Source organism: Trichosurus vulpecula, chromosome 8, assembly GCF_011100635.1.
Source record: "Trichosurus vulpecula isolate mTriVul1 chromosome 8, mTriVul1.pri, whole genome shotgun sequence".
Lineage (NCBI taxonomy): Eukaryota > Metazoa > Chordata > Mammalia > Diprotodontia > Phalangeridae > Trichosurus > Trichosurus vulpecula.
This window is the reverse complement of record NC_050580.1, coordinates 194747200-195034609: the sequence shown is the minus strand read 5'-3', so window position 1 is coordinate 195034609 and position 287410 is coordinate 194747200. Positions and strand designations below refer to the sequence as shown.

Here is a 287410-nt window from a genome sequence, read left to right as displayed (position 1 = left end):
GATGACTAACTTTGATAGACTTAGCTCTTCTCAGCAATGCAGGGATCTAAGAGAACTCCAAAAGACTCATGATATAAAATGCTCTCTACATCCAGAAAAAGAAATATGGAGTCTGAATGCAGATTGAAGCATACTATTTGCTCTCTTTTTTTGGTTTGCTTTGTTTTTTCTTTCTCATGGTTCCTCCCATTAGTTCTAATTCTTCTTTACAACATGACTAATGTGAAAATATGTTTAATATGAATGTATATGTAGAGCCTATATCAGATTGCATGCCATCTTAAGGAGGGAAAGGGAGAAAACTTAGAACTCAAAATCTTTTGGAAGTGAATGTTGAAAACTAAAAAAAGATGTAGATTTGGTAAAGTTGGTTTCATAACATACCCAAAGGAAATAAGGAACTTCATTTCATGAGATACTTACTTGGTTGCTTTGCAAAAAACATAAAGAAGAGTACCATGAAAGTAATTACATCTTATGTGCCAATATTCAATATGGAGGAGGAAGTTCAAGTATTCTAGGAAAAACTTGACAAGATTGTCCAAATTAAATCAACATATAATTTGATACTTGGCAATACAAGAGTAAGGGAAGGATGGTGAGAATTACGTTGAAAATGAAGATCATCCTATATCTGATTACATGCTGTCTTGGGAGGAGAGGGAGGGAAAGAAAATTTGGAACTCAAAAACTTGTGGAATTGAGTGTTGTAAACTAAAAATTTTTAAAAAAACTATAAAAAAAAGAAAATTAAGATCAGCATAAAAAAATGAAAGACTAATAGCTTCTGGACCACTCAGAATTCTCATGACTCAAAATATCATGAATATTTTTATATTTAAAAATGTTTTATTGACATCTTGCATTTTTATATTAAATTCATTTCTGAATATATCCCTCCTGCTTCTTTCACTCAAAGAACCTTCCCTTGAGCAAAGATTAAAGTCAAAACTGTCTAAAAGTATGACAAAAACACCATAAAAATTGACCATATCTTACAGAATATGCAGCATTCTGTCCCCGTAGTCTCCCACCTCTCCAACAAAAAGAGAGTACATTTTATCATCTCTTTGCCAAGGTGTAGATTGCTTATTATAATTAAAGAGCATTCAGTCTTGTCTTATTTTTCTTTTAGCTTGATCGATGTAGTCATTGTAAATATCACTTTCCTGGTTCTGCTCACTTCACTCTGTATCAGACTATAAAAGTCTCCCTGAGTCTCTGATAATATTCAATTTGATTGAATATTGATTGTGGTAATTAGCTTGATTGTAATAATATTCGACTTGATTCACATCACAATTCGTGATATTTATTATGTGCCCGGCACATAGTAGGCACTTTAATAATTGCACTCTCTCTTGCCCCTTCTCCTTTCCCTTCTTTGCAACCACAGAAAGAGCTGCTATGAATATTTTCTTTCTATCTTTGACCAGAGCTGGGACAACATATTTGGGTGCACTGAGCAAGGTTTGAACATTTTTTCCTCCTCTATGTAACCATCCATGAAAAGTTTTAAGACTTTACGGTAACAAACTTAACTTGATGTGCCACAAAATAAATACCTACATGTCATACAGAGCATTTCTGGCATTTAAAATATGCCTCTTTAGAAAAAACAATATTTAAAGGCCAGTGCTGTACACTGGATAGGTATTCAGGCTCAGAGTAAGAAAGGTATGGGCTCAAGTCCCATCTCTGACATTTTGTGTGACCCTAGGCAAGTTACCTTTGAATGCCTCTCCAGGCATCTCTCTAAGACTATAATTTATAGAACAGTTGCTGATCTACATTGGTAGAAGGAATTTCCTCATCATAGTTTCTTACGCTAATTACATCATAGATTCAGACCAAAAAAATTTTTTAAAGTGTCCTTGGTTTCATTTCCTCGTGTGCTGTAACCCAGGTAGCTGCCTACCCTTAGTCTGAGCATTACTTAGGGAGAGAGTATAGGTAGGAAAAGGAAAGAAGGGTGCCAGGACAGAGCTACTGAGGACACCTACATAAAAAAGAAAAACCAATGAATGAGACCAAGAAGCAGAGATCAGATATTTAGGAGGAAAGTCAGAAGAAGCCTAGGAATGAGGGTATGTTGATAAGGAGTATGGTCAACAGTGGCAAAAGTGGTAGCAATACCAAGGAGGATGACGATTAAGGGCATCATAAAATCTGTCAATTACAAGAACAACGGTGATCTTGAATAGTAGATTCAATAGTGATGGGAATGGAAGCCAAACAAGGAACTAAGGAATGAGTGAGTGAAAGATGAGGAAATAGACACGGAGTGCAGAATACTCTTCCAAGTTTGTCAGTGAATGGGAGAAAAAAGATAGGAAGATGGGTAGAAGAGGTAACAGGATCAAGTGAAGGTTTTTTTAGGCTAGGGGAAATGTGAGCACGTTTAAAGGAAGGAGGCAATTGAGAGGAAGATATGGAAGATGCATGAGAGAGTTGCTGATTAATAGTATCGGGTCCTGAAGAAAGCAGAGAGGGATGGGATCAAGAACACAGGTGGAAGGAAAAGCCTCAGAAAGGTGGGCCACCTCTTCTCCGAAGACAAGAAGAAGGGAGGAAAGAATGAAAGAAGACACAGAGAGATTTTAAGGTGTGGGTGCTGTTTGTCCTTTCTTTTTTTGAAAAAAACAATTAATTAATTAATTAATTTTTAGTTTTCAACATTTGCTTCCATAAGCTTTTGAGTTTTCAATTTTCTCGCTCCTCCCCACCCAAGATGGTGTGTAATCTAATATAGGTTCTATGTATACATCCACATTAAATATATTTTCACATTACTCATGGTATAAAGAAGTATTAGAATCAATGGGAGGAACCATGAGAAAGAAGAAACAAAACAAAACAATAACAAAAAAAACCAAGATCAAATAGTATGCTTTGATCTGCGTTGACGCTATCATTCTTTCCATCATGAGTCTTTTGGAGTTGTCTTAGATCCTTGCATTGCTGAGAAGTCTATCAAAGTCAGTCATTGCACAATGTGGCTGTTACTGAGTACAATGTTCTCCTGGTTCTGCTCACTTCACTCAGCATCAGTTTATATAAGTCTTTCCAGGTTTTTCTGAAGTCTGCCTGTTCATCATTTCTTATAGTATTCCATTACACTCATATACCAAAACTTGTTCAGTCATTCTGACTTTCATTCTTGAAAAGGACCGTGATATCAGGGAGGAGATACTATGATTTGCAAGTGAATTGGATTTAAGTGAAAGAGGGCTGTGCAAAGTCACCGGCCTCACTTCTCCTCTGGAGTCATCTGGGCCAGGTATAGATCAGGATAACTGTAGTTGTCCCCGGATGCAGTGGTGGGACCTTGGCCTTTTCAAGCTAAGGTCTTTAACAGGTCCCAGAACAAAGGTTTTCTTCATAAGGTGTGGTAGAATGGAGATGAGAGAGTTCACTTAGAAGACCTCGGTCATGTAGAAGGCAAGATCATCTACTTGGAGAGAGTGGGCCTTGAGGAAAGAGAAAGTTCAGGAGAGCATCTGGGAAAATTGCTAGGGAGTCAATAAAAGAGAAATAAAAACATTTTGTTCAATTAAAAATGAAGAAGTAGTCTGAATTTGGGAGAACGAAGGTGAGGGAAGAGGTGGGGCAGGAAATTATTGTTAGAAAGGGGAATTTCAAAGATCAGTCTCTTGGAGACTGGGCAGATGGTGAGATTTAAGGTATTACCACCCTAGGGGATAACTGATATAGAGTAGAGATAGAAGTCATAAGAGTTAAAGAGGTTGGGGTTAGGGAACTGAGAAGTTTGAGTGAGCTAGAGTTAGAATGGTTAGCAACATGACTATTGATACCAGGAGGAAGGGGAAGAGAAGAAGACGGCATGTCAGCTACCTATATAAAGGGTTGGGGGAGGAGCAGAGAGGGGGAGTTGGAGTAGGAAGTAGCAAATTCTTCCCAATGCCTTCCTTTATAAAGGGCAGAAACTGAACTTTTTGTCTCACTCCACTCTTCATCTGTTGGAGGTGTTCAGGGAGGACTAGCATCTCTAGTGTGAGGGCTATGGAGCCTTTTTCAGAGCTGCTCATCCACCTTGGTGTCCACCTGCCACCTAACTTTCACCTGTGGTTCCAAGAAGCCACACCCCAGTAAAACTGTCTGGGCAGATGGGCTAAATAAGTCCTCAAACTCATTGGTGAGTTAGGAGGTTGTCTACCCCAAGCACGTGAAGACTTTCCTGGCCCGAAGGGGCAGGGAAGAACAATTTGTTCCAATGTTCATGAAGGTGGCTGAAGCAGGAGCTGTGGACCACTTAGAGCTTGGTCAGATATCAAAGATGCTAAGGTCATCCACTGGATCCCAGTCCATTGCCAGTTGTCCTGACTTTAATCTTGCCATTGGTCTTCAGTGACTCTGGAAGAGAGAGTAAGGTTGAGGAGTGTGTGACTGTCTCACTTAAATCCAATTTGCTCGCAAATCAAGATATCACCCTTTAACACCATAGGTCCTCTTCAAAAATGAAGGATGAACAACAGCTGCTTTGCCTAGTTTCAACTCTATGAACAAGATGCCCACAATCTGGTAACCCCTCATCTCTCTCTGCTCTACCTTTTCCTCTTCCTTTTGTGTGTTATCTCTCCTCTTTAGATTATAAACTCCTTGAGGGCAGGGACTGTTTTTCTTTCTATTAATTGTATCCCCAGGATTTAGCTCAGAGCCTGGCACTTAGTAGGCACTTAATCTGATTGGATTGGAAAGTAGGAATGTCCTGGAAGTCTATAGTTGTCAATAACAAGAATCAGGACAGAGTTATAGAATCAGACAGATGCTACAGAAGTTCAAAGGGGGAAAAGTTTGTTGAATGTTATTGGCAGAGAAAGGTTTTGCATGTATCAGTTGGGAGTAAGACAAAGGTTGACTCTTGCTATTAGAGAAGTTGAATGGGATGGCGCTGAGTAAGAGAAGAAACAACGTCCTTTAGGGACAAGGGATCCTCAAGGAAAAGCTAGGTTTCAGTTATTCCTAGAAGGTGGGGAGGAGTCTAAGAAGGAGAGATTGAAGATGAAAAGACTAGACCTTAGTACCCATGGGGTCGAATGCCTGAATAGACTTGTAGGAATATGATCCTATTCTCCACCCATCCTTAGGAGGGCACTTTCCCAGCAGCTGGATTTGTAGTTCAGCTGATAAATAGGTGATTCATTCGCCTGGGTAGGTCTAGTGGTTTGGTGATTTGTTTCTCTCTCTTGCTTGTAGTGAGGACCTTCCCTATATCAGCAGGAAGAAAGGGATGGGAAGGTGAAAAACTTCTAGAGAATCGGTCTCCACAAGCTTTCTTCCACATACAAATGGAATGATATTTCACCGCATAGTTATGGCAGATTTTATGCCAAAATTTTTTTTTGCAAAAAAGCATGGTACGACCATTATGTGCAGTTTTTTTTAACTGTGCCAGTATTACTTAAAAAATCATTTATTACTAAACTGTATCACTGGCAGACAAACTGTATAGGTTAGCTTGTGTAGGAAGATGCAAGTCTTACCGTATCACGTGACTTACTCAGGGCAGCTTTGCCTTCCTGCCCACTCACCTTGCCCCTACAGCTCTTCACTGGGTTGAGTGATAATACAGTTAGTACTGTAGTGCTCTAAAGGAACCACACAAGTGTGCTTTCAGAAATATACTGACAATGGGCATGTGCTGAGAATTCTGGGCTCTGTCTCACAAAGTGCAAGAGAGAAATGCATATCCATATGCTTACTGGTGCTATCCTGTTTATCTTTTAAGCAGTGTGAGGAACAGAATGATACCATACAAAGATTATGCGACGAAAGGTTATAAACCAATTTTTGGACTGAAAAAAAAGGGTGTGATTATTATGCAGCGGTGAAAATTATGCGATGAAATATCTGTGTATGACCCAGACTTCTATGGACTACTATGTTCTCCATAGCCAATAGCTTCACATCCCTCCCTGCACAGTCAGACCTTCTCTGGTCACCTTTTCAGCTATGCACTCTTTTTTCCCCTCAAATCTCTGCCTCTTCTCCTTTCTGACCTCCTCCAGATAAGCCACTCCACTCCTGGATAATTTCCACCTTCGATCTTTATCCACCTTTCTTTTGGCAGTATGATTTAGTGAAATGAATGAGAGATCCCTCCCTCTCCTCCTCTTCCTCCTTCTTCTCTTCCTCATCTCTCTCTCTCTCCACCACTACTTCCCAAGGACTTTGGGCAAGTCTCTTAACTCCTCCAACCCTCAGTTTCCTCATCTGTAGAATGGAGCTAATAACACTTTCATAATCTACCCAACAGGGTTGTTGGGAAAAAATTTTTGTCAACTATAAAGTAACCTATTAGTACTATAACTATTACATCATGATGATGATGATGATGGTGATGATGGTGATGGTGATGATGATGATTATGATAATGGTGATGATGATGATGATGGTGATGGTGATGATGATGGTGATGGTGATGATGATGATGATGATGGTGATGATGATGATGATGGTGATGATGATGATGGTGATGATGGTGATGGTGATGATGATGATGATGGTGATGGTGATGATGGTGATGATGGTGATGATGATGATGGTGATGATGGTGATGATGGTGATGGTGATGATGATGGTGATGGTGATGATGATGATGATGGTGATGGTGATGATGATGGTGATGATGGTGATGATGATGATGATGGTGATGATGGTGATGGTGATGATGATGGTGATGGTGATGATGATGATGGTGGTGATGATCATGATGATGATGGTGATGGTGATGATGATGGTGATGGTGATGATGATGGTGATGGTGATGATGATGATGATGATGATGGTGATGATGATGATGGTGATGATGGTGGTGATGATGATGATGATGGTGATGGTGATGATGATGGTGATGATGATGATGATGGTGATGATGATGATGGTGATGGTGATGATGGTGATGATGATGATGATGATGATGGTGATGGTGATGATGATGCAGCATGGCCAGGTAGATACAGTGCTGGCCTTGGAGTCAGGAATACTTCTGTTCAAGCACGCCTCTGGTATATCTGGGCTGTGTGAACCTGGACAAGTCACCTAACTTCTCAGTGCCCTAGTCATTCTCTAAGACAATAAACTACAGAAGTATCAGATGTTCATTGGAGCTCCCTATACTAATAAAATCACAGCTCTCATAAAAATTATGATTATTTCTCAAAAGTACTGTTGGATGAATTGAGTGGATGAGGTCTTCTACAAATCTATGTACTAGAATTTCAACTAAACTCTTATTACTACAGCCCTCAAGTTTTGCTACCAAGCTGCTGGTGGGTCTGTTTTCTGTAGGACAAGTATACAGAACAGTTTTGGGGCCCAACCTCTTAATAATTTGACGAATTAAAAAAAAATACCTCACATGACCAACAACAAAAGTCAAACCTGAACGCTCTGAGATTACGATAAACAAGTCCCAAAGAGGAAATATGACAGCAGAGATAGTGTCTATGGATATGGAACACTGCAGGTAATATCAGACTTTTTTTAATGTTAAGTGGTTTTGCTAAACTATTTTCTTTCCTCTTTTTTCTTTGTTATAAAGGATGATTCTCTAGAAGGGACAGGGATGATAGATCCATTGGAAAAATGTGAGAGAGATAAAGATAAAAATATCAATAAAATTATATATATATTTTTAAAAAACACAGGTTGATCTCATAGTTTTCTGGTTCACAAAAAGCTCTAAAATATGAGCCTGAAGCAGGGGTTTTTAAACCTTTTTGTGTCAAAGATCCCTTTGACAGTCTTATGGATCTCTTCTCAGAAAGATTTAAATGCAGAAAATAAAGTACATAAGTACATAACATTGCAAAAAAATAAATTATATTTAAATACAATTGTCAAAATAGAAAAAAAAAATTACTGACCTCCCCTCCCCCCTTTGACGGACCCAGGTAAAGAACCTCTGCTCTCGAGATTCAGACAATGGGATTGATTGGGATATATGAATGAAGCTTGGAGGATCATTCAGTCTCTGTTACCTTCAGGACAATTGTTCTTAAATCAGCTGGTGAGTATTTTCTAGCTGTGATTTCTGTTACTTTAAGGATGCATCATTTCATCTTTCTAGGTTCTCTCTCCACTGCTGTAGTTCATGACCCTTACTTGCTTTAGTGGACTGTCTTCATGAGTTGTTGAGGCTGAGCCTCTCCAAGCATAGCTAAGGTGGTCCTTAGCTGATAAACATGCTGTATTTCAGTGATCAGTTCAACAACTCTGATCCCCCAAGTATCCTCCCAAAAAATTTACCTTGGAATTATTTTTGTATATGTCCTGTTTATGCTTTCTTATGCTTACTTATGTATATATTGCTTCTCCTAATGGAATATAAGCTTTTCCAAGGCAAGAATTGCTTTGTTGGTTTTTAAAAATCCTTTGGCATTGTTGCAGTAATTAAGGTGGGACTTTTTTACTGTTTTCTCTTTTGAAACGCTTGTTTAATCAAGTGCCCTTGATGAATCTGGCCTTTGTTTTTTTTTTTTAATTAAATCAGGAGTCTTTGATGACCTGCTTACCTCAAGAGAGAGCCTAGTTTACATGCGTGTGAGTCGCATGTTTGTGACGCCAGAAGCTTTTAGGTCATGTGGGTTTGAATCACACGTTGTGATGCCCTTTGACCTTGAACAGGGTATATAAATTCAGAGGTTGGCATTTTGCCTTTGGGGCTCACTGATAGAAGGAGTGTTGAGACTCTGGACAAGCCATTGTAACTGTGTGCCCCGCCCCCCCCAGCTTTGCTAACCCAGACCCATTGCTTCTTCTGTGGTAACTATTGTGATTTGGTCAGACAGATAAGATTTGTGTTTATTTGCTCTGTTTATAAAATGTATATTTGTAATTTGTTTGTATTTGCTCTGAAGTTCAGGGTACTGGCTTTTTCCCCTGAACTAAGTGAATTATATGTGTATGTTTGATTAAAATGAGATCATTAACCCCTTAAAGTTGCTTTCCTTAGAAAAGTGGATCAAAGAACCTGTGCGGGCAGCTTTTGTTGCTGGTCTTGTTGGGTCTTAACACCTCAACAGCTGCTGCTAGCCATTATTGTTGTTACAGGCATATAGTAGGTGCATAATAAATGCTTGCCGATTGATTGATTCGCTAAAACTTTTCTAGCTTTATAGAATCTCCTGACATATGCATATCTGGCATCACCTTTAAGAACCAAGTCCATTTTCCTAATGTGACAAGGTACCAGAGTAGAACTTTAATGGAGATTTGATAGTTTTCAGATTAACCGAAAAAGTTGTTCCCTGTAATAACTAGGGGGGAAAAAGTCAGATATAGGAGACTGTTCAAAATTCTGCTTTCCTCCATCAGTCCTTTCCTTTCCATTTTCCAACTCTGCTTCCTCTACCTCAAAAAACATGTGAAATTTTGGTGGTCTTCAATCTTCCATTGGAGTCACAGGCTAATAGATTATTAGGTTGTAAGGTCTTTGAGAAATGAACCTGTGCCTTTCCTTTAATATGTATATAAAATCTGGGCTGGATTTGAGAGTCACCAATGCAGACCTCAACTTAATAGATAAGTCTGAGGTTAAGAGAGGATAAGTAATTTGCCCAGTCTCACAGCTAGTGTCAGAAGCAGAATGGGAACTCAGGTCTTCCGTTCCAAGTACAGATCTCCATTCTCTCTGCCACACTGCTGGGATGCTCTCCATATGTTGTTTTGCCATTTTTGGACTAGACCTGCAATTCCATCTACTTGGGAGCTCCCAATGTGAGCCTATATGTGTCAGAGGTAGGATTTGAGCCCAGTTTTTCCTGAACCCCCTCCCCCTTCCCATGCTCTTTTCCTTAATGTGGACTCCTTAAATGCCAGCTACTCTGTCTAAAATGGCTCAGGAATGAATGATTATTTGTAAAAGAGGTTTCGCAGTATTGGTGAATGGAAAGTTTCCCAAGCCATTAGAGCCTGAACTACCAGTTTCTAGATACCTGCTGTCCCTGAGTGTCATCACACAAAGTTGATTGGATGAATGGACCTGTTTAGGAAGGAGAGGGTATGTTGTAGTGGAAAGAATATTGGATTTGGAGTCAGAGTTTGATTCTTGTCTCTGACCCTGAGAAAACCACATGAAAGCAAATTAAATACATCCTGCCCTGCCCTAGTTTACAGCCTAAAAAAACCTCTCACCCAGAGTACAAGGAAGGTCACCAAAAGTGAAGGAGCATTCATTATAATAACTAATGTTTATACATTGCTTTAAGGTTCACAAAGCCCCTTACATACATTTATCTCATTTTTTTTCTTCACAACAAACCTGTAATGCACTATTACAGATGGAAGAAACTTTGCCTCAGAAGTTTCGGACTTAGGGGCATGCAGGTAAGTGGGAGGGCTAAGATTTGAACCCTAGAGTCTTTGATACCAAGATGGTTCAGAATAATAGTTTACAATTTACATAATATTTTCCTGACAACAATCTTGCTGATGAGTGCAAATATTTAAAATAGTAAAAATATTATTGCCCTCGTTTTATAGATGAGAAAACTGAGACTCAGAGATTAAATGATTTCCCAAGATTGTATTGTCAGTTAGTGATAGAATTGAGGATCCCAGTCTCCTGTCTTTTGGTCCCAATGTACCATACTTCTCTGTACTCTGGGTAAAGTGTCTTAGATTATAAACTCCTCCCAGGACAAGGGCAATGTCTATTTAATTTGCTTTGTTTTATTCCCAGAATAGATTGCTTAGTGGCTTTGATAGACCCATGATCTCATCCTCGTCCCTTCACTAAGACAGATTGCAACTCCTCCCAGCCTTTCTATTCTGATGAAATTCTGGCCCCTATCTTTTTATAAAGAGCCATGAAGGATCCACTCAGCACACTGGAGACCTTCCTTTGGATCTTTCAATAGCACCCTACTTGGACTTCTTAATCAATCTACATGCATTTATTAAGTTCCTATTACACATGTGCCAGGAACTGTCCTGGGCACGGGGTGGAGGTAGGGGTAGGCGGATACAAGGAAAAAAATTAAACAACCCCTGCTTGTTAACTTCTTTTCTGGTGACCCATGGCCTCTCTAGGAAATTAGAAGAGAAAAGAGCTCGGTGGTGTCAAAAGCAGAAAAAAACTAGATTAAAGGGGAAGAACTTTCCATTCTAAATCCTGTGATCCCATGAATTGGCAGGGTTAGGACAGACAGTGGCTTTCCCTTCTCTGTGTTCAGCATTTCTGTAGGAAGGTGGCCGGCCCCTTTCTTTCCTTAGGTGAATGTCTGTTTCTTTTTCTTTTTCAATTTTTTTTTTTTTGCTCTTGGGGTGTCTCCCAGTTTCTTTGTTTATGCTTGTCTCTTTGTCTCCTTACTGGGTGTTTCTGTGCCTGGGTAACGTAAATTTCTGCCAGTCGATCTTTTTTCCGTGTATGTCTTTCCTGGATCCTTTCCAGTAGGGAAATCACTAAGGGGGTGGGAAGGAGGTGGACCGGTGGGCAGGGCCGGCGTTCGGCCAGGTAGAATATGCAAAGGAGGAGGGCGGACCTATGCTAATGAACCAAGGGTAGGGAGGGCCGGGCCAGCTCGGCTTTTCCAGAGGGAGATCTCAGAGCTGTGAGGCTACCCAGGAGCGGAGCCTGTCTGAAAGGAGAGGGCTTAAGGCTAGCGGACTGAGGCCCCCTATCCAGAGCCGGCGCCCCTGCCATACCGGGGAGCCGGCCATGCCTCCGCGGGAGCTGGCTGAGCCGGAGCCGCCTCCGGTCCGGGCCCCGACCCCTCCCCCGCGGCGGGGCAGCGCGCCCCCGGAGCTGGGCATCAAGTGCGTGCTGGTGGGCGACGGGGCGGTGGGCAAGAGCAGCCTCATCGTCAGCTACACCTGCAATGGGTACCCCGCCTGCTATCGGCCCACGGCGCTGGACACCTTCTCCGGTACTGTTAGGTCCGGGCGTGGGGGGTGGGGCTGGGACTGGACTGGACTGGATCAATTCAGAGGCCCAGGACCACTCACTGGCGATATAGGCTCCTCTCCTCCCCCTGGATGTGGGTGGCTGGGGGGGGGGGCGGTAAGGAGGCACCCACAGAGCCAAGGAAATAGATCTGCTGTGCGGCAAAGAGCCCTGGACACAAAATCCATGAGTATAGACTGGGCTCTCCCATTCTCACGTTTCCCTGGGCTTCAGTTTCTGAAGGATCTGGGCCTTAAGGTCCCTTCCATTTCAAACCTGTTTTGATTCTTGGGACCCTACAGTGGTGAGGGGGGTGGAGGTCTAGGACAGGAACACTTGGGGATGGAGAAGGGAGTATTGGTTTGAAGGAAAGGATTTCCTGATGGTTCTGAGACTTTCTCTCAATGCAGTACAAGTCTTGGTGGATGGAGCCCCAGTCCGGATTGAGCTCTGGGACACAGCTGGACAGGTAAGAAGAACGATAACCCCCTGGCTTGGCATCAGGACTCTAGAAGGGGTGGAGGGAGGAGAGTCTCCAGCCTCCTCATTCATCAGCTTTTTAAGATGTTCAAAAAAAGATCTTACTCTCACTTTCCATTAACTTCTCTCCCCATCCCCCAGTCAGTCCACAAGTATTTATTAAGTCCTTGCTAAGTACTAGGCACTTCTGTAAGTGCTGGGAATACACATTGAAGCAATATAGGCCCTTCCATTCTAATGGGGGAAAACAACTCATAAAAACAACCTGGAATGGGGGAGGGTGAAGAAGGGGAAAATATCACCATAGAACAAAGAAATGTCTAAGCGAAACACCCATCCGCTGATCATGTCTGCAAATGTATGCTTCATTCTGTACCTGTACACCACCACCTCTCTGCCCAGGTGAGGAAGGTGTGCATCCCTATCAACTCTTCATTAATCTTTTATTACCTAAATTTTTTTGGTGAGAGATGGGCTAGAAAGGGGCAACATTGAGCATAAGGCACAAAGGAGGCAATGTTAGCTCCCTCCAGTCTCAATTGAGGGTGTTAATATTTCCTAACCATCCCTTCGACTTATCGCCACCATTCTTTTGCTGATTTTAATTTATTTCCTGCTCTAGGAGGACTTCGACCGCCTTAGATCCCTCTGTTACCCAGACACAGATGTCTTCCTGGCCTGCTTCAGTGTCGTGCAGCCTGGCTCCTTCCAAAACATCACAGAGAAGTGGCTGCCTGAGATTCGAACCCACAACCCCCAGGCTCCTGTTTTGCTAGTGGGCACTCAGGCTGATTTGCGGGATGATGTTAATGTACTGATCCAGTTGGACCAAGGGGGTCGGGAAACACCTGTGCCTCATCCGCAGGCTCAGGGCTTGGCTGAAAAGATCCGAGCCCGGGGGTACCTGGAATGCTCTGCTCTGACTCAAAAGAACTTGAAGGAGGTGTTCGATGCAGCTATTCTCAGTGCCATCGAGCACAAGGCCAGACTGGAGAAGAAGCTCAATGCCAAGGGCGTCCGGACGCTCTCCCGGTGCAGATGGAAGAAATTCTTCTGCTTTGTTTGAGCCCCTGTAGTGGGGAGGGGAGCAGGAGGCTAGAAATGCCTGGAACCGTGGGGCTGTGGGAGACCTTGGAGCTGCTGGCAGGAGCAGAGCCTAGGTCACCTTCAGGTGTTGTGGACCTTTCCTGGTAATTGTAGGAACAGAGAGCCGTTAACTGCTCACTTTATCGTACCTATTTGGGACTAAGACCTGTAGGAGGGAAGGTGCCTGGAGTCTGCTTCTGAGGACCAGTTCACCCTTTAGAAAGCAGCCTATTCCTTCAGGTGACTAACATAGCCAATAGCCCTAATTCAATGGGGTTTTCCAGCATGGGCCTGCAAGCCAATACAATTCTGAACAAGGAAGAGTCCTTGCTTGGGTTCCCTCCAGGAAAATGTCAGAGTCCCTTGTGGCCCACAGATTCTGGCACAAGGAAGGAAGAACATCTTAGCACCCTGAACTCATCCAAGAGGGCAGCTAGCTGAAAATAAGAAGTGTTTACCATAGGAGAAGGCTCTGAGGAACCTTGGGCAAGGTTTTGTAGCGGAGGAGAGAGCTTTAGAAAAGAGACTGGAAGGAAGGTACTAGAATGATGGGACAAGGCAGGCATGGTAGGAGTAAGGAGAAAGAGATCTGAGAAGAACAGGCTGGTAGAGAATGAGAAGATGGGAAATTGGGAGAGATCCTACAATGGAACAGAGATCTTTGGGAACAAGACCTTCTGGGATGAGAGATAAGGAAGCTAGGAGCAGAGAGGTGGGGGACGGGGGGAGGGGGAGAAGGAAAAGACTGTTGCTGAGGGGAGATAGGAGGGACCTGTCAAGGGCTCCTCCCTGGGCCTGCCCTCAGCCCCATCTCTGCCTAAGGCCAGGGAGGGAGGGGCTGCCTGGGGCCCTGATGGGAAGAGCTCTCTCAATCCTTATACTCAGTACTGCCCAAACTGGCCGGACAAGAGAGAGTCGAGGAGTGAGGGCTGATTCTCAGAGAAGGGGGTTCCTGGAGGGGAGGGGCCACAGCAGCAATAGGGAGAAGCAGAGAAGAGGGCTTTGAAGACTGCACCCCAATCTTCTTCACTGAGGGTTCAGTCCCTAATAGGGCAATGCTGAAGGGATTCTGTGGAGCAGTGTCTACCAATAAAAGTCTCAAGTGTCTGAAATTGATGTTTTGGTCTGTCATTTCCCAGTTCTGGCTTGGGCTGGGGCTGCATATAAGACTCCTTGACCTTTACCAGCTCTATTCCATACTCAGGGTCCTATAGCTTGGGTGCGAATATGATGGGCACCCATGGGGTTATCTAGGGTCAGAGCCTGTAGACTCCTAGAAGTAGAAAGGTAGGGCCTGGAGTTTGCTGAAATAACGTCATGGGAACTTATGGGAGGCATAGAGTTAGACTTAAGGTCATTAAATCCCATTCTTTCATTTTATAGATGAGGAAACAGAGGCCCAGAGAAATTAAATGACTTCACATGCCAGTTAAATGTCTGAGGTAGGATTCAAACCCAACTCCTTTCTGAAGTCAAGTCCAGAGCTCTATCCACTTCACTAAACTGGGAGAGCATTAAAACCCTGAGCCAAGGTTCAGTGCCCCCAAGTCACAGCCAATCCTCCCATCCTCTCTTGGCTCTCTGGCCCCTCCTCCAGCCCTCTCAACATCCCTTCCTGTTTCAGCTGGGAGCAGTGGCTGCTACTGGGGTGTGGGGCTCCTGGGATGGGCTTAGTTGGTTCCCAAGGAGCAAGCGTGGGAAGCTGGCCTGAGAACGGGTTTCCCCAGGTGTCAGCACCAGTGCTGCTTTCCCATGACCTCACCTGTTGGGCGGGGCCCCTTCTTTCCCTTCCTGCCCGCCCCCCCCCCCCAACTCCAAGCATAGCAGCAGCTCAAAACTGGGACTCTGGGGTAACCTGGAGCCTTTTCACCTTATTGCTCAGACTCAAGGTGAAAGCTGGTTCCCTTACTGAGATCCCAGGTAGCTTAGGAAGCGAGTGAGCTCTTAGAGTTTGGGTATAGGGTACAGGATGAAACCCCACAGAGCCTGGTCCTCTCCTCTCTAGAGAAAGGGGTGGTAGCATCAGGAGAGACCTAGGCATCACTCAGAATTTAGGACAATGAGTGGACCGGCCACTGTGATTTCATTAGTGTTTACTTGAACATCCTAAGTGAAGCCTTTCCTAACCTTTCCAGCCACTAATGCTTCCTCTCCCCATTATTTTCTATATAACTATCTTTGAAGTTTCAACTTTAAGTCATTTGGACTTCAGTTAGTTCCAGGCTGGGGTAATCCTAGGAAACCCATATAGATCATCCCTGAAAAATATCTCAGGCAGATGACCTGGGCTTGCCCTAGAAGATTGGCTCACTGTTAGAATCTGGGTTATAGGATCACAGATTTATTTAGAGCAAGTAAGGATCTTGGATCATCTTGTCCAACCCCCTCATTTTATAGATGACGAAACTGAAACCTAGAGAGGGGTATAGAGTTTGGTCAGGTGCCCTGAGGTCACATCTGGACCTGCTGAACAGGACCATAACTTGGGTGGAATTGGAGAAGGGTGACTAAGGAAGGGTGTAGAATGAACCTGGCCCGGGAGGATTTGGTGAGCTGAGTATACTGTTTGATTCTTTGTCCTAGAGATTTGGAGATAAAGGGCACTCTCAAGGATTCTGGGGTCCATAGACTATTTGGAGCTAAAGAGACCTAAGAGATCTTCTGATCCCTCATTATAAAGGTTCAAATCAACAAAGAGATGCTGAATTTTAAGAATTGAGATCCGGAGAGATTGTATGATTTGTCCAAGATATTACAATAATAAAAATAGGTAGCATTTATATAGGTTTGCAAAGCCCTTTACATTTTGCTATTACCTTCATTTTGCTCATGAGAAAACTCAAACTCAGAGAAATTAAATGACTTGCCCAAGGTCATTGACCTAATAATTATCTGAGGTAGGATTTGAACACAGGTCTTTCTGACTCCAGGTCCAATACTCTACCCACTATCCAAGTGGGTTAATGATAATGGCATCAGTGTCTCCCTATGAAGGCATAACTTGTAGCTAACAGAAAATTGGAGGTCCCTAATAGGAATTTAATCAATACTTATTGGTTGACTGACAATACATCAATTCTCAAGATCCTGGTTTGAAGTCAGAGGATTGGATGCAAATCCTAGCTCTGCCAATCCTATTTTCTATCTGTGTGACCTTGGGTAATTTGCTTAGCCTTCCTGGGCCATGGTTTACTCCTCTGTAAAATAAGGGGGTTCAGTAGATCTCTATGATCCCTTTTAGTCTCATGATCCCCTATCTGGGCCAATCCTTCTGTTTATGAGGGTTGTGCTGGTATGTGCTAGAGAATGACTGAAGGATTAAGAAACAGTAAACAAATGAAAGAAAGACAGGAAAGATCCTTCCCTGTTGGTGTGGTACTCTTTGGCTTTCAAAGTTATTTCAACATAAATATTATTATCTCAATTTCATTCTCGGGGCAATGTTTTAAAGTTGAAAAATTGACATTGCTTCTCTTTTCTCAGATGAGAAAATTGAGGCTTAGACTTTAGGCTTAGCATTATCAGACATATAGCTACATAAGTACCAGACAAGGCAAGGAGACCAACCGGAGGGTCATTGCAATAGATCCAACCAATACAGTCCAACATTGCAGTACAGTCCAACCAAGCTGGTCTTGACGTTCTTCACATATGACATTCCTAGTGTCCTCTCTGTGCCTTGGCACCTGGGCCTTCTGGTTGGTCTCCCTGACACAAGTCTCTCCTTACTCCAAATGGATCCTCCACTCTGCTGCCAAAGTGACTTTCCTTTTAAAGCACAGGTCTGACAGAGTCTCGCACCACTCTGCCACCTCAGTAAACTCCAGTGGCTCCAATTGCACAGGGTCCCCTATGTCTCCTTCTTCCCCTCCACCTCTCTTAAACCCTGCTTTGCTTTAAAGTTCAACATCCTCTCCTAAGTGAAGCCTTTCCTAATTTCTCCAGCCACTAATGCTCCCCCTCCCCATTACTTTCTATGTGACTATCTTTGTAGGTGCTCTCTTCCTCCAGTCCCCCTCACTATAATGTAAGCTCCCTAAGAGCAGGCACGGATTCTTTTCTAAAAAAATCTTTGTATCTCCAGAACCCAAGCATAGCACAGGGGCTCAATAAATGCTTAATGATTGATTGATTGGCTTGGCTATTGCAGCATTCATTAGTCTCTTTAAAATCATCTTTCCCACAAAACCAGTTCCTCCCTCTGAGGTTTTTAGGAGACATCCTCTATTGTCTCTTCTGGAAATAGATGCATTAAAAACAAAAACAATTAAAAAGAAACCTAGAGAGGGTAAAGCTACACCAGAGAAGTGAATGGCTCATGGGATTTGATTCTGGCGGGTGAGATAATGAGAGAATTTTTATATTTTATGATCCTCATCCATGAAATAAGGGAGAACCCTTGATCAGCTCATCTGGTAAATGTTGTCGTGAGAATCTAGTTGAGAGAGTTGTGAGAATCTAATTTTTGTGAGGACACCTAGAGAAATGTAACCAGTTGACTAATTCCTCACTCTTTCCCCATATCTGAAAAGTAATCCAGTTCAGTCTTGTTCAGTCATGTCCAACTCTTCATGACCCCATTTGGGATTTTCTTGGCAAAGATACTGGAGTGGTTTGCCATATCTTGTGGCTTGTCCAGCTCATTTTACAGATGAGGAAACTAAGGCAGAGTTAAGTGACTTGCCCAGGGTCACACAGCTAGTAAGTGTCTAAGGCCAGATCTGAACTCAGAAAAATGAGTCTTCTTGACCTGTACTGTCTACTTGACAGTACTATCTCCACTTCACCCCCTAGCTGCTAGTTCAGTCTTTGTTGTTGGTCAGTTTGATCTCAAATCTCTTGAATTTGAAAGGTAGGTGTGGTGCAGAGTCCGGGATTTAGATTTGAAGTTAGACACCAGAGTTAGAATGCTGACCTCTGACTCTTATCAGTTGTGTGACCTTGGGCAAGTCTTACTTTTCTGGGCTCCTTCAGCTTAAAATGAGGAGTCTGGAGCGGGTGATCTCCTGACCTTCCATTAGTTGGGTGATCTCGAGAATATCACTTTACTGGTCTCTTTTGTTTTGTTGGAGTGGTTGATCTTTAAGATTCCTTCCAGTTTTAAATCTCTTCTGACCTTTTCCGTTCCTCTCCCTATCTTTCTATGTTCAGGTCCTTGTCACCTGCATTTCTACCATACCCACTTAACTACAGTCCCTTTCTCTACTCTTTCCATTGTCCAGTCTTGCCTCTGCCCGGTTGCTGCCTTCAGATTTATCTTCTTAAATGTTAAGATGCTATATAAAATGTGAGTTATTTCTAATACTATGAATGATAATATTAATTAATCATAATGAAACACCGCTTAGTTCTCCCATTCAAAAACTTTCAGTGTTTTTTTTTTTTCATTTGCAGGATAAAATCCAGGTTTTTAAACCAGGCTTTCAAGATTTCCTATGCATGAGAACATCCTCAATTTATTTTGTATGTACATTGCTGTTTACATGTTGTATGTCCATCACTGTTTACATGTTGTATGTCCATTAGATTGTGAGCTCCTTGAGAGGAGCTGTTTTTTGCACTTAGCACAGTGCCTGGCACACAGTAAGCCCTTACATGGTTATTGAGAGACTCAATAGAGTGCAGGGAGGAGGAGACTATAGTAAAGAAGTCATTAAAAATAGTCTGGGCCAGAATATGAAAGACTTTAAATGACTAGCTGGAAAATTTGTATTTTATCCTAAAGAAATAGGGAGACACTGAAGACTGTATAGGAGAGTAAGGTGGTCGGATGTGCTTTAGGTGAATTATTTTGGAAGCCGTCTATATCTATATAGAGGATTGATTGGAGAAGTGAGAAACTGGAAGCTGCTAACGCAAATAGAAGGTTATTATAATGGTCTGGGGGAGAAAGAGGAATTAGAGTAGTGGTCATAGAGCAAGAGATGCTAAGTTAGAACCCACAAGACTTGGTAAGTGACCAGCTATGGGGTAGAGGGGAGAGAAGGAGCCTTAGTTTTCTCATCTGTAAGATGAGGATGATGATGATAGTACCTGACTCACTAGATTGTTGAGAAGTAATGTATGAAGAGTACCTATAAACCTCAAAATTCTATTTAAACGTCAACTTGTTTGTTTTTTTTTACTTTAAAAAGACCTTTTACAATCTGGCACAGCAGAAACAATGATGGATTTAGAATTAGAAGAAGGAAGGAAACACCTATGTATTAAGTATGCCTTATGTCCTATGTGTATGTTATGTACTGTATATTATGTATATATTACGCAGCCAGGCACCGTGCTAAGTGCTTTATGATTGTTAGCTCATTTTATCCTCATAGGAACTCTGCGAGACAGGAGCTATCACTGTCACCACTTTATAGTTGGGGAAACTGAGGCAAATAGTTAAATGACTTGCCCAGGCTCACACAGGTAGTAAATGTCTCTGAGACCAGATTGGAATTCAGGACTTCCTAACAATAGGCCCAATGCTCTCTCCACTGCTTAGTTGCCTCAATCAGAGAACCTGGGCTCTGCAACATGAGTTAGTTTGATGTCTTCTACAGTCTCTTCCGACTAGAGATTTATGATCCAAAGATTCTCCCAGAAAGAGATTCTGCAATGGCTCTCAGGAATTTATCTGTCCAGCTTTGTTTCCCACTACTATCCTAATTGTCCCCAGTGGTACAGTGAAATGGGGCTACTTATTGTCCCTCTGACTTTCTTGGGATTTTCTACCTTAGAGGTTTTGCCCATCCTTTCCTTCCCTTCCCTTCTCTTCATGCCCTGCCATGAATTCTCTCCCTGTAGTAGCTGTAAGGGGCATCTTCTGCACCAACTGAAATACCCAAGAGCCCTGAACTCTCAAACTCATGCGGTTGTCACCAAACTTGGGAAGGTGCGTTTCAGGATCATTGTTCTGTCACCTATGATCAGGGCAAAAATTGCATCAGAAAAGGCAACCAGAGGCCCAAGGACTAGGCTCAAGCTTTGCCTAGCGGGATCCTTGCTGTCAGATAGAAGCTGTCACATTTCTGCAAGGATGGGGAAGGGCACCCCTCTTCCACCCCCATGGGAAGTATGAGAGAGGAAGGGAGACAGAATGCCATAGGGTAGAATTCCCAACTTCTTTGATACAGCCTTTCTCCCTGGATGTTGTCAAGGAGACCAAAAGAATTTCTGCATCATCCCTAAGTTCCAGATCTTTCAGCACCATGCTAGCACCAGAAAGGGCTGGCAGGGCAAATATGTCACTGGAAAGGATCAGGTCCAAGGCATGATTCATGGTGAGAGCCAGTAAGTTGTAGGGGAATCCTTTGATTATGTCCATCACATATATGAAAGGTAAGATCCCAGGGAAATTATTCCCCCTTCCTGGAAAGGACACTAGAAACTGGGGAGCTCAGGATTAGGGAGGAGATAGATGGGGGACGGCGGAAGAAAAGAGAATGGCCACAGAGGCAAGGACACCCTCTGGGCCAAGTCTCTTCCTGCCAGAACCATCTTCCCCCACACCCTCTCCTGATGCTCAGCTTCTGGGAATCAATATGACAGCGCCCATAGGAGACTGAAGTCTCCCACTTGCTAAATTAGACTTTGATGCAGTTGCATTCCTATAGTTCTGTGAAACTTCATCCCTTCTGGGCTGGAAAAACAGCTGTGGTGGAATCCTGAAGACTCACAGGCCTAGTGGCAAGAAGGAATGATGACCCAGACATCCAGAAAGAGTACCTTTAATGATCATCAGATGGCCCAGTGGTTTGCCCCTCTAGCTTGAGTACCAAAAGGATGGCAATAAGGTGGGATGAGGACAGGCTGGACCTAGTGGGAATTTTTATTTCCAAAAGTTAGGGGGATATTTGGGAAACAGGTGGGGAAAGTCTTTGCTGTTTCATTGTATTTTCCTGATTATCTACCCTGAAGTTTTAAATAATTTTAATGAATTTATTAAATAAAATAAATACATTTAAATAAATTGTTCTCTTATTACTGCAAAATGAGGGAGTTGGATTTGAGGGCTTCAGCCATCCTTTCTAGTTTCTAGGTCCTTTCAGGTTTCTAGGTCCTCAAGTGCAACCCTTTGACCGAATCCAAACTTCACAGAATAAATCCGAAACAGGTTCCCCACCCCTGGCCTCAAAGAGCTCACATTTTAATGGGGGAAATGGTGGTTGTTGTTTGTCCTTCATTCTCAAGGAGGACCGTGATATCTGGGAGGTGGTGTGGTGACTTGCAAGTGAATTGAATTTCAGTGAGGGAGGGCTGTGCAAAATCACCAGCCTCACTTTCTCCTTTAGAGCTGTCTGGGTCCAGTGGCCAGGTATTGATCAGGATGATGCAGTGGGAGACCTTGGCCTTTTAGCAAGTGTTAGTTTGCCTGAGGCAATGCCCAATCTATGTTTAAGGCTAGGTAAGAAAAGAGACAGAGAATGGCCACTAAAAAGCTTGGAGGAGAAGACCCTCAGGGTTTCTGGCCAAAACAGAAACAACTGAGCCAATCAGGGCCCAAACAATGACCAAGTCAGGGTTGGCCTGGGACCTATGGTTGGCCAATCAATGACAGCCAGAGTGATTTGGGTTTAAGGCATGGACCTTAAGAAAGAAACCCCAAGATATCTTGGGAGGTTTTAGCAATCAAGGTTTATATTGCTTTGGGTAGAGCACCCAGAGGTAAGGGTATGGTACCCTATGTGGACAGAGGAAAGGGAAGGACAGGGGGAAACCATACACATAGAGGAATGGCAGCCAGAGAGGAGCAGTTTGGTTCTGGAAATTTACAGGGACTGTGAGTAGGGCCAAAGGGGAGTATATTGACACACCCCATTCAGGAACAATGGCAGAGTTGATTTGATCTTGGGTTTTGGTTCCAGAAGTGGGGTGGGTGGAGAAGGAAAGGGTATGTGTCTGCATGGCTGGGGCTTTCCTGAAACAGTGTTCCCAGGGTGCGCGCCCAGGGTAGAAGTTCCTGCAGGCTATGGTTTCAGGCATGAATGTCAAGAAGGTCCAAAAAGAGCGAATATAGTGAAGGTTGGGGTTTTCCTGAAGTAATGATCTGGGAGAGGCAATCACAAATCTAGGATCCTATTGCAATATATACATTCTGGTCTATGAGGAATTCAGAGAGGGGCTCAGAGCAGCAGTTGAATAGATGGTGATCCCGGAACCAAGTTTTGGGGAATAATGTGACAATTGGGTTACATGCCCATTTCATAGATAAACTAACACTCCAAGAGATAAAGTATCTTGCCCACTGTCACACATAACTGGTATCAAAGCTAGCATTTGAATTATTATTATTATTATTTGGTAGGGGGGGAGGCAGGGCAATTGGGGTTAAGTGACTTGCCTGAGGTCACAGAGCTAGTAAGTGTGTCAAGTGTCCCAGGCCAAATTTGAATTCAGGGCCTCCTGACTCCAGGACTGCTCCACCTGCACTGGCCCCCAAAGGCCAGCATTTGAAATCAGACTTCCTGATTCAATGCCTACAGATTTATCCACTCTATCAAAGGGCAACAATCAGAGATTTCTGAGAGCCCACAACCCAAGTGAACCTAAGGCTAGTCTTTCACTAAGCCTCTCTGCCTTTTTCTTTCTCTTCTTTCTTTCCTTCTCTTTAATTCTCTGTTTTGCTCTCCCTCTGACACTCTCTGTGTCATCTTTATCTCCCCATTTCTGGGACTGTTCTTTTTTTTCCTGTTTTTTCCTTCCCTGCTATTTTTCTCCTCCTATCAGTAATAACACAGAATTAAAGATTGATTTAAGAGATCTGTTATACCAATCCATCAAAGTTAATGTTCTCTACTCAAGTTAAAAATAAGATAATACTCACTTTTGATAAATCTCTTTAAAAAACTAAGTTAAGTTGCTTTGTACGGGACTCTCAATTTTTGTTTTTTGAGGCCATTGGGGTTAAGTGACTTGCCCAGAGTCACACAGCTAGTACGTATAGGAGGTCAAATTTAAACTCAGGTCCTCCTGACTCCAGGACCAATGCTCCATCCACTGCACCACCTAACTGCCTGCCCAGATTTTTTTTTTCAATAGGTCAGCAGCCCTCAGTAGAACTTCATTCTTGGTCTGGATACTCAGCACCAGAATTAATAATAATAATAATAATAATTAATAATGCCGATCATACGTAAGTAGGATTACACTTCTATAATACCAATGGTTGTATCTAGGTTTGGTGTGCCTGTGTGGATAAGTGTGTACAGAGTCTTAGTTCGCAGTGGACTTGGAGTAGGAGGACCTGAGTTCAAATTCCATCTTGTGACTCTGGGCAAGTCACTCATCCCCTCTCAGCCTCGGTCCCCTCATCTGGAAAATGGGAATAATGGTAGCACGTATTTCATGGATCGTGAGCATCCCGTAAGATAACATATGTGCCGTGCTTCACAAGCCTTAAAGTGCCATAGAAGCGCCAACTGTTTTATTTTTATTATTATTATTATTAATTAGTGGGAGTTCAATAAAGAGTACATCAGACAGATCTGCTTTTCCCCTCTTAACATTCTTTGTCACAAGGAATGGCTTTCAGGGTGGGGGCGGGGAGGATGTTTCTGGAAAGGAAAGGAATGCAAAAAACCAAGAGAATCAGCAATTTTTTAAAAACGTAGTTCAGAACATTGTTCGATGACCAACTTTGATAGACTTGGCTCCTCCCAGCAATATGGTGATCTAAGACAATTCCAAAAGTCTCATGGTGGAAAATACCGTCCACACCGGGAAAAAAGAACTATGGAGTCTGAATGCGGATCGAACGTACTGTTTTCTCCTTTTTTTTCTTTTTCGTGGCTTTTTCCTTTGGTTCTGATTTGGTTCTGAAACATGACTAATGTAGAAACATGTTTAATATGATTGTCCGTGTATAGCCTGTATCGGATTGCTGACCCTCTTGGGGAGGGGGGGTGGGGAGGGGAGGGAGAGAGGAGGGAAAGAGGGCAAAAAATATGGAACTCAAAATCTTATAAAAGTGAATGTTGAAAACTATAGTTTTCATTTTCACTTTCATTTTCACCATTCACTTTTATAAGATTTTGAGTAAATCGTAATTGGAAATTGTAAAAATTTCCATGTAATTGGAAAAAATAAAATAATTATGAATAATAAAAAAAAGAAGAAAAGTAGTTCAGAGAAAACAAGAGAATGAATCGAAAGCACTTGGTAAACATTCAAGGGTGATATAAATATGAAATGCAATCGATTCATATTTAATTGTTGAGATGACAACGTGTCCACGTTTCTTAGCATGCATGTTTCTTTTAATCTGTGTTGCTGTATGCATTCCTCTGTGTATATATATTTACGTGTGTGTGTCTCTCTGTATGTCTAGATTGGTGTGTTATGTCTATTGAATGTCTCTGTTTATATGTCTTTGAGTGTATGCAGCTAGGTGTGTGACTGCACCCATGTATGTAAATGTTTGTAAATCTAGGTTTTGTCTATGTAAGTTTAGATCTGTGTCCGTGGGAGTCTTCCCCTGTGTTCTGTTTCTCTGTGCCTGCGTGTATATCCGTAAATGAAGGTGTGTACCCCTTAAAGAGGTTGTGTCCCCGCTTTCTCCCTGAGAGCCAAGAGCTGCCCAGGGCAGGAGTGACGCATACTCTTCTGAGTTCACCTTTCTCTTGGGAACCTGCTCCCGAGAGCGGCCAGACTAGACCGAGAGGAGGCTGTGTCAGGATCCTGGCTGGGCCCTTTCGAAACAGGCCCTAGGCAATAGTTCAAGCTGCTCACAGGTCAGACCTGCCCGTCATTGCCAGGAAAGCAGCACTCTCTGGGGAGTGGCTGCATTGTCAGCCTTCTCCGCTGGTACCAGGCCAGGCCCCCTTCACTGGCCAGTGCCAGCTGATTCTCCAACTGACTGCTGGGAACTTCCTAATTCTGGGAAGCACTGAACGGCCCCTGGCTGCATGAGGAATCTGTTGCTTTCAGCTTGCCATGAGAAAGAGGCATGCAATGAGAAAAGAATAAGGGAGGGAGCACGGGCAAGTGATGCTGGATTGGAGGTAGAGGACTCGGCTATAAACCTAGGCTTTACCGCTGCCTGTGTGACCTTGGAAGATCAGAATTCAAATCTGGCCTCAGACACTTACTAGCTGTGTGACCTTAGGCAAGTCATTTAACTCTGTCTCAGTTTCCTTATCTGTGAGATGGGGATCATAGTAGCACCTACCTCCCATTATTAACGAGATAATCGTTGTAAAGCTCTTAGCAAAGGATAGCACATAGTAGGCACCTCACAAATATTAGCTACGGTGACTATGTCATTTTTCTGAGCCTCACTTTCCTAACCTGATAGATGATCTCTAATATCCCTTCCAGTTCTAAACAGAAGATCCCGAGACACAAGAATAACAAATAGAAAATTTCACATTTACATTAGATTCAATTTAATGCTTAAATTTTCCCCACTATTGAAAAGGCACGAGGAGGAGAGACGGTATGGCAGAGTAGAGAGCTGGCATAGTAGAGGGGGTATTCAAGTTAGGAGAGTCCTGCCTATGAAACATGCTGGCTGCGTGCCCCTGGGCCAATCATTTAACTTCTCCTTGTCCCAAGCAGCTCTCTCATACTGCCTTTTGTATGGGAGCAGCGGCAGATCTCCCCAGAAGAGGGTAGATGCCAATGAAATCCCAGATCAGGTCCCAAAAAATGACATCCCTGGCTGTACAGAGATAAAAAAAATGACACAGGCTCTGCTCTCGAGGAGCTTACACACCTATAGTACTTTCCTGCCCCTTGTGTCATTTAATCTTCACATTAGCCCAGCAAGGCAGTCGCTGCTCCCATTTTACAGTGAAAGAAACTGAGGCATAGAGAGATTAAAATGGTTTACCACACATCACACGTTTACTTAGTGGTAGAGCTAGGCCTACATAGAGCAGGTGTCTCCTGAAGTCCAGCCTGATTTTCTTTCCACTTTACCGTAATGACCAGGGCTGCTAGATGGTGAAGTGGCAGCGGATAGAGCCCCAGGCCAGGCATCAGGATGACTCATCTTCCTGAGTTCAAATCTCACCTCAGACGTTTGCTAGCTGTGTGATCCTGACCAAGTCACTTCGCCTTGTTTGACTCAGTTTCCTCATCTGTAAAGTGAGTTGGAGAAGGAAATGGCAAACTAGTAACTTTGCCAAGAAAACCCCGAAAGGGTTCACGAAGAATGAGACATGACTTGACAACAAATAATGGCTAGGATCTGCCTCTAGCAATTACCTTTAGGAGCATGGCACGGGGACTCCCAGCTCCAAGGACTTGGTGATTCCTTTTCTGGGCTAGTCAGGGTTGTGGTCTTCACGCTTTTCTTTCCCCTGGCTGAGGAAGAGGGTCTATCATAGTGAAATGATGTTGGAATGGGAGGGGAGCCCAGAAGTCATTTCATTCTCCACTTACTCTCTATCAATGGGCGAGGAAATGGAAACCCAAATAGAGAAGGTCAGACTTTGGAGGGACGGGTGCTCACCACACTCACTGGCCCCATCCTCTTCCTTGCAGCTCAGTAGCCAGAAATCTCTCTCTCTCTCTCCCTTTTCAGGTGTCTAGCTGACACAGGCCAGTATGGCAGCTGGACAAGTCTCTGAGCCCAGATGTGCTCATGGGGGATATTGCCTCCAATTCCCATAGTCAAAACGATGCCAAGAAAGAGAGGCTGAACCGAGGATTTCCTGCTCCTTGTGGGCTGTTTTCTCCCACAGCAGGCCTGTCCCTTATGCCTGTGACCCACAGCGCTTCTTTCTTTCTCTTCTCCTCCCCTATTCATTGTCCTGCCTGAGGCTATGGAGCAGGCTCTCAGCCAGGGAACTAGGGAGTTGGGTTCATGAGAAACCTGCTGTGATGTGAGTCATGCTTCTGTCTTAGTCTCCTTAGTCTCAAGGGACCTCTCGAGCACCCCCTGTTGTCCCATAGGCCTAGATTCAGCCTAGGTCCCAGAAGGCCAGACAGATGGGAGGAGACAGTGGGAAGCCTTATGGATTATCTTTGTATTTCTAGACAAGGCCCAGGTAGGTAACATGATGTGGGGCTCAGGAATCTCGGGTTCTATCCTATCTTTGATCCTGACTTGCTGGGTGACTCTGGGCAAGTTATACCCCTCTACTTGCTATATCTGAAGTATCTCCCCATCTATAAAAAGAGGGTAATGATCCTGCTCCTCCCTAGCTTACTCAGATTCTCTGAGGATAAGGAAAATAATAGATGGGAACAGGCTTTGGAGGAAGCTGGGGAGACTTTAGTTATTAGCATATACATTTCCATAGAATGAGATAATATTTGTTAAGCACAATGTCTGGCACACAGTAGGCTCTTAATAAATGCTTGTTCCCTTCTTTGGGTCTCCTTCCCTTGTCCTCCCACCCCTGGGTATGTGTGTATGGCTTTTGATCATTGGGAGTGAATATTCATTTTGTCATCTAGGTAGTGCAGTAGACAGAGTGGCGAACTTGGTGTTAGAAAACTCATGTTCCCGAGTTCAAATCCAGCCTCAGACATGTATTAGTTGTGTGACCCTGGGCAAGTCACTTAACCCTGTTTGCCTTAGTTTCCTTATCTGTAAAATGAGCTGGAGAAGGAAACTCCAAAGACTTTGCCAAGAAAATGCCAAATGGGGTCATAGAGTGTCTGCCACAACTGAACAATAGGACTCCCAGAGTAGATGAGCCCTTTGCTGTCTCATTCTAAAGAATCCTCCCTTCTCAGATGACAACTAAACTGATCAGTAGTGAACTGCTCTGGAATGTCAGGTTACCTCTCTGGCAATCCCAAGTTCATTTCCCTTCCAAGAGGAGTCCAAACCATAGGGTGACAATTCTGAAGGACTGTATAGAGCTCTTGCAGGGGGAGGGAAGAGTGAGATTCACTGGATAACATATTTAGAGCTAGAAAGGACATCTAGTCCAACCTCCTTTTACAAATAAGGAAACTGAGTCTCATAGAGGCTAAGTGACTTGCCCAAAGTCATACAGGTGCTAAGTGACAGAGCTAGGATTAAATACAGATTCTTTGACTCTAAATCCAGCCCTCTTTCCACTCTACCTGAGCTGGAGGAGAACTATGGGAATTAAAAAAAAATAGCTAATTAATTTATTTTTAGTTTTTAACACTCACTTCCATAAGATTTTGAGTTTAGAATTTTCTCCTCCACCACCTCCTCCCCCTTCCCCAAGATGGCATGCAATCTGATATAGGCTCTACATATACATTCATATTAAACACAGTTTCACATTAGTCATGATGTAAAGAAGAATCAGAACCAATGGGAGGAACCATGAGAAAGAAGAAACAAAACAAAACAACAACGAAAGAAAAGGAGAGCAAATAGTCTGCTTCCATCTGCATTCAGACTCCATAGTTCTTTCTCTGGATGTGGATAGCATTTTCCATCATGAGTCTTCTGGAGTCGTCTGAGATCGTGGCATTGCTCAGAAGAGCTAAGTCTACCAAAGTCAGTCATTGCACTACATGGCTGTTACTGTGTACAGTGTTCTCCTGGTTCTGCTTATTTCACTCAGCATCAGTTCATGTAAGTCTTTCCAGGTTTTTCTGTAGTCTGCCTGCTCATCATTTCTTACAGCACAATAGCATTCCATTACATTCCTATACCACAACTTGCTCAGTCATTCCCCAATCGATTTCCAGTTCTTTGCCACCACAAAAAGAGCTGCTATAAATATAGGAATTTTTTTTAGGGACTATTGTGAGTCCCTTATTTTCTATGGGGTGAACTAAGGTGTTTACATGGGATCTGGGGACTCTTTTCCCTACATGTTTGGAAACCAGATATAATAGGGTATAGTCTTAGAGAGAACTCTGGGTGGAGGCAAAGTGAGAAGGAAGCAAAGTTGGTACCTATCAATTGGAGAATGGCTGAACGAATTGCAGTATGTGAATCCATAGATGAATATTTGTTATTGTTCAGTCATGTCTGACTTTTTTTTTTTGTCTGACTCTTCATGACCCCCTTTGGGGTGTTTGTGGCCAAGATACTGGAGCATTTGCTATTTCCTTCTCCAGCCCACTTAACAGATGAAGAACTGAGGCAAACAAGGTTAAGTGACTTGACCAGGGTCACACAGCTAGTAAGCATCTGAGGCCAGATTTGAACTCAGTAAGATTTGTCTTCCCGATTCCCAGCTCAGAACTCCATCCACCGCACCACCTAGCCGTCCTAAAGGAGTACTACTGCACCATAACAAGTGACGAATGGGAGAACCAGGAAGACTCACACGGCTGGTAAAGAGTAAAGAAAGGAGGACCAGGAGAACAATATACGCAATGACAAAGATCATAAAGTTAAAAATAACACAAAATGGAAGCAGACTCCAATTAAGTGCAATCGGCAATATTGATTCTGAGCAGATGATCAAACACTCTTTCCTCCTCTTGGAGGTTGGGGTTGAGAGTGGGCTGTGGACGCCAAATAGGGCAAAGATAAACAAGGTGCTGTGTTGGTTGGCTTGATTTGATTTTTTTTTGGAGGGGGGGAGGCAAGGCAATCAGGGTTAAGTGACTTGCCCAAGGTCACACAGCTAGTAAGTGTCAAGTGTCTGAAGCTGGATTTGAACTCAGGTGCGCGCTATCCACTGCACCACCTAGCTGCTCCTGATTTCTTTTCTTTATTATGAGAGTTCGGGGTTGGGGTTTAGGAGGATACATCGGGGAATGAGACATAGACTGTTGGACATGTTTAAGGCAGGGGTGGGGAACCTGCAGACTCAACTTGGACTCAGTCAAAAGGCTGTACCCAACAACCTAGAAAGCCACAGGTGGCCCCAAGTCTGCAGGTTCCCCACCCTTGGTTTAGGGTGTCAGTTTGTTTACTTTAATGTCTCGTTACAAGGGAAGGGCCTATGGTGATAGTACATACGGGAAGTGAGAGAAATGTGGTTTTTTTTTTGAGCACCAATAAAACCCTTTAAAAATAACTCGGAGTTAGGTTAGGGTTCAAAGGCCACCTCAAGCATTACCAGCCGTGCGGCCACAGGCAAATCACATAAGTCAAGAGCCTCGGTTTTCTCATCTGTATCAAAGGTTATAGTATACCAATGTAGGTACTCTATGTGGTGAATGAAGAAAAGGTTAGCATGAGACGTTATGCAGTTGCTAGCTACTGACCATAAGGGGAGCACATTAGATAAATCTGTGCAAACCCATCCTCCTGCTGGAAAAATTACTCAAAGTACGTATGGTAAACAGAGGTGGAGGGACTCAGGATGGAGGTCTTTTCTAATTGCACAAGGCTCGAGAGATAAAGGGTGGCACAGGAAGCATGGTGCAGTGGACATCCCTCCACCACCCCAGCTACGGATCTCCTTGACTTCCTTTAAATCTCAACCAAAATGCCACCTCCTACAGGAAGCCTTCCCTGACCTCTCTTAATTCCAGCGCTTTCCCGTTGTTAATTATTTCCCATTTATCTCGCCTTGTATATTTGTCTGCATGTTGTCTCCCCCATTAGATTGTAAGCGACTGGAGGGCAGGGACCGTCTTTTGCCTCTTTTTGGTATCCCCGGGGTGGGCACGGTGCCCTGCGCATTGTCATTGTTCAGTCATTTAGGGGTGTCTGACATTTGGTGGCCACACAGATCGTAGTTCATGAGGTTTTCTTGGCAAAGATACTGGAGTGGTTTGCCATTCCCTTCTTCAGCTCACTTTACAGATGAGGAAACTGAGTCAAACAGGGTGAAGTGACTTGCCCAGGGTCACACAGCTAGTGTGTGAAGCCAGCTTTAAATCGGGTCTTCCTAACTCCAAGCCCAGTGTTCTCTCTATCCACTGAGCCACCTCGCCTTTAGCCAGGCACATAGTAGGCACTTACTAGATATTGACTGAAGTATTGAAAAGCTGCTGGATTAACAATCAGAAATCCTTGTTCAAACTTCACCCCTTCCACTTAATATGAGTAGCATCAGGCAAGTCACTCAACCTCCCTGGCCTCAGTTTCCCCATCTGTAAAATGGGTGGGTCGGACTAATGACACCCCCGGCCCCCAAGCCCTTTCCAGCTCTAAATCTACGATGCTCCTCGCTGAAGGTCTTCAGTTAGGGGCTCTTGCCACTTCAGTTTAGACTGAGCCATGGGGTGGGTGAACTGGCCAGAGTACTGGAATTAGAGCATGGAAATTCAGACCCCAGTTCTGCCGCTTTCTACCTGTGTGACCGGGGCACGTGCCTTTACATCTCTAGATTTCATTTTCCTCACCTGTAAAATGACAGGGCTGGACTAGAAGGCTTCTGGGGGCTTTTCTTTTTTTAGACTTTGGATCCATCGCTCTATGATCCACCCTACTTGTAACTGCCCTTTGCCATTTTGATGCTCCATGACCCTGAGGACTCTTGTTTGAAGGATGGTAATAATGCCCCCTCCTGGCCCAAAGTTAAATTACAGCTCCTATACCTTACTCAAATCAGCTCATTGACCATCTACCAAGGAGAAATTTTTCTAGGCTGACTGAGTGCTTTCCTCAGATTCTCATTTCAAGTTCACAACCTGTGGGACAGGTACTCTATTTTCCAATCTCTCACCACCAGGTAGCTGTCACATTGGATAGGGGTGCTTAGATTCAGGAAGATCAGAATTCAAATCCTGCCCAACACACACCGACTGTGTGACCTTGGGCAAGTCACTTAAGCTGTTTGCTTGTTTCCTCATCTCTAAAATGAGCTGAAGAGGCAAACCCAAGAAAACCCCAAATACGGTCAGATATGACTGAACCAAAATGGGGGAAATGGTTGGACCTAGTGATCTCTAAGGTCCTTTCCAACATTAAAATCTATGATCCCCAACAAGGGGACACAAACCAAGTGGGGGGGAGGGGCGTGTGGTTTCCCCTTTTCCCAAGGAGCATCTGAAGCAAGTCCTAGGGACAATGGTAAAACATGTTATCTTCTGACAGAGAGGTGGAGTCTGGGTGCAAAGTAAGATACAAATTTTTGGATGTGGCCAACATAGGAAATTCTTTACTACACAGATTTGTTATGAGGTCTTTTTTTAAAATGGTTTTTGGGGAAGTGGTAGGAGGGACAGAAAATAACTCCTGTTAATTGAAAAAACATTTTAAAATAGATGATAGACCACAAAAAATAAGTAAATAAAGACCCCAAGACAATAAAAGCTACTAGACTCCCACTGGGTGGAGGTACCCTCCTCATGTTAGCTTGTGTCAGACTAAGACCTCTTGGTATCTATGTCTTGGCCACAAAAAGAGTAAACCAAAGAACCCGCTTTCTGCTGACGCCAACAATCCCCCCTTTCCCTTCCTACACCTTCCCATCCCCCACCCCTTCCCCTGGGGTGGTCAAACTTGGCACTTCTCTCCTCCCACGTGGGCTGGGGCAGTTTCGGGAGAGGCAGGGGAACCTGCTGAACAGGGTAGCCTGAGTCTAAACCGGTCAGACAGGAGAGGTCCCCATTGAGGCATCGGCTCTCATCCCTCCCTCAACCCCTTTCCCACTCCAGCCCAGATCCCAGACAACCAGTAGAAAGAGGCACCTCGGACCCAAAGATTTTTATTACAAGGAGGAAGAGGTGGCAAAGACCGGGCAGTGGGGGATGATGACTCCCCTGGGGGAGTCATCCCTTCATGGAGGAAGAGACTAATGGAAGGTGGAGGCAACTTTTAACATCCTCACCCCCTCAGCCCTTCTACGTCGTCACGCTCAAGTCCAGCCCTTCAGGTACAAAAGTTACCACCCCTGTTCAGGCCCAGAAGAGAAGAAGCAGGGCTACAGAGAGGGACATAGAGACATAGTCTCCAGTCTCTACTCGTTAAATAAACAAAAACAAACTTTATAGCACAAATGTACAGGCCCCAGAAGGGTGGTGCCCAGTCTCTTTGACTGGGAGGGGGTGGGGGAAGGGAACTTAAGCATAATGAGGTAATGAGGAAGGAAGGGACAGACCCAGGGGTGGGGGCAGCTCTTGCCCCACCTTGATGTCACAGTGCCACTTCCCCTCCTCTACCCTTCGGTGAGCCGAAAGCTCTGGGGAAGTACGGAGAAAGGGTAGAATCACAGACCGTTTTGAAAAGGAAAGAGAATTCAACTTTCTCTAGTCCCAAGCAGTTGATAGGACCTTCTGAACAGGGGCATGCTGTCTCCTCTTGCCTACTCAAGTCTCTTGCAGCGCCAGCTGTGTTTCTAGACCCAGGGCCAAGGCAACTCTGCCAAGGCAGGGCAGGAGATTTGCGCTCCAAGGCAGAATGGAGATAGGGAACAGAGGGGGAAGGACCCTAAGCCCAATCTTTCTCTGCCCCGCCCTCCATTCTGATTGGGAATAGAAACTAAGGATGGGGGCTAGGTCATGTTAGAGCTGGCCAGAACTCGTGGTCCACAATACCCAGTGAAGCCTCTGGCTCAGAGGGGTCTCGTAGTGTGGTTGTAGACCAAGTACTCCATGTCCTCAGTGGTGGAGATTGTGGAGTTGTCTGGCTCTCCATTCTTAATGGGGACAGAAACTAAGTAGGGGGGATAAGGTTGTTAGAGCTGGCCAGAACTCGTGGCCCACAGTACCCAGGGAAGCCCCTGGCTCAGAGGGGTCTGGTGGTGTGGTTGTAGACCAAGTGCTCCGTGTCCTCAGTGGTGGAGATTGTGGAGCTGCCTGGTGTAGGGGGAGGATGGTGGTGATGGAGGGGGTGATGGCGTCGGAGGCTTCTGTTCAAATGGTTTTTGAAGAAGCAATAGCCTAGGATGGCCACTACAATCACGATACAGGTCCCCAGGAGCACGGCCACAGCCACCTCCACAGAACCTAGCAGAGAGACATAATACGGAGGAGGGCAGAGGTGTAGGTTATTCATGTTGCATGCCTTCTGTCCCCAAAGAAGATAGAGAATGGAACAGTAAGCCTGGAGACACAGACCTAGACCAGAGACAGATGATCTCAAAACCCTGGGCAAATGAGGAAGATTTTATCTCCAAGGCTTCAGGGCACCAGGCTAGGAGGGAGTCTAAGGGAATTACCCCATATAAGAGTAAGGCTCACCTGTGTGTGGATTCGGGGATTCTCGCCGCAAGCCAAACACATCTTTCTCTGCAAAGATGGGGGGGAAGGAATTGTGATTTTATTTTTTTTTAATTTTATTTTTCCCCAAATTACATGTAAAACAATTTTTAACATTTATTTTAAAGTTTTGAGTTCCAAATTCTATCCCCTCCCCTCCCTGAGACGGTAAGCAACCTGATATAGGTTATAGGAAATTGTGATCTTAAGGGACCAACAGCAAAACGTGCTTCCTAACTCTAGGGGTGGTCTATAAGCATAGAATGAAGCATTCATTTCCAGACAGGGCCAATACATTAAGGTGTTAGCAGCAGCTAAGTTACTACTTTTAACTACTTGTTACAAGGGAGGATGTATCACTGGAAAGTAAAAATGACTTTTTAAAAAAATATATCAGTCAGGGTAGCGCAGGCCTGTAATCTGGGGGAGGCTAAGGCCGGTGGATCAACTGAGTGCAGGAGTTCCAACCTGGAGTAAGATTAAAGCCTGTTGTGTGTCCACACCCTATCCACCGCTAATAAGGTAAGCGCCCACAATGGTCACAAGAATTCGGAAAGAGGGGTAAACAGGTATGAGTAGGAAAAATTGAGCAGATGAAAACTTGTGTAATCAGTATTGGTATCTGGCCCGTGATCCCAACAAACAAAAAGAATATTAATTTTTAAAAACTGTAATAGGGGAAGAGACATGTCTAATGGACTGTTTTTGAAATATAATCTGCTGCTCTCCCCTATTTCCTTTCTCAAACCCAAGTCATCCCTTTAAGGGAACAGTGAGGCTTTGAGTGGGGGTGGGGACAGAATAGTGAGGCCTGACAGTCTCTTAAGATGATAGACTTAGAGCTGGAAGAGACCTTAGATCATTAAATTCAAACTGCCTCATTTTATAGTCGAGGAAACTGAGGCCTAAAGAGACCAAAGTTAGTTAACCGCAGGGCCAGGATTTAAAAGCAGGCCTTCTGACTCCCGTATCAACTCACTCCTCCCTTCCATCCTCCCTTTCTTCCTTCTCTCTTTCCTCCCTCCCTTCCTCAACTTTTCCCACTCTGAACTAGATAACTAATCCAAAAATAAACATGAAAAATTTTAAAAGATGAATAAAGTTTTAGAAAAGTTAGATATGATAGACCTCTGGAAAAAGCGAATGGGAATAGAAGGGCTATACCTTTATCTCACTGGTACATGGCACCTACACAAAAACTGACCTTGCATTTCTTCCCTCCCTCCCTTCCCTCCCTCCCCTCTTCCTTCCTCCTTGCATCATAGTCCCGGCCTAAGTCCCTTTTCCCAACTGATCCCTCAGCCTGTTCCACCTCCCCCAACCTCCTGCTCACTGGAGATGCCTTCACAGGACTTGAGGCACGTTTCCTGATCCAGGAAGTTATTTTTGTTGCCTTCACAACCTCCATAAGTGAAGAGATCACAGCGCTCACTGAAGGGGTTATAGTACCATCGAGGTATACTTTCTGTGCACAGCCCTGTGTCTGGCAAATCTACACAGTGTTCTGCAGAAGGAAGAGAAGAGAGGGTCAGCCAAGTCCCTAGGGCCTTCCTAGAGTCCATCCTGAGTATCCCTTATCAGAATAAGGGACTGGATCTGTGATTTCTTTGCTATAGGGAACTCCCAGAAATTCACCTGGCTAGTGTAGATGTTAGAGGGTTGCCCAGAGCACTGAGGGGTTCTTGCTTGCTCAGGGTCACACAGTCAATAGGTGTCAGAGGTGGGATCTGAAACCAGATCTTCCTGGTTCCAAGGCTTGCTCTCTATCTGCTACCCCAGGACGCCCTCTCACAGCTCAGAATGTGAAACTGGTACAAAGACCTGGGGCACTTGTCCCATCTTCCACCTCATCCTGGGACTGGGTCACAACCTGAGTGCACAGGAAGGGGCAGAAGGGCTGATGTGGTTCTGGGAATTTATATGAGGACATCTGGCTCTGGGAGGGTCCTCCCAGGAATAGGACATGTTCTTGAAAAGGAAGGGACCCAGTTCTTTCCTGCCTATGACTGATCATAGGTGGTAAGTCTGGCTGATAGGTTTGGGGTCTTTTGGAGAAGGGCTGGGAAAAGTTAACCCTGGGGTAGCTAGGAGGCATAGTGGATAGAGCACCAACCCTGGAGTCCAGAGGACCTGAGTTCAAATTTAACCTCAGATATTTAGCAGTGTGACCCTGGGCAAGTCACTTAACCCGATTGCCTCTGAGAAAAAAAAAAAGGATAACCCAAAGCCCCCCAAATCTTGTAACTTACCTTTGTTACTGGGAAAGTGGGTGTTTTGGAGCTCATCAAAGCCTGCAGTATCTGTATAAGGAGAAAGGCTCATAAACCCAGACCCAGTTACAAAGCTTAGCCAAGGGAGACAAAGAAACACAGGCCAGCACAATCCCATCTGTTTCTGAACTTGTCATACCTACTCTCCACCCCTTCCTTCCTTTTAGTCCCCAACTCAGTTCTTTCAGGGACCCCGACCCATGAGATTTACTCAGTTTAGAGGATCATAGCTCTCATGGTGCCCACCCTGAGGATACATGGTCTTCTGGGGGGCACCACCAAGAAGATACCAGAGACCTCCCTTCCCAGAACCTCACACTTGTCACAAGCAGCCTCATCTGAAGCATCCAGGCAGTCAGGCAGGTCATCACACTCCATGAAGCCATCAATGCAACAACCATCATGACAGCGGAACTGGAAAGGCTGGCAGTGCCCGGGGCACACTTATTGGGAGGAGAGAAGGAGCATGGGTCAGGTGGGCTCCACAAGTACCTGGTGAGCAGCTGACATTGGAATAGGAGGGAAATGGCGTTGGGGGACCCCACCCAAAGAGTTGGCGTCAGACACGGGGCCTCAGAAACTAGGAACTAATCTGACCTTGTTACTAAGGAATCTAGAGAAGGGGAAGGATGGGGGATTGGAGGAAACCACACGGTACGGAGAAAGGAACCTACCTGGCTGATGCCTTTGGATCGAAGGACCTGAAAGAGAACCAAAAGAACATGATGGAGGCCTGGAATCTGGAGGAAATCTACCACCTTCTTCTTTTCTTAGTCTGGTCTACCAGTAGCTCTTTCAGAATATCCTATATTTCATATTTGATGAAATACAATGGAGATAAACGTGAGGCCTTATACCTGGGATTCAAAAAAGGGAAGACCTGGTGACTACCCCAGGTGACTTGTATTTCCAATTAGAATGTAATGTAATGTAAACTCCTGGAAAATGAGTTTCTCGGTGCTTGTCAAATTGAGACGTTATCTTAAACAACGTTTTGTTTGTATTGATAAATTTTGTTTTTAAAACATCTCATAGTTCAAATGCTCAAACCACAAAGTATACTCTTTCCCACCCCAAACCTGATGGGACTTTTGGATGCTTTGGGATTTGTACTACCCCTCCCCTGCCCCCTCCTTGCTTAGCAAGGTGCTTTGAACATGCATATTCATTCATTCATTCATTCATTCATCAGCAACGGGATGTGGCAGCCAAAAAAATTAATTCAAACTTTGCCTGCATTAACAGAGATATAATTTCTAGGAATAAGGGGCAGTTAGGTGGCACGGTGGATAAGACCACTGGGCCTGGGAGTCGGGAAGACTAGAGTTTGAATCCCGTCTCAAACACTTACTAGCTGTGTGGCCCTGGACAACTCACTTAACTTCTGTTTGTCTCAGTTTCCTTATCTGTAAAATGAGGAAAATAAAAAAAAAATCTACCTTCCAGTACTATTGAGAGGACCAAATAAGATACTAATTGTCAAGAGCTTAGAGCAGTGCTTGGCACATAGTAGGCATTATATTACACTGACAATACTCTGCCCTCATCATGCCAGATGTGAATTATCATTTGGTTCTGGGTGCCACCATCCAAGGACATTTAAAAGCCAAACAGCATCTAAAGGAGGTTAAACAGAATGGTCAAGTAGATGTCGAAAAAGGATCAATCAAAGGACATTCAGCAAAGGAAAGGTTCAGGGTGTGGGGGATAAGATGGCCCCCTTCAAGTATGTGAAGGGCTGTAATGTGATGAAGAGATTGGGCTTGTTTTACCTGGTCCCAGAGTCTAAGAGCAAAGGGTAGAGGCAGTGCGATCCAGGGGAAGGAAGGCTAGATTTGGACTCAGAGGACCTGAGTTCAAATCTTGGCTCTGTCACTTACTATGTGGCTCTAGGCAAGCCACTCAACATACCCCGGCCTATAATTCCTGGGTTTTTTGTTTGTTTTGGGAGGCAATTAGGGTCAAGTGACTTGCTCAGGGTCACACAGCTAGTAAGTGTCTGAGGCCAGATTTGAACTCAGGTTCTCCTGACTCCAGGGCCAGCACTCTATGCACTGTGTCACCTAGCTGCCTTGGCCTATAGTTTCTGTAAAAATGAGAGGGTTGGATTGGATGATCTCTAAGGTCTAAATCTGTGATTCTGTGACAGAGTAAAAAAGAGGAAGACTAAGGTTTGACATCAGAAAAAAACCCCAGCAACTTCCCTAACAATTAAAGCTGACTGAAAAGGGGAATGGGGTGCCTCCAGATGCGCCATTTGACAAGCACAGAATGATCGGGGATTCCTCATGGGCATGGATCGAACCAGACGGTTACTGAGGCACCCCTCGAAATGGTGGGATTCTACATTGTAGGTGTTGAAGGAAGCCCATTTTAACTCTCTAGTTCTAATCAACTACTCTCTTTTGTTGTTCAGTTGTTTCAGTTGTGTCTGACTCTCTGTAACCCCATTTTGGGGTTTTCTTGGCAAAGATACTGGGGTGGTTTGCCATTTCCTACTCCAGCTCATTTTACAGATGAGGAAACTGAGGCAAACAGGGTAAAGTGACTTGCCCAGGGTCACACAGATAGTGTCTGAGGCCACTCTACCACTGTACCACTTAGCTCTCTTTCCTTTACTTATTTATTCATTCATTCATTCATTTATTTGTTTATTTTTGGTGCAAAGGATTTGTTTTTGTGTTCCCACTCTTTCATAGGTCAGCTCCCTTAGCCTTGATGTTTTAGGGGAGGAGATAAGACAAGAGGCAGGTTGTGCTGGGCAGGCTGCCCAGCAGGACTGAGCAGAACACTTACCCAGACACCCTCCCCCCGCCCCCACACACCTGCCCAGGTCACCTGTCAACCAGCCCAGACGGGTTTGTGGATCAAGAACACTGCATACCCTGCACTCCATAGAGCAAAAGGCAGTTTGTGAGCTTTGTCAGAAGCCCTGCAGGTCACAGGGCACACCAGATTCCAGAAACAGGGACCCAGGAGACAATGCCACTACCCTGGGCGGTCCTCATGCTCGGCTCAGTTGTCATCACTAGGCCCTTCGAGGGCTAGCTCTCTTTTTTAAAAATGTTATTGATGCTTCGTTTTTTTCATATCACTATCACTTCTTTCCCTCTAGGCACCTTCTCTTCCCCTCGGACTCTCCCTATTCCCTAGCCCAGTCACTTTCCCAACTTCTTCCCACTCTTTTCTTTCCCAACCCAACACTCCCACCAGCTTACCTTGCACATCTCTGCAGGCCATCTTGCACTCCTCTTCCCGAAGGTAGTTATTCTTGTTGCCAAGGCAACCACCATAGACAAAACTTTTGCAGAGCTGCTCAGTGGGGTCATAGTACCATCGGGGGAAAGAGCCTCGGCAACGGCCCACCTTCTTAGGTGCCAGGCAGTGTTCTGGGAAAAGGAGCGACAAGCCTGACATAACCATTCAAGGGGGTTATTGGGGTACCTGGGGCTCTATACCCCCATCCTTTTTTTTTAAAGGGGGAAAGACAGGGCAATTGGGGTTAAGTGACTTGCCCAAGGTCACACAGCTAGTAAGTGTGTCAAGTGTCTGAAGCTGGATTTGAGCTCTGGTCCTCCTGACTCCAGGGCCGGTGCTCTATTCACTGCGCCACCTACCTGCAATCCCCCACCCCCCCATCCTTTTGGTCCCTGCCCCTTCTTCTTACCTTCTGTCTGCTTAGGTGACAGGACAATGATAGTTAAGTTGGCAGTATCCTGCTTTTGGTCAGGCTCCTTCAGAGTCAACTGAAAGACGTACATCCCCTCTTTTAGCTGTGAGAGCTCTACCTCATCCGGCTCCTTTTTCTATAGAAAAAAAAAGGGGGTGGGAGGCTTCAGATCTACTCCCCATCTCCCTCTTTAATAGGTCCCTGTAGATCTGAAGATATCTTTTATCTCTGTCTCCGACAATCACTATAAAAATCTTGTGATACCAGAGTAGGGGAATCATAGACGGAGAACAGGTGAGGGGCAGGGCTGTCTGCAGGAATTTTTAATTAATGAGGTTATAGAAATTATTTTAGGCAGTGGTATGCTGGTAAATCTTTAGTAATTGACTCTCCATATATATGTATATATGTGTGTGTATATATATATATACACACACACATATATACATACAGACATACACATATATGTACACACAATATACGTTTAGGTTTGTTCTGCATTAATATTTTTCCATCACTTACTTAAGTCTAGACAATCAAAAATCCAGCCCTGATTTGTAGTGTTTGCAGATTTCCAAGGTGTAAATGCTCATACTGAAAATTTAACCGTCAGTTCTCTTGAGCTGATTCCAGCACAACCACACTCTTGGTTTTAGGGCACCCAAAAGCATTTGTGCCTGGGACTCAGGCACCTCCCAAATGGGACCCCAAGGAGATAGGGATAAAAACTGGGAGGTTTGAGGGATGCTCCCAAAGTCCTGCCATCCTCGACCCCACTTCAGCTCCTCACCTCCACCTTCACATTGGTATCTCCCCGGACAAGGTGCCACTCAGTGGATTCTGTGTCCCGGAGCACCAGGGGCTCCTGAGGTTGCACCTTCAATTCCATGCCAATCCGAAGTCGAGCTCCTAGGGGAAGAAAGAGGAATGGTTAGGGTGAACTGTATCCACAAGGAATGAGTCTCCTTTATCACATGTATGATGTCTAGACATGCAAATGAACTTAGAAAAGACATCAAATCAATCAAGAAGCATTTATTAATTTTGTATTAGATGCCACGAACTATTCTGGGCACTGAGGATTCAAAAATAAAAATGTAATAATCCCTACCCTCCAGGAGATTACATTCTATGAGGGGACAATAGGAAATACTAGGAACGGGTCCTCTCCGAAAGTCATTCAGGTGACAAGGCAGAAACTGATTGGCGGTGGGGTAGGGAAACTTTCAGCTTTACCAAGTAGTGCCAAGGGCGAGAACTGGTAGGAAAAGGGGTATCCACTGTTACCCCTTCTATAGTTCTTGCCTTTTTTACTTGACAGAGAATCTATCTACCATCCCCAAATTTTTGTGGCAGCTCTCTCTACCTGAAATATCATTCATTCAACAAATATTTACCGAGACCAACTATGGGCTTAGTACTGCAGAGAATGCCAAAAAAAAAAAAAAAAAAAAAGAAAGAAAGAAAGACTAGGAATCCCAGATCCTCAGAATTGGAAGAGACCTCAGAGGCTATCAAATCTAATTCATGTGAAAAAGAACTCATTACTTCCAGAGGCAGCTTTTTCAACCTTTGAAGTTTATAATTAAGTATATGTACATATGCGTTGATGGGATAGTTCATCCCTGGCTTATGGGTGGAATATTATAGTATTATTCTTGCTTTGTCTTCTTTTAAGTGTTTCTGATTAAGATGTAATGGAGCTCAGCTGAGAGATTTGCTGAATAAGAAGTATACCAGTGGGGGCTTGGGCTAAGGTATATAGTAGTAGTAGCATATTCTTGTCACCAAGATTACTCCTGGTATCTGAAAAAATAATTTGCAGTTGTGTGGTTACCTCTATCTAGGAACCAACAAGTGTGCAAGTGCAGGTTGGGGTGATCAAGTCAACCCAGAGAGAGATAAGAGCAAGATTAGGTGGTGCCAAGTCTAACTCTATATACACACATATCTTTCCCCAACTACAGGGTAACATATACTAAATGCCAAGTGAGTTTCACAGATATGTTATTGCTGTTCTAAGAAAGAAGGGAGAGGTCACAGGAGCCTGGAGTGGGCTCGGAAATTTTCCTGGGGAGTTGAACCTTGTGTTGAGCCATGGACTTGATTTGAACCTTACAACGATACCACTGTTACCACTAAAATAGACCTTAAAGTTCACTTCCATTGGATTCAGGAACAGGCCTATAGAAATTAAGTGAATTGCCCAAGGTCACACAGTTAATATGAGGCAGATCCAGAGGAAAGAATCCTACTCACCCTACATACCCTACTGGATCGGGAGTCAGAAGACCTGGGTCCATGTTTAAGCCAAACTCACCCACTTGCTATTCAGGGTATGTGACATTCCACCTCCCATCTCTGTGACTTTGTATCCCCTGTCTTCATAATAGATTCCCTCCTATCCTTTCCCTTTTAGAATTCCTAGCTCTTTAAGGCTCAGCTCAAATACTATTTGGGACAGGTGGGTGGCAAAATGGATAGAACACCTGAGGCTGGAGTCAAGAAGACTCATCGTCCTAAGTTCAAAGCTGGCCTCAGACACTTACTAGCTGTGTGACCCTGAGCAAGTCATTTAGCCCTGTTTGCCTCAGTTTCCTCATTTGCAAAATGAGCCGGAGAAGAAAATAGCAAACCATTACCAAGAAAACCCCAGATGGGGTCATGAAGAGTCAAACACAACTCAGCAAGTACTATCTCCTGCAGGAAGCCTTTTCTGATCCCCCTTGATGTTAAGTATCCTTCTCCCAATTCTAAAATTTTTTCATATATGTACTATGTCAAGTCATATGTGCACATATGGTTCCCTCCAGTTCCCCCCTTCCTAAAGGGCAGAGATTATTTTCCCTTTGCCTTTGGATCCCCAGCAAAGGGGAAAGGAAAGAGCTGTGCAAGAAATGTACAACTGACAGTAGGTAGACCCGTTTGGCTGGAGCAGAAAGTTCATGTAGCAGAATAATGAAAGATGAGTTTGGTACCAAGTTAAGAAGTTCAGATTTTATCATTGTAGGTAAAGGAAAATTGTTGTAGGCATGGAAAATTTTTGAGCAGCGGTGACACAAAGTAATATATCAAGAACTATATTGTATTAACATTAGTATTGTTTATATTAATATATTAAGAAAATTATAACTTGGAGCAGGGGAAAGGCGAGAGATCAGTTAGGTGGCTGTTGACGCAGCCCAGATTTGAGGTACTAATTTTCTGAATGGGAGTAGCAGCAGAAGCAATTGAAAGGAAGAGTAGGGAGTTATGTGTGATTAATGTAGAAATTATAGACAGTGATGGGAGGAGTTCGAGACACCAGGTGTTGAGAGTAGTGCTGCTGGGGAACTTTTTTGGGGAGACAATGGGCAGAGAGGGATGGAAGGTAACTTAAGGCAATGGTGGAAATTTCACTGTTCGGAGTCATGGTTCTGTATGTGTGGTGTAGACATTTTGGTTTTGAGGTCACTGATGACAATGGCAAGGCATCATGGTTCAGATTTAGAGTCAGAGGATCTGAGTTAAAATTCTGGACTTCCTACCTGTGTGACCTTGGGCAAGTCACTTACCCTCTCTGGCCCTCAGTTTCCCTACTTATAAAATGAGGAGGGTTAGACTCTGAGGTCCTTTTCAACCCTAGATCTATAATCCCATGATCCAAATAGAAAAATTCAGTAGGTAGTTGGATGCTTAGGACTACAGATCAGCTGAGAACCCAGCTAGTGGAAGGATGGTCCCATCTCATCTCAATTCAATGAGAGACTCAGGGTCAGAATTCTAATCTCAGAAAATGCCACTATTTTATGTGGATATATACAGGGTGTTCCTAAAGTCTGGACACATACGCAAAAATGCATATTTTGAAATATTTGGAATATCAACAGACCTTAGCCCCCTTGACTTCTTTTTCTGGGATATGCTAAAGGAGAAGGTGTACTCAATGAAAATCACAGATGCAACACACTTGATTGAATGCATAAGAGTGAATGTGATAAATTGATAGCAACGTGGAGTTATTACATCGAATTCGTGTGAATCTTGCAAAGCGCCATCAATCTTTGTGTCACAAATGATGGAATCATATTGAAGACATTATTTGTTAATATTCCAACTAAATAAAATGTTGTTGAAAATTTCATTCATTTCATTTCTTGAAAATATGCATTTTTGCCTATGTGTCCAGACTTTAGGAACACCCTGTAGTGTGTATAGCACTCGGTAGTCACGTAGGGGTGAGATTTGAAGTGTGGGAGTAGATGAGATGGAAGGATAGAGAAGGTGGAGGGCAGAAAGATTGAAATTCTGACTACACCCACATTTGTAGGACAGGAAGAAGATCCAGCAAAAGTGGTGATTACAGAGAAGGGAAAAACTAGGGTGGTGTCAGGAAAATTGAAGGAGGAAAAAATTAATGAGAAATGGTTAACATAGTCAGTTGCTACAGCAAGGTCAGAAAGAGTGAGGATAGGAGAAATAAATTGCACAGGAAAGGGAGCATAAGAAAGAGGAGAATGCATCTCATTTTGGTATCACTCTCAAATATCCCTTCCTTTCTATTCCCACTATCTGGTACCATCCTAGATAGCAGAGTTATCACCCCAAAATTACTATAATAATAGTCTTCAAACCTCTAGTTTTACTTTCCTCCTTTGCACATTTTATACCTTTGTATATTTTTTATTTGCACACGTCTGATCATGTTCTTCCTCCTCCCAAAGTCTACAATGGCACCCTACTGTCTAGGAAATAAGAGCCAAATATCTTTGACTAGCATTTCATGCCCTCCACAGTCTGGTACTCAGACAACAAGCATTTGGTTAAGCATCTACCAGCAAATGAGATAATATTTATAAAGCACATAGTATGGTGCCTGAAATACAGTAGGTGCTTAATAAATGCTTGTTTCCTTTCTCCTCACCATCCCATGCACTAGAGATACCAAGAAAGGCAAACATACTGTCCCTGCCCTGGAGGAGTTCAATTCTAATGGAGGAAACAATGCAAACAAATATGGACATGCAAAACATATGCCAGGTTAACTGGAGGTCATCTCTGGGGGAAGACCTGAGCAGTGGCACCAGCTGGTCTCTTAGGTTTCTCTTATTCACTCTCTGCCCCAGATGGACAGCTTTATTGCACACACCTTTGGATGAAGACCATGAATGGAGCAAAGTCTCAGTGATCCTGTAGGAGCTGGGTGCTAGGACACCAGGGTTATTTTCTACTGTGACCCCAAAAGCATCCTTGCAGGCATCCCACCCCCATTACCTACACATACCCTACTACCCCACTAACAAAGCATTCCAACAGAAGAACAGAAGGCTGGGTATTGCACAGGTAAGAAAAACTTAAGGGAAAGGGAACTACATCTCAGATTCAGAATAATTTCCCTCCCGGTCAGGGACCCCCTGGAAGGCAGAAGCAACATCAGAGAGGGGCATTGTGGCACATAACCTAAAGGACCCTCCAGGTTGGCCTTTATCACAATATTTGCAGGCGGCTGAGAAAACTCCCAGTCCTTCCACTCTCTGTTCCCATTCCCCCTCCCCTTCCCCACCCAGAGAGCAAAAGGGCTAAATAGCCCGACAATAAATGAGTCCCTCCCCCAAGAAGCTCAGGCCCCAGGATGTCCCCATAGCAACCATAGGCCCCACCTCCCAACTCCACTCACCAGAAAGGCAAGAGCTGGAATGGCAGAAAAGAAAGAAAAGGGGAGAGGGTGAGAAGGGAGGAGGCACAATACAAACCCCTCCCTTTACTTTCTGAAAACTGGGCTGGCCCCAGGCAGGGAAAAGGAAGAAAACTTTATAAACCTGCTAGGAGAGGGAATTTTCCTCCCCATCTTGGGGAATGAAGAGATGTTTCCTCATGCTTAGAGCTAGGTTCTTCCCACACAACAGCTCTTATACCTTACAGAAGGATGCTACAATCACTTAACTCAGCTCAGCCCATCAGATACACAATAACCAGATTCTCTCTCAGTTCATTCTGCTCTATTGCCCTCGAATACACCAAAGAATCTTCCTCCAGGCTCCAGTATTCCTGCCTGGATGGAAGAGGAGGGTTCTGAGATTTTACCACAGAGGAAGGATCCCAAGGGTCTATTCATATCTGCTGATTCCCTAGCTCAGGTCAGTCAGTCCTAGGATCCATCTGGATCCTGGGGGTTTCCTATGATAGTCAAATGGCTCCTGCTGGAAAATCTGCAACCAGGGACAGGAAGTGCAGTCAGTGGTGGGGCCAATTACAGTCAATTACCACCTACCTGACCTGCCACTTCCTTGTGGAACAGGCTTAGTCTCTAGTCCAACGGGACCTGGTGAGTTAGCCTGGCTCCAGAAGAGAGGCATCCATCCTTCACCTTTCCTCTGAACCTCAGAGGGTCTTCAGGAATGGCAGAAAAGGAGGAGCAGGGGAAGGCAAGGGGGTCAACCAACAACTTTGAAAACTAGAAGAACTCGGATCAACAAAATAAACAACCATGATTTCAGAGGACCAGCTATGAACATGTACCCAGTAGACTCAGGGTACAGACTGAGATATGAGTGTATGTGTATATATACACATACACATATACATACACACACATATATATATTTTGTGTATATATACATATGTATATGTGTGTGTATATATGTGCGTGTATGTATGCATATGTGTGTATTTAGACCAATACAGGAATTTGTGTTCTTGACTAAGAATATTCATTACAAAGCTTTTGTTTTTCTTTTCTTTATTATTATTTTTTTTAATCTAAGGAGGATTGTGAGAGAGGGAGATTTTTTAATTGAAAAAATTTAGAAAAAAAAAGAAACATAAGGGGCCTAGTTTGGGAAGGAGAAAAATGTCAATGAGAATTTATAAGGTGCACATTATGTGGCAGGGGCCACACTAGCTCTTCTAATCAGCCTCCAGTCTCTCTCATCTCCAATTCACAGTCCAAGGGATATGCTAAAGCACAGGTCTGACCATGTTACTCTCCTATTCAAGAAACTCTAGTCAATTAACTTTAGCCTAAACGATCAAAACAAAACTCTTCTGTTTGTTAATCAAAGCTCTTCAGAATTAGGCCGTAGCCTACCTTTCCAGATTTATTACGAATCGCTTCACTTCACGAATTCTATGTTGTAGACCAGTTGGCCTCCTGGCCGTCTCTCACTCGGGACATTTTACTCCTTTTCTCTTTGACTCTGCACAGGCCTGGGATTCAATCTCTCTTCAACCCTTACAAGATGTATCTTAAAATTCCTAACTCTCCTTCAGGGTTGAGCTCAAATATCACCACCTCCTCGATTCCTTTCAGATTAAGTCCAATTACTTTGTATGTATTCTGTTTACTCATAAGGTCTAGAAATCTGACCTGTGACTTGATTGGTACAGAGAATTCCTAGAAGAAGAAAGTCTATTCAGAGGTTAAGTGACTCACCTAGGGTCACACAGTCGGCATGTATCAAAGATCCAGGAATTGAGCCGAAGTCTTCCTGGCTTGGGGGGGTGGGGGTCAGCTCTCTACTACACCTGCCTCTCATCTGCTCATTTGTATACATGTTTCTCCCTTCCTCCCCTTCACTTCACATAAGCTACTTGAGGGTAGGGACTCTTATATTCCACCAGCAGGAAACAAGTATACTGATACAGAAATACAAGCTACAGACAAAATAAACAAAGTCATTTTTGGGGGGGAAGAATATCTCACAGGAAGTAGCACTTAAGTTGAATCTTGAAGAGAATTAAGAGTTCCAAGAGACAGAGGTCAGAAAAGAAAACATCCTAAGCATGGAAGACAGAATTAATAGAAGAGACTTTTCTCCAACTCCAGATTGGTGGCATCACCTGAAGACTCAGCCTCTGGTCCAATTACTGTATGATTGCTATTTCTAGACTTGCCAGTTCCTGGATAGTCTAGTTATGCTGGATGTGATATTAAGATTGTGGAAGAGGGAGGCAGGAGAGAGAAGGTAGATAAGTAGGTAGATGCTGGGTTCTCTTTCCACAGATGTCCAAGAAGCAGGGTGGGGTTGACAATGAACCAGAAATCAATGGAGGGCCCATAATCCCCAGACTGGTTCCCCTGCTGCCAGCTCAGAGCTGGGAGGGGAGGTGGGCTGGATCTATGGGCCTGACTTCATCCCCAGAAATAAACAAAGGTTAACCAGGGGCTCAGTCAGGTTCATTCTGGAAAACTTAGCCAGCATACACACACACACACACACACACCCCTAAACAGCTGACAACCTTTCCTGACCAGGTATACCATATCAGTTGGCTGACTCATTCACCAATCCTCCTCTCCCCCAACTCCAACAAGCTCAAGGCCAGTATGTTTCTATCTCTTGTCTCTATCTTCCTCTCCTCTCTTCCCTTCCTCTCCCTCGATCTCTCTCTCTCTCTCTCTCTCTCTCCATTGAAGCATCAAGCTTAGTCCAGTTCCAGCTTGAACCCTTTGGATTTGGGTCAACTTCAGCTTAGGCAGAAGATTCCTTTGGTGAGTCTGCTATCACCAGTAGTAGCCTGGGAGAGATTCCTTATTGTCACAGATCCCAGAAGACCCTGATCAGTTCTGCTCCCATCAGAAGTATTTGGAATGCTATTTACACGGTCCTGAGGTCCACATTGGTTAAGGTCCCCTGGGAGTTTTCCTAAGCCACCGTAAAGAAACCATGGCAATCAAGTATGGGGATCTCATCTCTGATACTCCTTTTGTGATTCTGAGCATTTAATCTCTCTGGGCCTGTTTTCTCATCTGGTAAAATTAGAGATTGGACTAGATGGCTTCGTCAGTCTTTTCAGCTCCATTTCTTTGATTCTATAATCCTACGACCTTTCAGTATCTAAATCTAGTTGGCTATGGGGAACAGCGCCTCTCCATGAGTTATATACAGGACAGAACCAGATCCCACATAGAAAACACTCAGGCAAGAATACCATGAAGCTGACAGCATTTGGCTCCAGGCTTATAGGACCTGGCTTAGGGCACTCCCCTAGCCAGCTGTTTCTGGGAGAATGTGCTGGGACACCACTGGGGAAGTCACTTACACTCACTGGACTTCAGTTTCCTCATCTACAAAATGAAATCAGCTGGATTAGGTGGCCTTGGAGGAACGCTCCAGGTCTGGAGCAATGACCTTATACAGATATGGCGCCAGTACCATTTACTGCATGACATCAGCAAAACATAAACTCTCTGAGTACAGGGGCTGTTTCTCTGTCTTTTTCAACTTTGCATACTGCAGATGCTTAATAAATGTTTGTTAGATTGGCCCAAATCAGGCTATTCCAGTGTTTTAACTCAACATACAATGATCCTTTCACTTTATAAAAGCTGGACTGGGGGGAACTCATTTAAACTCAAGGAAAGGGCTGGCCCGAAAATCATTTCAACTCAGTAAAAGGGGCACCTGGGACTCACGGGTAATGCTATATTACACAACTATAGTATATGCAGCACTTTAGAATTTACAAAACGCTTTCACGCCCATTATCACATTTCATCCTTACAACACCCTGGTGAGGTAAGTACAGGTATTATCCTCTCCATTTGACAAAAGAAGAAACTGAGGCCCGGTTTGGTTAACCGCCTTGCCCAAGGTAATATATTGCTACTAAGTGGTGGAGCCAAAACTAAAACCCTTCTCTTCCCACTCTCTCAAGGCAAGTGTCTCGTCTTTGAACGCCAGCCTATGGACCAGCCTCCTATCTGGTTCCCCACCCCCACCCCCCCCCGTGGAATCTCCCTTCCTTACCCTGGATTCCCTGCCCTCGAGAATTCTCCACTTTCTCTTCTGAACTTTGCTTCTGCTCCCCGATTCAAAGTTTTTCTGTCCTCCCACCTCCAACAATTCGGTCCTCACAAATACTCTCCCTCTATTTCTGGGGAGTGGGGTGGGGGTGGGATGCTTCCATCTAGGTCTTCCCCATCCCTCCCTTTCTTCCTGATTTACCTCCGAAGCCTTGCTTCCTCAGCTCTCGATAGGACTTGTATAAATCCTGGGTAAGGTAGTTAATGAAACCCTCCTTTCTGGAGAATTTGCAGACGAACGTGTGCTCGTACAGGCAGTTGAGAAGAAAGCAGGCATTGATGGCGTCCTCGCCCCCATCTGGCTGCTGTTCCACCAGGGCCAGGTTGCAGAATGGGGTGGTGCAGCAGGCACGGACACAATCCCAACCCCTACGCACCACGGGAGAGCCCAAGAAAGTAGCCCCATTGCTAACGGATGCGTCTGTGTCCAGTACAAAGTCTGGTACCCCAACTGTAAACTGTTCCAAACAGAAAGGGCCACCCGGTTTCCCAGGGGGCACAGGTGGCTGCCCAGTCACTGTATCTGGAAGGCTGGACGTCACCAACAGCCACAGGGTAGTAGTGATCCAGGCCTCGGGGCAGCAGCTGGGGGTCATCTTCCTCCTGGGGAGGATCACCTTCCTCCCAAGGAGGTTCACCTTTCTAGCGTAGCTCTGTGTTCCGAAGGTGTTTGGACCTGTAGGGCGGGGAAAGGAGGGGAGGAGAAAAGGTGACATACCTGATCAGCAAGCCAGGGAGAGGACCTTAGAGGGAGGGCGGAAGTGAAAGGGGGGAGGATGTGGGACAAATGGGGGTACACAGAGATGTGCATGGGGCGGGGGTTCCCGGATACATCGGGTCAGTAGGGGAACACAGAAACTCCCCCTCCTCGGCGAAAAAGTCAAACTAAGAAGATTGAGCACGCCACTAGACGGGGAAAGCTGGGCTGAACAAAGCGCCAGACTTCTTCCTGCTGCCCCGCCTTGGCTCCCTCTCTGGGTGGCCAACCTCCCTTAGTTACCTGCGCAGGTGAATGGCGCGGGGTTGGGCCGTTCCCGGTGCCCCTGGAGAGACCCTGATGGCCGCCTAATCCTTCCCAAACCCTGAGCCCTTCGGACCGAGGCCGCCGCCTCCCGCAGAGTTTCAGGTGAAACTGAGTCAGCGGCCACCAGGTCGGGGCGGGGCCGGACATTAACTCTTGCGCCGCTGGCCCCGCCTCTGCCACTTCTCCTAGGCTCCCCAGCCCAGCCGGTTCCCCCTCCCTCCATCTCTCCAGGCCAGCTTCCGGGCTCTTCCGCGTCGATCTCATTGTCCCAGACCCCCTCACCCCCGCGCAGACTGGCCGGGGTGGGGCGCTCCTGGGACTTCGGGGATTGTCCACCCTCAAGTCGTGCCACAGCCCCGCGCTCCCTCGTGTCTTCCTCTACACTCATTCAACAGCCGCTCCCAAGGGCGTCCCACCTTTCTCCTTGAGGTCCTGGAGGGAAAGCTGATTCCTTGGACTTTGCGGGAGCCGGATCCATGAACCACCCCCACCCCTACCACCCGCCATACACACACCCTAGTACTTGTACCTCCTGAAGTTCCCATGGACGGTGAAACAGAGAACTAAGGAGGAAGAGGCGTGAAAACCCTAATCACAGCGGGTCCAGGTGTGATTCTCCACAACCCCCACTCGGCATTCCTAACTCTATACTGGAAATCCTGTTTGGAGAAAAGAGGGAGAAAAAGGGAAATCACAAGGGGTCTCTAGCTGCCAAAGACTGCAAATTGGACATTATGTTAGGTTCTCATAGGAAGTTATTTCCGGGTCCATTTATTAGTAGGGAAAGCAAAAGTTGTGGACTTCTCTATTTCATCACCGGACATCACGCGGATGCGTATCCCAGAGCGTTCACTGCCAGTCACCTTGCCCACCCCATTCCCCACTCCCAGAGCTATTCTCGCTATTGCTTTGGGTGGGGAAACTGAGGTTAGGGAAGGAACTTTGTTGTAACCTCACTACCTACTGGAACTCCAACCTTCTTTTTCTTCCCTCTTGCCTGGAGCATTTCCTCATCATGCTGTATTAATGTTTATATCAGTGTCTGACATCTAGGAGCCTAGCCTTCTGTGGTTGAGTCTTTGGTTCCTCTCACTCCCACAGTGCCCCCTCTACCTTTCAGGAAGTCAGGTCGGATCCTGGTCAAGACAGCTGTTTGCTCCTCCTAAATTATGTTCTCTAAACATCCCCAGTTTCTTCCATGGAATTTTATGTGGCAAGATCTCAAGAACCTATACTGGTTGCCCCTCTATGAACTCTTCTAGCTTATCAATGGCCTTCCTAAACTATGGTTCGTAGAATAGAATGTAATACTTCAGACATCAAAATCTAGAGTGATTATCACTTCTTTATTGCTAGAAGCTATGTACTTCACTTACTACAGCTCGAGGTTAAATTAAGCTTTTTTGTTCATCATCCCGCACTGCCGATCCATATTGAGCTTGTAATCGGCTACGAAATTAGATTTTTTTTCCCCGCAGATCTTTTTGCACCTAGTCACACTTCCATTTTTTTTTTTTTACTTTGAAGTTGATTTTTTTGAAGCATTAAATCTTATTAGATTCAGCCCAACATTTCTAGTCTGTTGAGATCTTTTTGGCTCTGACATCCATTTAGTGTATTAGCTATTCTTGATGTGTTTGGTCTTCTGCAGGTTTGGTAAGCACGCCCACTGTGCCTTTATGTAAGTCACTGATAAAAAGGTAAAACACCATTGGCCCAAGCACAGATCTTTGGAACACTCCACTACAGACCACCTTCCAAGTCGATATTGAACCATTTAATAATATTGTCGGAAAATAATTTTTTATTATACTTTGTGTTTTAAGCACAAGTCTGCCAGAAACAATTTTAGTTTATCATTATTCTCTATCCAAGCCTCTGTAGATAGAGTGCAGCCCAGCTGATTCCTTATCTTCAGTGCCTTAGAAATAGAAACTCATCCCATCATTTAGGAAAGTATCCTTGACTTAGCCTCTAAAGGGAAGGACAGCTCCTAGGTAAGAAGGGAGGCTGCTGCACAGTCTGCTTCCTCCTGTCTGTACAAACAGCTTCCTTCCCTGCCTTCATTAAAGAGTTCCATTTGACTGACAAAAAAAAAAAAAACAACAAAAAACCTGAGCCATTTCTAGCTTAGAAAGAGAAATGGACACACTGGCATAGTCTTCCCACTTTATGCTCTTGGATATGACTCTCCCTTCCCCAGATGATTCGAGGTGACAATTGCAACAATCTTGAACAAAGGAAAAAAATCATCATATGCTAAAATACAATTTGGGGTTAACATTCCAGAATAGTCACTACAGAATTCCTCCCTTGACCACTGTCATCAAGGATTTCAAGGATCTCTCTCCTATGATCAATATCAGTATTGTCAGTCTTTTCTGAATGGGGAAGGGTGGGGTTATAGTGGCTCGGGTTCAGAGGATGGGGAGGCAATGATCTCATCTAAACAAGAGTTAAAGGTTATCACCCTTGATCCATTTCCTGGAACCTTACCTTTTGTTCCAACCACCTTTCTAAAGGGCAAAAAGTCTGCAAAGGGCTTCTAACTAGAGAAAGCATTATTTCTTTATATTTTCAGTTGAACTAAAATTTTTTTAATATACTTCCATAATTCCCCCATTTGTGCATCTTATACAGTTATTTTAAGCATAATCTATGTTTATTAATTCTAGGATCTCAACTTTATACCTTCTAATCAGTAGCAAGATATATTTCCCTAGTTGGTTCAAAATATAGAGTTCTCTGTGGTTTGCTTTTAATGTAGCAAATACAGCAAGACAGTGAAATGACAAAAATTATTCTGCATATTATTATAGTAAACCAAGCAACATAATGGGGTTGAAAGCATTGCCTCGAATTGGGGTACAGAAAACAATTCCGTGGGTGGAGACAAAACCCAGTGTTCAAACATACTTCAGTTTACTGCTAGCCCTTTAATCTTCTAAACATTAGTCAGAAGTCTATGAAGATTAGCAAAGCCCTCTGGGATCAAAGTAGATCACTTTAAAGGCATTTGGAATTTTACTCAGCTGCCCAGTAGATAATCTAGTCCTTTAGATATAGTTGTTTCAGAACATAAATTCTGAATCCATATACTAATTCTTCACATATCGTTATAACTCTCATCTAGAGATGGAGAGTCTTTTGTTGTTGTTCAGTCACTTCAGTCATGTCTGACTTTGTCATTTGATTCCAACAACACAGGGCTGGGGTAGGTGCTATTATTATCCCCATTTGGGATTTCCTTGGCAAAGATGCTGGCATGGTTTACCATTTCCTTCTCCAGATCATTTTGCAGATGAGGAAACTGAGGCAAACAGGGTAAAGTGACTTGCTCAAGTTTTCACAGCTAGTGTCTGAGCCCAGATTTGAGCTCAGGTCTTCCTGATTCCAGGTCCTGCACTTTATCCACTTCACCACCTACCTGCCCATGGAGAATCTACTTACTATTATCTGTTGAATCCCACAAATCTTGTCATATACTCCAATGACATCCTCTTCTAAAATTTTGTGCCTAGTGCATCTTTATGGTTGAAAAGGTTTGAAAAATCTACTAATTCCCTATTCCATACCCAATATCTGGCATTGTTCTAAGAGGACTTACTTAGAACAGAAGAGGCTCTCCTGGGCATCTGAGCTCCCACACATCATGCTAGATTACTCAGTCCCAAATGCAAACTTCCCAAGACTTCTGAGCCAGGACCCAGACTCTCTTCACTGGGCCAAAATTCCTGGAAAGCAAGCCATGAATAGCTGCTCTTCTAACTTGAGAACCTCTGGAGAATAACTCCATGGCCATAGGTCAGAAAGGATTTTTGACTCCTGGAATTGTCCAATCAACGCTGATGACTGAGGCCATCATTTGTGTCCCACAGCTGACCGTTCAAAAAGTTATGGACTTCAGAGCATCACTTAGTTGTAATGGAGTGACTCAGCTTGTTAGACAATCTCCTTTATTATAGAGGTCAGGAGAATTCTCATGTGGTTACAGTTTTGGAAGTGGCAGTATGACTGATGTACCGACTCGCAGCGCCTGGAGGGCTCTGGCTTTTGTCTGGACCACAGGAAGGAGGGATTCCTTGTTGCTGAGGCACGTGGTTCACATCTGGTCCTGATAGCAGCAGCTGTGGTCCTAGTCACAGCCTTGATCAGCTCCCATAGGTCTGAGGGGAAAACCAGCCAGTTCCATATTGCTGAGACACAAGGTTGAGATCCCTGGCCCTTGCTTTCATGTTCAAGTCCTGAATCACAGGGCTATATTCATCAGGTGTGGTTGTCAAAGGTCTTAATCCCAGCCTTGGTCAGCAGTTTATGGATCTAGTGGGAGGGGTCATACAGTTAGTAGGTGTCTATATTAGGAACTCAGGTCTCCCTGACTCTAAACTCAGTATTCTATCCATTATACTACCTAGCTGTCACTTTTTCTTGCTTTCTCAACATTATATGCCTGAAAAGGAGCTAGGTTATGAGGATGGCAGTTCCTGGGCAACTGGGGAGGAGGGGTGGATCAATGGATAGAGCGCCATGCCTGGAGCTAAGAAGACCTGGGTTCAAATCTAGACTCAGACAATAACCAACCATGTGATGCTGGACTTAACATCTTTTTGCCTCAGTTTTCTTAGCAGTAAAATGGGGATGATACTAGCACCTACCCTGATGAGGGTACAGTCTCTGGGAACCCCCTTGAACCTGATGGGATACAGTCTCTGGGAGCCCCCTTGAACTCTCCTTGAATCTTCCCATTAGATCTGGCCTTCCCCTAATGCCATAAGCTTTTCATGCCCTAATAGCCTAGCCTAGCCTTGCATTGTTTGGTTACCTCTGGATGGCTTTCTGGCTGTTTCCCACCCTTGATCCTGATCAAAATGTCTATGCCCTAGTTCTGTTACCCTAGCTCTCTTACAGTCTGTCATTTCCAGGTAGCCTTTAGCTACTTCCCACCCTTAATCCCACTCTCTAGGTTCCTGGTGTCTGACCTCATTCCAGTCCCATCAAGCTCCTCCTCAAGACCTTCCCTAAACCCCTCCTCCCATCAGCCCAGGACCACCCTAAATCCCTCCCACGATCTTTGTGTATATAAGTTCCATCTTGCCTCCATGAAGGGGCTCAGATTCAATCTAGCTCAGGAGATTGAATTCTGACCCACTTGTGAAAACAAGCATCACAAAGGGTGGGATTTCTTAAGACAAACCCTTAATAAACTTTGTCTTTTTCCTTGGCTGAGAAGGCTTGGGTCGAATTCATTCGGCAGGACCCGGCGTGTTGGTATTTTGGTGTCTGGAGCACCCCTCAACCCCAAACCTCATCAGCTCCAGTGCATTATGCTCCAGTGCCCTGGAGCAAAGTAAGGATTATTTTAGGCAAAAACAAGCCTTGCAGAAGAAAACAAGGTCTTGTAGCCTGACTAATAGATGCTGAAAAGAAATAAAATTAAACCATAATTGTTCTGCCTGATGGATGTGTAGATTACCTCAGTTTAGACCTTTTTTAAAATTGCCTCACCATTGCCAGGATGGCATTGGACTATACTTCTGAAAAATCTCTTTGCAAAGGGTCCCATGTGTTATACCAGCAGCGAGCAAGACGCATCACAGAGTATAAGTTTTAATTGGAGAATTTATTAGCCGGCAGCCGTCTGGAGCACAAGCAACCCAAATCAGAGTGGCCCTGAACAGAGCTCAGGGGGGAAGCTTTTATACAGAAGCAGAGGTTCAGCGGTTGGATATTTTAACTGTATGGGTGTTGCACAAGGTTTTTGGGCACAAGAGTCAAGAACAGGGATGTTAGCAAATGTCCGTCTTTGCATAACCTTATCCTTTTTAGCTGACAGGAACAGGCCTCGAGGGGCCCCTTGAGGCCTAACTGCATTCGTGTTGCCTTATTATTTTACTGTTTCAGGGAAGGGATGTTGAGGGACATATCCATAACAGGACTTGTTTGTTCACTTTGGGTGTAGGTCAGTTCCTTGTTCCTAAAGCCTGAGTCTTAAGGTAGGGTCTTGTGCTAATACAGGTTGAAGCAAGAGGGTAGGGGTCCCTTGGGGGATTACAGGAATGTGTGGTAAGCATTTTCTTCTTGATACACGGGTGTGTGCAGTAATGCAGGGAGGGGTCAACAACTGTCCTAACACAGGGTTCTTTGTTATAGAGCTAAACTGCAATCTTAATTCCAAGTATCACACATGCAGTCTACAAAAACAAAGGTTTCAAATTTTATTCATGATTTGAATTGTCTTTCTTTAAAAAATTCTGTTGTTCTTTTATTTTTATTTTATTTTTTTAAATAATATTTTATTTCTCCCCTTCCCCCAATGTCTGGATTTTCCTGTTTAACTTTTTCACTGTCCTCCTGAACCAGTCTCCTGGTCATTCATGTTCATATCCAGTCTTAGAGGGGTTTTCTCAGCTCTTCACACATTGGAGAGTTTCACATTTCTCTCATATGCCCCACCACCCTGGGTTCTCATCACCTCACCCCTGGAATATTGCAATACTCTTCTGGTAGAGTTTCCTGTCTCAGGTGTCTCCCCACACCAATCCATCCTCCACTCAACTCTCAAATGGATCTTCCTAAAGTCCAAGTCTGACTGCATTCTCCATTGTCAAAAAAAATTCAATGGCTCCTTATTATCTCCCAGATCAAATATAAACTCCTTTGGCTTTTAAAGTCCTCCATTACTTGACTCTCTACTACCTTTCCAATCTTCTTGTAACTTGCTCCCTTTTCTCCTGCCATCCAGAAACTGGCTTCTTTATAGCTCGTCAAAGAACACCACTCCATCTCCCAACTCCATGAATTTTTTTTTCTGAAAATATTAAGGTTTCATTGATGTATTTTACTTTTGCATTACAAACATGGCTTTGTGAGAGGTCTTGTGTAACAAATTTAAAACAATTAAGATAGACTAACAGGCTTCCTCCCCACCTCTCTACTTTTAAAAGTATTTCATTTATTGACAGAAATCTATTTTCTATCCATTTTCTCCCCCACTTAAAAAAAGATGAGAAAAACCAAACTCCTTGTAATATATATGCATATTCAAGCACAACAAATTCCCTCATTGGCTGTTTAAAAAAATTATCTCTCATTCCTCAGCAGGAGTCTATTTAAAAAAAATTTTTTTTCTTGCCCAATCATTTATTTTTCAATATTGTTGACAGTTCTTTCACACATACATGTGCACACACATACACACACACTTTTAATCTAAAAATGTCATTCTTACAAAAAGAAATAAAATATGGGGGATATACACACTTTAAAATTCCACCTAGAATTAATTACCTTTCAGTTCAGCAGTGTGCCATTTCAACATAGGTCTAATAAATTCAGCATGAGTCTATCGCCTCTCTGTCAGGAGGTGGATAATATGTTTCATCATCAGTCCTCATGGATAGTCATTGCATTGAACACAGTTCTTATAGCTTTCAAAATTGTCTTTGCAATTTTGTTGTTACTGTATAAATTATTCTCCTGATTCTGCTCATTTCATTATCAGTTTTATAAAGTTCTTCGATGCTCACTTAAGAAATATTGATATCATAGTATAAATTTTCCTGGTTATGGTTTACTTTATTCTGCATCAGTTCATTCAGATCTTTTGATGTCCCTTTGAAATCTTCTTTCTCCATTTTTTATAGCACGCATCGCATAAATAAAATTTATTCAGCCATTCTTCAATCGACAGGCATCCTTTTAATTTCCGATTTTTTTGTCACCACAAAAAGAGGTGCTATAAATAATTTTGTCCGTATAGGATTTTTTCCTATTACTTTATTAATTTATGTATATAGGCCTAAGAGTGATATAGCTGGGTAAAAGGGCATGCACTGTTTATAATAATTTTTTTGTGTATTAATTCCAAATTGCTTTTCAGAACGTTTGTTCCCATTCGTAAGTCCACCACACTAATATGCCTATTTTCCCCCATCCCTTCCAACATTTATCATTTTAATTTTTGTCATTTATGCATTTTCACTGGCTTTCCCCCATGCCTGAAACTCTCTTTTCTCTTCTCTGTCTTTTGGCTTCTCTGGGTTCCTTCAAATTTCAGTTAAAATTTAATCTTCTGCCAGAAACTTTTCTCAATCCTCCTTAAAACAAATGCCTTTGCCCTGGGTTTTTATTTTTATCTTTTTGGATCTCCAATTTATCTCACACACACACACACACACACACACGTATAATTGTATATACATACATGTGTATATATGTCTATCTATATATTTGTCTTGTTTGTATATAGATGTTTGCCTGTTGCCTCCACCATTAAACTGTGAGTTCCTTGAGAGGAGGGACTGGTTTTTTCCTTTCTTTGTTTCTTTAGCTAGCAGTTAGCATGGTGTTTGGCACAGATTAGGTGCTTTAATAAATACATGCTTGTTGACTTGACATAATAGAGAAGTGATCTGCAAACAAATTGGCTGGGGTTCTAAATTTACGGATCACCAACATTCATTAATACAAATTTAACTTTCTCAACAAAATGTCATGGAATAGACTTCTGAAGTGGGATTTTAATTTCTATGGAATGATCACCAAATTTATCACTTAAATAAAGCATAAACATGCTATTTCACATTTTGACAACATTCCAGATATTCCCAGCTCTTTCAAACATTTACCATTTTTGAATTCTACTTTCTGATAGCATTTCCAGCTTCCCAACATCTGCTCTACTGTTTACTCAACACAAATTAATTCTTTGATAAACTGAATACTCAAGATAATCATTAACCAGAAAAGCCCTGTAGTTAGGTGTCATAATGGATAGACCATTGGTTTTGGAGTCAGAAAAGACCTGAGTGTGACCCTGGTTAAATCTCTTAACCTTTCCGGGCCTCAGTTTCCTTATCTGTAAAGTGATAATAATAATGCCACCTAACCCTAACCCTAATCCTATATCTCAAGACTGTTGTGAGAACCAAATAAGATAATATTTTTATGTAATTTTAAAAAATTTTATTTTCATTTTCAGTTCCAAGTTCTCTCCCTCCCTCCACCCTTGCCCCACCCATTGAGAAATCAAGAAATAAGATACCCATTGATACATATGAAGTCATGCAAAACATATTTCCACATTAATTAGCTATGTTGAGATAATATTTGTAATGCACTTCGCAAACCTCACAGCATTATATAATTATTATTCCAGACAAAAGTTTCTATTATGTAGTAATCCTAATTCATAAATCAATCAACATTCAAAACAAAGGCCACCTAATTTCTCAATGTTACAACTGCATCTCACTTGGTGAAGCAGTGGATAGAGCACCGGGCCTGAGGTCAGGAAAGCTCATCATCTTGAGTTCAAATCTGACCTCAGACACTTACTAGCTATGTGACCCTGGGCAAGTTACTTAACCCTATTTTCCTCAGTTTCCTCATCTGTAAAATAAACTGGAGAAGAAAATAAAAACCACTCCAGTATCTTTGCCAAGAAAGCCCCAAATGGGGTCGTGAAGAGTCGGACATGACTTAAAAAACAACTCAACAATGACAACAAACACCATTCTCCAAATCAACAGGACTTTTATATAGAAATTTCCAAAATCACAATCCAAGAAAAGATCAATGCGGCACCAAAATAAAACATAGACTTCAAACATAAACATTAAGCAAAACTTATCGTCGGTCTAATACTTAAATGGAATGCACCTCCAAATCGATCATACAGAAAAACCACTTCAATAATCCATCCATTTTGGCATTCAATATTTGTTGCATTCAGAAACCGGGATAGGATAATTATCACTTTTGCTCACTTCTACAAAGATGTAGCACCAGATGTTATTTATTATTCAGAGCCCAGAGTAAACATGCTAGGAATAATAATTGCTTCCAATTAATTTATCAAAACCCAATATAAATTCAAATTGTAAATTGCTCAATTTTATAGGTTGCTATATGATTTAAGCTAGTTTTCCAAAACCACAAGAATACCAGCATTTCTTTTTAAGCTTGGAAATCACAAGAAATTTCAACCCCAACTCCATAAGAAAGGAATAAGCATTTCTCCAAGTGGCATCCACAGGCAAGACAATTTCTCTGCCTTGATATACATGGTCTAAAAACTTCCTTAAACTATCTGCCAGCAATACTTTCTAAAATCTTGAGTTTTTCTTTTTCTCTGCCTTGGTACACCCCCTGCCCCCATCAACTTACCCTAGCTGAAGATTCTGATAAGTGTTAGGGAATCAGAAATGGAAGCCACTCAACTGGGTTCTATGTGAGTTAATACCACTGTATGCAAAATTGAATTTTAAAAATTTTTTGTTTTCAAAAGTAACCTTGTAAATTTCTCTTACTTAACTTCCAAACAAATTGTATATTTAATTTCCTCCTAGATGATTTTGTTTCTAATTTCTAGGCAATTTAAATTTTGCCAAATCATTCAGAAGCCAGTGTGGTCAGGTATACCACTCTTAAAATGAAATTTTGCCTTTTTTTCTCAAAATATTTTACTCATTTTCTCCCCTGAGGTAATTCCTTCTTTCCTAGTTGGAGTGAAAAATTGAGAGAACAATATCTTCAGAGCCAAAACCATAAGGAGAAAATGTCTTTTGAGGCTCTTTTTCCTCTCTCTGTTGTTGCTTTTTAATCACTTGAAGGAAAAAAAAAACATTTAAACTGGCTTTAATTCTTTGGAAAGTCTTAAGGCCAGGATGTAACTTAAGCCTACAATCAGTTCAGTACCTGAGCAGCAGCTGATGAAATTTTTCACAAAGATCAAAGATTGACCAGAGTGATGGTAATCAAGTTGAATTTAATAAGAAGCAGCAATAATTTGTTTATCTTTTAAATAGTCTGTTATTTTTTTATTTTTCCAAATTACATGGAAAGACAATTTTTCACATTCATTTTTAAAAAAATTTTGAGTTCCAAATTTTCTTTCCCTCCTTTACCTCGCCCTTCTCTAAGACAGTAAGCAATTTGATATAGGTTGTATATATGTGCATTAATATAAAACATATTTCTGTATTGGCCACGTAGAAACATAACAATATTTTAAAAAAATTGAATGATTAGTCTTTCAAATTTTTTATAAGTTTATAGCATTTATGTGTTTGAAATTATTAAAGCTTAATAAACTACACTAAACTTTGGGATACCCAGTACTTATTTGTTAAAAGAGAGAGTCTTTTCGGTTTATTTGTTTGTTTGTTTGAAAGGGAGGAAAATGTGCTTCTGGAGGAAGGAGTGAAGTCATAGTGAAGCAAAAAAGAAGAAAAGAAAAAATGTGCTAATGAAGAATTTTTTAAATACCTAGAAGAAAGCAGAAAGAAATTCAGAAAAACAGAAAAGCAGGAGAGATAATATTGAGATTACAGACTACATGGTTGAGATTCATGAATTCATGCACAATTCTCTTTTTCAATTCTTTGTCTATGGGAAGTAATCACATCTGTTGATGTCAAGCTCATAATTAAAAAAACACCAATGCTATAAAGTGCTTTACTCTCATATCTGTGTCCAGATTGCACATCTTTGTAAAGGCTGTTCCCTATGCTTAGAATGGACTCCTTTCTTACCTCACCTCTAAGAATCCCTGGTTTCCTTCAAAGATTAATTTGTGTCATTTCCTCTCTACCCCAGCCCCCAACTTTCAGATTGTATTGGATTTGTCTATTTTTGTCTTTACTTACAAATGTTCATTTTAGTTCTCCCAACAGAATGTGAGCTCCTTGAGGGCAGGGACTGTTTTGTCTCAGAATCCTCACTGCTAAGCAGCCCATCACAGGTGCTTAAATTCTTGTTGAATGACGGAATGTGAATGGCAGCTATTATACTAAAAGATGAGAGAAAACTGTCTAGGTTAATTAACTCAGTTGCTCAAGCATGGTGCCAGAAAGAGCAACATCTAGATTCTGTCTATTTCAGTCCCTTTACAAGCCACTGAACTTTGCATAAAGAAAAACTTCATTTTATGGCTTAAGAGTTAATAGGTTATGTATGTGGAATCATGTAAAACCTATTTCCCTATGGGTCATGTTGTGAAAGAAGAAACAGGCTAAAAGAGCAGAACCACAATAAAATAAAGAAAACAAAAATAGTATGTCTTGATCTGCCTTCAGATTCTGGTGTTTTTTCTCTGGATGTGGATAGCATTTTCCATCATGAGTCCTTTGGAATTGTCTTGGATCATTGTATTGCTGAGAAGAGCTAATCAGTCATAGCTGATCTTCACACAATGTTGCTGATACTGTGTGCAATGTTCTCCTGATTCTGCTAACTTCACTTTGTAACAGTTCATGCAAGCCTTTCCAGGTTTTTCTGAAATCTGCCTGCTTGTCATTTCTTTTTTTTTTTTTTACTTAATAGTATTTTATTTTTTCCAATTACATGTAAAGAAAGTTTTCAACATTTACTTTTATAAGATTTGGGTTCCAAATTTTTTTCCCTCCTTCCTTCCCCTCCCCCTCCCCAAGACAGCAAGCAATCTGACACAGGCTATACATGTACAATCATATTAAACATATTTCCACAGTAGTCATGTTGTAAAAGAAGAATCAGAACGAAAGGGAAAAACCATAAGAAAGAAAAACCAAAACAACAACAAAAAGAGAGAAAATAGTATGCCTTGATCTGCATTCAGACTCCATAGTTCTTCCTCTGGATGTGGATAGCATTTTCCATCATGGATCTTTTGGAATTGTTTTAGATCATTGTATTGCTGAGAAGCTGCTCATCATTGCTTATAGGATAATAATATTCCATTACATTCATATACCACAACTTGTTCAGGCATTCCCAATTGATGGGCATCCCCTCAGTTTCCAATTCTTTGACACCACAGAAAGAGCCGCCATAAGTATTTTTGCACCTGTAAGTCCTTTCCCCCTTTCTCTGATCTCTTTGGTGTATAGACCCAGTAGTGGTACTGCTGGATCAAAGGTTGTGAACAATTTAATTGTTATATGCCTTTTGGACACAGTTCCAAATTGCTCTCCAGAATCATTGGATCAGTTCACAACTCCACCAACAGTGAGTTAGTTTCCCCATTTTCTCACGTCCTATCCAATATTTATCATTTTCTTTTTCAGTCATATCAGCCAATCTGCTAAGTATGAGGTGGTACCTCAGAGTTGCTTTAATTTGCATTTTTCTAATCAATAGTGATTTAGAGCATTTTTTCATATGACTATAGATAGCTTGATTTCTTTATCTGAAAACTGCCTGCTTGTATCCTTTGACCATTTATCAATTGGGGAATGGTTTGAAATGCTTACCTTCATTAACCTAGATATATTAATTTTGTTTGTGCAGAAGTGGGTAGGCTTTTAGTAGAAGTCCAGTGACAGGCTGTACATATGAATCAGCCTAGCCAAGTTTAGGGAGACTCATTATCATGTTGACCATAACATAATTATTTGATGATACAACTCTTTTTAAAAAAAAAGTTTTATGAGTGTTTTGGATTTCTTGATATATTCCTTCTTGCATCATACACAAACCCTCTCTTGCAATAAAAACCAACAAAGCAATCTCATCAGGAAGCATATGTGATACTACCCTGTGTAATGTCCCATATCTCTATGAAAGGAAGGAAGTATATTTCATCATCAGTCTTTTAGAACCAAGATTGATCATTGCAATAAATCTGGGATGTGCTTATAGCATTCATAGCAACTCTTGAAAACCATTTTCAAGAGGGTAAAAAGCCTGTAATCTGTGTCAATGGAAGGAATAATCACATCAATGAAATCATGAATCCTTGTAGTATTGAAGCATTTACTGATGCATTCATTTGACAAATATTTATTAGGTGCCTACTAAGTGCAAGGCACTATTCTAGTTGCTGGGGTTAAGAAGATGTAATAAAACACATTTCTTGCCCTTAATTTACATTCTCTTAGGGGAAATACAATTTGCTACAAAAATAATTATAATTTTGTAAGGGATAATGTTAGAGAGTTGTCTTTGGTTATATAAAAAATTTTTTATAAGAGGTTTTATACAAGTAAAATAAATGCAGATAAGATAAAAAGAAAAGAAATGAACTTGGAAAAAAAATCTTTGCATAAAGCATCTCTGATAAAGGTCTGACATCTAAACTTTACAAGTAGTTTACATAAATCCATAAGACTAAAAGCTATTTCCTAATTGGTAAGTGGACCAAAAAAAATTAACAGTTCTTAGAAATGAAAACTATTGAGAGCCATCTAAAAATGCTCAAAATTGCTTATAATCAGAGAAATACAATTTAAAACAATTCAAGAAATACAATTTAAAACAAATTTAAAACAATTTAAAACAGCATTTCTTCACACCTCTCAAACTGGCAATATTATAAAAAGTTCAGTGTTGTCAAGTACACAAAAAAAATTAAGTACCTGCTGGTAGAACTATGAATTAATCCAACCATTTTGGAAAACAGAACCATGGGGGGTGGAGCCAAGATGGCGGCTGGTAAGCAGGGAATAATGTGAGCTCCCTACAGAGACCCTCCAAAAACTTATAAAAAATGGCTCTGAACCAATTATAGAATGGCTGAACCCACAAAACAGCAGAGGGAAGTAGGGCTCCAGCCCAGGACAGCCTGGATGGTCTCTGGGTGAGGTCTATCCCACACGGAGCTCGGAGCTGGGAGCTGGGAGCTGGGAACAGAGCGGAACAGAGCCCAGCCTGAGCGGTGTGGACCATCCAGACCAGAAGCCGGGCGGAGGGGGCCCTAGCGCCCTGATTCAGTGAGCTGTGGCAGTTAGGAGACTTCTCAACCCACAAACACCAAAGACTGCGGAGAAGGTTAGTGGGAAAAGCTGCGGGAGTGGAAGGAGTTCGTGGTTCGGCTTCCAGCCCCAGGGGCAGCGGAGGTGGGGCAGCTACAGCTGTTGTTACTTCCTGCTCCAGGCCCACCTGGTGGGAGGAATTAAGTGGCGGATCAGAGCAGGGGTGCACAGCCTGCCGAAGATCTAAGCCCAGTTCGGGTTGGGGGTTGGGGAAGGAGCAGTGCTGGTGTGGCAGAGCTGGCACCTCCCCCCCAAACGTGGAACATAGAACTCTGTAATCTACAAGCAGTCCTACCCCACTGAAAAACTCAAGGGTCAAGTTAGTTGGCTGGGAATATGGCCAGGCAGCGAAAACGCACCGAGATTCAGTCTCAGACTTTGCATTCTTTCTTTGCTGACAAAGAAGACCAAAACATACAGACAGAAGAAATCAATAAAGTCAAAGAGCCTACAACAGAAACCTCCAAGAAAAACAGGAACTGGTCCCAGGCCATGGAAGAGCTCAAAAAGGAGTTGGAAAAGCAAGTTAGAGAAGTAGAGGAAAAATTGGGAAGAGAAATGAGAAGGATGAGAGAAAACCATGAAAAACAAGTCAATAACTTGCTAAAGGAGACCCCAAAAAATACTGAAAAACACACTGAAGAAAACAACACCTTAAAAAACAGACTAACTCAAATGGCAAAAGAGCTCCAAAAAGCCAATGAGGAGAAGAATGCCTTGAAAGGCAGAATTAGCCAAATGGAAAAGGAGGTCCAAAAGACCACTGAAGAAAATACTACTTTAAAAATTAGTTTGGAGCAAGTGGAAGCTAGTGACTTTATGAGAAATCAGGATATTATAAAACAGAACCAAAGGAATGAAAAAATGGAAGACAATGTGAAATATCTCCTTGGAAAAGCCACTGACCTGGAAAATAGATCCAGGAGAGATAATTTAAAAATTATTGGACTACCTGAAAGCCATGATCAAAAAAAGAGTCTAGATACCATCTTTCAAGAAATTATCAAGGAGAACTTCCCTGATATTCTAGAGCCACAGGTGCCTATATATAAATATAAATTGAAAGAATCCATCAATCACCTCCTCAAATAGATCCCAAAAAGAAATCTCCTAGGAATATTGTCGCCAAATTTCAGAGCTCCCAGATCAAGGAGAAAATACTGCAAGCAGCTAGAAAGAAACAATTTGAGTATTGTGGAAACCCAATCAGAATAACCCAAGATCTGGCAGCTTCTACATTAAGAGATCGAAGGGCTTGGAATGCGATATTCCGGAGGTCAATGGAGCTAGGATTAAAACCTAGAATCACCTACCCAGCAAAACTGAGTATCATGTTCCAAGGCAAAATATGGACTTTCAATAAAATAGAGGACTTTCAAGCTTTCTCAGTGAAAAGACCAGAACTGAATAGAAAATTTGACTTTTAAACACAAGAATCAAGAGAAGCATGAAAAGGTAATCAAGAAACGGAAATTGCGAGGGACTTACTAAAGTTGAACTGTTTTGTTTACATTCCTACATGGAAAGATGATGTGTATGATTCATGAGACCTCAGTATTAGGGTAGTTGAAGGGAATATGCATATGTATATGTTTATGTATATATATAGGTGAATGTGTATGTATGTATCTATGTGTATATGTATGCATGTGTATGTAGGTATGTATATATATATACATATATATATGTAAAAGAGAGAGAACAGACACAGGGTGAGTTGAAGATGAAGGGAAGATATGTAAAAGAAATAAAATGAAATTAAGGGATGAGAGAGCAACATACTGAGAGAGGGCGATAGGGAGAGATAGAATGGGGTGGATTATCTCGCATAAAGGTGGCAAGAGGAAGCAGTTCTGTGGGAGGAGGTGAGAGGGCAGGTGAGGGGGGAATGAGTGAACCTTGGTCTCATCAGATTCGGCCTGAGGAGGGAATACCATACATTCTCACTTGGGTATCTTACCCCACAGGAAAGAAGAGGGAGGAAGATAAAAAAATAAATAAATAAAAGGGGGGGGGATGATGGAGGGGAGGGCAGATGGGGGTGTAGGTAATCAAAACAAACACTTTGGAAAGGGGACAGGGTCAAGGGAGAAAATTCAATAAAGCGGGATGGGTTGGGAAGGAGCAAAATGTAGTTAGCCTTTCACAACATGAGTATTGTGGAAGGGTTATACATAATGATACATGTGTGGCCTAGGTTGAAGTGCTCGACTTCTTAGGGAGGGTGAGTGGGAACGGAAGAGGGAAGAGAATTTGGAACTCAAAGTTTTAAAAACAGATGTTCAAAAACAAAAAAAAAGTTTTTGCATGCAATTAAAAAATAAGATACACAGGCAATGGGGCATAGAAATTTATCTTGCCCTACAAGAAAGGAAGGGAAAAGGGGATGAGAGGGGAGGGGGGTGATAGAGGGGAGGGCTGATTGGGGAACAGGGCAACCAGAATATATGCCATCTTGGAGTGGGGGGGAGGGTAGAAATGGGGAGAAAATTTGTAATTCAAACTGTTGTGAAAATCAATGCTGAAAACCAAATATGTTAAATAAATAAATTAAAAAAAAAAAAGAAAATAGAACCATGAAAGAGAAGGCACAAAACTGTTCATGCCTGTTGACCCAGTAGTGGTACAACTTATTGCTAAGAAGAAAAGATCTCTCTGTACAAAGATATTCAGTTCAATTTGTAACAGAAAAAATTGGAAACAAACTGTATATTCAACAACAAATTAAACAAATTGTGGTATAAGAGTGCAATGGGATGTTGTACCACAAGAAATGACAAATACGAAAAATTCTAAGAAACTCCAGAAGACACAGAGCCTGGACAACAATTTACATAATGACCATAATAATGTAAACAAAAACAACATTGAAAGACTTCAAAACTATGATTTATGCATTCCCTGAGAAGTGATAGACAATAGGTACAGAATGATGCAAGCATTTTCAGGTAAGACCAATGTGTTGATTTTACTTGACCATGCTTATTCATTGAAAGGAAAATTCTGTTGTGCACTGAGGGGAATCCTCGGTAAATAGCAGTAATATTTTTTAAAAAGGCATCAATAAAACTTTTTTCTTTTATTTATTTCATTAAATATTTCCCAATTACGTGTAAAAAATTTTTAACAATCATTTTTAAAATTTTGAGTTCCAAATTCTCTATTTCCCTCCTGCGCCTCCTCCCTCCTTGAGAAGGCAAAAATTTGATATCTATTATACATGTGAAGTCATGAAAAACATATTTCCATATTACCCATATTGCAAAATAAAATACAAACAAAATAAAATAATAAAAACGAAGGAAATTTTAAAAGTATGCTTCAATCTGCACTCATCAGTTGTCCCTGGAAGTAGATAGCATTTTTTATCATGAGTCCTTTGGATTTGTCTTGGGTCATTAACATAATCATTGTAGCTAAGTCTTTCACAGTTGATCATCATTACAAAATTGCTGTTACTATGTACTATTTTCTCCTGGTTCTGCTCACTTCACTTTGCATCAGTTCATATAAATCTTCCCAGGTTTTTCTGAGAGCATCATGCTCATCATTTCCTATAGCACAGTAGTATTCCATCATAATCATATATCACAACTTGTTCAGAACAAAGAGAACAATTTACACAGCTGCAATGATAGAAAGGAAAGTAACATTGTATGACATTAGAACTCTGGCCAATGCAATGACCAATCTTGATTGTAGAAGATTGATGGTAAAGCATACTTCCCTCCTTTCAGCAGACAGGTGGTGAATTGTAAGTGTGGAATGAGTCACACATCATCAGATGTAACCAGTGTATTCGTTGATTTTGCCTAATTATCTTTCTGCTAAAAGAGAAGGTTTTATGGTGGGTGGCTAGGGGAAGGGAAAAGGTCAAAAGGAAGTGACAGAAATGAAAAAAAAAAGCTGTCAATAAAACATTTATTTTAAATTTGTAAAGAGAAAACCAGTTCAAAACATATTGTCTTAGAGTGGTGGTGTCAAACACAACTGTAAATGAGGATCCATATATAAGAATGGCCCACATATTAACTTAGTTTTAAAATGTAATATTATTTGTTCTATCATATTTTTATTTATTTCATTAAGCATTTCCCAATTACATTTTAATCTGGTTTGGGCTGCTTGGGAGTGTTGCAGGAAGCATGGGCCCCTGTTTGACGCTTCTATCTTAAAGGATGAGTTGAATGGAAAAGACAAACTCTCCAGGTTTTAGTCATGGGTTTCCAGCTGCCAGTTAGACACATCCACTAGGATGTCCCACTGGCAGTTTAAATACAACATGTGCAAAATTAAATTCATGATTGTTCCCTCCTTGCTACATTACTTTTCTAATGGAGAGCATATTTCCCATAGTCACCCAGGCTCTTCACTGTGTCATCTTTGTCTATTGCCTCGCCCTCCCCCTCCTATCTAATCAGTTTGCCGAGCCTTGAAGTTTCTATCTCCATGACATATAATATTACGCATGGTCTCCTAGTCCCTTTAAAAGGCCACCCTTACTAGTTCAGGCCCTTATCTCTAAGATTATTGTTGGGTTGGGTGTTTTCAGGTGTTGTTCCCTCACAGATAGAACCTATGTTCTGGCAATAGTGGCATCTCCCTGTTTAGGATATGGAGGACCCTGTGCCTTTGCTGGTGGGAACTTGTTCTGGTGTTCACGGTGGCTCCTTGGTAGGGTATGGAGTTACCTGGTGGCACTACCTCCTGGGTGAACTATGAGATCCTTGCCTTGTCCTTAGTGCCTGGTGCATCATTGGCACCGCATTATTGAAGGTTTGTTACAGCCAATTCATGTATCTGTCTTATACTCTTTTTTTTTAAATTTGCCCAGGGTCACACCTAGTAAGCGCCATATTGCAATAATCCAAGTGAGAGGTGACTGGCTAGGACAGTGGCCATGTGATTAGGGAGAAGTATATGAAAAATGTTATAGAAGTACAATCAATAGCTTAGCAACTCAAAAACCTTCAACAGTTACTCCAATACACGCTAATAAAAATTTTCTCCATTGTCTCTGATCTCATTCTTTCTTGTATCATGATTCTTTCTGTACTTATCCTTCTCTGTTAGACCATGAGCTCCTTGAAAGCAGGACCTTGAAATCATATGAAATCATGCAAATCATGGTCTAACACAGGATGCATAGTAGATGCTTGAGAAATATGAGAAATACGATGTAGGGAATTATAAGGGAGTATCAAAAGTAGCAGTGGGGTCTCTGTTATTGATAGCTTGTCGACCCCCTCAATACGGCGGAAACATTTTTGATGAGGATGTCCGTTAAAAGGGTGGAATAGTTTTCTATGTTCAAACTTTGACTTTTTTTCAACCCATTTTTAGAAATGCCTCAGTAGTACAGATTTAATTTTCCACTCAGGGCCTGTAGCTGCTGTTCACCCTCCTTTACTCTCTCTTTATCTTGGGTCCCTGACCTCCCTTATCTTGGGCAAACTCATTGATGAATGGAGACTCGTGTAAGCCTGCAGAAGGGCACATATGTGAGTTGTATGGAAATGTATACAACTATGCAAAGGCTTTGTGGTGTATTCTTGTACAAATATATGTATTTATGCATGTAGCCCAGATCTTGAAGCTCTGCCAAAAGACTTGGATTTGGAACAAGACAAAACAGGGATAGGATTGCCCATTGGCACAAGAGGTTTCCTTCCGAGCATTCTCTCAACTTCACTGGAATTCAGATTTGACTTGAGAGTAGACTACCCAGAGTGCCACTGACTCTCACCTTAGGGAGGGGCTTGTTGGTAAGAGAAGTAGAAACCAGGCCGAGCATGTAAGATGGGAAGAAGCAAGCAGGAAAGAGAAGGTATGTGTCATGGTAAACAGCTCATGGATGATAAGTACAGCTGCAGGAAGTCTTGAGGCAGGGTGCTAAGGATATTACAAACACAAACTGTCTGGGGCAAAGTCTGCATTGTTGATCTAGTCCAGGCTAGAGACAAAAATGGGTGGCCCTTGCACCCCAGCACTTTCCTTTTATCTGTTGTTGTTGTTCAGTCATTTCGGACTCTTCATGCTGCCATTTGGGGTTTTCTTGGCAAAGATACTGGAGTGATCTGCCATTTCCTCCCCCAGCTCATTTTACAGATGAGGAAACTGAGGCAAACAGGGTAAAGTGACTTGCCTTGGGTCACACAGCTAGGAAGTGTCAGAGGTCAGATTTGAACTCAGGAAGATGAGTCTTCCTGACTCCAGGTCTGGCACTCTATCCACTGGGCCACCTAACTACCACAGTGAGTCATTCTATGACATCTCATTTATGCATTCTCAACCTGATACTTTCTCAGGACTTCAGAGGCATTTACTTTATATATTAAAAACAACAAATAGAATAAAGCTGTTGCTCAGCAGAAACGCTAAGTCATGTGTATATTTTATTTAAAGTTTACCAATGAAAAGGGGGAAAGAGAACATATTTCTGGGGGTTTAGGAACTAATTTAGGACAGGTGGACAAAATAGGAATGTGTTAGCGATCTATATACATTTGGGATTCATATACCTCTAGGTTGGGGGGTGGTAATCTTTTTTCAGTGTCCTGCATTCCTTTGGCGATCTACGGACTTTTCCAAAGAACAGCATTTTTCTTTTTTTTTTTTAATTATTTATTTTTAACATTCTTTAAAAAAAATTTTTGAGTTCCAAATCCTTTCCCTCCCACTCTTCCCTTACTTGATGAGGAGGTGAACATCATGCTATCAATTGTACATGTGAAGTCATGTAAAACATAACAGAATAACAATAATATGAATATAATAATTTTAATAATAATATAATAATTTAACTCCTTAAGTAAAACACATTGTATTACAAAGGAAACCAATTATATTGAAATACAGTTATCAAAATATTTTTAAAGAGTTCATTGTGTGATCATCTTTTTTAAATTATACTATGTTATGGAAATGTTCGTTTTATTCCATAAATTAAAAAAGGATGGAAGGAAGGAAGGAAGGAAGGAAGGAGGGAAGGAAAAAAGAACATTGGGCTTTAGGGGTAGAGATTTGGCTTTCAATATTTGTTTTTAGCCATTTGATAGCTAAGACACTGAATCTATCTGAGTCTCAGTTTCCTTTCTTATTAAATGTGAATTTAAAAAAAACCCACCAAATTCATGGATCTCAGGTTAAGAACCTCTGCTCTAGATTGCATGCACACTGGCATAAAAACAGGTGGTAAAAGGAGCACACCAAAGTTATTTTCATTTTCCTTTTCTTGACTGTGGCCATTTTCTCAGCTGTACATTGATAATTTTATTTTATTTACTTTAACATTAGTTTTTTAAAAAAATTTTGAACTCTACATTTTCTCCCTCCCTCCCACCTCTCCCCCTCCCCATTGAGAAAGCAAGCAACATAATATCAATTAGACATGTGAAATCCTGCAAAACATATTTCCCTATTAGCCATGTCACCAAAAAAAGCAAAAAAAAAAATAAAGTGAAACAAGCAAGCTTCAGTCTGCACTCAGAGTTCATCGGTTCTCTCTCTCATCATGAGTCCTTTGGAATTGTCTTGGATCATCGTCTTGATGAGAGTAGCTAAGTCTTTCACAGTCGATCCTTGTTACAATATTGCCGTTATCGTGTACGATATTCTTCCGGTTCTGTTCATATAATAAATCCTAAATGTTACTTGCAAGACCATCCCGTTTGTCTGCATTTCACCTACCAGGAAGGATGTAATAATTACAACTGATATCTTGTGTGATTTTAAAGTCTGTCAAGTACCTTCTATGCATCCTTTCATTTCAGCCTCGCAACAACTCTGTGAAGACAGATGCTGTGGGCATCGCCTCCGTTTTACAGATGAGGAAATTCAGACCCGGAGAATTTAAGTGTCTTACCCTGGGTCACAGAGCTAGGGTGAGGGATGTAATGTGAACCCAGATCTTACTGACTGTAAGTCTAGCGCTCGATCCACGATGCCATGCCAACATGGACACATTAATTTTTATGGTTCATTCCCCCCATTAGAACCAACTTCTCTCCTTCCAAGGAAATAGGACATAAACTAAGAAGAGAATTCCTAAATCTATTAGTGTGATTATCTCTGACATGTTCCTCTGCCTCCAAGGAGGAAAGAGAAGAGGGAGAGGTCCAGAAAATGTCAGCATTACAGCTTACAGGCCAGGAAGGCTAAGAAGGCCCCCAGCCTCAAAATATCTCTCCTACCCAGATGTCACAATACCTAAAATTCCCCCTTTAGAAGTTTATTTGTTGGTTCTGAATCTTTTAAAAAGGCAAATATCCCTCAGCTGGTTTGGGTAAGCTAACAATTCCCAAGTGAACATTCACTACAAATGAGGGCTTGATTTATTGTTTGGTTGATTATCTAGACTTAAGAAAGTTTTTATAATGCAGACCAAACTTAAAAGTGCATGTGCATATATTCCTCTCCCCAGTTGTGTTAAACATTTACCAGCATGCCCCTGTATTGCTCTATAAACATTGTTGGAGCTCAGCGGGAGTTTAGTAGAAAATTCAAGGAACGAAACCATTGGCGACTGTAAGCTAATAGTCACAAAAATGACAGTAATAATTAGACATTTATATAGTACTTTCGGGCTAGCAAGTGCTTTTACATCCATCACCTGACTTGAGCTCAGAACACCCATCTGGGTCCCTTAGTTTGGGACCTTAGTAAGAATTTGGTCCGATTAGTGGGCTAGGTGGATCTGAGGGATCTGAGAATGGGGAAAGGATTAAGGAAAGATTATCATTTTTTGGCAGCAGCCAGCTTTAGTTGGAAGAGTCAGAATGCATTTTGGCTCAGCATTAGGAAGACTTCCAGAACTAAGGTAATTCTTTCTCCCCAAGGTCAGATCGCATAGGAAGCTAATTCAATTGAACAAATTCAATTTACCAAACCTTTATCCATCCCCTACTGGGTTTAAGGCTTTGCACTGGGCACCGGATGCAAAGCTGACAAATGGTATTGTTTTTGCACTCAAGGAATTTACAGTTTATGGGATTGGGGGGTGGAAATAGGACCTGTAAAAATGGTTGGTTAGTTGCTGTCCTTTGTTCTTGAAGAGGACCAAGATGACATCACTAGGCTAGAGTCAAGTACAGTGTGTCCGACTGTGGCTGATCAGACAAATAAGCATGATACAAAGGTGAGGCATGAAAGGGTCTATGAGAAATTTGAAACGAGAGTACTTTTACCCAGGATTGTGCCAGGAGGGGCAGCTAGGTGGTGCGGTGAGTAGAGCACCGGCCCTGGAGTCAGGAGGACCTGAGTTCAAATCCAGTCTCAGATATTTGACACACTAGCTGTGTGACCTTGGGCAAGTCACTTAATCCCAATTGCCCTACCTTCCTCCCTCAAAAAAAGAAAAAAAAAACAACCAGGGTCATGCCGGGGAAAACTATATGGAAGAGGTGGCTTCTGTGTTGGACCTTGAAGTAAGAGAGGATGTCAACCACCATGGGGAAAAGAATCTGGCAGCAGATCTACCAAGTAATGCTGAGAGATCCAATCTAATTCAATAAACACTTGTCTGGTGTCTGCTAGGTGGCTCAGTAGATAATGTACCAGCCCTGGAATCAGGAGGACCTGAGTTCCATTCCAGTCTCAGATACTTACTAACTGTTTGACCCTGGGCAAGTCACTTAACCCTGATTGTCTCCAAAAAAAAAAGTCAATCAACAAATATTTTTAAGAGTCTACTATGTCCCAGACATAGTGCTAAGCAGTGGGGATACAAGTATTAGAAAGAAGGATAGTCCCTGTTCTCAAGTACTTATAATCTAGTGTGTGTGTGTGTGTGTGTGTGTGTGTGTGTGTGTGTGTGTGTGTGTGTAAATGAACACATAAAAGGTAGCTAAAAACAGAGGGGGTGGGAGAGTACCCAGGGGCATGATGGAGAAGTCTATAGGAATGCCAACTGTGGGAAATGCAAAGATGGCTGGCCTGGGTGGACCCTTTAAATGGAGGTTTTCGGAGGAGCTCTCCAATCAGAGGAGCCTCAGGAGCAGAGGCTGTATCTATGAGGTGAGCATATGGAAAATACTGTGCTAGTCCCTGGGATACAAAGTAATGGTCCTTGTCCTCAGGAAGTGGGAGTAGGGTCAAACAGATCTATTGCCTGTTATCCAGGACCCACCATGAGGAGCTCCTGCTCAGGACTCACCTGAGTCAAGTTCAATGCTGGGAGAACTGACCGGAAAGGGAAGGAATCAGGCCTGTCTCAGCTTCTGTAGATCATTGTGCCCTCACCTTGGAGTTCCAGGAAATCTTTACAACAAAGCCTGATTATGGATCTCCTCTAAAAGGGATTAACAAGGTTTCTTTTAGAAAGTACCCAATGTACAAAGTAGATATTAGATATAGATCAGGTATGTTTATCTTGACTATCACAAAATAAATCTTTAAAATACAAAGCACACATTAACAAACATTTAAAAACATAAAATGATAATGCATCATATGTATTATACTCTCTTGGGAGGTAAAGACAATTTTAGGACTGCTGAACAGAGAGTATTTATATGTTTGTGTATATACACATGTATGAGTGCAGATAAATGTGTATATATACATGTATGTATATATGCCTTGGATCTAATACTGTATGAGAAACTCAACAAGTCCACATTTTCTGGCCAACCAAGCATAGTTTTAATCTTTTTGATAATTTCCCCCTCTGAGAAGTGGTTACAAGAAGCACCTCCCACGGGGTAGTTTGTACTGACTCCAGGAATTTTGAACCCATGTGGCAGTTGCGAAGGCTGGAAAACCCCAATCTCCAGGGGCCACTGTTGAGGAATCTGTGCTCAGGGAAAGAAAGAGAAAGTAGAAGAGGCAGCCAAGGACTTAAGATCCAGTTTTTGGCTTACCAAGGTAAATACATGTTCTTATGGCCACATGCGTGTAGTCCTCACTGCTCACTAGAAGGTCTATGGAGAGCCCCATGTCCAAATGAGAGGGGTGGAGCCTTTCTATAGCTTTTATATTCTCCTATAGCTCTTCCTGGCTCAGTCACCAATGATCTTCAATGAAAGCTCCCAGTCATGGGGCCCAAGGCACCAATCAAGAGTTGGCTAGTCCCTCAGGAAGAGGCTAATATATGCAGTACTTCCATCTGGACAAAGCCAGAGTGTCTGCTCCTTGGGATCAATCTTGTTGCTTGTACGATAAAATGGATCAATAAATATATATACAGAATAACAAAAAGGCGTTTCAGGGGAAAGAGAGCACTAACATTGGGGGACGTCAGACAATGCGTCTTGAAGGGGGTCATGCCTGAGATGTGCTTTGAAGGAAGGTGGGTCTTCCACAAAGAAGAGGTGAGGAGAGAGAGCATTCTAGACCTGGGGAAAAACCTGTGCATAGTAGAGGTGGCAAATGAAGCATCAGGAATGGATGAATGGCATCCAAGCAAGTATGACTGGAAGAGAAAGTATATGAAGATGTAGCGTGAATATCATATTTCTTGCTTTCTCAATGAGTGGTGGAGGGGTGGAGGGAAGGAGAAAATTTGGAACTGGATATAAAAATTAATGAAATAAACACCAGAAAAAGAAAGCAGATGAAGGCAGATAATTGGAATGAAGACTGGAAAATGATAGAGAATCAAATGAAGCAGTTACATAGGAAATACAGAAGAAAAACAACCCTCTGCATTGTGTTTAAGATGACATCCATGGGGCAGCTAGGTGGCACCATGAGTAGAGCATTGGCCCTGGAGTCAGGAGGACCTGAGCTCAAATCTGGCCTCAGACACTTGACACACTAGCTGTGTGACCTTGGGCAAGTCACTTAAGCCCAATTGCCTTTCATTCTGCCCTCCAAAAAAAAAAAAATAAAGATAAAGTCTATTCAGGTCACATGTATAATTATATTCCATGCAATTGCAAAGAAAGTGCTTTCCCAGATTCTGTGGTCAAAAAGAATGCTGAGTAGACATGGCCTAGTAAGCTGCAATACATTAAGAGCAATATAGATGGCTATTTCTGGTTTAGCATCTACATATAAAAGGTTATAAACTAAGGTAGAATTGTTTATCTTGAGAAAGCAAGCTCAAAGTGCAAACAAGATAGGAGATAAGGTAGAATCTAAAGGATTTTTAGATGTGGCACCTTTATAATTTCAAAAAAAATTCTAAATAAACAGCATTATTCTCTTGTTTTTCCATTCTCAGAACAAACAGCTTGTGGTTCCTGTTTACTGGACTCTCTCCAGAGGTGTGCTAGCAAATATTTAACAACTGGCTCTCCAACAAAAACAATTTGCAGAAGTCATACTTTTATGTTTAGTCTGTATTATTAACATTTTCTTCATCACTTTCTTAAGTCTGGACAATCAACAAAACTCAAACTCTGATTTGTAGGATTTGCCTCATTCTGTTTGCTTGTTTCCAAGGTATAAGTGCTCACACTGAAAATTTAACACTCAGTTCCTGAACTATAAATGTTGACTCCAGCATTCCCCAGTCTCTTGCCCACTGCACCCACTAATAGAGTTTACTAAATAGAGTTTAACTAATAGAATCTACTAAATAAAATTTAGCTTTAATTTCTTAGTTTCTATAGTAAGCTGGTCTTTTCTTTGCAGTCCTCTGTTTCCCTGTGGACTAGCACATTCTGGAGACCAAAAAGGCAAGAAGCTGGCAGTTGAATTGCCTAGAGCACCGATGGGCATCCCTCAGTCAGAGTTAGCAGCTGACGTATGTTGCCTGGATAGAAAACAGCCTGTTTTACAACAGGGGTTTACATTGTGAGTTTGGGGGACCTTCGATCAATCAATTTCCTTTCTCCTTGAGACCTTGTCTGTAGGGTACACAGGTGGTTACTTAGGGAAAGCAGTTGGGCTCCAGTGATTGCAGACCCTTCAGACCAGGGTCTTCTTCAAGAAGGAAGGACAAACACAACCTCTGCCTCTGTTTCTGTCTAAGTCCCTGACTTTGCCCATGCCCATGCGCAGGCCCTGCCTCTGCCTCTGCCTTTGCCTCTGCCTCTACTGGCTAGATTTCTTTCTCAAAAACCAAGCCTTAAACCCCATTCACTCTGGAGCTCATAGATTGGACAATAGGTCCCTGCCCTTCAACCATAGAGTGAATGTAAATACCAAGTAGTATAGTAAGTGTTTCTCTTTTGGACAGACACCCTAGGTCTTTCCCTCCCAGTTTATTTTTTTTTGTTTTGATTAAAGGGGCCATCCCTTGATTGACTTAGTAGAGGCCCTTTCACCGAATGGGTGTTACCTCTCTCAAAGTGAGAACCTGAAAAGGCTTTAGCCTGAAAGGGCCAGAGTCTTGCAGTGCATCCTGGGCCATCTCCAGTTGTCCTGCTGAATATCTGGTCACTGGACCCAGATGGTTCTGGAGGAGAAAGTGAGACTGGTGACTTTGCATAGCCCTCCCTTACTCAAATCAAAGTCACCTGCAGGTCATATCATCACTTCCCTGATGTCATGATCCTCTTTGAGAACAAAGGACAAAATACAACCTATGAGGGTAGAGAAATTATAAATTGAACTTATTATGCAGACAGCTTCTATCATTGGTGATGAAGGTAGCTGTCCCTTTTATGTGAGCTTTGGGTCTTTTGTTTTTGAATTAGTAAGTTTTTATTTTCTATTTATTTCTATATTTTATTCTATATTATTTCTATATATTTCTATTTATTACCTTACCCAATAGAAAAAGAAAGACAAAACCAGAAATATGAAGAAATACCTGTAGTAAAACAAAACAAATTCCCATGCTGGCCATATAAAAATGTATGCCTCATTCTGAACTGTGGGTCCATCACCTCTCTGTCAGAAGGTGGATAGCATGCTTCATCATGGAATCATGGATGCTTATTGCATTCATCGAAGTTTTTAAGACTTTCAGATTTATTTGCCTACATAATGTCATTGGTGTGTCCATTGTTCTGGTTCTTGAGTTGAGTTTTAAAACTACATCCATTTAGTTCAATTTTATACAATAACTGCACTCTCATCTATAATGCGAGCATGTTTTCCTTTTGGGTCATTTAGAATTGGAAGGCAATAATCTTTTTTTTTTTTAATTTTACAGGTGGGGAAGGCAGGGCAATTGGGCTTAAGTGACTTGCCCACGGTCACACAGCTAGTACATGTGTCAAGTGTCTGAGGTCGGATTTGAACTCAGGTCCTCCTGAATCCAGGGCCGGTGCTCTACTCATGGCGCCACCTAGCTGCCCCTGGAAGGCAATAATCTTAATGGGAAATAAGACCTGAGTTGTATTTGGAGATTTTCCAGGAGTTCTGGGTGGGGACACAATGGGTCAATTTTGTGATAAATTCAGAAACATTATATATGAAAGGTTTTACATTTTAAAACCTAGGCTAAGCTGGGAGGAAATTGGGCCAAGGAGGGTGGGGGAGAGAGACAAGTGATTCTGCCTCAGTATGTAGGTATGGAATTTCCTGTACCTGGGGCATACACATATCAATTCTTTTCTGGTAAAGGGTACTTAGCCAATCCCTTATTCTCTACATATGGGGACTCATTTTTTAAAAATTGTTTTTATTCATGTCTTTTGTTATTTTTACATCACCATAGTATTTCCCAATATCCTTCACTTTCCCTCTCCAAGAAAGCTGGCCCCCTATAACAAATAGTAAATCAACTTAATTGATCAACATGTTAAAAAAAGTTTTAAAATAAATACAATGTACCTTAATTCTGAACATCCCACTCAAGGGAATACTGGAGTCAGCTTGAACCCACTCAAATGAGCTCAGTTTTCAGTGTGAGCATCTATATATTGGAAATTGGCAAGCCTACAACTTAAGAGCTTGATTTATAGTTTTATCAATTTTCTAGACTTCAGAAAATGAGTCAGAAAATGCAGATTAAATTTAAAAATATGTGTGTGTGTGAGGGTTATATTTCACCACCTGGAGATCTAGTGGTTAAACTTTTACCAGCACACCCTTTGGTCTGCAAATGGGTAGGGTGGAAGTGTCTTTTCCTATTCCTCCTTCAAGCCACGCTTGCTGGAGATTCCTTTTTAAAATGGGATTATAAATGTGGGACGTGCAAATTTAGAGACATCTCCTTCCCAAATATTCATACTGACTCTTTGTGCCCAACCTGGGGTGGTAGAGCCTTCCAAGCTCATGTTGGGTCTGATCAGCCACCGTTGGACACACTGTACATTAACCTCTTGGAGCACAAAGGACAAGGAACAGCAAATGAACACACACACATATACATACATGTGTATGTATATACACATATAATGACCTTATATAACCTTAGAGATCAACTGACCTAATTCTTTCATTTTGCAGGTCAGGAAACTGAGGGTTAACTGGAATAACCAGACTTACTTCGCAGGTAGAAAATAGTAGAATCAGGATTTAATTCTAGGTCCTCTGACTTCAAACCCTGCGCTTGTTCAGTGGCTATTGAAGGTAGGCTGTGTGTAGGAGTTTGCTTTCTTGTAATCCTGACCATGGTTTTTCTGTACTTTGCACCATCTCATCCCTCTATACACTTGGCAGAGCAAAGCAAATGGGGTTAATTGTCAAGGGCTAGAGTTGTAGATTAAGATTGTACCTAGGAATTCTTGGGCTTGGGCTAAGATTGCTTTGGTTTGTTCATTCTCTTCCTGGTGACCTTCCTTGGGGAGTGGAGAGAAATTCTGTTCATTTTCTGTCTCTTACCTCTTCCTGTTTTTCCTAGTGATAGATGTAGCTGGGGAGATCATCAGCAACCTTACTCATCCCCTAAGATCATAGAGCTGAGCGGCAGCTAGGTGGCGCAATGAGTAGAGCACCAGCCCTGGAGTCAGGAGGATCTGAGTTCAAATGTGACCTCAGACACTTGGCACGCTTTAATAGCTGTGTGGCCTTGGGCAAGTCATTTAACACCAATTGCCTTGCCATCCCCCCTCTAAAAAATTAATTAAAAAAAGATTATAGAGCTGAAAGGACAGTTTTTTTCAGTCATGTCCAACTCTTCATGGCAAGGTCACTGGAGTGGTTTGCCGTTTCCCTCTCCAGTCCATTTTACAGATGAGGAAACTCAGGCAAGCAGGGTTGAGTGACTTGCCTAGTGTCACATAGCTGGTAAGTGTGTGAGGTCAGATTTGAACTCAGTGCTCTATCCACTATACTACCTAGTAGTTCTAAGAGCTTATCAAATCCAACTCCTTTATTTTATAGATAAAAAAACCTAAGGGCCAGAGAAGGAAAGTTATCTAAAGTCTCCCAAGTAGTAAATTATAGAGTCAGGATCCAAATCTAGGACTTCTGATTCCAGATTCAATTTAATCAACTAATATTAAATTTTATTCTTTATTCTTTTGTGAGCTAAGGATGTGTATAGTCAGGATTCTCTCCAGCTACACCCGTAGATCTTTGAGGGCAATTAAGAGAAGGAATAGGAGGTAGTGGAGGATGAATGCCTCCATATAATCATGTCTGATCTAATTTCCTTTTTCACCTTACTCTACAAACAATAAACTGTGTACTCACAGCATGCTAAGTCTTTGAATCTATGAATGTAAAAGAATATGAATTGAGAAAGAGCAGTCCATAAGTGGAGTGGGGGCTCTGAGCTATGACAGATCTAGACTGCAAATTTCAAATTTTAATAATTTTAGAGGTAGCTAGGTGGTATAGTGGATAGAGGGCTGGACTTGGAGTCAGGAAGACCTGAGTTCAAATCTGACCTTAGTCACTTACTAACTGTGTGACCCTGGGCAAGTGATTTAACCCCTATTTGTCTCAGTTTCTCTATCTGGAAAATGGGAATAATAGTAGCTCCAACTTCCTAGGGTTGTTGTGAGGATAAAAAACGATAATATTTGCAAAGTGGTTTGTAAACTTTAAAGTACTATATAAATGCTAGCTATTATTATTATTGGAGTGGGGGTTTGTTTTTGGCAAGATATATTTCATTCCCTATATTAACTCTAAACCTGGTACCCTCTGCTGGACAGTAGGAAATGCTGTGGCCTCTTATGAAAGGGCTATCCTGTTCTTGCCTGGAGAAAGTAACTTACAAGTCTGGTCTGGTGTTAAGTAGAATGCCACCTGGTGGACAATATTGCACTCCCTTGCTGGATAATTAATACAGTGACATACTATTTTTCTGTAGGCTTAAAGGAGACGGCACTTCAGCCATACAAACAAAAGACTTCATGTGGAGGCTAGTGTCACATAGATTTAGGGAGTCATCTGTTCTTGTATGTAAAGATGGCACTCGAACCCATGGAAAGTGGTGAGATTTCCAAAAGAGGGTGTAGAAAGAGAAGAGAAGATAGCTGAGAATAGAATCTTGGGGGAAATCCATGATAATGGTGTGGAAGATGAATAATGATCCAGCAAATGAAACCGAGGAACAATCAGACCAGTAAGAGAACCAGGAAAACAAAGGAGTATTTCTATTATAGCATGTGGGCTTTATGCCAAAGTTTTTCTGGTTTGGAAAAAAGCATTATTTGTTTTTCTTTAAAGCTTTTCAAGCCCAACATTCTGAAAAGACAGAAGGGAGAAAACTAAGCGGCTTGTCTTTTATGGTACTGATTTTTAAAGTGTTTTAAATCTGATGATACACACTATCGCTGAAACATGGCAGTGGAATAAAAACCAGAGTGGGTAAAACCAAACCCCCAAATCAGAATGTATGCATAGGTTTTGCTTCCTTAGAGAATTATACTGAGCCAATAACTACTTGAATGGAAATTTATTATATTTTCAACCATGTGACTCCTAGAGTTCCATTTTTTCAGCTACAAGCTGTAAACTGGATTGGGTCCTTCACTGGCACAGTGCTCAGCTCAAATCTATGACGTTAATTCATTAAATGGCTGCCAATTAAGCTTCCAAGGGCTGATAAGAAGCTCCTTATTGATCATAAATTTCAAGTTGAAGTACCTTTAAGTTGAGCAGTGCTAGATTCCAGCACCATATACACACTAGTAAGAATAAGAATAACTGATATTTATACAACATTTAAAAGTTTGCCAAGTACCATATTACCTCATTCAAGGCTCTGAGTATTAATTATCCTCTTCATTTTATGGGGTGAACAAACAAGGGCTCTGAGACATTAAATGAGTTGCTCCAGGTCACACAACTAGTAAGCATCAAAGGCAAGATTTGAACCCAAGTCTTTTTGATTCTAAGGCTGGCCCCCTCCCCATTAAGCTAGCTGGTCTCTTGGGATCTTAGATTTTAAAGCTGATAGAGACCTTAGGGACCATATAGGATGTAATCCATGAGTTTAATTTCATTTGCATAGCACTCTCCTCATTGGTGGAGATCGATTCCTGAATGTTTGTATCTGTGGGAGGAGTAGAGTTTGTGAGAGCTTGGGCGGAGAAAGATCCTGGTTTTTTGGCTTCCAACTTTGAGAGAAGACACGTGGTTCCATATTCTCAACAGGTCCCTGAAGGTAAAGATTGACTTTTAGAAAAGCTGACAGGGAGAGGAACTGGAATCTCCATCATGTCCCTGTCCCCAGCTTGCTACTATGTTAGAGACATTTCCCTTTGGGAAGTCCCCTCTGGGACTCTCTTGGTTGAGTTAGCTCTCTCCTAGAGTTCACTCTGTATTTTCTGGTATATTCTCATCTGTATACTTTCTTGGATTTCCATTTGCTTAGATAAATGGGTCTATTTGCTATTTGCTATGTATGTTCATTCTGGAACCAACACTTGGGGAAGAGAGTCAGGAATTGGATATATAGCTTGGGGCGCTTCTTCCCCATTAGGGGACTGAAACTAAAAATTACCTCCCCTAGACTAACGTAGTCCGACCCCCTCATTTTACTGATGAGGAAACTGAAGTCTAGGAGCTTGTGACTTGCTCAAGGTCTCTTCGCTAATAAGTGTCAGAGGCAAGATTTGAACTAAGGTCCCTTGACTCCAAATCCATGGCTCTTCTCTGCCTCAAAGAAGTCTGAAAGCAACTCTTGAATGTTTAAAGGAGGTAAGTATTGGAGATTGCAAACGTACAATGCAATGTTCCATATTCTGAGCAGCACACATGCAGATACCCAGCTATGAACTCATCCTCTGTTAAGATGAACTCAACACAGAAATCACCAAAATGAAGGCTAGAAGACCACCACACAGAGAAACGGATACACTCCATCCTTTATGCCTTGACTATGCCCAGTGATACCTAGCTGTTTGACTCCACTGAAGACATTGATAGTGATAAATGCTACCTCCAATCCTCATCCACCAGCCCTGAGCCCCCTAATTCTCTAGCTCTTTTCTAGGCTTCATAGAGCAGTGGTAGTGTGAGAAGTTAACCCATTCAGGCTCAGGAGGGGTGAAGATAAAAAAAAAATTTATTACATGACTCATAGGATAGACACACCCTATAGAAACAAAAGCAAGCCTAAATATCCATGCCTGACCACAAAGTCTCTCCCCTGCTTCCCCATTGGCTGGGTACTACAGGGGGTGCAACTTCCTGATATGCCTAGTACACAGTTCCCCTTGATATGCCCCCTACCCCATGCATCACATGACCATTAAAATGAACCCTTGGTCTTCCCAGAGGAGGAGAAGTTAATATTCATGAGCTTATTGCCAGTATTCCAAGCAAGACTGAACTTTTACTCTACTTAACTGACTTCTAGCCTCAAAAACCAGTTGGATCCTGCTTTGCCTGTTATCTTCTGTGTGAGACATAGCTCCTTCCTTATGTCTCTCATTCTGCTGACTGTTATTCTGAATTTATGGAAACAAATTTCTCTATCATATCCCTCAATTCCCCCTTCTTCCACTAGAAGATAATCTAGTACTAATCTATATTGACAGTGTCCCTGTTTAAATATCTCATCCTTAATAGCCACAAGCAGAGAAAATCTCTCAACTTCATCTGGCCCTTACTGTTGATGAAAGAGAGGTAATTCCTGGGTTTCATAAGTCAGGTATTACGTGATTCTATGTAAACAAAAGTTTTCATCATTCCTTACAGTAGTATGCTAGCTATAGTAAAAAGAGAATAGATTGGGAGTCAGTAGGCTTGGGCACAATAGAACAAGTTACATCCCCTCTCTGGGCCCCAGTTTACTTATCTGCATAATAAGTAAATTAAATTAGATGATGATCTTTAAAGATCCTTCCAGCTCTAAATCCTTGACATCACTTGAACTCAGGGCCTTAGGTGGGAGGCCTCATTGGTTCTGGCTAGACTTCAGTACAGAACTCAAGTAGCAACACGGTTCCTTTAGGCAGTGAGGTGGTGTAACAACAACGTTGCTAGCAGCTGCTGAGTAGGTGAAAGACCAACACAAGACCAACAACAAAAGCACACAGGAAGGCTGCTAGCACAGGTATTTGATCTGCTTTTCTAACTTTAAGGGGTTAACAATCTCACTTTAACTGAACATACATATATCATTTACTTAGTTCGGGGGGAAAAGCCAGCATCCTGAACTTCAGAGAGAACACAAACAGAAACTACAAGCATAAATTATATAAACGGAGCAAATAACACAAGCCAGCAGGCAGGCTTCTAGCTGTCCGTCCAACATCTCAACACACAGTTACCAGAGAAGCACCAATATATGGGTTTTTCAAAACCAGGGGGCTGCTTCTACGGCTACCCAGAGTCTCATCACCAACACTCTTTCAATGAATGTGCCCCCAAAGGCAAAACTCTAACCTCTGAGTTTATATACACTTCTTCAGGGTCAGAGGGAGTCACAACCATACAACTCAAATCCTTGTGAACTAGGCCTTCCCTTGAGGTAAGCAGGTCATCAAAGACTCCCATTCAATCAAAGATTCCTCAGTGCTGAGAAGCACTTCAAAACAAAGACAACAAAAAGTCCCCTTTGCTTGCCATTACATTTGAAAAGCAAAACTCATCAAAGGTACTTGATTACCTCAGCATTCCAGAAGAGAAAACAGTAAAAAAAAAAGTCCCACCATAATTACCATAACAGGTGGTACAGGGGATAGAGAGCTGGGCTAATCTGGCCTCAGACACTTATTAGCAGTGTGCCCTTAGCCAAGTCACTTAACCTCAGTTTCCTCAACGATAAAATGGGGATCATAATAGCACCTCCCTATTATCTCAAATGAGATAATGTTTGTAAATCTCTTAGCACAGTACCTGGCGCATAGAAACACTGAGTACATGCTTTTTTCCTTCCCTCCTACTTGGATCCCAGAGGTAGTCAATTTTCAAGAGAGCAGAAAGTGCACAGGACCAGAAGGCAGGTTCTAGTCAGACTTAGTGACTAGGTCTAATTCATATTGCAGTTCTGTTTGCCTTTTGGGGCCTATACCTCCTCATTCATAAAAAAAGAAAGGAGGGGGTTGGGCTAAGTGACCTTGGAACGTTTAACTTTCTAGGCCTCAGATTTACCCGTGAGATAGTAAGTCCCTCGAGGGATGGAATTGTCAATTTTTTCATCCTGTGTCCCTGGTGCCTAGATCAGCACCCTGCACATGGTAGATGCTCAATAAATTACATAGAATATGTAAGATCATAGGATTGGGAGTGGACCTGTGATTTTATTAGCACAGTGAATTCCCAGGTCAATCAATCAACCAATAAACACATATTAAGCACCTATATATGCCAGGCACTGAGTTAAGCATTGGGTTTACAAAAAGAGGTAAAAGACAGCCCCTGCCCTCAAGGAGCTTACGGTCTAATGAAGGAGAGAATAAATAAATATATGCAAATATGCTGTCTATAAGATAAATAGGAAATAATTAACAGAAGGAAGTCACTAGAATTAAGAGGGGTTGGGAAAGGCTTCCTATAGAAGAGGGGAATTTGGTTGGGACTTAAACAAAGCCAGGACTTCATAACAAACTGCAAAAACCTACACGATATAATGCTGAGCCAGTGGAGCAGAACCAGGAGAACATTATACACAACCACAGATATATGGATTCTGTGATGACTAACCCTGATAGACTTTGCTCTTCTCAGCAATACGAGGTGCAAAGACAACTCCAAAGAACTCACAATGGAGAATGCTATCTACAACCAGAGAAAGAACTATGGAGTGTGGAGTGTGAATGCAGATTGAGGCACACTTTATGCTCGCCTTTTTTTTGCCTTTGTTTTTTTTTCCTCATTTTTTTTTTGTTTTGGGTTTTTTTTTTTTTGGTTCTGTTTCTCCTTTCTCATGATTCATTCCATTGGTCATAATTCTTTACAGCTTGACTATTGTGTAAATAAGTTCAATGCAAAGTTATATGTAGAAGATATAGTGGATTCCATGCCATCTTGGGGAGGGATGGGGAGAGGGAGGGGAAAGAAAATCTGGAACTCAAAATTATGTAGAACCGAGTGTTGTAAACTAAAAATAAAAAAAAAAATTTAAAAAAGCCAGGGAGGCCAGTAGGTAGAGATGAAGAGGGAGAGCATGGAATGGCATGGGGGACAGCCAAAGAAAATGCCCAGAGCCAAGAGATAGAGTATTTTGTTCTGTTTGCAGAATAGCAAGGAAGCCAGCATTACTGGATCAAACAGTACATGACAGTTAGTAAGGCATAAGAAGACTTGTGTTTGTCCTTTGTTCTCAAAGAGAACCATGATATCAGGGAGATGATGACATGACTCGCAGTTGACTTTGATTTGAGGGAGGGAGGGAGGGCTGTGCAAGGTCACCAGCCTCACTTCTCCTCCAGAGCCATCTGGGTCTAGTAGCCTGATATTCACCAGGATGACTGGAGTTGGCCCAGGATGCAATGGGAGACCCATAAGAAGACTAGAAAAGTAGGAGAGGGATAGGCTATGAAGGCTTTGAACAAGTAGAGGATTTTGTATTTGATCCTGGAGATGAGAAGGAGCCACCGGAGTTCATTGGGTAGAGGAAGTGAGGTGGTTGGAAAATTGCTTTAGTGGTTAAATTGAGGATAGATTGGAGTGGGGAGAGAACTGCAGGTGGGTCCACCAGCAGGCTGTTGAAATAGTCCAGATGCGAAGTGAGGAGTGTCTGTACCAGAGCTGTGTCAGTGCTGACAGGAAAGAAGGAAGTGTATTCAAGAGACGTGGCAAAGGCACAATCTACAGGCCTTGACAACAGATTGGATATGGTAGGTGAGAGATAGGAAGGAGAGGAGGATGACTCTTATGTTCCGAGTCTGAGGGACTGAGAGGATGGTGATGTCCTCTACTTTAATAGGGGAATTTAGGGGGAAAATAATTAGTTCTACTTTGAACATGTTGAGTTTAAGATGTCTATTGGACATCCACTTGAAGGTGTTTGATAGCTGGAAATATGAGATCAGAGGTTACCAGAGAGGTTAGGGGACGATAGGTAAATCTGGGAACCATCTGCGTAGAGATGGTAATGAAATCCATTGGAGCTAATGAGATCACCAAGTGAAGTAGTGTAATGGGAGAAGAGAAGAGGGCCCACGACAAAACCCTAAGGGACACTTAGAGTCAGAGGGCATGATCTGGATGAGGAGACAGCAAAGGAGTCTGGGGAGGAGTGGTCAGATAGGTAGGAAGAGAAGCATGAAAGGGTTGTGTCCTGAAAACCTAGAGACCAGAAAATATCAAGGAGGAGAGGGAGATCAGCAGCATCAAAGACTGCAGAGAAGTCAAGGAGAATGAGGATTGAGAGAAGGCCATTGGGTGGAGAGGAAATCGTCGGACATTTGAGAAGAGATAAAATTTTGAAGAGCCGTTGTGAAAAATGGTATAGTGAGTTGATAAAGTAGGTATAGAAGAATCCCCTAGCAGTAGTGAGAGCCCAGTTGAGGTCGTTTAACATAAATTTGGGGGCAGCTAGGTGGCCTAGTGGATAGGATACTGGACCTATAGTCAGAAAGACTCATCTTCCTGACTTCAGGTCTGACCTCAGAGACTTATTAGCTGTATGACCCTGGGCAAGTCACTTAACCCTGTTTGCCTCAGTTTCCTCATTTGTAAAATGAGCTGGAGAAGGAAATGACAAACCGCTCCAGTATCTTTGCCAAGAAAATCCCAAATGGGGTCATGAAAAGTCACACATGACTGAAAATGACTGAACAACAACCAAAAAAACAAAATATAAATTTGTAGTAGACACGGTCAAAATGGTTTCATGATTTTCTCCACTTCTATTCAGTTCCAGTCTAGGAGCAAAGGTAGGGAGGTGGAAATGATGCAAGGCTCAGGCTTCACTGGACATAATTGATGATACGATAAGAGAGGATGGTATAGAGTTGAATTGGTTCACCGTGGAGTCAAAATGGGGAGAAGAGGAGAGAGTGGCTAGTGTAGGATAGAGAACTGAGAAGTCAAAGGATTGGGAGTCATGGTGTGGACAAAGAGTAGGGCTTAGTAGGGGAAGGCAGAGAGGTGAAAAGCCAACAGATTATGACCAGATAAGGGGATTTGGGGATTTCTTGTATGTAGAGATAGTACATTTGTTGGTGATGGCAAGACCAAGATTAAAACTATCTTTATATGTGGTTGGCGTGGGATGGAGGAGTAGGTAGTCCATAGTGAATAGGTTGAGAAACCAAGTGGTTAGGGTGTGTGATGGAGAGTAGATATGTATATTGAAGGATTTTATATATATATATATATATATATATTTTTTTTTATAAATTTCTTTATTTATTTTTAGTTTACCACACACGGTTCTACATAGTCTTGAGTTCCAGTTTTTCTTCCCTCCCTCCCCCCTCCCTCCCCAAGACGGCATGAAGTCTCATATAACTGTCATGTATAACTTCGCATTGAATTAATTTATGCACTAGTCAAGTCTTGGAGAAGAACCTGGACCAATGGAATGAATCATGAGAAAGAAGAAACAGAACAAAAAAAAAAAAAACAAAAACAAAAACAAAAGAGAAGCAGAAAAGGCGAGCATGCAGTGTGCCTCAGTCTGTATTCAAACTTCACAGTTCTTTGTCTCGATGAAGATAGCATTCTCCATCGTGAGTCCCCTGGAGTTGTCCTTGTCCCTTAGGTTGCTGAGAAAAGCGCAATATGTCAGGGTTGGTCCTCACGGAATCCATATATCTGTGGCTGTGCACAACGTTCTCCTGGCTCTGCTCCGCTCACTCAGCATTATGTCGTGTAGGTTTTTCCAGGTTGTTATGAAGTCTGCATCATCCCCATTTCTTATGGCACAATAGTATTCCATCACCTTCATATACCACAGCTTGTTCAGCCATTACCCAATTGATGGGCATCCCTTTGATTTCCAATTCTTGGCTACCACAAAGAGAGCTGCTATAAATATTCTTGTACATATGGGTCCTTTTCCTGCTTGCGTGATTTCTTTGGGATACAACCCTAGAAGTGGTATTACTGGGTCAAAGGGTATGAACATTTCTATAGCCCTTTGGGCATAGTTCCAAACCACCCTCCAAAATGGCTGGATCAGCTCACAACTCCACCAGCAATGTAACAATGTTCCAATTTCCCCAAGGATTATTTATATATTGAAGAATATTAGGATGAGAGCAGGAGATAGGAGAGAAAAGTTGTGAGCCAGATGATGAAATCGTTGAGGAAGGAAGGGGAATACCTTGGAGGTCTATAGATGCCACCTACCAGGATTCTGATAGGGTGGTAGATATGAAGAGCATGAACCTCAAAGGAGATGTTACTGAGGAATGGAGATGGGGGAGAACCTGGAAGTATCCCAATTCCCCTACCTCAACCAGTGAGTCAAAGTGAATGGAGATGGGGGAGAACCTGGAAGTATCCCAATTCCCCTACCTCAACCAGTGAGTCAAAGTGAAGAAATGACTTTTGCCAAGGCATAGCAGCACCTCCTCTATTATAGTCCTATAGAGAGGTGTTCTTTGTTGTTTTTTTGAAGGGGAGAAAGCAAAGCAATTGGGGTTAAGTGACTTGCCCAAGGTCAGTCTGAGGCTGGATTTGAACTCAGGTCCTCCTGACTCCAGGGCTGGTGCAGTTTCCAATGTGCCACCTAGCTGCCCCCTTTATAGAGAGTTATTTAGGGTTAAGTCATTTAGCCAGGGTCACACACTCCTTATGTGTCAGAAAGAAGACTTGAACCCAGATCTTCCTTACTTTGAGGCCTCTATCCACTGTGTCACGTTGACCCTCATAATCATAACATATGCTTAATAATGATGAATGTTTGTTGAAGTGAATTGATTTTGCTCTTGGCTCAGGTCGTGGACTCGGCCTCAGGCTCATCACCCAGCCTGGCTCAGCTTCAGCCCACTTCAGTGGAGTCTAGAGCCCCCAGCTCAGAACCTAAGTTGCTTCTATTTGTCCGGGCTCTAGATGTTGCTGGCATGGGACCTTGCTTCTCCAGGGGCCCTGAGGCTGCTTGCTCTTTGCACTCTCTACTATTATTTTCACTTTTATCCTGGCACAATAAACTAATCTCTGAAGCAGCACCTATTGGAGAGCAGGAGCCATGTCCCTTGGCCCCTCCCAGCACCTAAGAGCAGCCTCTCTGTTGCTCCCTTCCTTCCTCTTGTTCTTTGCTACTGTACTGTCTCTGTCAGTCCCTGAGCAGTCATTCCCAGCTCCTTGCCTAGACCTGGACATCCATGCTTCCCTCTCGCCCTTCCTCATGCAGCTCAGTGCCCCAAGGGGACCCAGAGAACCACGATAAGCAGGTCCAGTGGGCTTCTGTTACTGACAGAAAGACATCCCAGAAGGAACACTCAAGGCCCCGGTTGGGTTCTTCCAAAGGCTCAAGTCCAAAGGCCCGAAGATCAAGCCGGTTGACAGTGAAGTATGACCGGGGACAGCTACAGACGTGGCTAGAGACAGAGCAGTGGGTGGATTCCCAGCTTCAGGAGCTGTACCAGGTCTGGACAGAGGGGATTTGGGGATGCCTGGGAGAAGTGGGCAATAAGGGGGTGGCCAGAGGGACAGAGAGAATATAGATAAAGGAGCTGGAGATCAGAACGACCAGGTGACTGGCTGCAGGAACAAGCTGTTCAAGCCCTTGGGAAAAATGGGACTTATTCTTTACACCTTCTATCAAAGGTCCACTGGGGCTGCTCCTCAGGGAATGAAATGTTCTCAGCAGTTAGGTATAATGGAAAGAGAACTGAGAAGGAGTAAAAGTAAGAAGAGCAAGAGTCAAGAAATGTGGATTCTAGTTCCAGCTATGACAATAACAGCAATAATAGACAGCATTTAGATAGTGCTTTAAAGTTTGCAAAGTGCTTTATTACAGGGTGTCCCAAAAGTCTTAGTGTGGTTTTGATAGCTTAATTTTAATACCATAAAACTGCACTAAGACTTTTGGGACACCATGTCTTTGCTCTCATTTGATCCTCATAACTATGTGAGGCAGGTATCATTACTATCTTCACTTTATGGTTGGAGAAATGGAGGCTGAGAAAAGTCAAGCAACTTACCCAAGGTCACACAGCTGGGTTAAAACTGAAGTCTTCCTGACTTCAGATCAAGAGCTCTATCCTCTCCACCATTTAGGTCTCCCTCTGAGTTGCTGTGGGATCTTGGGCAAAATTTCTCTGGGTCTTAGTTTCATCATCTGTAAAGTGGGGATCTTACTTGCCTTAGTAATTTGATTCAATTCAACTAATGATTATTAAATGTTTACCCCGTGGTAAGGAGTACAGGAGGGAAATCTAGGTGGTGTAAAAACAAAACCAAATCTCTTTAAAATAGAAAGCTAAAAACTTTTGACTATCTACAGACCTTTATTCTAGTCCTGACTCTGCTACTATCTTGATGTATGACCTTGGGTTGATGATTTTACCCCTCTTGGTTTCATTTTCTTCATCTATAAGATTAGGGGGGGTGTTGAACCAGATCGATCAATTTATCAATGAATCAATTAATAAGTTTTTAATAAGGGACTACTATATGCTAGACCGTGCGCCAGGCACTGGCGATCTGAGAATTCAGAAGCAAAATCAAAATTTTTCCCGCCCTCAGGGACCTTACAGTCTGTGGGGAAGATAACATATAGATGGATAAATCCAGGAACTCAGAGGTTCCTTCCCAGGTTTGATATTCTAGAGACTGGCGGTGGAGGGTCGCTAACCCCACGGAGTTAGGGTGGTCATGATGAATAAACATAAAAGTGATTTGAAGAGCGTGAAGTGGTATAGATCTTAATTTAATTTCACACACATGGTCCCAAGAGAGGCTGCTGCTGGTCAGAACTGGTACTAGTCTGCTGGTCTAGACTTTGTTTCATAACTAGTTTGGCTCTCGCCCTGGTTCTGCAGAAGCAGCCGGTGGCACAGTGGATGTAACGCCGAGCCTGGTCTCAGAAAGGCGCTAGTTCAGCCTTAGATGTTTACTAGCTGTGTGACCTTGGGTGAGTCTGCTGCATGCATCACTTTCCTCATATGTAAAATGGGAAGATGTCAAATGATTTAGCGCAGCGCCTGGCACATACTAGGTGCTTCACAAACATGTATTCCTTCTTCCTGGTCCTTTGTTTCCCAGAAAGGGCAAAGATATGTTTTAGTCTTCATTACTAGAAGCTGTCACTTTTTTTACTCAGCCAGGTCTGTGTTCAAATAGATGCCCTTGGGGGCAGCTAGGTGGCACAGGGAATAGAGCACCGGCCCTGGAGTCAGGAGGACCTGAGCTCAAATGTGGCCTCAGATACTTGACACACTTACTAGCTGTGTGACCTTGGGCAAGTCACTTAACCCTAATTGCCCTGCCTTCTCCCCTCCAAAAAAAAAATCAAATAGATGTCCTTGGACTCTGTGTTTTCTGACCTGTGCTTTTGCTCTTCTCTTTTAACTTGTGACTCTAACCCTTTCCCTCCAAGACGAATAATGATTTTGACCTTGCTTTTTCAAGAGATTTTTATTGATAGTTTTTTAAAAACATATCACCTCCATTTCCCTCTGTGTCTCCACACCCAGAGCCATACTTCATAACAAAATTTTTATAGCATTTTATTTTTTTCCAATTATATGTAAAGAAAGTTTTCAGCACTCACTTTTATGAGATTTTGAGTTCCAAGCTTTTTTCTCCCTCCCTTTCCTCCTCCCTCCCCAAGATGGCAAGCAATCTGATGTAGGTTATACATGTACAATTGTATTAAACATATTTCCACATTACTCATGTTGTGAAAAGAGAAACAGAACAAAAGGGAAAACCCAAGAGAGAGAAAAAACAAAATAAAAAAAGATGAAAAGAGTATGCTTCGATCTGCATTCACACTCCATAGTTCTTTCTCTGGAAAGTATTTTCCGTCATGAGTCTTTTGGAACTGTCTTGGATCATTGAATTGCTGAGAAGAGCTGAGTCTAACAAAGTTGATCATCGCACAATGTCGCCATTACTGTGTACAATGTTCTCCTGGTTCTGCTCGCTTCACTCAGCATCAGTTTGTGTAAGTCTTTCCAGCATAACAAATTTTTTAAAAGGAGAAGAGGAAAAAAAATTCACATAAAAAAATCTGACATAATACGAAGGGGTCTACACCCACAGATCCCACCTCTTTAAAGGAATTAGGGCAGGTGTCTTCTCATATTTCCTCCTTGAGACTGTTTGGTTTTTTTCAATATCACAATGTTCAGGTTCAATTGTTTTGAGCGTAACTGTGTGATTTATAACTAGACTGTAAGCTCCAATCTCCCAGAGAGAGTATTTGGGATTCGATTCAACTCAGCAAGCATTTACTGAACCCATGCTTTGTGCCCATGTCTAGTATTGTCCTAGGCACTGGGGAGTAGAGGACTAGAAGAGTCCCTGCCCTCAGGGAGCTTTCACTATACTAAGAGAGAAAAAAACAACCTGTGTACACCCTAAGTAAATGCAAAATTCCTACGAATACAAGATAAACCTAGGAAGAGGAGAGCACTAGTTAAGAGAATTTTCAGGAAATGCCTCCTTTAGGGGGTGATCCCTGAGCTATGCTTTCCAGGAAGCTCGAGATTCTACATGTGGCAATTACGTCAGCCCCCCGGATTCAATTATTTTCTATGAGGATGATTCTCAAATCTACTTATCCGACTCTGACCTTTCCACTGACCTCTAGTCTGGCTTCTCCAATAGCCTACTGGACATCTTGAACTCCATGCTGCTCAGACTCAAAATATCCAAAAATTAGGTCATTATTGTTATCCCAAAACCATCCTCACTTCCCAGCTTCCTTATTTATTGACGAAGTTGTCATCATTTGTTGTTGTTCAGTTGTGTCCAACTCTTCGAGACTCCATTTGGGGTTTTCTATGGCAAAGATACAGGAGTGGTTTGCCTTTTCCTTCTCCAGCTCATTTTACAGATGATGAAACCGAGGCAAACAGGGTTAAGCAATTTGCCCAGGGTCACACAGCTAGTAAGTGTCTGATGCTTCATTTGAACTCAGGTCTTCCCAACTCCAGGCCTGGCTCTCTGTTTGCTGAGCCACCTGACTGCATCCACTCTTCCAGCAACCTCAACTCCAAACCTGTGTGTCTTCAGCCACCCTTCATTCCCTCACTCTCTCCTTATGTCCAATTTGTTACCAAGTACTGTTGAGTTTACCTTCAGGACTTCTCTTTAATACTCCCCCTTCTCACCTCTGACACTGCTGTCACTGGTGCAGGCCCTTATCCCTCACCTGTGGGCTGCTGCAATGGCCAGCTTGTTGTTCTGCCTTCTACAAACAAGTCTCTCCTCATTCCATTCTACCCTCTGTTTAGCCACCAAAGTAATCTTCCTAAAATGCAGGTTTGGCTATGTCATGCCCCCTACTCAATCTCTAGTGGCTCCTTATTGCCTCCAGGATCAAATAGAAAATCCTTTGCTTGGCGTTCAAAGCCCTTCATCATCTCTCTTCCTTCCACCTTTCCAGTCTTATATGTTAGGTTCCAGCCTCCAAGTATTCTTGAATCTAGTGATAGCATCTTCCTTGCTATTCCTTACACAGGACTCTCCATCTCCTGGCTCTGGGAATTTTCTTTTTATCACTTAATTTTTATTTTATTTTCTTTCTCAATTACATGTAAACAAAAAAATTAATCTTCATTTTTTAAGATTTTGAGTTCCACATGCTCTGAGCATTTTCATTGGCTGTCTGTCCCTCATCCCTAGAACTCTCTCTCTCTTCATCTCGGGCCTCCTGGCTCCCCTGATTTCCTTCAAATTTTAGCTAAAATCCCACCTTCTACAGGAAGCTTTTCCTGCTCCCCCTAGAGCCTTCCCTCTGTGGATTATACCTCCAATTCATCCTGAGTGTGGCTCATCTGTACATAGTTGTTTGCACATTGTCCCCCATTAGTCTGAGCCCTTGAGAACTAGGGACTACTTTTTGCCTTTCTTTATCTCTTTAGGCACTTAGCCCAGTGCCTAGCATATGGCAGATGCTTAATAAAGATGGAAGTTAAGAGGGAGAGCATGCCAGGCGTGGGCAACAGCATATGCAAAGACACAAGAAAGGAGATGACAGTGTCATGTATGGGGAGCAGCAAATAGGTCAATCTGGCTGAAATGTAGAGTGGATGTCGGGGAGTGATTTATAACTGGTCCAGAAAGCACAGTTGGAGGCGGATTGTGAAGGCCTTTAAATGCCAGACCTAAGAGTTGGTATTTTACCCTAGAGACTGCTGGGCGCCATTAGAGCTTCCTCTGCTGGGGAATGACACAATTAAACACAAATATATGTTAAGAATGTCACTTTGGCAGCTGTGTGGAGGATGGATTGGAGAGGGCAAGACACTTGGAGGCAGGGAGATAATTGAGGACGTTTTTGTAATGGAGATGACCAGGGCTCAAATGATGGGAGTGGTCTTGTGAGTTTGTGAGTGGAGAGGAGCAGACAGATGCAGCAGCTGTGAAAGCAGAATTGACAGGACTTGTCCACTGATTAGTTCTGGGATGGTGAGAGAGAGCCAAGAGTCAAGGAAGACTCTGAGTCAAATACCTGAGTGATGGCATCATACCTGGGTGACTGGGTGATGGCCCCCTCAACAAAAGACAGAAATTAGGAAATGGAGTGGGTTTGGGTGGGGGAAGATAATGAGCTCTAGTTGGGACATGTTGAGTGACTTCAAACGAGGTTTGTGTAGTTGTTTCTTGTTATTTGGGATAGAGAAGAACAAAGGAAACCTAATCAAATGGCATCATTCAAAAGACGGTCTACTTTTCAACTCAACAAATACTCAAAGACCTACTACATTCCAGGCACTTTGTTAGTGCCTTTCCAGGATGGAGATAGAGAGAGGAAAAACACCAATCTCTTGCTCAGCTAGTCCACATCCCTCTTTTTACAAATGAGGAAACTGAGGCCCAAGAAGTGAAGTAATCTGTCTAAGTAACAGTGATTGGAGATGGACTTGGCAGAGTGGAAGATGGCAGTGGCAGTGATGGACTTGGATCTGCAGCTTCTGGCTTCAAAATCAAGAACATTTCCACCATGCCAGCCTAATGGGCAACAAATACACACCCGAGCCGATACCAAGTAGAAAGATAAAGACAAAGGAAAGACCCAAAGTGCTCCAAGAAAATCCATCAGTTGAGGTGGAGTGATAGATTGTTGTCTTTCTTGTTGTTGTCGGTCCTTCCTTTTTGAAGAGGACCGTGACATCAGGGAGGTGATGCTATGACCTGCAAGTGAATTGTGTTTAAGGGAGGGAGGGCTGTGCAAAGTCACCAGCCTCACTCTCTCCTCCGGAGCCATCTGGGTCCAGTGGTCAGATAGAGATCAGGGTGACTGGAGATGGCCCGGTAGCATGGTAGATCAGGGAAGGCTCAAAGGAAGAGGTGGCACCTGAGCTGGGCTTTGGAGGAAGAGGATTGTCAGAGAGGTAGACAGAGTGTTGTTCAGGAATGAGGGAATGCTTGGATGCGCGGAGATGCCAGAGGGCAGGATGAAATTCAGCAGCATCTGTCAATCTAGTCTGGCTGGTTGGTAGAATGAGTGAAGGGGAGTCTGTCTGGAGTCAAACTGTGCCAATAAGGGGTTTGTTCTTTCTTGATGTCAACTAATCATAATTGCTTAAGCAAAATCATGATAATAATAATATCAGCTCACATTTGTAGAGTGGTTTATGTCTATTATCTCATTTTATCCTCACAACAACCCTGGGAGGTAGGTGCTATGATGACACCCATTTCACAGGTGAGGAAGCTGAAACAGAAGTTGAGTTGCTCAGGGCCACACAGCTGGTAAGTGTCTGAGGTGTAGCACCTTCATTGGTATTAGAAGGTGTTGTATTGTAAGAGGAGGGTGGGAATTTGTTACTTAGAGTCTCTTCTCTCTCTCTCTTTCTCTCTCTCTTCCTTTTTCTTTGTCTCTTTCTCTCCTCTCTCCTTTTCCTCTTCTCTCTCTCTCTCTCTCTCTCTCTGTCTCTCTCTCTCTCTCCCCCTCCCTTTTTCTCTTTCTTCCCCTCCCTTCTCTTTCTGTCTCTCTCTGTTCTCTTCTTCTCTAAAGATCTATTTTTCTTCATGTCAAATTCTCATATTCTTGGATAAAATCCTCATATCTTAGGCATATGAGTTAGTCTTCCTAGGATCAAAATAAAATGGTTACTAAAAGGACTGTATTTTACCAAGCAGGAGGGGAAAAAAAAAACAATTCTATCCAGACAAGGAGAAAAACACCCAGGTATGCTGGAACACCACTCCTAAGCACTGTCCGGAAGCTGACACCAGGTTACCATGGCAACTGTCCAAAGTGCCAAGGGTTGGCATGGCTCCCAATCGTCAGCAGGAAAGATGACTGTAGCTGGGGAAATCATGGCCAGCTCACCACTGTGGACAGAGGTCAGGGCCATCACAGTAGCCTGGTCCATCCCTCCTCTACTCCCAGAAGTGTTCTAATTGCCCCTTCCCCACCTGCCAGATTAGCTCCTTGGAATGATGAGTTCATTGATTAAAGGAGCTAAAAGGGACTTGGGCGCCATCTTGTCCAACCCCTTTATTTTATGGATGAGAAGATAGGGGCCCATAATAGATCAAGGTCTTGTCCAAGTCACACAGATAGTAAGCTGGAGAAGTAGGATTTGAACTTGTCGATTGATCCATTACTCCCAGGTCATATTCTCACTACCTGGAAGTCATTTCCCACTTTTCCTACCTTATTGATTTTATGGGACCCAGGACTGGTCTCTCTCACCCTGATCAGGTGTCCTATCTTTGAGGGTATTGGGGCTTCTACTTCTTTCTATGTCTGGACTCTACCCAGCTCCCTAAGGACTTCCTAACACAACCTAGTGGATTTGAGCCCAGAGTTTGTACCAGAGTCACACAAGAGGAAAGATTCAGCATCACCCCTAGGGTTTCTATTGATCTGAAACAGAACATAAACTTGTCCTCTAGCTGTGAACATGGATAAGAACACAGGACCCTAGATTTAAAGCTGGAACGGATCTTAAAGGACACCAGGGCGTCCAACAACTTCATTTTTCAGGTGAGGAAACTAAGACCCAGAGAAACCATAACCTGTGTGACCCGCAGATACATGGGTAGTAAACGTCAGGGATGGAATTTGAACTTAGTTCTGATTTCCTTCTGGAAACCAAAGATACAAGTCTAAGAGTGTAACCAGGGAGAGGTGATATATGAGCTGAGCTGAGGTTCTAAATTCAGGGGAAGGGTCACAGTAGTGTGGGAACTGTGGGAAGTGAGTGGATCATACTGATTCCATCTTGTGACTCAGTTCTGGACCTAGCTCAATTCCCTTTCTATTCAATTAGGGGTCTAGTCCAGTTTCTGTCTTGTGAGAAAACTCTGTTCAATTATGGGAAATGCGAGAAAACTCTGCTGTACTGTCTGAACCCTGTGTGGCTGGGAAGCTGGACCACCTTCACCTGTTGCTTAGAGGCCCATAACTAAGGATCTAGGTTACACTGACCTGAAACCCAGTCAGTTCTGAAGTGGGATGCAAAGAGTTTTCTTACCAATTTCTCATAATAAGGCAGCTCAAACCATTGTTGGCTCAGTTATTTTAGATTTCCTTCACCACAACAACTAGAGTCCCCTACCCTACCCTTCTCCTCAGCTCCATCTAATAATTAGTCAGGCACCTACTATGTGCCAGGCACTGAAGGCATAAAGGCAAAGAATGAAACCATCCCTCCTTTCATTCTATTGGGAGGGAGGGAGATAACATGCACCTATATAAACACATGCAATGGGGTAGCAAGGTGGTGCAGTGGGTAGCACCAGCCCTGGAGATCCTGAGTTTAATTTCAGCCTCAGGCACTTACTAGCTGTGTGACCCTGGACAAGTCACTTAACCCTGATTGCCTCCAAAAAAAAAAAAGAAATAAGTATATGCAGAAAGATGGCTAATATGGAAATACATCTTGTGTGACTTCCCATGTATGAGTACCACGTTGTTTGTCTGCTCAATGGGCCGAGGAAGTGTGAGAGTTTGGAACTGAAAATAAAAGTTTTTTAAAATGTGTAGAATAAACGTATAAAATAAATGCAAAGAGTTTGTCACGAGGGGGCTGGGGTTTGGGCAGGGGGATTAGAGATGACTTTGTGTAGGTTACGTTTGAGCCACATCCTACAGGACGTGAGGGATTCTATGAAGGGGAGGTAAGGAAGGGAGCGCATTCCAGGTGGTCAGTGCAAATACATGGAGAGAGGAGATGGTGTCATACTTACGGAGCATAGAAAAGGCCAGTTTGGTTGGATCAGGGACTTCAGGGTGAACATCACGTGTAATAAAGGAGGAACCTGGAACTCCATCCACTGTACCACCTAGCTGCCCACAATAGAACATAGATAATGCTAATATGTGGTTTTCTAAGTCAATATACAGTCATCCAGGTCCTTAATACAGGTTAGTGGCTCCATTTCTATAGGCGTTTGACACCACTGGCTTAGATTTTAGAAAAGCAATGGAGAAAAGGTTAATAATGCAGATTAAATTTAAAAGTAGGGTAGCCCGGTGATACAGTGGATAGAATGCCAGGTCTGGAGTCAGGAAGATTCATCTTCTCAAGTATAAATCTGGCCTCAGACACTTATTAGCTGAGTGACCCTGGACAAGTTACTTCACCTCTTTGCCTCAGTTTCCTCATCTGTAATGACCTGGAGAAGGAAATGGTAAACTACTCCAGTATCTCTGCCAGGAAAACCCTAAATGGGGTCATGAAGAGTCACACATTACTGAAAAATGACTCATATAATTTTTTTTTTTCCCGCTCAGAGAGTTGGTTATTAAACATTTACCAGCATATCTCTGTATCGCTCTAAAATTGTTGTTTGAGATCATCAGTGGAAGGCTCGGGGAATGAAGTTATCACCAGACCAGAGGCCTGGTCATTATAGGCTAATAATAATGAGGATGATGATAACTGGCATTTCTCTATCAATTTAAGGTTTGCAAAATTACATCCATGATCTCATTTGAGTCCGAATTTCTCAGAAGGGTTAAGTGACTTGCCCAGGGTCTCCCTGCTACTAAATATGGGAGCTGACTGACTGTTAAGACCTTTGGTCTTCCCATCATGCCAAACTTGCCTGTCTGATTCCATTACAGGAGCAATTGTCCTCTGTGCCCGAGTTTGAACTGGAAGACTTCATTGAACTCTCCACAGAAGAGCAGAAAACCAAACTGCAGGTGGGATTAGGAGGCCCAATCCCACATTATTTCACAGTACATGGAAACAGGGAGCTTGGGGCTGAAGGGGTCTATGGTAGAGAGTAAAGAGCAGACAAACTCTGGTGGCTCTTTCTGGAGCAAGGTTTGGGCAAAGGGACATCATGAGGATAGCGGGTAGAGTTGGCTAATTGAAGGCCCCAGGGAAGAGCCTTTAAGCTCTTGCTGAGGAAGGACTGAGTGAGTGAGCAGCGAGTGAGTTGCGGAGAGGGTCCGGAGACTGTAGGTCTGTGGGAAAGCTTTGCGGCCTTGAGGTGACTCATCATTGGCCCTCTTTTTCCTAGGCAATACTCCAAGAATGTGTCAGTCCTACAGAGGTGAGTGTGACCGGTTTGTTCAGGGGATGAGAGGAGGCCAGAGCAGGCGTCTGGTCTGTCAGCCAACAGAATTTATTAGGCACTTACTGTGTGTTAGACTGGGGATATAAAGGCAAAAACAGTCCCTGCCCTCATGAAGTTTACATTCTAATGGGGGAAACAAGTTGTAAGTCACTAGGTACACATAAGATATATCTATATATCTTAGATATAGACTTAGATAGAAGGTCATCTCAGAAGGGACTACAGGGGAGGAGTTTCACTCCAAGATTCCTATAGGAAGGGAGGTGGGAAGGACCTCTCCCAGGTGTGGATAGTGCTCAGCATCTCCCTCGGACAGAGCCGTGGTGTGTGGAAGGCAGAAGCAGGGGGTGGATTCAACTAGAAGTGACGTGTGTAACTCCAGCATCTTTTTCCTTTTCAGCCCTTTATCTCTGAGCTGCTTGGCCGCTTGAAAAGCCTCCGAAGGCTCAGCCGGCCTCAGAAATAAAACTTTGCAAGCTGCCTTACCTATCCCTAGACCTCAGCTGACTATGGAGCCCGTAGGCCTCGCCCTTCCTGCCTCCCAGAGCCATCCCCTCAACCTTGTAGCCTTGTGTGTGGAGATGAGTGGCCAGCCCCCTCGGGACCAGCAAGTTGGACGAGAGATGTGTGGACGCTACCCTAGGGGATGTGGGACATGTACAGCTTCAGCCTGATGGTATCAGCAGACCAGCCGGGCCTCCTCAGTGACTACATGAGTGACCCTCGGTCACCACCTCTGGGGTTCCTTGGCAAGCCCCCAACTCATGTTTGAATCTAGAAGCGTAAAGCCTATGGAATAAAGATATTGGTGTGGATTTTTATTGGCCCAAAGGGAACTGGGGTGAAGGACCATTGGCTGTTTGTAGCAAAAGTCATGGGTAGAGGGTGGGGAAAGGAGTGCAGATGGATGGCACAGGGCTAAGTCCATCATTACCACAGCATTACAATGGTTCCATCACTTGATCCTCACAACCACCGCGGGAAGTAGGTGCTATGATCACCCCCATTTTACAGATGAGGAAACTGAGACAAACAGGGTTAAGTGACTTGCCCAGGGTCACACAGCGAGTACGCATCTGAGGTTGCATTTGAATCTAGGTCTTCCTGACTCTAGGCCTGGCGCTGTATCCACTGTGCCACCTAGCTGCCTCTGGAAGGAAACCGAGAGCACACGGATCTTGGATATGGAAAGTAATGTGGGGACTGGCTATGGGAGGGGAGTTAAGGTCCATGATGGGCCCCAAGACCCATGCATCCCTCCTCCTCTCAAGCCCAGCACCAGAGGCATTGAGGAAATGCAGGTAGTTGTGTGAAGGCTGGCCTACAAGGGCCAGAAGGAGCCCCTGGCCTGTTCCTGCCCCTTCCACCTGGTGCCTCAGACTCATGTCTCCTGTGGCCTTACGGAAGAGAGGACACAAGTTTTAGGGAGTAAATACATTTTATTGGAGGCTAATAAGGTGCTGTGTGTTTTCCAGTGGACCAGGAGGGAGAAGAACTTTTTGGGCCAGGTTTTAATATTGTTAACATTAGTACAATAAGAATCAAAATGCTCAGGTGACCTCTATTTTCCTTCCCCTACACAGCCCCTCCCCTCTGGCAGTGGCTCTGACTTGGGGTGCATCCTTCCCAAGACTCCCAGTCCCTTCAGCTTGCTGAGTCACTGTCTTAGGAAAGAGGATCCTGTCTCCTCCTTGGTAAGCAAAAGGCCGAAGAGGAGGGCTTCCTCATGCATCAGCCCCACCCTCCGAGGAGCACCCACAAGGAGAATCCTCTGAGATGCAGGCAGAACTAGGAACCATTACACCTAGGCCCCTTCCCCAGCATCTCAAGGAGCTAACGACGGGGTTGCCTTTCCAGCAGCCAAGTCCCAATGGGGTTAGTGCTCTCGTCCCACACAGGGGGGGCGGTAGACAGATGTCCTGTGCTCTTTCCGTTCAAAGGCATCATGGCCCTCCCTGCAGGCAAAAAGAGCAATGGTCAGTAGCGGTGATCCAGTGAAGGCGTGTGTACCCGCTCCCTGGGCACCCGTCTCCCCTCCTGCCCTCTGCACTCCCAAATGCCTCTGGCAGCTCCAGCAGAGGGGCCCCTTTCCCTACCGGAAGCATCGCGGGCAGTACAGGTCCCCATCACAGCCATGGCAGCGTACAGTGGCATCTTCATTGCAGATGCAGCACCAGGGCAGCTCCTCTCCCACCTCTGATTCAGCCTTGGGGGCCACAGCCTGGAGAGAAGCAGAGGGCCAACAGGAAGAGGGTTACCCCCGCAGGGTGCTGTTGTCATGGGGACAATGTGCAATAACAAAGATGGATAGGATCACAGGCTTTGAGCCGGGAAGGACCTTAGAGGCCTTCTAGCCCAACCCCCTCATTTTATAGATAAGGAAACTGAGTCCCAAAGACATTAAATGGCTTGCTCAAGGTCATACAGCTGGTGAGTAGAAGAGTCAGGATTCAGATTCAGAACCCCACGCCTCCTGTACCATACTTGAGGGCCAGTGGCCAAGGGGTCTCACCTTAGCTTTAGGCTGGGCCCGGGGCGGAGGCACCTGCTTTGCAGGGATGTTGAAGCCGCTCACCTCATCTATGGCAGCCTCCTCTGTAAGCTGCAAACAGAAAGAGAGAGGAGGGTTCAAAGAGCAGCCTCCCCTTCTCTACACTTTTAAGGGCCCTTCTCTTGCAGTAGGTCTCCCTGCAACCTTCTCCACTCAGTCCCCACTCGAGCCACCCCCACCCCCTCCCCATTTCATCTTCCTCCCCAATCTGGCTGCTGCTTCCCCACTGTCATCAGGGAACACAAAGCATAATGGGGCTTGACAAGGGCAGGTCTGCAACTAGAGGGACAGGGCCTGGACACCAACCACCCCCCAGTCCTGGGGGAGTGTGCACATGTGCATTCTGGGGGGAAGGGCTCGGCAGGCAATGGGGGAATGACCCAGTGAGGGAGAAACAGGAGATAGGTAAGGCAGGGAACTTGAGGTATGGGTCAGAAAGGCCTCACCTGCTGCAGGACTCTCTGGATGGCCTCCTCTTCATCCTCATCGCTGTCAGGGAAGTGATAGTTCTGCAAGGTCACTAGAGGCAAGGGAAGGGAGGAGGAAATTAACATTGAGATGTCTCTTGGGTGGACATCAACCTCCCTTCCCAGCCTGGTTAGGTTTAGGTCAATGAGTCAGTCAACAAGCATTTATTTATTGCTATGTGCCAGGTACTGTGCTAAACACTGGGACGCAAAGAGAGGTCACCGCCTTCAAGCTCACAGTCTAATGGGGGAGACAACATGCAAACAACTACGTAGAGACAAGATAGAGAGCGTAAAGGAGAGGTAATCCTCAGAAAGCCTGGGGGAGGTGGGTGAAGACTGGGGAAGGTCTCTTATAGAAGGTGGCACTGAGGCCAGGGGTCAGATGTGAGGAAGGGGAGCACAGTAAGCATGGTGGGACATGACTGAAATGCAGAGCACTGGGAGACTGAGAGTCACGTGTGAGGAATAGCCAAGAGGCTGGTGTGGTTAGATCTTAGAGCGCATGGAAGATGCCTAGAAAGGTCGGAAGGGGCCTAGTGAGAATCTTCTATTTGATTCTGGAGGTCAGGAAGCCACTGGAATTTGAATGGGGGTGGCTGAGGAGGAGGGGGCACAGACAGACTGACTTAATAATGTCACTTGGGCAGCCTGGGATGTTGGTGGAGGGAGAGGTCACGAGGACAGTGGGCCTGTCCTACAATGACAGTTTCTCTAATGGCCTGGAGTACATCCTACATAAGACCAGCCTTAGGGACTGACCGCTGAGAGAGACTGCATTCCTCCTGAGCATTCACTCGGATGAGCTCTCTCAACATTAGGCTCTAGAAAAGTGCAGGATGTAGAAAGATCGGAGCTGGGCCCTTTTGCTTGCCCACCCCATCTGAGCCTTGTATCTACCTGTAGGGGGCAGGTGTGGTTCACTGCCTCCTGCTCTGGTGGGCGCTGAAGCTTTGCTGACTCCAAAGTGGGACTTACTCATTCTTGAAAGTGGGTGCAGGGGCACTGATTCCCACTGGGCCCCTGCACCACACATGGTGGGACAGGAGCAGCCCCTTGCACTGCAGGCCAAACCCGGTGCTCCCCACTCCTGTTCCCTACCTCCTTCGGGGTCCAGGCCCCGAAGTACAGCTAGCCGCTTGGCGAGGGCCAGGATCCTCTCCTGCCGGGTGTTCTCCTCCCTTAGCTCAGCTGCTGCCTCCGCCAGGAGCCGGCCCTTCTCTCCTTCCAGCTGCTGGTGAGCCAATTCAGAAGGGCCAATATTCCAACCCCTTGGGCTGTCCCGGTTAAGGTCATTTTGTAGAGAGACACCTGAAAGAAACCATAGATGGGGTTAAAGTTGGAAGGGGGAGCTGAGGACTGGGGACTAGGATGGTCCCATCTTCCCTTGTCAGGAGGTGATGGCAAATCATCCCTGAGGGAATAGATGGGCATAGTGGATAGGGAGAGATTACCTGGAGGGGGGGTTTCTTGATCACAGCTTTCATCAATTGCTACTTCAGCTGCTAATTGAGTCAAAAGATCCTCTGCTTGTTGGGCCTGTGTCCTGGTGTCAGGAGGTTGGTGGACCTGGATCAGTGGAGAGAACCCCACACAGGAAGAGCTACCTAAAAGGCATGGAGCCCAGAGAGGGGGGGATGGGGTACCAAGAGCATTGGAAAACAGCCCCTGTCCAGAAACAGATACACCATCCAGGGTGATACAGAGCAACAGAGACACTTGTACTCAGACAACCAACTTTGGGGCTTCAACCAGGAACCCCAAAACTATGAATCTTTGGATGCCCTTCCCCAACCCAATATTAAGGTACATGGCCTGGCAGTAGATAAAAACAGGGGTGTGGTGGTAGGAATCAACATAGGAATTCTCCCAGCTTACAAAATGTGGGTTCCAAACAAACATCTGTTGTTCTCTTGTCCCCCTATCCTTCAACCCATGTTCAGCTGGGTAGGCCAAAGGCCCCCATGTAGCAGGCTACTGCTCTTACCGGCCGGGGAGCCTGGGATGGGGGGACCCTGCCCTGCAGCACGGCTAGTCGATCCTCCATCACCTCAGTGGAAGGGATGGGTCCTCGAGGCTCGTCCCGAAGAGCAGCCAGCCTGGCCTCGATCTCTGCCTGGGAAGGCACCGCTTCTGTAGCACACACAGAGAAGCTATCAGTTGGGTCCTAGAATTACTTCAGGATTTTTAGTACCCAGTTCTCTATGCATAGGCCCTTAGATGTTGAGGTTCCCCCTTTCCATTGAGATGATTCGGAGTTCACACCATCACAGATTTAGAGCAAGAGGGAACTTTAGAGGTGAATTAGTCCAACCCTCTTATTTTACAGGTGTGGAAATCGAGGCCCCAAGCGGTTAAGTGCCTTGCCCAAAGTCAAATCGAGAGTAAGTGGAAGAAAGAAGTGGGTTTTGAACTTGATGACTCCACATCCAGTGCTCTTCCCACTGCACCAGCTTTCAGCTGGACCCATCCCCAATTCCACTCACTAGGCTTGGTTTCCTGGCGGAGTTTTTCAAGTCGCTTGGCAATGACTTGGTCTTCTTGAGACAGTCCCTGTGGCCGAACCATGCCCTGGGGAGCGATGAACTTCTGTTTGGCCTCCAATGCAGCAACACGCCTATTGAGGGGAGTGAATGGAGGGTGCTGAAAATTGCTTTTTCAGCCACTGGAACCAGTGGTTGGTACAGGCAAAGGGATGGAAGGGTGGAGCCTACTTTCTAGGTTTCTCAAAGTAAGGGAAAGAGGTAGGTAAGAAAAGGACTTCTCCCACCACCAATAGGAAACCCCAAAGTCTAGATCGGAAAGGGGTGCCCCAGGTAGAAAAGCTGTCACCTCAAGGGACAATCTAGCTGCAAGCCTTGGTTTGTGTGCTCCCCAGTTCTAACCCAGCAAGAGACTGTAGCAGAGCGGCCAGGATTGAGTGCGTGTAAATTGGTGAAAGTTCTATACTATGACAGGTATCATAGGGTAGAATACTGTACCAGGCAGCTTGGGAAGGAGGGACTTTTTCCTAACGTTCTATACTCCTTTGGGTCTCCACAGAGAGTCCCTGTGACTCTACAGCTCAGCATGAGGTGGATTCCCTGTCTCCATGCTCATCCGCATCCTTACCCCTCCAGCACTTACTTCTTGTAGTTCTCAGGTGGTGACCACTTGGAGACACTGGCTTCCGAAGGCCCTCTGCAGGGAGAAAGCTCAGAGTCATAGGTAGTCCTATGGGCACTGCCACCATACTAGACAGTGCTCCTCCGGCATACATTGAGCCTCACTGCAGTAGAGCCTTATATTATGGACTTAGGGTAAGTGTGGGGAGCTACAGAAGCATCATATTTAATGAACTTTCCCCTGGCCTCTTTCACATTCCCTAATTTATGGTCAAGCCCCTCAGCCAGAGGCTGCTCTTGTGTCTCCCTTGATCACTTGTACTGCTCACCTGGTCAGCCCCTCATGGCACGGCTTGCAGACCTTCTGCTGGGTGTTCCCAAAGCGGGGTACAGCTGCACTGAAGGAGAGGCAGTTGGAACAGAAGGCTCGACCACAGTTCTTACAACCACACTACACAAAAAACAAGAGGCAAGAAAACCCACACTTACACTTCATCTGGTCCTCCTGGGTACTTTTCCCGCAGGGATCTCTCAGTAGGCAGAACATACGAAATTCTGAGGAGGGAAACAGTGGGAAACCACTTCCATAGGTGGGGGACATGGGAAGAGGAAGGGTGGCCTCTAAACCCCGGCAGAATTAGTGATGGAGCCAGGAGCGCACACTCAGCAGACCAGAGAAAACAAAATTCTTTACAAAGTTCCTTCCTGGTCCATAATTCTTGCTCCATTTTCAGTCAGCTGCCACCAGACATGTGGCAGACTCTTGGCTTCTAGAGAGCAGTTGATGGTAGGGCCGGGTGAAGCTCTGCCCCGTTTCAATCTGTCCCTGGCACAGATGAAGACCAGCTTGGCCGAGGGTGGTACAAGGAGATGTCTCCATCCTTCCATTCTAGTCTGGTGTGGTTCCTCACACACTGAAGTATTTCCTTCTTACTGCCCAGGAAGCGAGCCAGGTACCATGCCCAGCACCACACAACCCGGGGGTACCCAAGGAATCCTTGCTGATCAAAGGAATCCTCAGCAGCTGGGTCCGCTTGGTCCTGGTGGCATGGAAAGCCATGGGGACGCGATGACCCAAAAGGTCAGGCCAGAAAGCAGAGGAGAGATAAGAGCAGCCAGTATGGGGGGCGCCAAGGGGGAGGGGAGTTTCAGTGATACGGAGAGGGGACGCGGGGAGGAAAGGTGTGCAATGATAGAGGGGAGAGGAGGGGGTGACGGGCGGAGGGGGGGGCAGGAGGCGGGGTGATTTTTACAGAAGGGGGCGCCGCCCCCAAGCTCCAGGAAGAACTAGACTTGCCTCCTTTCGAAATAGAGTGAACTTGACCGCGCAACCATAGCACCTGCCTTCCATCTCCGGGGCAGGACCGACAGCTTCCTCGGGCCGCCAGGATACTGCCCCTCCGCAGCCAGACCTTCCTAGGCTCACGAGACAGATCTGAGGAGCGACCCCGTCCTTACAACTATCGGCTCCAAGTGCCCCCACCCCTTAATACTTAATAGCCCAGGAAGCCTGTGGATAGACCGGGCTTGGTCCAGCTGGGTCTAGAGCGATGCCTGCTGGGAAGTGTAGTTCTTTTCCTTGAGGGGAAGGCATTCGAGAGGCTCCAAGAAAACTTCAATTCCCAGCGGGCAAAGCGCCTCCAACCCGGACAGGGAACGCAGGGTCGGCTGGACGTGAGGACTCCCTAGCGAGGGCCCGCGCTTAGGCTCCTGGGATTTGTAGTTCTCGCAGGGAGACGCCAGTTTCAGGGGTCGGGACCATGGCGGTGACCAAGGAGTTGTTGCAAATGGACCTGTACGCGCTCCTGGGAGTCGGGGAGAAGGCGGCCGACAAGGAGGTGAGCGTCTGCGGGCTGTAGTAGCGGCGGCGGCAGCAGCAGAAGCTGGAGCTGCCCCGGGTGGACGAGCAGCGCCCTGGCTGCTCCCGGGACCAAGGCCTGCGAGCATTTCCCAACCTACAGTCTCCAGGCCTGGGCCAATGGTCTGGGCGCCTCTGGGCAGTACTGGGCCCCCTCTGTGGTCGGGGAGCCTCTTGTGCTTCGGGGGGCCGCCGCCCATAGGGACTGTGGGAACTTCTCCATTTGCCCTGCTCCCTCTCCTTCTTCCACTCCCCCAACTCTCCCGTTCTTCCGCCTCCCCCTCCTCTCCCCTCCTCCTCTTCCGCCTCCCCCTCCTCTCCTATCTCCCCCTCCCTCTCCCATCTCCTCCCTGTCTCTTCCTCTTCCATCTCCCTTCTCTGCTCCCTTCTCCTTCTTCCATTCCCCCTCCTCCCCCTTCTCCCTCTTCTTCCTCTTCTCCCTTCCACCTCTTCCTCCTCCCTTCCCCATGCTCTCTTCCTTCTCCATCTCTTTCCTCTTCCCCCCACTTTACTCTCCGTCCTCCTCCCTCTCTTCCCCATCCTCACTTCTCTTCCTTTTCTTCCTTCCCCCCCTTTCTCACCCCACCCCAGCAAGCTTCTCCCTCCATCTTCCTCTCTTCCCCCTCCCCCAGCTCTGTCCCCCATCCTTTCTGCCCCCTCCCTTCTTTCCTCCTTTCCTCCATTTCCTTCCTTGCTTACTTGAAGAGTTATTGTTAGAAGGGTATGGTATTTGTTTGATTCTGCCTGGACATCTTCCTACTTAGAAAACGACACAAAGCCGTTAGACCCAAAGCCCTTTCTTAAGCCATTAGTATGTGCCAGGCTGGGGCTATGAAGAAAGAGCTGCCGTTCTAATGGGCCAGGCAACATGTAGATGATTGAGAGTATATGAAAGTGCCGTCTGAGGGGAGGGACTGTTGGACTGGGAAGGGGCTCCTACAAAAAGCAGGATTTGAGCTTGGAGGCAGCGAGAGGCAGAAATGAGGAGGCTGAATGTTCCAGGCTTGGGGGACAACCAGTGCAAAGATGGGAGATGGCCTATAGTGCATGAGGAGCAGCCTGTAGGTCAGTGTGGCTACATCCTACCCCTGGGGAAGAGTGGGAGGGGGCCAGGTTAGAAAGAGTTTTAAATGTCAAAACTTTATTATTTCATCTTGGAGGTAATACGGAGCCGGTGGAGTTTATTGAGTATGTGATCTGACCTATGTTGTTAATATCCTGTTAAAAAAAAAAGTTTCAGTAGCATCTTACTCTGGCATTCAAGGTTTCCCACAGTATGGCCCCAGCCCACCTTTCCAAGCAGCCTGTTGCAGTTTACACTGGGCCCGCCAGCCCCTCCAGTGTCTGCAGCCTCCATCTGTTGGAATCTGGCACATCCCAGATGTCTTCTTCATGAAGCCTTTTTCAGTTTCTCCTAATGAGGTGTGTGATCTCTGAACTGTCAGAGCACTTTGCATCTCTCTTACAGTTATTGTATTTTATACACTGTCTAGATGTATAGATTTTCTTAAACCTCAATATTAGATTATTAGATTGTGAGCACTTTGAAGGCAAGGACTCTATTTTACTAATCCCTGTATCCGATACAGAACTTATCTCTAGGAGATAGTCAGATATTTGTGGAATTTCATGGGAAGAAAATGCCTGGGGTTCGTCAAAGAGAAAACAGCTCCATACTGAAACCATTGCTTTATGGCCTGTATCATAAGGTTCTCCTTTGCCATTTGGTTTGAGCAAAGAAGAGTAGAAAGGAGGAAGGAAGAAAGGTGGAAAAGAAGTAAGATCCGAAGAGCATTTATTAAGCATTGTGCTAAGTGGAATGCTTTTCCTTCTCATCTCTTCCTCCATCTTTTGCCTTAGCGTAATCCCTGGCGCATAATAGGTGCTTCATAAATGCTTATTGATTGAGTGAATATAGTTACAAAAGAGAGATAATCCCTGACCTCAAGGACCCCATTTTTAAATGTGGGGAAACAACAGATGTAGAGGAACTGTGGCCAGGGAAGGGAGTTTTGGTCTGGGGAGTCACAGGGTAGGTGACGCGGCCTCTCCAGAAGCAATGGTAGTATTGATTTGGTTACTGTGGCCCAAGGAGGTAGGTAGGTGACAAGATGGAATGTAGGTGTATGCAGCTTTATGGGATGTGATTTGTGGTCTGGGCTCCGGTTGGCTAGATGTTGTGGGCCATATGAGTTTGCATTTACCCATCCATCAAGCTAGATCAGCCTCAGGGCAGGTGTTGGAAAGCTGAATTGATCGACTCTTTCAGGGACTGGCGAGCTTGATTTTTGGGGGTCTGGTCCACAAGTCCTAGTAGAAAGATTTGGGAGAGCAGAGGGGGAAAGATGGCCTGGGTGGGCAGCTGGGGTGGGAAGCAGATTCTGTTTGCTAATGAAGGTGAGAAGGCTGTTAGGAAGTATGGAGCAGAACAAGGCAAAGCCGGGTACTCTGTATTTCTGTCCTTTGTTCTGAGTCATAGAGGTAACAATGGAGTTTATAATAATGGTGAGAGATGCCCCATCAGAGCCTTAACTTGTTTTTTATTTGTATCCCTAGGGCTTAGCACAATGCCCAGCACAGAGTAGGTACTTAATAAATATTTTTTTGTATTTTCTCTATTGTATTTCTCTATTATCTGTGTGCACGTGACTCCTAGATCTATTTATGCAGTCCTAATATCTCTCTCAAACTTGACACATCTGAAACAGAACTCATTCTTTCTCCTTAAACCAGCTTTTCCTCCTAATCTTCTTGCTTCTGTTGAGGGACACCTCTTTGACTCCTCGCTCATAAAAAAGTCTTATAAACATAATTATAAATAATTCTACCTCCACAGCTTCTCTGGCATCTGTTCCATTCTCTCTGCTCTCTTGGCTGCCCCCAAGTTTAGGTCCTCATCACCCCTCATCTTCTCTGTTTACTCACCTCCAAAGTGATCCTGATGTGGATCCCTAAGGGTTAAAAATAATATTAAGGGTTGCTTTTCTAGTACTTTGTGAAGCCCCTAGTTTATTCTCTAACCCAAAGGCGTCCTAAAGTCTCTTTCCCTTATCTTGAAATACCACAAAAATTTCCCCTTATCCTGGACCATAAAATTCCTTGTCTCCCCCCATCCTGGGTCATAAAATTTCCCATGTCTCCCTTATCTTATGTCTCCTATCCTGTCATCTTATCTTCTTCATCCTGTCCCTAATCTTTTAACCCCCATAAAAACCTCTAAAACTATATCATCATCATCTTGAAACCTCTATATAAGCGTAACTCCCCCAAATTTCAGAATCTCACTTAATTTTTTGCTAGGAGATCCATACTGCTTCTTTTTTTTGGAGGGGGGCAGGGCAGGGCAATTGGGGTTAAATACCTTGCCCAAGGTCACACAGCTAGTAAGTATGTCAAGTGTCTGAGGCCGAATTTGAACTCAGGTCCTCCTGACTCCAGGGCCCGTGTTCTACTCACTGGGCCATGTAGCTTCCCCCATCCATACTGCTTTTGTGTCAGTAAAGCTCCCAATGGCTACAGAGAAGGATTCTTTCACACCTGAACCCCATCTACCAACTCTAAACCTCATCAGTCTCCCTGCTTCAGGCTTGCCCCTTTTCCAAGCCTTCTTCCATATAGCTTCCAAAGTGGTAGTCCAGCCTAAAGCCAGGTCCGAACCTGCCACTGACCTGTTCAGAAACGCCCAGCGGCTCCCTATTTATGCCTCTAAGACAAAGTACAAACTCCTACTAGGCATTTAAAGCCCTCTGCCACCTGGCTCCATCCCTCCTCCGGAGGCTTATTCCACATTACTTCCCTTCATACCTTCGGTGTTTTGATCCAACTGGTTTACTTGCAACTGTTGTTCTCCAAGACGTTCTGTCTCCCAATGCCATGCCTTTCCTGTCCTCCATGTCTGGAATAGACCCCTTCCTCACCCTTGCCTCTTCACACCCCCAAGTTCATCCAAATCACAACTCAAGGGCCATCTCCTGTAGGAGGCCAACCCCCATTATTTTGTCCTTCCCTTTAATTTCCTCATATATTATATGTTGTTCCCTGATAGAGAACGTAAGCTCTTTAAAGGTCAAGGATTACGTCATTCCTGTCTTTTTATCCCCTGTGCCTAACACAGTGCAGCCACATAGCAGGAACTTAATGAAGCCCCAAAATAGATGGAACTCTTTCAGGGTAGCAAGGTGGTACACTGGATAGAGCACCTGAGCTGGAGTCTGGGGGCCTGAGTTTAAATCTGGCCTCAGACAGTTACTGGTTGTTTGACCCTGGGCAAGCCATTTAGCCTCTGTCTGCCTCAGTTTCCTCACCTGCAGAACAGGGCTAATAATAGCATCCACCTCCCAGAGTGTTTAGTACAGTGCTTGGCGCACAGTAGGTGCTGTGTGAATGTTAGCTATGATGAGGATGACATCATCATCATCGTCATCATCATGGGAGTGGGGAAGAGGCACAGGAGGCTCGGCTCTTGGCATACGTAGAAGGAGCAAAGGACCTATTGTCAAGAGAAAGCCGAGTTCGAATCCTGCTTATGAGTCTATTGGCAAATTACTTAACCTCACTAAGCCTCAATTTCCTCATTACTGAACTGGGATTATAATTGCCCAGAATCTCTCTGGAGCGTCTGAGCGGCGGGGACCGAGCACTATCGGGGACACCCTTCTCTTTTCTGGTCCCTTTACCCTGTGCCTTCCGTGAGCCGCCCAGAACCCATCCAAGCGGTCTGACTGTTCATGTGACTGGGGTGATAACATGGGCGTCACCAGCTCTGTTCTGGCGAGATGAGGAATAACCAGGCCTCTTCTCAGACACGGCCTCCTGAGGCCTCACTTACCATGTGCTCTGCCTCTCTCCTCTGGTCCTCAGCATCGTCATCTGAACTACAAATGAAACCTAAACACCCTCGATGGACAGAGGTCCCTCTGCCCCACAGCAGCACCCTGGGACTTCTGGGCCTGGCCATCCCAGTTAGGATGCGAGACCCTTGAGAACTGAGGCCATCTCGCTTTTTTTGTGTGCTCGTTCTTGTTCAGTCATTTTAGTCACGTTATGACCCCGTTTGGAGTTTTCTGGCGTGGTTTGCCATTTTACAGATGAGGAAACTGAGGCAAGCAGGCAGACTCTGGGAGGTGGATGCTATTATTATCCCTATTTTGCAGATGAGGAAACTGAGGCAGACAGAGGTTAAATGGCTTGCCCAGGGTCACACAACTAGTAAGAGCTTGAGGCCAGGTTTGAACTCAGGAAGATGAGCCTGGCATTCTATCCACTTTACCGCCTAGCTGCCCCTTTGTGTGCTTAATAAGTGCTTCTTTCATTTATTGATTTGTATGCAAATTGCTTTGCAAACCTTAAATGACTATATAAAAATGTCTAAAAAAGTGCCTGTCGTTCTTGTTCATGTGATCTTAATACTCTGAAAACTGTTTGGAAGGAAACTAGCATTTATTAAGCACCTACTATGCGCCCTGCACGGTGCTAAGTGCTTTGCAAATATCATCTCGTTTAACCACTAATTGTCATGGATCTGGCCAGTGGGACTTGGAAGCCCCAGTTGGGTGTTAAAATGTATACAGGGAAGCCTGGAGGCCAGGATCACTCCCTATCTTCCCTAAAGGTTGTTGTAGTGACCCCAGTGACCCAGAACTGGACAAAATACCAGGTCCCAAAAAAGTTTGGCCCATCCTAAGAGCTAAGGACATTTTTGCTTCTTGCTTTCAAAACGGAATCCCTAAGGTTATGAGTTTAAAAAAAAAGAGAGATGTCTTTTTCAGAATTAGGGATTGGGGTGCAGGGTTGGGTTAAGGTTTGGGGTGGAAGTGTTGCTGAGTCAGCCCTGGGGAACCCAAGCTTTTGTGGAACCCCTCGTCCTTTTTGGTACCAGCTTTCCTTGCGCTCTCCTGAGTTTTCACTAATGTTTTCTGTCATAATTTTACCTCATTTGTCCTCTTTGACTCTTGAAAGCAACTTATCTTGCCCTTTTAAAATGTTCTCTGTACTTATTTCTTGCTTGCTCTCCATTTCCCTCAGTTGGTTTCTCAGACTTAACCAATAGACCCCATTTCCAATCCTTTTTGCACTCCCTCCCCCCCCACCAAAGTAGCCCATGCTTTTGAAGGATAGAGGCTAGAACTGATAACTCTTATCATTTTATCCTTACCACACCAGAGCAGGGACTGTTATCCTGTTTTAAAGATAAGTAAACTGAGACTTGGGGAGCCTTGTGTGTAACTGTGGCTAGGCAGTGGCAGAGAAGCCGGCCTGGAACTCAGGCCTTCTGATAAGGAGAAAACCATCTTTCAGGCTACTGCCAGATTGATCTTTTAATTTAGAAAGATCATAGATTTAGAAATGAAAGGGACCGATAGAAGGTGAGCTTCTTAAGGGCAGGGATTAGTTCATTTTTGTCTCACTAGTCCCAAAACCTGTCGAAGCTCTGGCCGCTCACTTAGTAGCAGATTAATATGCTCTTTGAGGGATTGTTGATTGGTGGACCTCAGAAGCTACCTGGTCCGATCCCCACAGACGGAAAAAAACAAACCTAAAGCATAAGTCTATTCGTGTTACTCCTCTAGTTCAGAACCTTCGGCAGTTCCCTGTTACCCGCTTTGTAAAGTGCAGATTCTCCTGCTGTGGATTCGAGGCTCTGGTCTTTTAATTAGAAATGCTTGAAAGTCCTCTATGTCATTAAATGCCCATTTTTCCCCTAGAAAGATTAAATTTAATTTTGCTGGGGAGGTGTTTCTTGGTTATAATCCTAACTCCTTCGCCTTCTGGTGTATCATATTCCAATCTCTCCAGTTCTTTAATGTGGAAACTATCAAATCCTGTGTAATCCTGACTGTAGCTCCATGACCCACTGTCTCCATTTCTTGAACCCTGTGGTTCGTTAATAGTTTTTCCCCTTGTGCTGGTTCATCAGGGCATGGTTCATCTATTACCTGTCATAAAACAAGAGCAGGTTCATGGGTATTTTCCTTATCAGTTCCCAATCTGTCTGGTCTTTTATAGCACTTACTTACTGTCACCAGCTTTTGTTACATGGGAAACCAGAAGCCCCTAAATGATAACCTCTTTTTTAGAACACCTTTCCTGAAGGATCCAGAACTGTTTTGCCTGCCTTAATGATAGTTATTTTATGTTTTTTTGAAACCCTTGGCACTTTGCTTTTGGGGGTGAGCCAGCTGTTTACTCCCTGTGGGAGGCAAAACTGAGAACAGATGAACTGTCAAAAGACATTACTGTGTGCCTGAGGCCAAGCCCGAGATGACGCTAAAGCTTCATTAGCCTCCAGGTCCTAATAGAACCAGTTGTGGGTCTTGTTGGGCCTCCTGAGTCTACCAAGCAGAGGCTGGGTGTCTGCACAGATTCCGTAATCCTCCCCATTTTGACTGTGTAGAGAGCTGGAGCCAAACACTAAATTCAGTACACCTTGTGATTCACAGGATATCCTGTTTCAGGCTTTTCCTTGTCTGGTTTTAGAGGGGAAGGAGACCTTTGAGATCCTCTGGTCTAATGCTCTTAGCATGCAGAAGGGGGAACTGAGACCAAGGAATTCAAGCGATTTGCTCCAGGTCACGTTAGCAGAGCCATTATTTGGACCTAGATCCTCTGACTGCACGTAGTGGAGAGCATTGGACCTGGAATCAGGAGGACCTTGGTCCCAGGCTGGCCCCACACACTTCCCAGCAGTGAGTATCGCTTAACCTCTGATCTTCCATTTCCTGGCCGTGAAATTCCAACACTGACAATACTCGTTCTACCTACTTCATCATGTTATTGCAAGGGTGGAGTGAGATGAGGAATGTCAAGGGCTCTGCAAACCGTAAAACACTAGAAATGTCTGTTTGAGCAACATCATCACATAAACCACTGGGTTTTAATCAGGGAATGCGAATAGTATGAAAGGGGAGTTAGAAAAGAAATTTAAGCTCTTCAAGGGCAGGGGTAATGCTTTGTACTCCTTTTTAAAATAACAGTAACAGCATTTAGTGCTTTTATGTTGGCAAAGCACTTTATATTTGTTAGAAATAGGCTTGATGCTGAAATTCAGGTATCAAAGACAATTTATTATAGAAGAATCGGAAGCCATTCCTGGTCAGGGGCAGGCTTCACTCTTCTTTGGGGAGAGGAAGGGGGAATAGAGGAGTGAGACCAGCTGTATTCTGTTAGACCCATGTAGCATCAGCACAGTACCTCCCTTCAGAGAACAGATGGGTCCATTCCCCTTCCAGGTTTGCAGCTCCTTGGTGTGTCCCCCACCTCCCTTCAACCCTGACTCTCATCTCGCTGGTTTAGGCCAGTTTTGCCTAGATCCTGAGTTTGTGGTTTCCAGAACACTACTAGGTATTCTCTGATTGACTGGGTCCACCTGCCTTAGTTAATTTTTATTCCCATCTTTGTTCAAACTGATACTTCATTGATTATTCTGTGGAAACTTAATTTTCACTGATCTTTCCTCACCTCAACCTGGAGAGGTAGGTGCTATTTTACAGATAAAGAAACGGAGGCAAACAGGTTAAGTGACTTGCCCAGGATCACACAGCCAGTAAGCATCTGAGTCTTCCTGCCTTCGGGTTCAACTCTTTATCCGCTGTGCCACCACCTGCCTGCCTCTCCAATTACCTCTCACAAAAATTACTTCAGTGCTCAGAGTACTTCAATAAAATATGCTCAATAAATGCATGTTAAAAAAAAAATGAATGTTTGTGCATGGGATCTCTCAGTTTATTAAGATCCTGCTCCATGCCAGGCACTGGGTATGCCCTCAGAGAGTTGCCTTATAGGGTAATTAGGTAGTGATTAGATGGGCTAGTGAGTAGATATTGAAGATGGCATGTAAAATACCTTGTGCATCTTACAATACTGTATAAATTTTAGATATTATTTGCAGATATAAATATATACCAAATGAATACAGGATAATTTCTTTTTTGGGGGAGAAGGCCCTAACAGTTGAAAGTGATCATCAGGGAAGGCTTCATGTAGGAGGCAGCGCTTCAGCTGAGCTTGGAAGGACTCTAGAGATTCTAAGAAGGTAAAGTCAGGAGGGAGGGTAGGAATTCCAGATACTGTAATTCCAGGCACGCTATAAGGATGGAGATGTGATGTCGGAGGAACCGTTAGAAGCCCTTTGTCAGCCTTTTCTATGGGGTAAGAGTTTTTTGAATTCCTTTGAAAATAGCTGAGTTCTTTGACTTGGCAAGAAGATTTGGGGCTTAAGTCTCAGAACCTGGACTCACTTCCTTTTTTTTTGTTGGAAAGGTCTCTCGAGACACAAGTGGCAAAGGAAAAGAAAGGCCTGAGATTTTCAGGGTTGTCTGTAAAGGAAATCTGAAGATGGGGAGGGATCCTTCCACTATTAAGAAAAATTCGTAGTCTTTGGCATTTTAATGTGGCCGTTTCTCTCTCATTTGGATAGACATTAAGGTCAAATGCCAGAAATTTAGTGGAGTAAATGACCTCTGACTTCCCTGCCTATGTTTAGGTTCTTAGACTTAGACATTCTTATCAGCCCACATTTTTAGGTTCCTCCCTCTTTTGGTTTGCTCCAGAAAGTCCTTAATCATAACTAATAGGGAAGATTGTCAAGAATGTTACTGGTAGAGCAGGCCATTGAAATGCTAATCGGGAGTAGGAGTCCTGATTATAAACTGTACCAGACACCCGAAGCCTCTCAAAGGCCTCTGCTTAATGAAGGCCATTGTGGAGAGTTATGTTTACCGGATGAGAAATACTACTTTAGAGCAGCAGTCACAGTGGGAGGGCAGGCTAAAGCTGGGCATCCAGTTTGCCACACAAAGCACCAAACCCCAGGCCACCTGGCTGAAAGCATGAACTGACCTTGGGAGGCCAGAACCATGGCACGGCCCTCAGCTCGGGCGAGTGCAGCGGCTTATTATGGTAATAACTTGTTATGTAGGGCGACAAGCCCTTTCTTCCCTCAGAAGCCATTGGATTTTGGCTGAGGTCCAATCTGGAATGTTCTAGGACCGGGTGTGTGTGTGTAGGAGGAGTTCGGTTCCCATTTTGTTGGATCTTTTTGACTTGAAAACTTCTGATCAGATATCAAATCCCCCTCTAGCTAGGGCAGGTGTCACTGTTTGCCTCATCAACATTCATTTTCATGTCAGATTTCTGAGAAAAATGCTCAGCTCTGAATTCTGAGGGAACAGTCTAGAGGCTGAGCTGCTCTCAGGCCTGGGTCTGACCTCTTCCTTGTGGCCACTGCTAGTGCCTTCCCCCTAAGATTACCTTACACCTCCTCTGTGGTGCCTTCTTATTTATTTATAGTCATTTACCTATTATTTTCCCCCTTAGAATGTAAGTTCCTTGAGGGCCAGGACTATGCTTTTGCTTTTCTTTGTAGTCCCAGTCCTTAGCATAGGACTCAGTCCTCTGCTTAATATATGCTTGTTGACCAGCTGACTGACTTGCAGTGGGTTGGTTGGAAGGCCTCTTTTTAGACAAAAAGTACTCTGTGAATTAAAAAATAACCTAGGTATAAGCTTCTGTTAAGCAAATTTTTATGATGTAAAGGCCACAGGCTTTAAGAGGTGGAACCAGGAAGTGGCCTTTTTTTTTTTTAACCTAGAAAAGAATTTTGAAAAAATGTCCACATTATAGGTCAGTCCCAAAGAAGACAAAAGTGAATGACCATCTGGGGTAAAATAAAAAGTAGTTCATATTTATATGACACAAGGAGCCAGTGACATAGACAATACAAATATTTTACAGATGGAGAAATACAGCTGGTAAATGGTGAAGTCAGGATTCGAACTCAGGTCTTCTGACTCCAAATGTAGTGTGTTGTTTTTTTTTTCTCAATACACCCCACTGCCTTTTAGCTGGAGAGACGTAAGATCAGTGGGTTTAGCTGCTTTCCTTTAGACCAGTGAGTGTCTAAAGCATCTGATGTGGGACCTCTCCGCCTCACCCAATCAAGTGTTCCATTACATTAGCATCTAAGAGTGAAGGATAACAGACAGTTGGGCACTGGCATCCTTGAGCTACAAGACCTCCAGGAAGGCTCCCAGTGTGCTGAGAAGACCCTCTGGAGGATTTCTGGGTCACGGAGGATGAGAAGGCCTGGCTGGCTGCATCATAGTCTCGGTAATTGGAGGAAGTGTCCACGCTAATGAGATCAGGTATCCACCAAAGGGCAAAGCATAGGCAGCTATGAAATTGTTCTTTATATCTTGCCCTGCTTAAAATGAACGTTTGCCCTGACCTTTCCTTCAGTATGTTTTTTCCATTTATTGCTTTTCAGTTGTACCTACTGTATAGGGTTATTAAATTTCCCGTATTTTCAGCTTCATGCTAGGCATTCATTTTAGGCCTTTTAAAAAATCTCTTTCTCTTCAAACTCTTAGTCCACTTCATATTTCAGCAGCTCTTTGTCTACGTTATTGATCTGACTACAGGATCTCACTTCCTGAATCTGGCTTTTATGGAACTTGAGAGTAGCCTCTAATCGTGCCTCTTGGTACCTGGCCTCCCCAGCAGTGCTAGCAGCAGTGGTGACGGCTTTCCACTCTCCCCCATACGTTGCCAGCCATCCTTGATGCTGGTGCTGCCAGAAAAGGAAGGCACATCCCTCCCTTTTGTCTTTGGAGGGGTCATACTGCAAATCTGAGCATCTCTTCCTCTGCATAATTCCTCCATGCTATTCACGTGCTGAAGATGGTGTCTGAGGGTAGCTAATGGGTTGAGATCTAGGGGAGTCCTACTCCCCAAAGAGTTCATTACTTACTCAGTTGTAAATAAATGAGCCTGGGGCTGCTGCTCGCTGAAGCTCATCTTCTCAAGGGTGGAACTCCACCTTCCCAATCTGTGCCTTTTCAATGACCTTCCCCCATCCTTTCTGAGGAGAAGTGGGCCTCATCAGTCAGTTGGTCAACATTTCTTTTTTTTTTTTAGGGGGGAAGGCAGGGGTTAAGTGACTTGCCCAAGGTCACATAGCTAGTAAGCGTGTCAAGTGTCTGAGGCCAGATTTGAACTCAGGTCCTCCGGCCCCCGGGGCCATGCTCTACTCCCTGCAGCGCCACCTAAGCTGCCCAGTTGGTCAACATTTCTGTAGTGCCTACTATGTAACAAGTGCTGAGGATAGAAAGGCAATTAGTTTCTGCCTTGGGGCCCCCCTCCTTAAATAGAGGATTTGGGAGGAACTCTCCAGGGTACCCCCTCTCCAGTCAGAGGGAGGGAGGGGCCCAAGGTGTGTGTTTGGGGAGATGGGGGGTGGTACTGAGCAGGTGTGAGTTTCAGAGACGATGTGATCTTGCAGGAAGGTGAGATTCTGGAGATTATGATGAAGTCCAGATGAGCGGTCAGGTGGGAAATCCCTCTCGTCCTTCAAGACCCAGCACTAGTGCCATATTCCACATGAAGCCTTGCCTCATGGCCCCCTCAATTGCTAATACCTATTCATTCTCTTTATTGGCACATGCATATACACACATACATATATGCACATGCATACATACACACGCATGCACGTTTGTGTCCATACATAATATGATGTCTGCCTCTCTAGAATGTAAGTTCTTTGGAAGTAGGGAGTTTTGTTCAGTGCGTTTGTGTCCCCATGGCCTAGCACGAGGCTTGGCACGTAGTAGGTACTTAATAAACATTTGTTGGTTGATTGAATGGATTCCCCATACACTTCCTTGTCTCCTCCTCCCTCCACCCCCCAGCTAGGTTTCTGGTTTTCCAGTGGAATGAGACCTCATCCTAGGAGTGGAGCTGGGCACGTAGCGTAGGGGGCAACACAAGTGAGAGTGTTCCCTTTGTGTTAGGCTCGGTCTCAGTTCCTGAAAAGCCCAGCTTCTCATGTTTGTTTCCATTTTAAATTTTATCACTCTTTTGGATTCCTTTTAACTTTAGCTAATAATTTTGTATCCTAGAAGCGCATTTATTTACTTTTCAAAAAAAAAATAACAGGCTTATGCCAACAAGGTTGGTATTTTTTAAAATGATAATTTTGTATAGTTAATTTGCACACACACATTCCCCACCACTACATATGCCCTCTTTAAAGGGATCTCATTTTGGGGAGGATATCCTATACCATAGTTGGACTAGTATGTTGTACAGAGAACCATATTCCTCAGCATGCCTTCATCCTGAGTCTACTCATTAGCTTTGGCTGCTAGCATAGCTATTTTCTCTTGTCACTTCTTTCCTTCCTTACAGTATTTAAAACTAATTAAAATTTCTGTTTCCAAAACCGTACTTTTCTTTTGATTTACCATTTTGTAGTGATTGTAGTGTTAGGTTTGGTGTCAGGAGATGGAAAGAAAGGTTACAGAATCCAGATGGAAAAAGAGGGAAAGAGGACTTTGAGACACAGTAATAAGATGTTTGGGCACATTTGGGAGACTTTACCTCATTAATGCAGTAGCTTGGAGTGTGCTTCTGCACCCTAAGAAAAGGCTTCATGGTGTGGGACCTGCAGAAGGATGAGCTGGGGTCTGTTTTAGGGAGGGAGGGAGGAGGAGGGAAAGAAGGGGGCAGGGAAGAGGTATTTTGAAGTTGAACAAAGTATAGATTAGGGACAAAAGAGAGCCAGTGTGGAGTAGAGGCCTGCCAAAGGAGCATGCCAAGACCTAGGTGCTAAGCCACCTCTCAGAAATCTCTCCCTTCTGGAGGGTGGGAACAGTAAGGATCAGAAGTCCCCTCGTCCTTCGAGGGCTGATTTCCCCAGGATCTAGCTGGCAGGAAAGATGGCTAATGAAGCACACACTTTGGAATGAGGCAGGAACAGAACTCTGAGTATCTGTGGACCCCTTTCTTTTAAAAAATATTTATTGATAGCTTTTATTTTTATATTATTGATTATGTCAGCTATATCCCTCTCCTCTACCCAGAGAGCCATCCCCTGTCACAAAGAATAAAAAAGAAAAGGAAAAAAAGTTTTGAAAAATTAGCCGGCACATTAAGCAAGTCTGACAGTATAACCAGTGCTCCTCACCCTTAGTCCTCCGCTTCCATCTGCAAAGAAGAGAAGGGGGTGCATTTTCTCATCTCTTCAGCACCCAATTGGTCATCCTAATTACACAGCATTGGGTGAAAGGGTTGGGTTTTTATTGTTATTTCTTCTTTCTATTTCTGTTTCACAGGAACCCCTCTAAATTCACATTTCCTTGTGAGTTCCACCTTCCTCTGAAATGGCTCTCTAAGAGGGGCACAAAGATAAATGCCCACGGCCTAAATTTCATCAGATGTGACTGCTGATGTTTGGTTCATAGCCTTGGTCACATAGCCTGCTGCTCACTGTAACCCAGCAGATGGCGCCAGCGCTCCATCTTCAACGTCCTTTTAACGTCTCTTTTTACCAATGAGCTGTATGTAGAATTCTCCCCTAGACTTGCAGAGTACAGCTGACCCTTGTCACCCTCAGAGCCGGTCCATCTGCCCCAGCTCTGACTGTTTCATAGGAACTCCCCTGTGGCACTGGTGCTCCACAAAATGCCCATTCATTCCCCTGGAAGGCCACTCTACCTAGCTGACCACCTAGAAGGCCTTCCTTCCTCATGGGGACATTCCAGGGGCCTGAGATCCCACTTTCCTAATAGGTTGTGGAATGAGTAGAAGAGGGACCAAGGGCGAGGAGTCATGGTCCAGCTGCTAACAGTTTATGCATTCTGGGCATAAAGCACCTGTGAAGTTAGCACATGGAAGAGAAGCTTGTTTAGTGGGGGTATCAAGCCATGGGACTCTTCTGTGTTTTGATTATTGTGACTCCAGGAAGGCCCTAGAAGGTCTAGCAATGTCTGAACTGGCTTCCTCTGTAGGGTTTGCCATCTTAATTTTAGGCATCTGTCGTGGCTATGAGGTGATGCTCTTTGTACGGAAACCAGAACCTGCTTTTTTGGGTGGAGGGACATTCCTCATGTTTGCTTCCATAAACCTTTGCAGAACCACAGGTTTATCATGACACCCTGGAGCGTAAGCTAGCTCTGTGGACGAATAACTATCTCTTGGCTCTTTCAGGTGAAGAAAGCATACCGACAAAAGGCCCTCACTTGCCATCCAGACAAAAATCCAGATAATCCCCAAGCAGGTGAGAATATTCTGGCTGAAGGGAAAGGGGCAACTGTCTTCAGCCTTGCTGCTTGGAAGCTGGGGAGCTTAGAGCAAGGATGCCATAGGATGAATGGGCTACTGGGCATGGGCCCACATTTAGTATTTCTATAGTACTATACCTTTGCTATCTCATACATAGTCTAAATCCTCCTTTGGACTGTGTCTTAGGAATCCACACCTTTTCCATGCTAGCAACTTTCGATTATTCTTCAGTCTGACTGTATCTTCAATCTCTGGTCAGGTATCTGTCAGTCAGAAAATACTTATTGTGTAAAGTGCCCGGGCACTGTATTAGGCCCTGGGGTGCAAGTACAAAGTACTAGTGAGGAGACAAAGACAGATAGACATAAATGTGTGAAGTTTAAGTATAAAGTTAATAAATACAGATATATACAAAGTTAAATACAGGATCATTTGGGAGGGAGGGCACTAGTGTTTGGGGGAATCAGGAAAGGCTTTGTGTCTTAGATAGTGCTCAGGCTTCCTCTTAAAGGAAGTGAAAGACTCTATGAGATAGAGGTGAGGAGGAAGTCCATTCCAGACATGGAGATGGGAGATGGAGAGTTGTATGAGGGGGAAAGAGAGAAGCCAGTTCAACTGGACTGAAGAGTTAGAAAAGTGTGGTGATGTCAAATGCAGTAGAAAGGTCATTCAGAGCCAGGTTGCATAGTGCTGTTCAAAGAGCGTATGGCAGCGGCCCTATAACCTCATCACAGAGGAACTAGAGACAGTAGGGAGCCTGACATAAAACTTGAACTAGATTGAACAAGGAAATGACACGGTCAGATCTATGTTTTAAGGGAAACTACTTGCCTAAAGCATGTAGTAGGAGAGATTAGAATGGGGGGAGAGAGAGAGAGAGCGAGAGAGAGACTGAAACCAATTGGGAGGCTGTTGCCACAGTCCAGGCAAGAGACAATGAGAACTTGAACTAAGGGAGTAGTCGTGTGAATAAAGGGACGGGGTGGAATTTGAAAGGTAGGGTGGTAGGAGGGGAAGATTTGGCAACTGGCTGGATATGTGGGGTGTGGGAGAGTGAGGAGTCTAGGATAGTGGTGAAATTAGGAACCTGAGAGGCTGGAAGAAAAATGGTGCTTTCCACAGGTAGAAGGAAGTTTGGATGAGGGATGGGTTTGGGGGAAAACCTTTTGAGTTTTGGACACATTGAGTTTCTGATGTCATAGTGACATCTAGGTAGAAATGTCCCCTGGGCAGTTGCTGATATGGGCCTAAAGCTCGGGGGGGAGACTGGGACTGCCAGTCTGGGATGATCTGGGAATCATCCATGGACACTGCTGAAGTCTGAGATGGAAGGAATGTGAGCGAATGCAGTCCTAGGACAGAACCATGGAGCAGTGAAGGAGACCCAGGAGCGGTCCAGCAAGTAGGAGGAGAACAAGCAGAGTCATGTCAAAAAAAAAAACAACCCACAACCCAGAGTGGTGGACTCTCCAGGAAGAGGGAGGGCGGTCAGCAGGGTCAGATGGAGAAAGAGCAGGTCTGAGGAAGGATCCTCAGATTTCGTAGTTGAGATCATTGGTAACTTTGGAGAAAGCCGTTTCAACTGAGTCAGGAGCCAGATCACAAAGGTGTGAAGAGTGAGGGAGAGGAGAGGAAATCGAGTCAGGGAGCTTTTACAGGGTGTTTGGTTGGGAAAGGTAGGAGAGTGATGATAGCTTGAGAGGATGGTCGGCAAGGATAACTGCAGTTTCTCTCCCTTTTTTTATTTCTATACCCAGCTGAGCTCTTCCACCAGCTATCCCAGGCCTTGGAAGTGTTGACGGATGCTGCAGCCCGGGTAAGGACATCTCCCCTTTTTATAAGCTGTTCTCACTATTAGGTTCTGTTTTTCCTTTACCTCCCTTCCTATGCAGCTTCCCTGACCTCATTGTCACCCAGATTTTTCTTCCCATATGGTATAATCTCTCCTCTCTATTTGTGTGTGACCCAAGCACTTTGCCACCTCGGGTCCCCAAGGCTGAGGGAGTAAGGTCCTTCAGCCTTGTTGTGGGGGGGAAGAGGAGGAAAGGGGAGGAAAAGGGACTAGGAATTTACAGTGTCTCAGAACTGACAGAATCCTCAGTGGGATTTCAGAGGTCATCGTGGCCGACTCAGAGGCGAGTCTGAGTTCTTTTTCTCTGACTGATATTCCACTCTGTTTTCTTTTGTCCTTGCCAGGCAGCATACGACAAGGTCAGGAAAGCCAAGAAGCAGGCGGCTGAGAGGACTCAGAAACTTGATGAGAGAAGGAAGAAAGTGAAGCTTGGTACGGAGGGCAGGAGAGAGCATCGTCCAGCTCAGGGTTTTGTTTCCCTAGGGTCACTATCCATTAGTCCCCTCACTTTTCCTCTAGGAGCTCCATTTCCAACAATGCAGATTATTTCTTACTTGAGGTCAATTAGTTCAGCCCATACTTGAGCCAAGAACCCCTTCTCAACCTGCCCGGCAAGTGGTCATTGACCCAAAGCCACTTAGCTAAGTCTTCAAGCAGGGCCCTGTCCTGGGTCCAACCTGGGAATCTGGATCTCTTCCTTCTTCTCTGTGTTCAGTTCTTCCCAGAATGTTCCGGGTGGGTAGTTTCACCCTGAACAATCCATAGTAGTATGTAACTATCCTTTACCCTCCTTCCTGCCCGTTTTCTGGAGGGGGTAGGTGCTGATTTTGGACCTTCATGTTGCATTACGTTCATCATTCTCATTCATATCTTGGAGTCAGCAGCGTGGGAACTATAATTTCTGGCTTTGGGATGTTATCCGTTGTTTGGATTAGCAAGTTTTGGAAATAAATCACCTGTTATCTCAGAGTCTGATGAAGTAAAATAGGCAGTGCTAGATGACTACAGTGTAAGGAGGGCAGGGGTAATCACCGGGCCTGCCCTGCTGTAGGGCAGTAGGAAGACTGTGGAGACAGGGTTAATGTCATATCCAAAGCCTGTCAATACTGTATAGCAGTATAGGGCCAGGCCCCCAGTTGGTACCCAGGAGAGACATGGGAGTGAACCCAGGGGGCAGAGAAAATAGAATCAGAGCCAGTTCCCAAGTCAGTCTCTTGCACAAAACCACAGGCACAGAGACCGAGGGTTCCACCCACTGCCGACCTTTGCCATCTAGGCTAAGCTATTGTTGTATTGACACCCACACCCACATGTACCCTTTGTCCCTGGTTCTAGGGAGCCAGCTTAGTTGGAGTGAGTTTTTTGGGCTCTTTGGTCTGATGTTGTTTCAGTACTCTCAATCAAATAAATGGAAACAGGGTTCCCAAAAGGGGACTTAATAAATGTTTGCTGACCTAGAATTGAATTAGAAATAAAATCAATCCCTGAACAGCCCTGGAAAGGCATACTGTAGGCAGATATCCTTTCCGATCTGAGTCTTTCTTTGGGGTTTTTGAAGTAAGGGAGAGAGGCCCCAGGTCAGGCCAGCTGGGACCACGGAGGAGGGCTATAATACATAGGGTTGAATTCAACCCTTGTGGCCGTGGCCAGCCTGGGCTGCTTTGTAAGGCTGGCTCTATCTCTCCACAGATCTTGAGGCCCGGGAGAGGCAAGCCCAGGCCCAAGGGAGTGAGTTAGAGGAAGACAATCGAAGCACCAGGACATTAGAACAAGAGGTAAGTTTCAGCCGCCCACCCCTGTTTTCTCCCTTTGGTCACCAGGAGTCACCTCCTCCTTAGGACTGCCTACTGCACAAAGTTCAGAGTGTGGACAAACTTGAACCTGGTTCTCATTGTAATGTTTGCTCCCGCAATTGTAACATGACGTGCCTTTTCTGTCCTACTTGGCAGATTGCACGCCTACGAGAAGAAGGCTCCCGGCAGCTGGAAGAACAACAGAGGCTGATCCAGGAGCAGATACGCCAAGATCAGGAACAGAGATTAAGAGGTGAAAAAAATGTTCCCATCTCTAGGCAGGCCCTAGTCTACCTGCTTTGTTGGGTTACACCATTAGAGAGTAAAAATATCTGGGATGAATTAGGGGAGGGGGAGATAGGAAACAGAGTGTGACTGTGAACTTGGTGGCTTTTGATCCTTTCCACACACCAAACCCCCATCCATCTCCAGTTCCCTGCTGTCCCGGCCCTGCACAGAGGTGGCTTTGTCCCAGTGGCTGAACACCAGGGTGAAAACATCACTGCACTCTGAGGCTCTTGGGTTCCCAGTGAACGTTCCCTCTGCCATGGAGGAATTGCGTGGTTTGCTTGTGCTTCCAGGGCCCTCCCCACAGCACCCTGCTGCCGTGATACATTCCTGATCCTCATCTACAGATGGAGAAATGCGTGCTCTCTTCTCCTCATTTCCTCTACCTGCAGTGGCTGGTGTCTCTGGGAGGAGGGATTTGCTTCTCTTTGTACAGGACCCTCTTGTAGAATAGATGCTGGCCTCAGTCAGCCCTGAGCACTGGCTTAAAACTTTGTCCTCTTCAGAAAGACCTCCTTCTTCCCTGACTCTCTACCCTCTCTCCTTTGCCAATCTTTCTAGGAAAGACGGAAAATCCTGAAGGCAAAGGAACACCTAAACTGAAGGTGAGACCCTGCTGGAGCCCCTGGGGATCATCATTCCTCAGGTACTTGTCAGCATGAGAAAATGTACCCACAGCTAAGGAGCTCTGGCTTGGGGAAGTTGGGAATCTCCTGTTGGTGTTATAACACCTGCCCTAGTGACCACTACATCCTACTTCTCCCTGAAGTTTGGGCTCCTTCTCTTAGTTCTGCCCTTGAAACACTGCTCTCAGCCCAGGGACAGCTGGGCAGAGAATTGTCCAGAAGTGTCTTTCCCTGGGCCTGGAAATTCCCCTCCTTCTGGGTAGTCCTTTCTTGGCATTTCCTCCCATTTGTAGTTTTAGGCTGTGCCTCCACTTGATTGCAGGTCACTGAAGGCAGTGGTAGTACCTGCTAAAACTTGGCAAATCCCGGGATGCCTGGTGTGGGACTGTACCCAGCGGGCACTTACGTGTCTGACATTCACTCGCTGCTCTCTTTGTAGCTAAAATGGAAGTGCAAAAAAGAGGATGAGACCAAAGGTGGTTACTCCAAGGATGTCCTGTTGAGGATTCTGCAGAAGGTCTGTCCTGCCAGCTCTGTTCCCCTTCCGCTCCATCCACAACTGCTGTCTGGTCCAAGCTCGACTTCCCATCGTCACCTCATCTGTGGTGCTTGGTGGGCCCAGTCCCTGTACCATCATCCCCGACATTTCCTGTCTCTCTGACCCCTCTGCCTCTCCAGTCTCTGTGTGCCTTTGGCCCTCTCTTTTTTTCCCTTCCTCAGCCCTTGTCTTCTTTTCTGAAGGAAGTAGCCGGATGCATTGGGAGAGAGGGTATGGTTGGCCATCTGTGGTCTCTGCCAGCGGAGGTAGTGCTGACCGGAGGAAGCTTGTTGACATCAGACTGAACTGTCATGATGCAACATGTTGACTCACCTGAATTACGACTCAGTCTTTTCAACTTTTTGTTGGGTGTCCTTGATAAACCAAATCTGTGTCTCCACTCTTCTGTGGCCCTTCTCTTCCTTGTCCTCCTTTTGTTCTATTCTGGAAAGATCCTTTCTTTCCCCCTCTCTCCCCTGCATGATCCCAGCACCCCGTGTTCTTTGCCTCTGCCACTGCATGGTCAAGCTTGTCTCATAAGGGACCTCCCAGAGCCACAATGGACCAGCGGCCTTGACCAGAACATGGTGTTTGCTCCCTTCTCTCCGGGCTCTTGCTGGGGGGATGAATCACAGTTTACTCTAGGCAGCATCGCCACCATGTTGAAACAGCCTGACATGGGGGGTGACTCAGACTCCCTTTTTGCCCTTACAGTACGGTGAAGTGCTCAACCTGGTCATCTCCAGTAAGAAGACGGGGAGTGCTGTGGTGGAATTTGCTTCTGTCAAGGCTGCGGTGAGTATACCAGGGCCTTGAGGCAAAGTTAGATCATTTTGGGCCTGGCAGCCACCTTGGGGACAGATTTATGTGACCTTGTGGGCCCTATAAACTGAAACAAAGGCTGCACCAGCCGGGATGGTACAGAATAATGCCCAGGTTCCTGGGAAGAGCCTCGTTCTGCTAAACTGGATTTCTTCTCTTGGCTAGTGGGAGATAAGCGCTGCATAAGAGCAGGGCCATAAGACTACTCTTAACCAGGTTTGTAACTGATGGCATAAGTGTGCAAATGACAAACAGATAGTTTTATCAGCCTGCTGCTGGAAGCTGTCACAGGACCTCCCTTCTGCCATTCCTGAAAGCCACTGCCTGTCATGTTCCCCTCCCCACCCAAACACACACACTTTCAGACACTTGCTATCTCTTTGCTTTAGATAAGTAGCACCTCTCCTTTCCCCGGGGTCTGCTAAAATTTGGTCTACTTTCTTTGAGGGTCACTAGGTTCAGATCTCTGCAGAAAGGGTTGGGACCTCAGCCCACCACTCGTTAAAGTTGCCAGCTCTTGCTGTAGACTTTGGGCTCAAATAGTAGCGTGAGACTAGCACTCTGGTGCCCATCCCAGAGTTGGTTAGGTGGCATAAAGAGAGTCAAACTGCTGTTGCTTTCGGCAGGTACTGGCTGTCAAGAATGAGGTGGGCCTCGTCAATAACCCTCTGAAGATCTCCTGGCTGGAGGGTCAGCCACAGGGAGCGGTGAGCAGCGATGGTACCAGCCACTCAGGACTGTCACAGGTACAGAAGCACCAGGGACCACTCAGTTAGGCCCTGCCCACGGGCTGGGAAACCTAGCAGGGGAAAATGGAGAAGTAGCTGCTCAAACCTTCCTCAGGTTTTATCTCGGATAAGGTTCGCTTGGGACTGTGATGGGCTTCCAGTACATAACTCTCTTCTCCTCCTGTGGTTTTCCAATCGATTTGGTTCTTATTTTTGTGTGTTTTATAATGTACAAATTATTAGTACAGTTGTACATCATGTGATACATAAATATTATGAAGGGTGCTAACTTTTTCTTGGATGTCATAGGCCAGTGGTTTCTAAATTTTTCCAATCACATACCCCTAACAATAAAAAATTCTTTGATTATGGCCTCCTCACAAACATACTTGCTTACTTAAAATTAGCTACATGGATCACTGTATTGATAATCTCACACACACACACACACACACACACACATACAAATTGACATTAAAAAAGGATAACAACGAAATAATATTTTATCCAGAGGCAGTGGTGGGCCACTGGAGTTTATTGAGTGGGGAAGTGCATGTCAGACCTGTACCTTTGGAAAGTCCCTTTGGCAGTTGTGCAGGATGAATTAGAGAGGGGAGAAAATTGAGGCAAAAAAGCCAATGAGGAGGCTAGTGCAGTAATCCAGATGAGACTTAGACCCTAGTGCTTCTGGGAGGGAGCAGGTGTCTTAGGGAACCTGTTCTCTGCTTCCTCCTCTGACTTGTCATGTGCCTCCTTAACTCCCATAAAGTAGTCCTCTTCAGACTTTGTGGTCTCAGGACACCTTTCTACTCTTAAAGTCACTGAGGACCTTCTCTCTTCCCCTGCAATTTTGTTTGTGTGGGTTACAGCTACTGATATTCAACACACTAGGAATTAAAACCACTTATTTTATGATTATGAAAAGGTTTTTACCACAAGGGTCTCCAGACCACATTTTGAGAACCACTGCCATAGAGGAATAAACTGACTTCTGTGTAAGAGATAAGCTTCCTTCCCCTGGAACGATGCCTTTGGCTGTCCTGCTAACTAGATGTGCAAGTGATCCAGGAGGGAAGTCAAGCACTCCCCCCAGATCCCCTAACTCTTGCTCTTGGGAGGAGGCCAAAGAACATTCATTGAACTCCTGTGATTGCTTTGAGTAAAGGAAACAGTGCCATGGTCCTCTTGTCCTAGAAATATACTGCTTCCCTCCTGTACATTTAACATAGGGAATGAAACCTGTCTATCAGATGCTAGGATCGGAGTATCTAAACTCAGGAAATGCACTGAGGATTTGGGACGGGCTAGGAGATACTAGGAAGAACAAAGATTGTTTGCAGCCTTTGGTGTCCCCTGGGCTTATACTATGGTGAATGGATGGGTCGTGCCCCTCATGTTAACCTTAGTTGTACCCTGAGGATCAAAGCCCCCTCCTCCTTAGGCATCGCATACTGGCCCAGCAGTGAGAGGGGCCGATTCTGTGCCTAACAGCCACAGGGAAATGGGAGAAGGAAAAGATTGGTTTTCAAAACAACGCTAGGGTCCTTCCACAAGGGGCCGTTATTCCCTGGCCTGTAAATCCTGGATGTGGCACTACCGTCCATTTTTATTGTTTGTGGCATCTACAGAGGTCACCTCAGCTTAGGGCCCTGCTGTGAAAGGTAACAGGAAAAGAGGAGGAGTCACTTGGATTTAAGTTTTCTTTTGCTTTCTTTCACAAGCCAGTTTGGGGGTATAGCACAGGCCAGCCTAGCTTTACGGGGAGACTGTCCTGCAGTCTCTGGTTCCAATTCCCTGGCAATGGCCCTGGGTTATGTCTTGTGGCCCAAGTCCAAGGAGCCTGTTTTCTGCTGGCAGGTATCCTCATGGAGAGCTTTCCTAGTGCTGCATCTGGGCAGGATAGGTGCTGGCAGCTCCTCAGTTATAGCTGGGCACCGGGAGATCAGCGGTAGCTCTGCCAAGTGCCAGCCGAGAGTCTATCGTCACTCCTTCCATCCAGGGCTGTGACAAGGAGTTCTTCCTCCCCCCTTGTCTTTTCTAGGCGCTGGGCAGAGAGTGTGAATCACTTCCTCCCCCTTAGTTTCTGCTGAATTTCTCTGGGGCTTCCAGAGAGCCTTTTGCCAAGTGCCTTGACCTGAGTCTGTAGCCACTGATCCCAAACTCATAATTCTTAGGATCGCCTCTTGTATCTGCTACTCTGAATTTGACTTAATGTCTTTGGTGCCATTGCTCAGACCTTCCCATCTCACCCTTTAGTCACTAAAGCTCATTGCTGTGGTTGGGCTCTCTCTCCCAGGATCCCCTGTTCTGCTCATGATTGGGTGTTTTTTTACGAAACATCTCTATTGATTCTCCCTCTCTATTTTCCTGCTTCTACTCCTGCCCCTCCTCCACCTCTGGCTTCAGAGCCCCCTTTCTCCCCAGCACAGTGCTGCTTCCTTACCCTGACTTTTTTTATCCTGAATCTCCCTTGGTGGAGCTTTCCACCTTTCTCTTCTGTTCTGTCCTGGACAGTTCTTAGCACAGCCCTTGTCTTGTTCCCCTGCCCATTTACCTTAGTAACTGACAAAGGCCGGTCTTGGGCCCCCGAGCCCCTAAGAAGCTCTCTCTGCATTCTTCCCCCGCCATGCTCCTCCCATGTCTCCTGGTTGCTCCCTTTGCCGTCTTCTGCACTGCCGGCTGCCTGCTTTGTCTGGTCTTGTGGTCAGAGGGAATTGCTTCTCTGTCCCACCCTGCATCAGCTTTCCCTGTGTCCTCCTGTGCAGGAAGTCATTCCTCACTGCACCCTGCAGGAGGAGGACGACCAGTTCCTCCAGTCTGTGATGAGGCTCAGGCTGGTTCTTCTCCCTCCCCTGCCCTTTTCACCTGCTCCACCAAGCAGGGATAAAGCACAGATGTGGCCTTTATTGGTCAACAATTCAGCCGTCTCCCCTCAGTCTCGTCTCTTCCGTCCCCCATCCCTGTCCCTCTCGTCCTGTTCAGGCCCACGGGTCCCTAGGGAACTGCTCTCTCAGCATCTGTAGAACTTCCTCAAGAAGCGAAATCCCTAGGTCCACTTTGAAGGAGAAGAAGGGGTCAGGGAGGTCGGCAGGTGCCTCCTGTAAGGGCGTGGCCTCTAGGGAGTCCTCCTCAGAGTACTCGTGTAGTGGTCCAGCCAGGGAGATGGCTGAGGGAAGGGTGGCTGAGTAGGCAGCAGCATAGGTAGGTGAGGGCTCTAGAATGTTGGGACAACTGGAACTTTCCCGGTACAGGCGTGGGGGTTTGGGTGGGGCCAGCAGTGTGGATCTGGGCTGCTCGTCCCCCCACAAAGGCAGGCGGCGGCCATCCGGCCTTCCCCGAAGCTCCCGGATGACCTCCCGGTTACTGTATTCCTCATGGTCTCCCCCCGCAGTACTGGCTTGGCTGAGCACACTGCCTTGCCGTCGGAGTCGCCGTGGTCTCCCGAGACTCAGACGTTTGAAGAAAGAATTGTTGCGGAAGGATCCTTTCCGCCATGTCTCCATAGGACTAAGGAAAGCAGTGTACCTTGGCTGCCCTCAGGCTGCCCTCTTGGCCCAGAGATAGACTGACTCTCAGAGCTTCAGAGGTAGCTGATCCCCACTAGGGAGACGTGGGGAGCAACCTGGGGCTGTAGGCAGAGGCCACCTGGGTCTCTTGCTTGCAGCCCCTGTGGGTCTGTCCAGGCCAAGGCCCCTGCCAGTGCACTTGATAGCAGACAAGTTGTGGGAAGATTTCCCACTGAGAAGGCAGAACTGGAAGCCCTGGGCAGGGATCTGCTTGGGTCCTCAAGATCCCAGGGGAAAAGACCCAGAGGAGAAGAAGCACTTACTGGAGTGAGAGGCCGAGGGGCGTGCTGGTGGATCAAACGCAGAACTTCCTGGGATGGACAGGAACAGCCTCGCGTGCCCCCAATGCAGGCAGGCCTTGGCTTGAGATGCACTAAGTTGGGTCCCCGCTCCGTCTGTTCTGGCCTCTTTTCCCAGCTGGCAGGTGTGGGGCTGCTCCCTCTCTGAGGCTGGTGCCTCCCAGCTTCTGATTAGTGGTTTGGCTGCTTGGGCTGGTGTGTGGCAGCCTCGATGTGTTTTTGTCTTCAGCTGACTCAGTCACGTAGGAAGCTGGGTTTCATGCTTTTGGGTAATTGCAGCATCCGAGTGCAGGGATTGGGCAGCCGCTCTTGCCAACGCCCAGGGCCAGTAGTAGGGAGTTGGAAATTCCTCTGGGGGCCTCCCAGCAGCTGAGTCCTGAGGCAGTCCTGCTTCCTACATCACTGTGTTGTTTCCTTTCTCACTGTCAACCAGTGGCTTATTGTAGGGATGGCCTGGCTTCTGGGTCCCCTGCAGGGTGAAGGAGTACAAGGAAGGTGGAAGGTAAAGTTGAGAAGCAAAAGTGTGGCCTGATTGTCAGAGGAGGAGAGACTGGTTACTAGTGCAGGTGACTCACCCCCCCCATAACCTGATGACAGGCATTCATTAACCTAGGCCCACAGACATGGATGGTGGGAAGGAAGCCAAAAGGTGTGTTAGCAGGCGGAACAGTGCCAAGAAAAGGCGCCAGCTTTGGCTGGAGATGAGCTCAGTTCATGCACACGGTGAATTTCCAAATTGAGAGGGGCGGGAGGACAGTTGAAGGAATCTTTCTCTTGACAAGGATATTTCCTGGCCTTGTCTTCAACCTAACATCCTGCCCAGTGAGGTCCTAGCTTGAGTTTTTCACTAATCCCGCTGCCAAGACAGGTTCTGTCAGCATTCTTTGAAGGAGGATGCTTCTCCCTCATTTTGCTACAGAGGGTTTCAGAGGTGACTTCCTGGTGGCAGCGGAGCTGGAATGAATGAATGAACAAGATCCCAAATTAGAATTCTAGACTCCGGGATAAGTCTTTTCCCTCTAGCTGTCTGGGCCTAGAAACCAGGATGTCATTTTGTATTGCTCATGGCATCTGGTAGTATGTTGGGGCCTGTGGTCTCAGTGGCTAGCATGTCATTGGTTCTATGTTTAATTATTGGACTTTATTGTCTAGTGGTTGTGGGCCACAGGATAACGGGATTGGAAGGTGAGTGGTAGAAGGCCTGGCCAGGACGGCAGCTCTTCTGGGAGCTGTTACCACAGGGAAGGGAAGATCAAGGCGCAACCTTCCAAGGTTGGCTCTCAGAAGCCCAGGAGTTAGGCTAAGGGACATTTCCCCCAAACCATCTGGCACTGAAACCAGTGCCTTCTTCCATTTCCCATGGAACATTGTTTCCTAGGCTTTCCCACAGTTTCGTTCAGTAGGAATGTGACTCCCCGATGTCCCATACGATGGTGTCCTGACAGCATCTTCTCCCAGGGGGAAGCTCCAGAGCCCTCTAACGCTCTATCCTTTGGCTTTCTTTGGCACCGAGGTATGTGGGATCCTTACTCCTTGAAGAGGCAATCTGGATCACAGATTCCTCCCACCACCTGCTGGAGGTGGGGACATAGCTTCACCTGCACTGAGGGAGGTGGTTTAAACTGTGCTTTGTACAAATTTGTCCATTGAGATGGTTGACTATTATTAGCCTGGCATTCGTTAAGCCCCAAACCACAGGAGAGCCCTGCCCTCCACTGTGTTTAGGAGATGAACCATAGGCCCACAATTGTTTTCCTCTCTTGGGTGGGGCTTGTTTAAGACAAGGGTGAGCCTTCTCTAGCTTTTTTGCCCCTGCATCCTCACCTGGGCACTAGTCTAAAAAGCCTGAATGAATGAAATCCTTTTGGGTAGAAGAGCGACTTTGAGAATGATGTGGAATGAAGCAGGAGACTGGGCAACACATGCCAGATCCCCCTTCCCCCAGAATCAGCTCAGGGTACTCCTTAACCTACAGATAATGGGGAAGGGATCTCAGCACATTCAGAGAATCTATATTGACAATGTACTGAATACTGTGCCTTCAGTTTAAATTGCTAAGGGTACAACAGTGTAGCAGAGGGAAGGGATGAATGAATGGAATTAGTGTTATTAAGGGAGCAGCAGGTGGTGAAGGCTGCGATGAGTATGGGAGAATTCTTGCCATTAAAAAGACAAATTGGAATTGACTGCATGTAGTAACCGGGTACAAGGAAGACAATCTCTGAGGGTGGTGGTTGGATGTGTGATGTTTCAGCTGGTTTAGAGGGTGATGGGGCAGGAAGCTTGTCCCCCACTTTGGTTTAGAGGCCAGACTCCTCTCTGTTCTCAGCCGAGGACCTGGCTGCTATGAACAGTGACTGGTGGACTCAGGATAAACTCGAGGCATGGGAGAAGGGCCCATTCATTTTCTTATTCCACAGGCATCCTGGATTCTTTTCTTTCTCACTTAGGGAAGCTCTTTGGGGGGACTTAAATGGCCCTCTCTCCAACTCCAGGGCCTTTCTTGGAAGGAGGGAATGCCTGGCCTGGTGGTCGCTCCCCCTAACCCCGTCTCCTCTGTGTCCCACAGGGTTCCGTGCTGTCAGAGAGGGACTATGAGAGCCTCGTCATGATGCGCATGCGTCAGGCAGCAGAGCGGCAACAGCTGATGGAGCAGATGCAGAGAGAGGATGAGGAGGGCATGCCCACATAGCCCCACAGAGCCTATCCCCTCTTCCCTTCTTCCCTCCCTCCTGCCCCCTTTTCTTAAATTAATACCCAAAATAAATTTTTTTAGAAAGAAAGTAACCAATTGTATTAGACATTTGTGACTGGCAGGAAGATGGTATAACTCAGAACCTCTCCTTATTTCTGTGCTATACCCCACAGCTCCATCCATGTATGAGGCTTATTCTCTGACTGCCAGGAAGGAGAACATCCCAATGGAGTGAAAGAAAGAGAACCCTGTACCGGGCAGGAAAAGCAACAGCTTATCACAGTTCTTTATTGGCTTAGACTGGCTTACAGTTTGACCTGGGGCCATCTTCAGACTGTGCTGAGTTTCATGGCTGGGGAAATCGAGAATTAGATTGGGCTCCCCTACTGGGCAAGGTTCCTTCTCCCTCTAGGAAGACTTTTCTGCTGGCTGTGTCAGGGCCTGCACAGGGCCACCAAGTCAGGAACAGAGTGGGCAGGAAGAGGGGGGTGGGAAGGGGGATTCAGTGCACGTGCTGCCTCAGCAGATAGGGACTTCAGTCCATGACTGCCCCAGGTTGCTGTGAAAGCTGTAGATGCTGGGTGGGGAGACATGACAGGTCAGGAAGAGAGCAGCACTCCACACAGACAAGGAGCTTGGCCGTCCTGGACAAGGGCTTGGGAGAATGGGGCAGCTGGTACACAGGGACCTCTCCAGGTGGATGCGGGCCTGAGAGGAGGTAAAAACTTGGGTGGGAAATGGCTACTCCTTGTGTAGACACCACACAAGTGTCTGGCCCACACCTGTCATGCTCACCACACGATAGCCCCGGGCCTCCAGTTTATCCAGAACGATTCGGGGTGGGTCGTTGACATAGTATTCCCAACTGTAGAGAGATGGATGAGGTGAAGGTGAGGCCTGGCAGGAAAAGGGCTGATTCCCCCCTGCCCCCAGTCCTAAGAGAGACCAAACTGACCCCATTGAAGCACCAGGGTTTGTTTGCGTCTTCTTGGCAGTAAGGATGCTTAATTCCTCTTTAATCAAGTTTGGTTGGGGCCACAGGGCTTCTAAGTAGATTAAAGGACTCATCTCTTGAGTTGGTAACTCAGGGCAAGGGAGTCATTACAGCAGTCCCCATTGGAGCCCTAGAGCCACTGGCTGGGATCAGCATTCCTCTCTCCCCTCGACACCCTATGCCTAAGTCATCCCTTCAGTATGACATCGCTGTGGTCAGGAGCAAAGAACCCATTGTGGGCAGGTCTCTTCCCTTCCTAGCAGCCCTGGCCAATGAATCAATGCTAAGCCAGTGGAAAGGAAGCTGTCTTGACAGGGTACAGATTGCAATATTATGTAAAGTGTGGAGGAAGTGGCCAGCTCACTTACTTGTAACAGCAAAACAGAAGCTTTACCCTGTGCCTCCTAGCTTTCCAGTCTGTGGGGTTCATTCTTTAATTACCTCTCTCTTGAGGAAACAACCACTTCCCTCTAGTTTCTACCTATTGCCTAGGAGGCCAGGCCTAGAGCAAGGCTGGTCAGGTGCCATAGTGAGAAAGCACAGAAGAGGAGCAAGAGTTACATGCAGAAACGGTGTGGTTTCAGAAGTCGTAAAACTGGGTGCCCCCCTGCCCTGCTGGCGGTGGGGCTTTGTGAGTTGAAAGCAAAGGTCAGTGTCCAAGGCAGGAGCAGTAGTTGGAAGACTGCTGCAAAAGACACTAAAGTCTCTGAAAGGTTACAACTGCCCAAGGAAAAGAAAGGCAACCTGGGCAGCTAACTTCTCACTGATATTCCTTTAGAAAAGGGGCCCATAGAGTGAGATGATGGTGAGGAAGGGGAGACCCCAGGGTTGTCCCTTCTACTTACAAGAGGTTTCCCAGCACATTCCTCTTAGTGGCCCCCAAGTACCCCATCAGCTCCTCGTCAGAGAACTCGTCTCCCACCATTGTGGGACCCACCTCCTGCAATAGGGAAATCAGGGGGAAAGCTGCCGAGGTCAGAAAGTGGTCACCTCCCCCTCCCCTTCCTTCTCCTTTATGTACCACTTAGCCAAGCCTACAGTCTAGAGCCAAGCCTAGAGTGCTGAGTGGACCTTCTTCAAAAGCTGGAAGGATGGAGTTAATACCCTCAGGAGCTTTCAGACCCACAATAAACTTGGGAGGGAGGACAGTGATCAAAGAGGGAGACAGGAATGACCAGATTGGGTGACAGGCCCTCCCCAGCCTCTTTCATCTCAACCTCACCAGCCTGGCATAGCCAGGTAATTAACACTATCACCCTAGGGCACTGCCAGGGCTTCTCCCAGCTGTGAGACCTTGTCTTTACCACCTCCTTATCCTTTTCATTCCGAGGGACTTCTAGCTCCTAGTGGGGGGAATTGAGGGCTCAGTACCATGCTCCTGCTTCTGTTGGAGAAGCATACCATATAGGACCCCTAAAGGAGCAGATGGTGGTTCTTGTTTATCCACAGTGGTAGCTGTGTGTCTCCATATATGTCTGACTGTGACTGTCTAGTGTTGTGTATGTGTCCATCTATGGCTCTGTGTGTGTCTGAGGCTCTGTGTCTCTGGATGGGACTGTGTGTCTAACTGGCTATCGGTGTGTGTGTGACTGGACTTCTGTGTATGTGTGTGCTCTTGTGACCAGCTCTATAGAGCCTATATCCTTGGCTGTAACTGCATGTCTGCCAATGGTAGTGAGTGATGGTTTATGCAGACCTGAGTGTATCTAAGACCCTGTGCATCTGTCTATACCTCGCAACCGTATCACCTCGGTTCTTTTTTCCTAAAAACTTTGTACAGGTATACAAGTGTCATTTCACTTCTACCTATGGCTGTGATTCTTGGGGGGAAGGTGGGGGAGTATTGTGCGCCTGTGAGAGTCTGTGAATTTGTGATCCTTTGCCTCCGAAGCAGGTCTAGCTGAGGCAGGATCTTCTGGCCTTCCCCTGAGTGGGTGGGACCGCTGCCCAGAAAAGTCCTGCCCAACAGTTTGAGCCAGGTCGGTGGCCCCGGGTCAACCGGATCAGAAGGATCCACGTGGCCACCTCGCTACTTGGGAGGGAGGAGAGGCAATCGGGATGGCCAGTCTCCAATTTGAGGCCGGGGGGAGGGTGTGGGGAGTGTGTGGGGGTGTGTGGCGGCTTCTCCCCCACGGGGCGGGGCCGGGAGTTGTAGCTGTGGGTAAGAGTTCTCCTCTAACGCGCTGGAACGAGACCCGCGTTCCGAAGGGCGTCCCCGGGGACGCTTGAGCTCCGCCTCAGTGCACGAGGGAAGGGTGTGCCCAGGTTCCTTGGATCCCACCACCCCTACCCACCCCCATGCGGGACAGCGCTGACTCCGGAGCTGGGGACGAAGGCAGTCCCTTGTTTCACTGCTGGTTTCAGCGCCCAGGGGCTGGGAGGTACCGGACCAGAGTTAGGGAGCAGGTACTCACCATACGGATTTGCGTACTAATGAGCAGGTATGGCATGGTCCCTCTATCCCTCCCCGGCTCCACTGGGCTCCCCCGCTCCGGGATCCGACGATCCTAGTTTCGAGTTGCGGTCTCTCTACAGCTTGGGGTGCTCAGGGCTCAGCGCTGAGGGGCAACTTGTCCCTCCAGACTGACGGCTCGACTCGGGGGCTCCTGCGTCCCAAAGTCCCGTTACTCCCGCTCTGACTCTGGGAGGTGCCACCCCCAGGCCAGACAAATCCCAGGAAGACCGTCTGGTGACCGTCTGACCAATCAGAGGCTGGCCGGTCCTATGACGCTGGCCGATCGCTTCTAAATTTTTCGAGTAGCAGAGGGATTTCAGGGCCAGTGCCGGGGCCGCGGAGATCGTGACCTCCTGCCTGGATGGACGGCACCGACCTCGCCGCTCTCCTGGCTGCCTCAGCTTTGCCCGAGTCGGGGCTTTGAACTGGAGAGCCATTTGTAAAATGTTTCTCTCTGAACCGTCGAAGCTCTCGGGCTACACTTCAGCTCCCCCACCCCCGTACGCCTTTCCCCCGACGTTCATTCTATGAATATTTTTCAAGAGTCTCAATGAAAGACTCGAGAGGCAAAACTGACGTCTCTTGAGGAGCTTACTATTTAAAAGGGAGACTATGATACATATCGATCAATTCCTTATATTGATTGTGGGGAGTTTCTTCAGGATTGCAAATGGAAGCCCATCAGAGCCTTCCCACCTGTGTAACTCTTCACGTTTTGGGTCATGTAACTCCTCCCCCTCAGAGGTTTTGTGCTGGGAGCTTTCCTTTATTTCCAGTTTATCCTAAATATAATCTTGTATGTACAGCGTTGTTTTTAGGTTGTCTCCCTCGTTAGAGTGTGAGCTCCTTCGGAGCAGCAACGGTTTTTGCCTTTCCTTGTATAACCAGTGCCTGGCACATAGTAGGAGCTTGATAAATATTTCTTGAATCTACCGTCCTTTAGATCTCTTGAGATTGCATGGATTCGGGGGAGGGGGCCTGGTAGTTTATCACCCCTTCTCACCACAGGAGCAGGCCACCTTCCTTTCTAATCATTCATACACACACACACACACACACACATATATCTGCTGAGATTTTACCTTGTTCATTTTTTCATTTTGTCATTTTATTTTCCTTCCTTTCCCTTTTAATTAGGTCAGCTATAGGCTTACCAATTTTTTTAGTCAATTCAAAGAATCAGCTTTTAGTTTTGTCAGTTGCATAGTCTTTTTTATTCCAATTTATCTATTTTTTCTGTTATTATCAAGATTTGTTCTTTTGTGCTTATTTACTAGGTGTTTTTTTTTTCATTGAATGTTTAGTTTATTAATCAATCCTTTTTCTATGTTGTTAAAGTAACTTAGCAAGAATATATTTTGTCCTTGTCAGGACTCATGCATCTCTCTGATGACATCCTTCAATCTGGGTCTCTGTTAACTACAGTTCCCAGTTCAGAGATGAATTTTTTTTTCCATTTTTGGGGGTGAAGAGATTAATAGATTTTATTTACTGAGTCCCTACTATGTGCAAGATACTACTCTAGCTGATGATGGGAGACATAGGGAAGTATTCCTACCTTCTAGGGGTTTACAGTATATTTAAGGAGATAGCTATATCCATATACATTTCAATCTGTCTTATAGCAGGGATTCTTAATTTAAAGCCCACACCAAGGTTAGATTTCAGGGCACTTATGGACCTGGATCAGAAGAAATCACATCTTCATTTTTACTATCGTAATCCTATGTCTTATTTTTACATTTCAAAACACTATTTCTAGAAAAGGCCCATAGGTTTCATCAGCTTGCCAAAGGGGCTATGTTCCAAAAAAAGATTAAGAACCACAGATGTACAGCAAGTTGATAAACGTTTATTAAGCACCTACTCTGTACCAGGCACTGTGCTGACCGATGGGGATACAAAGAAAGACAAAAGACAATCCCTGTGTGTGGGGAGGGGGAGGAGACAACATGCAAACAACTGTGTACAAACAAACTAGATGCAAAATACATTGGACTGGTGATAATCAACAGAGGGAAGGTGCTAGATACAGGGGTGGGGAACCTGCAGCCAGGAGGCCACATGTGTCCCTCTAGGTCCTTAAGTGTGGCTCTTTGACTGAATGCAGACTTCTTTGTTCTGTGAAGTGTGGATTCAGTCAAAGGACTGAGGACCTAGAGGGCCACTTGTGGCCTTGAGGCCACAGGTTCCCCACTCCTCTAGGAATTAAGTGGGATCAGGTAAGCATCCCTATAAAAGGTAAGATTCTACTGATACTTGAAGGAAGTCAGAGAAGCCATGAGGCAGAGATGAGAAGAGTGGAGCATTCCAGGTGTGGGGGACAACCAGTGAAAATGTCTGGAGTTAGGAGATGGAGTCTCTTCTTTGAGGAACAGCAAGCAAGCCAGTGGAGAGGGGGATATAAGGAGTAAAAAATTAGGAATGGCCTTGAATGCCAGAGAGCATTTTGTATTTGCTACTGGAGGTAATAGGGAGCAATAGGGAGGTTATTGACTAGTGACATGGTCAGACCTGCATTTAGGAAAATCATTTTAGTGGCTGAATGGAGGATGGATTGGAGCAGGGAGACACTTGAGGCTTCCAGACTCCCCACCTGGCTATTGCAGTGGTCCAGGCATAAGGTGATGAGAGCCTGCACTAGAGTGGTCACTGTATCAGAGGAGATGAAAGATGTTGCAAAGGTGAAATCAGGCCTTGGTAACAGACTGGATATGGATCTGTGCTAACAATACAAGGCAGTACAGAAATGCCAAATGAAGACTATTTATAAACTACTATAAATAAGCCTATTTATCATACTAATCTCTACAGCAGCAACCAACACCCTCATATCCATTTTCAAAATCGACGATGACCAACTCTACCTAAGGCTCTTTAGATCTGACTGGTTGTTTAATCACATTTTCCCTACAATCTTTTTTTCCTTTCACCTTTGAAGAAACAGGCTGCTCTCTCATCTGTCTATTCAATCAGTCCATCCTTCTTTCCATCCATTCATTAGATGAGCATTTGCTCAAACACTTAATGTATGCTTAACACTTTATTACTAGGTGCTGTATACAAAACAGCAAATATGATGTTTTTTTTATATGCAAAAGCAATAGTATAAGACTCATCTTTGTTGTAAGGAGCTTTTTATGTAGTTGAGGAGATAGGGTGTGGCCTTGAAACAACCAGACACCAAAAGCAAGGGCATGCTGATATCCATTCATTCATTCTACAGGTGTCTCTTAAGTGCTTACCGTGTGCCACTCACCTTGTTAGGTATTAGATGGGACAAGAAAATAAATATGAAAGGATGTCTGCCCTTAAGGAGTTTATAATCTTGTAGGGCTGAATCAATTCAAAGTATTAACTGCCTGCCATGTGCCAGGAACTGTGTTAGTATTAGTCACTCAGTCGATAAATATTTATTAAGTACCTACTAGGTGCCAGGTAGTGTGCTAAACCCTGGGGTTACAGAGGGAGGGAGGGGGGGAGAGAGAGGGGGGGGGGAGAGAGAGAGAGAGAGAGAGAGAGAGAGAGAAAACAACCCCTGCTCTCAAGGACCTCCCAGTCTAATGGGGCAGATAGACAACATGAAAACAATTATGTATGAGCAAGACATATAGAGAATAAATTGGAAATGATCAACCAAGGGAAGGCACTAGAATTATGAGGGATCAGGACAGCCTTCCTGCAGAAGGTGGAATTTTAGTTGGGACTTGAAGGAAGCCAGGGAAGCAAGGAAGCAGAGATGAGGAGAGAGAATTTCAGATGTAAGGGACAGCCAGTGAAAATGCCCCAAGTCAGGAGGTGGAGTATCTTGTTCCAGGAACAGCAAGGAGGCCAGTGTCACTGGATTGAAGGGTATATGGAGGGTGAAGGGGAAAGATACAAGATGCAAGAAGACTGGACCGATTGGGGGGAGGGGCAGGTTTATGAAGGGCTTTAAAACACCAGAGAGTTTTATGTTTGAGTCTGGAGGTGATAGGGAGCCAGTGGAGTTTATTGAGCAAGGGATGGAGAGTGTGTGTGACGTGATCAAGCCTGGGCCGCTGGAGACAGAAAGACAAAAGTAAAAATAACACCTGTCCTCAAGGACATTCTACCAGGTGACACCCACAGGAATAAATATAATGCAAATAAAACTATTACAAGTGCATAATAGAAAGTGTTATGAGATCCATATTGGCACAAAGAGGTAGATACTGGGAAGAGGAAAATGATACAGGGAAATGAATGATGACTCCGAGGTTGTGAGATTGTGTTGTCTCTCCCAGAAACATCCAAGGAGATGAGATTCCAAGCTCCAGGCATCAGAACCCAGGGAGAAGGCAGTTTTGTTCTCACCACCCATTGGCTTATGGTAGCGCTAGAATGCTTGCCTTTGGTCTGTTAGCCTGTAGGTGCTTTTTGGAGAAATGGAAACCCAAACCCCAAGGTGGGAGACAGGGGAGCTGCCATCTTGTTTGCAGACAGCATTTACCTCCAGGCAGCTGGCCTTGATGTGTTTGCCAGAGTAGGTCTGCAGATGAAGATCAGATAGAAGGCTTTGTCTAACGCCATCCTGCACCCCCGACTCTGCATCACCCTTGCTCATTTCAACTGCAGTAGGCCTGATGCTGCCAGATAACATCTTCAATATCCAGGGGGGAAATGAATTCCCCTGCTTTGTCTGCCCATCTGTCATCGCCTAAACAACAAAAAGAATTACAGAGAATCAGGGAGCTCAGGGGCTGCTCACATGGGGCAAGGAGGAATAATCCACACACATCCCTGCTTTTGATCAGATTCCCCTGTAAGTACCATTTTGTGAAGCTGTGTCTTCTCCAACTGCGGCAAACATGGCAGAGAGTGAGGCTTGGTTCCTGCTTCATCCTTGACACCATAAAAATAACACCGTATGCTTTATAGCTTATAATTACTTTCAATTATATCTCCTCATCTGATTATCACAAGAGCTCTGGGAAGTAAGTGGGGTGGAGCAGGTTTCACCCCCATTTTACAGATTTGGCTCAAAGGGGTTATATGACTTACCACCTAGTAAGTGGCAGGGCCCCAGTCTTGTGACATGTAGAAAGGACATGAGGCTTGAGCCCTAAAAGACTTGGTTCCTGTTCTGGCTTTGCCACTTGTTGTATGACCTTGAACAAGTCACTTTTTTTGAGCCTCAGTTTCCTCATTTGTGAAACAGGTTAATAATGCCTGTACTGTTTACCTTTTTTTTAAAAAAAAATAATATTTTATTTTTCCCAATTATATATAAAGACAATTTTTAACATTCAATTAAAATTTTTTTTAATTTTGAGTTCCAAATTTTCTCCCTCCCTCCCTTACCCACTCCCTAAGACAGAAAGCAATTTGCTATAGGTTATATATGTTCAATCATGTAAAATATATTTCTATATTAGTCATGTTGTGAAAAAAGGAGAAACAGGCCAAAAGAAGAAAAATGAAAAAACGAAGAAAGTGAAAAATAGTATGCTTCAATCTGCATTCAGATTCTACGAGTCAAAGGGGATTGTCTTGCATCATTCTGTTGCTGAGAATAGCTAAGTAGTTCCCAGCTGATCACTGGACAATATCATTGTTCTGGTTCTGCTCACTTCACTTTGTTTCAGTTCATGTAAGTCTTTACAGGTTTTTCTGAAATCAGCCTGCTGGTCATTTTTTTTTTCAGGGGGGAAGGCAGGGCAATTGGGGTTAAGTAACTTGCCCAAGGTCACACAGCTAGTAAGTGTGTCAAGTGTCTGAAGCCGCATTTGAACTCAGGTCCTCCTGACTCCAGGGCCGGTGTGCTACTCGCTGCGCCATCTAGCTGGCCCTGTCATTTCTTATAGCACAATAGTATTCCATTACTATCATATACCACACAACTTGTTCAGCCATTCCCCTGTATTGTTTACCTAAGCAAGGTTCTTGTTAGTGTAATTCCTGTGTCAGAGGCTCTTGGGTATACTTCAGGGAATTTCTCGCCTCTCCAGTTTGGTTCATTACCCCCACTCAGAAAATCATATACATAATACCTACTGGGTTGTTACTTGTTTCCCTTGCAAGGACAAACTCCAAAGAATAAAAAGGTTATTTACAAGTTTAAAAAAAATAGAACAGTGAGAACTCATGGAAAACATTGATAGTCACCAATGAGTGAACCTTTGCCCAGAGACCTGAACAGCCTCATCTTCTTACAATACTACACTGAGCAGGGCTTCCAAAAAGCAATACACCCTTTCTAGAGCTTCAGTGTGGTGCAGGTTCCCCAACCCAGTGCCACACTGTGCCACCATGCTGTGGTGCCCACAGTAACTCTCAACTTCCAGCAGGTGGTGCTGTATTCCCTTCCTCCTATAGCAACTCCACAGCTGCCAGCTGATGGCAGGGTCAGTCAACCATTCTTCAACCCTAGCTACTTACCTCTCTGCCTACAGCTCTCCGCAGCGTCCGGCTGGTGGAGGTCATTAGATCCCTTTTTCCGCCCCCAAAAAAGCATTTCTGTTCCTGAGCAGAAAGAGAGGCCAGTCACAATGTGGTACAAACATCAAGAAGCCAAAACTAACCAAGCTCTGAAATCTCTCTCTCTCTCGTGCTAAGATTCCTGCTAACCTCTGGCCTCACAAAATATCACCCAGCTGTTAGGAACACAAATCTAAACTCATCTTTGAACAGTTCTGCATCAATAACTCTAGGTTGGATCAGGGCAAATCTATAGTCTGATGTTCCCCCTTTTACCCCAGCAGGGCATTTGCTGCCTGTATCAACTTTCTTCTGGTCCATAAACTTAAAAAAAATTTTTTTTTAAAATTTCTTCTTTTGTTCCTCTAGACTTGTGAGTCAGCCCTGGGACCTACTGAGTCGGGGTATTCAAGTTGTGCTTGCTGAGGCATCCAGGGTCAGGAGGAGCCAAGCACCATCCACCAGAGGTGTAAAAATTGCAACTGCCCTTGCCATTAGGAGACTTAAATGAGATCTCATAAGTAAAGCTTCATAGAGATGATGAAATTCCATTTCACCAAAAGCCCTGGGGAAGGGCAGGGGCAGGGGCTGGGGCAGACAGAAGGCCTGGGCTGAGGGCCAGCATTGAGATGCTTTAGGCATATCCTGCCCAGGGGAGGGAGCTGCTGAGGATAAGACGACTCAGGGTCACTGGGAGGCAAGTAGGTCAGAGTCAACTTTACTGCCCAACCCCTCTCCTCTTACTGAGACCATTCCAGGTCAGTTCCTGATCCATGTCCCACATTTATACCTGACATTTTCAAAGGTTTACAAAGGTTTTTTAATCCTATAAAGGTTTAAATCATAAAAGGCAAGTAGTACAAGTTTTATCACCCCTATTTTATAGGGGAAGAAAGTGAGGCTTAGAAATTAAGTGACCTTGCCCTTGGTCACTACGGCCTGGCTCTAGGATCTACGTCTTCTGACTCCAAGATCTGGGTGAGTTTGCCAGGTTTCTCAAGCATTAGCCAGAAAGAAAAAAGACTTTTGAGGAGGGACAGGGTAAAAAGGGAGAGAGCGAAACAGTAGATAAGTCTTTACACATAGAATTGATGTCTTGTTGATGCGAATACAAACAGTGCCCTAAGAGTTAAAAATAATATTAAGGGTTGACTTTTGAAGGCTCTAGTTTATTCTCTAACCTGAAGGCATCCTAAACTTCCCCTTGTCTTGAAGTATCATAAAACTTACTCCTTATCCTGGACCATAAAGTTTCTTGTCTCTGCTCCACCCCGCCCATCCTGGGTCATAAAATTTCCCCCCTCTCTCTTATCTTGTCTCTCCTATCCTGTCATCTTATTTTCCTCATCCTGTCCCTATTCTTTTAACCCCCATAAAACCTCTAAAATTACATCACCATTCTGAAATCTCTATATAAGCATATATACTATGAAATATATAGAAATGAAATGAAACAAATAGAGAAATAGATATAGAAGCTGTAGTCTCATTTAGCTTTCTTGCTAAGGAGGCCCATGATGCTTTTTCACATAAAATAAAAAGCTCCTATTGGCTAAAAGGGAAGGCCTAAGTGAATTTTTTCACATCTGAACCAGCTCTCTCAACTGGCACTTCAAAAATGTGCTTGCCTTCTCAATGGGGGAGGGAGGGACAGAATTTGGAAACTCAAAATGTAAAAAAAAAAAAAAAGAATGTTAAAAAGAAAAAAAAGCACTACCCAGAGAAAACCGAGCTCCATCCCCTGACACCCCTCCCTCCTTATTTCTCCTTCTTTCTGGTTCATTTCCTTCTTTTCTCTCCCTCCGCTCTTCCCTTTCCTTCCCTCCCGTCCCCCTCCCCCTCCTTTCCCTTCCCCTCCCTTCCCGTGCTCCTCTCATCCCCTCCCCACGAGGTTTCTCCACAGGTACCGCCCCCTGGAGGGAGTTGGGACGGGGCGTCTCGTCAAACGTCATCTCTGTGCGCCGTTGTTACCGCCGCGGCCGCCGCCGTCAGGTGGATGGGTAGATAGGTGGGGGAGCGTGGGGAAGGCGGCGAGTTGTTTCCGTGACTTCGTCCCCGCGGGACCTTGGCCGAGGGGTGACTGCAGCGGTGCTATGGTGTCTGGAGGCCGGGTAAGGGTCCGAGGGGCCCGGGAGAGGTGTGCGTCCGTTCTCTCCCGGGGCTCCCGGAGGATGGGCCGGGGTCGCTGCGGGGCGGACGCCCGGGAGACAGCGGGCTGGGCCGGGCTGCAGAGCCGGGGTGGGGGTTGGGGGTCCCGGGGCTGGGGGCAGCGGCCGGCCCCTCAACCCGCCTCGCCCTCTCCCTGTAGGTGCAGCATGTCTAGACCGGGGGTCCTGGGGGGCGCTCGCTCCGGGCTCGGGCTGGTGCTCGGGGCCGCCGCGGGCCTCGGGCTCCTCTGTGCCTTCTACATCCACCGGAGGAAACGGACCCAGAGCCATGGCGGGAACTGGAACGTGTCCAACCCCCTGGGCTACACCCGCACTCTGGAGCCTCACCGCCCGGGTAGGCGCGCCCCTTCCCATCCCGGGTACTGCCGAGGCTTCAACCCCCCCGGAGCGCTTGGCCTTAGGGAGCCGGTCAGTTGGACCACGTGCCCCACCTCCCACCTGTGATCAGGCTTGGCCGGCTGCTCCTAACCTCGGCCTGCTTGGGAGGAGTCATGAAAAACTTATTCCTTGACCCTAGAACAGAACTCAGCCTGCCTCTGCAGCTTTATTTTTTATTTTAATGCTCAAAAATTACTTATTTTAAACATTGTTTTAAAAAATTTTGAGTTCCGAATTCTCTCCCTTCCCACTCGTCCCTCACCCATTAAGAAGGCAAGAATTGTGGTATCAGTTATACATGTGAAATCATACAAAACATTGCCCTATTAGCCATGTTGCAAAAAAAGAAAAATAAAGGGAAAAAACTATAATCTGCATTCAGACCCCATCAGTTCTTTCTCTGGGGGTGGATTGTATTTTTCATCTTTCCGAAGCTAAAAACTAAAAAGTGGCCATAATTATTGAACTCGTATTTAAAATGATTTGCTGTTTATTGAGTTACTGGGGCCTGACAAATGAAGGAGGGGAGAAGTGATTCCCATTTTACAGGTATAAAAAGGAGGCCAGAAAAGGGAAAAGGTTGACACAGTCCTAAATACATGCTTATTGGTTTAGATTGATTAGAATATACTTGAAGTCACTCTGTCAGTAGCAAAGGTGGTGTCAGATGCTGGTCTTCTGATTTTTAATCCCGTCCTTAAAGCCATGCACAATTGCTGGCTTCTTGTTCAGGTGGAAAAGGGTGATGAAAGACTTTAACCTTTTATCTCCTTTTTCTCATAATCTTGGAAAAGTTGGAAGGTGTTGAAAAGATTGCATAGTTCTCACTGTTGGTTTTGGCAACAAGTGTTAAGGTGTTTCAAGGCCCAGATCGATGCCTTGTGGGTGTATATTACAGGAGAAAGGAAGCCCAGAAAAATGCAAAAGGAAAAGTGGGTTTTGTATGTATTAAAACAATCCTGATTAATTTATCAGAGAATGTTAGTGTTGGAAGAGACTTTGGAGATCTCCAATCTAACTTTCATTATAAATGAGGCTCTTGAGGCCCAGAGAGATTGTGACTTTCTTAGCCAGGTTAGTGGTGGAGCTGGTCCTAGACTGGTATTCAGTGGTCTTTCTATTACACAGTGCTACCTCTTTATTTACGGTGAATTAAAGCATTTTTTAAATAATTTATTCTCTTATTAATTCTGGCTCTAATCTCATTTTGAGGTTTGAAAGGTTGGTCCACTTGGCAGATGGAGAAACTGTATAATTAGGAAAGAACACTGGCCTTGGAGTTGGAGGATACCTGTGTTGAAATCCTAGATCACTAGCGGTTTCTACCTTGGCTTTTTTGATGAAGTGTAGATAATATTCTGCCCTGATTGACTTTGGTAAATGGAACACTGACATGTGAGTGTTAGAACTCTTCCCCCAAATTGCTTGCTTTCCATTGTCAGCAAATTCATTCCCTGTGGGTGACAGGCTTCCTTGTTGGAACCCAAAGGGCTGGGATGCTCTTCCCTCTGCTGGGGTTTGAGGGTATTACATTCCAAGTCAGAGGTTAATGCTGTTCACTTAGCAAAGCATCAGGGCAGATAAAATCCAAGTAGCCACTCTTCTTGATACTGGTTTAACAGAGTTAAGTTTTCAGAGCACCTCATATCACATTACTAGGGAAAATTGTCAGACCTTGTTAACAAAAGCAGGTCTGTTTTAGGTGGCTCAAGTGGGAAAAAGCATTAGAAGCTCTCATAGTCTTGCAATACATTTGGTGGCAGATGATCACAGGGTGGTAATCTTAGACTTAGCACAGGATTTTGGAACTCTCACAACAGCCTGTGGTTGACCATTGGGAGGGCTGTTTCTGGGCTGTGGTTTGGAAAACGGTGGCTGATAGCCAAGGTATCTTTGTTGCCCAACATTCCTGAGCATCGCTGAACATGTTGTGTAACCTATAAGCTTCCTGGATTGCTAGAAACACAGAGGGTTTATTTCCAGCTCTGTTGTGCCTGCCATACCGGTTTCTTTCCTGTTTTAGCATCTGGCATCTCAGCAGTCAGGGCAATACATTTACTCATCCAAGTGTGTTAAGTAGTTTGGAATTGGCATCGACCTCTTGTGTATTCCAAAAGTTAATTTGGTGGGGCTCTATGATAGTATCTTAACCCATAGGGTTGGCAAGGGATATCTTCAGTACATCTTTCAGTAGCTGCCACTTTTTTGTGGCTTGTTTTGCCTCTATCATGGTGAGAAGGAATAGGACTTTTGATTTTCTTGGCTTAGAAGTTTAGTTCTCATTATGTGAAGTAGTGGTGAGAATTTGTACCCTAAGGCATCCTCTTGCTAGTTTCACTACACTTTTAGCTATGAAAGTGAACCAGGGATGGTGTGATATTAGAGATGTGCAGGACAGGTTATTGGTACTCTGAGGAAATATTTTTCTCTTGCAAAGCACTTGTCAGATCGTCAAAGGACTTGATTCAAGCATGGATCTATGTCACTGCTATCAGGTAAAAGACAGTAGTTGGGCTCAGTCTGGCGAAGGCCAGTGATTTGTTGGAGCAGAGTTGTCTTACTTGGGCAAGAAAATGTGAAGGCCCCCTTGTCTCATTCTAGACTGCAAACTTTGTCTTTCATCTCTCATGCTTTAGTGATGCTCTTGCGGTCAGCACCAGGGGAGGCTGGTGATGCTGTGTCTGTTCCCAGCATCCCGAGGGAGAAGCAAGAGGAGGTGCTGGATCGCTTGGACTTTGTGTTGAGCAGCCTTACTGAGCTTCGGCAGGAGGTGGAAGAACTGAGAAATAGCCTTCGGGGTCTTGCTGGGGAGATTGTGGGTGAGGTCAAGTGAGTACTGGATTACTGACACTGGGTAGCTCCTGTAGCTTTTGTTGTCTGGGCTAGGCCATATTTCTTTGTTTCTCTCTCTCTCTTTCTCTTTCTTTCTTTCTCTCAAAGAACTTCTAATCCAGGATTGGGTGGCACTCATGGTTGGGCATTTGGGGCATTTTTTTTTATACCAGTTGAGCTATTCAGACTGAATCTCAAAAGGGCATTTAGCAAAAATCCCACTCTATCTACAAAGCTCTAGATGGCCCTCAGTAAACTTTGAGTCATTAGAATAGACCACTCTTGAGAAAAAGGGAGCTGTTGAACTCATTCTCTGACTAGCATGGGCTTTTGGGACAGACTGTCAGCATATATGGATTGTGTTCTTCTCTCTTTCTCCAAGAGTGGCAGTATAGGTATAATAAATGTGAGTTGGATCTAGTTTGACCCTCAGGGATGGGTCCTACTTTTCAGGTCTCAGATGGAAGAGAACCAAAGAGTGACTCGGAGGAGAAGGTATCCATTTAGCAGAGAAAGAAGAGACTCCACTGGCTCCAGCTCCATCTACTTCAGTGCAAACTCTGGAGCACCTGTGACCGAGGGAGAGAGCGAGGGAGGGTGAGTCATGTGCCCCTGGACAGAGTTAGGAGATCCCACAGTACCCTTGCTGTGGGCTGCCAGTGATTTTAGTCACAAACCAGGGTTTTAAGGGACCAAGTAAGAAAATAACAATTCTCAGGTTACTTTTTTGGGGGAAAAGTTTTATTGATGCTCTTTTTAAAACCTTGTTGTCAACTTCCCAGTGACTCCAATCCTCACTTTCCCTCTCATCAGAACCTCCTTTGTGACAAAAGGGCACAATTAGTTAAGCAAAACAAATCAATGCATTGGCCATTTCTGAAAGTATATCCTGGACCTTACTCTGGCACCCCTCTACCAAGAGGTGGCAGACATATTGGACATTGGATTGATCTGAAGTCTTTAAATGTTTTTTCTTTACATTGTTGTAGTCATGGTTTAAATTTTCTCCTAGTTCTTCTTTGTTCTGTTTCAGTTCACATACAGATCTTCACACATTTCTATGAATTCTTCATATTTCTAATTTCCTATGGGGCGATAATATTGCAGGTTACTTTTCGTAACACTGTATGTACATGCTTCCTTTTCAATGTCTGTAGAAACCTTCCCATAGAAGACTTTACTATGTTACCTTAACACTTTGTAGTGTTCAAATTTGACCTCAGACACTTATTAGCTGTGTTACCCTGGGCAAGTCATTTAACCCTATTTGCTCATCTGTAAAATGAACTGGAGAAGGAAATGGCAAATCATTGCAGTATCTTTGCCGAGAAAATCCCAAATGGGGTCATGAAAGTCGGACACAACTGAGCAACAAAAGTGACAGAAACGTACTCCTTTGGAATCTGGAGCAGTGGTACCTGTTCTTATGCTGAGCCAAAATATAGCCAATACAATGCATTGGGAAGTAGCAGAGTGGCTAACAGCTCTTCTCCTGACTCACTCAAGGCTTTAAAAAAAACAAAGGCAAACCACCATGTGGTTTGCGCAGCTAGGTGTCATAGTGGATAGAATAGAGCCTTGGAGTCAGAAAGACCTGAGTTCAGATCCTGCCTCAGACATTTACTGTGTGAACCAGGGCAAGCCTCATTTGTAACATGGGAATAATAGTGCCTACCTCACAGGGTTGTTGTGAGAATCAAATAAGACCTCATGTAAAGTGCTTTGCAAACCTTAAAGTGTTTTTAAACATTAAATTGATGAAGATGAGGATGATACAGATGCTTTAGTCCTAAAGGTCAGGCCCGAATTTTGTGTCATTCAAAACTTTAAAGGTTTTAAAATCTTACTTAGATGATGACGATGATGTGGACACTTCATTTGAAAGAACTAGGTCTGACTTTTCTGTCCTTAAAAACCTTAAATTGATGATGATGATAACGTAGACACTTTAGTTCCAAGGGCCAGGTCTGAATTTTTGTGTCCTCTTTTCTTTGTGGTTAATGGTAGAATCTGTCTTTGGCTCCCACCAGTTCTAGCCATCCCAGTGGCCTATGTTTAGTCTTGAGACTAATAGCCCCTTTTTCTTCTGTGGCTTTTAATGATCAATATTAAATTGTTAAGAATTTAACAGTAAACATCAGTACAAACAGTTATACTTGCTTACATTTAAATGAATTCTGATACATCGTAACATTTTAGTCACTTCAGAATTTTTTTGTCATTCCTTTACATTTAATATTTTTAAGATTTTTGAACTTAAATGCCAAGCAAAATAGGCATTTCCATATACGTAATAGAATAGAAAAAGAGGAATGCACATGAGGTTGTAAATCTCTTATGTACAGTTTGCTTTTCTTTTAAAATACATAGTAAATTCTACATGTAACTTTGAAAGCTGTCCTGTTTGTAATTCTTTCTGACCTGTTCTCTTCTATGTGTTAAAAAAAAAGTGCTTCAATGGCTCTTTTTCTTTCTTTTGGACTACCCTATACCTAAATTCTCTCTTTTTTTTTTCCAAGAAAGACAAAAGACAGCTCCTGGCTGCAAGGAGCTCACAATCTAATGAAATATATGTCTTATTCTACCCTTTGAGTCCCGCAGGTGGATAGCATACTCATTATCTATCCTTCGTCATCTTAGTTTGTCTTTGCATTGATTAGAGTGAGTCTTCAAGGTTGGGTTTTTTTTTCATTTACAGTGTCATCATTGTATGTATTGTTCTCTTGGTTCTGCTCACTTTTTTAAAAAATTAATTTTTACTTTCTCCAACTGAAAAGAAAAAAGTAAAACAAAACACTTGTAACAAGCACACACTTAAGCAGAACAGATTTCCCACACTGATCATATGCAAAAATAGGTTTCATTCTGAGCCTTTAGTTCTGTTAAGAATTGTGAAGTGTGCTTCATGATTGTTCTTCTAAAACCTTGATTGACCATTGCATTGGTCAGAATCCTTAACTGTTTTTTTCTAATTAAGTTTTATTTTCATGAAGTTCTGCCTTTTCTCTCTCCCACCCGACCCCTACTGAGAAAGTGAGAACTCGCTTCATCAAGCTAAGCAAATTCCTGTCTTGACCACATCCCAAAAAAAACCTGCCTCAATCTATTCCCAGTCTAGTTTCTTTGTAATATAGCACATGGATTATACCATCAGTCCTCTGAAATTGTGGTCGGCCATTGTGTTGAGCAGAGTTTCTAAGCCTTGCAAAGTTGTCTGTACAATATTGGTGTTGCTGTACATATCATTCTTCTAGTTCTTCTAACTTCGCTCTTAATCTTAGGCTTCTCTAAACCACCCCCTTTATCTCTCTCACAGCACACTATGTCACATTCATGTACCATGAGTCATTTAGCCATTCCTCAGTTGAAGGGCACCTCCTCGGTTGTCAAGTTCTTTGCCAACCAAAAAAAAGTTGCTAGAAATACTCTTGTATATATGGGTCCTCTTCCTCTATTTTTGCCCTTTGTGTGGCATAGACATAGTACTGTTATCTCTGGTTAACCTTTGGGATATATTTAAAGTGCTTACGGCTATTGATTGCTTGGATTTCTTCCTATGAAAACCACTTATTCATATCTCTTTACCATTTATATAGGAGAATGTCCCTTATTCTTATAATTTTGAGTCAGTTCCCTATATAGCTTTATTGGGGGAACTTCCAGAGATTTAGAAATTGTTGCAAAGATCTTTCAAAGTTGCTTTCTTTGCATTGTTGTTATTTATAGATTGTTGGTCTGCTATTTATAGATGATAGATGGTTCTGGTCACTTCTCCGCATCAGCTCATACAAATGTTCCAAGGTTTCTCTGAAATTATACCTTTTGTCTCTCTTATGACACAATAATATTCCATTATATTTATATAACATAATTTATTCACCCATTCCCCAATTGATGGACATGTCTTAGTTTCCAGTTATTTGCTACAACAAAAAGAGATACTATAAAAATTTTGTGACTATGGGTTTTCCTCTTTCCTTGATTTCTTTGAGGGTATAAACCTAGTAGTGGTATCATTGAGTTAAATAAAGGGCAAACACAGCTTATTGGCTGTGGGGGCATAAGTCAAGTTGTTTCCTGAAGTGGTTGTACCAATTCACAGCTCCACCGATGGTGCTTTAGTGTGCCTTTTTTTTTTTTTTTGCAGCTCCTCCAACAATTGTCACTTTATCTTTTTGTCAGTTTTGCCAATGTGATGATTTCCATTTGCTTTTCCTCTTAGACAGTTGTAGTTAGGTTTAATCTCTTCTTCTGGTTTTGCTTTCCATTATTAATGTCTTTTTCCATATTTCTTATACTTGTTGATCTTAATTACATTACAGATTATTTTATCTTTCTATTAAGGAAGGGGTTATGATGGAGGTAAAGTCAAGCCTTGTTTGAATGACAGACCAAGACAGGACCATAACAGCTGATTTGTTAACTCAGCTGATTTGTGGCCTTGCATTACTCAGCTGATTTGTGGTCTTGTATTCTACCACTGTCTTTATAATGTGAGTTTTTTTTTTTAATTTATTTTTATTTTTTTATTTTTGGAGGGGGAGAAGGCAGGGCAATTGGGGTCAAGTGACGTGCCCAAGGTCACACAGCTAGTGAATGTGTCAAGTGTTTGAGGTTGGATTTGAACTCAGGTCCTCCTGGCTTCAGGGACAGTTATCTACTCACTGTGCCACCTAGCTGCCCCCATTCTACCACTGTCTTACTGAGTTTTCTAAGCAACCACTGCGATTTTTAAGAATTGCAGGGAAAATCACTGTTAAGAAGGTTGGAACATCTTCCACAATTGAATCCCAAAGCTACTATCCATGAGGTTTCTTCCTTTAAGTTCTTATTCACTGCTACCAGAATTTCTAGAAACCTGCCCATTTACTTGACTTTTTCTGGGTCAAGGGTGGCAAACCCTACTGCCTTGAATTGAACTTCAGGGTTAAAATGCTTTGCCAAGAAATTAATGGGAAGAGTAAAATAAAAATTAAACAAAGCACTAGACTTTGGTCATTCTTACCCATGAACTTGCTTGACCCTATCGCTAGAATTGGTGGCTTCTTTAATCATTTCCTAGTTCCTCTCTTTGGAGCCTGTGTGGGTAAGGAGAGGGCTTGTGGGGAGTAAACCTCACCAGTCCCCTCTTGGAGAAAATAGGTAGTTGTGCTGGAGGCCACTGTTCTCTGAGGAGTATGAGACTTTTATCTAGGTCAAAAGAGACAACGGGAAAATGCCAGCTTGCTTTTGCCCCCTTTTGTGTCGTACGGATGTTAGTATTTGTGGTGATTTTTTTAAAAAGGCTAGCAGTCCATGTTTTTAGTTGCTTGGTGTGCTGTTGTCTTGGCAGACACCTGCTATTTTCTTTTATTGCCATGATTGACCAAGCTATACCTGTGACTGTGTCCTGAAGGTTTACAGAGGTGGCCCTACTTGCTCTGGTAGTTCATCTAGCACTTCTGGACCAGAAGATGCTCCGTGCTAGAAAACTCTTTTCTCCCCGGCACAGGCTATATTGTAGAAAGAGTTTTAGATTTAGAGTTGGAAGTTCTGGGTTTGAATTATGGCTCTGTTACTGTATAAATGTGAAGCTTTATTAACTTCATCATAGTATACAAATTCCATTATTGATTTTTGTTATGTCAGATCACATGTTTGACAGTAAAGACTTAAAAACCTCTGGTGGACAGAAGTAATGAATGGTTGTAATTTCTAAACTTTTCTTAGGGTACACAAATGCTTTGGTGTGAAAGGAGGCTTAATGGGAGTGGAGCTAGAATATTATGGGAGAGAAAATCCAGGGATAGAAATGAGAAGACAGGCTGTAGAATTGAGCCATTTGGGAATATGGTCAAAGGTTGTCTGTTCCAGGTGGGCAGAGTTAAGAGTATCCTGAGTGGCTATTGAAGAGCAAAGTCCTTTTCTTCCAGTATCACAAATGTTAGTGGAACAAAGTTTGATGATCAGAGGGCTAGCTCTAAGAAACATACTGTTATGAGTAATATGGAGCTGGAATGGCAGAGTCAGAGAGTCCATAATGTGTATTTTGCTGACAATTGGAACCATGCCAAGAGTTCAGAAAATGGAACTTCGAGCACCTAATGATGATTGTAAGAAGCTTTACAAATGGTTGCTTTTTCTAAAGTCAATAAAAGCCAGTGTCGTTTACAAATTAGAATTATAGGAAAGAGATGACCTAAAGCCAGGGACATATTTACAGTGACCTGTCCCTTGGTAGCTGTCCAGGTGAGTTAACTGGTGTACTCTGTGGTAGTAAATTTACCCCCAGGGAACAGATTGGCAGTAGTCCCTCTACTGAGGGAAGATGTGGCTCTCTTTGGAATTAGTTTGAATTGTCAGCAAGATGGCTGACCCTTTGGCTTATGGAATAAATTGGTCATTTGAAGCCATGTGGTTTAATTTTTGGCTCGATATCCAGGTCAGTGGTCAGGGAGTGCTTCCACCACAGTAAGTGCACTCAGGCAGAAAGGGAGACTCTGATGAGCAATTTCTTTCTTTGGACAGACCACAAACTTATGAATGACTCTGAATGATGAGAGCCAAGGAAAGATCGTGCTTTAGATGTTACAAATAATTTTTCCTGTAAGGGAATTGAGAGGATTTATTTGGATTGTCTTGGTTCTAATCCTTCAAAATGCTGAACTCTTTCATGGGTTCCAGGAATGAACAGTAAGATATGAGAGAGGTAGGCTTCCCGGTGGTGGACAGTAAATTCACATTCATGGGCACTGCCAAACAGCTTAACGCCTTCTGTCTGTTGAAATTGTACTCTCTCTTCAGGGTTCAGCTCAAAGTTTTCACCCTTTCCACAAAGTCTTCCCAGATCATTCCAGTCTACAGTGCTCTCCCACCTTTTAAACTGTTCTTGTGACACTAGCCACATACTGGTTTGTTTAGTTATTTCTATATTTATGTTTCTCTATTAGACTGAAAGTTTCTTGAGGGTGGAGACCGTGTCTTAGTCATCTATCATTCACAGGGCTACATAACATCCAGCACATAGTAGATTCTTAGTAATTATCTGTTAAATGAACTCTTTTCTGTTCTTCAGCCTCCAGAACATGAATTTTAGGAGTTTTCATAATCAAGAAAGCAAATTGTAGAGACAGGGCACTGTGCCCAGAAAGAATTTTAATTTTCACACCTCTGATGTGACCAGACACTCCAGATTAAGCTGCTTTGTCCCAAAGAAGGTTCCTTTATTTCCCAGGTAGTCACAGAAGTCTGAAGGAGATGGCAGAGATAGGACAGAGTGAAGGAAGGCCTATTAAATATTCAATCAAGGGCTAAGTGGTATCGTAAAGGACTTAGAGGATGCTGAGGGAGTAGTAAGAGACAATGACAGTGGTTGTTGTTGTTCCGAGAACACCAGTACTGTTCATGGTCTGTGGTTCCCTATGGAGATTGGTATCACCTCTTTGCTGTCCAACAAAACTCTGTAAAAATCTCTTTTCAAAACCTTAGTATTTCTGATGAAAGAAATGGGCTATAGATTTTTTGAACTGCTTTTACTCATATGTAAACCCAGGCTCGTCTGTGTTCTCAATTCTAGTCTTGAAAGGAACTGAATATTCTTAGGTCTCTGGCATTGTTAGGACCTTAAGGCCTCTCTTGACCTCTTGTTTTCCTGAATTCTTGTTTTCCTTGGATAGTCTGTGTCCCAGGAGCCTGTGTTTTCAAAGCAAGCAGGGGCCGTAATACGTTGTAGCATTTTGTGACTTCCTGAATTTGAAAAAGTCAGCTCCTGGGTCAAAGTTGTTGAGATTCTGTTAATGGCTATGACTCCATTCCCCAGCACATGGGAAAACATGAATTTATGTGCATCAGCTGGGTGGAGCCATCTTGTCATTGAGATTTGGGATCCCTGAGCTAAGCAGAAAGTATATTGTCTTAGTGACTAGAATCCGGGGCTCAATGGACTTAGCTTATGGGGTGACAACTATGGAAACAGGTGAATAAACTATGCTTCTGGGAGGGATTTCACAGAGTAATAGCTAGTAGCCTTTATGTAGTGCTTTCTATTATATTTATGTAGCTACTTGCCTCCACAGGGAGAGGACTGGTGTATTTTCTCCTGGGCATTTACTCAACTGTTCCCTTTTCTACCAAGGTGTTAATTTTAGAGGCATATCTGCCTCCGATCTGCTGGATAAGGTGTGAGAGTGTCAAGACCTGTCATTTCTACATCTCAAATGCTCCTGCTCCTCTCCTCTGATGCTGCCACCACCCTGGTGCAGACCTTCATCATCTCATGACGGGGCTACTGCTTTGCCTCAAGTCTTTTCCTCCTCCAGTCCATCTTCCACTCAGCTGTCAGACTGATCTTCCTAAAGTGTGGCTCTCACCGTGTCAGCCCACTGTTCCATTAACTGCAGTGGCTTCCAGGATTTAAAGCCCTTCCTAACCTGACCCTTTCCTGCCTTTTCAGTCTTCTCACGCCATATTCTTCTCCAAATATTCTGCAGTCCAATGACATTGGCCTCCTTGTTGCATGCACATGACATTCCAGTATCCCAACACTGGCCTTTTTATTGTCTGTCCCCCATGCCTAGAACTCTCTTCCTCCTCCTCCCCGCTTCCTGGCTTTCTTCAGGTCTCAGCTAAAGTGCTGCCTTTTGCAGGAAGCCTTTCCCAGCCCTCCTTAATCTTCATGCCTTCCCTCTGAAAATAGCCCTAGTTTATCTGGTATATATATTGTTTGCATGTTGTCTCTCCCATGAGACTGTAAGCTCCTTCAGAAAACAGACTTTTTCCCCTGTGCTTGGCACAGTGCCTGGCACACAGTGGGCACTTAAGTGCTTATTGACCATCTCGGGTGGTCTTAGACATGGGTGCATTGGTTACCCCTTTTGGTTGGGGGAGAATCAGTGGGCCACCATTTCTGTGGGACCCAGGGCATCTGTCTGAGGGATGTTGTCCAATGTCCTTTCTGCCCAAGGTATACAACAGCCAATGCAGAGTCTGACTATGATTGGGAGACAGAAAAGGAAAGTGAGGAGGATGAAGATGAAGTAAGCTGTGAAACGGTGAAAACAGGACGAAGGGACTCCCAGGACCTGACCAGCGAAGGGGATTCTGTCCTGTTGCCAGTGGACTCTGCAGGGGGAGAGGAGCTGCTCCTGCTGCTGCGGCAGGCGGACGAGCTGCATCAGGGTGACAAGCAAAGCAAACAGGAGGGTTTCCAGCGGCTCCTCAACAACAAGCTGGCGGTAATGCTCCCCTCCCCACCCTTGCTGCTGTCCCAGAGTGAGCAGGGGCATCCGGGCACGACTAGTTCACGAGGGGACTGTGGCTTGTGGCAAGTGTTGCCAGGCCTGCTCTTGAAGCAGTGTCCCCCACATCACGTGTGAGGCACAATAGAAAACCCACCTCCAAGTAGGCTGAGCTTCTTTCTGTGCTTGACCTTGGGATGGGGGTAGAGGAGGTGGGGACACACATGAGACTGATGTTCCCTTCTCCCAGAGCTGGCCTGTCCCTTTTCTCCTTAGTCTTCTGAAAGAAGAGAGGATTCTCACATCTTTGAGTCTGGCAAATACTTGCTGCCTAAGGAAACAACTCTATTAAAAAAACCCAAAAACTGAAAATGGAGAAAAGAGGAAAAATAAGTGAAAAGTTTCTGCCATTCAGTGGGTGGAGAAAATTATAAAAGAACTTGGCCTGCTTCTTTTGCCTTTAGTTCTTCTGCTCCATCCTGTTTGCTCACCTGGAGCCCAAGCTTCAGCCTGAAGGAGCACTGAAATAAGAGCTAGAAAGGGCATTCTGAGTCATTCTTTCCACGTATTGAGAGAAGAGTGACGAGACCAAAACCCTTCAAAAGAAAACCAGGACAAAATTCCAACCTGGTGCAGCCCTTCTTAAGTTATGCCTGACGTGATCTATGTTTCCCTGTCCTGACTTAGGACTGGACCTCTGTAGGCTGCTCCCCACCCTCATTTCCCATCTCCCCATGTATATTGTCTAGGTTTTTGGACAGCATGCAGCCTTGCAAATTTGGAAAGAGGGAGCTTCTGCTTTGGGCTGGGGAAGCGGGGAGTCGAATAGACAGTTTGAGATCTGACTTTGGGGAGTGTTAATAAAATGTTTAGCTAAAGGCTTCCTCCATTTATTCGTAGCGATCGGGAGGAAGTGACCTCATCCTAGGGTACTACATACATCCCATTAAGTAGTATCTTCACCATTCACTTGTTGAGGATTGTCCCATTGGGTAAGGGTTGTCGTGATACAGGCTTGGGAGCTCTGTGGCCTCCTTGCTCACCTCAGCATAAGTGTCTCACAGTGGCTAGAGCAGGGGATCCTTGATACCCCAGATGGAGGGTGAGAACTGCTTTCAACTCCTTTGTTCCATCCACAGTATGGAAGTCGACAAGACTTTCTGTGGCGCCTGGCCCGGGCCTACAGTGACATGTGCGACCTCTCTGAGGGGATGAATGAGAAAAAGTCATACGCCCAAAGTGGTGAGCACTCACAGGGGAAAGAAGGGTGGCCTTGAATGGTGGCTCTAGAGCTGTCAGAATCTTCTAGTCTAATGCTCATAAAGCCCATAGAAGTTGTCATTGCCCAGGGTCACAGAGATAGAGAAGGTAGCCTAGCCAAAATTTGGTCCAGGTCTTCTGATCCCAAATCCAGTGTGCTTTCTGTTAGAATACACTGGCCTAAAGGACTGAACCAGCAAGTATACGCATGGCACAGCATGGTTGGCATTCAGAGGGGCTCTTGGCATCCTGGGGCAATGCTAGACTGGGAAGGAGTTGTCTTGGCTACTGGCCTGAGGCAGATCACTACCACTGAAGACCCTGGCTTCTCCACCTGAGATGTAGGCAGAGGGAGACCTGCTTATCCCTACTTCATGGTGATTAGAGAGTAGGTATCTTCAGGACCTGGACATGGTACCCATGGGGTAGACATTTCCAGAATATGATTTTAGAATCAAATTTAGCTCACCTCTGATCATAGGCTTAGAGCTAGAATGGTCCTCATTCAGCCCCTCATTTTACAGATGAAGAAACTACAACAGAAGCTGCAGAGCTAGCCTCTGAATCCCCCCATGTCACTGCCTGTTCTATCCCTATATGTCTCTTATTGAATCCCTTCCTGGTCTTTAAATTCCACCTAAATGGAATTTAAACATGTTCCAGTGTTACTCTTCTAATGAAACCTTCCCTGATTCCTCCCACCCCAACTGTGCCTTGTACTTTTTATATCTCTCCTCCCCACTGATCCATGTGACCCAAGATAAATCACTCACTTTAGGTTTCTGGTATGTATAATATGTCTCTTATAGTTATCTGATATGTGCTGTTATCTCTCTCTAATGGACTATAACCTCCATGATGATGGGACCAACCCTTATCTAAACTGTATTTGGTCAGTACCCAAAGTGTTTAATAAGTATTTGTTTTGAATTAACTTATAGTTTATAAAATGCTCTCCTCACAACCTCATGAGCTACAGTGGTTAGTGCAAGTATCATCCCATTTTGGGACAGCTAGGTGGCTCAGTGAGTAGAGCACCGGCCCTGGAGTCAGGAGGACCCGAGTTCAAATCTGGCTTCAGACACTTGACACACTTACTAGCTGTGTGACCTTGGGCAAGTTGCTTAACCCCAATTGCCCTGCCTTCCCCCCTGCAAAAAAATAAAACTAAATATTGTCTCATTTTTACAGAGGAGGTAGTGACTCCTAGTCATCCCTAAAAACTATTTTGGTCTCCTGGTGAAGGTGCTATGGGATCACAGATTTAGAGCTTTAAAGGGACCTTAGAGGCCATCAAGTCCAACCCCTCATAGACAGGGAAACTGAGGCTGAGGACAGTTCAGTGACTTGCCCAGTGTTACACAATTAGTAAGTGTCTGAAGCAGGATTTGAACTTGGGTCTTCCTGATTCCCAGTCCAGCACTATCCACTGTGCTGCCTTGATGCCTCAATCCTGGAACTAGTAGACTTGCCACAAGCACTGGAATTTATGGGTAGAAGCTATAGGAAGATTTTTGGCTTAATATAAAGAAAAATATTCTAGCAGTTATACTTGTCCCAAAGAACTGGTTGCCTTAAACGATAGTGAATTCATTTCTCTTGCCATGCATGGGGCAGGGGTGGGGATGAGAAGGCCTGGGTCTTCAAGTGAAGGCCAGATGACTGCTGCTGGGGATGTTCTGGAGGACTCATATTTAGTGTGGATTAGGGGCCCCTTCACCTATTTCAGTCCAGAAGGTCTGTGACTCTGCTGCTGGCCCAGTGTTCCTGTGATCCATCCATCAAGTCTTATCACAAAAACCTTTGTCCTTAGGAGCAGGGAGTGCTTCCACATGGAGAATCAGGGTTCTGGGTTACTCCTTGTGGGGTGATCACTTTCAAAGCCAGCCATTTGTGAGGTTGCTCTAAATCCTGGGCTTAAAAGGAACCTGAAACAGGTCACACCGTTAAGTTATCTTGCCCTGAGAATAGACCTCTGCTTGTATAATAGGAAGAAAATGGCTTTTTGGTGTCTGTCTTTGATAATTTAAGTCTTTCTAGGGCCTTAGCATCAACATTTTGAACATGAATTCTTCTTGAATGGTAGTTTAAATAGTATAGGGAGGCTGGGCTGAATTTATACTGCCCTCAGATAAAAAAAACAAACCCTGAAAATTGGGATTAAAGTTTTATAAAAAGTTAAAAAAATACTTTGCTTCTTTCTCTTCTTGAAGAGACTTTCTATTGACAAATCCCAATTTTACCTACCTGAGGGTTCTAATTAACCAGTGTACTTAATTTTTTGGTTTCAGAAACAATCCCAACACCTCTCACTATTTAAAAATCATTGGGATTTATCTCCCCTTTTAATTCTAATAATAGCCAACATACATAGGGCATTAAAAGTTTGCCCAGCACTTCACAGGCATTTTCTCAATGGAGTCTCTTGAGGAGGAGAGGAGTTGGGACTATGGATAAGTGTTAGGGGTGTCGGGAGCAGCCTGAGGGGTACAGAGGATGTCTTAATGACTTTTTGGGGGCGGTAAGCAATGTATACGTGATCTGCCACTTCTAAACTGGCTCCCACTGAGTATTGAACAGTGAGGAGTACAGCAGGCATCTTTCCCTTCCCTGTTTTGTTTTTTTTTTAAAGATCCTTGTGGGCTTTGGGTAGGAAAGAATCCTCTAGAATATATTGCTGACTTCTGGCACTGTCTTTTCTCTTTTAGGAAAAGAAGAAGCGGAGGCTGCCCTGGAGAAGGGGGATGAGAGTGCCGAGTCTCACCAGTGGTAAATGGCGTCCTGTGGGCTCTGGGGGGAAAGAGCCAGCCGTGGGTACAGGAGGTGGTTTATTTAGGGCCTTGGCTCACAACCGGAAGCATTTTGGGACTCGTATTTTTTGCCTTGGCAATGAGCAGAGTCACCTCTGCCGTAGGTTTTTAGGAGAGCTCTGGTTTGGATTCCTTTTTGGCCCCTTGTAAAACCAGAAGGATCTGCTTTTTTGGAGCAAAGGCTGTGCAGGACAGCACCTAGATTTTGTGTGCACGTGTTGGATGGTTTTGACTGAAGCAGCCCTGGATATGAGGTAGAGAAACTCAACATAGTAAATGAGGTTCCGAGAAATGAGTTGTTTCGGGGTTGGTAGGGTGGAGGGTGGGTTGAGGAAGGCAGGGAAAATGTGCCTGATGTCTAAACCTGTTTGGCTAAGCTACAGTGAGACACCTTGATTCTAGTGTGCAGTCCTGACTGATGGACTTCAGCTTTCGCTTAGCTTGGGTGGGGAAATCTGTCCACAAACTTTGTACGCAGTGTACAGAACTGCCAGGTCTGGTTAGTGAGATAGATTCTTCTGTTGGCGTTAAAAAAAAAAATCAACCCCGTTTATGACCTCATGAGTCAAAGTCTTGGTAGCTGTCCTGGGGCAGAGCTTAGTCAGAAATTCACTGTCCTGGAAGTCCTGAATTTCAGTGAAAATATTGCTATCTTATGTTTTTGTTTCTTGCTTTTCCTGCCATCCCTTTGGCTACCTACGTATCTGGCAAGTGGGACAGAGGAGGACAGGGTTTTATGCTCCTGGAGAGCATCATATCCATCTGCTCTGGTTCTCAGTCACCAGGCCCTTTGGCCTGCCTGCCCTTTTTTTTACAAGGAGATCAGGTTTGCAGGGCCCAACTGCTCCCAGGAAGTTCTGGTAATAGTAAATACTTATTAGTATTTCTGATCTGGTCAAACTGACCCTCTGTGTGTGGGTCCTCACATGTAAATACTCTATCCCGCATCCTTCATGCCTGGAATGCACTTAGCCTTATAGCTGCCTCCGGGAAGTCCAAGTTTCCTTCTAAGCTCAGTTCAGGTGCCAGCTTCAAATAAGATCTTTCTCAATCCTTTCCGTGCCCTATGATGGAACTTGTCTTAAGATCTTGTCCCTTTACCCAAATTTCTATGACATTTTTGGCTGTTCCCTCCTTGAGTAGTTTCTGAGACCCACATTTGGACTGGCTCTAACTTGAGACCCTGCTAACAATCGTAAATATTTCTTAGAAATTCTATCCAGCCATCCAGCCATTTATCTATCTGTGTCGTCTATAGCCACATAATATACACATCTTCAGTATACACATGTATGTACATATGGGCGTATGTGTGTGTGTATCTAAAAAGTCTTGGTGTGGCATTAAGCTTAGCATTTTATGTTAAATTTACCACCATCCATAGTAGTGCCAGTACTGCCCTGCTTATCTGTGTCGCTTTCTGAACTTAATTCCATCTTGTGTGTATTTTTAAAAAATTGTTTTATGAAAGCTCTTTTGTTTCATTTTTCTCTATCACTATTACTATCCCTGGCTTTGATGCCTTTCCTTGTGAAAAATATGCATAGTCCTGTCAAAACAAAGTTGCGTTGAATTGGTCATATCTGAAGATGTACGTCTCACTCTGCACCTGCAGTTGTCACCTCTGATCACTGTCTCAATTAGAGTTGTTACATCGATAGGACCTGTCAAGTCTGTCAAAGTCTTTTCTTGGCCCTCCTGGTTCTGCCTCCTTCACTCCAGGTTTCTTAGAAACTCTGCCTTTAATTTCTTATGGCAAAATGATATTCCACTAATGTCCATATTATATAGTGTTTTTCAGCCATTCCTCAATTGATGGCATCTGCCTTGTTTCTAATTCTCTGCTACAACAGAAAATGCTTCTGTAATTATTTTTGTACATATGGGTCCTTTCTCTTTGTCTCAGGCCCTTCAGGGTTTGTATCAACTAGTGGTAACCACTGAATCAAAAGGTATATACAGTTGAGTGACTTTCTGAGTCAGTCCTTGCTTTTCACCAACATTCTCTTCCATTCTTCTGCCCTGGAGAGATGGAAGCTAAGGGCAGAGTATATGATAGCACAAATTGCAACAGAGAAAGGTGCTGTGGAGGCCCTTGGAGAGCAGTGGAACGGTAGGTTGGGCATAGAGAAATGCCCTGGGCCTCTTGCATGGAGATGTTGCCTTTTGATAGACTTGGTCGTCAGATTCTGCCTCTTTGCTAGGTATGCAGTACTGTGTGGTCAGCTGGCTGAGCATGAAGGCATCCAGAGGCGCATCCAGAGCGGCTATATCTTCAAGGTGAGAAATAACCTCTTTGTAAAATCAGACCCCAGTGAGGCAGTGGCTGCCTCCCCAGCTCTTCATACCTTTACCCTGTCTTCTCAGAGCGGCACTCTTACTCCGTGGTGTTCCCCCAGCTTCCTGGGTTTGGCCCTTCAGATCTGATTTGTAACTGCTTTTCCTCCTCCCCAGGATCATATAGACAGAGCTATTGCCCTCCAGCCAGACAACCCCAAGTCTCACTTCCTCCATGGAAGATGGTGTTACCAGGTGAGCCCCTTCCTAGGGCCTTCAGTCACCTTAGGAGGCCATAACCTGGGCCAGTCAAGTTGGATTTTTTTTTTTTTTTGAAGAACTCATGAGTCTATAGAATGGCAGTAAATACCGAATGAATGAAAAGGCACTGATAATGCACTGAACATAATCATCACAAGAGGTTATGTGTGCATGTCTCAGGTTGCAGTGGGGTGAGTTCTGACCATCCTCTCCCTGCCCAACTTAATTATAATTTGTGGTTTTGGTGGCAGGTGTCTCATCTGACTTGGCTAGAGAAGAAGACAGCTGGAGCCTTGTTCGAGAGCCCTCCCAGTGCCACTGTCCAAGATGCTCTGCAAAGCTTTCTGAAGGTATCAGGAGAGGAGAGGAGGACAGAGGGCGGGAACAAGAAAGCTGTCAGGGGGTGTGCAAGATTCCACCCCAGTGTGGGAAACACATGGCCTCGTTCTGATCTGGGGGGGTTGGGAGGGGACTCAAAGGCTTCCTCATTGATGTCAGGGGCTTGTAATGGAGGTTTGGCTTGAGGGTGTCTTCTGGAGGGCTAGATTGACCCTGTTATTGACCCGATTGTCTCCTTTCTTAAGGTAGAAGAACTAAGTCCAGGTTTTTCCAAAGCTGGACGTGTGTACATCTCCAAGGTAACAGAATGACCTAAAAATATGTTTGCTGCCTTTTGTCTTCACGTGACACTAATTTTCAGAGAGCCTTTCCTTAGTATTAGAAGCAGTTCAACACGACACCCCTGTCCTAACAGGAGCTCCCCTCTGCCATTAGGAGGTCAGTAGGTTTCATTTTTGCTTCTCCAGGACCATCAGTCATTTACTCAGAGCTTAGCTTCCTGTGAGGAATCTCTTCATTGCACTGTTGTCGTCTATGTGTTGTTTGGTTCTGCTTATTTTACAGTATCTGTTCTTAATCAGTCTTTCTATTCCCCAAATTTCTTGTCATATTTTGTACCATACAGTAATCTTTTACTAGATTTCATTCATAGATTTCAACATTATCTGGCCCCAAAGGACTAGCAATTCCAATAGTCCTCATTTCATTTTTGACTAAGGCAGTTAACCTGCCTTACTTGGCTAAGGTCCAGTGGTTCCCTTTTACCTCTAAGACCAAATAAAAACTCTTTGGTTTGGCATTTAGGGCATACCACCTGGCCCCTTTCCTGCCTTGTCAGTCACACACATTTCTCCTCTTAATGCACACTGTGATCCACGTTCAGCCAAGCCCTTTTATGTACATACCTCCTTCCATCTCCTACTCCTTCCTTGCCTCTGCTCTTTAGAATCTCTGGTTTCCTTTAGGACTCAGCTTAAGTGCTGCTTCCTACATAAAGTTTTTCGATTCTTGTCCACACTAACCCCCTAGCTGCTAGTGCTCCCCCTCCTCAAACTACCTTGTATTCATTCGTTTGTGTGATCATGTTTCCTCTGGTAAAATGTAAGCTTACTAAAGACAGGGACTGTTTGATTTTTCAGCACTTAGTGCCTGGAACACAGGAGGGCTTATTGGTTAATGGATTAGGTGACAGAGTTGGAAATCCAACCCAAGTCCTTAAGTCCCAAGTGCCTCCAAAGCTAGAACTCTATTTGCTGCATTACGCTTAAGGATTAGCAAGGTGGAGAAGATGAGGCCAGAGCAGGATCTGTGCACAGGGAAGGGGGCTTGGGTTAGAAGTTTCAGGGAGAACAAGAAGCAAATTCCAGAGCGAGGTAATGGAAGACAGACATGGAAGGACAAAAGGTTATGGTCAGTCTTAGCAAAATGTTATATTACTGAAAATCCTAGTACATAAAGGTTCTCAATTTTTATGTTCCAGCTTTGGTTTTTAGCCATTCCCCCACTGATAAACACCTACTTTGTTTCTCTCTCTCTTTTTTTTTTTTGGGCAGGGCAATTGGGGTTAAGTGACTTGCCCAAGGTCACACAGCTAGTACGTGTCAAGTGTCTGAGGCCGGATTTGAACTCAGGTCCTCCTGACTCCAGGGCTGGTTTCTCTTTTTTTGCTACCACCACTAGTACTGCTATGAATATTTTCACGCACATTAGACCTTTGGTTTCTGTCTTTGACCAGTATGTGCCCATGGGTCCCATTGCTGGGTCAAAGGGTAGGTACAGTTTGGTAACCATGCATCTGAATCACCCGCCCATCATATATATGTGGCAGGAAGTGACTCTGAGGAGTGCAGCAACTGTTTGAAGGAGAGTTAACAAGACAGCCTTGATTCTCCAGCATCACTCTACTTTTCTTATGCACTTAATACCAAATAAGATCAAACTATATGAACAGCACTTTGCAAACCTTCAAGTTTCAAATAAAGGCTATTATTAGTGATGATAATAACAATGATATCCTCGAATTTAGAATTCAAAAGTTAAAAAATTATTGTTAAATTTTTTGCATGTATTTGGAAAATGTTTAATGAAATAAATAAAAAATTGAAAAATAGTATCTTCCATTTTGTAGTATAGCAGGATATGTATAAGATTTACCTCCACCCGCACACCACGCCCCCCCAGTCATCATCTCTGAGGCTACATAGGACTGTCTTATCTTCTCCCTTATCACTTAGTGTAGTGTTCTGCACATACTTAATGAACATGTTAAACTGAACCTTCAGCTTGAATCCGTGGCATATGCCCTCTGCCTGCCCTTTTCTCTACTTCCTATTCAAGGCTCCTGGTATCTGTTAATGAGGGCAGCTGGATGGCACAGTGTTCAGAACGGCAGGCCTGGAATCAGGAAGACTCATCTTCTTGAGTTCGAATCAGGCCTCAGACACTTACTAGCCATGTGATCTTGGGCAAACCACTTAACCTGTTTGTAAAATGAGCTGGAGAAGGAAACGGCAAACCACTTCAGTATCTCTGCCAAGAAAACCCCAAATGGGGTCATAAAGACATGATTCCTTTAATGACGGTCACTACGGTCTTCTTTCTAGTGCTACAAGGAGCTAGGGAACAATTCTGAAGCTGGGCACTGGATGAAGTTGGCCCTGGACCTGCCAGATGTCACTAATGAGGTAGCTATCCATGTCTTTCCTTTTTCTGGTATCTCACAGCTCTCTTCGTTCTAGTCCCTTCTTCACCCAACGTTCCTCATGTCTCATGAGCTTTGTCTGTTTAGACTGGGACTGGGAAACTGTCCTGAACTTTCAGGAACACTGATGTCAGGCCTAGCTTACTCTCCTGGCTTCTGACCTTAGCACCTTATTGGCCTGATGTTAGGACTCAAACAAATCTGTTCCTTTTCAATGCCTAGAAATTCAGCACCTTCCATTAGCATATGGGGAAGATAACCTGTTAAAATGTGTTCTTCATTCTTAGGCTGAGCAATGATGAGTGCTAAGAAGTCCTGAAAACATGGTTTGGGGGAGGTAGGGATGGGACAAGCCTCTAGTCAGTCTCATTCTGTTCCTCTCCCCTTCAGCCCTTTCTTTTTCTCCCTCCCGTTCATCCTAGGATGTCATCTGCCACAAGGACCTGGAGGAGCTGAGAGTAGCATTGGAAGAATAAGCACATTCCTTGGCCTTCATCACCAGAAGGGCAACACCACATACAGTAGCAGGAGAGAGGGAGTCCCCTCTTGTACCCCCTGCTTAGACAAAACTCTTCCTTGGGGTGGAGGCTGAGCAACGTTGAGGCTGGGAAGGGCTGGTTGCTGGGAATCCTGTCGTGAGCTGCAACCTCACCAAGTCTGTGTTTGCCCACTGCCCTGCCATGGTTCTTCCACTTCCAGCTTTCACTCTACTCTGAAACCAGAAAGCGAAAGGGGTGATGACTTTTCATCAGGTCAGAGCTTCTGGTTTCATGTGCTTTTTTTTTTTATTAAAAAAACTATAAATTCTTTGGTTGAGGCTGTGGTGGCAAAAGGAAGTGTCTGTGACTATAACTACAGGCCTGCTCAGGGCAGTGGCACTGAAAACCATCTGCTAGCTGGGGCAGCGGAAGGATGGTAGCACTACTTTTTAGCTGGTGGGGAGGTAAATGCACTTTATAAAGCCCTGGGAACAAAGTAAAGAATTCTCCCTTTTCATCCTTTTCACTGACCAATCCCAACTTCGTTGTAAATACCCCTAGGATCCCACCCTGTTTGATCAGGGTAGGAGGAAGGGGTATGAGAAGACTAGACATCACCTTCATCTTGCCCCTAACCTGGGCTCAGGTCATATCTTCCCTGCCTGGGCCTTGACACCTTTTAAAAAGTGAGACATTATCTTGTTTAGGGTACTAATAAAGCTATGCTATTTATAGCTGCCTGGTCTGTATTGTGGTACAAAACTGAAATAAATCAGCTCAAGTGGCAGTGAGATCAAAGTCCTCCTGTCATTGTCTTTTTTCCCCATGTGCTCTGTAGACAGCTCAGTCTTTCCTGTAGTCACTGAATGGGTACACTTCTCCCTTGGTACACCATTAAGGTTGTCTGATGTAAGATATCGGGGCAAAGATTATTTGCAGACGGCAGGAAGTGAGGAATCAGTTTCTGTTGACTTCAGTTCAGTCCCTGGAGTAGTTTGTCCCTTTCCTCTGACACATAATCATGGGCCTTGGACATCTTCAATTCTCATGCCTAGTTGGCATTTCTAAGTTCATTCTCCCTTGGGCACATGCAGCATTAGATAAGTAAGGTCAAGGCGTCAACATGAAGTAAAAGAGACATCTGAGCCTTCTTCAGAATAAGCCAGAGCTCTGACAAGAATGTTGTGGCTTCAACCTTGATGAGAAATGCTGGGTGTGTGTGAGAAGGCACCTATCTAGATGCAGTTTCAGCTGTTTATGAAGGGACAATGTCCTGGCCTTGACTCAGTTTTTCTGAATAGTCATGGGCAATCCCAGAGCACATTTGTCAAAGGAACCTGAGCACAAGCAGAGTCCCTTTCCATTATGCTGTACAACCCCTGGTTGAGGGAGAGGGGAAGCACTGGGCTTTTGTCAGAAAAGCTGAAAATGCATTAAGATGGTGCTCTTTACTAGCTGTAGGACCTCAGATGGGATCACCACCTTGCTAAGCTTCACTTTTATCTTTAAGATGGGAATATCTGTCTTACCTCTTTCACGGGATCCTTTTAGCAGCACGATCTGGTCATATCAGGAAAAACTAGATTCAGACTTAACTCCTATGTACAAGCACATGTCTTTCTGTAGACCATGACTCAGTGAGGAGATATGCATGACTCTGAGCTAAACCTGGGTTAGCTTCATCTATTTGGGTTGCAGTTTAGAAGTATTTTGTAGGTACAAATGTTTTTAGACACAAGAATATTTTAATATTTTCTTTGAAAAGTTGTAGCAGTGAAGACATTAGCCCTGAAGTTACAGAGGACATCTCCTTACAAATCATGTAGGTAAGCAACTAGCAAGTTTAGATAAAGCAGCAGTACAGAAACCTTATACTGAAGAACGTATACCAAGAACCTCATTTAACGGTCTGGAAGATACAGTTTCGCCTATTTAATAGACACAAAAGCAGTCAGCAAGAAAATGGAATCTGAGAGGTCCTGCCTGGGTAAGAAACGTAAATAGTATAAAACTCCCCTCATGCTCTGTCCTTACTTCCTCAAGGAGCCTAGATTCCATGTTAACAGTGTCACAGCCAAGGCATGCCCAGTGGAGGGGGGGAGGGAGGGACGGGGAGATGAGGAGAGGGAGAGGGAGGGAGGTGTCTTGTCTGTATTCTTATCCATAGAACATAGTCCTTTCAGGTACATGACCAGGGAGCAGAAGTTAAATTTTACAAGATTCATGAAGGTGACTGTCCAATCATGTTGTGAGTAAAGTTGTAGGCCTAGTGGCAAATTTATGCAACGGGCAGCTTACATTCTAGAGAAAAGATGTCTTATCACTTCCCAATACTGACATTCCACCTAGCTAGTCCAAGCTGGACAACAGGCAAATAGTCTTTGGAGCTGTTTTATTGATGCATCTTGTTTTTACATCATGTTCATTTCTGAATATATCCTCCCCATATTGCAAGCCTTTTAAAACCAAGATTAGAAAGTTAGGGTTCTATTTTGACTGGAAGGAGAGTGAAAGTGATTTCAAAATAGCATCAGAAATTGTAGTGAAAAAGCTTTGTGGTTTGGGGAAGGGGCAGCCATCCCACCCCAACGAAAAGCCACATATTCTGTGATCATGTTCCATTTTCCCCTTACCCCACCCCTAGCAATTTACCAAATAAAAGATGGGCATTCTGCCCCTTTTCCCGTTGCCCTCATGGCTGCTGATAATAGGATTCAATCATCTATATTTCATAGCAAGACCTATTCCACTGAACTTCACAAAGCTGTACATAACATCAACAGCAAGGGGTAGAGAAAACTTATCTTACAGTACTTGGCTAACAAGGCCTCAACCTATATCGGATGTTTAATTTAGCTAACATAAGATGGCCTCAAAAATCCAATCTCCCAACATGTGTTTCATTTTGGGGCTCAAATCCCTTTGCAAAGGCTTCTGAAATGTCCGAGACCCTAGAACTTTACTGTAAGCAGTAAAGGAAAAGCTGAATTGGGACTAAATAAATGGCATAAATCCAGGCCACCAAGACTCATTTCCTTAAAAGAAAAAGACTTCCCTCAATGGGTACAAATACTTATATACAAAATCCCAACAATAACTCAGGTGCCTAACAACCTCCAGGTCAATTTTACTGTCAGAGAAACAAGACCCTGGGAGAAACTTGGGATAAAGTAGGGCATAATTTGACACCTTTGTGTCATGGCCCTGGGCCATTGAATTTTCATCATTAAAGACACTGGTGATGGTGGGGGGAGCCCAGTTTTTTCAAGTTCTTTGTCCAGTTGTGGCCACGTTAAGAAAAAAAAGACATTCCAGACAAATGGAAATCTTAAGCCTACCTAAAGATATTGTTATGGGAAGGGCTGCTTCTCCTCTCCCTCAAGGACCAGAGAAATAGAGATCAGTAAACTCAGAAGCAATCAACATTTCAGATCAGAGTTCCTGAGTGCTGACCTGTCTCCTGTTTACACCTTCAGATGGGCAAATACAATGGCTGTTTGCATGGAAGTCTCTTCTGAGGTCGTCACAACAGGAAAAGCCCTGTGAAGGACACCAGGGAACAGTCCTCTTCAATAGGAAACGCTCAAGTTTTATAAGTGAAATCAAAGTAGTGCCTCAGTCTTTGGCATCTCCCACTCCATCAGCATTTATGGCAAACATAGCTTCAGCCTCAGGAAGGCAGGGAGAGTCATAGATCTTGCAAATCCTAGTTTCTCCTCGTCCTTTCCTTAGGTACAGCCTGAGAGACAAAACAAACAACACATCACTTATTTGCATTCCAGATTTCAAAGGCCACATCTGAATTCTAAACAAGTCCAAGTTTTGCTAGGTTTGCATACTTTTTGTGGAAGAAATGAAAACTTTTCTTTATTCCTCAGCAACAAAGGCATTTCTCACATGGGAAAAACCATTTCTGGTCATTCCTCAGTAATTATCAGGACAGTGAAATATTGCTGAAGTTGGCAAAACAGTTTCTGACCAGGAAGGGCATGAGAGACCTATGTATGTTCTTTAATTTTGCGGGAATTCCTTCCTTTTAAAGTATGTGCCTACTGACTAAAGCCCATTAATTAACTGCTGAGTTGGGAGCAGTAATAGTAGACTCAAAACACTCCTAAACAATAGACAAAAAAAGTTAAAAAGATTTTTGTAAACTTTCACATTTCTGCAATTCTCTCAAGTAGTTTTTTTTTCCAAATTAAATTTTTTTCCCACACAAACAGCTGGTTTTCAAAAGAAATGTAAGCTGTTGAAAACCATATGAGAAAATACTGCAAATAGCCAATAAGAGAAATGCAAACTGTTCTAACTCTGGTCCTACATCACACCTATCAGACTGGACAAGATGACAAAAAGGGGAAATGACAATTATTAGAAGGGCTGTGGGGAAGACAAAGTTGTGGGAGAGGTAAGGGAGTAGACAGATAGTGACATAAAAACAAAAGCATCCATGGAACATTTTAAAAAATGCACAGAGGAAAACAGAAGGGTGGCACAAACAAGCAGGGCAGTTTTGCTACTATGATGTTAAATTTAATATATGTTAAAAAACAAACTACAACAGATTTACAGTTTCACATACAATTCCCTTTTTCTGTTCTTTTATACTGGGGAAATTTTCATGTTAATGTTTGCTAAGTTTATAATTTTTTTTTAAAAGAAGGCATCCTTTAGAGCCCAAAATTTAAAAAAAAAATAATGTTCAAAATTATCATTACATGTAACTGGGGAAAAAATAAAATATTATTTTAAAAAAGAGAGAAGGCATCCTATGTGAATGCATGTAAGTCATTACTATACCTGGTTGTTGAGGCATGTGCAATGATGTTTCCTCCAATGGGCTTTTTGGGATCTGCAGCAAACATGGCTGCCCCATCTACTTGGGCTACCACCTGATTAGTGATCACCACTGCCACACCAAACTGAGCGGGGAAAGACAAACACAAAGTCTCTTTACCACAAGCATCAGTAGGCACTTTGATCTATGCTTCCCAGAAAGTTCTACCAGCTTTAACCCTCCTTTATGAAAAAAATGGATGACTAATATTCCCTGGTCCTCCTGCCAACAAAAAGGATTTGCTCTCCCGACCTAACAGGTAAGAAATGAAGGCACAGGGAGGTTCGTAGTTCCTTTCAGCTCTATTTGATCACAAGCTCCTTGGGAGCAGGGTTCATGCCATGACTCTCTCTTGAGGATAGAGCCGAATGCTTTATGTTGAGTGGGCTCTTAAATGCCTTTCTGTGCTAGTTCTCGTACTCTTTTACATCCTCATCAGTTGTCATTCCTCTCAGCAAGCCTCACTCTACTCTAAGGTCCCCCTCCCTACTGCCCCAGCAGCTGTACCTCATCGGCGAGTCGAAGGAGCATCCTCAGGAATCTGGCTAAGTGCATCTGTCTGGCTGACAGCTCCCCTCGGCCAGAGTAATCTGTCCGATAGAGGGCCGTAGCACTATCCACAATTAACAACGCATACCTAAGGGGCGAGGAAGAGAGAGATGCACTGGAGAACACTTTTTGCTTAAGTCTAGTTCAGTCTTCTTCCACATTACCTAAAACCTCGAAGACATATTCAGTTATTTATATAAATATAAATACTCAATTGAAAGGAAAAATGTGCTTCAGAAAAACAGCCTTTGTTGTTGCGGTGCAAGATTCCTCCACTGTACTGATATTCATGAATGTACATATAGAGCATTTTCAGTTGTTTAGTCATTGCAGCCTTTTCTGGCTCTCTGTGACCCATTTCCTTCTCCAGTTCATTTTATAGATGAAGGACTGAGGCAGAGTTAAGTGACTTGCCCAGGGTCACACAGCTAGTGAGTGTCTGAGGCCAGACTGGAACTCAGGGAGATGAGTCTTCCTAACTCTAGGCCCGGTGCTCTAGCCACCACCTTGCTGCCTAAATTCCTATTTCCTCCCCATGAGTTCAGCTGCATTAGTCTCCTTTATAAAGACAGCAGTTTGTGGAGGGTCACACAGCAAATCAGCAGCAAAGCTGGGCCTAGATCTTCTCCTTCCTGCCCCCAGGCCCAGCCTCTGATCAGCCCATACACGCTTTTTAGTATTGGATCTCCTCAGGTCCACGAGCTGCATCGCCATCTGCTTCCAAACGTACCTGGACTCGACCATCATGGCTGAAGCCTGATAGAGGAGCTGCGTTTGGTGGTCCGTGTTGAAGCCTCGAGCATATGCCACGTTATCCAGGACATCGCTGCCAGACAAGCCATACCTAGGGAGAACATTTGACCAGAAGGAGTCAGATCAAACATTCCAAAAGAAGAGATGCAAACTATTAACCATACAAGAATGCTCCAATTTCTAATATTAAAATAGAAAAATGACTTTTACCTCAACTCATTAAATTGGCAAAGATAATAAAAGACCGCAAGTCCATGTTGGAGGGGCGATGGAAAGATGGGCACATTAACAAACTACAGACTGACCTGGTACGACCACTCTGGAAAAGAGTGCTTAATTTGTGTCTGGCACCGTGCCAAGCAGTTTGCGATCATCTTATTTGATCCTAACAACCTCATGAGGTAGATATTATTATAATACTCGTTTCACAGATGATGAAAGTGAGGCAGATAGTGGTTAATGACTTGCCCAGGATCACACAGCTAGTGTCTGAAGCTGGATTTGAACTCAGGCCTGATGCTCTATCCACTGTACCACCTAGCTGCCTCAAACTGTTTAAGCCAGTAATTCTACTACCAAATATATAAGCTGAGGAAAATTAAAAAAAAAAAAAGCTTTCTCTAACTTCCTTTAATTCTCAGCTGAAGTCCTACCTGCAGCAAGAAGCTTTTCCCAGGCCTGAATCTCAGTGCCTTCTCTCTGAGATTAGTTCTAATTTATCTCGACTGTATCTCGTCTATACATCGTTAGCATGCTGTCTCTCCCATTAACTGTGACCTCCTTGACAGCATGTGGTGGGTGCTATTAAATGTTTGTTAATTGACAAGTCAGATATTTATAGCAAAACAACCGGCAACAAAGAGGTGCCTGAGTGATTGGGAAATAGCTGAATCAACCACGGCATGTGAATGGGATAGAATGGAATTTCAGTGCTCTCTAGAAAACAGCAGATGTGAGGAATTCTGGGGGAAAAATGGGAAGACTTTTATTAAATGGAAATTAATATTTCCATAAAAATTAATATTTTTCATAAAAAGCAGAACCAGATCACATATACAATTATAAAGAACATGATTCCACAGGGAAGATGATGAAACACACTGCTTGTTTCTGGGCAGAGGTAGTGGACTAAAGATACAGAATATTGCATATACTGTCAGACATGGTTGCTGTGTCAGTAAATTTTGCTTCATTGTTTTTCTTAATTACAAAGGAATGTGGTGATGGGAATTGGGCAGTGATTACGGTATAAAAAACCCCGAAGGCACAAAGTGCTCGAAATGTCTTTACGCAGAAATCCAATGGATCTCCTTAAGCCAGAAAGAACATTTTCATAAAGACCGAAATATTCAAGCGGCACTTTCTGTGGCCCCAGTGGGAGTGCTCATAGCCCGAGGAATGGTTCCACAGACTGCATCAGACACAGTGTATCAGTGGGCTCACTGTTCTCTTTCTTTTTGTATACTCTTAGTTACGAGGGAAAGTTTTTGGGGAAGGGGGGAGCATATTCAGAAATGAACGTGATGCAAAAACGAAAGGCAACAACAAAACTTAAAATAAAAAATCTAGTGAATGGGAACCAAGAGGATTCTGGCCATGACCCAGAAATTGTTGTGGCACCAGCCTCTGTGATAACTGGGACTTTTAGTCCTGGGTAGGAGGCCGAATTGATCAGACGCTTGTTCAGTCTTATTTTTTGGTCCTGCACCCCTGGGGTCTTTAGAGATCATCTAGTCAGCTGTCCTTCTCTCACACGGTTCTGCAGTCTTTCCACGATCCCACGCCGCTTGCCGCTGTCTGTAATTTAAGTGCTGCTGGCACTGCTACATCATTTGACTTGATTATAATAAATAATACACACAGGGATGCTGTGAAATAGCTCCTTTCAAATGTTATACAATGAAGGTCCCCACACCCCACGGGCATTTGAACTACGAATGCATCCTGGGATCTACAACATTGTGTCAAGCCATTTTTCATAATGCAATCTTTACCATCCCTTGCTTTTTTCCTACAGCATGAGAAAAGAAATTGGTCTATCAGAGGTTACAACCTGGAGAAATCTTCAATTTTCAAAAGTCCATGAAGATGATCAAAATGGGGCAATAGAAGAAGCAGAAATTGCTGATAGTGACAGTTCAGAAAATTAGACTTGAGCAGCCAAAAGAATCTAGGTTTTCCTTCCTTTTTTTTTTAAAGCTTCTTTCTAGAAAAGGAGTTTTCATCTTGGATAGCTCTTACTGAAGAACTGATTTACAAAAGCCCATTTAAAAAGCCATAATTCAGTCCTTTGGCTTTTGACCTCATTTTTGTGTACAAATCCTAAACCAAGTATAGAAAGTACCCTGGGCTGGTGGTTAGAAGACCTAGATTCTAGTCTTGCTTCTGCTTCTCATGAGCCATCTTATCTTGGGCAGGTTACTTCCTTTACCTGAGACTCAGTTTCCTTACCTGATAAATGGAAATAATACTTGTAATCTCTCCCTCTCTCTGGAGCTTGGGATGAAGGGGCTGTGCAGAAAAGCACTTTGTCCTCCATAAAGCACTATACACCTAGGGGCTGTTGGAGCTCTGGAAGCCCGGGATTCTATGACTCCACAGCTGGTCTGAAAGGCTGCATCTTCTGTCTGGTCAGAGGAAAGATTTTTTTTTTTTTCCTGGACTAATTACACCCAAAGGCATACTTTCAAAAGCAGGCTGATCTGCCAAGAAGTACCGCTGTGTTTTGCTTGAAATTCAGGCCAGGAAATTCCAATCCCCTCCAACAGATGGAAATAGAAACAATTTTGAAATTCATGACTAAATCCCTAAACTACTACTCCAGAAGGGAATCTGGAGATGCTGCTCTACACCTTAGGCTCCACCAAGCAGTCACTCAAAAGCAATGGAAGCTAAGGACCCTCTCAGAATTTAGACTAGAGTGCTCTCGAAACAAAGAGGAAGAGGAACAGCATGATAGAAGCATGATAGAAACTACAGCCATCCTTGGCTGGAAGGAAATCCAGCTATCATTAGCAAAGAGGATGAGGGTGACTAGAGGGAATGAATTGACTTTATTTTGTTTCAGAAGCACAAATAACACTTGAGATTTTTAACTTTTGAGTGTGACTTCTATCACACTTAAGGCTCCCACTGTGTGCATTTGGATGAATGAGTCCTACAATTAATGACAGATTCACGTTTGGGGCTCGGCAAATGGTTATCACCATAAAGCATATCACTGCTTCCTTTTAAACATGAAGGAAAATGAGGCATATTCTGTTTCTTAAAGTTATATTCACTTTTACCATAACCATTTCCACTTCAGACAGTGAAATACATGCCATAAGAGCTACAACTAACAAACTCTCTTCTGATATAGAAATAGCTATTCATTTACATGTGATGCCTTAATGGGAATCATTTCCTTGCAGATCATTCTGGTTGAAAGACGTTATTCGCCTAAGTGGTACCTTACCTTAAGACCACCAATTAAAATCATCAATTAGCAAAATAATCCAGAACCATCCAAGAGGCAGCTTAATTCCAGATGCTGCCACGTAGCAGGCATTTATATAAATGCCTGCTGATTGACTGATGACATCAGTAGCCATTGACAGGCTCTCTTTTTCATCTCTATGAAATCTTTATAAGAATAGCTTATACATACACTGACAGTATCCCTGATGAAAAATGTGAGAACAGGCAGGTTTTCAGAGACAGTTCTCTTTAGCAAGCCAAAGTTTGTCATACAGCTAATAGGAGAAGTGAGGCAATTACAAGATCCCAGCGATGGAAACGAGCAGAATCAGGGAATCATTTACACAGTGACCGAGCATGACTCCAGAAGACTGATGAGGAGGCAGACAGGTGAGGGACTAAAGGGACAGAATGAGATGCAATCTTTAAATGGACAATCGAACGTATACATTTCTTTTGCTTGACTACGCTTATTTGTTAAGAAAGTTTTTCTTGGGGGAAGGGAAGTGAATAATGACACTGACACAAGAGAAAACAAAAGAACATCGATGTAACATGCATGTACATTCCAGATTCAAAGTATCACATATGCCTTTTCGTTTTTCCTTTGTGTCAGGAAACACATTTGTTGATATTTGTCAAGTTCATAATAATAAAAAAGGAAAATTTACAAAAACATACCCACCAAGATAAACAAAAATGAAGCAAAACTGAAAACTATGACAGATAATACCACACAAACATCTCTGTTTAATGATCCTCTCTGATTATCAATATTGAGTAAGGGACACGATGGGGAAACTCAAATGCTTAGATTCCTCACTGAGGTGAGGTCCTTCAGACAGTCTTGTTTAACTATGGTTGACAAGCAGATGAAGATTCATATTGCCCGGATTATGACATATGCAATTAGAGAGAAAACCTATTGAATTATTATTGGTTCATCACTCCCTACAGAGTTCTTGGTTAGGCATTAGAGCTGGACAAATAAGCTGGGTTCAGATTGAGTGAGGGACAGAGTGGGTCAGATAACATCTGGGAATCTGTGCCTCACTTACAAGGTTCACACAGTGCTCCCTGATGCTTCAAAGCATGCCTTTTAAACACCAATATTTTTCTATTTAAGCTATATTGCTGCCAATCACAGAACAACAAACAGTCCAGAAGACTCAAGCTAGCAGATGAGTGAAAGGGCAGTGGACAGATATACATGGGAGGTTACCAATTATAACTTGTTTGAAAGTGGTATAAAAATTTCAAAGGCATTTATGAAAAGAAAATGGCCACCTCCTTTGGTTATGTAGTGAGAGTAACTGGTAACAAATGGACAACCTAAGCATTGCACTAGTATCCATGAAATATGAAAAGAATCAAGAGACAGATCCTCTATGGAAGGACATGGACAAGAAGCACACACGAATGAGTTGCCATTCATACCACTGGAGAACCTCCATTAATAAGGTAATAACTGTTTTGGTTGTTGAGTGCACACTCACCCAGACCAGTGTGTCTTGGCAGTCTCAGACTTCCTCCCATCCCTCCACCCCAGACACCTGGGCTGTTGCTCTGCTTCACCACCATGCATGTACCTGCCTCAAGCTTTCCACCTCTAGCGCTGTGACGAGGAAACAAATGCACACTAGCACTGCTTCTGAAAGCATAACAATCGCCTGCCCTTTGGCTCTACTTGCCATCCCTGTGACTCCCCAAATCAAAACTCCCTTCCCTGTATTATAATGTGTTATTCTATCCATTACAAAGCAATTTCCTCTGAAGAGTGGTTAAGCTACGCGTACCCTTTGCTCTAGTGACATCACTACTAGGCTTATACCTCCAAAGAGGTCATGTGTACAAAAATATTTATAGCAGCTCTTTCTGTTAAAGCAAACAATTGGAGATAAATGGGATGTCCATCAATTAGGGCAAGGTTGATTAAGTTATAGTATATGAATGTGATGGAATTTTATTGTGCCAAAAGGGATGGTTTCATAGAAATGTGGGAGGACTTGTATGAACTTGAAGCACACAGAACAAGGACAACATTTTGTACAGTGTCAACACTGTGAAGAAAAACAATTTTGAAAGACTTAAGAACTCTGTTCAATGAACTGGCTAAGAGCAACTTCAGAGAAGGGATGAGGAAGCACGCTAGCTACCTCCTGACGAGGGACAATGGACCCAAGGGACTCCATTAGACGTATGTTTTTGGCAAATGCCACACGTGGCAAACGTGTGGATTTGCATTGCTTGACAAAGTTTATTTGTTTTGAGGATTGTGTTTAAGATGTTGGAGTTATTAAACTCTTTTAAAAAGGCAAGCTATCTATCCACATCCAGAGAAAGAACTATGGAGTCTGAATGCAGATCGAAGCAGACTATTTTCTCTTTTTTTCTTTCTCATGGTTTTTCCCTTTTGTTCTGATTCTTCTTTCACAACATGACTACTGTGGAAATCTGTTTAATATGATTGTACATGTATAGCTTATATCAGACTACATGCCATCTTGGGGAGGGGGAAAAATTTAGAACTCAAAATCTTATAAAAGTGAACTAAAAATAAAGTGGGAGGTAAAATACAAGTTATATGTAATAGATTCGCATTTTTACCTAGAATCATCTTTTTTAATGTTTGATCTTGTATATAAAAATGTTCTTTTTTGCTGTTCATGAAATTCAGATGTAATCTCCTTAAGGGACAAGAACTATCTCATTTTCATATCTGCATTCTCAGTGTCTGGCAAAGTACCTCGCACACAGTGGGTATTAAATGCCTTTTCATTCATCTGTTTTTCCTTCTTGTTCACTACAAAACAGTGAGCAATCTTTATTGCTCAGAAAATACTCGAGATGAAATGCTATCAATACAAGGAGAATGTTTTCACCTTATAAGGGATGGAGAATGGAGAACATTCTTCTTGCTCTCCTTCCCATATACCCCACAGCCCCTTGTAGGATCGTAGGCTCCAGGTACCTATGATTTTTAAATCCCTTAATTGGGAGTGGCTTCTAGGAAATAAGCACCTTCTACCACCACAAGAGGGTGCTCTTTCTCTGGATAAAGAGAACTCACCGTGGTTCCATGAGAAAGGGTTGTCATACAACACAGGAAAATTATGCCATAATAGCCTGAATTGGGTTAATGTTCATAAATAACAGGTTGTACTTAAGCAGTGTTGGCAAATGTATTAATTATGGCACTCTCAATGCTTTTGCTGTGAAAAATAATCATATATTAGCTTAAGCAGACCCTGGGCCTTACTTTACAAAGCCCATTTTGAGGAACTATTGATAGAGGTAAGACGTATACAATTAATACATACATATGAAATTCAAGCAGGAAAAATTTTCCTAACAGGTAGAAATGAATATAATAATACCAATATGAATGACCGCCACCAGCTCACATTTATATAGCACTTCAACGCTGACAGAGTGAGCACAAGCACCCTGGGAAAGTGGCCAGTACAAATATCCCTGACTATGTATTTGAGTGCTCACTGGGGAAGAAGCAGCTCATCTGGGTCATCTAAGCCAGGATTCAAACCCAAGTCTCTGGCCTAACTCCAAGCCAAGTGCACCATGCTGCCCCTCATAATTAAAGATCATTTTTATAAGGCAACAGAATTGCAAAAACGGTCCTGATGAACAAATTTCCTAAACTTCATTCACTATTTCTGAACATTCGGCAAAGTCTCACCCATAATACGCTAAAGGGAAATTCCAGATGGCTAAATTGAAGTTTTCCAACTATGATCTCTGAGCAGGATCTTCCTGTATGGGTGCTGTCATTTTTGGAGGGATGATCCACTGCAGAAATATTATCTCCCTAAAACAAAAGTCACCAAAGGGAAATCTGTCCTAGTTTCTTGACCTGGCAAAGAATTGTGGGATTTGAGATAAGAGTCTGCAATGATGCAACCACAGCCCAGTCAATTTGTGCCTCAGTGATGCTGCCTTATGGCTTAGGCTCAGTCTAAGGGACAAAGAGGGGGAAAAAAACAAACAAAAATAACCCCTCCCTAAATCAAGAGGGAATTTCAGTCACTTTTTCTCCATAAACCCCACAGCTGTGAGGGTGTAACCAGCTGGATTTGTATCAATGTGGGGCTATGCATAGAGAAAGTGTGGTTCTCAGTCATGTAACAGGAATTTCAATTCACTTTCAAGGCTTCAGGTGACAAGAAAAAAGTGATCCTAGATGTGACCAAGAATTAGATTCTGGGTGACAGGTAGAATAAGCTTGTGAGCTGACCTGAAGATTCTAGCTGAAAAGCAGAGCTGCCCTGATCAAAGAAAAAAAAACACCTCTTCTATAGGGGAAGTCATCCTCTCATACCAAGAATGACATCTGAACAGCTTTGGGAGGGATACTTCTAGAGAAGTTAAGAGAAGCCAACGGACCTAGCCAATGAGCCACCGAGCCACCTAGATCAGCTGAACCAACCCTAGTGATTAATGAGATGCCAAATATTGCAGGCAGACAGTCTGCATCTTCAAAACAATAGCTTACCTTTCAGCCACTGCCAGCAATCGCTCTGGCCGGAAGGTTCCCTCAGTATCAATGTACATGGCCTTCCCTTCACCACCACCTCGGTCTATGGGGAGCTAAAGAAAATGAAAAGTAAACAACTGTAAGAATGAACTACAGCCAAGTATTTCTGATACTTGAGACTAAACTGCCTGAGGCCAACCACTATGGCTTGTTAATGTCTTGTACTGTCAAGAACCACATGCAACTCTTTATGGTGGAGTTACACTTGAGTTCTTAAAGACCATGGAGCATTTCTCAAATGGGCCCAGATACCTGTCATCTGAGGACCTGTGCCTGGCAAAGTTCCGACAGACTCATCAACTATTCTGTCATCAGGTGATAAATTCTTTTTGGCTATGGCAACTCACGAAATCATCTTATAAAGCAGGGGTAGGGAACCTGCAGCCTGGCCTCGAGGCCACATGTGACCCTCTTGGTCCTCAAGTACGGCCCTTTGACTGAATCCAAACTTCACACTTGAAGACCAAGAGGGCCACATGTGGCCTCAAGGCCACAGGTTCCCCACCCCTGTCCTAAGGCATTAAGGAGCTAGTTACACTTTGTGTCAACAGAAGGCAAACTTGCAAACCAAATCAGAGATTTTTTCATGTACTGAAATCACAAATCTTGTAAAGTATAAATGTTACTGCAGAAGTAATTAAGTTAAGATTCCTCAGTCTGATTTAGGGCGAGGCTGGTTGGGGGCCACATAGCAGGAGAGTGGGCTAGGCCATCATCTACTCCTAGTCCATTTTTCCAAAATTCATTTTGGGGATTTGAGGAACTTGAATCATGTAGTAACTCGTTTTATGCACAGCAGCTTAGGAGCGTGTCTGGCACATGTCACCAACCCTAGGACAATGTTTATTTCCACTCCACGGAGCAGAGTTTGATAACAAGGGTCCCCAGTATGGTTTAGAAATGTCTAAGAAATAATAACAGAACACTTAAAATTTTAGGCAGAGCAGAAAGAAAGGTGGCTGGGGTGGGAGGAACGGGGGAGAAAAGAGAACAAGGAGAAAAGGTGCCATCCAGCACTGCCTTGGGGCTACTCGGGGTACATCTCTGTACCTCTCTACACCTGCCTTACAATGCTGTATCAACCACCATAGTATCTCTGAGAAGTCTGACGTAGCTCCAAGGGTAAAAACGAGAACACTGTCCATTTTCCTACCTCGACTGGAGCTTGCCGCTTTTACCCAATTCCACCATAAGAGAAGGGTCCATTGCCCCATAGGGTTCTCCTGTCGTTGAGTTGCTGAGGCAAGTAAAGTACCAAGAAAGCATTTAAAAAATGCTTGAAAGATCTGGGGACAAGTATCCATGCCCTCCATTATTGGCAGGATGACAGAAGAAAAGAGTAATGTGGTCTCAGAAGTCATAGAAGCTTAGATTTAGATGGGGGGTGGGGGGAGCAATTTGTCTAAATTTACACAGAGGAAGTGGTGGAGCGGGATTTGAAGCTAGGTCCTCAGACTCTCCAGGGCACTGTGCTGCTTCCCTGGCTCTGAAACAAATCAGCTGTATGGCCATGGTCAGGGCACTTCCCTTACTTGTAAAATGGGGAGCATATTTCTTCTACTACTCCAAAAATGTGAATAGCCATTATTATTTACCAACGGTCTCAGCATTAATTTTCTTTGGGTAAAATCAAAGGCTTGAAGTTAGGTATTCAGTTGTCTGTGAGTATTCTGTTATTTTTATAGACAGGACATGTTTACACGAGAATTTTGCTTCATTTTATTGTTGGCAGACATGAGCTGACCATTCGGTAAACATTCCCAGCCTGGGATTCTGTTTATACAACTTTAGAACGTCAGCATGACACGCTTGGTTGCCATGGCAACCATGGACAGGGTGTACTGTACTCTAAATATTTATTCTGCATGAATCCCTGTCAAAACAACATAGGGAAAACATTACTATTTAAAAGGTCACATATAATGCCAGAAGACCTCTAAACGGTACCCTGGTATTAAGGGTGTCATTTTAAACGGCTTTATTTCCCCCCAGCTGCCAACTTCCAAATGGCACCTTGCAATGACAAGGGTGTCTGCTGCTTTTGTTCCTTCTCCTCCAGTCCCTCTAAATTATTCTCCAGGTTTTCTACAGCTCTCCTTCTGTCCATTCCCCAAGCCCTGTCCTACTCAGAATCATGTACGAGGGCAAATAAAAATGGCCTGGCCCTCCTCGTCAAATGAGCAGCGGAATTTAATTCTGAAATAAATTTTGGAATTTGAAGGTCATACTGTCACTAAAATCCTCATTTTGCCGTCATCCAAAAGAAATGACTACTTTTGCTATGCAACAAATAAAATACTGGGGCAACCAAGGAGGGAAATTTCCAGTTTCAAAATGACCTTTAAGTGAGCTGAAAACAGCTAAGTTAAGAGGTGAGGACTTACTTTTCTTGTGTGGTTTGCAGAAACCAATCTTATTAAATTATAGTTATACCATCTACATTTCTTAGTGGCTTTTCCCTTTAAGCACACACAGATGTGTATTGTATTAAAAATGGATTTTATGAAAACAGAGGATACTCATGCAATTTGTTTCTCTACTCCTTGGCATATTCCAATTCTAAACACGATACAAAGTAACATTGGCACAAGAAAAAATGTTTTGTTAACTATAGTATCATAATTATGAGCAGTTCTTCCTTCAGAGTACCTCACCTCTAACTTAATGAGAAAATATGAGGAAACACACCCTGAATTTTTTTCACTCCTATTCCTACAGCTCAAAACTCCTCCACATTCCCACTCTCTGCTCCTTTGCTCTTCTTTGTCAAGGCCAAGCCCTCTCACTTATGCACCCGTTCATGTATCTCCCTGCCTGAGACCTGCCTAATTGTTCTTTTTCGTGGTCTCCCCCTTCATCTTCCATATCTCTTTGTCTACCTATTCCCTCTAGTACACTTTTTTAAAAAAAAATTAGCAAAGATTTCTACTCCCACCAAAAAAATATTAAAATGTTCAGGTTGGGCGTTTCTTCAGGGTCAGAAGTGGGGGTACTAGTGACAGAGATCTAATTTGTCAGTACTGAAACCATGACACAGTAGCTTCACCGTTTTTCAGGATTAATAATCGCACCTGCCTCACAAGGTTGTTTTAAGGATCAAAGGAGTCTCTTTATCTACCTTAAGATATGATAGAAACTCCTCAAAGCCTACAATTTAAAGCCCTCCACCAGGCCCTCTATAAGCTGCCTCTCTATACATTCCCTTCTTTCAGCTCCCACAGGTAACATCCCTTGGTCTGGGCCCTCACCACCTCTCAGGTGGACTATTGAAATAGTCTTCTAGTTTGTCAACCATCAAGTGTCTCCCCACTCTGACCTATCCTCCACTTAGCTGCTCTTCCTGAAGCATAGCTGTGACCCTGTCATTTCCCTACTCAGTAAACTACAGTGGTTCTGTATTAGCTCCAGGATCAATGATCAATAGGCAATTAAAAGTCCTTCACAAGTCTTCCTGGTCTTCTCATACTTCACTTTCCTCCAGTGACAGAGGCCTTCTTGCTGTTCCTTGCATAGGACCTTCTAGCTCTGACTGGGCCTTTCCACTGGCTTTTCCTGATGTCTGATGTGTTCACCTCCCCTCCTGGCTTCTCTGGCGTCCTGTAAGACTCAGTTCAAATTCCACCTTCTGCAGGCCTTTCCCAGCCCCTCCCCACCGGCTGCTAGTGCATTCCTTCTAAGATTACCTTCTATTTACACTGTATATATCTAGTACATACAATTTTTTTTTTTTGCTTCTTGTTTCTCCCATTAGAATGCAAGCTCCTTGAGGGTACAGATGATTTTTGTCTTTCTTTGTATCCCTATCACTTAGCACAGTGCCAGGCACATAGTAAGCACTTAATAAATGCTTAATGACTCACTGACTGGCTTCATGTTTTTTTGCTGTAATAAAGGAGGCTTCTACTTGGGAGGTGATTGTGGAATTAAAAAAACCCCAAAAATCATTTTTTCAAAAGCCCTTCATCCTCTGGCTCCCACTTACTTTTCCAAATTAATCCATATTACTCCTCTTTATGCAGACTCAATTCTAGTAAAGCCATCCACCTGCAGTTTCCCAAGCACTCTACCTCCTAGCCCCAGTCTTGGCTTGCCCTGGCTGTGGCTTTGGGATGCCCTCTCTTTTCCTGACTGCCACAGAATACCTCTTCTGGATCTTCCCCATAATTGGTCTCTCCCTTCTTAAATCATCTCATATTTACTTATGCCCTCCTCCCAAACTACTTTGCATTTAACTATTTTGTGTATATTTGTATTTATTAGTGTTATATTTATGCTGCATATATTTTTCCATGTACTTGTCTCCTCCAGGATTGTTTCATTTCTGTATTTGTATCCCCAGTGCTCTGCAATGCCTGGCATGCGAGAGCCTCTTAATAAATACTTGTTGATAATTGATATGCTCTATCCTCCCAAGAAAGGGTAAGCTCCACAAGTGTTTTGTTTTTGCTTTCTGTAGCCCCAATGCCTAGCAAATTACCAATTAATACATGAGGGTTGAAATGAAATGAACTAAATATTACTGCCTAAATCGGCTTCCTTTTAAAAAGTACTTTGATCACATTCCACATCCTCAAAATGGCTTTCTACAACCTTAGAGAAGAAACCCAAACTCCACAGGCCAGCAGCTCCTGTTTCACACTGCCCAGTACCGTGCCTGCACAGCACGCAAGAATGTTGTAAGGAAGTGAGACCAAAGAAACAGGAGTTGAGGATGATGTCATTTATTCTGAAAAGCTTCATTTTACAAATGACAAAATTGGTTTGGTGAGGAAGGGCAGGCAGATTTTTAAAGCAATTTATCTTGGCAGACTTGTTGATCTTAGTAGGTTGACTTCTTGGTGGGGGTTTGATTTTTTTTTTAGAAATGTTTATATTCGTTTCCTACAGTTTGCTGGATGAACATATGCCGTACCTCCTGGTACAGGAGATGCTGATCTCAAGTTCATTCCAACTCCTTCTCTCTGTCTCAGGGGCTTCTACCCCACATCTGCTGAATTTTTGTCCCAATTTTCCACAATACTCCTGTAGGACAATTTTCATGCAGTCAAAGCCCACCCTGGCTCCCTTAGGTTGAAGTTAACTTTTATACTAACAAATCTGACTATCCTTTTACTTGTTTTGGATTGAATTTACTCATTGGTTTATAATTAATTTATATCTCCAAGTGTGATGCCACTAGTAATAAATACTGTATTACTCTTCCCTAACAATAATTTAAGGTTGTAGGATTGCAGGATCTTAGAATTGTAAGGGATCTTAGATATCATTCTCAGTTCAACTCTATCATTTTACAAGTAAGAAAACTGAGGCCCAGAGACATTACAAAGTAAGCCTGAGGATTAGAACTTATCAGGATCCTACTTACTCACCTGACAGGTTACAGCCAGTGTGTGACAAATCTGTGTCTTCCCCGTTCGAAATTCCCCAAATATCTCTGTGATGGACCCAGTCTCAATCCCACCTACACGGGTAATAAAAGATATACAGACACCACATTAAAAGTTAAGTTAGGAATTTACTTATGGGTCTATCTAGATGACAGGCACAGAATTGAGATAATGAAAGTTCTGTATCCATCCATCCAGGATACTGCTGTAGCCTCTGGGGCACTGATATGTTAACAAATCCAGTTGAAGCCCTCAATGACCACATAAGTGGAGAATGAAAAAAGAAAGGAGTGATAGAGTAGAGAAGGAAATGGCAAAAGTCAGACCTGACCAGGCAGGAACTTGGAAAAACAACATGCTTTTCAAGAGTGCGCAGATTCAGGATAACTGTAGCTTTCCAAGGAGCCAAGATGACTGGATTCCATCATGTGCCCTAGTGACTGACTACTGAAAGGGACCTTAGAGATGATGTAATGAAATCCCCCTCATCTTAAAAATGAGGAAATACAAGAAATGACTTGCCCAATTAGGCATAAATAACAGAGCCAGGATTCAAATCCAGGTGTCTGACTCAATATCCAGTACCCTAAAGGATAACACGAGGACAGGAAAACTGGTAGGATTTTAACCAGCCACAATATTTCAGCCTTGGAACTAAAATTATAGTAAGAGGCTTTAACTGAAAATATTGATTCAAACAAGGAGGTGACTCAAACATTGTTTTTAATCAACAAAAATCCTCCTTTTCCTTCCTACCCCTCCTATTAGCTCTGAATTTCTTAAACTATTAAGCCAAACACTGGATTTCTTTGGTTTTTTTATCTTGTCTCTGTATCCCCAGTGCCTACCACAGTGCTTGACATAGAGAAGATAGCCAATAATGACCGTTGATTGATAAGACTGATTTCCAAATAATCCCTCTAATCACAGACAGCTCTTGTGTTTTCACGTAGAACATCAGGTTCTTCCTTCCAGCATCTTTACTCTTTCACCACAAAAGTCCTCTTCATCGTGCTCAGAAAAACAGACAACCCAAAGGGTACTCATCTCCTTCTGCCCTACCTGCCATTCCCCTCCCCCACAAGAGTCCACAATACACTGCTAAGAGATTACCACCTTGTAGGAGTTTGTCGAGCTCTTTGGAGCCAGTGGTGATCTGTATCATTTCTGACCGTTGCTGATGAAATTCAGTTGCGGTGGTGAAACCCATTGGGACCAATTTAGCCACCTCAGCCTGGCAAAAATGGAGGAGATGGGAAGTTAAGTCATTCCAAAGCTGCACATGGGGCAAACAGGGATACCATGGGTGGGGAAGATAACAAATACAGGACATCATTCCTGAATCTTCTCCAAAAACCACCCAAATACCAGACTTTCAAGAAAGAACTATTAATCATCTAACTGAAACACAAATTAATCTCCAGGACCACAGGAGATTAATTTTAAAATAAAATCTCTCAGAGAAGGAATTTTAGTCACTTCTTCCCTATAATTTCAACCTCTATGTTCTCTATAGTTTCAAATAATAAGATACTCTTCCCAAATGGAAGATCAGAATGAAGACACCCACCTGGGAGAGAGGAATATCTCCAATTTCTTAGTTTGCTTCTGGGTTTCAAAATCTACTTCCTATCTCCTGAGAGGCAGGAAGAGTACAAGTACTGAGACTCAAGTTGCAGAAATTTTAATAAGAAGACTTGCAAAATCCTGGACATGATAGATGTAAATAGCAGAGCACAATCATACTGAAATACTACACGAAATTTTGCTGTGCTAAGTCAATCAATACAAACCCGATTCGCTAGCAAATTAGTATTTAAGGAAAATTTTAATTTAACTTTGAATTAAAAATTACTAGAGTCAGACTTTAGAGATAAATTTCCATGAAAGAACCTGGCAGCTATTCCATGAGGTCTTTAATGTATATCCCTCTTAATTGCTCTGAATTCAAGTTTTTATATTTTGGAAGCAGTAGCAAAAAAAGATTTCTTGGATATTTATGCATTCTTCATATTGACACTACAATAACAGTGCTACTTCAGAAAGAATGGGGCCCAAAGACCCCAACAAGGTAAATGTCTTTATAGTTCATGGACTAGCCATCATCACAACCCAAAAGCAAACAAGACAAGCATGGTTCTTGCTGTTTAGTCATTTACAATATAAAATGGCTGGACCTCAATGCAAACAAAACTCTAAAAGTACACATAGGTCAATCTATATTGACACCACAATAATTTTGCACATATTCATTTAGTAGAGATTTGGATTTATGCATTTAATAAAGCATAGCAGTGATCTGATTTGCACATCTGAGGTCTTACAATGCACATTTGAAGCTCCCCTGCTGAAATTTGCTCACTGACAGAAGCTGGTGCCCAGAGAGAAGGAGCAAACGCATTTCACAGACCCCTGCTGGCCCAGTCAATACTACAAATATTCTTTTAATGAGGCACTAAGCACTTAGAACCTTTTTATTTTCAATTAGCATTACTTCAACAAACATTTATTTGATAGCAGTACTAACTCCACATTTTAAGGGATAGTAACATCTTTACACCTAGAATTCAAATTAGAAATTGCTTATACCACCTATACTTTCTCTCAATATCTGCAGCTGTCATGTTTTATTCAATAACTGGAGCAAGAGTTGGAACAATGCTTCAATACTGAAGGCTCAAGAAACAAATTCCTACAAAGTAGCAAACTATTCTTTTGAAGGACAACCAGTGACTTTCTAACTGAAAAACCTAATGGCTTTTTTTCAGTCTTCATCTTCTCTGACATCATTATAGCATTAAACGGTCTACCTGCCAGAGCTGGAAAGGTGTTTGCTGGATTTGGTATCAGAGGTAGGTGGAGTACAATGGCTCTTATTGCTGTCATCCTCCAGTCATTTCAGTCCTATCCGACTCTTCATGACCCCATTGGGGTTTTCTTGGCAAAGATGGACTGGACTGGTTTGCCATTTCCTTCTCCAGCTAATTTTACAGATGAAGAAACCGAGGCAAACAGGGTTAAGTGACTTGCCCAGGGTCACACAGCTGGTGTCTTAAGGCCAGTTTTGAACCCAGGAAGATGAATCTTCCTGACTCCAGGCCTAGCGCTCTATCCACTGTGCCATCTAGCTGTCATAAACCTGGAGTCAAATCCTAACTATGCTTATTTACTGTCTTTGTGAATTTGGGCAAATTGCTTCCTCTCTCTTGACCTCAGAGAAGGTGTGAACTTTGAGGTTTTCCTAAACTTCAGCTCTAAACCTAGGATCCTATGGAACTTCCCCTACTAGGTCCTCTTCTCCTCCCCCTTCCCCCACTCAATTCCTCCTTTACTAGCTCCTCCTCTTCCAGCTCCTTAAGGTGAAGTGATTACAAAGGTTCTGTCCTTGGCCCATTTCTCTTTCTACAATCTTTTCTTTGGCAACCTCGTCCACTACCATGTCTCCCTCTATCATGTATGCAGATTACTTCTAACCCTGCACCTCTAGTCTTGACTTTTCTCCTGAGCTCTGGCCCTGCCTACAGAGCATCTTGGCATCTTCACCCAGATGAAATGCCAGAACCTCAAATTCAACAATCCTAAACTGAGCTAATTATCTTCCTAAATCTCATCCCCTTGACTTACTGCTAGTCAGGGGCACTAGCATTCACCCAGCTCCCCAAGGTTTAACAGCTTGGTGTTATTTCTGACTTTTCCTTCTCTTATATGAGCTGCCAAGTCTGTTTAATTCTACCTTTGCAATCTCTCTCACATCCTCTCCCCTACTTCTACTGCAGCCACTCAGGTACCAGCCTAGGCCACTGCAGTAGCATCCTAATAATGGTTGCTACCTCAGCTCTCTTTTTCTTTTTCAATTCTTCTTTCATATCACAGCCAGATGAACGTTTGGGGTCTTGGTCAAGTCATCTTTCTGCTCAAATATTTTCAGTGGCTCCTCACTGCTTATAAATCCAAACACTCTGTCTTTAAGGCCTATACAATCTGGCAATATACCCTCAAACTTTAAAACTAATTTTTATTGATATCTTTTGTTTTTACATCACCATCATTTCCCTTCTTCTACCAGAGAGCCATTTCATTTAACAAAGAATAATTTTTTAAAAAGTTGGAGAAGGAAATGGCAAACCACTCCAGTATCTTGCCAAGAAAACTCCAAATGGGGTCATAGAGTCAGACATAACTGAAAAACAACTAAACAACAAAAAAAGGGGTGGTGGTGGTGGGAAGGAGTTCTGCAAAACTCACCAATATATCAACTAAGTCTGACAGCATATGTGATGTTCCACACCTCTAGTCCCCTACCTCTCCAATGACGGGAGGGAGCTGCATTATCTCATCTCCTCTTCGTAGTCAGGAGTAGCCATTATAATTAGGGTTCAGTTCCCCCCCTCTTTTTTTTGCTAATGCTCTTTCTAGCTTTTTTTTCTTGTACTACTCCTCTCCATTTGCTTAAGCCAAACTGGACTATGCATTATTCCACATACATTTTTTATGCTTTCCTGCATTTACCTATTCCTGGAATGTTCCCCCCACCTCTCCATCCATTCCCATCCCCCTCCAACTCACCCTATTTTATTCCTACTTGCTCTTTAAACCTTAACTCAAATGACACCTCCTCCTTGAAGCCTTCCAGATCAGTCACTGTCTTTCCTCTACCTAGGACTTAACAGGGCTTATAGCTCTGTTATGCACTTATTTATATTAAAAAATTATGTATACGTCACATCCTCCTATTGTACTGCAAGCTCCCTCAGGGCAAAGACCTTAGAATTATACCAGGTATATGGCATAATTCCCTGTACACATCAGGTGCTTAACAGATGCTTGCTAATCAACTAGTAAATTTAAATCTGTGTATATTCTTAAATGAGCACGCAGTAATTAAATGAACCAAATTCTTTCAAGGATTATGTGGGGAAATTAAATGCAGAGATGTCATGCTGACAGGGAGAATGGGTCGTAAAGTGAATATTAGTATCAAAGATTTGATTTTTAAATTACATGTCTGAAATTTTTGTAAGGGGAAAGGTCAAATGTCTCTGCAGTTATAACTGTAGACAATGGAAAAATACGATTTCATAATACAGGACTAGAACCTAGATATGCTTTATGCTATATAGATGTAAAATACTGAAGAAATATATTTGAATAAAATATAATTATATGAGGTCATTATTACTCAAATGGAGCTGTGATCTGACGGATTTTAGAATTCTCTTACACAATGCAGATTTTAACCCACCAATTCTGCCCATCCTGAGTGTCTTTTATCAATGTTCCCCCATCAGGCGGGGAGGAGAAGCACTGACATTCTGAGGGCCCTTTTCAATTTCTCTTGACATCTCAGAAGTATCAGTGGAACACTGAGGTTGTCCACCATTAGCCTTTACTCTAACAACAGGACCATGCACACTGTTTTCTCTTTTTGTCACATATTTGCTATATATTTTTGTACTCTTGTTTCTTTTTTTCATGTTCATATTTGTCATTTGTTTCAGCCTGCTTCATCTCTACCATGTTCTTCTTCATTTCTTCTATGTTATTTTACTCAATACTGAAATACATCATTAGAAATGAAATTTTAAAACACTAGAAACAGGGTCAGAAAGGTGAAAATGGCGACAGGACACCATCAGGGGCAGATAGCAGAATGTGGTAAAAGGTGTACTGGTCAGAGCCAAGAGACAAGTTCAAGCTTTGTGTTTGCCAGTGACTAGTCAGTCACTGTGACTTTGAGTAGACCACTCAATCATGGAGGTTTACGGTTACATCATTAAAAAAAAGAAAGTCCTACCCTGGTTTGTTGTAAGGATCAAGAGACAATGGATATGAAAAGGATTTTTTAAACGTAATATGCTACATATGATGTTAAAGATTATTAAGTCACCACCTCACATGTAGTTAGTAAGGGGTGAGACTCTCATTTGTCACAGTTTATTAAAGTGAAGGAAACCAGGCACATTCAAATCACATTCCCCTTTCACTATCAAGAAGCCGAGCAGGCTCTAAGACCAGATTGATGAATTACACCCATACAGAGCTTAGTAAATACTACTACTAGATTCAGATATTAAATCAATAAATGGCTTTCTAAACTGTGAGGCCACAATACCCAGAAAGATAAGATATATTTGATGTTTTATTTGCCACCGGGAAGATTAGAAGCAAGAATTATAATTATTTTGTAGTATTCTTCCCTCTTAGAGGCTTAGAGAGCTTTATACAACTCAGCCACCAAACTCAGCCTATAATCCATAGAGCATTATACTTAGAAAGCAAATTACAATGAGCCCCAAAGGGAGGAGAGAGCTTTTTCAGAACCCAAATCAACAGATACGTGAAAGCAATAAGAAGGTCATCAGAATTCCTAATGGGGAAGTTGACTGAGGGCACAGCTTATCCAGCATGGACTAATAACAAGTCAGAATTAACCAATCTACTCATTGAGAGCTTTAACAACTGACTCAGCCCTCGAATTCAACTGTGAATTACAAATGAAAAGCCCACTAATGCCTCCCTGGTTCAACTGAGTAGTGCTTACCAGGATCTTATCAGCTTTGGCTTCATTAATGCCTTTAATATTTATTAGTTCCTTCTTTGGTGCATAGGCAACAGCCTCCACTGTGTGGTATCCAGCTTCTTCCAATTTCTTCACATCATTGGCACTTATGCCACACTGCTGCAAGGGAAGAGAACCATTTAAAATGGCTTTATCATTAACCCTTCAGAACAGGTACTTCTACAGAGCAAACTGACTACTTAGCCCTTGTTTATTACCAGTTTAGAAAGCATAATACAGCGACAGAAAGAAAGCTGGGCCTGAATATTAGCAATTAAGAAATGAGAACTAGTTCCACAAGCACATCCTAGTTAGATACTGATCATAGTTGAGAATAAACAATATGGTCACAGAAAAACTCAGAACCTTATTTACAATCATAGTACTTAATCACTAAACTGCATATTTGTTTGTTTACAAAAGAAGCTGTGGGAGCAGTGGGAAAACAAACAGACCCAAAACCTCTTGCACTGGAAGTCGAGAGCTCTGAGTTAGAATGACATCACACAAGTCACTAAAGTCTTTGGCTTTAGTTTCCTTAGCTGACAACTGGAATGGAGTCAGTATCCAAAGAAATCTAGAAAGGCCAAATCGATTAAGATGAACTTTAGTGAGATGTAAAATTCCACACTAGAATTAAAAAGATCAACTTCACAAGTATAAGATAGGGGATATGGAGCTAAATAACAGTTTCCACAAAACAGATTTAGTAAGTTCAAAGAGAAAGCAGCACAGCAGAGCCAGAAAGTGCATGCAATCCTAGCCTTTAGAAAAAGAGGCTTAGTGCACAGCACAGGTGGCAATTCTGCCACTGGAATGAGATTAAAAAGGAATTGGAAAATGTTTAGCAAAATAAATAAAAATACAACACAGCTAATGTTAATTCATGGCTTCTTAAATCAATATGTGGCCCACAAGGATCCATTTCTATTTGAGTTTTACAGCACTGGTGTGTGCGTACAGGACATAGGAGGTGATCATCTAACTATTCTGCTCTAGTTAGGCCACATTTTTGGAATAATACATTGAGCTCCAGACATGCCTTAGGAAGGACATCCACAAGCTGTAGACCATCTATGGTGCATATTTCCAACATCCTCCCTGCCACCTCTTCAGAACTGGATCACGAACCCCTTAGAGCAGTGAGAATCTGACCGCCAAGTAGTCACAGCAGCGTCTTCACAGGGGTCACAGGGACCTCCATAGGCACAACCACCCTCTGCTTCCCAGGACACCTGGTGGTTGCAGCAGGCCACAAGGGGGCATGCTTCCCCAGAAGTAAGGACTGAGAAGAGCCCAGCCTTATCCTAGATTTTGGGTGTGGCTAACTGAGTTGAATAGGTGCAGATAAATTGTGATATTCATGGTAGATCTCATTAAACTTGCTCCTCTTCCAAACTTTCACATTATGGCAGAAAGCACAATCCTGCTGTCACCTAGATTTACGAGCATGGAGTCATCTTTGAGTCTTTAGCCCACCTATTCAATCAGCTATTGAATCTTGTCATGTCACCCAACGTCTCTCACATCTGACCCCTTCTTGCTCCTCACACATTCATTCTCACCTCTCACCTGGAGCCTCTTAATTGGTTCTCCAATCTACCCTCTATTGAGCTGCCAATGTGTGATTTTCCTAAAGCACACGTGACCATTTCACTTCTCTTTGGGGCTCCCTATCAACTCTATGATCAAATATTATTTTACCCTTATCTCATCTATTCTGCCTAAGTTTTATAAGGTCCTCCATTATTAGTACAATAATACAGGTATATTATTAGTACCTGTACAATAATACAGGTACAGGGCCTAGACCAATACTTTCATTGGTGTGGTGAACCCTGGTGAAGAAACTCCCTCTACCAATATGGTCTGGGCACCTTCTCTCTACCTTAGTCTTACTGCCCAGAGCATTGAGAAGTTAAATTTTCAGTAAGAGTCAGAGGCAGGACTAGAACCCATGTCTTTTGGTCTTCAAGGCCTTCTTTATCCACTATGTCACATTATCAGTACATTAAAAAAAAAACCAAACACCACAAACCTGAGCACATCCCCTCAATGTGTATACATTTATTTATATTTATAAATAAGTAAATATACATACATGGCAGTCTGTGCTCAATTTTTTTTTTTTTTTACTAATAGGGATCAGAAAGGTTTGGAGACCATTGATATAGATGGCAATGACCAGGATGGTGAAGGGGGCTGGATAGCATGCTGATAAGAGAATCAGTTAAAGGAACTGGGGGTGTTTAGACTAGAAAACAAGAAACATCGATGCAGGTGGTCATGGGAGGGGGAGGGTCCCTATGAGACATGACAGGTGGCTTCTATTATGTAAAGGGTTGTCATGCAGAAGAGGCATTAGATTTAATCTATTTAGTCTTAGAGGGCATAATTAGGATCAACGGACATTATGAAAAGATAGATTTCGGCTCAATTTAAGGAACATTTCCCCAGTGATTAAAGCTATTCAAAACTAGACTGGAATGCTTGACAAAGTTATGGATTGTCCCTCAGCAGAGGCTTCAAGTGAAGACTACAGAATAACTTATTGGGAGTGCTGCAGAGAGGGTTAACTAGACAGTACAGGTCAGTCTAGATGGTCTCTGAAGTCCTTTAAAATTCAATTCTGTAATTCTGGTATCACACCTGGCCTATCTATTACACAAGGCTACTGGGATGATCTAAGGTTTTATAGCAAAGAACTGTGAAAAGCATAAAGTATACAAATATCAGGCGCTAAAATACGAATTGTAAAGCTCTGCATTTTTATAAGCATAATCACAATACATTCAGTTTTTAAAGAGCATATTTGAAGCAACTGATAGTGAATTCAAATTTTAGACATCAGAAATATGCCTGCATCATCAAGAAAGGGTAATTTTTAAAAACAAAAACTACGGGTTTGTGCCAGTAACAACTTCTTGCTTTTACCCAAAACAATGCTTTTTAATACTAAAGCCTAAAAGGGAAATGAAATTGGTAATTTCTAGTTTTTAAAACTTGCATACGAGGTGAGAAGGGATATTTTATGTAGAAAGGGAGCCTTCCTACCAGCTTTCAAATTTTGCAAAATAGGGCATCCCAATTCCATCCTCAGATAAGGCCAAGTTTTGTAGCAGTTATGCCTGAGCAATAAACTCCAGTTGCTCCCTCTTGCTTCTAGCATCAAACATAAATTCCTATCTGACATTTAAACACACACACACACACACACACACACACACACGAATGTGCCCATCTCTGTGTACCTTTGCACCACCTACACCCCATTCCTGGAATATAAGATCTTTAGCAATCTGGTCACCTAGCAACAGTAATGAGGACCTCTCTCCCCCTCTGGCTCTGGGGATTCTGCAGCTGATACTCGCTGCTGCTTCAAAAAGGGAAAATAGTCTAAGGAGAGAGGTCACTGCCAGTCCAATGCAGACTCTATTCCACCTGGCTTGTCCAGGATATGGCCCTGGCCAAAGGAGCTCCCTCTTTAAATCTTTATAGAAGACTATTCAAAGTCCCTTCTATAAATCTTCAGCAATCCTAATGTGGGTCTGACCTAAGGTTGACATCCAGTTGAACAGATGAAAGCTGTGATTTTCTCATCAGGTAAACATGATATAATCCAGCAATATAATTCCAGACTTAGATCTTCAGTACACATACCTCCAGTCGCGAAATGGGCTGTGGGCCAATGTTCTCTTCTTCTATTGAAGTGTCTGCACCAGCTTCAAATTGCATCTGCATGGACATTGTCCTAAGTGTTCGGTGCTGTGAAACATAAGTATCATAAGATTACAGATAACAAAGGAGCATCACTTGCAATACCTTGATACTTACAAACATACAAAGATTTTCTCAGAAGCCTTCTACTGACTGCCATTGCCCTCTCTCTCTCCTCCCTTCAGCTCAGCTTCTTCAACGAGCAGTCTATTTTTTACAAAGAGAAGCCATACCTTTCTGTGGCATTCAACACCACTAAAGACCATACCCTCCTAGGCACTATCTACTTCCTTACCTTACAGGAAGGAAATAACTTTCCTAAAAAATTCTCACTAGGCCCAAACATCCACAAAAGGCCATCTGCTTATTTTTCTCCTTTTCTCAGTTAAACTCCTTAAGAAAGAAGTCTATGCTTACTGGCTCCACTCTCCCTCCTCTCACTCTCCTTAACCTGCTACAACCTTGCTTCCACAACCTCATCACTCAACTGAAACTGCTCTCTCCAGAGTCATCACGGCTAAATCAAATGGCCTTTTTAGAACCAGGAAGCCTTAAGAGCGCCAATCAATGCAATGTTCAACCAAAACTCCAGAAGACAGATGATGGATTTTAATCATATCTCCTACATTTTCTGACATAGCCCATATATGGATCCTGTTTTGTTTGACTAGTTATTTGCTATAAGAGAGGGAATTTATTTATTTGTTGGGAGTAAGGGGGTTGAGAAAGAGCGGTGGTATAATAATGATGCCAAAAGATAAGAAAAAGAAAAGATAATTAATGAAATGTTTACAAAATACAACAGAAGACGAGTTTAGAAATGCAGACAAACAAGTGGAATAGTAATGGAATTAACATGTTCAACGTATCTTATACTTTTAAAAAACCAAGCTGTACATAAGTGAGATTCAGTTTCATATGCAGTTCTTTTTTTCAGTTCTTTACATACAGAAATGATCATATTTGTTGATGTCTATCAAGTTCGTAATTTAAAAAGAAAAAAAAAACCAAATAATCTTTTGTCAATCTTCAGCCTTCTTGACTTCTCTGAAGTATCTGACACTGCTGACTGTCCACTTCTGCTGGCATTCTTTGGGTCTTCGTGATGGTGCTCTTTTGGTTCTCTTCCTGACAGTCTGATAATCCCTTCTTAGCCTCCAGATCACAGTCACTAAGTGCTGGAGTCTCCCAGGGTTCTGTTCGGAACGCTTTTCTCTTTTCTGTCTAGACTTTCTCACCTGGTGACCTCATCAGCTTCTACAGGCAACTCCCAGGTCTACATATTTTGTTGTTGTTCAGTGTCCCATTCTGACTCTTTAGGGATCATATTTTGTCAAAGATACTGGAATGGTCTGCCTTGCTTTCTCTGGTGAATTAAAGCAAACAGAGGCTAAGTGACTTGACCAGGGTCACATAGCTAGTAAGCATCTGAGGCCAAATTTGAACTCAGGTCTTCCTGACTCCAAGCCTAGTACTCTACCCACAGAACTACCTAGCTGCCTACAGTTCGACATATACCTAGCCCAATATCCCTCCCGAACTCTAGTTCCATATCACCAACTGCCTACTGGGCAATTTGAGCTATTTGTTCATAGACATCTCAAACCCAACATGTCTGAAACAGAACTCACTATCTTTTCCCCCAAACCCACACCTATTCTGAATTTCCATATTATTATCAAGAACACCAGCACCTTCCCATTTACCCAGGTTTACAACCTCAGTGTCATCCTCAATTCTTCATTCTCCCTCACCCAGCACATTCGGTAAGATGACAAATGTCACTTCTACTTCTACGACATGTCTCACACATACATCCTTTTTACTCACAGTCAGAACCCTTGCTCTGGCCCTTATCACCTCTCACTTGGATTCATTCAGTGGCCTCTAAGGTTCCTTCTGGTTTTAAATATATAATCCTATAATTACTGCAATGGCCTCATCATTGGTCTCCCTAACCTGTCCCACCTCACAGATGCCAGACCAATTTTCCTAAAGTGTAGGACTGACCATATCACCCATTTAATCAATAAACTCCACAGGCTCTCTATTACTGATAGGGTCAAATGTGAAATCGTAGGCTTGGCATTTAGTAATAACAAATGTTTACATGGCACTTTCAAGTTTGCAAAGCACTTGCTACATATATTATTTCATTTTAAACTCTTTATAACCTAGCCCATTCCTACCTTTCCAATCTTCTTGCACATTATTCCCTATGTTAGCCTCTATGTGGTTTCTCATAAGATGGCTCATTTCACCTCTTTAATCTGTGTCCTTTAATTGGCTGTTCCTCAGGAATGTTTTCCCTTCTCACCTCCACCACTTGGAAACAACACAAGACTTCCCTGGGATTTCTTTCAAGATTCAGCTCAAGGGCCATCTTCTGCAGGAATGTAAAGCAAACCTTGAAGTCCTATGTAAATGCTAACTGTTACTAGTATCTGCTTTATCTGTGTCTTGTATAGCCCCTAAAAATGTATAGACTGTCTTCTCCCTCAGAAAGTAAGCTCCTAGTAGGCAGGAACTGGTTAATTTTTGTTTTGTTTCTCTAACACTTAGCACACTGCCAGGCACATAAGAGGTACATAATAAATGCCAGTTAATTGATTGTCCAGCAGTCTCTTGTCTCTTTCAGTAACTCCCAATCCTCTCCCCCACCCCTTAAGCACCGATGCTCCCCAAGTTTGTGTCCTCAGTCCTTTTGGTACTGCTCTACTTTCTCCAACAGTGATCTTATCAGCTCCCATGGATTTAACTATCATCCCAAATCAACATTAAGTCTTGTTCTTTCCCTAGAATTTCAGCCTCACATCTCCAACTATTTCCAGGCCATTTTCATCTCCATGCCCTATCTTCAAGCTCAGCAAGTTTAATAAGCTTCCCCCCCAAACCTGTCTTTCTTCCTAACTTCCCTATTTATGCTAATGGTATTTATCCCAGTCACCCAGGGTTCAATTTTGCTGTCATCTTTTGACTCTTCCCTATTCTTTACTCCTCATATCCAAATCATTTGCAAATTTTACAGATTCTATTTCCATAATATCTTACATTCTTCTTTCCAGGAACACTGCCTCCACCCTAGTCTAGGCCTTTGCCACTTCCTACAGGAAGTCTTTCACTGGTGCTTTCCTCAAATGATGGTGCTAAATGTTGCATCCTCCTGTGCTGTGCCCCTTCGGCCTTCCCCCAAAGCACCTTGAAGGCAAGAGCTATTTTTTGTTTCATCCCTGTATCCCCAATGCCTAGGCACAGTGCCTTATATTTAATACAAACTGGTTAAATGAATGAACTCTCACCTGAATACCCTCTCTTAAACCATACTCCTCTCCCCTCTCCGATTCTACAAACTCCTATCAAAATAATCTTCCTTAGGAACAGATCTTATAACATGTTATGCCCCTACTCAAAAAAATCTTCAGAGGCTCCCTACAAGGCTTAATTCTACTAGAGTGCCTGCAGGATAAAAGATACATTCCTAAGCCTGACCTTTAATGCCTTCCACAACCTAGCTACAACCTGCCCTTCCAGATATTTGCATTGCTCCCTTCCCTTCACTCTATATTCTAGCCACACTGGACTCCAGGCTCTTCCCCAGAACTGACACATCTTATGACTTTGAGTATTTGCAGAGGCTGCCCCCATCCCTGAAAGTCCTACTCTCCCTCCTGGGCTCAACTCAGCTGCTACCTCCAGAGTTGCCACTGATTCCGAGCTGAATATATTTGAACTCTTTAAATTTTCGTAGAGTACTTGTCTGGATCTCTCCTTTCCTCCATTAGAACTATTTTGTGTTATATTTGGCTGCATACATATTATATCCCTCCAGGAGAGCAGGAACTGTGTCTTTTTTTTTTAACCTAGTTTTATGACTATGCTTCTATTCAATTTAACCCATAAGAAGTGACAATGTTCTCACCACCCTGGCATAACCAATCTAATAGCATCTATTAGGCCCCTGCTACATCTCAGGCACTGTGCTAGGAGCTAGAATTGTGGAAAAAAATATATCTGGAGACAGAAGATCTTACTTGAAATCCTGGTTCCACCAACTTATTGTTGGTGTGGCTTTGTGCAAGTTACCTCTCTAGGCCTCAATTTCCATATCTAGAAAATGAGGGGGTTGAACTCTGAGCTACTTCTCAGTTCCAAATCTAAAATCCTATGATCTGACCCAGGTCACTTCCTGGTTAATAGGCTCCTCAAAAGTCTTCAGTAGATCCTTATTGCTTCTGAGACAAACACAAAAAGTGTTAATAGAACATTTAAAGTCCTTCACAATCCGGTTCTCAACTATCTTTTGATTCATTTCATATTATTCCCCTAACTCTTCTTCCTGCCCACTCTCTGTTCTACTCAGTCTGTTAGCTGATTTCTGTCCATGATATTCCATCTCCCACGTCCATTGTTTTGTATGAGTATTTCATACCTGCAATACCCTCTTTCCAATTTTTTAGGATTGCTTGCTTCCTGCAAGGCTCACCTCTTATGTGAGGCCTTTCCTGTTTCTCCCCCTCTGCCACACTTCCCAACTTTCCCTCCTGAAATTACTTTGTATTACTTAATGTACATTTTTTATTTGTTGATCTGTGTTCTATCTTCCTATCCCTGACCAAAATGTAAGCTTCTTAACAGCAGGGCCTGTTTTTGTTTTTTAGTCTTTGTGTTCCTAGAGCCTAGAATGGGCAGTTAGTGTTTTACACATATGGTAGATACTTAATAAATGTGGACTCTAATCCTTAGATCCCCGTGTATATCCTAAGGAGTTGGCTGGCAGAGTCAGAAACGGGAGACTAATCACGTGATGAAAGTATGCTTTCGTGATAAAGAATATGCCAAAATCTTGGGAATTCAATGCCAAATAGTATGAAACAAGTGATTGCAGCAAAAGGATATGCTGCATGTTTTTGAAATAGGTAAAAAGTTGTAAGGTTTATTCTATAAGGCAACTGAAGTCATTGTCTTACATTGTCTCAAATAATCTGCAGACCACAGTAGCTTACATCACCCATAACTATGCTTCGGGTCATAATCGCTCATCCTCCCAGCTACATTCCTCCTTACACTCATTCTCCATCCTCACTGTGAGCTCCAGTCCATCCATTCCCCCCACTCCTCCCAATCCAGTACTTCTGCTCTGACACCACGAGCGACAAGTTCAACGACGCACTACCTCCCTGAACGCCTGGAACGCTTGGTCCTATTTGCCGACTGCTGTGAAGCTTGACAAAACCCAACTCCAATCACTCCCACCATTTGTTTTCTCTATATGAATAACATATTGTTGAATGCTGAACATAACTGTACCCAACTAGGTCAACTATTAATTATTATCTAAATTCACCTGTGCCTTTACCATAATCCTTTGTTGTTCCCAAGTTGTCTTTTTATTACACTTACTACAGTGGCTGTGCCAAAACCTTTCTTCCCTCAAGCTCCATATACGACCTCTTTTCTCTCCTCAGCATCTCAGGAGAGTATCTCGCCTCTTTCCTGAGAATAGAGGATATCCAACCAAAATTTCCTTCTTCTTCTTTTTGTCCACACTTGGAAATCTCTCTACATTATCTCTCCCCCTTTTTCACCCCTTTGCTCTTGTTTCCAGGGAAGAAGCGTACCTTCTTGAAAAACCATCCCCTTTACTTGTATCCCGACTGAATCACCTCCTAGCTCCTCCGAGACACTGTCCTTTTAATCATTCGCTCATTTCCAAACACCATCAACCAGCACTTACTTAAATGATAAGCACCATGTGTCTCTTTATGTGTTGTATGGTTCCCTAAGGCCTACAGATATACCTTAGGTATCTCTTTCCAACAATCCTTGCAAGCTATTATCTTCTATTTCTTCACCCTTTCACAAATACCCGTAAAGAGTCATTTCTAGCCCTTAATCATATACTTCTCATAGGTATGGGTAGGCATTGTGTGTGTGTGTGTGTGTGTTTGAGGGGGGGAAGGCAGGGTAACTGAGGTTCAATGACTTGTTCAAGGTCACACAGCTGATACGTGTGTAAAGTATCTTAGGCCGAATTTGAACTCAGGTCCTGCTGACTCAGGGCTGGTGCTCTACTCACTGCACCACCTAGCTGCCCCTCCACGCAATGCATTCTTAATCAAACTGATTGAAGCAATTACAAAAGATAAAACAGACAAAATTACATGAAACTGAAAAGCTTCTGAACCTATAAAACTAATGCACCTAGGGAAGAGGTCTGTATTAAACTTCTCTGACAAGGGCTTGGTATCTAAAACATATGAACAATTAACAGATATAGATAAACAGAGAAACAGATACATGACCACCAGCAGATAAGTGGTCAAAGCACACGAACAAACAGCCACAGGAAAGAATGCTCCAGATCACTCATAATAAGAGAAATGTAAATCAAAACAACTCTGAGGTTTCATCTCACACTCTGCAAAATTGGCAGCAATGAGAACAATGTTGGAGAGGCTGTCTGAAGACAGGCATACCAGTGCATTGTTGGTGGAGCTGTGAATCAATACCACCATTTTGGAAATAATTTGGTGTTATGCAAATAAAGTGACTAAAATACCCATGCCTTTTAACCTAGAGGTTCTATCACCAAGCTTGTAAGTCATGCCAAGGAGGACACTGATAAGAAAGCTCCACGTACAACAAAATATTTATAACACTTTTTGTGACAGCAAAGAACTGGAAACAAGGTAGTAACTTATTGGTTGGGGAAATGGATAAAAAATTTTGGTACATGAATGTAATGGAATATTACTGCGCTATAAGAAATGAAGAATGTGATGAGCAGCATACAGAGAATCACGGAAAGATGTACATGCACTGATGCAAAATGAAGCAAAGTCAAGAAAGCAATATGCACAATGACTACAACAATGTAAGCTATAAAGAACTACAAATATGTGTGTATATATGTGTACATACATATATACACACACATATATATGCATGCACACACGCGCATATTGAAAAATTACAAAGAACAAGCATGGCTTGAAAGAAGAAATATGAGAAAACAAATTCACCCCACTCCTTTACTTACATAAATGGGATGTCTGTACACTGTGCATATTTTCAGACTTTTTATTATATTGATAATTTATGTTGATTTCCCCCCTTCTTTTTCCTTTTTTTTTTCCTTTTAAAATATTGTGGGTTATATGAGACAGCTTTATGGGATGGTTGTTGGGGGTACTACTGTGAGATATATATATATATATACACATATAATACATGTTTCAATAAAAACTGATTTTTAAAAAGTCGTTTCCACTTACTGCCTCAATGTGGTCTCTTAACCACGTGCAATTTGGCTTCCTCGCCCTGATAAAAACTGTTCTCACCTAGGTACCCTGATCTCTGAACTATTAATTCCAATTATCTTTAACACATGTCACTAGTGCACTACCCATCTAGCTACACTGGATATTGTAATTATGATATATAAAGATGTCCAGGAGATGTAGTAAAGAGCAAGGGACAGAATACCCAAGGTGGTGCCCACACAATCCTAAAAGAGCCTGAAGAAGTCCTCCACCATATTCTGTAAACCTTTGCAATAATTTATGAAAACACATAGACAAGAATCCTATAGAACGAGAAAACATGACTGGATAGTGATCTACAGTACCTCTGGAAGGAGTATTTGCATTAATCACAGATCCACAAATGATTATCTACTTATCCTATATCCCTACTAGACTGTAAAATGCACTAAGGCTGGAATGAGTCGCATCTAAACTTTCCATCTCCACAACGCGTCGGTTCTGCACATGATAGGTGCTTTATCAGTGTTTGCTGAATCTAACGACAGGTGTACGGTGAGGATCTAGAACAAATTAACAACCCCCCCGGGGAGAAAATGAAAAACTCTCACAAAAATACATTTGGATAAATCAGGTAGTAAGGCAGGTCAAACCCAGTCAACAGGTAGAAGGTGCAAGATCTCAATGTCTGAAGGTTATAGTCTTTACCAAAAAATGGATCAGCAAAAGGGGAACGAGTTCTATAATAACAGCATGGTAAAGACAAACCACTTGGAATCCTGATCCACGAAAAACCAACCTCGATGGCAGAGGACCCACGAAGACCAGTACTACCCACCTACTGACAGGGAGGTGATGGGCTCCGGGTGACTCAAACGTGTATTTTTGGCCCTGGCCAAAGGGGGGAGTTTGTTTTGTTTCGTTATGCAGAATCGTCACGAGGCCTTTTTACCCGCCGCCGTCCACGCGAGTAGGAAGAACGAGTGGCGGTGAAAAGGGGGTTTTGGGGGAATGGAAAAAAAAAAAAGTTAAAGCAGCAACAAACGGAAACAGGCACCATCAGCCCCGGGCGGTGTGGAAGGAGCTTCGGGCCCGAGAGCCTCATGAAATAGCTCGAGGCCCCCGGATGCTAATTACCAGCCTCAGATCGGCTGAAAGGACTTTACCTTCAGGGGCTGGAATTCCGGATCTACCGCTCACTACAGCCCCGGGCCTCAGTATCCTGGTCAGTTGAAGCAGAGGGCTGGACGAGAGGCCTTCTCAGGCCTCTCTCGGCTTTCCATCTGGGACGCCGCCGGCAGCTGGCCTCGGGCTCCGGGTACCACAGTCGGGGGCCCAGCCGCGCGTACCGAGGGGAGAGCGGCGGGAGAGCCGGGGCTGGGCGCCGCCGGAAGGACCGGCCGCTCGTCCGAGGGGTCCTGGGGAGGGGGTGCCTTACTCGACTCACCTTTACCGTGGCCAGAGAGCTCCCGTTCCGGTCCCGTCCGATCCCGCCCCCAGCGCGCGCTCTCCAGCTCACTTCGCCAGTGGCTGCCGCGTTTGGAAATCCCGCTAAACTTAGAGCTCCGAGGTTACGTCGGGGTCACGTGCCGCGCCGTTCCCGCCCTCCCACGGTCTCCAGCGACTGACGCTTCGGTAATCCATAGTGTTTTTTAAACTAGAAAAATTAAGCCGCGACCGTCAGTTGCCTCCACCACTGTCGCAGAGACCCGAAGCAAAAGTCAGGGCGGGGGTGGGGGTGTTACCGTTACCCATTTCCGCGTGCCCCTCCCAGCGTGAACGACTACAACTCCCAGCAGCTAAGTGGTGGGCGCGGACTAGGACTGCAGCTCCCAGCATGCCGTGGGTCCCGCCTGGAACTACAACTCCCAGAATGCATTGCTACAGACTGACCTTTTAAAGGCGTTAGTCACTCTTCCCACCCACCCATCCCAACCCTCTGGGGCTAGGCCGCGGGAGTCAGTAATTGGGCGCCGATTGTGCCCGCGTTTCCAATGGGGACGCGCCCACAACTAGGTTTAGCAAGTGCTTGCAAATTGAGGAAAGGGGGAGACGGTGGGAGCATGAGGAGTCGACGATACTAAGGTTGTAAACCTAAGTGCAATCGGAGGATGTTAGAAGAGGGCCGGGCTTCGGGGACAGGCAACAGGTCGGTTAGGATTACGTTGAGTTGCAGATGCTTCTGGGTGGTCCAGCTCAACATGGCGGGCCTGGCCCTCGAGATCCAGAGACGAGGGATTGGCTAGCCACTGGGTGTCCCAAAAGTCTGTGGGCCTGTAAGTGGCGGTGGTGTTTTGTGTTTTTTTTTAAAGTGCACATAAGCTTCATAGCTTAAAACGACACTAATTTTGTTTTTTTTTTAGAACACTCGGTAGAGTCGTCAAAGTTGTCAAAGACCCGATAGTTGAACCCCAGGGAGCTGATGACATCACCAAAGGAGAGATTAAAGAGGGAAAAGCGGCAGGGGTGTGGGGACTCACAGTTAAGGGGCACGGATAATCAAAGTGTCAAGGAGATATCGTGGACTCTCCTTTGCCACTCAGTCCGTGCGTATCCAGCGGTCAGCTGCCTCCCCATTATCCATCTTCTGTCCCCTTCTCTGCACACTCGTAGCCATCACCACGCTGCAGGCACTTGGCCCCTCTCACCCCGACTTATTGCAGCGGAGCCTCCCATTTGGTCTGCCTGCCTCAAGTCTCTCAAGAGCATTCTCCACAGGGCTTTTAAAGCCCTTCACAGTCTGCTTCTGTCTTACCTTTCCCCGGGCTTATTGAACCCTAACCTTCACACACACAGTTCTACACAGCTGCTAAAGTGCTTTTCCTAAATCGTTCATCCCCCACCTGGCTGATTGCCTGACTTCATCCTTGTCTCCAATAACGCATCTTTCTGAGAGACTGCATAAACTCTGAAACTCACACCTTCCTCGGTTCTCAGTAATCCATACCACCCTCAGTCGCACTCCCCTGGCCACGGGAACCCTCCCTCTCACTGATCAGATTTGGTGGAGCGGGGCCACTCCGTGTGGGCTAGTCCAGGGCCGTGTTTCGCTTCCCACCTAGCTATACAGGTCTTTATTTTCGCACAGGTATCCTTTCCCACTTGACTGATTATGGACTGACTAAATGGAAGATCTGTGTCATTCCCCTACTCCATAAACTTGCTTATAGCGTCTCGTTAGTTCTAAGATCAAATTGAATAAGGATCATGGGAGCTTTCAGTCTGTACCTTTGCATAGGTATTGTGTCTCCGATTAGAATGTGAGCTCTTTGAGAGCAGGCACTGATTGTCTTGCTTTTCTATTTGTATCCCCAGTGCTTAGATAACAAGCCCTCAAAGCTTTATTCCTACATCAAAAATCCACTACTTAGCATTTAAATACCTTCGCAACCTGGCCTCAGCACACCTTTTCAGCGCTCGGTTTTGCCCAGTCTAACTAGCCTTATTATTCATACAGCACTATGGCTTCAGTCTTCTTGTTTTTCATTGGTTGTCCCCAGTGCCTGAACACACACCTTCTTCACCTCTGCCTCTTAGAATTCTGAATTTCCTTCAAGGCTCAGATCAAAAGCCCTTCTACTGGAGCCTTCCTTATTCTGTTCCCCTCCCCCAAATTATCTTGTATTTTCTATACATCAGAATGTCTCTTCTCTTTAGGGTGAAGTTTTAATTTAATGCAAGTTCAAGGCCAGACTGTAAGAATTTGAAAGGTAAGGTGAGAAAGTGGAAACAACACATGTAGACATCTTTTTCTAGGATATCTAGAGACGATATGTAGGATCAAGTGAAGATTTCCTGCCAGTGGGAAAAAAATGAGGGCAAGTTTGCATGTAGGTAAGAAGCCCGTGAAAAACAGATTGAAAATTAAAGAGAGGGGATAAAAAATGGGCAGGCTTCCCCAGAAATAGGAGAGAATGAGAGCCAAGACTAAGCTCTTAAAAGATGCAACCATCAAACTTAAGCGCCTTTTCTCAGTCCTCATCTTTCATGACCTCTCACTCAGCATGTGATGACCTTGTTGATGATCCTCTCCTTCAGAATACTTTCTCTTCTCTAGGTTTTCAAGATACCTCTCTATTGATTCTTCACCTGCCTGTGCCTGGCCATTCCTTCTCAAGCTCTTTTAAGGAATCATAATCAGCAAGCGTTCATGCCCAATATGGGTCAGACGCTGGAGATACAAAGGCAGAAATAAAACAGTCCCTGCTCTTGAGGAGTTCACAATCTGGCTTGCATGTCTAGAAAATACAAGATAATGCAATGAGTTGCCAGGTCTCGTCAATTGTGCCTATATAATATATACTCTATTTACTCACAAGGCCAGCACCCTACCTTAGGCCCACATTACCTCCCATGTTGACTATGATAATAGCCTTTTAACTGTTCTCCCTGCCTCAAGTCTCCACACAGATGCCAAAGAGATAGCCTTAAAATTCGAGGTCTGGCCCTGTCATTTCCTAGTTCCAAAAACTCCAGTGGCTCTCTCGTTAAAATGCAAACCTGCCTGTTTGACTTTTAAAGCCCTTCATGATCTAGATACAGACCTTTCACCATCATTTGCACATACTCACTTTGACACACTAAGTTGAATGAGTACAGGGATGAAAAATAATTTATTAGGTGCTTACTATGTGCCTAACATTTTACTAAGCTCTGGAGATATATATATAAAGTACCAAACTAGCCACTTTGCTGTCCCCTGAATAGGATACTTCATCTTCTTACATTCCTTTGTACAGGCTGTCCTCTATGCCTGGAATGCCCTCCCTCCTTACCTCCACCTCTTAGAATCCCAAGCTTCCTTCGAAGTTCATACCAGTTACTATCTCCTTGCTATATGGATTGGTCCCAGCCATTCCAGAAAACAATTTGGAACTGCGCCCAAATAGTCACTAAATTGTGCATACCCTTTAACTCAGGGATACCACTACTAGTCCTGTACCTTAAAGATGTCAAAGAGAGAAAAAAGATCTGAAAGTTCAAAAATATTTATAGCAGCTCTTTTTGTTATATCAAACACCTGGAAACTAAGGGATGCCGATCAGCTGGAGCACGTTGAACAAATTTTGGCGTGTAAATGTGATAGAATATTATCTTGTTAAAAGAAATGACAGAAGGAATGGTTTCAGAAAAACCTAAGATTTGTGTGAACTGATACAGAGTAAGGTGAGTGGAACCAGGAGAACAATTTATACAGTAACATTAGTATTGAAAAGACAAGCAACGTTGAAAGACTTAAGAACTCTGATCAAAGCAATTACCAGCCATAATTCCAGAGGACTGAAGATGAACCATGTTACCTTCTTCCTGAGAAGGAGGTGATGGCCTCAAGGTGTGGAATGAGACATGCATTTTCTGATGAGGCTTAAATGGGGATTTGTTTTGCTTCACTTATACATATTTATTACCAGGGTTTTCTTTTTCTGTTTAACTTTCGAGGGAGAAAGTAGAAGGGAGACAGGGAATAGCTATAGGGTTGCTTTAAAAAAAAAAAGAGTCATTGGAGTATTTTTTAAACACACAGAAGAGAACAAAAGGCAGGCCAGAAGGAAACAGACAGGTAGGGCAGTTTTGAAAGTTACATGTTCAATTTGTCATATACTTAGAAGGAAAAGCAAGCTATGCATTGTGTAGATTTGTATGGTTTTGTGTGTTTCATGTTTTTTCCTGTTCTATAATGCATGTGGAAATGCTCAGTTTCTTCGCTTCAGAATAATAAATAAGTATATATTTATACACATGTGCGCGTGTATGTGTGTGTGTATATATATATATATATATATATATATTTCAAGCACTGAAAACAAAGGAAGTTCAAAAGAAACAGGACAACTTTGAAAGTAACATGTTGGATTTAGTATATACTTTTTTAAAAAAGCAAGCTACATAAAATAGAGATTTGAAGTTTCATATATAATCCACTTTTTCTGTTCTATTTTGCATGTGCAAATATTCTTTTTGGGGGTGTTCGTGAAGTTCAGAATAAAAAGAAATAAAATTTTCAAAAAAAAATCAATTACCACCTAATATAGAATGCCTTTTCTGATTCTCTCATTTCCTAGTCCTAGTCCCACAGTGGTAATTATTTGGCATATATTTTATTTTCCACATACGAGCGTTTCCCCCTGAAAAAATGCGAAGTTCTTGAGTTCCAGAATTATTTTATTTTTGTCTTTGTGTCTACAGCTCCTAGCACATAATCTATGGTGCTTAGTAAATACTTATTGAATGAATGACTACTTGAAAAGAATAATATCCACTTAATGATGAGGTCAGATACCAGATTATAAGTGATGAGAAGAGAGGAAGGGGGGACCAATGAGTTTAGATGGGTTTTGCTAGGATTTTGGCTGTGAAAGGGAGGAGATATTTAGGACAATAATTTGAGGGAATGGAAATTTAATAGTAATAGTTTGAGGGAATGGAATATGGTTGTGGTGGTTGTTTTTAAGCCTGTAGGGAGACCTGGGCACCTGAATAGACAGAAGGAAAGGTGCCAATAAAGAGAGACTAAAGATTAGTGATAGGGAATAATTGAGGAGTCCATCTGCTGGAAAAGTTGAGAGGGTATAAATAAATTGAGAGGTAGAAAGAAGACTTAGAGGCAAGTACAATAGGTAATTTTGATTATGTAAAACTGAAAACCTTTTGTACAATATTAACATATCTAGGATAAGAAAGGAAGTGGTCAATTGGGGAAAAAAATCTGTCAGGCATTAGGTGGTGTAATGGAGATAGAGCACTGAACCTGAAATTATGAAGACCCTACAATCTATGTAACTGTGGGTACGTCACTTAACTTGTCTGCCTCAGTTTCCTCGTCTGTAAAATGGGTAATAATACTAGCATTTAACTCTCAAGGTTGTGAGGAGGATAAAATCAAATAATATTTGTAAAGCTCTTTCCAAACCTTAAAGTACTATATAAGTGCTAGCGACTATTATTATTATTATGCTTGTGATAAGAGTTTTATATAAAAGATATATAGACAACTAACAGAAATATTTAAGACAAAAACCTATTCTTCAATAAAGAAGTGATAAAGGATATGAACAGTTACCCCCTCCCAAAAATTAAGAACCATATTATAACCATACATCCAAATATTAGCAACTATATGAAAGAATGCCCCAAACCACTAATAATAATAACTAATAATTATAGTAACCACTAATAATAATAGTAATTGTGAACAATAACTTTGCATAGTTTTGCAAATCAAAACAAGTCTGAGGCTTTACCTTTCATCTAGCAAATTAGCAAAAATAACAGAAGAAGGGAATAATCAATGGGTATTGGTGGTGGCTGGAGCTATGAATTGATGTCACTTTCTGAAAAGCAATTTGGAATTATGCAAATAAAGTGACTTAAATGTCCCTATTCTTTGAACCAGAGAGCCCACTACTACAGATATTCCCCAAGGAGGACCTTGGCAAAAACAAAGCTCCCATGTACACAAAAATATTTACGGTAGCATTTTTTATGATAGCAAAGAACTGGCAACCAAAGGTGATGTCCATTACTCTGTGGAATGGCTAAACAAATTGTGGTACATGAATATGTAATGAGATATTTTTTGCATAAGAAACAGCAAGCAAGATGAATGTAGAGAAGCATGGAAAGTATTATATGGACTGATGTAATGTGAAGGAAAGCCAGAAAACAACATATAGCTACAACAATGTAAATAGAAAGAACAGTAAAAACTGAATGTTGTGAAATTCTAGAGACCAAACTTGGCCCCAAAGTAGAGGTATGAACGGATGACTTCCCCTGTCCCTCTTTAGCAGAAGTCAGAGTCTATTTCTGTGGAACATTGCATGTAATTTCAGATTTATTCCAACATTTTGATTGGTTTTATCAAATCTTTTTCTTTTCTTTTTGTTAATTTTTTTTTTGTCTCAAGGGGTGTTCCCTGGAGGGGGGCAGGGGAAGGGCAATGTAAAAACAAAAAATATAAATACAAAACTATTTAAAAATAAGTAAAAGGGTTAGCCTTTGTGGGGGGGGTGGGCTAGTTCATTAGAGATGTCAAGGGGTTTTGAGAGGTAGAAAAGGGGAGAAGAGGGAGCTTGTGACCAATAACTTTGCATTTTTCTAGTAAAGAATGAAGTGAGGTCCCCTGCTAAGAGAAAGGGAGGAAAGCAGTATGGGGGGCTGGAGGAGTGGAAAGTAGGTTTAGGACGGACTTTGATAGGAATGCAATAGAGAACCAATTATGATATCCTTTTGTAATCTTGTTTCACCTCTTCTCAGAATTCTAATAGACCTTGTGGCTTTTTTCTGAGACTCTGGACATATTTGCTGTGGAGCTCTTCAACTATGCTTATGTCCCAGGTATCCCTAGATCCATAAAAATTTTCATCTTTGGGGCCTTCTATTTACTCGTATTTTCAACTTTATGTCTTGAATTAGATTTTTTGGGGGGAGGGTAAGGGCCAAGTTCCAACTCTCTTGCACACTTGGATGGGATGGTAGACCCTTGTTTGGTCCCAATCTGTATTGTTTGAGCTTCTGCTGGTAGCCCTCCCTCCAACTAATGACTTTTATATACAGTTATTTGCATCACCTCATGCGGGCAAAGGGCATGGAGCCTCCCACTTCCCCCCACTTCGATCTGGAAAATCTGCTTAAAAGTGTTTTGGCTCTCCCTTTGTACCAGAGAAGTCTGAATTATTATGGTATTAAAAGATAGGATATGTTGATATTATATAATACTATATATATATTTTATACATTTCTGAGTTTCTAGACTTTTTCTGTGTTGTCTTCTGGCCTTTGTATGTTGTCTGCAGCTTCTGCAAAACTCCCCCAGAATTCCCATTTAATTTTTTATGTTGACCTGCAATATATCAAAACTGTGATGGGAAAAGTCTCAGTGTGGAAGGGATAACTGTACAACATGCTGGCAGGTCCCGGCTTCCCTATATCCTCTGAGTACACAGCCCTACATCCGGGGAAGCTCATGTCAGTTTGTTGCAAATTTTTAGAGACCCTAAAGCGTGTGGACTAATCACCGCCCTCTTGATTAGGAGCTGTCAGTCCCCCATAAATAAAAACCCAGAACCTTTTAGGTATTTAGCTATCCTCCTGTCAGCATAGGGAGTGTGCTTGACCATCCTGAAGCTTCCTGGCAGGAGCACTCCAGGGCTCAGCTGGAAGGCCCCTGAATTTTGTACTTGCTTTTCCTGGCTCCTGTGGCTGGGCCCCTACTGCCTTCTGGGTATTCCTCTTTGCCACCTAAGGCTGGATGAGGGAACTTAATTGGTTTCTCTCTTTGTTTCTTAACTGTAATTTGGTCTGGTGCTTTTTTGTTTTCTCTTTTCTGGAGTACATGTGTGGGAAGTGGGCTGCTCTGCCTTCCTGACTGGAAGTCTTCCTACTTCAGTGAAATTGGACTGCTCTCCAATGATCATCCTTTTGCCTTTGATCAATGGTCCTCAGCAATTAGAATGCATCTCCTTTTCCCCATTCTCCACCTGCTGCAATATCTCACTGCCCCCCAGAAAGCCTTCCTGATTCCTCCAAGTGTAAGTAATCTCTGTATCCTTGGAGCTTTTACTTGACACTTCTATTATGCACTTATATTCTAGTTTGTATTGTAGTTATCTGTACACTGGTCTTGTTTCCTTAACTAGATTATAACCTTAAGGGCAGGGACTTTATTTTTTTCATCTTTGTATCCCTGTCATTGTTTAGCGCCAAAGCAGAAGGGAAGGAGGGAATAATCAATTCTATATCACCTCCTATGCTCCAGACACTGTGCTAAGTGCTTTTTACGATTATCTCATCTGATCCTCACAACAACTCTGCAAGAAAGGTGCTGTTATCATCTCCATTTTACAGTGGAGGAGACTGAGGCAAACAGAGATTCAGTGTCTTGTCACGCAGTCGCAGTGTCTGAAGCTGAATTTGAACTCAGGTCTTTCTGAATCCATGCCCAGCGTTCCCTTGACTGTGTTACAGTCACTTAGTTACCATTGGCTGAACTGAACTCATCCTCAGATGGTTCAGGGTCTCCTGTGATGTAATGAACATGTTGAACTTGAGATGTCAATGAGATGTCCAATTCAAAATGTCCAGTATGCAATTAAGGAAGTAGCTCAGGGAAGAGATTGGCATTGGATTATATAGACCTGTGAGTTATCTTCACAGTGATGGTAATTAAATCTGTGGGAGTTGATGAGGTTTCCAAGAGGGAGAGTCTAGAGGAAGAACCTAGTTGGGGAACACGTGGTCAGTCAGTCAACACACATTTATTAAGCACCTACTATGTGCGAGGCATTCCTATAAGTGCTGGAGATCCAAAGAAAAGCAAAAACAAACCACCCAGATAAACAGTCTCTGCTCTGGAGGAGCTCACAAAATAATTGGAGGCATGATATGGGTGATGAATCAGCAAAGGAAACCAAAGACAGAGTGGTCAGACAGGTAGGAGAACAAGGTGGTATCATGAAAACCCAGAGGGGACAGAGTATCCAGCAGGAGAGGGTGGTCAGTAATGATGAATGCAGCATATAGATCGAAAAGGATTAGAACTGAGAAATGATCAGATTCAACAATTAAGGAATCATTAGTAACTCTGGAAAGAGCAGTTTCAGTTGAGTGGTAGGGTTAGAAACAGTATAGGAAGCTTACATGCTTCCTTATTTTGAAGTTCTCTCCCCCATGTAATCCTTCAACAAGTTACTCACTCTCTAATATTGAACTTTTTCTGAGGCAAATGAAATGTACAAAGACTTGTAATAAATGTAGGAAAAGAAACAAAACAAGGCAGCGAAATTGTAAAAAGAAGAGCTCTAAGTTTATGGTCAGGGACAGTTGGAACTGACAGTAACAGCTAGAATGTTCCACTGAGATTGGGTCTAATTGGGACAGTTGGAACTGTCAGTAACAGCTAGAATGTTCCACTAAGATTGGATCTAATTTCTTTTAAACCCTTCCAAGACCTGAAAGGCTAAGCACCGTGCGATGGAGGGCTTATCCTTCCACCTTAAAGGTTGTGTTGCAGTGAGGCAGGTTGGGGGGGGCGGTGGTGATTAAAAAGTCAGGACCCCTTAAGGTCCTCTTTCACGTCCGGCAAGTCACTTTCCGTCTTTATATATATATCCAGCCAGAGCTGAGAAGATGGAGATCAATCCTGTAGCATTAGAAAAGTCTTGAAAGGAGGACCCTCCAAACACCTATAAAAAATGGCTCTGAACAAATTCTAGAACTGCAGAACCCATGAAATAGCAGAGGGAATCAGGGCTCCAGCCCAGGAAAGCCTGGATGGTTACTGGGTAAGGTCTATGGCACGGAGCTGGGAGGGGAGTGGAGCGGAGCCCAGCCTGGGCTGCGCCCAGACCAACCAGACTAGGAGCCGGCCGGAACAGGCCCTAGTGCCCTGAATCAGTGAGCTGTGGCAGTTACCAGACTTCTCAACCCACAAACACCAAAGACAACAGAGAAGGTTAGTGGGAAAAAACTGCGGGGACAGAGCAAATGGAGTTCGCAGTTTGGCCTTTCTTTGGTGACAAAAAAGACCAAAACATACAGCCAGAAGAAATCAACAAAGTCAAAGAGCCTCCAAGAAAAATATGAACTGGTCCCAGGCCACTGAAGAGCTCAAAGAGGATTTGGAAAAGCAAGTTAGAGAAGTAGAGAAAAAATTGGAAAGTGAAATGAGAGTGATGTGAGAAAACCATGAAAAACAAGTCAATGACTTGCTAAAGGAGACCCCAAAAAATACTGAAGAAAATAACACCTTAAAAAATAGACTAACTCAAATGGCAAAAGAGCTCCAAAAAGCCAATGAGGAGAAGAATGCCTTGAAAGGCAGAATTAGCCAAATGGAGAAGGAGGTCCAAAAGACCACTGAAGAAAATACTAACTTAAAAAGTAGATTGGAGCAAGTGGAAGCTAGTGACTTTATGAGAAATCAAGATATTATAAAACAGAACCAAAGGAATGAAAAAATGGAAGACAATGTAAAATATCTCATTGGAAAAACCACTGACCTGGGGAATAGATCCAGGAGAGATAATTTAAAAATGATTGGACTACCTGAAAGCCATGATCAAAAAAAGAGCCTAGATATCATCTTTCAAGAAATTATCAAGGAGAGCTGCCCTGATATCCTAGAGCCAGAGGGTAAAATAGAAATTGAAAGAATCCACCAATCTCCTCCTGAAAAAGATCCCCAAAAGAAAACTCTGAGGAACATTGTTGCCAAATTCCAGAGCTTCCAGATCAAGGAGAAAATACTACAAGCAGCCAGAAAGAAACAATTAGAGTATTGTGGAAACATAGTGAGAGTAATACAAGATCTAGCAGCTTCTACATTAAGGGATTGAAGGGCTTGGAATATGATATTCCCGAGGTCAATGGAGCTAGGATTAAAACCAAGAATCACCTACCCAGCAAAACTGAGTATCATGCTCCAAGGCAAAAATATGGATTTTCAATAAAACAGAGGACTTTCAAGCTTTCTCAGTGAAAAGACCAGAACTGAATAGAAAATTTGACTTTCAAACACAAGAATCAAGAGAAGCATGAAAAGGAAGAAGCACAGTGTAATGGACAGAATCCCAGACTCAGAATCTGGAAACCATTGGTCTATATCCCACCTCTGACAGTTGCTGGCTGTGTGACCATGGATATACCCTCTCTATACTTCAACTTACTTATCCTGGAATAAGGAATAACAATAACCGTAGTACTTATCTCACAGAATTGCAGCGAAGCTCAAATGTAATAAGATAGGTTACTCTGAGAACTTCAAAATCTATTGTCAGTTCTATCTGTCTATTGAGAGGTAGCATGGCATAGTGGATAGAAGGCTGGCTGTGGAGACAAGAAGTCCTGGGTTCCAGGACCACCTCACAAACTAGGTGACATAAGGCAAGTCACTTAACTTCTCAGTGCTAACATTTGGACAATGTCCTAGTATTATAGATTTTAGGAAAAGGGTCAATCTACATTGGTAGAGGGACAGTTTACTCATCTGGGAATTCTCTGTACCAGTGAAATCACAGATCCAGCGTCTCTCCCTATCCTTTATTAGACCTACTGTGTTTGCTCTAGTAATTCTCTCCCCACAGCAGGGTGAAGCATTCTTCTCTTGGCACCTCTCTGCCAACACCTGTCAACACTGTCAGGTCCGGGTTTCTTCTTACCTGGATTTCTTGAGAAGACTCCTATCACTTCTAGCTTACCTTACTATGCTTTCGGAGTTATGTGGTGGGAAGAGCCATGAACTGAGAGGATATTGAGTCCTGGCTGCAACTTGTACTAACTATGTTTTGGACAAATCACACAAACTTTTTGTTACAATTTCAGTTTCTTCATCTTTAATTGGGGATAATATCTGTACTACTTACCTCATAGAGTTGTTATGAGGAAAGTAAATTGTAAAATATAAAATGCTATATAAATGTGAATTTATATTAAAAAAAGGAAAAAAAAAGAAAAGTCTTGAAAGCAAAGCACAGAAGAGCATAAAGATGGCTTCTTGAATGGCAGACAGGCTTCTCAGCTCTCATGTATCCCAGCAAAACCTTGAAGTTTGCACCATATGGAATACAGATCAAGAAATCAAATAAAAAAGTAAAGTAACTACTTCTACCCCAGAACTGTGTAAGAGATCAGTCAGAAGTGAGAGGACAATAGAAAAGGGGTCTGCCAGCAAAGCCCGTGGCAGCCCAGCAGAACCTCTCATTTCTCTCTTGCTTCAATTTCTGACCCTCCAGACTTTGCTGTTGTATTTCCTTCTCACTTTCGAAGTTCTTCCATCCCTGTGGCCTTCTTACCTTGGAAGATCCCTCTGCAAGTCCCTTCTTCCAGTGGCAAGTTCCTCTCAGAACTCCTTCCCAGGCCAGCCATACCTTCATTCCTCTTCTGGCTCTGCTTCTCTAGACTTTGGCACAATGCTCCTAAGAAGGTACCTCTCCCACTTTCCCACCTCCTGCTTTTAAGTTCCCTTTTCTGTGCTGTCTTCCTCCATTAGAATGTAAGACCCTAGAGGGCAGGGACTTTTCTTTTATTTGTATTTGTATCCCTGACTCCTAGCACAGGCACACAGTCGGCACTTAGTAAATGCTTGATGACCTCACATTGAAGACAGGACAGAGATATGTGTAGCTTGCAAGGCCCTATGTTCAGAGGCATTAAGAGAGGAGAACTCTCCAAAAAAGACCCAGGGTGGTCAGAAAGCCAAGATCGATACCCTAGGGAGCAGCAGTGGGCAGCTACTAGAGTGGCAGCCTAGCTCTCATAATGGAACACCCCAGGCTCAGGCGTTCTGAGGTCCACTGTTCTGAGATGCTGGAAAGGGCCCTGAAGATACACCGACCTGAACTTCAAAGATCCAGGGGATTATAATCCCAGGAGGTAGAGGTAAGCATAGGAACCCAGGGGACTCAGGACAAGGCCAAGCAGGGTCAATCACCCATACCAAAAATTGACCAGGAGGTGGAACCTGGTCTTGGCACAGAGCACCAGTTCAGGAACCAAAGCTGGAGAGATGAATAAATCAAAGAAAATACCAATCAATATAAAAAAATTACAAATCTGGAGATATGCTAAAATGAGAGTAACTATGCAACGATTACAAAAGATATTGTTCATGACCCCATTTGGGGTTTTCTTTGTAAAGATACAGGAGTGGTTTACCATTTCCTTCTCCAACTCATTTTATAGATGAGGAAATCAAGACAAACAGGGTTTAAGTGACACCCAGAGTCCCATAGCTAGTAAGTGTCTGAGGTCAAATTTGAACTGAGGAAGATGATGAGTCTTCCTGACTCCAGACCCAGCATTGTATATACTGTGCCACCTAGCTGCCCAATTACAAGAGACTCAAAAGAAAAAGTGGATTTTCCACAGGAACTACATGAACACCTAAAGGAAACTGAACAAGAAATATGAAATAAAAGCTTTTGAGGAAAGAATTGGGAGATAAGTAGCTTAGAAGAGAGTAAACCTTAGTTTAAAAAGAAAAAGAATCCATGAAAACTAGAATGGATCAAAAAGACATCAATGACCCCATTAGACATCAAGAAACCTTCAAAAAGGGGGCAGCTAGGTGGCACAGTGAGTAGAGCACCGGCCCTGGAGTCAGGAGGACCTGAGTTCAAATCCAGCCTCAGACACAAGTGTCAAGACACTTGTACTAGCTGTGTGACCTTGGACAAGTCACTTAACTCCAATTGCCCTGCCAAAAAGCAAAAAAAAAAAAATCTTCAAAAAATCAAAAGATTGAAAAAGTAGAAGAAAACATAAGATATCCGATATTAAAAAAAAAAACTGACCTAGAAAACAGGTTGAGGGATAATTTAAGAATCACTAGACTCCTGAAAAACATGATTTAAAAAATCCATGGATACTACATTTCAAGAAATCATAAATGAAAACTGCTCAGATCTTTTAGAATGATTTATCATCTCCTGACAGGTATTCCAAAAGGAAAAATCTTAGGAAGGTCATAGCCAAAACCTAGAGTTCTCATGTCAAAGATAAAATACTGTAAATATCAGAAAAAAGCAGTTCAAATACCAAGAGTTTATAGTCAAGATCACAGAAGACCCAGTAGCTTCTGCAAGAAAATATCTTGGAATACAATATTTCAAGAGGCAAAAAAATAAGATTTATAACCACGAACCACCCTGCAAAGCTAAATATAATTTTACAGGGGGGAAGAGGATCTTTAATGGAATAGAGGACTTTGAAACATCTCTGATGAAAAGTCCAGAAACTTTGAAATAAAATACAAGAGTCAAGAGAAATCTGAAAAGGTAAATTTATGAACAATTGGAAGGAGATCTATAATGATGTGGTGCTAACATTCAAAAAGGAGAAGAAACAAGTGTCCCTTCAGAACTTTAATGTATTCCAAAGGTATTGAGAGTTTTAAACACAATTTGAGGTGGGGGTGGGGTAGGAGTAGATTGGTTCTACTATGAGGAAGTGAAGAGGGGAAAGAGAAGGGAAGGTAAAACAAATATACTAGTATAGAAGGGAATAAGGGGGTGGAACTTGCTACTTCTCATAACTGTGGTATGTGAGAACATATGAATATGGAGGGAAGGGGTAGGGGAAATGAGCATCAGATGAACCTTTTATCTGCAATGGATATAGGGGGCTTGGACATACATACAGTTGCACATATAAATGTCAAACATAATGGGAAAAAAGCAGGGATGGCGAAGTTTGAGTTAAGACAGTAAGAGGAAGGGGATAATGGCAAGCAAAATGATCTGGGGATCCTAAGTGGAGAGCAAAACCGATGGGGGCAGGGCAAGCAAACAACTAGAATGTAATGGAGTGCCTCAGATTGCCTCTTGGACAACCAGGTAATGGCTAAATACATCGTGGCATGTGAATGCAATGGGACATTATTGCACAGTAAGAAATGACAAAAAGAGATTTCAGAAAATATTGGGTAGTTTGAACACAGAGTGAAGTGAACAGAACCAGAACAACTTACACAAGGATAGCAATATCATTAAGAAAAACAGCGGGACGGAGCCAAGATGGTGGCTGGAAAGCAGGGACTCCCCTAAAGCTCTCCCCCAGGACCCTCCAAACACCTATAAAAATGGCTCTGAACAAATTCTGGAACTGCAGAACCCACAAAATAGCAGAGGGAAGCAGGGCTCCAGGCAAGGAAAGCCTGAATGGTCGCTGGGTAAGGTCTATGGCACAGAGCTGGGAGCTGAGCAGAGCCCAGTTAGAGCCATGGCCGGACCAACTAGACCAGAAGCTGGGTGGAACAGGTCCTAGCGCCCTGAATCAGTGAGCTGTGGCAGTTACCAGACTTCTCAACCCACAAACACCAAAGACAACAGAGCAGGTTAGTGGGAAAAGCTGCGGGGACAAAGTGAAAGGAGTTCCAGGTTGGCTACTGCCCCAGGGGCAGCGGAGGTGGTGCAGCTCTGAGGCTGCTTACAGAGCTACAACTGCAGTTGCTCCTGGCCCCAGGCCCACCTGGTGGGAGGAATTAAGTGGCAGATCAGAGCAGGAGTGCAGAGCCTGCTTAGATCTGAGTCAGGTCTGGGTTGGTGGTTCTTGGGGGAGGAGGAGTGCTGGTGTGGGAGAGCTTGCTGTGTAGAAATAGCTCTGAAAACAACAGTGCAGCCCCTCAAGCTTGGGACAAAGTACTCTCTATGAGCTGTCATACGCTGACAAAAAGCTCAAGGGTCAAGTAGTTGGCTGAGAATATGGCCAGGCAGCGAACACGGTCTCAGATTCAGACTCAGACTTTGGAATCTTTGGTGACAAAAAAGACCAAAACATACAGCCAGAAGAAGTCAACAAAGTCAAAGAGCCTACAACAAAAGCCTCCAAGAAAAATATGAACTGGTCTCAGGCCACTGAAGAACTCAAAAAGGATTTGGAAAAGCAAGTTAGAGAAGTAGAGAAAAAATTGGGAAGTGAAATGAGAGTGATGTGAGAAAACCATGAAAAACAAGTCAGTGACTTGCTAAAGGAGACCCCAAAAAATACTGAAGAAAATAACACCTTAAAAAATAGACTAACTCAAATGGCAAAAGAGCTCCAAAAAGCCAATGAGGAGAAGAATGCCTTGAAAGGCAGAATTAGCCAAATGGAGAAGGAGGTCCAAAAGACCACTGAAGAAAATACTAACTTAAAAAGTAGATTGGAGCAAGTGGAAGCTAGTGACTTTATGAGAAATCAAGATATTATAAAACAGAACCAAAGGAATGAAAAAATGGAAGACAATGTGAAATATCTCATTGGAAAAACCACTGACCTGGGGAATAGATCCAGGAGAGATAATTTAAAAATGATTGGACTACCTGAAAGCCATGATCAAAAAAAGAGCCTAGATATCAGATGATTCTTTCAAGAAATTATTAAGGAGAACTGCCCCGATATTCTAGAGCCACAGGGCATAATAGAAATTGAAAGAATCCACCAATCTCCTCCTGAAAAAGATCCCCAAAAGAAAACTCTGAGAAATATTGTTGCCAAATTCTAGAGCTCCCAGATCAAGGAGAAAATACTACAAGCAGCCAGAAAGAAACATTTAGAGTATTGTGGAAACACAGTGAGAGTAATACAAGATCTAGCAGCTTCTACATTAAGGGATCGAAGGGCTTGGAATATGATATTCCCGAGGTCAATGGAGCTAAGATTAAAACCAAGAATCACCTACCCAGCAAAACTGAGTATCATGCTCCAAGGCAAAATATGGATTTTCAATAAAACAGAGGACTTTCAAGCTTTCTCAGTGAAAAGACCAGAACTGAATAGAAAATTTGAATGTCAAACACAAGAATCAAGAGATTTATGAAAAAGTAAACAAGAAAGAGAAATCACAAGGGACTTACTAAAGTTGAACTGTTTTGTTTACATTCCTACATGGAAAGATGATATATATAATTCATGAAACCTCAGTATTAGGGTAGCTGAAGGAAATATACATATATATACAGAGGACATAGGATGAGTTGAATATGAAGGGATATCTAAAAAAATAAAATCAACTTAAGGGATGAGAGAGGAATATATTGAGAGAGGGAGAAAAGGAGAGATAGAATGGGGTAAATTATCTCACATAAAAGTAGCAAAAAAGAAAAGCAGTTCTGCAGGAAGGAAGAGGGGGCAGGTGAGGGGGAATGAGTGAATCTTGCTGTCATTGGATTTGACCTGAGGGGGGAATAACATACACACTCAATTGGGTATCTTACCTCACAGAAAAGATGGAGGAAGGAGATAAAAAAGGGGGCATGATAGAAGGGAGGGCAGATAGGGGGAGGAGGTAATCAAAGGCAAACACTTTTGAAAAGGGACAGGGTCAAGGGAGAAAGTTGGATAAAAGGGGATAGGATATGAAGGAGCAAAAGTTAGTCTTTCACAACATTTGAGTATTGTGGAAGGGTTTTGCATAATCATACACATGAGGCCTATGTTGAATTGCTTGACTTCTTAGGGGTGGGTGGGGAGGGAAGAGAGGAGAGGATTTGGAATTCAAAGTTTTAAAAGCAGATGTTCAAAAAAAAGTTTTTGCATGCAACTAGGAAATAAGATATACAGGCAATAGGGCATAAAAATATATCTTGCCCTACAAGAAATTAAGGGAAAAGGAGATGGGGGGGAGTGGGGTGACGGAAGGGAAGGCTGACTGGGAAATGGGGCAATCAGAATATATGCCATCTTGGAGTGGGGGGGAGGGTAGAAATGGGGAGAAAATTTGTAATTCAAACTCTTGTGAAAATTTATGAGGGAAACTAAAAATATTAAAGAAAACAAAGAAAAAAAAAAAAGAAAAATAGCTGGTGACAGACTTCAGAACTCTGACCAGGGCCATTACCAACTGTATTTTCAAAAGTCCTCTGATGAAGTATGTTACCCAACTCCTGACAGAGACAAGATGGACAGACGGTGAAGAGCCATATATTTTTAGACATGGCCAAAATGTATGGTTTTTTGTTTTATTATACTTCTTTGTTACAAAAGTTGGGGTGGGGGTGAGGAGCACCATAATTACACATACACAAAAGTGCCATTGAAATGTTTTAAAAATGAGCAGGGAACAAATGGAAATTCTGAAAGAAGTATGAGCAAGACAGTTTTAAAGGTGATATATATAATTTATTATATATACTTTACAAAGCAAGCAGTATAAAATATGGAGCTCCATAGTTTCATAAGAGTCATCTGTATTTCTGCTACTGATGAAAAACAATTTGGTGTTTAAGTTCAGAATAAAAACATTTAAAAGGAAGACAAAACATAGTGATTATTTGCTTCCTAATTTTTATTTTATTGCAGTTGAGCTCTTAGAGACTGGATGACCACTTATTAATGACACTGATGGTGATTTCTGTTCAGGTATGTATTGTCCTAAATTACCTCTGCTGTCTTTTTGTTTACATTTTTACTGGCTTTCACTTAAATTTTTTTTCTTATCATGAACTTGACAAATTTCAACAAATACCAACATTTTCTTATATATAAAAAGAGGGTTGCTTATGACAAAGTGAATCTCTATTATACACAGCTTGTCTCTTTGTAAATATATATTCAACTTAACATAGTAGTTCCAACACTGCCCTGCTTTTTGGTGATCCCTCTGGACTTCCGTTTTTTGGAGGTATTTTAAAATGTTTCATTGGTGCTTTATTTAAATCATTACTACTACCAGCCTCTTCATATGTCCCCCCAAATAGAAAGCCCTCTCTTGCAACAAATTAGTCAAACAAAACAAATCCACATTGGCTACTCATAAAATTTTGTCTCATTGTGGACCTCTAGTACCTTTTTCCATCATACTAATTTTCCCCAGACCCCTTACTGTTCCATGTAACAAGGACAAAGTCAAGGATAATTGACCAATACAGCAACTGTGTCTGCACTTAGCACATACTGTATCCATAGTGATATGATCTCTGGGTTCAAATTTGGTCATTGCATTTATTTTGACTTTTTTTTGTCTAGTTTTGAAATACATATTTTAATTATTTCATACTATTTCTCCTGGTTATTTTATTATCAGTTCATACATTTTTTCCATGTTCCGAATCCCTCATATTTTTTTTATAGTACAATAATATTCTATCACATTCATATATTTCAATTCAACCCAGTCAATGAACACACACTTTGCTTCTCAATTTTTTGCTAACAAAAGTGTTGTTATATTTTGTTATGTAAGTCCTTTAAGTTTTTGACTTCTTTGGGGTACATACCCCACAGTGGGGATGTCAAAAGATATATGATCAGTGATCCCATTTGGGGTTTTCTGCGTTGGAGCGATTTGCCCAGGTCACACAGCTAGTGTCTTGAAGCTGGATTTGAACTCATGAAGATGAATTTTCCTGACTCCAGGCCTGGTGTTCTATCTACCGTGCCACCTGTCTTTCCTTTTTAGAGTGGGCTTGTTTCCTTTTTCTATCAACTTTACCAGTTTGATGACTGTGGGGTAAAACTTTCAATTTGTTTTTATGTACAAATTATCAGTGATTTGGAGTATTTTTCCATGTGGTTATTGATATTTCTCATTTCTTTAGAAAACTGTTGCCCACTTATCTACTAGTAAATGGTTCTTGGTTCTATTTGTGTCAGTTCTTGTATTTTAGAAACCAGACTTACCAGATGTTTAATGCAAAGATTTTTCTCATGCTATGTCATTCTAAATGTTGGTTTTGTTCATGCAAAACCTTTTTCATTTTAAGAACTTAAATTTTTTTTCCTTTTTAACCTAATTAATTTTGCCCCTAGCTATATAGTTCTCTTATTTTGTAATGACATGACGTAACGATATTTAGGTGGTATGTGGTGTACGATGCTGGTCTATTTTCCAGTTTTCCCAGCAGCTCCCACTGAAAAGGGATTCCTTCCTCCAGTAGCTTGTGATCTTAGGTTTCTCACAGGCTATCGTATTTTTTTCTAGGTCTTACCTGTCAATTCTGTCCCTTTTCCAACTTTGAAATTCTGTGATTGCACATTTAATGCTAGATCCATTTGGTTATAGTTGTTTAATCTTTATCATCATTATCATGGTTTTAGAATGTTTATTATTCTCATCTGCATGCCTTTATTTAAACTGCTATCCATTCTCTCCTTTCAAAATATTTTCCCAGACCAACTTCTACCTCCCATGTAAAATAAAACTTTCTAATTTCTTCAGTGTATGTTAATATCTTCCATCTTTAAAGTCCTATTGTAATTATTGTCTTTACCACACAAATTAGTACTTTAACCATGACCCAGAAGGGACCCACTAAATATCTGAATTCAACGTGTACACATTGTTTCCTCAATTGTACGACAAACTCATTTAGAAGATGGACTTTCATTTTCATGCCTTATGATACCAAGCATAGGCCTGTATATTTGATAGATGGCCAATAAACATCTATTTACTTGTGAATTTTGAGGAATAAATATGAGATTGGCAATAAACTAGCAAAAATAATCTGTCTAAATTGGAGCATGCAGCTTTTGTTCAAAACATTGGGAATGAGTTACCTCCTGAGACTTTCCTTCTCAAATCCTAATCTCAGCTCAGAAAAATGCCATGTTCCTTGAATTACAGGAGTAGTTTTTTCTTAGTGCCTTGAAACAGCTTTGTTTCCCTGTGACTCCTGCTAGCCACAATCTTGGCTCAGCCCCAAGCTAAGTGTTCCCATATGACCCTTTGCTTTCTTTAACTTACCTCCAAAGGACTCTTCAGAAGTCCCATCACGTAGAGACATTATTTATTTACTACTGAATACTTTCAACCAATCTTTTAATGGTACAAAATTATTCCAATCATTGAAGGAAAACATACCAATTACATAAAAACAGCCAAAGCTTTCAACAAATACAAGTACAGAAAAGTTAAAAGTTTTTTATAAATATACTGAAACAAAAAATGAGTTTAGGAAAGCTGAGGCTATTACTATAACACAATTTATTCTTCCTTTGAAGCTGTTCATAAGCGATTACTATTATACAAAAGACAGAACCCTACTATTTAGGGCTACAAAAATTAACACCCCCCCAATAAAATATTCTAGACTCATGGAACAGGTGGTGATAACATATAACAAGAAGATAGTGGATAATGTTAGAGTAGTTTTCTAAGGAACTCATAGAGAAAGTGAACTCAAATGGTGATATTTATGGGAAATGAGCTTTATGTCTTTGTATAAAATTTTAAAAGATGAATTCCGATTTCTGCAGAGAGAAAACCACTTGGCCTTTTAAATTAACCTTTGTTTTATGACTAAAAAGTAATCAAAAGAAGATTACATGTGCAACATACAAGACTTTAACCTGGCCTTAAAAGCAAAAACTCATTGCTAAGGAATAATAGTAAAAACAAAATGTGATGTTAATTAGTTAACATTAATTAACAATAATAACTTAACAATGAAAAGAAATTGTTGCAAAGAACACAATCAGTATTTTACTAAAGGCACGGACAGAAAAGGAGTAATTCAGTTTTGAGCCTAAATTTGCACACGTCACAATCCAATATCATTCACTTTATAATGGAAGATCAGATTTTTGGCATGGAGCTAGAACTTTTGTTATTAGCGCCTGTTCCAGAATTGAGTAGAGGTTATGGATGTGAAAAGTAGTCAAATGAGGAGCAAAGGTGATTTAACAAAAAGATGGTAGTCCTGTCATGAAGCAATCTCCAGCAAAAGGTCAACAGCCTAGGCTAAAAGAAGGGCACCAACTTACGTATTACTATATCATTTAAGTACCACAAATTAATATTTACACAATCCTAAGTGAAAATGCACTTTCACTAGAATACACTTTAAATAGCCACGAAAATTGATACTACCAGCAGACACTATACAATAACAATTAGAGGAACCCAGTCTCTCTCTCTGAAAAAGACTGACCCATTTTAATAATTGTGGGTTCATTGTTCTCCCATTTGGAAGTAATATTCCTGAAAGGGAAAGAAAAATGACTTTGATGGTTTTTAGCATTGTCTCTATGTTGGGAAATACAATTTTTCTATACTAAAAACAAGCGGTCAGGCAGAAGCCAGAGTATATGGAGGTGGCAGAAGACAATATTCTCTGCGATGATTTTCCTTCTCTTGTCCAATAGGTTGCTCATCATAGCTCAGAAATTCCACTACAGGTTAAAGACATTTTTTCCTAGGTATCCAATTGCCTTAGCATAAAGAACAGCAGCATACCGTTCTCTTGGTAGTGAATCTAAGAAAAAGAGGCTAATAAAGAGGTGAACATATGATCCCTGATTACAACACTTTAAATGTAAAGATAATATGACTAACAAGAGATCTATCAAGTTTGCTTCTAATACACCAAAGAGAGTCAAGGCTGAACAGCAAGTGGTGGAAAAGGTTTGATCATTATAGTTGTTAGTGGTGGTTCTAGTGACGAAGATGAGGGCCTTGGAGGAGATCTTGGTAAATGCACTTGACTGCTGTCTTCAGGTAGTTGTTATCCAGCGGCACATTAGACAAAATGGCAGCAATTTTATCTTGGCTGGGAAATATAAAAAGAGGATCAGTTTTTCTGGAAACACATTTTCAATTCAAGGGAAGTCACAGATGGGTAGTTAATTTGGTAAAAGTGAAGTGTCTAACCAGTAGAAGAATCCACACCAGACTCCCTACCAGAGATATTAGAGTGAGAAACAGTTTCAGACTCTACCAGTCTAGCTCAGCTTCAAAGAGGACACTAGATTGGGGTGTCCAAAAGAGTGAAAAGGATGCAAGAGAGAATTTGAAGTGGTTGGGAAATATAAAAAATGCCTTCACCTAGCAGATATCTTAAAGGCAAAAATATATAAAATATGCAACTCTAAGCCCTATAGTTAAAAAGAGCCTAACAGCTCCTCACTTAAAAATGGGTTATTGGGGACAGCATCATATGTGTAACCACACTGTAGATGTGCAGCAGTGTAGCAGGTCTTCAAAGATGCAACACTTCAAAATGAAGTTAGAGGTGGGCTAAGAAGCCATTTGACATGGGACAATGTGCCAAGAGAAGCTCCCAGCTCACTTCCACATTGCCTCAGTGGATCAATGTCAGGGTTTTCTAAGGGAAATGCTGGGAATTTAGCAGCAGAGTCCTATCATATTTCCCCCTTTTGTTTTACTTACGCAATATTCCCAATGAGGTTCTGAATGGTGAAAGATAATGGGACAGATGGATAATGGGCTGAAAGAGTCAGTGTCAATTCAAACTTGGAAAAAGCAGCAGAACTGGAGAATAAGAGCTTCACTCTGTAAAAGACAAGACCCACACAGATGCCATTAAATTAGGAATTCTGGACTAATCTTAAAGATCTTAGAAATCATTAATATTTCCTTATTTTTACAATAGGAGGAATCTCTGATCTCAATTATGAGCTTTCAGAGATTGTTTCCAGAGAAGGCCCTAATCTCAACTGAATAAGGAAAAGTGAAATCAGAAGAGGACAAGATTTAGTGGGGACACTATCACTGTCAAGTAATTGAAAGGTTGTCATGTGGCAAATATATTTATATGTGTTTTGCTTGCAGTTAAAAGGTAAAACTAGTAACAATAGTGAAAGTATAAGAGAGGCAGAATTTGGCTTAAAAAAAAAAAGGAAATTACAGTTACCAGCAATTAGTTAGAGCTCTCCACAAATGAAGGAAATGGTGAGCTCTTCATCCCTGGAGGTTTTCTAGGAGAGGCTGTTACAAAAGGAATTCCTGCTCAAGTAAAGTTTGGACTAGAATACATCTAATTTCTCTCCTAACTCTGAGATTCTGTGAATCTGACAAAACACAAAATCAAGTCATTAATCTTTAATATCATTTTTATAGTAGTGCCTTAGATTTTTATATTGCTTTTTTCCTGATTAACTTTTTATATTCATGTTTTATTGTATAGTATTTGTCCTTGTATTATTTTGGAAAGATAGCCTGGTATAATAACTACTATTCTCATTTGATAAGTGTGAGGACCAAGACCCAAAAATGATTCCCCTCTTCAATCCACACAGCTACCAAAAAGATCTTCCTGAAACACAGATCTGGTCATGTTACGCTCCTACCCAGAAATCTTCAGTGGTTCTCTATTGCCTCTGAGGCAAAATACAAAATCCTCAGCCTGGCATTTAAAGCCTTCCACAATCTGGCTCCTACCTACCTTTCCATTACAATTTCATATTACTTGTCATTCATGCATATTCTGTACTTTTTTTTTTTTGAGGGGGGAAGGCAGGGCAATTGGGGTTAAGTGACTTGCCCAAGGTCACACAGCTAATAAGTGTGTCAAGTATCTGGGGCCGCATTTGAACTCAAGTCCTCCTGACTCCAGGGCCGGTGCTCTACTCACTGCACCATCTAGCTTCACCCATGCATATTCTGTTCCAGTCAAATTGTCTTCCTAGCTGCTTATGTACACAAAATGACATCCCCTATATCTCCATGCCTTCATGTGATCTCTCATTGCCTAAAATACATTCTCTCTTAAAATCCTAGCTTCTTTTAAAGCATATCTTCAGTGACAACTCTTATATCAGGCCTTTCCTGATCCTCGCAGCTGTTAGTATTCTCTCTCTCTTGAAGTGACTGTATATATATTTATATTTACTTATCTGTGTATATACTGTATCCCCCCAGAAGAGATAACTTTCTCAAAAGCAGACGATCTTGTTTTTATATCTGCATCCCCAGGACCTCTTAAAGAGTAGATACTTAGTAAATGTTGGCTCCCCAGTCATAGCGCTGTCAAATGGTGACTCCTGGAACTACCACTCAGGTCTAGCGCTCCATCCATCCCCTCTCTTGACCTAAGCCCTGGTCAGTACCCTCCTTACCGAGAGTGCCATAATAAGACTAAACAATATTTGCAGGCCTAAAAAACCACATGAAAGAAGAGGAAAAGGAGAAGAAATAACGCATGGCAAAGTAGAAAAGGAAAGGAGGAAGGAGAGAATAAGGGGGAAGAGAAAGAAAGTAGTGGATGCAAACAGTAGTGCCTCACTGTTAAAGGTGCCAAAAATTGCCTGTTGAGATATACAGGAAAAAGATACAGTGGAGCACTTGGCTATGCTTCTCTCCATTTCATTAGTAAAATGAACTGGTAGATGTGCAATGTTTTCTTCTCTGAAGGGACTTGAAAGAACAGAAGGCAGAACATCTGCAACAAGGTTACTATTGTGACTATTCTTTAAACAACAGCAAAACATATTCTAAAATCACTCCAAAGGAATGACTTCATCTAGTTTGGAAGGAGATGGTATTCTCAGAGAAAACTGCTTCCAAGAAATTACTGAGTCATTGTCAAGTTAGCTACAAATGAAACAGAAACACAGAACTAACTAAGGTGAAAAAAGATTTTATGTCACTTTCTTCATTTTTTGTTGACTGTGAGGCAGTATACATACAACCTGAGAGCTAAGTGTGCTGTGATGGGCAGAGACAGTGCAAGCATATCCCATGCTCCTGGTGACACTGGCCTCCATGCTGTTCCTTCCCACATGATGCTCCATTTCCCAACTCTTTGAATGTCCACTAATGATCCCCTCTGCTGGAATGTTCTCCCCAACTCCACTTCCTGGCTTCCTTCAAGTTTCAGCTCAAATCCTACCTTTTGCAAAAGGCCTTTACTGGTCCCCCTCCAAGCTACAGCCTTCCCTCTGTGATCCCTTCCAATACACCTGTATATAGCTTCTATGTATAGAGTCGTTTACATGTTGTCTCTCCTATTAGAATGTGAGCCCCCTAAGGGATGGGACTGTTTTTGCCTTCTTTGTATTCCTTGTACTTACCCATAGCGCCTGGCACACAGTAAGTATATAATAAATGCTTGCTGATTTTACTTGTTCATAGCAGCCCATAATGGGTCTCTCTACAACCTCTTGCTTGTTGATCTCATCATCCTCCATAGCCTTCTCATCTTTATAAAGATGATGCCAAAATCTCTATGTATAACTTTAGTCTCTCTCCTGAGTGTCAGTCCTGCTTCAATCAATTGCCTACTGACCATTTAAAATGGGATATCCCATAGGCATCCTAAACTTAATATATTCAAAGAGAACTTATTATCTTTTCTGCAAAACCTAGTCTTCCCTTTGGAAATGGCACACAGTAGGCACTGAATAGAATCTCTAGTTTCCTTCAAGAGTCAGTTCAAATGTCAATTGACCTTATATCTATTTTGTATATACCTACACAATATTTCCCCTGATATATAAGCTCCTTTACAGCAGGGAATATTTCTTTTCTTTGTACCCCCATAGCCTAGCACAGTGACTGGCACATAGTAGGCACTAAATGAATGTCTGCTGACTGACTAAGGTTCCCTGGGGCTATGACTGACAAATTAAACAACTGCATTTGTGTTTCAGAATAGTACCAAAGAAAATGGAGGTAGTGCCCTAGGGTGGTGATAAAATAGGACAGAATCAAGGGGCTTCTTACAACATAGTAATTTAATTATTTTGTGCTTGTGCAGGTATTACTCACAATAATGTACCCAGTGGCATTGCTTTATAAGAGCTAGGTGTATAAACATACTTTGGATGTAAAATCAACATTAAAATCAATAATCATAACTATAGTAGGTTTCTCTAATTAACTACTTACTCAGTATTATTCACGTCTATGTTCATGAGGTTATATTTTGGTCCCCATCTATTTAGAAATTCAATCTCTTCTCCGAGGAGTCTACAACGGCTTACTACCAGTGAAATCTCTTGTAGCATCTGGAGAAACAGGAAGATATATTAGTCTGTAAATAGTTTTTTGCCCTTAGTGACTTTTCTCCACGGGGTTCAAAGGCCCTGAACAAGATGGACTATTATTTCAGAAGTTGCAAGTCAGCCTTCAGGGGCAGATGACACTACTTATTTTTCCTGGGATTTTGCAATTAGACTTTACCTTAGGCACATGATGCTGTGTTATGCATTTATTCTTCCATGATCCCTGATCCTCAATAAACTGAAAAATGAGTCTATGCACTAACAGTGATGATGGAGGAGCTTTATTTTCTGCAAAAATAAATAGAGTTACTTTTCATGTTTCATATAAATTTGTTCTTTATAGGTGATTAGATAGAAATCTCACAAAGCTCTGTGAAGATGAGTGCCCCTTCATTCTGATTTTTAGTCATGTGAAAGAAAAACCTGATAACTGTTGATTTGGATAATGTAGGATATAGGACTTAATATATAAGTCCTTATATAGGACTTAACTGTAAAAATCTCGATACTAATCACTCCTTGGGACTAATCATAAGGAAGTTATTTTATTTAAAGTTCTAAGACCCACATTGATGATCTCTATACAATGATTCAAGCACAGAAATTTCAAATTATATTAACTTTGCAACAGACCTCGAGGCACAGACTTCAAGGAGTAATGTATATTTGAAAGTTCCTAACTTTAGAAACAAATGTTTAAAGTCATACCATGCAGCAGAGTTTCAAAGTTTATATCAATAATCTTTCTGCAAGTCTTGCTCAGGAAAGGAAGACCATCTAGGAAAAATCAGAGGAAAAAGTCACTTCCTAACTACCTTACTAGCTTTAAATCACTTGTGCAGTCTAATCTACTACATAAAACAAGTAGCTTTACATAGAGAAGTCTGATTAGCTAGCTGAATTAACCTATTATGTGCCAAAGCTTTTATAACTCTGATGGACCTGATGTTCCCTATACCAGTGAAATCACAGGTTGAGTCCCTACCAAAATAACTACCAGATTAAACAACTTGATTTCAGTTTTTATTTTTTCTCCAGATTTTTGGTTTTGATTATGCTTATGGAGGAGATTAAAAGAAATCAAGGGAAATCTAACGTATACCATATGCTTCTTGGAATATACTGAAAATAATTTAACCTTTTCTTAATGGCTTAAGGGCATTATTAATATTCAATTGCTGACATATAATAAAGATTTAGGGGTAAATGGTATAGGAACACAGAAGCAAACTGGTGCTGACTATGTAAGTGCCCATGGCTCTTACCTTATTGATAAAGACCCATATACCATCTTATTCTAATTTTTTAATCGATGCCTTTTTGGAGAACACCTTTTATTTTTACATAGCATTCATTTCTGCATATATCCCTTTTCCTATCCAGCTAGGTATCTTATTGAAAAAAGAATGAGAAAAAAAGCAATTTAGAAAAAAAAAACCCAAAATGTTGACCATGACTGACAGTACCTGAAGTACATATAATATTCTACACACACAGTCCTTCTCCTGTGCAATGAAGGAACGTGGGTGCAATTTTTCAGCTCTTCTCTGGGAGCAAGTTGGGTATTTTAATCAAATAACATGCTGTTTCAATTTATTATTTTGTTTACATTGTTGTAGTCACTGTGTATACTATGTTCCTGGTTCTGCTTACTTCACTCTGCATCAGTTCATACAAAATTTTCCAAGCTTCTCTGAATACTTTATAATCATTATTTCTTATGGTGCAATATTATTCTATTACATTCATGTACCATACTTTCTTTAGCTATCCCCCTACCCATTGGTATCTACTTAATTTTCAATTCTTTGTTACCAATAAGAAGTGCCAGTTTATTTTTAGGCATAGTGAAAGATATTCATTACCTCCTGAGAATGTAATATAGCTGCCTTTTTGCAAAATTACTCAGCAAAGGCAGAGGTTTTCTCTGAAGTGCTTTTGTGCTCTCTAGAAAATCATCTTATTTTAGCTTTCTGCTGACTTGTCAGCACCATTCAAAACACTATTAATGACTTTTACACAGTGGACTACAAGCACCTGTCGTTTACATCTAATGTATGCTAAGTTTGCTGGGGGGGAGTGGGGAAAGACTAGAAATGCTTCACTATTTTAAGAAATTTCTGCTAGGGTAGTTGACAAGAGCATATTACGCTCCAAAATGTTTGCAAATTTCTCATGATCTACATCTTTATCAACAGATAATGCTTCTAAAGACATTATACAAAGCCAAAATCTCCTACTTGGTGTTTTTTAATGCTTGATACTGAACAAGATTCTGGGCACAAATAACATGCAATTTTAGTATTATGAGATTATGAATGACTGACATTTTATGAAATTTTTTGCTTTGCAATTTATATATATTATCTCATTTAAGCCTAATAACCTGTGACTTGGATATTTTTCAATTTTACAGGAGAGGAAACTGAGGCTCAGAAAGGCTAAGTGAAAATGGCCACAGACACAGTGAGTGCCAGAGAAGGATTCTAACATAAATCTTCCTGCCTCTACATCCAGCACTGTATACACACTGTCTCTTAAAAGTCTTAAGAAATATATGCAAGGTGGATCAGTGTTCTCAAGAAATCTCAGCACAGTACAATAAACAAAGCACAAATACAAGTGGTGATGTCTTAGGCAAGTCATGTAACTTCTTTGAGCCTTAGTTTCCTCATCTGTAAAATGAAGGAACTGAGATAGAGAATTTCACTAAAATACCATAGTTCTTCTATAAAACATTTCGCATCTGAATAACATCCTGGTTTATCATCCTGGTTGAACCAGTGAAGCAATGTCAGGACTAAGCCACAAGATGGGAAAATTATTCCTTAACACCAATCTTGTTTCCTTAGGGTGAGATTTTAAATTGCCTAGCAATAGAATTTAGGTAAGCCTATGTTTCTGAAATTAATTTTTTCTGAAAACATTAGAAGATGATGGAATCAGAATTTCTCTCCTTTCTAAATCTCACGCCCTGGTGGTAGAACGGTGAACTGATTCAACCATTTTGGAAAACAATTTGAAACTATACAGAAAATTATGCATATGCTTGCATTCAGTATATCATTACTGAACACATAGACCAAAGAGATGAAAGAAAGGAACCAAATGCACAAAAAATTTATGATAACACTTTTTGCCTTAGCAAAGAAATGGAAACAAAGTGGTGCCCAACAAAGTGACTGAACAAATTATGGTATGTTCATTTAATGGTATATTATGAACTGTAAGAAGGTCTAAGGGGTGGCTCTAGAAAAAACCTGGGAGGTCTTGTATTAATTGAAACAGAGAGAAACAAATGGAACCAGGAGAACAATTAATATAATGACTACAACGTTGTTAAGGCAAAAACTGAAAGACTTAAGAGCTGCAATGATCAAATATAACTCCAGAAAAGTGGTGATGGTAAATGTTTTCTACTTCAGCAGGAAGGGGAGGGGCTAAAGGTACAGAAAGATACATACAATTTCAGACATAGTTAATGTGTGGATTTTGACTGTATATAATTATTTGTTGTGGGGGAAAGAAGGTGCTTTTATTTCTTGAAGGGTAGGGGAAGTGTTAAAAGTGTGTGAAAGTAATAATAATAATAATACAAAACAAAGAATATCAACAAAACATTAAGAAAAAACATAGCAGAGAAAAGAAGTCCAGGAGACAATACGGACAAGCAGAGCAGTGTTGGAAATACCATTTTAAATTTAATACAGTATATACTTAAAAAAAACCCCAAGATGTAGGCAATCATGTTACATGAAGTCCTTTTTCTTTTCTTTTTACAAAAAGATGTTCAAATTTGTTGATATTTATGAAGTTCGTAGAATAAAAAAAGCTTTAAAAAATGATGATAGAATCAAACAATTTCTTTGTCCATCCATACATTAGTTTCTACTCTGTAAGCAACAGGTAAACACCTGTGAAAGCTCTAGAATGATGACATTTTCAATCAACAAATGTTTTATTTTATGTGAGCCTGCAGCATCAGCACATGTTGCTACCATATTGCTTTTTATTCCTTTCCATATTTAAAATTAAGATTTGAATCCTGAATGAATTTAATCATGGGGTTTTATGATGTATTCCTCCTCACATATAAATGGTTGTAAAATAAAATCAGATTTCTTTTGCTACTTACCCACAGGCTCTCCAAAGGTGATGGTGAGCTCTATTGAGTCATAAAGGAAAGTGAATACAGCCTGGCTATCACTCCATTCAATAATCTCCCATTCTGAGCAGCTAGAGTTTACAAAAAAAAAAAAAAAGTCAAATTACCAGGTTCAGGAATCATTTTTCTTTGAATGAATCTGAAATTTCATTGGTACAGGAAACTCCCAGGGAGGGAATTTCCCCTAGCAATGCAGTTCAGCACATGCTCTGTTACTTATAGGCAAAGGGAGAGCTTCCTGGAGCACTGAGAGAGAAGGTAAATGATTTGCCCTCAGGGTCAGAGGTGGGCCTTAAGCCTAGGTCTCTGTGATTATGAGGTTGATTATTTACTGTCATGCTGCCTCTCTTTTCTTTGAGATAAGAATAACCAAATCACATCTAATCCCAGAAAAAATAGTATCAGGTGGTACTCTTTCCTCTGGACCAGTGACACCAGATATTTAAAATTAAGTACTATGATGCTATAGTCTTAGGCTACTGAAAGAAAGAAGAGCAAAAGTTTTTGGTGGCTCCCTATTCTTTCTTTCTTTAAAAAAATTTTTTTTATTCAATTTGAACTCAAATACAAAAAGAGAAAAAAAATCCCCACAACATTTCCATGTATATAGCACAACATGAAAAGAGGATTCACTATGAAACCATGAATTTCCATTTCACAGTTTACTTAAAAAAAACAAAAACAACTACATTATACTACACATTGTTTTCAAAGCTACCCTGCTTTTTCTGTTTCCTTCTGAGTTTTTTGTTTTCTGCTGTATACATTTTTTTTCCTCCCCCCTTTAGACACTGCACTAGAGAAGTCCACCATGAGATGTGTGTGTGTGTGTGTGTGTGTGGTGTGTATGTAAGATCATACTATACATATTTCTATTTATCAGTTCTTTCTCTGGGGATGGATCTTCATAGGTCTTTTGTAGTTGGTTTGAGTATTTGTTATACTCAAAATAACTTAATTGGTCACATTTATTTTTTGAATGATATTGCTGTTACTGTATACAATGTTCTCTTTGTTCTGCTCATTTTACTCTTCATTGTTTAATACAAGTCCTTCCATGTTTTTCTAAAGCTCCCTATTATTTCTAGAATTAAATACCAATTTCCTCATCTTGGCACGTCTTTACTCCCCCACTCTGCATCCAAGCCACTTTTCCAGGCTTGTTTCCCATGACTCTGAGGCATTCTATATTCCAGGCAAACCAGACCAAGGTTCTCCAAACTCAGCAGTGAGGGCTCCACACCCTGTGCCTCTGCTGAGAACATTCCTCCTATTGCCCCTCAGAATCTTTATCTTTCCATAAGGTTCAGCTAAGGTGCTTCCACCTACCCTTCTGTTATTAAGTTGCTTACTCCCTCTCATATTATGTTGGATTTAATTAGGTACTTACGTGCCTCCCCACTATAGAATGAAAGATTCTCAAAGGTAGGGACTATATCATTTTTGTCTCTGTATCCCTAGTACCTACCAGAATGCCATGAATGGATAAATGAAAAACCTTTATCAAGTGCTTATTATCTACTCCACACTGAAGATACCACTATGAAAGCAGAGAAAGTCCCTGCCTTTAAGGAATTCATGGGGAAGTGGTGGCCAGGGAAGGGGAATGGGGACAGAGCAAATAGTCTGACACCCCCCATCTGGAAACAAGAGCAGAGCTGATTTGATTATGGCTCTTGGTTCCAGAAAATGGAGGGGGGAGCATGGAGGAAAGGGCAGTGAGGCAAGAGAAACACTTAATAAATATTTGTTGAATTTAATTGAACAGATGAGATGTTTTTCCTTACTTGAATTTTTCCAGGCATTTCTTAGTTCTATTTGCTTCTTGTTGTAGATTATCTATTTGGGCAAGTGCCTGCTGCCTCTCTATCTCCAGTTCTGATATATTCCTGCAGAAAAAAAATCAGATATTCAGGGAAAGATCAATCCTTTAGTATAAATTCCAGATTCTATCAATAGATGTAGGCTATGAGATAAGAAGAGAAATACTTGATTGCCCTAATCCTCATCCTCATGCGGTTTAAAAGTCTGGTGAATGTCTTTGTTGCTACCCTTGAATCCTCAGATTGTTTTGACAGAGGTGTCTGGGTCTGTTTTAGGACAGGTCCAGAACAACACTATATGTAAGGCTAGTTTCAAAAAATGTCATCAATGACATCCATGTCAACAATGAAGCAATCCTCTGGAATGATTTCAGAATAAAATAGAAGCTCTGAACCAGGAAAAGTTATTAAGACCCACACCCCCAAATTGGCCTGGAACTAAACCAGTTTGAGGAGGCAGGGTGCCATTTGTTTGATGGACTCTGGCACTATACTGGCAAACACAAAAATTGAAGGCTTACCTCTTGAGTTCCTCTTCTTCAGCTTGTAATTGTTCTAATTCTGACAGAGAGAGAGAAAGAATATTATATTCCTGGGGGGCGGAGCCAAGATGGCAGCTGAAAAGTAAGGACTAGCGTGAACTCCCTGCCGAGTCCCTCCAAAAACCTATAAAAAATGGCTCTGAACCAATTCTAGAACTGCAGAACCCACAGAAGAGCAGAGGGAAGCAGGGATCCAGCCCAGGACAGCCTGGATGGTCTCTGGGTGAGGTCTACCTTGCACAGAGCTGGGAGCGGAGCAGAGCCCAGCTTGGGTGGTGCGGATCAACCAGACCAGGAGCCAGGCGGACCGTGCCTTAGCGCCCTGAATCAGTGAGCTGCAGCAGTTACCAGACTTCTTAACTCACAAACACCAAAGACAACAGAGAAGGTTAGTGGGAAAAGCTGCGGGAGTGGAAAGAGTTCGCGGTTTGGCTACCGCCCGGGGGCACCAGAGGTGGGGCAGCTACAGAACTACAGCTGCGGTTGCTTCCAGCCCCAGGCCCACCTGGTGGGAGGAATTAAGTGGTGGATCAGAGCAAGAGTGAAGAGCCTGCTGAAGATCTAAGTCCAGTCTGGGTTGGGGGTTCTTGGGGAAGGAGGAGTGCTGGTGTGGCAGAGCTGGCCCATCCCCCCAAGCTTGGAACATAGAATTCTTTAGTCTACAAGCAGTCATACCCCGCTGAAAAACTCAAGGGTCAAGTTAGTTGGTTGGAAATATGGCCAGGCAGCAAAAATGCACCCAGATTCAGTCTCAGACTTTGGAATCTTACTTTGGTGACAAAGAAGACCAAAACATACAGACAGAAGAAGTCAACAAAGTCCAAGAGCCTCCAAAGTCCATGGTCTCAGGCCATGGAAGAGTTCAAAAAGGATTTTGAAAAGCAAGTTAGAGAAGTAGAGGAAAAATTGGGAAGAGAAATGAGAAGGATGGGAGAAAACCATGAAAAACAAGTCAATGACTTGCTAAAGGAGACCCAAAAAAAATGTTGAAAAATACACTGAAGAAAACAACACTCAAATGGCAAAAGAGCTCCAAAAAGCCAATGAGGAGAAGAATGCCTTGAAAGGCAGAATTAGCCAAATGGAGAAGGAGGTCCAAAAGACCACTGAAGAAAATACTAACTTAAAAAGTAGATTGGAGCAAGTGGAAGCTAGTGACTTTATGAGAAATCAAGATATTATAAAACAGAACCAAAGGAATGAAAAAATGGAAGACAATGTAAAATATCTCATTGGAAAAACCACTGACCTGGAAAATAGATCCAGGAGAGATAATTTAAAAATTATTGGACTACCTGAAAGCCTTGATCAAAAAAAGAGCCCAGATATCATCTTTCAAGAAATTATTAAGGAGAATTGCCCTGATATTCTAGAGCCACAGGGCATAATAGAAATTGAAAGAATCCACCCATCACCTCCTGAAAAAGATCCCAAAAAGAAATCTCCTAGGAATATTGTCGCCAAATTCCAGAGCTCCCAGATCAAGAAGAAAATACTGCAAGCAGCCAGAAAGAAACAATTAGAGTATTGTGGAAACACAATCAGAATAACCCAAGATCTAGCAGCTTCTACATTAAGAGATTGAAGGACTTGGAATACGATATTCCGGAGGTCAATGGAGCTAGGATTAAAACCTAGAATCACCTATCCAGCAAAACTGAGTATCATGCTCCAAGGTAAAATATGGATTTTCAATAAAATAGAGGACTTTCAAGCTTTCTCAGTGGAAAGACCAGAGCTGAATAGAAAATCTGACTTCCAAACACAAGAATCAAGAGAAGCATGAAAAGGTAATCAAGAAAAAGAAATTGCAAAGGACTTACTAAAGTTGAACTGTTTTGTTTACATTCCTACATGGAAAGATGATGTGTATGATTCATGAGACCTCAGTATTAGGGTAGCTAAAGGGAATATTCATATATATATATATATATATATATATATATATATATATATATATATATATATATATATATATATATATATGTATATGTATATGTATATATATATGTATATGTATATGTATATATGTGTATATGCGAGTGTGCATGTATGTATATATGTGTGTGTGTGTGTATGTATATATATATATATATATATATATATATATATATATATATATATAGAGAGAGAGAGAGAGAGAGAGAGAGAGAGAGAGGAGAGAGAGAGAGGAGAGAGCAGGCATAGGGTGAGTTGAAGATGGAGGGAAGACATCTAAAAGAAATAAAATAAAATTAAGGGATGAGAGAGGAATATATTGAGAGAGGGAGATAGGGAGAGATAGAATGGGGTAAATTATCTTGCATAAAAGTGGCAAGAAAAAGCAATTCTGTAGGAAGGGAAGAGAAGTCAGGTGAGGGGGAATGAGTGAATCTTGCTCTCATCAGATTTGACCTGAGGAGGGAATACCATACATACTCAATTGGGTAACTTACCCCACAGGAGAAAAGGAGGAAGAAGATAAAAAAAGGGGGGATGATAGAAGGGAGGGCAGATGGGGGTGGAGGTAATCAAAAACAAACACTTTCGAAAGGGGACAGGGGCAAGGGAGAAAATTCAATAAAGGGGGATAGGTTAGGAAGGAGCAAAATATAGTGAGTCTTTCACAACATGAGTATTGTGGAAGGGTTATACATAATGATACACATGTGGCCTACGTTGAATCACTTGACTTCTTAGGGAGGGTGGGTGGGAAGGGAAGAGAGGAGAGAATTTGGAAGTCAAAGTTTTAAAAACAGATGTTCAAAAACAAAAAAAAAAAGTTTTTGCATGCAACTAGAAAATAAGATACACAGGCAATGGAGCGTAGAAATTTATCTTGCCCTACAAGAAAGAAAGGGAAAAGGGGATGGGAGGGGAGTGGGGTGACAGAAGGGAGGGCTGACTGGGGAACAGGGCAACCAGAGTATACGCCATCTTGGAGCGGGGGGGAGGGTAGAAATGGGCAGAAAATTTGTAATTCAAACTCTTGTGAAAATCAATGCTGAAAACTAAATATATTAAATAAAAATAAAAAAAGAACTAAAAAAAAAGAATATTATATTCCTAATGAACACATTTTCTACTAACACCTCTTAGGACATAGAGAATTGTCCAGAGATTTTCTACGCCCCCCACACAAGAAAATCATTTTATTGAAAATCCCAGGTGACTACCATTGTTCAACTAGGGCTTGCATATCTACTAATTTACAGCTACTTATCTCAGAGAAATACTGTGATAAAAGTCCTTTTTAAGCTGTAATGTGCTACATAAAATGAATCACTTTAATCATAAAGTGATTATTACATAAAATTATGCACCTAGAAAACTTTTCTCAGTTAAAATATTGTCCTATTAATTGGCATAGTTACCTTTCTCTGTAGCTAATATTTCAGAATCCCACTCTGCCATAGGGATATCTTCTTCATTCTTGTCCATATTCTTAATTTCTAAAGAAGAAAACATGCATTGAAGTAACTCCATCAATAAGCATTTACTGTGTAACCACAAGTGTTGAGAATTGATGTCTTACAAGAGAACTAGCAGAAGAATTTTCTCTCTTTTATACACAAAGTACATAAGAACTATTTATCCTCTAGGATCAACACACGGGATGATGACATTAATGAAGAATAACATTAGAAAAAGTCAAATGCTACTTTAAGCTGTACAGCAGTAGAATAAGATTTTTCCAAGGGCCTATTGAGATGTTTGAGACATAGCTAGCAATTTTTTTGTATGGGTATAACTAGTGTAATGTTATTCTGGACAATAATAAGCAGTAAATTATATTAAAACCAAACTCCTCTGTAACCATCTTTTTTTTTTTTTTTTGTAAGCATCTTCATTGGAGGAGGGTAGTTGTTTCTCTATTTCTGGTGAATCTGTTCTATGCTTTCATCAGTTGAAAGTGGCCTATTTGGCCAATTAGAAAATGGTGCAGAGCAGAGCTAAGATGACAGAGTAAAGGCAGGGACCCACTGAGCTCTTCCCCAAATTCCTCCAAATACCTTTCAATAATTACTCTAAACAATGGCACCAGAGGCAGTTTCCAGACCTCTCAGCCTATGACGAAAAGAGAAAGGGACAATGGGTCAGGAGATTTGCAGGCATCCCTTTGCTGGCACCAGGGGCAAGACTGTTGCATTGCCTATATTTGGATCTGGGTCACAGTCCTGGGTCTTACTCCCAGTGCAAGGATAAGCACAGTACAGCTTGCAGCCTCAGGGGAGCAGTATAAGGAAAAAGTATCAGGATTGAAGAGTGCTCGTGGTCGCTCACAAGGCAGTACAGAAGAGTAGTAAACACACCTCTGCCTAGATCATTGGAAGAGTCAAAAACTTACAGGTCCCCATAATTACCTTTGAAAACTTGCCAAGGAGCCTGAGGAGGTAAGTGACACATCCAGCATCACAGAGCCACTATCAGAGGCAGAACTTGAACCTAGGTTTTCCTGACTCCAAGGCCAACTCTATCCATTACACCATGTTGCCTATCATAAACTTCATACTTTTCAAAGTGATTAATCTAGTCAGATGTGATTACTAATAGAATGAGACTTCCTAACCCTTAGCTTGATTTTGTGGAAAGAGCACTAGAAATGAAATGAGAAAACCTAGGTATAAATGCTATCTTAATAGCTACTTAATAGTTATTTAACTTCATCTTTATGGACTTATGTCTTCATCTATAAAATAAGAGTGTTAGAGTACATCTCTACAGGTCTTTCCAGCTCTCAATCCTGAGACCTATAACCATGTTGCCTACTTGAGCAAGCGCAGTCTGTTTTAGGGCAATTTTCTTTCCTTTCTGGGGGGATTGGAGAGGGGGATAGTTTTTGTGGTAAGATTTGATTACTACTCTTTGAAGGCAGCAATTTCTTTATTTCTCTATTACTTTTTCTGTAAAAATAAGGTACAATCTGCACCCCTGGAGGGAGTACCTATATCAATAACATCACAGGTTTTTGGAAGTATCAAAGTATTCCTTATCCCATCCATTATTTTTGGTTTCTAAATCCTCTATAGCAGAGAAGGGGATTTCAAAAATTAGGAGAAGAGAGGAAAGGGGTAAAGGGAAGGGTGTTCTAAGTGCCATGAATATTCTTAAGTCACAGTTTGGAAAATAATGCCACGGAAGGCTTTAAGAAGGACAGTTTTCCAGTTGCTGATTTATCCTCTGCTAAGGCTTAGGGATGTATGGAGAAAATAATTTCCTTAAGTTCAAGGCCTCTATTTTACAAGTCTCTGTGTCCTCAATAGTAAGTATCTTGCACAAAGTAGCTGCTCAAAAAACATCCGTGAATAACTGATAACTGAGAGCTCTGAGATTGTGGCTTTATGTGCTTGTCTTTTCAGTAGGTCATGGGGTGTTGGTTATTTGGTAATTTACTCAGTGCCTAAAAAGGCTTAATCATCAGGCTGAGTCAAGTTCATTATCTAAAAACAAAAAGGAATGTACAGTTTTCGAAAGCAATCTAGTGGCCTGAACTGTTCTTGTTGGTTATGAATCATCAGAATAGAAGGGCTTCAATTTGTTCTAACCCAGAATTTATAGTGTGAAAAGAAAGTTTCTGAGGAGAGAAGATATGAGCTGACTGAACTCCCAACTTTGGAGATGTGTCCAGAAAATTTTACCCAGGTCCAGAGCAGCAAGACAGGTATCCGCCTCCTTGAGTACAGAATCCATCTTGTCCATCCTTGTCTGAAGCTTCTCCCATTCAGCCTAAACACAAAATAAATGCAAATAGATTAGCCCAAGTTAAAGTGAAAAACTTTATTATAACTCATGAAACACGATGGCTAGGAAAACACATCTTAGAATGAAAAGAGAATCCTTTTTGTTTCAAACTTGGAAAGAATAATAGACTTAAGTAAGGTAAGAAAGATGATCTATTGGAATGTAAGCTGTTTGTAAATACGGATTATTTTACTCTTTGTATCTATAGCCTTAGTGCTTACCACAATGCCTGGCATATAGTAGGTGCATTCTATATTCCATGCTTGTTGCTTGACTGATCTATGAGCAATGGCATCCTGACACACATGTACCAGGAACTTGTTTTTGAAGAATGAGTTCCAAAGGATGGCCCTCACATTGAGATGCCTGGATCTTACTCCCTTTGAGCACAGAACAGGGATGGGGATATTTTCCATGATATGCCAGATTTGCAAACCTATTTTGGTTTATTCATGGGCCAGATATCCTAGGAACTACTCCCTAACAGCACAACCTTCTCCACACGTCTCCAAACACTTGCCAATTTCATGATCACTACCATAAAAAAGTAATTCTGATTGCTCTTTCTAAGCCAAAATTACCTTTGCTGATTGTACCAGTTTGCTATATAGAACCACTTTCCTTTGGTGAGCAAAAACTTTAGTCTTCTTGGCAAAACGTGATTTCATTTTGTTCAGATGAGCTCCAAATGTCTTCAGCTGTAGGAAAGAATAAGGCATTGCATCAAAATAGTCATTTGGGTGGTGTAGGCTCAGCTGCTATATGGTAGGTAGGTAACACAACACAAAATTTCCTTTAGTCGTCCAAACCTAATTCTTATGGCCCCTTCTCTTTTGAGTACAGCACTCAGGACTTGACTTTCACTCTCAGGCTCTCACATCAAACTACTGAACATAAAACTATCTAGTAAGGATACCCTATTTAACATAATAGTCAAGTTTTAAATGCTTTGCTTATTATTTAATCATTCAAACTCCAGCTGTATCCTAAACTTTTCCTTATCTAAGTCTACTATGAGATATAAAAGGGGGAAAACTTGATTACAAGTAAACTTCACATCACATTTGCAAAATTTAAAAAATGACTTTTTTGAATTAAATTTCTAGTAAGAGAAGATTCAAAGAGAAAAATTTATTATAGTCACATGTATCTTTGAGTTCTATATTTCATAACAAACACTGGGAATCAATTTAGACATTTTCAACATACAGAATAAAAGTACCTCTTCATCAGAGCAGCCCTTCATTACTTCCCACAGGCTCCTATTCACATCCACCAGTAGTTTATCCTGTTTCAAGGCATGGAGCTTTAATCTAAAGCAATGAAAGAATTCATGAAAATAAAATGACATAAAAGCACAAAGTGAGTTGTACGCATTTTTTAAAACCAAGGACGTTTAAATATTCTAGGAAACAAATAACCTCTTCCTTTCTCTTTAACCAACAGTATAAACCAATTCTGAACTCTGCTCCACATAATGAGCATGAAAACCATTCCTGGACAGTGACCTTCCTTGGTTTAAATGCTGCTCCAAGCTTGCAAAATGACAGTAGAATGTGGTAAATCTAAAAACTTTCTTTTCAAAAATAACTGATTTCACACCCCAACCTGGAAATAAATATGCCTCTGAGATCTTTGGAATCTGGCCTTTTCATTGCTATGCTTTCCTAAAGCCATTGTAAATATTCTAATCAGAATACATAACCAACTCCATGCCCCAAAACAGCACAGTAAGCTAAACTGTCATCACAGGGATCCAGTCATTTGTCAATAAATAAAAATATATTTTTGTCAGATGTAGCAGGGTATAGTACATGCTCGTGTCACGGTCAAAATACAGAAATGATACCCTATTAATAATTCTACCTACTCATTTTAGACAAATCCTAATGCTGTCACAGGCAAAATAACAAATTTAAGCAAAGTATGGAAATATGCCTGGACAAATCAATAAGGACCCACTCAGATTCAGGTAGGTATGAAAAAAGGTTAAGTGACTTAAATCTCTAGGTTTTAAAAATAACTATTGGAGGATACCTGGTGTTTCAGATGTGCCTCACCGCTAATTTTCTCACAGCATTTGTGCATATAAAGTCTTCAGTTGAAGGACTGAGATATACTTCATTGTTCTGAAAGGAACACTATTTCTGCATGCAAATGAAGGCCAAAAGGTAGAGGTATGAATCTGACATTTGGTCCCATATATGGATTAAGAAGATCTTGTATTCTAATTATTTATACATTTATCACATCCCCCTACCAGAATTCCAGTCACAGTAGGATAGGGGCTGTGTTGCTTTTGTCTCTGTGTCCCTCAGACTAAGCAAGGTACCTTTACAAAAGGGTGATGAGTACCTTTCCTTCTGAGATTATCTCCAGTTTATCCTATAAATATTTTGTTTGTACATAATTGTTTGCAGGTTGTCTCCTTCATTAGCCTGTGAACTCTCTGAAGGTGGGAATTGGTTTTGCCAGCTACCTCGCAGGCGGTTGAGCATGGCTGGCCGGCTAGAATATCTTTACTTTTGGATGTTCTCCCAAATTCAACTTTCACATGAAGAATAAGGTGATGATATGTCAATGTTATAAGTTATATTTTCTTTAACAAATCTAAAAGTGGAAGACCTACTCAAAATTAATTTTGTACCATGCCGCTAATTAGAGATGGTGATTTTAAAAACTGTAACACCTCTTTTACTACACCCAAGAAAACAAATGCGTTCTCACTCTTCAATCTTTTGACGGAGAGCCTGGCAATCTTCTTTATAAATCTGTATTTTGGGCCGGTAAACGTATTGACTTAACATTAAGTCTTTTGGTGTAGATGGCACATTTGTAGCAAACTGAAAGAAAAAAAACAAAACAAAAAGGTAAACTCCATAGCACTTCAGAAATGCAAAATTGTGGACAAATTCATGTTCAGGAACTAAGTTCCTGAATTATTATTTTGATGAGTTAGTTTATGGAAACAACAACACCCTACTCCACTTTATTAACAAGGTAAAAAAAACTATCCAAAATGTAAAAATTCAGAGATAGTAGAGCTAGAGGAAGCATTAGGAAGAGTTTAGCTCTCTCTTCATGCCTCCTTAATAAAGATCTAGAGAATGCAACAGCCTGAATTCTGATTGGGATAACCAAGGAAAGCCATAGTAATTCGCATAGGGAGATAGAGAAGTCTGTGGACACTGGGGAGGAGGGTCTGGCCAAGAGTACACATTCCAGAACTCAGAGACTGAGAGCCAGAAAGAGATCCTGGGGGATCCCTGAGCAAGCACTGGGTACAAGGACAGGTGCCACCTAGCAGCTCTGTCCCCTCCCACCTGGTTCTGGCTCACAGATCCATGGGTGAAGAGGAGTGGTTGTGAATACTGGCCTTAGATGTATATTTAGTACAGGATGGCTCTGATCCTAGGAGCAGAGGACAGCACCATAGATTAAAGGCCAACTGGCAGTTCAGTAACTCTGAACCTGGAGGGCATACCAGCAGCTCAATAGTTGTTGAGTGTATCAGCAGGCTGCTGAAACTCCCAATTGGAAACAAGCTGAGTCAAACTTGGACCAAGAACTTGCAAAACTTAGACCAGAGGGCAGTGAACAGACCTCTCCACTGATCATACCACTTCAGGACCACTGAAAGTTTACAGGCTCCCTGCTAGAGCTATGAAAATAACAAAAGCACATCAGAGGACAGAAGTTCAGACTCTTTTCCCCACCATGAAAAGTCCAACACTACTATAAGTTCCCAAGTCAAAAAGTAGGTTGGAAAAATGAGCAAACAAACAAACAAAAAAGAACTCAACTATAAAGAGCTATTATGGTGACAGGGAAAATCAGGATACAAACAAAGAAGGGAATGATTTTAAGTAAAAAGAATAAACAAAGCCTGAAAGACACAAGTCCAACTAGAATTCCTACAAGAATTAAAGAAGAAACTAAAAATTAATTTTAAAAACCAAATGAGAGCAGTAGGAAAAAGGATGGGGGAAAAAAAAAAACTAGGGAAGAAAGATATGGAAAGAGAATAAACAGCTTGGAAAAAGCAGTACAAGACCTTACTAAATAACTCCTCAAAAACGAGAACTGGCCAAATGGAAGCTAATGACACCATGAAATAATGAGAAATAATAAAACAAAGTCAAAAGCCTGGGGGGAAAAAGGGAAAATGTGAAATTTCTCATAAAGACAATGGACCTGGAAAACAGAGGAGAGATAAAATAAGAATCAGCACACTACCTGAAAGTCATTTTAAAACAAGAGCCTAAATATTTATTTTAAGAAATCATAAAAGTAAACTGTCCAGGTATCTTAGAATCAAAAGGCAAAATAGAAACTGAAAAAATCTACCTGTCACCTCTTAAAGGAAACCCCAAAATGAAAACTTCTGAGAATATTATAACTAAAATCCAAAGCTCTCAGGTTAAGAGAAAATACTATAAAACAAGCAGAACGAATTCAAGTACCGAGGAGTCACAATTAGGATCACGCAAGATTTAGCAGCTACTATCATAAAGAGGAAGAGAGTTTGGAATATATTCCATAAGACAAAGAATCTAGGCTTACAGCCAAGAATACTCTACTCAAGAAAACTAAGTGTAATCCTACAAAGGAAAAAAATGGATCTTTAAAAAAAAAAAGGACTTCCAAGCATTCCTGATGAAAAGACTGGAGCTAAGTAGAAAATCTGACATACGAACAAAGGAGTCAAATGAAGTATATAAAGGTAAACATGAGTGAAAAATAATAAAGGACTAAACAAGGTTAAAATGTCTACCTTCTCATATGGGGAGATGATATATGCTGCCCCTCAGAATTTTTTCATCACCAGGGATCATAGAGGAAGTCTAATTAGAGCTCCGGGGTGTGATTCTGCTGTGTTTGAAAGATCTCAAAATAAGACTGGGTGGATGAGGAAGAGGAATGTGCTGAGAGAGGGGAGAAGTGAAATGAAGAATGGGGAAAATTATCTCACAAAAGTGGAGCACAAAAAGGAGTTTATACAATAATAAGGAAAGGGAAATAGGGGATGTACATAACACTTGAAGCTTGCTTCCATCTGAACTGCTTAAAAGAAGGAAGAATACACATACACATAGTTGGGAATAGAAATACATCTTATCTAAGGGGCAAATAGAAAGGAAAGGTTAAGGGAAAAGGGAAGAATAAGAGGGGTAGGTAGATTAATGGAGGCATTAGTCAAAAGCAAAACATACTCTTTTTAAAGAGAGGATGGGGAAAAAAGGAGAGGATAAATATAAGATAATAGGATGGAGGGAAATACACAGTTAACAATCATAATGGTGAATGTGAATGGGATGGACATAAATAAATTGGAAGAGGATAGCAGATTTAGAAATAAGAATCCAACAGTATGTTATCTATAAGAAACATGAAACACACACACACACACACACACACACAACATAGTATCTAGATTCTTAAAGGAAGAGTTAAATGAAGTATAGGAAAAAACAGACAGAAAAACTGTGAAAGTGGGGGAATCTCAATTCGTCCCTCTCAAAACCTAAATAAACTGAACCAAAAAATAAGAAAAAAATTGAGGACTAGAATACAATTTTAGAAAAGTTAGATATATTATTCTTCTGGAGAATATTCAAGTGGCCTTGAGGCCCCAGGTTCCTCACCCCAGGTCTATTTACATAAAAGCTAAGGTAGATAGACAAATTCAAAGTAACAAAATGTATCATTAAATATGAATATTTGTATTACAAAAGGATTCTTCCTTTTTACCTATTTATGACTTCCTTTAACTAGAAAGCTCTCCTAGTTTAACATTTAACTGGATCATAAGATCAAGATTTAGCATTAGAAGGGGTCTTAGAAGTCATCTAGTCCCCCTCAGTTTATAGATGATGAAATAAAATTGCCTTTTCAGCTCATGGTTGGGGGGAAGGGGATCCTCTTTGTTCTTTAAGTTCTTTTCTTTTGTAATAGTCATTTCATTTCACTTACCTATAAAGATTTGTAAACACTTGTATCATTCAAAAACTGCCTAGGAGCTCAGCTATTACTGGTTGCCCCTGGGTCTGATTACAAAACATTCTTTACAGAAATAAAGATAGATCTAAATAATTGGAGAGATATTAATTGCTGGCATTAGGCCATGTCAATACACTACAAATGACAGCAGCATATAAAATCAATTTGCTTATTCCATGCTATGCCAATCAAATTACCAAAAGATTATTTTGTCAAAAAACAGAAAAATTTAGTAAAAAAAAAAATAACGTAATTCACTAGAAGGAACCAAAGATCAAGAATCTCAAAGGAAAACAGAAGAAAATGGGAAGAAAGGGAGCCTACCTGTACTGTATCTCAAACTATATTACAAAGCAGGTACAATAAAAGCTATTTGGTACTGGTAAAAAATAAAAATGTCAAAGAGTGGAACAGTGGAACAGATTAAGTACAAAGCATACATAAACAAACATAGTAGTAACAGTGTTCAATAAACCCAAAGACCCTCAACAGTCTGGGTAAAGATTCACTATTCAACAAAAACTGCTAGGAAAACTAAAAATCAGTACGGTAAAAAATAATTTTTAGATCAATGTTTCACACCATAAATCTAAATAAACCCCAAGTGGCTACATGACTTAGATATCATAAACAAATTAAAAAAGCAAGAAAGAAAATATCTCTTGCAACCTTGAATAGAGGAAGAGTTCCTGACAAGAGAGATTATCATAGGGGTGGGGAACCTGTGACCTCATGGCCACATGGGGCCTTCTAGGTCTTTGGGTACAGCCTTTTGACTGGGTCCAAGTTTTACAGAACAAATTCTTTTATAAAGGGGATTTGTTCTGTGAAGTTTGGATTCAGTCAAAGGACTGCACTTGAGGACCTAGAGGGCCACATGTGGCCTTGAGGCTGCAAGACGACATAGAAGATAAAATGGATAATTTTCATTACATACATTTTATTAGTTTTTGCACAAAAAACACCAATGTAGTTAAAATTAGGCAATGATTATCTGGGAAAAAATTATTAAATTGAACAAGAGCCATTCATCAATAGATAACTGGTTAAAGAACAACATCTCAAGGGAATAATCCAAGTTATCAACAATCATATGAAAAAATGTGCCAAATCACTAATAATTCTTTTAAGACAGTTCAGGTACTCTTTTTTGCATGAAGTCTTCCCAAATTCCTTCAACTGCTAGTACCCCTCCAAACTACCTTGTATTTAACTACTTGGTATTTATTTTTATTCACTTTACATTTATGCTATATATGCTTATAGATGTACTTGACTCTTCCTTTAGAATATATAAGCTTATTATGAGTAGGGATTATTTCATTTTTTGTAATTATATCCCCCATATCTAGCACAGGGCCTGGCAGGTGCTTAACAAGTGCTTGTTGATTAACTAATGAGCACCACTATAAAAGAAGACCAAATGTCCTATGAAATTGATGAGGTTTGGGGGTGCTGGGACCCTGATAATGCCAAGGCACAGTTGCCTGGAATGAATTCACATACTCAAGCCTTCTCTTAGTCAAGGGGCAAGAAAGTTTATTCTAACACTTTAGTGAAAGTAGGTAAGGGTCCTTATGTAACCTGTGAGAGAATTAGGATGGTGCTGGGGCTTATATGGAAAAGAAGCATGGGAAAGGAATGCTAGGGATGCTAATTAGGTAATCTAGGGGTCCAGGTGTCTTTGGGAGCTATGGATGGGAAAGTGTAGGGAGTATATCAGACGTTGAGGGAAATGTCAGAGACATGGATCTTGGGGATCTGGTCCCACGAGAGTCCTTGGGACAGTCAGGGAAACACACCCTTGAGTCAGGCACCCCTCTGTCTGTTCTGATAAGAGAATGTGTTCTGCAACAAGAGAAAATTTTCTCACAGGACAGGGGCCTACTGAGAAATTGGGAGGCTTCCGGAGACATGATCTTAGGCCTGGGGCCAAACATCCACCAAAATGACATTTTTTGGTTGACTTTGGATATATGATGAAACCAATTCTGCCAATTCCTTTATTTGCCTCTTCAAAGAACTATGAGCCAGCCTGTCATTTGGCTGCAACTTCCGTCTTCTGGTTTCATTTATAGCAAACTGTCCAGAAGGATATGATTTGGTTCCTCTAGTAGTGGGCCTATTTGCTGGACATTTAATATTTAGAGTGCCAAGAGTGGAGTTAATGCTTATTGATATCCTAAAAAGAACCTGACTTTTAGCATACTTTGGCTCCTTTTCTGCCACTTTCACTGCAGGAGCATCATAGGCAGCCTAGGGCTAAGGGCCACTTTCTAATCTTTGTTTCATGAGTTGATGAGGCAAAAGAATTTATTATGAAGTGGTCAACCTATTGGTGATAATGCTGGATAATACAGAGCTGGGCTGGTTCTGGAAAAGGTGACCTACTCCCCTGCTAGGACAATAATCTCAAGCTTTTGAGGATGGTGGAACCTCAGAGGACTTGCATTTCACTTCTGTTTCAGCCTTTAAGGACAGGGGGTCACCTCCAAGCCAAAGTGAGGTATAGGAAGAGATCTCGGTAGGGTTTCACAATCTGTGCCTTTGTTTATCTCACTTAATGGGTATCTACCTACTATTTTGCCTTAGCCAAAATAGTAACTGCATGATCCACCATTATTCCAGATAACTGTTGATGAAGCATGATACTCACCTCCAGGGAGGTGATGGACTCAATGTACACAATATATTTTGGGACATAGCAAATATGGGAATTTGTTTTGCTTGACTATGCATATTGGTTATAAGGTCTTACTTAGTTTTCCTTTTTTTCCCCTCCCAATTGAAGGAGGAGTTAGGAGGGAAAGGAAGCTCATGATAGGCTTTCTTAAAAAAAGAAAGAAAAGGGCGTCATTGAAGCAATTTTTTAAATTCCCAGAAGAGAACAGGAAGAAATAGGCAAGACACTTTGAAAATTACATGTTGAATTATATACTTAAAAGGAAAAGCAAGCCATATATAAAAGAGATTCAGTGTCATTTACAATCCTCTTTTTATGTTCTACTTTGTATTTGGTGGTTTGTCAGATTCAGAATTTTTTTTTAAACCACTAGCAGTCATGGTTTATAGCTCCTGCTTTTTTGGATTCAGCTACCTGTTACATTTTATTCCAGCCCTTAATATATTTTTGACTTGTTTCTCGCAAGCAGTGAATTGTTGGGTTTTGGTTTCTAATTCAGTCTGTAGTTTATTTCCTTTTAATGGCAAATTTAGCACATTAACATTCAAACTAATAATTGTTTAATTTGTTTTTCCCTCAATCTGATCTTGTTATATTTCATATATATTATTAAATTATCATTATGTATGATATATTATTTTTCTTTTTGCACCAACCCAAAGAACCATACTGTTTTAACAGCCCAAACTAACACATAACCACCCTAGCCCATACCCCCAAACCAGATAAAGCTCATTTTACTTTGCAATAAATTGACATTAAACAATAACTTCCCTTCTCCCTCCCCCCACTATCAAAACCAGACTCTAAGGTTCTACTTTTATCAATACACACACCACACACACACACACACACACACACACACACACACACACACACCCCTCTTGTGTATTGATAAGAATACAATAGAATTCAATTTACTTAAATGTAGTTGAACAAGTATATAACAATCTAAAAGCCTCATTTTGTCAAATAGTTTCCTACTAATCATAAAATATTTATCTGAAGTACTAAAAAGTACAAAATTGATTTGTGTTTAATCTTTGAACACTTTCACTCTTTAGTGAAATGTGCTTAAGAAAACAAAAAAAAAAGCTAAAATCAGATCACAAGTATACCGGATAACACACAAACTTGATAATCAACCCTTTAATAATGAAAAGTTGCCTATATCTTTATTTTTATTTTTAAAATCTAGGTCCTCCGGGCTAGACATGCAGAACAGAGACCATGATGGTCCCGATTACCCTTTTGGATCTGAACAAGATCTTTGATCTGTTCCATTTTCGAAATGATCTGGCCTACTCCTACCTTTGGTAACCCGGTGGCACCAGGAGCTCACTGTACTGACATGCTGAACTTAATGCCATCAGACTGGTATAGCCACCTGCAGCTCAGAGCTCCAGGGCTCACATCAGGTACCCTCACCTTCCCTGGTAGCTGAGATTATAGGCATGTGCCACCATGCCTGGTCATATCTTAAAAAATATATGTAGCTCTTTCTTAAGGTCAGAATTGTGAATAAAGGCACAATCTTATTATTAAAAACTCTTAAGTGAAAACTGACTGTTTCTATACTAGTTCAAAATAGGAGGATTCATTTTCCATTTTCTCACTTCTCAATGTTCATGTTTTATTAGTTTACTTAAAGAAGATGTAACCATTATTGGCACAGACCCAAAAGAGGTCAAAGACAGAGGAAAAAGAACTATGTGTACAAAAATAATCATAGAAACATTCTTATATCAAAGAATTGAAAAAAAAAAAAAAGCAGGTGCCCATCCACTGGGCAACAGCCGAACAAATTACAGTATATAAATCTAACAAAATATTATACTGAAAGAAATGAGGAATATGATGAAATCAGAGAAAACTAGGAAAATTTGTATGAAATATTACAGAATGAAATAAGCAGAATCAGGAGAACAACTTATACAATGACCACAATAATCTATGGAAAAACAATTCTGAATGACTACAGAACTGTTCAATGCAGTGAGCTATAGATTTACTGAGAGGGAAGTGAAAGACCAGAAGTGCAGAATGAGACATATTAACAAGGTAAATTTTTATTACTACTTTAAAAAACCTGCACATTAACAGAAGTTCATAGTTTCAACTTTGTTCTTTGCATATTAAAATGTTTTTATTTGTTGATGGCTGGTGATTAAGTTCATAATCAAAAGGAACCTTTTAGCAAAGACTGGTCAACTAAGATCATAAGAGATGGGAGAAACCTTAGAAATCACTTACTCCAATTGCCTCAATTTGCAGATAAAGAAGTAGAGGCCCTGAAAAACCAAATGACTTGTCCAAGGTCACACAGATGGTAAAAAAAAAAAATCAAAGCCTAGTTTTTGAATCCTGGTATTCTAACTTCAAAATTAGGTGGGGAGGGTTCCCACTAGACTAAACTTTAAAAAAAAAATTTCAGTGTCTATACTGGTACTACTAGGCAATTAAGTAGAACAAAATTTAAACAAAGGTAAAGTACATAAAAGAGGTTTCAACTTACATTGCCTGGAAGGGTGCTCTGTCGAGGTTTCTGAATTAGAATGTGGACCTGCAGAAGTGATAAGAACTCTCTTACAGTGATCCTACCATCATGGAGTTTCTGAGGAAGAAAAGAAAATATTGTATTATCATTTGAATTATGTTCTCTTTCGCTATTATCACCTCATATTTATTTAATAGTTTTCTTCCAAAGAGATGAGAGTACTTTATCCATATTTATTAATCTATATATGTGAATTATCCAGAAAATACAATCACTCTTATTTTCCCAGAGTATACAGTAAATGAGCATATATTATTCAAAGAATTTCAGAGCAGAAACACGCCACCTTAGGGAAAAGGGAAATGAATATTAAGAAGGGTTATGTGACCTTCCCAAAGTCAAGCAGATGTTTATTTGTAAAACCACGACTAGAATCCAGATCCTTTGTCTTCTAGTTTATTACTCCTTCTGCTATAATATGCTGCTACTCTCAGCAAAAAACTGATTTAGATTCTCCTTAACATTCTATAAAGCAATATGGAATTAACACTAAAAAAGCAACTAAAACATTTCTACCCTTTAGCCCAAAGCTCCGACTGCTAAGCGTATACCCCAAGGAGGGCAAAGACAAAAAAGGTTGAATATACATCAAAATATCCATAGGAACATTTTTTGCAGGGGTAAAAAGCTGAAAACAAAATGATCCCCATCAATTGGGGCATGCTAAACAAATTTCTCTATGTGAATGTAATAGATTTTTACTGCACAATAAGAAATTAATAAGAAGAATTCACAGATGCATAAGACTTAGAAGAAGTATTCCAGAGTAAAATAGTAAGAATATACATGACTATAATATAAATGGAAATAATAACAATAAAACCACAAAATTAACATTGTAACCATTAAAACTAAGAAGTTTGGTCCTTGAAAATTATAAAGAAAATATAATTCCATTTGTATTGTGTAGAGTTAGGGGACTGAATATGGAACTATTTAGTATATTGTCAGGCCTCAGGTGGTGTGCTGCTTGTTTGGTTTGCTGAAATATTTCTTTTCCTTTTTCTCTGTTAGTATTCTTTGTTACATTGGATGGACTGCTAGGTAAGGAAATGATATATTGGAAATAAAGGTGATATAAACGTACAAAAATTTTTAAATTTATTTTTAAAAAAAAGAAAGAAATACTTTCAAAAGTGCTACTATTCAACATGAAAAGAGCTGAGAAATTAGCCTGGATATCTTTATAGCTACGGCTATACTCAGTGCATTAAGCTGTGCCATCTAACTGACGTTAAAAGGAAAACATAGAAAGTCACAGGATTAGCTGTAAGATTTTCAGCTTTTTCAAATGCTTTAACACACCTCTTTCAAGTTCTCTTCACAAATGTGGTCCACAAGAAATTGTGATTCCATCTGACTGCTCTGCTGCACTAGGAGAAAAAAGAGAAGTTAAGAGATAAATAAGTCAGAAAGAACTTCACTGACAAACTGTATTGGGGATCCTTGAAGAGTTTGGCCTTTGTTTCCTTTGATTAATTCAGTGTCTTTCATTGAGTCTTACTAGGTGCTAAGCCCCAGGCCCAAACCCCTATATTAGGTGCTAAGCCTATGTGGGTGTGAATTGGTAACTAAGGTGGGGCACCAGGTGGGGCCAATGAAGGGAGGTGCTAGCTCCAGAGCCAATCAGTAGGAGCCTAAGTTCTGGTCACTCAGATGACATTTGATGACATCTGAAACTATAAAAAGAGAGAACAGAGTTATCTGCTTAGGGCTCTCACTCTTGGAGGTGCGCTGATGTGGAGACTTCTGGCAGCTGTAGTTAAGAGCCCTCCAGCTTATAAACCCAGATGTTCAGACTTTGTTAAACTCTGGTCACTATGCATTGAGATTTGAATCAGACAAGGTCTGTTTGTTGATGATAGTAATTTGTTTGTATTTGCTCTGAAGTTCAGGGTGCTTGCTTTTTCCCCTTAACTAAGTGAATGGTACTTGTATGCTGGATTAAAGTAAAATTGTTAACCCCTTAATGTTGCTTTCCTTAGTAAAGCAGATCAAAAGAACTTGAGCGTGCAGCATTCCATGAGCTGGTTGTTGTTGGTTTTATACCCCCACAACAGCTGCTAGCCGAATTGTTGAAACACAAACTCTATTCTAGTTCTCACTCATGTTTGTGTAACTGAACCTGAAATCACCTAGAGAGACCTTTCTGCAAGGGTCATATAGACAGGCAGCTTATTTCTAGTTAAGTTCACTGTTCAGGTTGAATCCATTTTTACCAAGTCTTTGTCACTCACTTTATGTTTCTGTAGGGCTTCCCTACTTAAGAGTTGACTAAAATGACTTGGAGCTGAAAAACATAAACTTTAAATTCTAAAATCACAAAACATTAATTTCAAAGCACCAAAAAAGGCCTAAACAATATTCATGTATTTCATACACTGAGAAATTCTCATTATTTGTCAAACCAAGAGATAAATACTTTAAGTTAAATGCTGCAGACAAATCTACAGTAAAGATGGCGGAATAAGGCAGGAAATTATCTGGCTCTCCCAAATTTCCCTCCAAATAACTTAAAACAACATCTCAAGTAGAATTTTAGAGAGGCAGAAAAAATAAAAAGTTGTGATAAAGCAGTCATCTAGTCTAAGACAACTTAGGACATTAGGAAATATCTGACCTATGGGGTGGTGGTCTGACTGAGGGAAATGCAGATACCACTATATCAACAAACAGCAAGCCTTGGGGGTAGCTGTGTTGGTGAGAACTTTAGTCCTGTGGGTCAGAGATTGATTGGGGGAAGACTGCAGGGGCCCTCTGCTGGCATTAGAAGTGGAGCACTGGATGCAGGGCCCAAGCAGTTGACTGGACGTGGTCCCGGGCTGTGGCTGTCCTTGAGGAGGACTGAGTACACGCCAGTGAGTATGATTGCAGAGGGGCAGCACCATTTGAAGTTCTGGGACAGAGAGCTGATTGTGGTCACTCTGAGGAGAGCAAAGCCCCTGGTATTAGGCAGGTTCATGGCAGAAAGGTGAACCAATGCTTGTAGCACTGGGGGAACTGAGGTGTGTCTCCAGGACTTCATGGAGATTGAGGGTGTTTGTGGCAGAAAGGGAGAGTGAAAGGGAGAAGGAGACAGAGAAAGGAGAGGGAAAGGGAGAGAGGGAGGGATGGGGAGGAGGGAGAGGGGGGGGAGAGAGGGGGGGAGGGGGGGAGAGAGAGGGGGAGAGAGGGGGAGAGAGAGGGAGAGAGAGAGAGAGAGAGAGAGAGAGAGAGAGAGAGAGAGAGAGAGAGAGAGAGAGAGAAGATAAACAGTGGGGGAAAACAGAACAGAGGACAATACACAACTAGTTATTTTAACTTTAAATGTGAATGGGATGAACTTACCCATAAAACGGAAATGGATAACAGAATGGAATAAAAACCAGAACCCGACAATATTTTGTTTACAAAAAACACATTTAAAAATGAAGAGTAAAAATAAGGGGCTGGAATAGAATTTATTATGCTTCAGCTGATGTAAAAAAAGCAGGGGTGGCAAATCATGATTTCAGACAAAGTTAAAGCTAAAATAGATTTAATTAAAAGAAATAAGCAAAGAAACTACATTATGTTAAAAGGTACCATAGAAAATAAAGTAATATCAATACTAAACATATATGTACCAAATGCTATAGCATCCAAATTTATAAAGGAAAAGATAAATGAATTGCAGGTGGAAATGGATAGCAAAACCATAACAGTAGGGGGACTTCAACTTTCCCCCTCTTGGGACTAGATAAATCCACCCAAAAAATAAATAAGAAAGAAGTCAAGGAGATGAATAGAATCTTAGGTAAGCTAGATATGATAGACATCTGGAGAGAACTGAATAGGTGGTGCATGGCACCTTTACAAAAACTGACAATATATTAGGGCATAAAAACTTTAGTCAAATGCAGAAAAGCAGAAATAATAATTGTACCCTTTTCCAATCATAATGCAATAAAAATTATATTTAATAAGGGATCATGGAAACATTAAAAATTAATTGGAAACTAAATAACCTAATTTTGGGTTAAAGAGCAAGTCATAGAAACAATAAATAATTTTGTCAAAGAGACTGATAATATTGAGACAACATACCAAAACATGTCGGATGCAGCAAAAGCAGTAATCAGAGGAAAATTTATATTTCTAAATGTTTACATCAATAAAATAGGGAAAAAGCAGACCAATGAATTGGGTATACAATTAAAAAAAACAAAGTAGGAAAAGAACTTAAAAATCCTCAATTAAACACCAAATTGGAAATTCTGAAAATTAAAGGTAAGATTAGTAAATCAAATGTAAGAAAACCATTGAATTAATAAATAAAACCAGGGGTTAGTTTTGTGGGGAACAAAACAACCCAATAAAATAGATAAAGCATTACTTAACATGATTTTTAAAAAGAAAGAAAACCAAACCAACAGTATCAAAAATGAAAAGGGTAACTATACCACTAAGGAAGATGAAATCAAAGCAATCATTAGGAGTTACTTTGCCCAATTATATGCCAACAAATTTAACAATTTAAGTGAAATGGAATAATATTTACAAAAATATAAACTGCCTAGATTAATAGAAGAGGAAATAGGATATCTAAAGAAACCTATTTTAGAAAGAGAAACTGAATAGGCCAAATGAGCTTCCTAAGAAAAAAGGATCAGGACCAGATAGTTTACAAGTGAATTCTACAAAACATTTAAAGATCAACTAATTCTAATATTAAATAAATTATTTGAAATAATAGGCAAAGAAGTCCTACCAAACTCCTTTTATGAAACAAATATGGTGCTGATAGCTAAACCACAAAGAGCAAAATAAGAGAAAGAAAATTATACACCAATTTCACTAAGAATATGGATGCAAAAATCCTAAATAAAATACTAGATAGGAGACTACAGCAATATATCGCCAAAATTATACATTGTGACCAAGTGAGATTTTCACCAGAAATGCAGGGTTGGTTCAATATAAGGAAAACTATTAATTGATTATACCAATAACAAAAGTAACAAAAATATAATTATATCAATAGATGCAGAAAAAGCTTTTGACAATATGCAACACTCATTCCTATTAAGAACACTTGAAAGCATTAAGTATAAAGGGATTTTTCCTTAAAATGATAAGAAGCATCTACCTAAAACCATTAGCAAGTATTACCTGTTAAGCGGGGGGAAGGTAGAAGCTTTTCCAGTAAGATCAGGGGTGAAGCAAGGATGCCCATTATCACCACTATTATTCAATATTGTATTAGAAATGCTAGCAATAACCCATAGTTACCAGAAAAAATGCTCAATATCATTATTGATTAGAGAAATGCAAATTAAGTCAACTATGAGGTACCACCTCATACCTATCAGATTGGCTAATACAACAACAACAACAACAGAAAATGATGGATGTTGGAGGGAATGTGGGAAAACTGGGACACTTATACACTTTTGGTGGAATTGTGAACTGATCCAACCATATGGAGAGCAATTTGGAACTATGCCCAAAGAGCTATAAAACTGCATTGATCCAGCAATATCACTGCTAGGTCTATATCTCAAAGACATCAAGAAAAGGGGGAAAGAACCTATATGTACAAAAATATCTATAAGCAGCTCTTTTTGTGGCAGCTAAGAATTAGAAATCGCAGGGATGCCCATGAATTGGGGAATGGCTAAACAAAGTGTGGTAGATTGTGATGGAATATTATTGTGCTGTAAAAAGTGACAAGAAGGATGATTTCAGAAAAACCTGGAAAAACGTGCATGAATTGATATAAAATGAAGTGAAAAGAACTAGGAGAACATTATACACATTAACAGCAATATTGTTTGATGAAGAACTGTGAATGACTTAGCTATTTTTAGCAATACAATGATCTAAGTCTTCTAAGAAAATCCCAAAGGACTAATGATGAAATATACTATCTGACTCCTGAGAAAGGACTGGTATTGTTCTTCTAGTCACAAAATGACTAACATGAAAATGTTTTACATGATTACCAATGTGTAACCTATATCTCATTGCTTACCATCTCAAGGAGGGAATAAGGGAGAGATAGAATTTGGAATTCAAAATGAAAAAAAGTTTAAAAACTGTTTTAACATGAAATTAAGGGAAAAATTAAAAAATATATGTATATATGTATTTTTTTTTTTTGGAGAGGGGAAGGAGGCAAGGCAATTGGGGTTAAGCAATTTGCCCAAGGTCACACAGCTAGTAAAGTGTGCCAAGTGTCTAAGGCTAGATTTGAACTCAGGTCCTCCTGACTCCATGGCCTGTGCTCTACTCACTGCGCCACCTAGCTGCCCCAATAAAATATATTTTTTAAAAAAGAATGCTAGCAATAGCAATAAGAGAAGAAAAAGAAATTGAAGGAATCAGACTAGGCAATGAGGAAATAAAACTATCTCTCTTTGCAGATGACATGATGATATAGTTGGAAAATCCCAGTGATTCAACTAAAAATTATTTCAAACAATAATTTTAGCAAAGTAGCAGGATATGAAATAAATCTACATATATCATCAGCTTTTCTACATATTGCCAACGAAGCCCTGAAAGAATAGATAGTAAGAGATATTTCACTTAAAGTAACTGTAGACTATAAAATACTTGGGAACATACCTGTCAAGACAAACTCAGGAACTACATAAACATAATTATAAAACACTTTTTATACAAAAAAAGTTACATTTAACTGGACACAGTAGTAAATAATTATAGTAACTTTGAGTTTCATAAATGTAAAGGTCTAAGCTTTTAGGATAAGAACTCATTATCTGGTAAAAAAAAATTCTGAGAAAACTAGAAAGCAGCCTGGCAGAAACTAGGTATGGACCATTATCTTACACTATTTCCAAGATAAGGTAAAAATAGATACATGACCTAGATATAAAGGGAGCTACCATAAGTAAATTAGAGGAGCATGGAATATATTACATAACAGATTTATGGATAAGAGAAGAATTTATGAATAAGAGATAGAAACCACTGTGGAATGTAAAATGGATAGTTTTGATTACACTAAATTAAAAAGATTTTGTAAAAATAAAACCAATGTAGCCAAGATTAGAAGGAAAGCAGAAAATTGGGGGGAAATTTTTATAGCAGTTTCTTGGTTAATGGCCTCATATCTCAAATATATTGAGAACTGAGTCAAATTTATAAGAATATTAGTCATTCTCCAATTGACAAATAGTCAAAGGATAAGAATGAGCAGTTTTTGGAAGAGAAATCAAAGCTATATATAGTCATATAAAATACTCTAAATTATTGTTGATTATATCTATCAGATTGGCTAAAATGATAGAATGGGGAAATGACAAATACTGGAAGGGTTGTGGAAAAGTAAGGACATTAATATACTGCTGTTCAGTTGTTTCGGTTTTTGTCCAACTCTTCATGACCCCATTTGAGGTTTTCTTGGCAAAGATTCTAGAGTGGTTGTTCTTTCTCTAGCTCATTTTACAGATGAGGAAACTGAGGCAAACAGGGTTAAGTGACTTGCCCAGGGTTACACAGCTAGTAAGTATCTGGGGCCAGATTTGAATTCAGATCTCCCAGACTCCAGGCCCAGTGCTCTGTCTACTGGGCCACCTACCTGCAGGGGAAGAGTGGAGGATAAGTAGCTCTAGAACTAATGAAGCAACTGGGCCAAAGCTGAAAGGAAGCTCAACTGCAGATGCGTCTGGTGATGAAAGAAAAGTCTGATGCTGTAAAAATCAATATTGCATAGGAACCTGGAATCTAAGATCTATGAACCAAGGTAAGCTGGACATGGTCAAACAGGAGATGCGAAGATTAAACATTGACATCTTGGGTGTCAGTGAACTTAAATGGACAGGAATAGATGATTTTAATGCAGGTGATCACTACATATGCTACTGTGAACAGGAATCTCTTAGAAGAAATGTATTAGCCTTCATAGTCAATAAAAGGGTAAGAAAAGTAGTAATGGAACATATAATCTCAAAAATGATAAAATATCAGTTCAAATCCAAGGCAAACGATTCAACACATTTATACAAGTTTGTGCTCCAACTGAAGGGGGTAAAGTTGGTCAGTTCTATGAAGACCTACATCTTCTAGAATTAATGCCCTCCTCGACAATTCATCATAGGGGATTAGAACGCTAAAGGAGGAAATGAAAAGATAAGGCAAGTTTGTCCTTGAAACACAAAATGAAGCAGGGCAGAGACTAATAGAGTTTTGTTAAGATAACTCACTGGTCATAGCAAACAGTTTTTAAACAAACTAAAAGGCAGCTCTACACATGGACATCACCAGATGGTCAATATTTAAATCAAATTAATTATATACTTTGCAGCCAATGGTGGAAAAGTTCTATAATTTCAATTGAAACAAGACCTGGAGCTAATTATGACTCGGATCATGAGTTTTTTTATTACAAAATTCAGACTTAAATTGAAGTAGGGAAAACTATCAGACTGTATACGTATGACCTAAATCACATCCCTTATGAAGTAGAAGTGATAGATAGATTTAAGGTTTAAGATCTGATATATAGAATGCCTGAAGAACTATGGACAGAGGTTCAAAATACTACACAGGAGGCAGCAACAAAAAACATCCCAAAGAAGAGTAAGAAAGCAAAACGACTGTCTGATTAGGCTTTACTGATAGTGGAGGAAAGAAGGAAAGTGAAGGGAAAAGGAGAAAGGGAAAGATAAACCCAACTAATTGCAGAATTCCAGAGAATAGCAAGGAGAGATAAAAAAAGGTTTTCTTAAATAAGCACTGCGGAGAAACAGTAGAAAACAATAGAATGGGAAAGACAAGAGTTCTCTTCAAAAAAATTAGAGGTATCAAGGGAACATTTCATACAAAAATAGGCATGATAAAAGACAAAAATGATAGGGACTATAGAAATAGAAGACATTAAGAAGAGTTGGCAAGAATATACAGAAGAAATATCTTACCATCACTAATAACTATGATGGTATGATTACTGACCTAGAGCCAGACATCCTAGAGAATGAAGTCAAGTGGGCCTCTGGAAACACTGCTAACAATAAGGTTAGTGGAGGTGAAAGAATTCCAGCCCAGCTATTTAAAATCCTGAAAGATCATGCTGTTAAGGTGCTATGCTCAACATGCCAGGAAATTTAGAAAACAGTGGTCCCTGGACTGAAAAAAATCAGTTTATGTTCTGATCCTAAAGAAAAGCAACACCAAAGAATGTTCAAATTGCTGAACAATTGCACTCATTTCACGTGCCAGCAAGGTTATGCTTAAGATTCTGTAAGCTAGGCTTCAGTAATATGTGAACCAAGAATTATCAGAAGATCAGGCTGGTTTTCAAAGAGCAGAGGAACTAGAGACCAAATTGTTCCCTGGATTATGGAAAAAGCAAGGATGTTCCAGAAAAATATCTATTTCTCTTTCATTAACTACACTAAAGCCTTTGACTATGTGGATCAGAACAAAATGTGGCTAAGTGCTCAAAGACATGGAAGTACCAGGTCATCTTACTTCTCTCCTGAGTAACCTATATGTAGGCCAAGAAGCAACAGCTAGAATTGAACATGGAACAACTGATTGGTTTAAGATTGAAAAAGGAGTACAACAACTGTATATTGTCACCTTGTTTATTTAACTTAGATGCAGAGTACATCATGTGAAATGTCAAGCTGGACAAATCAAAAGCCAGAATTAAGGTTCAGGAAGAAATATCAACAATCTCAGATATGTAAATAATACCATTCTGATTGCTGCTGTTGTTTGTCCTTCATTCCCGAAGAGGACCATGACATCATGGAAGTAATAACATGACATGCAAGTGAACTGGATTTTAGTCACAGAGGGATGTGCAAAGTTACCAGCCTCACTTTCTCCTCCAGAGCCATCTGGGTTCAGTGGCCAAATACACATATGTGGTGCAAGACCTCAGCCTTTTAAAGCTAAATTCATTATCAGATCTCAGTTTGGCAGAGGCAACACCCATTCAGTGATTAAGACCAGGTTAAAAAAAAAAGGCAAAGAATGGCCTCTTTAACCCAGTCCAGCAAAAAAAAGAAAAAAATCATACTGGGAGGGGAAGACTCTCAGGGTTTGTGGCCAAAATAGAGAAACAATTCCTATTTACATTCACTCTGAGTCAATCAGGGCCCAAACAATGACCAAGTGGAGTTTGGCCTGGGACCTATTGTTGGCCAATTAGTGAGAACCAGAGTGATTTGGGTTTAAGGCATGGTCCTTAAGAAAGAAATCTAGTCTGTAAACACCAAGATATCTTGTAAGTTTCCAAAGGGAGGGAAGGAGTGAGGGAAGGACAGAGGAAATGAAGAAAGGAAAGAAGGAAGGAAAAGACACTGGCCAGTTCCAGCTGGGTCCCCAGTGTGGCAGCTTCTACTACCCACAGGGTTGTTGTTTGTCCTTCGTTCTTAACGAAAACTATGTCATCATGGGGGTGATGCCATGATATGCAAGTGAATTGGATTTAAGTGAGAAAGAACTGTGCAAAGTCATCAACCTCACTTTGTCCTCCAGAGCCATCTGGGTCCAGTGGCCAGATACACATCAGCATGACTAGAGATGGTTTCCACCATTCTGATGGCAGAAAGTGAAGAACTATGAAATCTCTTGAAGAGAGTGAAAGAGGAGAGTGTAAAAGCTGGCTTGAAGTACAATATAAAAAACAAAAACCCAAGATTATGGCAACTGGTCCCATCACTTCCAATAGAGGGAAATGTCAGGTTTTATACAGTGTCAGGTTTTATATAATTGGCCTCAAAGATCAATGCAGATGGTGACTGCAGCCATGAAACTAAAAGATACTTGCAAAAAAAAAATGCTTGCTCCTTAGAAGGAAAGCCATATATGGCAAATCAGGACAGCAGACTAAAAAGCAGAGATATCATCTTACTGACAAAGGTCCATGTAGTCAAACCTATGGTTTTTCCAATAGCAATGTATGGCTGTGAGAGCTGGAGTACAAAAAAGTTGAGCTGCACAATTGATGTGACTCTAATGTTTGGAAAGATTGAAAAAGAGGAGATGGCAGAGGATAAGATGGACAGACAGTGTCATGGAAGCAATGAACATGAGCTTGGACAGATTTTGGCAGATAGAGGACAAAAGGGCATGGTGTACTATGGTCCATGGAGTCATGAAGAGTCAGACGCAACTGAATGACAGAGCAGCAACAACAAATTCCACAGTTGGTGGAACTGTGAACTGATCTAACCATTTTGGAAAGCAATTTGGAATTATGCCCTAAGAGTTACAAAACTGTGTATACCCTTTGACCTAATGATCAGGTCTGTTTCCAAAGGTGATTAGGGAAAAAGGAAAAGAACCTGTGTATAGCAGCTTTCTTTGTGGTGGCAAAGAACTGGAAAGTGAGGGGATGCCCATCAAGCGTGGAATGGCTAAATATGTTGTGATGTATGATTGTGATGGAATATTACTATGTTCTAAGAAATGATTAGCAGGTTGTTTTAGAGAAACATACAGAGACTTGCATGAAATAATACAGTGGGAAATGAGCAGAACCAAAAGAATGCTGTATACAATAACAGCAATATTGTTTGAAGAGTAACTGTGAATGACTAAGCTATTCTGAATAATATGATCATTCAAATCATCTATGAAGAACTTATGAAGGAAAGCGCTATCCCCCTCCAGAGAAAGAACTCATATATGGAAGTATGTATTGTATGGCTCCACATATATATCTATATCAAATGTTGGCTTCTCTAAAGAGGGGCTGGAAAGAAAAAAAGGGAAATAATTTGGAACTCAAAATGTAACCAAAAAAAATAGAGATCTTACTGCTATAATTCACAAATGTCCCATCAGTCTTGATGGAATCCGAGGAGCTGGAACAACTAGATGGGGTCCTGTTGAGACTTTTTATCAATGAACTACAAGGATTTTTATCCACATACTCTTCTGAATGGTGATCAAATGCCTGAAATCATTAATTAAAAAAAAAACTATCAGGAAGCAAGTATAAGGTATACTTTCTTTCATAAAAAGGGTTTTTTTTTGATCTTTTGTTTTTACATTGCCTAGATTTTTCACATATTCCTCTCCCTCCCCTTCTCCCAGAGAGTTATCCCATAAGATGCATTTTTGATCAAGATGTTCTTGCTGGGTACAAGAAGGATGATCACTTGCTATAAACCCATTTGCTGTTTCTGGGATACCCTAATAACAAATTAGAAAACATGTCATTAACTTGGGTCTTTCATTTTGAATTTAAAAATAATTTTACTAAAGCCCACAGAAAGACTTCGTTATTACATTTCACATATATAAACTCTCTCTTTAATAGTTATTTTTACACTAGTCCAGGGTCTAGTTCACTCCTAACATTAATCTTGGCCATCTGGCTAGTCTTTCACTAGGGTTAATAGAAAGGGCTTATTTCCAAGCTTAACCAACATCATAAATGGCTAAAGTGCTTCTGGCTAGAGGGCAAACAAATCACAAGATCCCAAAGTCAGTATTTTTGATTTTGTAATTTCTGACTTCTCCACAAGTACATATTTTAGGGAAATATTCCTTATCAGTTTTTAAATTAATTCAACATTTATGAAGCACCTACTAGGTGCTGGGGGAAGATACCAAGGTTGCAGAAGACATAGACTGCCCTTCATGGATCTTTTGGTCTGAAGGCAAGAGTGGGGGTGGTAGGGGGAGGCAGGATAGTGGTGATAATGACACATACACAAATAACTATAATACAGAATAATACCTAAAGGAATACAAGCTGCAAAGTGCTACCTGATATCTAGTTATAGAAGTTTAGCAACATTCAACCACTTCATTTATAGGTAGGGAAATGAGGCACAGGAATGTTAAGACATTTGTCCAAAGGCACACATCTAGATGGTGGCCATGTAGCATACATGGACTGCTTCTTAGGAGTCACATGGCCTTAAAACTTCAACTGACCTAATCCTTTTTTAGAACCCCATCTTTCTTGTGAAACCATAACTTCTAGCTTTTTTTTCCTGTCCACTCTTCTGTTTCATTGGTACGTAACTCCCAATAAGGAAAATTCTCCTCATGTAGGTTAGAAACTGTTCTGCAACTTATAGTTTTTAAGAGTTGCCTTGGGGTATTGAGAAATTAAGTGACTTTCCCAGGGTCACATAGACAGTATGAATCAGAGGCCTTACTTGAACCTAGGTCTTTCTGACTCTAGGGCTAGCTCTTCATAGACTATGCTACACTGCATCTGGTAACTTATGACTTACTTTTTTTTTATTAATAAACCTCAAAACCGTTATAAAAACACTTATAATCTTTTATGAACTCCTGAAGCTTTCTGTTCTCTACCTAAAAAACTATAGTTTGGAGGAAAATGTATTCTGATTAAGTCATTTAAAACTAACTTAAAATTTAGAATGCAACAATTTCTTGCAGTTTATTTTTAAGCCATTACTCATTTCTTTCTTCTGCACCCATTTGTTATCATAGAACTATCTTCTTTATCCTGTTCGACTGGGGCACTTTTGACACAGAAGTATTTCTCCAGCACTGTTAACTGGAATAGAGCAAAAAGATCAATTTCCTTTCATCAAAGATTAAAATGCAAGTTGAGCATACTTTTTAGTTACTACACAGAAGTCAACTCACCTGGAGAGCCTGGGCTGAATTACTAAGACTGGTCTCATCTTTTCGGACTTTCTTCTCACTGGGAATACTGTCATCTTCTCCTTGGACTAGGAGTCTTTTCTGACTATTGAAGATTTCTTTCACTGTACTTTCAAGTGGTTGGATCTCTTGTTGGTAAGTCTCAACCAAAGCCTTTCCCTTGGTTTCGATGCTGATGGATTCAGAAGAATTACTCTCTTCTGGATCTAGAGGAAGGTGCTCCTCATTTATATACTGAGAGGGGCTCAAATGTGGCTCTGTTAAAGCAGACATCAAATCTGAATTTTTCTTATTGACTGGTTGAGCTTCTAAAGTGTTTAAGTCAGTTAAATCTACTGAGTTATGCTCCAAGGCATCCATGCCAGTGACACTGCAATTTCTTTTGTTTGGCAGTCTGGGTAAGAAGATTCCCAAAGAGTACCTTTTTGCCTTAATTTTATCCTTTACAACAGTCTTTAAGGGTACAGAATAAGATGCATCTCCAGTATAAGAATATGCTTGTCCCTCATCTTTGATGTCCTCTGCATTATTGGTTCCTATTTTTGTGTTTTGTGTTTGTTTTGTGGTTTGAGATTCATCCACACTGCCTTCAACTTGTTTTCCCAATTTGGGCAACTGTTCTGTAAGGTTAGCTATATGACTAATCTGAGATTGTGAAAAATTTTCAGATCTCTTGATTGTATTCAGATTTGGTTCAATATTAGCCATACTAATAGCTTCAGATGAACTCACAGGATCTGACAGTGTGGAATGAGTGGCATGGAGCTGATGTATTTCTGTAGCTGAGTCTGAGTTAACTTGGATTTTCACAGTTGCTTCCCATTCAGATATTTTTACATTTTGCTTTGGTTCCTTTCCTGAGGGTGTAGTAAGTCCTCTATCATCATGCAACATTTTGGACAGGTTTTCATAGTTAAGTGTGCAAAGGTTTCCTGTGGCAACTTCCAAATTTCCATTTTTTGCCTCAGATTGCATTAGTTTATCTTCATTTACAATATATTGTTCCTTTTCTGGTAAGGCAATTGACTGGGTTAGTAACTGAGGTTGAGAGTCAACAAATACAGCATCCCTGAGGAGCTCACTTCTTTGTCTTTGTTCTCCTTCATCAGTGAAAGCTTTCACTTGATGCTTTGGAAACTTAAATGGAATTGTTTTAGATTTAGATTTAGTTATCTTTCCCAATAAAATTGTACTATCAAAAGCACATACTTCTTTTTTGACCATTTCTAATACATGATCCTGATCAACAAGTTTCTCCAAAGTTTTTTCATTAATAACAGTACTTTGAGATCTGTTCATTTCCATTACACCCTGATCACCAGTAAACTTAATAGTTTTATCTACAGGGATGAAAGGTAATGCAGACTGCTGCTGTTCATCCTGAAGAAAATTTCCATTTTCTATTGCATCTCTTTGTTTTTTAGTGACCGTTCCATCATCAACATCTTTACCTGAAAGGAAAATAGTCTCATTATTAGGAACAAATGTTACCTGTGTTCCAACTAGACTATTCCTTGTAAAGCTATCAATTTTTGCCTTATTTGGAAACATGTTTTGTGTGTTCTCCATAGTTTGGTAATCAATGACAACAGTGTGAGACTTAGTAATTTCTAGCTTATTCTGATCATCTGCAAATATCACTGTTTTATTCATTTTCCTACTGGTTCCTACATCTTGTAAATCAGCTTCACAGTCCATTGCAAAATTGTGGCTTTTAGTGATGTCAGTGAGCTCCATGTCATCCTGTTCACCTCTATACAAAACAGTTTTGGAAGCTGTAGCTAAAGGTAAGACACAACTGCCCTGTTCACCTTTTAGGATATCTTTGTGATTTATTTCTTTTGTAAGAACACTGGTAATTTCCATATTATTCTCATCACCTGCTGGAAACACAACGGTTTTGTTACTGCAGAGTTCATTCATGCTTTTACTTCCCCCACGTTTGTCTAACAGCTGTGCATTCTCTAGTTTGGGTCTCTCTACAGTTTTATCAATTATACTACAAGTTGGCTTAGTTAATTCCATGTCATTATTGGATGTAAACATTATAGTCTTATCCACAGGAATACTCTTGTGGTCATCTCCTTGTGGTATTATCTGGCTGTTTATTACTGTTGTGTGGCTTTTAGTGAGATCCAAATCATTCCCACCTTCCTCTGAAAAGAAAACAGTCTGATCATTAGGAGCAAGCACCATCTTTGGTTGACCTAGGCTTTTCCTTTTAGAGTCTTTAAGATGAGGCCTACTCTGCATCTTTTCCATAGTTTGGTAATCAATGAAAACAGTGTGAGACTTAGTAATTTCTAGGTCATCCTGATTATCTGAAAACACCACTGTTTTATCCATCATCCGATTGGTTCCTACATCTTGTAAATCAGCTTCACAGTCCATTGCAAAAATGTGGCTTTTAGTGATGTCAGTGAGCTCCATGTCGTCCTGTTCACCTCTATACAAAACAGTTTTGGAAGCTGTAGCTAAAGATACCACACAACCGTCCTGTTCACCTTTTAGGACATCTTTGTGGTTTATTTCCATATTATTCTCATCACCTGCTGGAAACACAACAGTTTTGTTACTGTAGAGTTCATTCATGCTTTTACTTCCCCCACGTTTGTCTAACAGCTGTGCATTCTCCAGTCTGGGTCTCTCTACATCTTTATCAATCATACTAGAGGTTGGATTAGTTAATTCCACGTCATTATTGGATGTAAACATTATTATCTTATTCACAGGAATACTCTTGTGGCCATCTCCTTGTGGTATTATCTGGCTGTTTATTACTGTTGTGTGGCTTTTAGTGAGATCCAAATCATTCCCACCTTCCTCTGAAAAGAAAACAGTCTGATCATTAGGAGCAAGCACCATCTTTGGTTGACCTAGGCTTTTCCTTTTAGAGTCCTTAAGATGAGGCCTACTTTGCACCTTTTCCATAGTTTGGTAATCAATGACAACAGTGTGAGACTTAGTAATTTCTAGGTCATCCTGATTATCTGAAAACACCACTGTTTTATCCATCATCCGACTGGTTCCTACATCTTGTAAATCAGCTTCACAGTCCATTGCAAAAATGTGGCTTTTTGTGATGTCAGTGAGCTCCATGTCGTCCTGTTCACCTCTATACAAAACAGTTTTGGAAGCTGTAGCTAAAGGTACCACACAACTGTCCTGTTCACCTTTTAGAACATCTTTGTGGTTTATTTCCTTTGTAAGAACACTGGTAATTTCCATATTATTCTTATCACCTGCTGGAAATGCAACAGTTTTGTTACTGTAGAGTTCATTCATGCTTTTACTTCCCCCACGTTTGTCTAACAGCTGTGCATTCTCCAGTCTGGGTCTCTCTACAGTTTTATCAATCATACTAGAGGTTGGATTAATTAATTCCATGTCATTATTGGATGTAAACATTATAGTCTTATCCACAGGAATACTCTTGTGGCCATCTCCTTGTGGTATTATCTGGCTGTTTATTACTGTTGTGTGGCTTTTAGTGAGATCCAAATCATTCCCACCTTCCTCTGTAAAGAAAACAGTCTGATCATTAGGAGCAAATACCATCTTTGGTTGACCTAGGCTTTTCCTTCTAGAGTCCTTAAGATGAGAACTACTTTGCATCTTTTCCATAGTTTGGTAATCAATGAAAACAGTGTGAGACTTAGTAATTTCTAGCTCATCTTGATCATTTGGAAAGACCACCGTTTTATCTGTGGCCCTGCTTGTTCCTTCTTCTAAATCTGCTTTGTCTCCTGCAGTTGTATGGATTTTATTGATCTGCAAACTATCCCCCATAATTTCAGGCATCTCTTTCTTATTCAAACATGAGACAGTTAAGCTTGGTGATTTCTCATATCTCATGGAAGCCTCATTGTATTTCTGCTTTTGCTGGTCATCTGTAGGTATCTTTGAGTTGCCAGTTTGAATAATTACTTCATGGTTTTCAGTCAAGTCCATATTACCTTGCTCAGGGGCAAAAATAATAGTCTTTTCTGAAGGATAAGGCAAGAGTGAATTGGTCGAAACTAATTTCATGGCTAGCAATGATTGATGAGCATAGTCTGGGCTCACATCTGTATTAGCTACTGTGAGATTCTCAGGTTGGGATAATGAATTCTGGCAGTTACCAAATGGTTTTCCAGGCCGTGGATCACCTTTGTCTTGCAAAAAGGAATTAAATGCCTCTTTCGGCAGAAATGGAGTTTGTTGAAGAACAATTTGAGAAGCAGGTCTACTGCTGGGAGACAGAGGTTTTTTGGTTTTCACAGGGGCCAGCATATTCGCTGAGGTCAGAGGTAACTGAGTTCCTAAGTCACTGCTATCAATCTTGACGGTACAACACTTGGTCAAATCCATATCTTCACCTGAGAAGACAACAGACTTGTTACCAGACAACGAAACACTTAAAGGATTTGCAAGACCCTGCTGTAATTTTCCTGTAGTTACATAAGAAACTGAACTGCAGCTTTTGTTCTGTTTTATATCTTCTGAAACAGCCTTCTGATCTTGAAATAATAGCTCATTTTCAAGATTTGGTGGAGAAGGGCCCTGTACATTAGTTGGGCATAATTCAATAATCTGATCATGTATGGCAACTGTGTTACTCTTAGTAATGTCCATGTCAACCTCTTCTGAATAAACAGTTTTATCCATGAGACTGGAGATGGCATTCCCTGGATTTGGACACATTTGAGTTAAGTTACTGACACATGCATTTTTATCATCTCTTTTGGGTGTAAGACTTTTGGTCATTTCCATGGCATCATCATTACTAGAAAAGAAAACTGTTTTATCACCTTGAAATACTGGGCCAGGACATGTAGATTCTGGGGCTAAGGCCAATGTCACAGAGCTTTGGTTAGAAGCCTGCGATGTTGGGGGAATATTTGTCATCCCGTTGTGGCTTCTGGTAATGTCTATTTTATCCTCAAGATTTCCTGAAGAGTCTTGACATGGAACATTCTGTTGGTTTCTACAGGTTCTCTTTGACCCTGGATTTTTAGTAGTACAATCACCTTTTGTAACATCTACTGTGACACTCTGAATATGATTCTCTATCCCAGATGCATTATTTGTAGGAAGCAAAATCTGTGCAGTGTGGTTAACTGTCAAGTCCATAAAGTCATTACCATACACTGTAAAATCACATCCTTCAGCTGGCCTCAAGAGAGTCTCTCTGGCTATAGGGTCCATGGACTGAATATTGTCTGTATGGCACTGGGTGATATCCTTTCTATCATCTTGATCTCTAAAGACTCTAGTGACACCATGGCCGTTCTCTTCTGCATTAGGAAATATATGCTTTTTTGGCAGAGAAAAGGCATCATTGTTTGGTCCTTGGGAAGGGATGTGGGCTATAAAGACATTTTCTTTATCAGGTCCTTCAGTACAAGAACTGATAGATTTTTCTAACTTCAATCTTTTTATGAAGTCATTGAAATTTACTTTATTTTCTGAAGAGGTGATTGTTTTGGAATGGAAAGAACATTTATCAGCTATTCTTTCAGGATCAGTAGACAAATTAAATTCTTTGTTCATGGTTAGATCTTCAGTGTGGGAATTTAAGCTGGCCAGAAAGGATTTGGTGTCTATTTTGGAGGCCTTTTCCATTTGTATGACTGCAGCCTTATTTCTAACAAAATCCATAACTGATAAATTAGCAAGTAAATTGGTATTATTTTGCAACTCAGACTGTGGTTTAGAGATAATGTTCTGTGGAACTATGTCTCCAGACTCCTGTATTGAAGGAGAGGGGATACATCCAGTAACAGCAGTGTGACTTCTTGTTAAGTCCATATTTTGTTGTTGTTCTGTAAACATAAGAGTCTTGTCATGACAAAAGGCAAGTGAAGTATCAGCTACATGTTTTTTCAGTGATTCAGAGAGTCTAGAATTCTGTCCAAGCGTAGATTCCAGTGTAAAGGTGTTAATGTCAGTACTGTGCCTTTTCATGTCATCTTCTGATGAAAAAGTTATTGGTTTTACTTTGGATAACCAAGACTGCTTGTGAAAATGTGCATTTCCAGAGTTTCCCAATGCTACTATTCTGTCAAGTTTCTCACTACAGACATCTATGGTATGGCTTTTTGTCATATCTATTTTATAAATACTTGAATGATGAATATCTTTATCATGATACGATGAAAGTTCCAAGATTTTTTTATGTTTGATACAGGTCTCTGTTTGGGTATTTTTAGGTCCTAATTTTTGTTGTCTGACTACTGCACTGTTGTGAAGATTAATAGGCACTGTATGACTCTGGGTTATTTCCATTTCTTCCCACATCTCTAAACCAGATGAATGTCTATTGCTGGGAGACAGAGGTTTTTTGGTTTTCACAGGGGCCAGCATATTCGCTGAGGTCAGAGGTAACTGAGTTCCTAAGTCACTGCTATCAATCTTGACGGTACAACACTTGGTCAAATCCATATCTTCACCTGAGAAGACAACAGACTTGTTACCAGACAACGAAACACTTAAAGGATTTGCAAGACCCTGTTGTAATTTTCCTGTAGTTACATAAGAAACTGAACTGCAGCTTTTGTTCTGTTTTATATCTTCTGAAACAGCCTTCTGATCTTGAAATAATAGCTCATTTTCAAGATTTGGTGGAGAAGGGCCCTGTACATTAGTTGGGCATAATTCAATAATCTGATCATGTATGGCAACTGTGTTACTCTTAGTAATGTCCATGTCAACCTCTTCTGAATAAACAGTTTTATCCATGAGACTGGAGATGGCATTCCCTGGATTTGGACACATTTGAGTTAAGTTACTGACACATGCATTTTTATCATCTCTTTTGGGTGTAAGACTTTTGGTCATTTCCATGGCATCATCATTACTAGAAAAGAAAACTGTTTTATCACCTTGAAATACTGGGCCAGGACATGTAGATTCTGGGGCTAAGGCCAATGTCACAGAGCTTTGGTTAGAAGCCTGCGATGTTGGGGGAATATTTGTCATCCCGTTGTGGCTTCTGGTAATGTCTATTTTATCCTCAAGATTTCCTGAAGAGTCTTGACATGGAACATTCTGTTGGTTTCTACAGGTTCTCTTTGACCCTGGATTTTTAGTAGTACAATCACCTTTTGTAACATCTACTGTGACACTCTGAATATGATTCTCTATCCCAGATGCATTATTTGTAGGAAGCAAAATCTGTGCAGTGTGGTTAACTGTCAAGTCCATAAAGTCATTACCATACACTGTAAAATCACATCCTTCAGCTGGCCTCAAGAGAGTCTCTCTGGCTATAGGGTCCATGGACTGAATATTGTCTGTATGGCACTGGGTGATATCCTTTCTATCATCTTGATCTCTAAAGACACTAGTGACACCATGGCCGTTCTCTTCTGCATTAGGAAATATATGCTTTTTTGGCAGAGAAAAGGCATCATTGTTTGGTCCTTGGGAAGGGATGTGGGCTATAAAGACATTTTCTTTATCAGGTCCTTCAGTACAAGAACTGATAGATTTTTCTAACTTCAATCTTTTTATGAAGTCATTGAAATTTACTTTATTTTCTGAAGAGGTGCTTGTTTTGGACTGGAAAGAACATTTATCAGCTATTCTTTCAGGATCAGTAGACAAATTAAATTCTTTGTTCATGGTTAGATCTTCAGTGTGGGACTTTAAGTTGGCCAGAAAGGATTTGGTGTCTATTTTGGAGGGCTTTCCCATTTCAGGGCAACTTAAGAAGCCTTTCGTAATCATCACAGTGTTACTAGCTGTCAAGTCCATTTGATTTTCATCTGAGAAGATGACTGTTTGATCATTTCCGTATTTTTTTTCATGAACAGGCTCCATATCTGAGCCCTGTAATAAAAGCAAAAAACAAATTAGTGTTTGGTTATATGTACCAAAGGCTTTACATCTTTCCTACCTATAGTACCAAGGTGATGTTTTAATGCAGGGCTGTCCAACCTTAGGTTTTTATTGAAACAATAGACTATATATTTTGATTTGCCATTTTAGTAAGAGCTCTGAGGTAGCCCAGCTTTATTTACTAAAGCATTTATGCAAATTTTTATACTTGCAGGCAGGCCACATAAATCACACTGCCGGCCTGCATGTAGCCAGCTGCATTTTGGACAGCCTTGTTTTAATGTATAAGCCTCAAGGAACAGAGGAAGGAAAAAAAATTTAAGTGCTTACTATGTGCCAGGTACTATGCTAAGTGCTAGTAATACATATACAAGCAAAGTCCCTGCTGTTAATGAACTTGCATTCTAATAAAACTGAGAAGTGAATTGTCACAAATAAAATGATGATTCATAACACGTGGGATATGCTATAAATAAATAGCATCTCCAACAATGATAAGAATTAGATAACAATTGTCTTATTTTACTAAAGGATTCTCTCTATGAAATCCAAATTGTCCTATTGTCAATAATGTTTATCCCATTTATTAACAAGAATGTCAAAATGTTTTCAAGTGTCATTTGGAATAAGTAGTCTGATACGGTATTGCACACAATAAAGTGAACATCAGTTGATACTGAACCCCATCTACAGACCCACAGAAACCAATCCAAATTATACTCCATTTTGGGGACATGTCCAGGCAGACCAATTTTCATTCTCCTCTAAGCTATGCTTCTGACTTTCTGGACTTGAACATTATGCCTCACCTGTAGTCTCACCCTATAACCTTCCTCTGTACCTGGGGCCTCCTCACCTTGGAACATCCATCCCCCATGTTGGCTTCTTCCTTTCTTCTCTGAAATTAGTTATTTGTATAGTGCTTAGCACAATGCTCGCAAAAAAAGGCATTTAATAAATGCTTGTTTCTTAGTTCCCTCCCATTGTTGAGTTCCCTCTAATCCCTCCATTTTTGAGGAGGGGCCCAGGCTGGCCAACCTTTATTTCTCTTCTGGTTCTGTTTCTGATCTCTGATACCATGGGCTCCTCTTCCTTCTTACCCTCTTTCCTTCCTTTCACTTTCCTTTTGTATATTGTCTTCAACCCATTGGACTGTCTTCTTTTTTTTTGGCTTGTATTTGTATCCCTAGCACTTAGTAGACAGTCTGGCGTGTAGTAAGTGCTTAATAAATGCTTTTTGCCTTGCTGAGCTTTAGAGTTCTAAGTGTGGGAAAAGGATCCAATCTGAGCAGTACTAAGTCATTCTATCCTTCATTTAAACACACATTCCTGGGGCTGGAGCCAAACCAAAGTAGATTATGGGGTTGCAAGAGAATGCAAACAACTGTTCACTTCTCTTACTCCACTTCATATTATTGATAGTTAAATAGTCAATGGAAAACACAAAACCTTCAGAGAAAGTCACAAGTACAATCCATCTACTTAGTTTTATAAAATTATTTTCAAAAGAAAGGTGAAAAATATACGAACGTTACTGCTTCAAAATTATATCAAGTATGAAAATTACTAATACAATAACTTTATATAAAAAGTACTCTATTATTGAAGTCATGAGATAGAGTATTTTATAGATACCTGGGCAACAGCCAGGCAGAAGTGGGAGAAGTGGAAAGAAAAAGCAACATATAAACATGTTATCATGACTTACAGCCATTTTGCCATAGCACCAAATTCACATATAGCATAGAGAGGTTCCTACTCTCTAGAGCAGAGGTGTCAAACTGCCAGTTAGGCCAGAACCAGATTAAAATGCATTAGAAAATGTTTAACAAAATAAATGAAAAGACAATATAACATAGATAAGGCTAATTTGTAATTTTCTAATTCAATATGTAGCCTGCAGGAATCTGTTTCTATTAGAATTGAATACCACTGCTCTAGAGGGTAGGAACAAAATTTTGCTTAACTTTCTTTATTCAACATAAAACAATGCTCTAAGCCTGCAAACAACATAATAAATCCTATGTAAATGCAGATTATACCAAAGCAATTCACCAATGTGGTTTTCTGCTTTTTGAGCCTTTGGAAATAACTCCCAAAATGCTCTTCCAAAACAATTCAAAATCAAATTTCTGAACTGAAAGCACCAAAAAGTGACATGATCTGGGGGAAGAAAAATTGGGAAAATGGGAAGAACTCATCCTGTCTATGATACTAAATCTCACAATTTCTATATATTATATAAATTTTAGATTTATATTTTCACAAGAATTATGCCTTACTTCCTCACTTGCCTTTAGAGGGTAGGAATAATTTTTGCTTCACTTTTTTCAATATAAAACAATTCTCTAGGATTGCAATGACCTTAATGTTGTATGATGATACTTTACTAATTCACCTTAAAAAATTTTTTAAAAAACCGCACAAACTGATTTCAGTTAAATATGAAAGACATTGTGTTAGTGAAGAACTAGTAGATCTGATTTACATCAAGAATAGTCATCATTGTAGGCAATATATTTTATTATCTTCCCCCCCAAAGACTTGGCACTGATATAGGCACTATAAAAAACATGTGTGTCTACATGGAGAAGACCGTTTAAGAAAGACCTCAGTAAAATGCATATTTATAGTTGGAAAGGATATAGTATAAATTAACTCTCAGCAAAAATGACAGCAATCATTCAAAAACATGAGACTATAATTCAATGCAATCTAACTTTGTAGGAGTATATTTGGTAAGAATTAAAATGTTCTTACTCCAAAGTTGTGTGGAGGGTCCATTCTTTTATTTTTAAGCAATAGATGGGCTATATTGTAAATGCTAAAGGGTTGGGCCTGTGTATCTTGATAATCTACTCAGAAGAAAAATTACTTTACTGCATTTTCCTAAGAAGAAAATAAAAAATGGACCAATGATTTACCACAACATAACGCACTGTATTATTATGGATCATTGGCACTATTATTTTATGGGGCTTCTTTTTAATATCTAGAATACTTAGCAATGGTTTTATTCTTGGGGGAAAGGCTTCAATACATTCACCCTCCTGCCACCTAAAGTTCTAAAAGTAATAGATTTACAGTTAAAAGTTTCCTATTTGAGCAAATCTCAAATATGAAAATATCTTCACACATTCATACCTCTGGCTGCTGCAACTGGACCTGAATAGGAGCATGAAGCAGTGTTTCCATTCCTACAGAGAAAAATAAAAAGGCATGCTAGTCATTGGTTCCCATATTCTAAGAATTCAATTTAATAAACATGCTATGCTATAGATACAGACAGGGCATGCTTTAAAGTGCTTACATATTATTGGGCGAATATGTACACAGATAAGGAAAGTACAAGTAAGGAGGGAGAAAGCATTAACAAATGGGGGATCAGGGAAAGATTCACACAGGAGGTGGCACCTCACCCATGCCTCACTTTACAAATGGAAAAACTGAGGTTCATGGACAAGAAACTTCTCGTCCAAAATCATACAGCTAGTAAATGTCCAGGAGGGACTCAACCAGGTCCTGCGACACCAAATCCCGGCACTTTCCCCTTACCATTCTGCCTTTTTCTTTTTCCTATTTTCTATTATGGTAGGAAAGAAGGAGTTAGGGGATGGGGTCAGGGAGCAGAGTGGTCCTTAAACCTGTAATCCCATGCCTACTGTCTGATTGTCCTTCCCTCTGATCTCTCATGCCTCC

The 287410-nt window shown here is 42.2% G+C and overlaps 10 protein-coding genes across 12 annotated transcripts; 4 read left to right on the top strand and 6 right to left on the bottom strand.

Moving 5' to 3' along the window:
- Positions 1–11683: 11683 nt before the first annotated feature.
- On the top strand, positions 11684–14162 carry RHOV (ras homolog family member V). Its single transcript, XM_036736185.1, has 3 exons — positions 11684–11891; positions 12319–12377; positions 13011–14162. The coding sequence occupies exons 1-3, from the start codon at positions 11684–11686 to the stop codon at positions 13452–13454; spliced, it is 711 nt and encodes a 236-aa protein (XP_036592080.1). The 3' UTR covers positions 13455–14162.
- An 18818-nt stretch (positions 14163–32980) lies between these two features.
- On the bottom strand, positions 32981–51339 carry SPINT1 (serine peptidase inhibitor, Kunitz type 1). Its single transcript, XM_036735873.1, has 11 exons — positions 51156–51339; positions 50311–50844; positions 41175–41293; positions 40382–40520; positions 39933–40103; positions 37389–37415; positions 37032–37157; positions 36694–36744; positions 35778–35948; positions 34427–34474; positions 32981–34192 (listed from the first exon to the last, which is right to left on the bottom strand). Exons 1-11 carry the CDS (start codon positions 51337–51339, stop codon positions 33972–33974), a joined length of 1791 nt encoding a protein of 596 aa, XP_036591768.1. The 3' UTR covers positions 32981–33971.
- A 40961-nt stretch (positions 51340–92300) lies between these two features.
- Positions 92301–103185, top strand: PPP1R14D (protein phosphatase 1 regulatory inhibitor subunit 14D). The gene is made up of 4 exons (XM_036769652.1): positions 92301–92647; positions 102259–102339; positions 102663–102695; positions 103120–103185. Exons 1-4 carry the CDS (start codon positions 92384–92386, stop codon positions 103183–103185), a joined length of 444 nt encoding a protein of 147 aa, XP_036625547.1. The 5' UTR covers positions 92301–92383.
- A 953-nt stretch (positions 103186–104138) lies between these two features.
- Positions 104139–110990, bottom strand: ZFYVE19 (zinc finger FYVE-type containing 19). 2 transcript variants are annotated; one of them, XM_036735124.1, is made up of 11 exons: positions 110139–110990; positions 109171–109292; positions 108864–108917; positions 108224–108354; positions 107725–107870; positions 107192–107306; positions 106839–107048; positions 105717–105790; positions 105232–105321; positions 104816–104940; positions 104139–104674 (listed from the first exon to the last, which is right to left on the bottom strand). In XM_036735124.1, exons 1-11 carry the CDS (start codon positions 110190–110192, stop codon positions 104596–104598), a joined length of 1200 nt encoding a protein of 399 aa, XP_036591019.1. In that variant the 5' UTR covers positions 110193–110990; the 3' UTR covers positions 104139–104595. The 2 variants fall into 2 exon arrangements, with proteins under 2 accessions (XP_036591019.1, XP_036591018.1); XM_036735123.1 differs by having other exon boundaries at positions 109171–109239; positions 109331–110524.
- Positions 110569–139047, top strand: DNAJC17 (DnaJ heat shock protein family (Hsp40) member C17). The gene is made up of 11 exons (XM_036735125.1): positions 110569–110679; positions 125685–125754; positions 127517–127575; positions 127956–128043; positions 129301–129386; positions 129561–129657; positions 130254–130297; positions 130758–130835; positions 131571–131651; positions 132305–132424; positions 138841–139047. The coding sequence occupies exons 1-11, from the start codon at positions 110602–110604 to the stop codon at positions 138961–138963; spliced, it is 924 nt and encodes a 307-aa protein (XP_036591020.1). The 5' UTR covers positions 110569–110601; the 3' UTR covers positions 138964–139047.
- On the bottom strand, positions 134977–135924 carry C8H15orf62 (chromosome 8 C15orf62 homolog). Its single transcript, XM_036735126.1, has one exon. The coding sequence runs from the start codon at positions 135907–135909 to the stop codon at positions 135385–135387; it is 525 nt and encodes a 174-aa protein (XP_036591021.1). The 5' UTR covers positions 135910–135924; the 3' UTR covers positions 134977–135384.
- On the bottom strand, positions 135993–142616 carry GCHFR (GTP cyclohydrolase I feedback regulator). 2 transcript variants are annotated; one of them, XM_036735127.1, is made up of 4 exons: positions 142375–142616; positions 140806–140900; positions 139762–139831; positions 135993–137225 (listed from the first exon to the last, which is right to left on the bottom strand). In XM_036735127.1, exons 1-4 carry the CDS (start codon positions 142408–142410, stop codon positions 137079–137081), a joined length of 348 nt encoding a protein of 115 aa, XP_036591022.1. In that variant the 5' UTR covers positions 142411–142616; the 3' UTR covers positions 135993–137078. The 2 variants fall into 2 exon arrangements, with proteins under 2 accessions (XP_036591022.1, XP_036591023.1); XM_036735128.1 differs by lacking the exon at positions 135993–137225 and having other exon boundaries at positions 139235–139831.
- Positions 142617–150809: 8193 nt separating this feature from the next.
- Positions 150810–174371, top strand: RMDN3 (regulator of microtubule dynamics 3). Its single transcript, XM_036736362.1, has 13 exons — positions 150810–150964; positions 151162–151355; positions 154036–154228; positions 154685–154828; positions 163173–163443; positions 164586–164688; positions 167415–167475; positions 169721–169796; positions 169971–170048; positions 170306–170404; positions 170639–170692; positions 172997–173077; positions 173517–174371. Exons 2-13 carry the CDS (start codon positions 151169–151171, stop codon positions 173568–173570), a joined length of 1401 nt encoding a protein of 466 aa, XP_036592257.1. The 5' UTR covers positions 150810–150964; positions 151162–151168; the 3' UTR covers positions 173571–174371.
- Positions 174372–175904: 1533 nt separating this feature from the next.
- Positions 175905–212482, bottom strand: RAD51 (RAD51 recombinase). Its single transcript, XM_036735599.1, has 10 exons — positions 212096–212482; positions 203330–203434; positions 199652–199789; positions 194227–194344; positions 193093–193184; positions 187682–187776; positions 179690–179803; positions 178918–179047; positions 178374–178495; positions 175905–177312 (listed from the first exon to the last, which is right to left on the bottom strand). The coding sequence occupies exons 2-10, from the start codon at positions 203414–203416 to the stop codon at positions 177189–177191; spliced, it is 1020 nt and encodes a 339-aa protein (XP_036591494.1). The 5' UTR covers positions 203417–203434; positions 212096–212482; the 3' UTR covers positions 175905–177188.
- A 21942-nt stretch (positions 212483–234424) lies between these two features.
- Positions 234425–287134, bottom strand: KNL1 (kinetochore scaffold 1). Its single transcript, XM_036736685.1, has 24 exons — positions 287131–287134; positions 286856–286908; positions 282274–283702; positions 281644–281844; positions 280120–280248; positions 279064–279231; positions 277552–278394; positions 275873–277341; positions 274058–274196; positions 263606–263673; positions 262259–262357; positions 253788–253903; positions 252283–252373; positions 251642–251758; positions 250958–251045; positions 248693–248770; positions 245319–245358; positions 244762–244863; positions 242945–243045; positions 239518–239586; positions 238988–239097; positions 238694–238812; positions 235235–235357; positions 234425–234614 (listed from the first exon to the last, which is right to left on the bottom strand). The coding sequence occupies exons 1-24, from the start codon at positions 287132–287134 to the stop codon at positions 234500–234502; spliced, it is 5871 nt and encodes a 1956-aa protein (XP_036592580.1). The 3' UTR covers positions 234425–234499.
- Between the last annotated feature and the right edge of the window lie 276 nt (positions 287135–287410).

Excerpts from the sequence above, each read along its gene's own strand:
- RHOV (XM_036736185.1), top strand. The coding sequence starts at position 11,684 with ATGCCTCCGCGGGAGCTGGCTGAGCCGGAGCCGCCTCCGGTCCGGGCC. Across the intron at positions 11,892-12,318 it reads GGCGCTGGACACCTTCTCCG|TACAAGTCTTGGTGGATGGA; the intron begins GTACTGTTAGGT and ends CTCTCAATGCAG. Across the intron at positions 12,378-13,010 it reads TCTGGGACACAGCTGGACAG|GAGGACTTCGACCGCCTTAG; the intron begins GTAAGAAGAACG and ends TTCCTGCTCTAG.
- SPINT1 (XM_036735873.1), bottom strand. The coding sequence starts at position 51,339 with ATGTCCGGCCCCGCCCCGACCTGGTGGCCGCTGACTCAGTTTCACCTG. Across the intron at positions 40,521-41,174 it reads ATACCAATGTGAAGGTGGAG|AAAAAGGAGCCGGATGAGGT; the intron begins GTGAGGAGCTGA and ends TTTTTTCTATAG. Across the intron at positions 34,193-34,426 it reads ATCCCCGAATCCACACACAG|GTTCTGTGGAGGTGGCTGTG; the intron begins GTGAGCCTTACT and ends TCTCTCTGCTAG.
- PPP1R14D (XM_036769652.1), top strand. The coding sequence starts at position 92,384 with ATGCTTCCCTCTCGCCCTTCCTCATGCAGCTCAGTGCCCCAAGGGGAC. Across the intron at positions 102,340-102,662 it reads AGCAGAAAACCAAACTGCAG|GCAATACTCCAAGAATGTGT; the intron begins GTGGGATTAGGA and ends TCTTTTTCCTAG. Across the intron at positions 102,696-103,119 it reads AATGTGTCAGTCCTACAGAG|CCCTTTATCTCTGAGCTGCT; the intron begins GTGAGTGTGACC and ends TTTCCTTTTCAG.
- ZFYVE19 (XM_036735123.1), bottom strand. The coding sequence starts at position 109,569 with ATGGAGCAAGAATTATGGACCAGGAAGGAACTTTGTAAAGAATTTTGT. Across the intron at positions 108,355-108,863 it reads CCACCTGAGAACTACAAGAA|GCGTGTTGCTGCATTGGAGG; the intron begins GTAAGTGCTGGA and ends TCCCCTCAATAG. Across the intron at positions 107,307-107,724 it reads CATCCCAGGCTCCCCGGCCG|GTCCACCAACCTCCTGACAC; the intron begins GTAAGAGCAGTA and ends CCACTGATCCAG.
- DNAJC17 (XM_036735125.1), top strand. The coding sequence starts at position 110,602 with ATGGCGGTGACCAAGGAGTTGTTGCAAATGGACCTGTACGCGCTCCTG. Across the intron at positions 125,755-127,516 it reads TCCAGATAATCCCCAAGCAG|CTGAGCTCTTCCACCAGCTA; the intron begins GTGAGAATATTC and ends TTCTATACCCAG. Across the intron at positions 129,387-129,560 it reads CCAGGACATTAGAACAAGAG|ATTGCACGCCTACGAGAAGA; the intron begins GTAAGTTTCAGC and ends CCTACTTGGCAG.
- C8H15orf62 (XM_036735126.1), bottom strand. The coding sequence starts at position 135,909 with ATGGAGACATGGCGGAAAGGATCCTTCCGCAACAATTCTTTCTTCAAA.
- GCHFR (XM_036735127.1), bottom strand. The coding sequence starts at position 142,410 with ATGCCATACCTGCTCATTAGTACGCAAATCCGTATG. Across the intron at positions 140,901-142,374 it reads TTAGTACGCAAATCCGTATG|GAGGTGGGTCCCACAATGGT; the intron begins GTGAGTACCTGC and ends TCCCTATTGCAG. Across the intron at positions 139,832-140,805 it reads AATGTGCTGGGAAACCTCTT|TTGGGAATACTATGTCAACG; the intron begins GTAAGTAGAAGG and ends ATCTCTCTACAG.
- RMDN3 (XM_036736362.1), top strand. The coding sequence starts at position 151,169 with ATGTCTAGACCGGGGGTCCTGGGGGGCGCTCGCTCCGGGCTCGGGCTG. Across the intron at positions 154,829-163,172 it reads GAGGGAGAGAGCGAGGGAGG|GTATACAACAGCCAATGCAG; the intron begins GTGAGTCATGTG and ends TTTCTGCCCAAG. Across the intron at positions 164,689-167,414 it reads AAAGTCATACGCCCAAAGTG|GAAAAGAAGAAGCGGAGGCT; the intron begins GTGAGCACTCAC and ends TTTCTCTTTTAG.
- RAD51 (XM_036735599.1), bottom strand. The coding sequence starts at position 203,416 with ATGTCCATGCAGATGCAATTTGAAGCTGGTGCAGACACTTCAATAGAA. Across the intron at positions 199,790-203,329 it reads AGCCCATTTCGCGACTGGAG|CAGTGTGGCATAAGTGCCAA; the intron begins GTATGTGTACTG and ends CTTCCCTTGCAG. Across the intron at positions 178,496-178,917 it reads TCCTTCGACTCGCCGATGAG|TTTGGTGTGGCAGTGGTGAT; the intron begins GTACAGCTGCTG and ends TTCCCCGCTCAG.
- KNL1 (XM_036736685.1), bottom strand. Across the intron at positions 251,759-252,282 it reads AGGGCTGCTCTGATGAAGAG|CTGAAGACATTTGGAGCTCA; the intron begins GTACTTTTATTC and ends TCTTTCCTACAG. Across the intron at positions 245,359-248,692 it reads AATATTAGCTACAGAGAAAG|AATTAGAACAATTACAAGCT; the intron begins GTAACTATGCCA and ends TCTCTCTGTCAG.